At 36.1% G+C, this 288,358-nt stretch overlaps 2 protein-coding genes across 6 annotated transcripts; both read left to right on the top strand.

Moving 5' to 3' along the window:
• Positions 1-9,964: 9,964 nt before the first annotated feature.
• LOC131050888 (protein MIZU-KUSSEI 1) lies at positions 9,965-12,414 on the top strand. 3 transcript variants are annotated; one of them, XM_057985182.2, is made up of 3 exons: positions 10,005-10,075; positions 10,257-10,320; positions 10,868-12,414. In XM_057985182.2, the coding sequence occupies exon 3, from the start codon at positions 10,889-10,891 to the stop codon at positions 11,591-11,593; it is 705 nt and encodes a 234-aa protein (XP_057841165.1). In that variant the 5' UTR covers positions 10,005-10,075; positions 10,257-10,320; positions 10,868-10,888; the 3' UTR covers positions 11,594-12,414. The 3 variants fall into 3 exon arrangements, with proteins under 3 accessions (XP_057841185.1, XP_057841165.1, XP_057841176.1); XM_057985202.1 differs by lacking the exon at positions 10,257-10,320 and having other exon boundaries at positions 9,965-10,075; XM_057985193.1 differs by lacking the exons at positions 10,005-10,075; positions 10,257-10,320 and adding an exon at positions 10,330-10,635.
• A 125,972-nt stretch (positions 12,415-138,386) lies between these two features.
• Positions 138,387-269,470, top strand: LOC131050866 (thioredoxin reductase NTRC). Of its 3 annotated transcripts, none has more exons than XM_057985167.2 (10): positions 138,388-138,805; positions 154,825-155,038; positions 155,250-155,355; positions 155,470-155,735; positions 184,040-184,319; positions 189,239-189,346; positions 189,935-190,021; positions 190,208-190,312; positions 239,167-239,297; positions 269,168-269,470. In XM_057985167.2, the coding sequence occupies exons 1-10, from the start codon at positions 138,538-138,540 to the stop codon at positions 269,229-269,231; spliced, it is 1,629 nt and encodes a 542-aa protein (XP_057841150.2). In that variant the 5' UTR covers positions 138,388-138,537; the 3' UTR covers positions 269,232-269,470. The 3 variants fall into 3 exon arrangements, with proteins under 3 accessions (XP_057841158.2, XP_057841150.2, XP_057841143.2); XM_057985160.2 differs by having other exon boundaries at positions 138,389-138,805; positions 189,932-190,021; XM_057985175.2 differs by lacking the exon at positions 239,167-239,297 and having other exon boundaries at positions 138,387-138,805; positions 189,932-190,021.
• Positions 269,471-288,358: the final 18,888 nt, after the last annotated feature.

Raw genomic sequence — 288,358 nt, 5'->3', positions numbered from 1 at the left:
TTGAGCATATTTTATGTCTATTTCTTTCTTCTATGATTTGCTTCCTTTCTCCTCCTTGTAACAAGTTTTTCAGCTTGCAGAGATCATTTGGGCTCTTGTGGTGTTGTATTTTCTCAACTCCAACATGGTATTAGAGCTTCAGATCTGCAGCTACCTGTTCTTGTTTTGAGAATTTTTGTATTGGAAGCAGATCTGGGGTTTCATAAAGTTTTTTTATGCACCTAGGTATAGGATTTTTTTGAGCACTTTGGGCCTAAACAGACCTCACCATCGTGCTCAGAAGGCCCGAAAACCCCTATGGTCATACAAAATTTGACCTATTTTGGTTCTTGAGCCTCTGGGAGTTTTTTTTTCTCAGATCCAGGTCGTACGGCCCTGGCACACAAATCAAGAAAAAAAAATTTACGGCATGCAGGCCGAAATTTGATTTTTTTATTAAAAAAGTTGAAAAAAAATTTTAAAAGGCGATTATTTTTTTTTGCAAAAAAAAAAATTTTGGGGCAAAAAGTTTTCGGAGGGTACCGGGCTGACAGTCCAGCCGCCGTACGGCAACCGGACCTATCAGTTCGGCCCCCTGCTAGCCTCGGCCCCTAGCCCCTCGTCGGCCTCAGCTTCCGACCCCCGTCGGCACCTCTCTGCGCCCACCGACTTCCCTACGACCGTCGCCTGCTGGTCCCCGGCCCTGCTGCTGCTCTAGCCTCCCTGCAGCCCTGTCGCCACCAACTTCCCTAAGGCCACCGCCTGCTGGTCCCCAACTCCCCACCGCCTGCTAGTCCCCGGCCCCGCTGCTGCTCCGACCACCGCTTCGGCCTCCCTGCAGTCCCACCGTCACCGCCCGGCTCTTGCTGCCGGAAACCGCCCCGGCCTCTGCTGCTCCACCACCAGCCATTGGAGCTCCACCCAACTTCCACTAGTGCGCCGCTCACTGGCCATCTTTGCCCATTTAGCCACCAGACTACCCCTTCCTCTTGTTTTGAAGGGGGGTTTGGTTTTTTGGCCATATCTTGGGCATACAAAGTCATTTTTTCAAAAACGAATAAGCGTCGAAAAGCTAGTTTTGAGCCAGACCTCTTCATGTTGGTAATTTTTTTCAATTTTACTGTTTGACTATGTTTTTTTTCAGTCAAAGTGAGGTCTCTTTTTTGTACTCTAGGGAACGTAGAATGAGCATCTGAACTCCGTTTTTTGAAAACTTTATATTTTTGGAAAGCGTGTGATGTTTACTTTCCAGCCATATGAGTTTTATTTCCAGATTCTACTCCATGAATATTTTATTCTTTTTTTTGCTTTTCAGCACTCTGGTGGATATCGTGGTTATTTCAGGTCCTGGGATCTCTTCTCTGAGTAGGGTGTCTCTATTTTGGTTCTCCTTTCTATTTCCAGTCTTCTTATTATTGTAGCTTGTATTTATGCAAACGCACTGAGAGAAAGTGCCATCATGCATTGTTTACTTGGGATCTTGCACATCTTGTGCTTTGTTGTACATGCACTACTTATAAAGTGCCATGAGGGGGTTGATGTTTGCCTGTTGTTTGCCATCTTCCTTTGTCCAGTGAGTGTTCCTTCCATGACATTCACCTCATGATGTGTGTCAAGTGAGTGTTCCTTCCACGACATTCACCTCATGATGTGTGTCAAGTGAGTGTTCCTTCCACGACACCATGTACTTTTCTCAGCACCTCTGATGTTCCTGGTTCTTCATCATGCAGTTCTTCTTGGCTGTTCTTTTCAGTGTTCTTGTCCCTCTTCAGCATTATGGGGAGGTTTGTCCTATTGGTTCTAATGCTTTCGTGGTTTGATTGATCAGCTCTTCAGGCTTTGGTGTTTTCATACCATCTGTATCTTCGATTTCAGTTGTTTGCCTTGTTTGCCTTCTGGTTCGAGTAGTGTCATTTGAGGGCACTCATACAGATTATAGTCTTCTCTACCTGGTCATGTTCTATTTCAGTGGAGGTTCTTCAACTCAATAGTTATTCTTCGACAGAGTTTACAGGTTCTTCATACTTCAGTGATGTTCTTTTCCATCTCTTTTTGGAGTAGAGTTTTGTTCCCACATGGTTTTCTCTATTTCTCCAGTTTATAGAGATTTCATTGTATTTGGGTACCTGATCAAGCCTTGTTGTTGAGACCCATCTTATTTGCTTTTAGTAGTTGTTCTAGATTTTAGCTTCTCCCTAAGTCTAGCTTAAGGGAGTCTAGCTTAAGGGGGGGTGTTAGAGTATTCGGGTATTTATTTGATTAATTAAACAATATTTGTTTAATTATTTAAGTTCCCTTTATCTCTTTTACACTTAAGCTAACTTTAGGTGCATAATAATTAATTCTTTTATGAATTATTATGTGCAAACCTAGGTTTTCCCTTTTAGGGTTTCTTGACCTATTAAAGGTTGAGTTCATTCTTTTCATTGTATGAAGAAGGAGGATTATTACATTACACATTTTGTGAATATTGAGCTCTCTCTTTTTGAGCATATTTTTTGTTTATTTCTTTCTTCTGTGATTTGCTTCCTTGCTTCTCCTTGTAACAGGTTTTTCAGCTTGCAGGGATCATTTGGGCTCTTGTGGTGTTGTATTTTCTCAACTCCAACATTAAATTGTTATTGATGTCAACAGTTGAGAAGATGCACATGACAGATATGCAGGATGATGAGTATCTTACATGAAGATTATATTGGTTGAGAAGTTGAGCAGGCTGAATGAACTTGAAGCAGAACACATCGTGTTTATTGCCACACAACTATCGCAGTTTTGCAGATGAGACATTAAATGCTACCAAGGCAGTTGTGAAATCATGACAAACCTTATGTAGTTCTATAGGAAGCAAGCGAGAACACATTGTGTTTATCACCACACAATGAAGACAAAGAAGAGGAAGTTATCACAGTTTCGCAGGAGAGATTTTAACTACTACCAAGGTAGTTGCAAAACCGCGACAAAATGAAATCGTTATCGCCATTTTGCAAGCCAACAATAGTCCCCATCCAACTCAGCTGTGAAACAACAACAAGAGAAGCAAATAACACAAAGTGTTTATCATCATAGTGTTGGCATTACAATAAGTTGGGAGATTGTTGGCATTACAATAAGTTTGATGGTTGATGATATTGAGAAGGTTGTTGGAGATGAATGATATAATTGATAAAGGATGATTACTGTCTTAATATTATTATTTTGTCATTGATGTCAAGCAATTGATTTTCTGATTCAGTATTGTTGCCATATCTTAAAAAGTATGTTTTGATGAGTATAAAGATGTCAGTAAGTGACACAGAAAGAATGTGAAAATGAAGGGGAGTAATAAGTTATTCAATGGGCAACTATTATCGAGTTAGACAGTGATGAGATTATGATGTTTTGATTATTTTGATATCCTATATATATGTATTCAAAGACTGAACAAGAAGGGGAAAATATTTCATGTAATAGAATGAGTAAAGGTTTGATACTATTCTATTTTACCGAGCAAGGAGCTAGTCGGTAAACTCCAAGGTTACCGATGTCGGTTAATGAAAGAAAAAGTCACCGAGAAGAGAATGTCTACCGAGTAAAGTTCAGTATTAACCGAGTATCAACCGAGCAGTAACAGAATGCATTAAATAAAGTGTATACATTATTTAATGAAGGATGCCAATGAGCTAGAGGTTTATTGAAGATAGGAATGTCGTGCAAGAAGTTTGTTCAGGATCAGCAGCAATTAAAATTCAAGAGTAAGATCTACAACACAGATTGAATGGTCCTAACCGAGCACAAGTACCAAGAAAGGTATACAAGTTTCAAGGCAAGATAAAACATTTTTCAGATCGAAGGATACAATGAACCTAGTCAAGTTTGAAGATTTGATGGCTAAGATTAATCATGGGAAATGTGATTAAGGAGATTAAGCGGTTGGGAATTGCTTATAAATAAAGTAATGTTGTTGAACAAGATAGGCAGGCAAACTGAAGCACAGTGATGCTATAGAAGTGATTACCGAGTACAAAAGATTGAAGATCTGATTGAAGAACAGATTGAGAAGCCTAGCAAGGAGAAAGATAAGTCTTATGACAAGATTATCTTGAGCACATTGAGCACATAGAATCTGCTTTAACATTTTAGATGTGAAGTTGCGGATATATTTTATTACTGTTATTTATATTTGTAAGTGACAGGAAATCTCTTAACCGAGTGGACTTAACAGTCTTATTTGTAAATCCTCTTGGAAGGTAACATTATGAATGAGTGTTTGAAATCCTTTGACAAGGTCACTTCTAACAAAGTGAAGATTCTAACAGATATGAGGGAAATCCCTCGACTGGGTCACATCTAGCAATGTGTGTGTAATCTTTAACATTATTTGCTTTTAACCAAGCATACTCTAGAAGAGTATAATTTCTTGTGGGTCTGAAATCCCACAGTGGTTTTTCCCTATTAGGGTTTCCACGTTAAATATGGTGTCAAATGTGATTTAATGTTTATCTATTTATGAGTTTGAATGATTTACAGTCATAAGTTGCATATCAAGTAAATGCTACCGAGGTTGAATCTGATTAAGTAATTATTATTGAGGTTATTTGATTCACCCCCCCCCCCCCCCTCATCTAACTAACATATAGTGGAGATGGAGAAGAGAGACTTATTGTTGTTTCGCGAGTCAACATACCACATTGACCAAGTTTGTTGTGAAACCGTGATAAGTGAAGTAGATAACACAATGTGTTTATCACCATAGTAAAGGTAGAGAAGATAGAGGTATTGCTATTTCGCAGGTCAATGGATTGCATTGACCAAGGGTGTTGCGAAATTGTGATAAGAGAAGCTAATAACACACCACATTTACCGCCAGTCCACAACAGGGAAGACTGATGTAAGATGATCTCGGGGGAAAATAAAATGGAAGAAGGTTCTCAGCTCTGCCATCCCATAGATGTCGGTTGAGAAGTTGAGAAAGTGATGGTTATTTCACCCAAAAAAAAATTGTTTGATTTCTGGGAATGATGAAAAATGTGAAGTCCTGCCATGCCACATGCACATTTTTGTGATGTTGAGAAGGTGATATGTATTGTACCAAATACCGACACAGAAGCAGTCCACAACGCCGACATAGAAGTGGTCCACAATGACCAACATAAATGCAATTCACAACGTCGACTCAAAAACGGTTCAGATTTTCGAAATCTTAGGTTGGTGCATTAACAGAATGTCTTGGGACTTGTTTTGACATCTGTTCAATTTATTTTTGTCAAAATAAAGATTCTCTATGATGTGAACAGAATACAAACCCACTAAATGAATGACTCTAATGTAGAATAGGAAATTGTGTAGATCATGTTTTATAAAATTGATGCAAATTATTTCTTTGTTTGATCTGTGATGATTTATCTTTTGGTTGACCTTATGGAGATGAATGCTTAGTACATAAAGAGAATGTAACACAACAATGGTATTGATGTTAATGAATGTTGGACTAAAAGAGTTGTCGTTGGATGTAGATAGAGAATGTTTAAACAACACAGTGTGTAATTCACATCAAGGGATGCAGAGAGTAGAAAGAGAATGAAGGTTTCATACCATAGAGCAAAGATCTGAGAGAAAAGAGAGGAGACATAGAAAGAAGTCTGATCAAAGAAGAGATCTGAAGAGTTGGTGCAAAGACAAGACAGACTGCAGTGAGTTGTTGCAGAAGATCAGAGAGTAGAAGACAAATCCTATAAGCAGAAAAGAGCAGATTCAGTTTCAGGTGTGGAAAACATGGCGTGTTACAAAACATCATTTGTAACGAGGTATTCAATTTATAATTGTTATTACTTTACTGTAATCATCTGAGTGGGTGCTCAGATTAGGATTTGGTGCTCCTTTAGGTTGTTGCCCATAAATTTCGGGGGTTGATGCTCCTTTGGGTTGGTGCCCATAAACTCTGTAATCAAACTCTTTTCATTGTGAGGCTGGATTAGAGAAGAAGACTCTAGCAACATTTCTCACTGAGGTTTTTCCCCACTGTGGGTTTTCCTCGTATATCTTGTGTTATGGGTTTGCCTTCTATGTGTGTATGCAGATTTGTTTAGTTTCTTTACTTATAGTTGCTTGATCTTTGTTTTTAGATCTTTAATCTTTTAAAAAGTTCAAGTTTTGAGTTACCACTTATTTACCCCCCTCATAGTGGTTCATTTGTGTGCCTTCAGTGAAATAGCATTCCCTTCATTAATGGATCATGGGGTTGAATGCAAGAAATCAAAAAATTGCCCAAAAAATATATGTTGTAAAAAGACTTGGTGAATTTGATCTATCAAAAAATGGGATGTGTAGAAATAATTGAGGCATGGCTAAACATAAAATAAATGATTTTATGGGCATCATCAAATTAAATCCAATAGTTGCAAGGCCAAATCAAGCTATTAGTGAACCTTTGAGTTGTTTAGGAGGTTAAATGGGAGCTACGATGGAAAAAACCATGGAATTGTAGACATTCTATTTTATTGTGGAAATTTTTTGCTTGTCGGATGATTATTAGGGAGTGGAATAGAAGAAAAAGTGTGCTTTCTATTAGCTACAATCTTTTTGTATACCAAACTTGTGAGAAAAATATAAGCCTACCTAAAGAGGCTAAGCATATTGGAAAACTACTTTTAGAGAGACTGAGCTTGCTTGTTTTATATGAAGGTTATCAAGCTCAAAATAGAAAATCAAATATATGGAACTCATTGAAAAAGGTTAATTCAAAACTATGCATTATACTCTTAGGAACGCTTTTCCAAAATAACTTTAAAGAGCTTTTCAACACATTGTATTTGGTAAGGTCAAATTTTGTCAACTGTTGCTTGGGTAATAACTTGAAGCTATCCTCAACACCTAGTCAAGTGATGACTAACAACAGGATGTATAGGATAAGGAAGTTCTTCATGGATGAAATTGGGAATAAAATTCAAAATGAAAAAGATAGTGAAAAAGTAGAATTTGATGAAACTCTCACCAAATTCAAGCGAATGACTAATGATTTTGTTCATTGTTATTGGGAAGATTATTAATAGTATTCCTATATTAAAGGATTTTATTGTGATATATGTTGATAGACCAATTAAAAATCTTCAATGAGCAAACATACCACTTTGCCAACTCACTAGAAGAACGCATTCTTGTAACTGCCAAAATCTGCCTCATTTCCTTTGTAATTGGCATAGACGCCTCATTCCCTTTGTAAGTGGCATTGATTTTAGCTAGGAGCATTAAGCAAGGATGAGACCCAATGAGAGAATCTCTACAACTAGTAAGAATGATAGCTAGTGAGGATGTCAAATTTAATGTTTAGAATTTTTATCGACAAAGGTTATTACATCCATATGTAGTTGTAATACGCCTCTCAATATAACTATGCTATTTTTATGTGAATATTGAATATTAATATTTAGTTTAAATTATTGAATATACATATGAACATATATGTTAGTATAGATATTTAGAAATATTAATTTAAAATCATTTTATATACTTAAAAATTATTTTAATTATTCACTTTATTTTTATTTGAATAATATTTCTAAATATAGATTTTTTAAATTTAAAGGCATGACTTGTTTTAAGCAAAACATGAAAGTTCTAATAAAATATCAAAGAGAATCAACATATAACTAATAATTTTAAATATTATATTTACGTCAAAGGCATTACTTTATGTGAAGTGGATGACCTGCTTCATCACATCGACGGTTGCAAATTGGTTAGAGATCATGCAAGATGATTAGACAAATCTGGATCATCCATTTGTCAGATCAGTTTCTCAGATGTTGCATGGGCTTTTTAGCACCCGCCTCTCCTCTTCCCTACTAGTGCATGATTAACCATGGAGCTGGACGGGTAATATTTTGTTGGGTGGACTGAAAGGACATTTATTTTTAAGAATGTTATCTTTTTTATGTTTTAATAAATTATTAAATATATTTAGTTTATATAAAATATATTAAAATTATATTTTTTATTATTATATTTGATATAGTATAGATTTTGAATATATTTTTTATATAAGATAATAAAATTATATATTAAAAATTATTTTTATTATTTAATTTTATTTGTATATAATATTATATTACAATTATAACATACATAAATAATAAATATAGTATTACAAGGTGCAATTGTTAGTATTAACAATCACTACAAAAGTTTAAAGCATTGGAAGTTAGAATTTCACTTTAGATGTCCCTATTGGGAATTGAACTTGGGTCTCCACAATGAGAACCCAGTGTTTTAACCAATTAAGTTCAACCCCTTGGACTTCTTAATTTATTTAAATTATTTTTACTTTAATTTTTTAAATAAATAATTATTCTAAATAATTTTTAATTTTTAATATGATATAAGTAGTATTTTTTATTTATTTGAAAATTATTGTATTTATTAAAAACAATAATGCCTTTATTTTGTATGTTACATATTTAATTTATTTAAAATTAGTATTTTTATTTTTTAAATAAATATTTATTTTAAGTAATTTTCTTTAATATCAAATTTTAAATGATTTTATCTTTATTATAATTATAAATTATATCTCAATTAAAATTAATATTATTATATATCTCTATATAAAAAAATTTAAAACCCCCAAAAATATTCTATTTATTTTATATTAGGCTTTAAAACATTATTATAGATAGGTGTAACATAATTATAAATTATATCTCTCAATTAAAAATAATAATAGTATATATCTTTATATACAAATTTCTAAAACTCCTAAAAATATTCTATTTCTTTTATATTGAGTTTTACAACATTGTTATAGATATTTGTAACATAATCATAAATTCTATCTCTCAATTAAAATTAATAGTATTATATATCTCTATATAAAAAAAAAATTAAAATTTCTTTAAAATATTCTATTTATTTTATATTGGGTTTTACAACATTATTATAAAGATGTTAGTTACACATTACTTTTGTATGACTAATTCTTGTGAGGTATCTATTGCATTTATTGCACAATCAATTAAAATAATTAAAATATTAATATACTTATAGATTTTAATTATTATTAACTTAGACTAATGTATTTTCTTTATAAGACTCAAACTTTGTAGTTGTTAAGAATATAAAATAATTTAGTCTTAGGATGGGTCAAGTTATTAGAAAATATAAATGATGATCACAAGTCTAATTTTCCCTATTTTAATCCCACATAGTTGGAGGATAGACAACTCATATGGATCATATCGAAAAACACAAATGATAGTCACAAGTCTAATTCCTCCAAATTTAATCTCATCCCACATAGAGTATAGCTCATACAAATGAAAATTATAGTGGTGCATGTTATAGCAGCTTAAAATAGTTATCTATTGCATTTATTGCATAGTCAATTAAAACATGTAAATATACTTATAAATTTTCGTTATTATTTACTTACATTAATGTTTTGTTTTGTTTTTTGATTCAAATTTTGTAGTTAAAAACAATTTGGTCCTCACAATAGATTAGATGGTCACCACATACAATGAAGACACGAATGATGGTCAAAAATTTGATTCATCTGAACTCAATCCCAACTCATAAATCGATATTAAAATTTGATTCCTCGGAACTCAATCCCAGCTCATAAATCAATATTGAAAAACACGAATGATGGTCAAAAGCCTGATTCTTCTTCACTCAATCCCACCCCATAATAAGAACCCAAATTAAGACAACTCATAAATTGGTAAAAACACGAATGACGGTCAAAATTCTTATTCTTCTGAACTCAATCCCAGCTTATAAATTAATATTTGATTCCTGAGAATTCAAGATCAAATATCTGATTCCTCAGAATTCAAGATCAAATATCTGATTCCTCGAAACTCAATTCCACCCATAATAAAAACCCAAAGTATACCCATGCCTGTTAAGGCCTGTTAAGACTTTGACTTCATGATTCCAAGATTCCTCTCCTAAATAAAGAGTAGGAGAAAAATATATGTATATATAAACTTGTACAAATATGTATATATATGTTAACACTTTTTGGGGCTTTTAAAACTAAAGCAGAAAGTATATGAAGTGACAGCTTTGTTGGTAAGGTGGCAGGTAGCAGAGAAGCCTTTCTAGAGGTGAAGCTGCAAGTCAAGTAAAGTCAACCTGTGTTCTTAAATCTTTACTCTCCCATTTTTCTATCAAAAGAGTTTTTATCTTCCATTAATACCTATAATTTGCTTGATAACAAGCAAATTAACTGTAATATCAACCGTCACACTAGGCCTTTTTCAGTTGATGGCAACTGATCGTTAGCCCATCCATTCTGAATGCAGCTCTGTGTTGAAGATCACTGCAAATCTTATTTATAAATTTCTTTTTAAACTCAAATGAAAAACGGTACATGCCTTCCATTCAACTAAATTGATTAGTCATAGCTTTCTGTTTGTTACTTCTTCTATAAAGGGGATTTTGATTTCAATATCCTTCAACTGCTAATTGCAAATATATTTTGTTTGTGGGTTCTGATCTTTATGGTGTAAATTTTGGGGAGTGGTCTGATTTGGGTATTGTAAAATTTCAATGCACATCAGATTATATGTTATCACCTACTAGGTCTTGCAATGCCTGCATATTAAGAAAGGAAGGAATTTTTTGTTTCGGTGCAAATCTCCATGCTTTGGCTGCATTTTCAGCTCTGATTTAAACCTGAAAGTATTTTGCCCAAGTGCTTCAAACCATACCTTTTTTTTTACAGTGATGAACCTTTTTTCTTATTATGATTCATTTTGGTCTTTTCAAACTTCAGTGTGAATTTGCAGAAATAAATTTCCATTTGGGTCTGGGTTTTAAATGCTAGAGGGAAAGTTTCATTTGGGATGGCTTGGTTATGTGTTTGAAGGGTAAAGTTCTCATTTGGTGCTTTCTTTGTTATAACCATTATCAGGGTTTCTGAGTTAACGAGGAGATGGCAGCAGATGGGATTGATTGGAACAGCAGTCACAGAGCATCAGACGGCAGCCATGAGGGTAGTGCTACTGCTGGGGGAATGATGGGCTTTGTTTCTATGGGAAAACCCAACAAGCCCAAAAAGAAGGGGCGATTTCTCAGGTCTATACTCAGGGGATTTGCAGCTCCAATTGCATGCAGGTGGCGAAGCATGCCCAGGGGGCCGTCACACTTCCCCACAATTAAGAGCACGGTAACAGGTACCTTATTTGGGTACAGGAAGGGGCATGTGCATTTTGCAGTGCAGGAAGATCCAAGGTGCCTTCCTGTGTTGCTCATAGAGTTGGCAACACCCACAAATTCTGTGGTGAAGGAAATGGCTTCAGGGCTGGTTAGAATGGCATTGGAATGTGAGAGAAGACCTAATAGAGGGAGCATTTTTGAAGAATCCATTTGGACCTTGTATTGCAATGGTAGGAAGACTGGATATGCTATGAGGAGGAGCTGCTGTGAATCAGATTTGAGAATACTTAACATGGTCCAGGCTGTTTCCATGGGAGCTGGTGTTCTTCCTACTGAGGAAGAAGGCCGAGATGGAGAGCTAATGTACATGAGGGCCAGGTTTGAGAGGGTTATGGGTTCAAGGGATTGCGAGGCTTTCTATATGATGAATCCTGATGGCGCTGGTGAGCCAGAGCTCAGCATTTTCCTTCTTAGGGTATGAATGAAAGATTTTGAAGTGCCCATGAGAAAACAAAATGCATTTGTATGGGTATTGAAATTTTTCAAGGTTATGACTAGTACTTCCAAGTTTGTATTTACATTGTCTTCTTGTTGGAGTTGATTGTTACCCACTTCTACTGTAAATCAGGATTTTGAGTTCACTCTTGTTTTTAGTCTTAACTCTTCTAGGCATAAGATCATGTTGTCTTATCCTATATTGATGGGACCTTGGTATCATGTTTGACTGACAGTGAGCAGTTATTGCACCTAATGAACTCTTGCCTTTCGAGGGGAACATATTCAGATTTGTAGAGATAGTTCTGATTCTAGGTAGGTAGATACACATGATAATCTTTCAGATGATATTGTAGCCCAGCACAGGTGTATCTGATATTGGTCAGAAGATTTCAGGTCTTTACTGTAGTTCTCTGCAATGTGGAACAGTGAAAGAAAACTTTATCCTCAACAGGATGACAAGATTTAAAATAAAACAATTGTATCCCTCAACATCCCAAACCCTTTAAGCAGTTTATAAGCTGAGGTTAACAGTTATTCTATGAAGGAATCATGTTTACAGAGGGGTTTCAGTTTTGAGGTCAGTAATGCAGAAGTTGATTTTTGAAGGGGTCTGTCTCATAGGTTATATTTAATTTCATGTGGATGTTAAAATAATTTCTTCTTCAAGATTACTGCACAAGATAATGTCTGATTAAATTATGGACCTGCAAAACAGATTTTAGCATCTTGACATGATTTTGCAATCATGTCAATCATGTTTTTGTGTATGTAATTTTGATTGGTCAACTGCAGGTTCATTGGCAATCAGTTCTTTCCATTGGGCTTTGCGCTTCTGTTTTGGCCTATGGTCTTGGGGGTGATGTCAGAACACTTTTTTCTTTGGATAATGTTTATGTTTTTACAATATTGTAATGTAAAATTAGTATTTTTTATGTTATTTTGAGGAATTTTGAGGAATTTTTTTTATAGATAGATATATTGATTAAGTGGTATAATTTTGTATAATATTGGATCTTTTGTTTTATGCTATTCATCCATCTCATTACACATGTTCTTATGCATCCATCACTCATCCCCATTCAGTTATTCACCTATTCACATATCCTTATGCATTTGTCATATTCACTTGTTATTTACACATATGTCCACACTTATTTGCATAAATATGTCACCCAATAAGTTTTAGTCGCCTCTTTCGTGAAACTAGTTTGTCCAACCCTAATTTATTTATTTTAATTTAAAGATTGGTTGTCTGCCTATCTTTGTGTGATATGTTGTTATGTCATAGTATTATTTAAAGGCATTAAATCATTTGCTTTACAAATTTCAATTAGTGTTACAAATTTCAATTAGTGTTCTAAAAGAATCTAGCCCTACACAAATATTTCACAAATATTTGCACTATTAAAGATTATTGTTTTTCATAATTGTTTAATTTTTGGGGATTGATCTAGGATAGTTTAATTCTTTGTAATGAGTCAACAATGCTTAAAGTATTTCTAAACTAAATATTGGTATCCCCAAATGTTAATGAAGAACTAGGTAGATTGTCATACACCAAGCAAAGTTGATAAGAAGTTTTCTAATCACACAAGACAAGGTCAAAGTGGAGGATGACTTTGCATTCTCAAATTTATTCCTCACCTCCAAACTCATCTCTACATAGCGGTAATAGAATATTTTAATTTTGAGGTGATTACTTATTTGATATTCACTATTAGCTCTAGCACACACATTCTTTGGTTATCAAGCTAAGTATACTTATTCTTTATTTACATCCTTGCATTTCAATTACTAGCTCAACATTCAAATCTCAACTCATAATTGATTAGTCTAGGTTAATTGTGCTTATGTGTATGCACTTTATTGGGTTAACCTAGACTAAGCCTAAGGAAAGTTTATTTTCCTTTATATTTTTGGGAGTCACTATCATGTTCCTTGTACCCTTAAAAGCTCATGTATGAATAGAATAAGATTGTAAAAATAAATTACTTTATATTTTTGGGAGTCATTATTATGTTCCTTGTAATGCAATCATTGTAACCCTTAGCTACTCTTCTCATGCTTTCATTGACTATTTCTCTAAACAGTATTCTCTCATGATTTTTTAATCATATAGCTTGTCCATATGCTAAACCTATTTCTCACTATACATATTGAAATATATGGTAAACAACACAATAAAAACTTTGATCCGATTACAACGTTATTAAGCCAATAAAATTATATAAATGAAATAATAAAAATAATATATAAATAATCGTAAAATAGAAACCATTACAATAAATATATATATAGAGAAACCCTTGTGGGAAAGAAACTCCACTCCAAATATATCCAAGCATGTATTAACTTCTAAAGATTAAGTACAATAATACAATTCACTTATTCTTTTAACAAAAAACCAACTGCATAAGAATACTTACAAAAAACATACAATCAACTATCCTATGCCTCCAATATATAAGAAAATCAAAAGCAATAAACCATCAAGTGATATACAAAACTATGAATAAAAACAATGAGTCATGTCAAAAATCCAACACTAATATAGTCATGGCCAAGCATCTAGGATTAATATATAACTCCTCTTACACCTATTACACACTACTTAGACATCAAAAATATCATAGATTTGGTTATAAAGTTCAATTTAATTACACAAATCACAATCCTAGGTGCTCCATGAGGGCATTGATTGAATTGTCATAGCACCAACCGTGAAATATAATCTAACTGTATACACCTAAAAATGGTTTGAAGATAATTAATTAAATACGCAATTATTTAATTAATCCCCCTTCCCAATTAATAGAATTCACAAGCAAATTTGATTAATTCCCTTACTCATCTACTAGTAAATAAATCTACATGATTTTTTTATATAGTTCATTCCATATCCCCTTTTGATTAATTAATCTAAATTAATTAATCCTTCCCCCATTTAAATTCATTCTACTAATCTCAAATTAGTTAAAACAAATCAAAACATGATTTGTTGAGATTAATTATCTTTTTCAAATATTTGAATTTCTAAATTAAAATTTAGCACATGGCTCCTAACTTTTAACCACCTAACCTAACCATCCCCTAACCTAACCCATTTTATCTAATCCTAGGGTCTAACTAACCCTATCCTCTTGCACATCCTATCGTCTTATGGATTGGATATTCTCCCCTTGAGACACATGGCACTTTTGCCACGTGTCTCCTCCCTTGGACACTTGCCCTCTCATGAGCAAGGCTCCTTGACACTTGTCACCATAGAGACGACAAGTGTCCCTTCCTCCAACCTCTTCTCCAACTTCCTCAATCTTGACCCTTGATATCTTCAGATCAAATATGGACCGTTGATTCCTGCCACCTTAGCTTTGGCCTTGGAATTCCTATAAATACCCCTCATTTTGGGGAAATAAGGATCCCTTGCATTCATAGTTTTAGCATCATTACTCTAGGCATTTTCATTTCAATCATCTAGCATAATTAGCATATTGGATGAATCATGCATAATAATCATGCATTTCATACCATTTGCATAATCATGTAGTAGCTACTCAACTCTTGAGTTGCCACTTTGGAGGTCATTGCTCCGCTGAGAGCCAAAAATTCTTCAACCTTCAAGGTCCTCAAGAATAGAGGAAGATGGGACATCTCAATGAAGTATTATGTTTGCATTTATTTAGCTTTCTATTTGCTTCGTAATTTCAATATGTTGTCTCATCTATGTGTATGCTTGTTTCATTTAACCACATTTTTAGCATCACACTAACAACTTTTAACCTTTACCAATTCTCCATAAACTCCTTATTAATTTTGTATTTTTATGCATCTCAAGTATTTTGGAGAGTAAATAAATCAACTCCCTTACATGGGTGATGCAGGAGCATCGTGCTAGCATTTTCTAAATGATTGATCACTAATCATGTCGCCACATCAGCAAGAGGTTGGATTGAATATGAATGATTAATGAGTGATGAAAAGAATCAGTTACAAAAGGGTAATGAAACGGTCAGGAGAAACTAAAATGCTAAAGATTGGAATTGGACCGATTAGGATGGGCGTCGAAAGGAAGAAGACTGATAGGCAAAGGGAAGGCGAATCGATTGGAATAGAAAAAGCTAGAACCAACAATACAAGAGGGGATTCAGTAGTTAGTGTGAAGTGGAGCTAGATGGAAAGGCTGATAGGCCGACCTTCAAAAACCTAAGCATAAGGAATGAGAGTGTGGGTTGATAATCAAGCAGAACCAGAGAGAGTCCCGATTTGGATGAATAGCAACAAAGGATTAATGTGTGGAAGCAGACCGAGTTTGTGTAGCAAACAAAGCGGAAAGGTCATGGTCAGGGAAGATACTTGATTTGTGTGCGAAGTAAGTTGACCAGATACTCAGTTTCATAAAGGGAGGAGAAGATAGAAAATGTTGCATGAAGTATGCGCTAGGAAACTATAACAGGTAGAGTCGTATGGATGCTGAGTCGATGAAAGGGGTACATGGAGACAGAAATGAAGTGCAGATGGTTATTGAGTTGCAGAGGGGAAGTTGGCCAACAGATGTATGGCCAGTTATTTTGTTTGTAAACATCTATTATTTTATGTAGCTACCTCCATATGCTGAGTAATAATAAAGATAACATTTTTTTGGTGTTCACATTTGCATTGTTGGTTGTTATTGATGACTCTCGTTCTCATTGTATTTGGGTGCTAAATACATTGTTGTTATCGAATCATGTTATTCTCTATTTTGTTCCTGTCACAATTCTGACAGGAAGTTTGTAGATGCTAATTGTTTTCCCCTAAACTTCCTATCATTATTGTCTGCATGTGGAGCATGTGTTTGGAGTTTAGCCAGAGTTGCTACATCAATTGGCATCTAACTTGTCACTGTTCCATAATTTTTAGATGTTATCATTATTTATCATCTAGATAATCTATTATATTATGGGACATAGGATTTCCAAGGCAAGTGATACACCTTATCCTATCACACATGGATATTCTTAAAATAGAGGCATAGTCTAGCATAAATTTTAAGAATTTATAGGCAAAGGTAAGTTAAATCAAGAGAAAATAAATCATGTATATCAAGAAGTTAGTCATGTTCACCATAATGTGTCCTATATTGAGATATCACATGACATAAAATATAAGCCACCTAATATGAGACACAAGATCATTATTTAGATATAATTATCATTAATCACTATATTTTATTATTTGACTATCATTTTCTTGGCTTTATGTGTATGTGTTTGTATTTCTAGTTACCATGTGGATGAATACAAAGACACCTTTAGTGGTGCATGTTGACACAAGTGAATTTAAAAATGTGTAATGTTGTTCATCTCACTTCTTTCTTGTGCTTTGTTTCATTTATATTTGGGCCTCTTTGATTATATCATGTTTGTTGGGATCCCCCTTTCTATCTTGATCTTTTTAATTATGCCTCATTTATTGTAGTTTTTGCACTTGTTTCACCTTTTATCCTTGGTTTCATGATCATCTTCTCTAATTGTGAATTTATTTTGGTTTTCATCCTCCTTGCTTGAATATTTCCCCATTTTCTTGTTTACACCTTCTGAATCCCTATGTTTTATTTACTATTACTTTTTTCTTTTATTTCTCACTTGGGTTGCCCACTTTCTTTTGATTTCATACCCTTTACCCTTTTATCATGTTGTTTCTTTTTTACATCGCATACTTATGTCCATGCTTGTTTTGTATCCTTTGATCATACTTATTAGAGTATATACATTTACCTTATATTGATGCATCCTACTGTTAGATTCTATTTATTTGATCCTACATTGTTATATTCACACATCTAAAGTTACCCTTATTGAGAATTATACCTTCCTCATTATACATTTTGTATTTTAAATCCACACTAATATATGAGAGGAGGCATGTGCAAATAAATTGAATCCTTACACTTCTAAAGAAAAATACACAATAAAAATAGCATACTACAACATAATGATTTAATGGGAAAAATCCTTTGATGACAAATACCACAATCCAAAGAAATTGAATGTAATATTCAATAATAAAAGTTTACCATACACTTATAAAATCTAGCACTTTACAAGAGTACACCAACAAAAGATCTAGAGTGATTTGGCAACATGATGATACCTACAAGAATCACTATCAAAACCTTTGCCTCAAGAACCAAATAATAGGAGAAAAAGTACATGAAACCATCAAATGAGAATTATAAATCCATGAGCTAAAATCACTAAAAAATTTCACACCCAAATCCCTACTTAAAATTCCAACATCCAAATCCCAATATGAGATTCTATAGGTTAAAAAATATCATATTCCTTCTGCCTATCATAAGCTTGTTATGATTCACCCTCCAACTTGGACCACTCCATTATTTGTATTAAAAATTATCTTATGTTGTATCAACAAACACCATATATTGAGCAAGAAATTTAACTTCTTCTTACAACTCGTAGATGATATTCTTAGATTTCTAATGTGGGAGACCCAAATTCCAAGGGCCACAACTTTGATCCATGGAGATGATTCAACTTATTTTTTAAATTATAGATCTTAAAAAGGTCCTTGTCTCAAGAATTAAGAAACTAATGCTATATTGTTTTAAAATATTTTTGGGGCCTAAATTCAACCCTTATTCAACCTAAAAATTATAGATTTCGAGTTGCAAGGTTGAGACACCTTTCTTAACATTCTCTCTTATTGAACACGTTCAGAGAGAAAAGAGAGGACCAACACTATCACCTAATTCCTAGTGGTTGGGAGGCCCATAGACTCACGGATTTTCTAAGGTTGAGGCACCTTAATTTCTAACATTCTCTCACTTTATGAATACCTTGCAAGAGTCAAGGGAAACACATAAAATATAATTGCTAGGGGTCAAAAGGCTTATGGACTCTAAAAGCCATATTAATTTATTTATTCTCATAGGATTAGTTAAAGCATTTGTAGCATTTATAAATATTTTAAAATTTCTCTAATTTTACCCTTCCATCTTTTAATATTTATCTATCAAAATGATATTACACATCTATGTGTTTGGTCCTTGCATGAAAGGTTGGATTCTTCACTAAACAAATTGTATTTTTACTATCACAATGAAGAGTAATTATACCTTGATTCAATCTAGCATATAAACATAATATGTTCAACCAAATTGCTTATTTATAAACATGAGTTATTGCTATATACTCTTCCTTAGTAGTGAACAAAGTGAACACAACCTATTGCTTGCTCATCCAATGTATTGCAACATTATTTAAAGTAAACAAATATTCCCTAGTGAATCTTCTATTTTCAACATCTGCAACCCAATATAAGTCCACGCAACCACAAATATCTATAGAATTCCTATCTCCTATGAAATTACAATGATAACATTAGGAATATTTTAAGGTACACTATAAATATCAAAAGTCTATTTTAACTGCATCACAATGAATTTGTTTAGGATAGACATGAACCTAGTAAGAACTCCCACTATTTGGGCAATGTTTGTTTTAGTACAAACCATATCATACATTAAACTTCTAAATATACTTTGATAAGGTACCCTACTCATTTCTTTCATTTATAATGAAGTTGGACATTGTGTGACGAATAATTTTATCCCCAGAGTAATATGACCATGCATGTTAAACCTTTTCAATATTGATCATACTTACTCTAGCTAAGCCATAGATTTTTTTTGCTATCCTTCGTTATTTCCATACCAATAAATTGTTCGGATACACCTTAGTCTCTCATTTCAAATCCTGCTACAAGTTGAGACTTTATTATTGCATAATTCTTCCTTTTTTTTCCAATGAACAATAAATTATTAATATATATAGTGATAATAAGGATATCACCTTAGGGTCGGATTTGAATGTCGCCTTAGGGCCTGTGCTATTGCAGGGCTCCAATGAAGCTGCAGGGTCAGCTCAAATTCCACCCATAATCGACAAGGGCATGGTGGAAGAACATCAAGATGAAAACGTCCAGTCGATGGATGGGTAAAGTAGAGGGTAAATTCGGCCCCTGTTTTGATAAGCATAATTATGGACGTCGAATGGATCTCCATTTTCAAAATTGTTGAGAATGTCCAAGTTGCGAAATTATAAGCCTATGTGCAAACTATCCCAGGTAACAGGTGTTGGTCTCTTTGTTTATTTCCACCGGCTCAACTGAACAGTAGTAGAGACGTTTTGTTATCCAGCTAGGTTGAACCGATAATGTAGGCTCCTTTTGAACTGGTTAATATGACAAGCATTCTGGTATTAAAGTTCTGGTATGATACATCCGACAACCGGTTGTGGCAGCTCTACTTGGTCTCTTCCTTTTTTTCCACTGGTACAACAAAACCGATAGTAGAGACATTTTGTTAACCAGCTGGGTAGTACCGGTAATGGAGGCTCTTAACCCGGTTAATATGAAAGGAATACCGATATTAAAAAGTTCTGATATAATACAACCAGCAATCGGTTGTGGTAGCTTTATTGTGTTCTGATAATCGAAATCCTGCTCCTCAAGTTTTCATGATATCCGATTGTGGGGGTAGTTTTTAAGGTTTCTTCTAGATTTGCCTTGTCTCGCTACTCTCAACTTTGGCCTCTATGAGGTTTGTACTATGGGTAGGCCCTTTTCCCTTTGGATCTTTGGGGGTTCCCTTCTTATAGCCCTGACTTCTCTTTTCATTTTATCTGAGCAAGGACATAGGGTTTTCTTTCTGATTCTTTCCCTATTTAGCTCTTGAATCAGTTGTCTTATTAATATATATATCAGTGGCTTTCCACTCTTGCTTAAAAATAAATAAAAATAAGGATATCACCATAAAATTTATAATAACCACAATGATTTGATTTAGATCACTCAAATGCAAAAATTATCACAAATGTATCAATTTTTTGGTACCACGTCTTAGAAGATTATTTGAGACTATATAAAAAAAAAATTAATTTATTGAGAAAAATTTCTTTACCTTTCACCATGAAGTGCCCTAACTATGTCATGTAGATTTCTTCCTCCAAATCACCATGAAATATAAAGTAATTTTTATATCTATTTGTTTAATATATAGATCATAATTTGTAGCAATAGAAAGCAAGATTCTACTAGATGACATTTTTGCAACATGAAAAAATATCTCACCATAATCCAACCCCTTAACCTACAAGTAACCTTTTGCAAACAATTACATCTTGTACTTTTCAACATTACCATGAGAAACTAGTTTCCTCTTGAATACATATTTGTAACCCACTGGTTTGTGTCCTTCAAGGAAAGGTACCAATTCACATGTATCATTTCTTGTATGTGCCACTAGCTCTTTATCCATGGTTATTTTATAGGACTGTGTATCATGCATACCTAAAACCTCTTATATACATCTCCAAACAGTAGGGGAATACCTTTTTGATGGTTTTGTATGCCTAGTTGGCATTAACAGAAGTTAAGTTGGATTTTTCCCTCATTTTCTAAATATTTAGAGCTTGAAGAGCTCTCCTCAACTTATAGCATCATTTTTATTTTGATTCAACTTTCTTTGGTGCAGGAAGAAGTTTCTAATCTTTATTTTTACTTTATGTTGGATGCAATACAACATAACAATGTTAAAATTTTCTAAAAATAGTACTAATATTGAATCATCTCTAAACACTAAGGGAATACCTTTTCGATGGTTGTGTATGCCTAGTTACTGACCTTCAAAGAAGTTAAGTTGGAGTTTCTACCTCCTCTTCTATAGATTGCAATCTTGAAAATCTCTCTTCAACTTCTAGTCTCATTTTGGATTTTGATTCACCTTTCTCTGGTGTAGGAAGAAGTTGAATCTCATTATTATTTATACTTTATGTTGGGTGCAATACAATGTGAGAAGGTTGAAAGTCTCAAAAACTAATATTTATGTAATAGGGTCCAAAAGCTTGTATCCTTCCACACCACAATTATATCAAATAAATATATTCGGCACTCATGTTCCATAATTTAGTATACTTCTCAATTGACACATATCCATATGCCTCATAACAAAAAACATGAATATGCCTCAACGAAGGTTTTCTATCCTACCAAGTGTCCATAGGTGTTCTCATTGGAGTAAGCCAAGAATTTGAAAGTACAAAAACAACTTCCACTAGTGAAACAATAAGAACAAGAGCATATCTATCAAATAATATGAAGAGTGTAAAATGTACAATGATCAACCTTGCATATATAGGCAAGGATGAGGAGGTGAGAAGTTATGAGTGAAATTCTAACTACCCCTCCAAATGAGAAATAATTGTGAGCTCGCTTGACAAGTGTGTCATAAAGTGGCAAGTGTACATGCATTAGGTGTCTCAAGTGATGAGGACACATGTATCAACTACATGAGGTGAGGCAAAAACATAAAAAATCCTAAGTAAACTTAAGCTGGGTGGGAAAAGGTCAATCCTAGAAGGGTGATATCCTAAATGTATGTATAATTGACATTATTTACACCAACAACCCCCTTAATTCCAACTTGCATAGTAATTTATCATCATGATGAGTCTTCGCTACTAGGCCATATTAGGTACTCATGTACACATTTCTCATAAAGTGGAGAAAAAGGACAAAATCCAATGGGAACAAAACTCCACTCCAAAAGAGAAATGATGCATGAAATGAAATGTACAAGTGAAGAAGATAAGTGATAGAAGGAAGGACTCATGATGACTCTCCAAGGACTACTTCTAACACAAGTACAATAATGTCCCCTCCATAAGAGAAGGCTATGTGACCCTCCTCCCCACCCCCCCAAAAAAAGTAAAAAAAAAGTGAAGTAATGAACTCCATGTAAGGAAATTATTCCTCACAAAATTGATAAGAGAAGAGAAACCATGTAGAATCCCCTCAAAATTATTCTTATAGTGTTGGTATATTCTCAACACTAGATGTTGAATATGATCTATGATTGATGAATAAAATCTCTCCCCTTGGGAAGGAACAACACCACAAATGTGTTCAAGATGACCTCATATTCTAGATAGGAAGTGTGACTAGATAATTAGGTAAAGGGTCATAACATAAAATTAAGCAACCACAAAGCCTAAAATGCTATGAAATCAACACCTAACACATTTAATAAAGGAATGAAGATGAAATACTAAGACTAAAATGCAAACCAAAGCATGTATTGCCTTTATTTCTCCTCCATTGTTCTTCTTTCTCCTTCAAATTTGTGTTTGTGGATCTCACCTACAAAATGCAAGTGTGATTGCAAGAAAATTGGATGACAAAAGGAAGTGAAATTGACAATGTAAGGATACTAGAAGTGTGGTTCAAAATGATTGAGAACAGAGCTCAATTTATAGTAAAATCGATGAAGATATCAAATTGGAATGGACAATTTGAAAGAGGCAATAAATTTGAAAATGGCATAATTGAGGGGACAAATTATGACAAATGCTATGTCAAATTAATGACAAGTTTCTATGCCAACATATGAAAAGTTGCTATTGTTGAACACAATGTACCATTGAGACAAGGGTGAATCAGTGGTTCCTAAATTCTTTTCCCTTTTTAAAGCAACCTGAGAACACTGGTTGTTATCCTAAGAATTAAACAATCAAACCAACAAGGCAAATGAGGATACCAAAGAACAAAAACACACAAATGCAACCTACGACACCAGATGTACGAGGAAAACACAATATGGAAAAAACCTCGGTGAGAAATGTTGCTAGAGACTACTGCTCCAATCCAGCCTCACAAGTGAAACATTGAATTACAAAGATTTAGGGCCTCAACCCAAGGAGAACCAACCCCCACACCATGCTCCAACTTGATGAAGTATATTGAAATACAATTTTGATAAAGTTATAGCTTCTTGTTGCAAATGAGTTATGCAACTCTTGATCAAATAGGTTACTGTCGGTTGACAATCTTCTCTTCTTTACTAGATCTCACACTACCAGTTATGAGATTACTCTCTCTAATTCTTGGCCTCATCTCTCTCTCTCTCTCTCTCTCTCTCTCTCTCTCTCTCTCTCTCTCTCTCTCTCTCTCTCTCTCTCTCTCTCTCTCTCTCTCTCTCTCTCTCTCTCTCTCTATCTCTATCTCTATCTCTCTCTCTCACACACACACAACCTCACAACCTCACAACCTATTGTGTCACACTAGGATGCCTTCTTGTTCGTTCACACCTTACCGGTTAGCTCAACTGTTAGACCTGCTATAGTTTACTAGTACTCTATCATTGTAGGTTAAACCCTCTCACCAGTTTTCTTGCACACTCGCTCTACAACTTTCTTAGAATAAATTCTAAGGGAGATGATCCTTCTCTGCACTCAAGCTCTCTTAACTCTTCTTCTCCTCAAGCATCAATCTTTTCTGTTTTGAGCTCAGGTATTTATGATCGTGGATTCTCGCCAAGAACACATTCAATCATTGTCGTGTTAGGTTTTACCTTCTCCAACTTGATCTGAATCCGATTTGATTTGATTTTCTTTTCCAAGGATAAAATCTTCATGACATCGATCAATCATCTACAAGGCTTTGCATTACAATGTGTGTTTTCTAAGTCTGGAGGTCTGCACCATGCTTTTCTACTTTTCTTTGTCATTCATCATGAATGGCTTTGATGTTTCCTTCACCAAATGAGTACTAAGATCAAATCTTCTTGAAGGATCAGTTCAGTCACTTTTCTAGCTTGCCTTCCTTGAGCTACAATCCTCTGGCATCCTTCGTGACTTACGAGTTCCTCATTAAAGTCGACTTGCTTGTAGATTTGTTACGTCGATGCACACTCCACCAACCTGTGCACTACCTCCACCTGGCATCTAGCTGTCATGCTTGTCGACATCCACCTCTGCTTGGATTCCTATGTCATTTTGACATTCTTTGTCGACCAAGGTAGACTACCGGTTTAGTTTGTCTTACCGGTATGACCATCAAACATCCTCTTTGTTTTTCTCACCAATTGTTGTGCCTTAATAACAAACAAACAACCTTCATCTTAGTTTATGCCTTATCAATAAGCCTGCTTTACCGGTAGATGACACAAGTCATGTGTATTGGTATCCTTCCTTTTGTCTGCTCACTCTTATGTGTATTGCCATCATACCAGTCACCACTTCTTACTTACAGGTGACCTTGCCAAACTGGTTGACATCAATGACAACTTAATTCCAATAATGCCAACAATCTCCCCCTTTGGCATTGATGTCAACTTACTGCAAGACACTTCATACTAGTAGATTTCTCCCCCTTTGACACAATGAGAAAGGGTATTGTCCACTCCCCCTTTGATCCATACCAGTCTCCCCCTTTTGTTGCTACTAGTGACTGCAGTCAGTCCTTAGATGTGTTTCAAGAGTTATAGATGTTGTTATGAACTCCCCCTGAACCATATCAAACCTTCCTTTCTTAAGTGCATAAGGTAGATGACACAACTCCCAACTTGTGTCGTAGGTACTCAAAGGTGCTTATCGATAATGGTTTGGTGAAAATATATGCTCCTTGTTCTCTGGTAGGGACATAATCCATTCTTACTTCTTGTCCTTCAACCTTCTCTCTGAGAAAATGATACTTGATAGCAATGTGCTTTGTTCTGGAATGCATCACCGAATTCTTAGCTATGTTGATTACACTCGAATTATCACACTGGATGAGAATAGGATCAGTGATGTCCACCTATATGTCTTTGAGGGTTTGCTTCATCCAAAACACCTGAGAGCAGCATGTAGCAGTAGCAATGTATTCTGCTTCAGCAATTGATAAAGAGACTGAGTCATGCTTCTTGCTATGCCATGAGACCAACCAGTCACCTAAGAAGAATGCACCACCACTTGTGCTCTTCTGATCATCAATGCAACCTGCCCAATCAACATCAGTGTATGCTTCCAAGATGAATTCCCCTTGTTTAGGGTACCGCAATCCATAACTGAGTATTCCTTGGAGGTACCTAAATATTTTACTTACAACATTCATATGTGACTGCTTCAAAGCAGCTTGGAATCTGGCCACCATGCACACTGCCTGTACTATATCCAGTCTAGAAGCAGTTAGATACAATATAATTCCTATCATGGATCTATACAATGTCTAATCCACCACCGGTGATTCATCATTCTTGCTTAATTTGCTTCTGGTCACCATGGGGGTACTTACCAGTTTACAATTCTCCAGTTGAAATTTCTTCAACATATCCTTTGCATACTTGGTTTGTGAGATAAATATTCTCTTATCTTGTTGTAATATCTGCAAACCAAGGAAGTATGTCAATTCACCAAGCATTGATATCTCAAATTATGGCTGCATCTGATCAGCAAATTCTTTACAAAGGGTGTGTTTTTTGCCTTAAAAAATAATGTCATCTACATACACAACCATAATGATCGTGTGGTTTCCATCTTTATTTATGTATAAATTGTTATTATCACTCCCATTTTTTAATCCTTTCTCCTTCAAGTATTGATCTTATCTTAAATACCATGCTCTAAGATCTTGCTTTAAGCCATACAGGGCCTTCTTCAACCGTCACACAAAGGTTTCATCATCATGTAGCAGAAACCCTTCCGGTTGATCCATGTACACTTCTTCTTCCAAATTTCCATTTAGGAAGGCATATTTTACATCCATCTAATATACTTCATAACCCTTGTAGGCAGAAAAGGCTATAAACATCCTAATTGCTTCTAATCTAGCTACCGGTGTAAATTTTTCTTCAAAATAAATTCCCTCTACCTAAGAGTATCCTTTGCACACCAGTCTAGCTTTATGCCTAACAATTTTACCTTCTTCATCCATCTTATTCTGGTAGACCCATTTAGTGCCAATGATGTTCTCGTCTTCCGGTCTAAGGACTAATTCCCAAGTCTTGTTCTTCTCAATCTGTTGCAGTTCTTCTTCCATGGCATCCATCCATTCTTGTCTTTTGATGGCTCATTGAATGTTTTAGGTTCTACTTCAATCATGAGGCAGAAGTTAACTTGTTCATCATTCTGGGCAAGTATTCTTCTAGCCTGCACACCATCACTCTTATTTCCTAGAATTTGTTCTTTCGAGTGATTCATCTGTACATACCGATTGGGAGCCTTCTTGGCTGCTTCTTCTAGTTCATTGTCTGATTGAGCTTCCTCACCTTCATCACCGGAATCATCATACCGGTTTACCTGTGGTTGACTTCCTTTGTGCATATCCTCATCAACTTTTACATGCACACTCTCAATGACTCTTCTTAGTCTTTTGTTGTAGCATTTGTAGGCCTTGCTATTAGATGAGTAACCAAGGAAGATTCCTTCATCACTCCTAGATTCAAAACTACCTAGACCATCCATATCTCTTTTGATAAAACACTTACTTCCAAATACTTTAAAGTATTTGACTGATGGCTTTCGTTCATACCATAACTCATAAGGTATCATTATTATGTTTGTTCTTAAATGAACCCGGTTCAAGGTATATGCAGCAGTATGAACATCTTCCTTCCAATATGTGTCTGGCATACTAGCCTCATTTAACATGGTTATGTCCATCTCCTTGACTATCATGTTCTTCCTTTCTACCACTCCATTTTGTTGTGGTGTCCCAGGGCCTGAGTATTGCCTTCTAATTCAATGTCTTTCACAATAGTCTTCAAACTCATTTGATGTGAACTCTCCACCCCAATCTAATCTTAGACATTTTAGCTTGCACCCACTTTTCTTCTCCACTATCTTCCTAAAGATCTTGAATCTATCAAATGCTTGTGACTTTTCTTGCAGGAAAGTGACCAATGTCATTCTTGAATAATCATCAATAAAGAACATAAAATATCTTTCACCAACAAGAGCTCTTGTCCTAGTTGGACCACACAGATCTGTATGCATAATTTCAAGTGGCCTTGAGGTGTTGTTCTCTTTTGTCCTAAAACTCACCTTAGTCTGCTTTATTTCACACATTCATCACAAAATGTGCTTACCGGTTTGATGATGGGTGGAATATTCCTCACACGCCCCTTTCTTCTTATGGAAACTAAGTTGTCAAAGTTTATGTGGCCTAATCTTTGGTGCCACTATCGGCTTTCATCAACCTGTCCTATCATGCATTGGGACTCATAGAATTCCTTCAAGTTGTAAACATTGCCATCTGTTCTCTTTCCTTCAACCACAACCTGACTGGTACTTTCTTTCTTTATCTGGCAACCAGCTGAGTCAAAGGTGAATTTATAACCTTTGTCACACATCTGACTCACACTTAGTAGATTGTGCTTTAAGCCTTCCACATAATATACATCATGTGCCCTCAATTTTCCATCAATATTTAGAGTACCTTTTCCCTTTATTTTGATGGATGAGTTGTCTCTGAATCTTACTGAACCACCATTCTAGTCTTCAAGTTTAATAAATTTCTTTTTATCACCAGTCATATGGTTGGAACAACCACTATCTACAACCCATAGATTAAATTTCCTTTCAGCATGTAAAGCAGTCTGCACTATCAGACTTGATTCTACCTTGTCCTTTTCTTTCTCAACCCATACCGGTTTGGTTTTCTTCTTCTTGTTAGCTACTATTTTGTGCTCCGATTCAACCACTGGTTCTTGATCAACATTTGTCTTTTTCTTCTTGATCTTCCTATTTTTACAAAAAAATTCTATATGTCCAAACTCTTGACAGTTAATGTATTTCACATTTTCATTTAAAGATGAATCCTTAAAATTATTGTAGGGCACCAGTTGATTCTTCCTACATTCAAAACTACTATGACCATATTCGTTGCACTGATAATAGACAACATTCATATCCCAGAGTGCATTAAAAGGATTTCTACTTTCATGCCTCATAGAGGGCTTATTGGTTAATCTACAGTCTATTATTCTATGCCCAAATTTTCTACACCAGTAATAGTAACCATGAAAGTTTGAGACATACCGGTTAGGTTGCCTTGAACCTGCAAAGGGCTGCCTCACTGGGGGTCTTCCCTTCATGTTTTTGACTCTGGTGAATCCTTCATGGTCAACTCTTTCATTTCTCCTTGGATCTGCATGTCGGTAAAATGAGTGTAGCCTCTAGTTTTTTGCTTGCGTATAACGGTTTGTGTGGCGATTTCCAGCAGCATTTGCATATGTCTTTTTACCGATATCCTTTCTTACAATGAATTTCTTCTTCTCTTCACCTTCATTTGAAGAGGTGAACTGTATCTCTTTACCAGATGTGTTTTTGTTGTTTGAACTTTGACCTTTTTCAAAGCCTAAGCCACGGGTATCTTTAGATTGCTTTTGTTTGCTCAACATCTCATCTAAGGCTTCGGTGTTGCCTTCATATTTGCTTCTTTCTTTTATTTCTTCCTTACTTTCTTCAAGCTCCTTTCTAAGCTTCACTATTTTTGCTTCCAAATCGTAATGCTCCTTTTCCTTCTTCATTATTAGAGGATGTAACTTCACATATCCTCTTGACTTCTTCTAACTGCAGTTTCAAGTTAGATATACCTTGATTGGACTCATCCAAGGATTGCTTTAAGAGACCTTGTTCATCTACTGCAACAATCTTGAATTTTTTGAATTCTCTTCTTGTTTTACTCATTTCCTCGAGAGAACTTATAAGTTCACCTTCTAGATCCACTTCAGCCTCCATATCTTCTTCTTCTTCATCTTCACTAACCGGTTCATCAAGTGCCATAAAGAGATTAATTTTTCCCACATTCTCATGATAGTCATCTTCTGATGCACTTTCTTCATTGGTGACATCATCCTCAATAGTGTATAGGTTGTTTTGCTTCCAATAGCCTCGTTTTCCTTGCTGGTAGACATTTCTTTCTTTATCTTTACCAGCAAATCAATTAAAACCTCTTGACTCATCTCCACCGGTTTCATTATAAGGACATTTTGCAACAAAGTATCCAACTTTACCATAGTTGAAAAATTTGAGTGACAACTTTCCTTTATACTTGTCGGATCCTCTTTTGAGCTTTTTAACAAAGTTTGCTACCTCTGCATCAAAGTCCTCATTGGGTCCTTTATGAGAAGCTACTTCTTTTCCCTTCTGGGTTAAGTTGAACGCTGCCTCTTTCCTTAAGGATGCATCAACGGTTGTTCTCATTTCATAGGCTGTTAGCGACCCAAAAAGCTCATCCATTGTAAAGATCTTCAGATCCTTGGCTTCTTCTATGGCAGAAACCTTTGTATCATACTTAGGTGCAAGATACCTAAGTACCTTCTTGACAAGGATCTTGTCTGCAATTTATTCCCCAATTCCTTTGATGGTATTCAGAGTTTCAACAAATCTGTGAAGGTAGTCTACAATCTTTTCATCATCTTTCATCTTGATGCCTTCAAGTTGGTCCCTTAGTGCTTGTAGCTTAGCCTCTTTGACTTTTGAATCTCCTTCAAATAACCTCTGCATTTTATCCCGCCTTCTTGGCAGATGCACAGTGCATGACCTTGACAAACTCATTATCAGACAACCCTCTCAAGATGGCATGTTTGGCATTTGCATTGTTCTCATACTCCTTCATGGCATCAGGATTAGTGGGAGAAACACTAGGGATAGTATACCCATTCTTGACAAACATCCACACATCAAAACCAAGAGAGGAAATATAGGTCTCCATTCTTCTGCTCTAGAAGGCATAGCTAGATCCATCAAACATAGGGGCTTTTGAGGAAGCAGACTCATGTCTTGCCATTGTGTTATTAGTCTAGAATCTACCCAAGTTTTTAAACAACCGAGAACCTAGGCTCTGATACCAATTATTGAACACAATGTACCACTGAGAGGAGGGTGAATCAGTGGTTCCTAAATTCTTTTCCCTTTTTAAAGAAACCTTAGAACACTGGTTGTTATTGTTGATGTAAATAAATATTCATTATGGATATTATTAAACTTTACTTAAGTTAACTTAGGATAATGCATCTCTTCATAGTTTGGATTTGAGACAATTAGGGAAGTGTGCACATAGGGATAGAGCTTGTAGGAGAGATTCCACCTTTTGTGGTCTTATTTTGCTGTTACACTCCACATTCGGTGGGTCATCCACCTCTTGTGGAATATTATATTTTTTCTCCTACCTACCCCTAGTATTTCTTACCTACCCTTGTTTCTCATTGAGCCACATACAATGATTGTGTGCTCATACATCCATATGGCCTTGCCTATATAAGTAGGCCTATATTCATTGTATTGGTTAATACAGTTGATTATTTGCATATTTATGAGAATACAGTTTGTTCTTGTCATTCTTTTGTCTCTATTTTATACTTTTCATTGTGCCCTTGATCTTGGAAAAATCTCACATGGTATCAGAGCCGTTGGGGCTTCATTGATTGGTTTTTGGAGACATTTTGGAAGGCTTTTATTTTTGGATTTGAGGAACAAGCATTTTTTGGAGGCATCTTGGAGTGTTTTTTACCTCACCATTGCATCCGAGAGGCCATTTTCATAAAAATCAAGTATAAACTCGACCATTTTTGGTGAAATTTGACTTTTGGGGTGGAGGAATTTTTTGCCCAATTTGGGCGGTACGATACGAAATTTTCAGATTTATAAAAAAAAAAATCTGAAACTTTTTTTTTCCAGTCCTTTGAAAAGATTTTTTTTGAAAAAAAATATATATATTAAAAAAAAACAAAAAAAAAAGAGAATTTTTTTATTTTGGGGGGTCCGTAGACCCCCCTTGCACCACCATACACCTCTGCAGGGTTTGCAGGTTTTGGCAGCACCACCAATGGCCACTGGCAGCACCGCCTAGGCCTTTGTACAAACCCCCACCCACGGAAGACCAGGCGCCGCCCGCGGAAGATCCGTCGCCACCCGCAGCCCGCCACTGCTCCATTCCGGCTCTGCCACTGCCTGTCGCCTGCCTCTGCTTCGCTACCACTGCTCCCTTCTGGCACCTCCCGCCACGCCAGCCACCACCATCGGTGCCTCCCATCGGCCCTCTGGCCACTACCGACAGCTTTCTGACTGCCGCTGACAGGTTTTCCAGCTACCGACTATCCATTTCCTAGTGACCGCCAACAGGAGACAGCCTGCCTGCCACGTTAGCGCCCAGTCAACAGTTTTTGGAAATTCACAAACCCCTCTCCGTTGAGCTGTTTGGTTTTTTGGGATAACTTTGGAGGCTCATAACTTGCTCAATTTTGCTCCTTTTTTGGTGCAATTTTTTTTTATTTGGGCTAAGTTTTCATTCTCTTCACAGTGGTGTGGTTATTTTCTGATTTTGGTGCACAGGTTTTTCGGAATTTTTGGATTCTCTCTATTGTACCTGTCCAATCCTCAATTCTGCAACTTCAAAGGCCTCGTTTGAGCTCATACGACCTCCTTTTCAGGTGCCATTTGTTTTGAAAGTGCATGTTTTTTTGTCTACTTTCATAATATATGACCAGATTTTAGACATTTTGAGTGGAAATTGTACTTTCAAATATTGGTCTTATTTGGCCTATTTGGTACTTGTAAATTGCTTGGATTTAAGTTTAGATTTCTTACACTATTATTTTGAGTCTCTTTTGGCCTTATTGAGACAATTGTAAAATTGAAATCACAAGTCCACTTTGCCATTTTTTGCAAGTGGCCCATTGTACACGCACTAAGTATAAAGTGTCAAATCATCACTTTTGGGGGGGTTCTTTGATTGAGTGAATTTGGGGGGGTGTCTTGTGTGATTGTGCCTCTCTTTCCTTGTGCTCTTTCATTTTTGTTGCAATGAGTCCTCATAAATTTCCACCTTTAACTCCACATAATTATGCATCATGGAAAATTAAAGTATGGAGCAAATTAATGGAAAAAGGTCTCATGCATTACATAGATGGAATGATAGCAGCACCACCTAATCCTAAGGCTAATCCTAATGCTCAGTTAGAATGGCTCACTAAGAATTGCATGGCTCTTGTAACTTTGCGTAAGTATGTATCAAATGACCTCATTTTTCACATTGAGAAGTGTACAACAATCAAAGAGGCTTGGGATATGTTTCAGAAATTGTATGGTCAAGTTGATGAAATCAAAGGTTACAAGATTGACATTGAGCTCACCAACTTGGATCCCAAGAGTTTTGATACAATCCAAGATTATTTCACCACAGCAAATGAGCTAAGAGCAAAGCTTAAGGATTGTGGAATTGACAAAAAGGATGCTCAATTGATATTCAACTTGTTGGACAAGCTTGCACCAGAATATGCAGCATTTGTGTCTAGCTTTCAAATTCATCGTTTGACAGTGGGGAATTCCTATGTTATGCCTTCATTTGATGCTTTCATAGAAATGTTAATATTGGAACAATCTAAGTTGTTGAACATGGGGCTTCTCAAGTCTTCAAAGTCCAAGGCTTTCCTGGCTAATCAAGGGAATCAAGGAAGTCAAGGCAAAGATTCCAACAAGAAGAAGAAGCACTCTAAGTCAAAGCCACAGTAGGAAAAAGGACAATCATCCTCTCCATCACAAGGCGATTTCTCATCCTCTTCCAAGAAGGGGACACACCTAAGAAGGATAAACCAACTTGTGCATATAGCAATAAGTATGGTCACGATGAGCATCAATGCCACACCAAGCAAGTTGATGAGTTAACTAATCTTCTTAAGAAAAACAACATCAACTTTCCATCCACCTACACAAAGAAGGATTCAACTCCTTCCTCTTCCTCACATTCTAAGGGAAAAGGGAAAGCATTTGTGGCTACAACAAGTTCTTCATAGCAGTGAATACTTGACTCGGGTGCCTCATATCACATGGGTTCTACAAAGGAGTAGTTTTCTTCATTGGAGCCATCTAAGGTACCTCACATTTACATAGGTGATGATACACAAGTAGAGGTTGAAGGGAAAGGTTCAATTGACATGGATGATGGAACATTTCATAATGTTCTTTATGTTCCTAACTTGTCTACCAACCTTCTCTCTATCTAACAAATCACTCACTATGGGAATGGGAAAAAGGTTGAGCTTACACCTGATTCAGTTGTGGTAAAGGAACTTGATGATGATGCCTTGGTAGCAGTGGGACAAGTCAATGACAACTCAAGGCTTTATTCATTCTCCCACTTTGTGCCAAGTTCACCTTTTAGGGCCTTGCTTACTCATTCAAATTCCAAAAGTAAGCTATGGCATGAGCGGTTTGGTCACCTCAACTACCACTATCTTCAGCATCTTAGCACAAAAGACATGGTCAAGGGTCTACCTCGAATCAGTTATTTAGAGGGTGTATGTTCAGGTTGTTCCATGGGCAAACATTTCAAGGAGAAGTTTGATAAGGGGAAAGCTTGGAGAGCTTTGGAAGTTCTTCAACTTGGTCATAGCGATGTAGCAAGTCCATTTCTAGCACCTTCATTTAGCAAGGCCCTCCATGTCCTCACCTTCATTGATGACTACTCCCGCTTCACTTGGGTCTACTTTCTCATTCATAAGAGTGAAGCATTTGACAAATTTCAAGACTTCAAGACTCATGTGGAGAAGCAAACCAGGAAAGTGGTCAAGATTCTTCATACATATAATGGAAGGGAATATGTGAACAAGAGACTTGAGGATTTTTGTACATTTGAGGGGATTGATCTTCAACATTCTGTTGCATACACTCCACAACAGAACGGAGTTACAGAATGCAACAATAGAACTCTCAAAGAAATGGCTAGCTGTATGATACATGCATGTTCTCTTGATCTCACCTTTTGGGCAGAGGCTATTAGTTGTGCCACACACATCCAGAATCAGGTTCCTCACAAATATTTGCAAGGTATTACTCCTTTTGAGGCTTGGGATGGTAGGAAACTGATTGTTCAACATTTCAGAGTCTTTGGGTGTCCAACATGGGCTTGCATAGCTCCGCAGAAATGCAAGGCATTAGAACCTCAAAGTAGGCCTTGCATATTTGTTGGATATCCTGAGGGTGTTAACGCATATAGATTGATGGGTCCTAAGACACATGAGGTGTTTATTGAGAGGAGTGTTCACTTTGAGGAAAGCTCCTAGATTAGCCTCCCTACCTCCTCCACCTTCCTCTAGTGTGGATAGTGATGCTAGTGATTCAGATGATGAGACTCCTTCAACTCTGACTCGCAGGGTTACACCTCTGCAAGGTCCACTTGTAGTTGAGGAGCCTCATTCTCCACCTCCACTGAGACCTTGTTGGGCTCAACAGACACTTGAGTCCATGAGTTCTCTTGTTGGGGATCCTTCAGATACACGGAGAACTTGATCACAGCATCAAGATCTTCCACATGCATTCATTACTACCGCTTCTGATCCACAAACATTTTGGGAAGCATCAGAGGTACCTGAGTGGGACCAAGCTATGGAGGAAGAGTATAGTTCCTTGATGAGGAACAACACATGGGATTTAGTCCATCTCCCTAAGGGGAGAAGGATGGTTCATTGTAAGTGGATCTATCGGACCAAATTTGTAGTGGATGGTAGTGTAGATAAGTATAAGGCTCGACTTGTTGCGAAAGGTTTCTCTCAGGTTGCAGGTGTTGACTATATTGAGACCTTTGCACCTATAGCCAAGATGAACTCCATTCGCTTGACACTTGCTATTGTTGCAGCTTATGGTTGGGTTGTACATCAAATGGATGCGAAGAGTGCTTTTCTTCATGGTGATTTTGAGGAGGAGATTTATATGGAGCAGCCACAGGGTTTCATCGAGGATACTTCCTTGGTTTGTAGACTAAGTAAATCTCTCTATGGCCTTAAGCAGGCCCCCAGGGCTTGGTACGCCAAGATCGATTCCTTTCTTCTCTCAGGAGGGTTCACTAGATGTCATTCCGATCTGAATGTCTACATTTTGCGATAGGATGACTCTCACTTGATACTTGTGCTCTATGTTGATGATTTGATCATTATAGGGAGCACCACATCGATCATTAGCAGGGTCAAATCTTCTTTGCATGACAGATTTGCTATGACTGACTTGGATCTTTTGCACTACTTTCTCAGGATAGAGATTTCACAGTCACCTTCTGGGATTACACTATCGTAGCCCAAGTATGCTCTTGATCTACTTGCACGCTTTCATATGGCTGATTGTAAGCCTACATCGACTCCCTTTCTTTCAGGAGTCAAGCTTGAGGCTCAGTATTCTTCTCCACTAGTTGATGCCACATTGTATCGTCAGCTTGTGGGTAATCTCATCTACTTGACCCATACACGCCTTGATATTTCATTTGTAGTTGGCATGGTTTCCCGCTTCATGTAGGAACCACATGAGCTGCATTAGAAAGCCACCAAACGCATCCTCCATTACATCCAGGGTACACATCACTATGGGATTCACTATGCAGCAGGCACAAGACTTCGCTTGGTTGGTTACATAGACTCCAATTGGGCTGGCAATCTTGATGATCGTAAGTCTACTTCAGGTTACAGTTTTCACCTTGGTTCAGGCCCCATTTGTTGGTAGAACAAGAAGCAGCATGCTATTGCTCTTTCTTCGACTGAGGCTGAGTATCGAGGAGTTGTTAATGCAATGAGTAAGACCATTTGGCTTCAACAGATTCTCACAAAGTTTGGGTTCACCACTACACGGCTGACAGTTCTACATTGCGACAATCAGAGTGCTATTGCAATCTCGAAGAACTTGGTCCAGCACCAGCAGACCAAACACATCGAGATTCATATGCACTATATCCGAGAGCTAATTCAGGAGTAGGTCATTGATTTGCAGTATTGTCCTACAGCGGAGCAGGTTGCAGACATATTTACCAAACCTTTCACCGAGAGTAAGTTCCAGCAGTTGTGAGCTCTCTTGGGGGTGCAGGATGTTTCATTAGGGGGGGTCAGCTGAATTCTCCTTCCTCTCTTATGGGGGGGACTTTTTCCTCTTTGAGGTTTTGTCCTTCTTCTTTGAGAGTCTTTTGTACATTCATCTCTCTTTTGGGGGGGAATTTTTTTCCCACTGGGTTTTCTCCCTTTCTCCATTTGTGATAGATTGCATTGCATTGTTTTGCTTGCATTTGCATATTGTACATGGGTACCTATCATGGCCTAGTAGCCGAGACCCATCTTGCATTGTTGACTTGATTCTTCATTCCCGTAAGTTGCACTTAAGGGGGGATGTTGGTGTAAATAAATATTCATTATGGATATTATTACACTTAACTTAACTTAGGATAATACATCTCTTCGTAGTTTGGATTTGAGACACTTAGGAAAGTGTGCACATAGGGATAGAGCTTGTAGGAGAAATGCCACCTTTTGTGGTCTTATTTTGCTGTTACACTCCACATTCGGTGGGTCATCCACCTCTTGTGGAATATTATATTATTTCTCCTACCTACCCCTAGTATTTCTTACCTACCCTTGTTTCTCATTGAGCCACATGTCATGATTGTGTGCTCGTACATCCATATGGCCTTGCCTATATAAGCAGGCCTATATTCATTGTATTGGTTAATCCAGTTGATCATTTGCATATTGATGAGAATACAGTTTGTTCTTGTCATTCTTTTGTCTCTATTTTATACTTTTCATTGTGCCCTTGATCTTGGCAAAATCTCACAGTTATCCTAAGCATTAAATAATTAAACCAGTAAGGCAAATGAGGATACTAAAGAAGGAAAACACACAAATGCAACCCACAACACCAGGTGTATGAGGAAAACCCAATATCGGAAAAACCTCAGTGAGAAATGTTGCTGGAGACTACTGCTCCAATTCAGCTTCACAAGTGAAACAGTGAATTACAAAGATTTAGGCCTTCAACCCAAGGAGCACCAACCCCTCTGATTTAGGGCACCAACCCAAGGAGCACCAACCCCTGCACCAAGCTCCAACTTGATGAAGTATATTTAAATACAAATTTGATACAGCTATAGCTTCTTGTTGCAAATGAGTTATGCAACTCTTGATCAAATAGGTTACTGTCGGTTGACAGTCTTCTCTTCTTTACTGGATCTCACACTATTGGTTGTGACATTACTCTCTCTGATTCTTGGTCTCTCTTCTCTCTCTCTCTCTCTCTCTCTCTCTCTCTCTCACAACCTCACAACCCACTGTGTCACACTAGGATGCCTTCATGATCATTCACACCTTATCGGTTAGCTCAATTGTTCGACCTGCTATAGTTTATCGGTACTCTATCACTGCAGGTTAAACCCTCTCATCGGTTTGCTTTCACACTCACTCTGCAACTTTCTTAGAATAAATTCTAAGGGAGACAATCCTTCTCTACACTCAAGCTCTCTTAATTCTTCTTCTTCTCCTCAAGCATCAATCTTTTTTGTTTCGAGCTCAGGTATTTATAATCCTGGATTCCCACCAAGAACACATTCAATCACTGTCGTGTTAGGTTTTACCTTCTCGAACTTGATCTGAATCCGATTTGATTTGATTTGCTTTTCTAGGGATAAGATCGTCATGACATCAATCAATCACCAGCAAGGATTCACATTTCAATGTGCGTTTTCTAAATCTAGAGGTCTGCACCATGCTTTTCTTCTTTTCTCTGTCATTCGCCATTAATGGATTTGTTGTTTCCTTCACCAAATAAGTACAAAGATCAAATCTTCTTGCAGGATCAATTCAGCCACTTTGTTAGCTTGCCTTCCTCGAGTCGCAATCCTCTGGCATCCTTCATGACTTGCAAGTTCCTCATTAAAGTCAACCTGCTTGCAGATTTGTTACGTCGATGCACACTCCACCGACCTGTGCACTACCTCCACCTGGCATCCAGTTGTCATGCTTGTCGACATCCACCTCTGCTTTGATTCCTATGTCAGTTTGACATTCTTTGTCGACCAAGGTAGGTTACTGGTTTAGTTCATCTTACTAGTATGACCATCAAACATCCTCTTTGTTCTGCTCAGTGGTTGTTGTGCCTTCATAACAAGCAAACAACCTTCATTTCAGTTTATGCCTTACCGGTAAGCCTGCTTTATCGGTAGATGACACAAGTCATGTGTACCGGTAGCCTTCCTTCTATCTACTCACTGTTATGTGTATTTCCATCATACTGGTCACCACTTCTTACTTATCGGTGACCTTGCCAATCCGGTTGACATTAATGACAACTTAATGCCAATAATGCCAATAGCTATGTCCAATTTCATGACAAATTACTATACCAAGTTATGACAAATTGAGAGAAAATTAATCTTATCAATTATGACAAATTGAGCACAAAAAGAGGATACCAAATTAGTGGAGAAATTAGAGGGAAAAAGTTAGGACAAAAAAGGGTGGGAGAAGTTAATAATTTTTCATTTATTAATTTCTCTCACAAAAAACCAATTAGCCAATTAAATAAACAATTTAATTGTGACATAAGCTAAATAAATAAATTTATTTATCCTAAGAGGATGTTAGTAAAGGATTAAATGATAAAATAAGAAAACCCTAGGAGATAGAAAAGAGAGGAATTAGCTCACAATTAGGTCATGATGCAACTAATGCAATGATGACGGTCATGATCAAAAAGATAACTGACAAGGACATGATATTGATTGACAAAGATCAATGACAAATCGATCAAAAATGACAAAAGGATTGATTTGATAAATTCCAAATTGACAAGGGATCAATGATAGATTGATCCAAATTGACAAGGATTGATGACTGATTAAGACTGATGACAAATCAATCAAAGATTGATAAAAAGGTTGATTTGATAAAGATTGATGACTAATTGATCAAAATTGATAAATGACTAATGATTGAAGATTGGAAATGATGAAAATTGATGCAAATTGATAGTTGATTGATTAGAGATGACTGATATTACAAATGACAGATTTTGGACAAACCCTAATTGACATCGATTCTAGGGTTAAAATGGTGCTCAATTGATATGACAAGTTGATTATGATCAGTGGTTGAGAATCAAAATTGATATTGATAAGACCTAATTCAAATGCAAGAGATTAGAATTGAATAGGAAAAGAATGCAAAGGAATGGCATGATATTGACAAATGATAAAGATTGAATGCCTGTATTATCAAATGCAAAAACCCTAAAAGAAGGTAACACGAACATGTTAAAGTATGACATCACAAGCGTTGAACATTTTTAGATGTTTACATTTTGCCCCTCTTTTAGACAATGTGATTTTGAGTGTTATTTCAAAGAATAATCAAGAAATATGTCCCAGACAATGACAAGGGATATAGATGGCCAAAAAAATCTAGAAAAGAGGTCAATCAATCGACAACAATGATAGGAAGCCACTAGTTCAGACGGAATGAAAATTGAATGTTGAATGCAAAATATACAAGAATGACAAGGTGAAAAAGACCATGACCAACACAATAAGGAGAGGGTGCACACCCATCTAGGTACCCCAAAAGGCTATACAATGAGGTTAGGGGTGAAAATAGCTCAATATGACCTTCCAATTTGGTAAATTTGGATCTCTAGAGCAAAGGAGACTACAACAAGATGGTGAACATTCTAGTGGAGAATCACCTTGGGGAATGTGTACACACTTTTAGATGATCGGAGGGTGTGGGAGCACTAGTAACTACCTCAAAGACCCATATTTCAATTGCAATTGATTGTGTATTATTCTAGGACATTGGGACCTATTGTTGGGGAGGGGACATGACAATTGCGCAAGTGTGCTAGGAGAGGGGTTTGGACAAGGTGAGTAAGTTGAGTATGTGCCAGTGGGGCCAGGAAGAGTCCTAGGGAATAGGGGGACTAAATGGGATAGGGGAAGGTAGAAATTCATGCCAATGGTTACCTAAAAAGTGAAATGCAGACATTAGGAACAAACCCTAAAATTGACAAGTTGATACCCCACTTTGGATGCAGATGCGCCAATATCCACTGATAACACAAGAGAGCAAACCCAATTGGTTAGAGCTATGAAATTGATTGAGGACCACTGAGAGGGACACATTATAGGCTCTAGGATTGTAGTATATCATATGCATGCTTGAGATCAAGGCAAACACTAGACTCATCATCGCATTGGCAGAGTAGTGGCATTCAGAGACATCGTCATTTCATCTCTCGACTGGTGAGGCAACAATGACTCTAGATGATGTATGGTGCATCCTATAGATTTTGATATATGGAGAGAGAGAGAGTGATATATAATCCCATAACAGGTAGAGATGCTTTGTGCAGATTGTTTGAGTGTGGTCCTGACGACTTGGCCGTTGTGGACTATGAGATCCGGTGGGATACTTTAGAAGTGAACTATGCTAGATTGTATGTCATGATAGTAGTAGTAATAGCAGGGCTACTGGCATCGGATAGAAGAGGATATGGGTTGCTGATTCAATGGGCTAGAAGAGTCCTTGAGTGCATGTGTACAGAGAGAACAATATTCATATGGGGACCATGTATGCTTGGGATGTTATACTTTCAGTTGCATCAGATTGCGTACTTGGGTGTGTAGACTCTCAATTATGGATTGACATTACTCCAAGTATGGGTATTCAAAAATATTGCAATATTTAGGCCCATTCCAGATAGACAGGCCATTCCAAATATACCATATGTGTACTTGTACGGAAAGGTATTGACACAAGGTTCATTTGGGTATACATTATAATGGCATCATGAGTTAGATAGGCTTAGATATTTCACTTGGAGACCATACAAAGATTGTCAAAGATGGCCAGAGGATGGAGAACATCTACCATATTTTCGTCAGGAGAGTACTTGATAGGTCAGACTATGAATCGCCAGAGAGTGATTGAGATACAGCTTCCAGACAAGGTGAGACGACAGTTTGGTGAGAAACAAGATGTGCCCATAGGTACAACATACTTCGCTCGGTCTAACACAAAGATCAGACAGTGGGGTAGACTAGTACAACCTCATGTGGCCTATTCAAAGTTTGTTCACTTATAGCCCAGATAATGGGGATGGGATTCAGATGTCACAAATGCAGGTACAACAACTAAGTATGACAGATGGTTTGCACATCATCATCTGATACCATTGACAGATCCAAAGGTTCTGGTTCCAAGATCACAACAGAAGTTCCTGAGAAAGGAAGAGATGGATGAGGATGATGAAGATGATGAGGATGTAGATGAGGATGAAGGTGGATATGAGAAGGAGGTTGGAAGTCCTATGCATATGCAGATTGATCAGCTAGAGGAAGAGCCATTACAGGATGTACCTATTGGAGATGATATAGACTAGATAAAAGATCTTGGGACATATGGGTTCATAGTGAGGCATTAGAGAGAGTGCATTACAAAGTTACAGTGATAGATAGTTGACCTAAAAATATAGAGGGATCAGTTCAGGACCGAGAGGGATCAGTTCAAGACCAAGTGGGATCAGTTCAAGACTGAGCGAGATCAATTCAAGACCGAGTGAGATCAACTAGAAGAAGACATAGACAGATATAAAGTTGAAAGGGAGATATACAATGGAGATAGCTAGTCTAGTAGCTTCTCAACACACAACAGCATCCCAAGCTTGGAGGACAAAGGAGGCCATGCAGGATTTCACTAGTTCTATCAGAGATGCCAGTATACAGGACTTAGGTCCCACACTAGTGGAGATAGGCGAGAAGATACAATACTGGAGGATTTTATATGAGAGCATAGTTCCACTAGAGCATAGAGCACCATCTTATCTGTCACACTCGAGGATAAAGCGCATATCGCACTCCCAAAGGACAAAAAGTAGTATGGGAGTGATTGGGCCAAGACAACCACCACAGACAAGACTAGGGATAGGAGGAGCTTCATCCTCAAGATAGGACAGAGGGCAAGAGGACAGAGTGAGCACCCAGTGATAGAGACATATTTTCTCACTTGATGTAGACACTTTTTGCTTATTATATACTGAGCATCCGGGCCATACTTGACACAGACAGTTTGGTTTTTGTATTCTGATACTTTTGATATATATATATATGATATGCAGTGATGATTATGAGATTCATTGTTGTTTACTTTCATATGATGTCATGTATGAATGTCTTGTATGATCTTTATGCAATGCAATGTATGAAAAATGCACTTGTTTTTTATTTTTCTCTTTTATTTCATGCAATGAGTAAAGATGGTATGCAAATGTTTTGTTTTTTATTTATTTGATGCAATGAATGATTATGATATGCAAATGTACTAACCAATGAATGTAGGATGCAAATTGTTTTTGGTGTACTAGAGTACTAGATCAGATTGACTATGAGGATTGATAGAAGAATTTTTAGTAAGAAGAAATTACACGAAGAAATTATTAATGAAGAAAAATTTGTTTTCACAAATGCTAATAGTAGGTGAGAACCTTTATTTGATATGGCAAAATGGATGCGACACACCATGGCAATGGAGGCTAGGGCGACAATGCAATCTTTTTGCATAAAACAAACACATCGTACACAAGGAATGGTTCGGTATCCTAAGACTTTATGTGTGTCAAAGGTCAAGGCATGTGCAACAACCACACCATGAACATGCCAACACAAACACCCAAGACATACTTGCCCTTGAATGTTATGAAACACCCCGCAAATAGAAGACAAAACAAAAATTGCCATGTGCCATCCCGTCCACTCTAAATCACTCATTGACATCATCGACCGGCATAGGAACATGGTCGAAGATAAATCAATGAAAAGATAACTCACAAATCTAAACAAGTTAAACAACCATTTTGATCTTCATTGTCAAAGTGATAATTTTTGTTTGATGGTAGGACGATCATGCTACCTGGTTTGAGGGAATGTAGTACCTCGCCTAAGACAAGACACAGTCTAGTTTCAAGTATACCACACCGTGCATAAGATCCATGTTAATGTTGACAAAGGACCGATAATGTCAATGTTGTTTTGGTTGATACAACAACTTCGATAGTTTCAAAGCTTGCTTGGTTGAACAGTTTGTTTGTTTAATGCATGATTTATGAAGCGTAGTGTAATCGGTGTTTTTTATCTGATGTTCGCTCAAATGTTCATTAATGTATAAGAGGGAAAATTTATTAATGATATGAAAATGGTTGTTTTTTTGGATTTTGAGTGTTTTCCAATTTTTAGGGCTTTTCAGGACATTTTATGATGTTTTTGAATTATTTTAGGACATTTTTATAAATGTTTTTGGATTATTTCAAGACATTATTTGATTTTTTTATGACTTTTTTGAGATCATATTCGATTTTTAAGATTTTTTCAGGACATTATTTGATTTTTAGTAATTTTTTTAAGACATTATTTGAGTTTTAGTGATTTTTTCAGGACAATATTTGATTTTTATGGATTTTTTCCCCCAGTGTCTAGCAAGGAAAGGAATATGATGAATGGATAAATAAGCTTGCTCAAATGTTTGTGGATAGACAGGAGACAAAGGCTATATATTATGTAGATAAAAGCGGATTCAATTTCCAAGGGCTATTGCACGATGGGATAAGGGACTGGATATGACAATGTAAAGCAATGGAATGGCATGAGGGACATGTCAAGAGGGTTTTGAAAACATTTTTTATATTTTACGTCCTTATGTCAGATCAAGATCAAGCGATGGGAAAGGGTATATGGATGGTGATAGGATATGGATAGGATAAGCAAGATTAAAAATGGATAAGGGACATGAACGGAAGTTTGCAATAGGCTAAGGGATAGTGACAAAAGATTGCAATAAGCTAAGGAATATGGATGAAATGTCATAATAAGCCAATGGATAAAGACCAAAAGCTTTGATAGACTGAAAGCTGCAAATAGTATGCATGATGTTGATGAAGATCCTCAGCCTTGTCAAGATAAAAGGTGGAAAAGGGTATATGGATATAGATAGGATAATGGAGAGCATGACAAGGGAATGCGAAGGATAATGGAGGGTAATAGGATACCATAGGATAGCACAAATGAAACTTTCCTGCAAGTGTGGAATGCAAAAAGATGAAGAACTACGCATGACACTTGTTTGTTTGGTTTTCATCATGGTACTTGCCCAAGGCACTTGTTTGCCAAGTTTTCACTAGTGAAGGAATTCTTCTCCTTCTCTTTTTGTCTTTTTTTTTCAATTCTTTTCTTTTTTTAATTTCACACAAGCCACCCGTTTGTCAGGTTTTCACCAAGGTGATGTTTTTTTTTCTTTTTTTCATTTTTTGTATTTTTTGACTTTTCAATTTTTATTTTTTTTCCATTTTTGGGAAGATAATTGATGCCTAATAGAAAACGGAGGAAGGACTCAAGCGTCTCATTGTCTGGATGGTGCCTTTGAAATTTGTGTTGTGATGGACCATGTCTATTAAAAGTATCCTCAAAGACATTGTTAGGATAATGGATGAGAATGAGATGGCACTAAGGTAAGGATTTATACAAAGGATTGGATCAGAGGGATGAAAGGATGGAAAATATGCATTGGATAATGGATAGGGTATTGGAAGAATTGTTCTTGAGCGGATGAAAATATTGGCAAGATCAACATTGGCACACACCTCAAGGGGTGGTGGATTGATGGAGAAAAAGTGGATCTTAGATTTTGAGATTTGGATGGAGGAAAGGCTAGGGATTTTGGGACATAAGGACCCAAAATGGATGAATGAGGTGATGGGGGAATATATTTAAAAATTTTGGATGGAGGAATAGCAATTTCATATGCCAATTAGGATTTTTCTTTTTGTGCTTCTATGAGCCGCTTGGGATTCCACATTGTTTTTTTATTTTTCATGCTTTTGTGGTTCCTTGGAATGCATTTCTTGCATAAGGGATTTAGGAACCCGTATAGATTTTTAATTTTCTTTGTGAACAATTGGCCTTTGTGGCTTTTTGGATTTTTCTTTTTCTTTGTGGATCATATTTTTTTGTTTTACATGTTTATTAAATTGGACATGTTGATCCTTATATGTATGTGGATTTGTGGACTTATGACTTTTATGCTTGGCATCCAAATTGCTTGGAGGGGGGAAGGAATGCATGTGTGGATAGGAATGAAATGGAGGTCTTTTGGATGGATGAAAGGTGATCAAGGATGTGTTCCTTTGTTGACCTTGAATAGGGGATGAAGGGATATAAGGACCTAAAATGGATGGAAGGGATGAAGGGGAACGCATATATTTGGATTTAGGTTTGGTAGGGATACCAACATCTTGAGGAATGTCATTGAGGCCATGACTATTAATATTGCTTTTGATATGGAGGGGTTCTTTCTTGTGAAGGTCTACCCCTCTTCCTTTATAAATATTTAAACCCAAAATACTCTTTTCTTCGAGAAGAAGATGCGAGTCCATTATGAGGTGGATATTATATGAAAGAAATGATGGGATCATGAAGTGGATTGGACTAAGCCAAAGTGGAGGAACCCATTTGATATACAGGGGATTCATGAACATCTTGCACCAACATGTTAGAATCATGAGGGGGATTAGGATCATGAGGGAGATCCGGATCAATGATAGGCTCTTCATGAGATAGAATGGGAGGAATAATAGGATCATAAAAAGAAATGAGATCTTGGACTGTATATGGAGGATTAGGACATAGAGATAGAGGAACAAAGGAATATTTTGGAGGATTTAAAGGGATGATAGGGCCTTATGGAGGACACGAAGCTAAAAGGATACTTTGATATTGACAAGGAGGAAGATATTTGGATTCCTTTTTAAAGATGCTCTACTCTTGGATTTCAAGGGGATCGTCAAAAAGGATGGAAGAGATATCTTGACCTTGCTCAAGGAGTTGAATGTTAATGGGATTTACAAGGAAATTTTGTTCACGAAATGGAAGGGGATCATTTGGGATAGGAAGAACTAGGATATCTTGGCCTTGCTCAGAAATTGGAATGCCAATGGGACTTGAAAGGGTATTATGTTATTGGATAGAATGAACAAGAATAGGGGGATCATCATGAGTGTCTGGGAAGATGGGATCCTAGTCAACAATTGAATGCAATGATAAGGCTTTAGGATCTTGATCTTGATTTATTTTAGGACTCATTTCTTCATGCTCTAAATTATCGTCTTGACATGGGGTTGGACTTTGGATATATACAAGGGATTTTGGCAAGGAAACAATGCTTTGACATGAGGGAGATGAACTTTGAATGGGATCCTCAGAAATAGGTTTGATGGGAAAAGAAGCACATGATGACATTAGGCCTAGCATTTCTGAAGAATGGCAGGGGCGTGCATCATGAATTGGATTAGCCTGCAAATCTATTATGGATATCCCTTGGGGGATTTTATCCTTGGGTGTATCATTTGATGAGGATGATATGGGAGGTTCTTGCAAAACTTCAAAAGGCATAGGAATAGAGGCCACTAGAGAGTCAATTCATTTATGGAGGGATGTGTTGATAGTAGGGCAACAACAATGAAGGAAAACTGAGAGGGGTGTGAATCAGTTTTCACCAAACTCAAGCAAATTAATCACAACTTTAGATCTGATCAAGAACAAAAATATCAAAAACACCACATCAACAACACACGTAACACATGGATTTTTTATGTAGAAAACCTCGTTAAGGAAAAAACCACGGTGCGAACCTACCCACAATATGATGATACTCTGTAGTATGTAAATATTATAATGGGGAATGCACATGCATTCAAGCACACTGCCTAGAGCTCACTGCTCAAAAACAAGAAGGGATACAAACCTAAGGGAAGGATCACTGTTCAAAAAAAAAAAAGAGCTACAACCCTAAGGAAGGCTCACTGCCTTACAAAGATCAGACAACAATCTGGATTACATGAACTAAAAGAATAGCATCTCCAAATTCTTGATTGCAGCTCCAGTTAAGCACACTGTCTACACAACAACACTTCTATGCTCTTTTCCACTATTGAAAGATAAATTAGCTTTTTCGTGCATACAATACACTCATACAATTCACACACATTCACAAACACACAACTTACATGATTACAATACTTATACAAATCATCAACCTTAACCTTAAGGTTGGCTCAACATATAAGACCTAATTAAAATATCACATCACCCAATACATAAATCCATAACCGGACCAATACAATGTTGGCAAGGACATAGCATGGACCCAAATCAAATCCTTGAACACGCTACACCACTCAATAATTCACCAAGATTATCTGCAACACATTACACCACCTAATATGTCGCATAACATGAAGAATACCACCAAACCAATAAAATTTTCAATAACGCGCACTACAATCAACACGGACCACCAAAATGCATAGAACACGATTAGAGAACATAAACACACAATGTGAATTCCACTACAATCACTGCAACAACTCAGATAATAAGATTCATCATTATTACATCATCAGAGCTCAATAACACCAACTGACAAATTGAAAGATATGCTTGCAAAGTTCCAAATCATGAACCATCCGATTAGAGGAAACACATGAACATCCCAAACAATTTCTAAAATCCGCAATTCAAGATATAATCATTCCAGAGCAATATGGATCAAATACCACAACTCTACAATACAGAACCAACATAAAAACCAACCATCACACTGGATCACATAACTCGACCAAATCACCTCATAGCATCATTAAACTCATACTGAACCAACTAGAGATAAGTATCTTGAAACCCATTAATCTACATCAACACATCTGCAACAGATCACCAAAACAACTCTTTGCAACAAACCAATTTACTACAACACGGGAGAATATTGGCATCAATGACAACAACACATTCCAACAAGTCTAATATCTAATAATCTCCCCCTTTGGCATTGATGGCAACATATGAATGTGAAAAAAAATCAATGCAAAGAAAGAAATAAACAACCAACAATCTCCCCTTGAGATCATAAGGATCAACTCCCTCTTTTACAAACAACTCAAAAATACTTCAAGATTTTTCACATGCTTTCCTCCCCCTTTGATAGCAATGCCAAAGCCATATACAAATTATTATTCTCATGCATCTCTCCCTCTACAGAAAGACAATCTCTCCCCCTTAGGATAAACACATAAATCTGAACAACTTAATCACATACTGAATACTCCTTTGGAGCAACAACACCCACTCATCAATCCAAATATCAAGATAAGACTATAAAGTCCACTGGATCGATGCATCCCAATGCATCTAGTTCATACCAGGAGAGGAAATCACCCCTAACTTCTCTCTCAAATATACAAATATCTCTGTAGGAAAAGGCTTAGTGAATATATCCCCAATTTGTTCTTTAGTAGGTACATATTCCAATCTGACCTCCTTATCACTGACTTAATCTCTCAGATAATGAAACTTGATTGGTACATGCTTTGTCTTAGAATGCAACACTGAAATCTTAGAAATATTAATAGCACTAGAATTGTCACAATATATAAGAGTGGGCTCATCATAAACAACTCTCATATCCTTCAGCATCTGCTTCATCCAAATAACCTGAGTACAGTTGCTAGCAGCAACAATGTATTTAGCTTTTGCAGTAGATAAAGAAATAGCATCTTGTTTCTTACTTGACCAAGCAACCAACTTCTTTCCCAAAAAGAATGTTCCACCGATAGTGCTCTTTCGGTCATCAACATCACCTGCCCAGTCAGCATCAATATAAGCAATTAAAATAAAATCATCATCCTTCGGATACCGCAAACCATAATCAATTTGTAGCATCGTAAATTGTACACCCTTAATTAGGTGGTACAATTCCATGCTTAGGTTAGCACCCGCATTAGTGTGTTTGCATCTTGCATTTAAAATTCACTTTAAGTATTTAATTAATTAATTTAATTAAATCTAAAGCCTTCTTTTACACTCTACACATCATAAAATTGGGCCATTTACCCTAAGTGTGCCCCTTTTATTTTATTCCTCCAATTAATCATTTCATCAAATACCCTAATTATGCCTTATTTCGACCTTCAAGGCCCAATTTTGCATATCTAGACATCTCAAATTCCCATATACTCTTGGAATTCACTCTAAAATCACAATATCTTGCTTCCCCAACAATTTGGCAAAAATTTGGTTGGACCATGTGTTCGGACCATGTTGGTACCAACATGTGTAAGGAAGTTAAGTAGCGAAACAACTTCCTACACTAACCTTGAGAGGAGGGTAATGCAAAAAAAATTACAAATCGTCACAATAATTACATAAAACTGAAATAGATATAATAACATTCAAACCATAACAAAGTGATTTACGTGGGGAAAACCCTTTTCGGAGAAAAAACCCACACTCCAAAAGCCACCCAGTATATTATTCCGCAATCAAAACATATTACAATATACTTGCAGAGCAAGCTCTTCGCAGGAGTACCACTAATCAGATATTCAAAGGTAACTCAATAGCTATAAGTCTCTTGCACACAACCTCTATCTCACACACCTCATATATAGGAGAGACAATACAAGAAACTATCAAATGGTATTGCAAAATCATGGGCTAAAACCACCCAACAAGGTGTAGCCGACCTTATCTCCCTTCTAGATGCCCTATAATGTGTCCCTCCCTTTTTACAGTTTATTTATGTGTCTGATGTATTTTATATTTCCTATTTCAGGAGTACAAACTTCTGGAGGCCATAACTTGAGAACCATGTGACCTATTAACGAATCATTTGAAGCGTTGAAAAGCTCGCAAAGTGCTCTATTGCCTCAAAAACCACTATGTCATTTACAGCCACTTTTTAAGGCATTTTGAGGCCTCTAAATTCCTCAAAATCAAATTTAAACCTTTCATTGGACCCCTCCAAAACAGAAAATTTAATATCTTCAAAACTAGGTGTGATCTTGCGACATAACTTTACCAGAATGCATATCTAGCCAACTAGAAGCTTCGGGGAGAATTTCACACCATTTCATGCTCAAATAAAAACTTACTATAAATAATAACCTCATGTAAATGCAAGGTTGAGACACCATTTTCCCAACAAATCTCCCACTTGTCGAACACCTTGCAAGAGAAAAGGGATTATCAACACAATAGATCAATTGCTAGGGGCCATGAGGCCCATAGACTCCAAGCACCATCTAAACTTCTCTATGCTCACAGCCTTAGTTAAAGAATCTACAACATTCATCAAAGTTTATGCCTTAACCAGCTTCACCCTACCGTCTTCGACCATATCTCTGACAAAATGATGTTGAACATCAATGTGCTTGGTTTGGGCATGAAATGTCGGTGTCGTATGTATAATTCATCATTATTCAATTAGAAATAAAGGAAAATCATGATTCCCTAGCTAATCAAAGAATCCTAAATAAATCAATGAAATAATAAAAAGCAAAGTAATAGGAATATAAAATATTTAATTAAGACTCCCTATCCCATGACTGCATATAACTTTCATTGTTCTTCTTTTCTTCATGGTATGATGGCTCTCAGATATTGCGCTGGCAACCTGCAAATGACACAAAGATTCGAAGTTCATGATTGTTGAAAATGGAGATTGAAAGCTCAATTTATAGATTTTTGGAGAGGATTGATTGAGAGGTGGAACAGATTGATCAAGAGGTGGAACTCAGTTGAGCTCACATGTTGATTGATAGTTGAACTGCTGATTTGGAGATGGAACATAATAGAATGAATAGTTAATTGAGTTAACTGATTTAGAAAAAAGCTGATTGAAAGGTGAAAAAGAATGATTGGAGGATAATTAAAGAATGATGCAATTAATCAATTAATTAAAATAATCAATTAAATAGATTGAATAGTTAACTAATTGAAAGCTTTTTGGAAAAAAAGCAAAGTGGAAGATAGAAATAGAGATTGGAAAGATAATTGATTTAATTAATCAATTAATTGAATTGATTGATTTAGCATGTTCTTGCACTTTGAATTTCATTTTCAATTTAATATTTGCATGAGATTTAATTCAAATATTGAATTTATTTTAAATTCAATTAAATATTTGAATATATTTAGAACTTGACTTTGATTTTCAATTTGACTTTTTTGAAATCATGCACATGTATTTGAAATTAAAAGAAATTAGAAGAATATGAATTAGCTAATTAAATAATTTAAAGGAACTATTTAATTATTTAGAAATTGAATTTAATTAAATAATTAAAGATTATTTAAATTAAAGGATTAAAATCATAATTAATTAAATATTAAATATTTAATTAATATTTAGAAGAGGGTTAATGATTAAATGATTAGAACATAGAAATTGAAAATACAATTAGTAAGATGATGAAGAAATATGAATTTTTACGAATAAGATTAATTAATTTAATTAAATGATTAAAGAATTACTTAATCAATTAGAGGAATAATTAGTACATGATCAATGAGACATTTTTTAGGTGTCTACATTTGTCCCTCTTTGAAACAATGTCGGAATGTTGTTTCAAAGAAAATAAAAAAATTTGCCCTTGTATGCCTCGATAATGCTTAGGGTGTAATGCCCCCTCGAGAGATTGTTTATGCATTAAAGGTATGAATGATCTCTCGAATGAAGAAGAATGTGAGATAGAAGAATAGTTAGTCGATGATATCAATGGGTTTGATTGAGTAGAAGCAATGATTGGAGTGATTTGTAGAATGATTGATAAGATTGATAAGATTCATTGGATTGATGAGATTAATAAGAGAAAAAGATGCTTGATGAGTAAATGATTAGGAGAATGAATCAATAGAACTAATATAAAAAAAGGAAATGATTTATGATGACGATTTTCATGAACTTTTGTGCCTTTATTCATAGCGCAATATATATTCATCACCGAGGCTTATTATGGAACAATGGATCTTAGCACATCAGGATATAAGGAACAAAGATGTAAAGATATCTCATTGAAGAAACAAACATGTAGAAGACAAGGAATGAACCCTCCATTCTAGGAATAATTCCAGGGGTCGAGGTATGTGCGATATTCACAAGCATAACTATCCATGATATTTTGCATGAGATATTTGTCAAATGAACGTACAAATACAAACACTCACTGGAATTATTGCCCCAGAACTTTATTGGTCCACACCACAAACAACAAACAAAGAAAAAGATCATTGCCCATCACAGATCCTCTAGTCACTTGTGGACATCCTTGAGTAGCATAGGAACATGATCTATCGCCAAATGATAAAAGATAGAGACTGGCCCAGACAAAATTCAATAGCTATATTGATCTGTGTCTTCATTTTGATTGCTTTATGTGATGGTTGATAATTTTTGATTTCATAAAGTTGTGGACGTTGTTTAAGATAGATATGTCTGATTTTGAGTGTATCCATCTCTATTTAAGACAAGATAATGATCACTTCATATGGATATTGATACGATTGATAAGACAGTTTGATCAGTTGATTGCAAATGTTTGACTAGATAGTTGTATCCTTTGTTAACTTTATGCAAAGTGTTTGTTGGATATTTACTAGGGTGTTTGATTCTTCCGAGACATTTTATTGTAAGTTTTTTTAATTGATTTTCGATTGATTTTCGATTTTGTGGATTAATATTTGAATGTTTTTGGTTGATTTTTTCAGGATCGTATATGGATGTTTTTGGTTGATTTTTTTAGGAATTTATTTCAATGTTTTTTTTTTTTGAATTTTTTCAGGACTTCATATGATTTTTAGGATTTTGTGCTTTTCAATGTTTTTGGGATTTTTTGAAAGATTTTCTAATGTTTTTGGTATTTTTTAGGACTTTATATGTTTTTTAGGAATTTTTTCAGCTATGCCCCCAGTATGCAGACCTAAATGACATGATGATCTGCAGAATGCATGTGGAGACAATAAATTTTTGACATGACCTATGTTAATGAAATATGCATGATGAAGATGCATTTCCTATTCGAATAAGGATGATTGTGTTTGTTTAGCATTTTGTAATACACCAATTGAATTGAAGGTGCAAAACATTTAATAGATAAGAAGTCAATCGATCCTTAAGGTCCCTTGGAACATTTAAATTAACACACTTAGTGACTAGGATTTATGAATGGAAACACGAAAAACTTCCCCATTAGTTCTTGAAACTTTGATCTTTTGCCCATGTGTGTGGAAATGAGTTAATTCTCACTCTTGTGTTCACTAAATATCCTTAGCATCCTATATGACTAGCTATGTGGATTATTCTATCATCAAAAGCATCCCAAATAGAGCCTCACTGCCACCAAGCATTTAGAGCCCTGATGAGGTTATAGACTATAATCTCTCGAATATTGCTCCATTGTCAGCAAACGTCCATAGCCCTGATGGAATTACTTGTATGTTCCTATAGTCAAGATTTTTGTCACACTTTGTATGTGTGATATTTCAGTTATACATCATTGCTCTTTTGACTTGAGATGGATATTTGGCATAACACTTTTTCTTTTTTATTTTCTTGCCTTGACTTGTAGGTAATGAAACCTACTTGGGTATGACAATTACAACGGTGCTGAAGTAAAATTTTAGATTTTTCACTAGTCATATGATCAACTAGGTGTCTCAAATGAATTAGAGATTTTTTTAGTGTGTTTGAGATATAGCAATTGATAGATTTTGGGTTAACAAGTCTCAAATAGTGAAATCACTAGCTAACCATAAGTAAAGCATTGTCATGGGGTGATGTTAAAAATTAATGACCATAGGATCTAAAAGACTTCATGTCCGAATATCTAAGAAAGGAGACGACCCTTGTTTCTCTTGAATGCAAACAAATGATAAACATGGACAGCTCCCTTGTTTTATTGATGCTAATATGTGCCAATGCAAAAAATTTGTGAATGCAATGCATTTGAAAAAGAAACTATATGTGATGCAGTGCTTTAAATAAAATGAGATGTAATGCGGAAACCAAAACCGAAACTAACCCAGCTCTTAGATATAATATTGTTTAAGTTGCATGTTGTTCATAGGGTCGAGGAGTTTTATGTAGGTAGTTCATTGGTCTTTGTTTGAAGAGTCCGATAAAGATGTCTTTTTCAATAGGATATAGGAACTCAACTAAGTGTACATGTTCAACATCTCCAATGTTGATTTCCTTAGTTTTTGGATTTTGTGGATCATCAGAGGGAAATCCAGCTCTGGTACCCATGAATTCAGCAATAGCCTTATCATTTTCAAAGCAATCCAACTGTGGTATATCCTCTTGCCCCAAATCTATCAAGTGTGGGTGTATGAGGCAAATATATTCTAGTTCTGAAGTTGTGACCACATTGGCATGTGAAAATGGCACACATACGATCATTGGTATATTATTCTATGCATTATGATCATTGTATACACCTAAATATGTCTCATTGATCATGTACTAATTATTCCTCTAATTGATTAAATAATTCTTTAATTATTTAATTAATTTAATTAACTATTTCTTCTAATATTTCCTCATCATCTGACTAATTATTCTATTTCCTATTCTATCATCATTTAATCATTTAACCATTTTCTAAATATTAATTAAATATTAATTATTTAATTAATTATGATTAATTCCCCAATTTAAATAATCTTTATTATTTAAATAAATTAATTCTCAATTTCTATCTCTAATCATCTAATCATCAACCCTTTTCTAAATATTAATTAAATATTGATTTAATTCCTTTAATTCAAATAATCTTTATTATTTAATTAAAATCCATTTATAGCATAATTAAATGGTTTCTTTAAATTATTTAATTAAGCTAATTAATTCTTCTAGTTCTTCAAATTCTAATTTCATTTAATTTATTATTTCTTCTAATTTCTTCTAATTTCTTCCAAATTCAATTACATGTGCATGATCTCAAAAACCAAATTGAAAATCAAAGTCAAGTTCTAAATATATTTAAATATTAAATTGAATTAAATAAATTCAATTATTTGAATTAAAATCTCATACAAAGATTAAATTCAAAATCTAAGTCAAAGTGCAAGCACATGCTAAATTAATTAATTAAATCATTATCTCTCCAATCTCTATTTCCATCTTTCGATTAGCTTTTTCTAAATTAAGCTTTCTTTGTCATCTTCTTAATTTCCTCCAATCATCCTTTTTCTTCTTTCAGTCAACTTTTTCTCAATCAATTGACTCAATTAATCTATTCAATCTATTGAGTTTCACTCCTACAATCAGCAGTTCAACTATCAATCAGCATGTGAGCTCACCTGAGTTCCGCCTCTTGATCAATCTATTCCATCTTTCAATCAATCTCATCCAAAAATCTATAAATTGAGCATCCAATCTCCATTTTCAAGAATCACGAACTTTGAATCTTTGTGTCACTTGTAGGTTACTAGTGTAATATCTGAGAGCCATCATACCACAAAGAAGAGAAGAGAAATGGAAGCTATATGCAATCTTGGAATAGGGAGTTTGATTTGAATTATTTTAATTCCTATTTGCTTGATTGTTTTATTTCATTGTTAGTTTGTTAAGATTCTTTGATTAGAGAGGGATTCGTGATTTCCCTTTGTTTCTAATTTCAATTGTTTTTAAGATGAATTTTACATGCAACAATCAAGATTGGCGATTTCATTGATATGGAGTTCATGAAAAACTTGTGTAGAGGGATTGGGATCATCAGGGGGACTAGGAGAAATGGTAAGTTCATTTGAGAGGGAATCTTGTGAGGAAAATGGAGGCTTATGGAATAGAGATGAAGGGATGGAGGGACCTTGATCAGGATCTGGAGAAATAAGGGGATCTTGCTTAGGACATGAAGGTGAAGGAATACTTTGATCTTGACTTGGAAAGGGATTATTAGGAAGGATGGAAGGGATGTCTTAATCTTGGTTAGGAGGTGGATGTTGGATGGGACTTGAAAGGACACTTTGTTCTTGAGACAAAAGGGTATCATTATGAATGGAATAGAAAAGAGCAAGGGGATCATCATAATATTCTTGGTCGATGGGATCTTGATCCAAAATTGGGTTAGATGAAAGAGTTTGTTCTTGATCTTTATTTGTTTCAGGACTCATTTCTTCTGATTTTGGATCATCCTCTTAACACAGAGAAGGAGTTTGGAGATGCATGGGAGATTCTTGGAAGATTTCAATATTTTGGCCTGATGAGAAAGTATTTTGAATGGGACTCTCTATAATAGGAGTATATGATGTGATTGGGTCTTGAATTTCTGAAGCATGGAAAGGACTAGCATCATGACTTGGATTAGACTGGATTTATATTATGGATAGCCCATGGGAGGTTGTGTTATTGGATAAGATGGTGTGGAATGCTCTTGTGTGACTTCAGGGTATGAGGAAATGGTGGAAGATATGGAGGCTACTTGAGGTACAAAGTCTTGATGGGAAGAGGCATTGCTAGACATGGGCAGATGACCTTGTTGCATGATAGGTGACACATTTACCATGTTCGATTGATGTTCAAAGGGTGATATGTTTGTAAATACACTTGCATTTGTTTGGGACACCCTTGGTGGTGTATTTGAAGACATAGAAGGATATTCACAGACTTGCAATGTGACTGAAGGCAAAATTGATTGTGTAATTGTGTGTGACCTTGGTTCTAGTTGACTTGTTTGCACAATTTGTAGTGTTGAGAGTTGTGTTGTTTTTTGTATTGGTTGTTGGACTTGCATTGTTGGATGTGTTTGTTGTTGATGTTGGTTTCTCATGTTTATTTGTGTGAGAATAGTTGGTATGTTTGATTGCATAATAAGATCTTTCACATCAACTGGCTCTAAGTTCATATTGGGATATCCAAATTTTTGAAATAGTTTGAACATCTGGGATCTACTCTCTTCACTTTTTTTAACCTTTTGTTCCAAGATCTCTATTTCCTGAGCTAGTTTCTCTTCAGTGGTGGAGAAATAGGTATAACATTTGTATGTTCCTGATAATTTTGATATACATTTTGGGACATGTATATGTTGGATTGAGATAATTGATTGTTTGGTTGCACTGACATGGTCCCACGAAAGTTGGAAGTTTGATAAGGGTAATGTTGTCTCCTAGAAGTTTGAGAGCTCATTTCAACCATTACACTATATGCCATTTTTTTCGGTTTTTGAAGTTTAGGGATGGAATGCAATGCAATTAAGGGATGAAAGTGCAACCCTATTTTCTTTGGATTTTGAAAATGGATAAATGCAACTGAGGATGACAGATGCAACCTATGTTTTTGAAATCTTTTGACAAATTGGATTAAGGAACAACAAGATGAAATCCTAAAGAATGACAATGCAACTTTGGACATGGATTAGGGAACAACCTAATTTTGAAGATAACACAAAATGGAGATGATGATTTGACCCTATGTCTTATAAGGATGAAGACTATGCAAGGACTAAAACTGGGATTATGACAATTGTGCAAGGACTTATGCAAAGATTATGACGACTATGCAAGGACTTATGCGAAGATTATGATGACTGTATGAGGATTATATGCAAAGATTATGATGACTGCAAGGACTTATGCAAGGATTATGATGATTGTATGAGGATTATATGCAAATATTATGAGGATGCTAATGGGATGTAAATGAGGGTTCTATAAGGACAATGCAAGGACTTGTGTGAAGATTATGATGATGTATATGGGAACTCTATAAGGACGTATATGGAGACTATGCAAGGACTTGTGCAAAGTAAGGACGTAAATGGGAATGATAATGAGGATGATAATGAGGACTATGCAATGACTTATACAAAGTAAGGACGTAAATGGGGACGATAATGAGGACTATGCAAGGACTTGTGCAAAGTAAGGACATAAATGGGGACTATAATGAGGATGATAATGAAGACTATGCAAGGACTTATGAAAAGTAAGGATGTAAATGGGGCCTATAATGAGGACTTAAAATGCAAAGACTGATGCAAAACCTATGGACTCTAGGAAGACCTATGATCACAAGTATGTAAGATGTTTTTCCATTGTGAAAGTTTTGGACCTTGTTGAACTGCTTGTCATTTCAAGTAACTTTGTTTGTAGGACAAATCTGTTTTTTAATTCTAAGAACATTGTCTGAAGATAAGTATAGCTGGATGAACTATGTTTTGACAAACTCTGAGAATTCAGAGCTATGCAAGGTAGGGCCTAAAATAGCCCAAATAATGACTCAATACTGGTTTACAATAACGGTACATACAAAAACATAGAAGACAATCTTAGGCTGGATAGTGGAAACCGTTCAATGGGCCCCCCGCAACAAAATATTGAAACAAGACGGACAGAGAGAGAGTATGGCAACATTGGCTCCACTCCACAAGACACACTTCACGGGCATGCTAGTCTCTCTTACCCCAAAAATCTGAAGATCTTATCACTGAGGATTTTATGTCTCATCATGCAAGGTAAATGGAGGGTATCTATGGGGTACGATCCGCACTCCTGGAACCAATGAACGTAGGATTTGGGCTACTAAGTTGGTTCTTATTGTAAGTTTTGAGGGGTTTCGATCCAAAGACGGATTCTCAAAGCAAGCCACTTAAGGCTTTAGTTAAGCTTATTGGTGCAAGGAAGGCCCCCACATACGTCGAATTCACTCAACACTATACCCGCCTGACCAATATATTTATATAGCGGCTCAAAAAATCTGCTCAAGAGTATGTTGGGAGAGATGATATCCCCAACACATCCCAATTCGAAGTATCTCGTTGGGGTGATGAAATCCCCAATCAAAGATACCCCTCACTACTAAGAAGAAAAAGTGGGTGTTGTTATCACCTTTCCCTCTCTCCCAAGACCCCGAAGGCGGGTGGAAAGGTACTTAATGCAACAATAAGTCCACCCAAGATACATAAAAAGTTATTTTTCCCTTATATATTACAATGTGTGATTTATTCTATTCATAAGGCAGATTCATGTTCATTTTAAATCCCAAACTAAGGTGTGAAATATGCATGTGCATGTCTATTTTAAAACACCAAAGTGAAGTGTGAGATCATGCATGTCAATTTTAATCCTAGATTTATTTTAAGCACCAAGTTGAAGTATGAGATCATGCATGTCAATTTTAATCCCAAATTCATTTTACACACCAAGTTGAAGTGTGAGATCATGCATGTCAATTTTAAACCCAAAATCCAAAAGTGATTTAACCCTAAAGGATCCTATAATCAAATTATTAGTGGTTTCCAAAATAATCTGGGATTCTCAAGTCTTCTCTGTAATTTTGCCACACGCTGCAAATAGGGAATCAATAGCTAAAATCAAAATGACAACATTAACAAAAAGTTTTTTTGTTTTTTTTAACCCCAAAATAAAATTACAAAGAAGATACCCCTGATGAATTTCTAAGAGCTTTCCACAAATGTAAGAATTTAAAAAAAAAGACATTAATTTACACCCTGAAGAAAAAATTTATCGAAAAACGTGAATTTTAAAAGATCTAGCTTTATGTTAATTATTTGGCATCAAAATCAAAAGTGTAAAGAAGATACCTCGTGTGAAATTTTAAGAGCTTTCCAGAAATGTAAGAATTTTAGAAAAATTCTCTTATTTGCACCTATAATTCAAAAATTTATTAAAAAAATTAAAATGATCATATCTCAGTCAAAACAGATTGTAAAGATCCGAATTTTTTATTGTAGACGTATCTCGGGATCCTTAACTTGTTGTAAAAAATCTCACAGAAATTTGTTTATTTTCTTCAAAATCAAATACTTATGAAAATAATTGCAACTATCATATCTCACTCAAAAATGACGATCTAAGGTTGATTGTTTTACACCAATTAAGATCTAAAAACCTCTTGGAATATAAATTTAAAAGAGAGGTGTAGTTGCAAGATCCAATACCTATACTTGCAGGCATACACAAAATTCCAAATCAAAGTGTTGTTGATTCATCTCCGGTTCACCAAAATGTCTTATGTAAAATTCATCATTATTCAATTAGAAATAAAGGGAAATCATGAATCCCTAACTAATCAAAGAATCCTAAATAAACCAATGAAATAATACAAAGCAAAGTAATAGGAATATAAAATATTCAATTAAGACTCCCTATCCCATTACTACATATAGCTTCCATTGTTCTTCTCTTCTTCGTGGTATGATGGCTCTCAAATATTGTGCTGACAACCTACAAATGACACAAAGATTCGAAGTTTGTGATTGTTGAAAATGGAGATTGAATGCTCAATTTATAGATTTTTGGAGAGGATTGATTGAGAGGTGGAACAAATTGATCAAGAGGTGGAACTCAATTGAGCTCACATGTTGATTGATAGTTGAATTGTTGATTTGGAGATGGAACATAATAGATTAAATAGTTAATTGAGTTAACAGATTGAGAAAAAAGTTGATTGAAAGATGAAAAGGAATGATTGAAGGATAATTAAAGAATGATGCAATTAATCAATTAATTGAAATAATCAATTAAATAGGTTGAATAGTTAGCTAATTGAAATCTTTTTGGAAAAAAAACAAAGTGGAAGATAGAAATAGCTATTGGAAAGATAATTGATTTAATTAATCAATTAATTGAATTGATTAATTTAGCATGTGCATGCACTTTGACTTTGATTTTCAATTTAATCTTTGCATGAGATTTAAATTCAATTAAATCTTTGAATATATTTAGAACTTGACTTTGATTTTCAATTTGACCTTTTTGAAATTATGCACATGTATTTGAAATTAGAAGAAATTAGAAGAATATGAATTAGCTAATTAAATAATTTAAAGGAAGTATTTTGAATTTAATTAAATAACTAAAGATTATTTAAATTAAAGGATTAAAATCATAATCAATTAAATAATAAATATTTAATTAATATTTAGAAGACGGTTAATGAATAAATTATTAGAAGATAGAAATTGAAAATAGAATTAGTAAAATGATGAAGAAATATGAATTTTGAAGAATAAGATTAATTAATTTAATTAAAGAATTAAAGAATTACTTAATCAATTAGAGGAATAATTAGTACATGATCAATGAGACATTTTTAGGTGTCTACAATCAGGGTCTTAGTTAGGGAGATCGCACTCTGACTATCACAATAAACTGTCACATCTCCTTGTTTTATTCCAATGTCTGAACACAATCTCTTAAGCCAAATGGCCTCTTTACAAGCATGAGTAGCTACCATATACTCTACTTCAGTAGTGGACAAAGCAACCACAACACATTTCTTACTCATCCAACTAATTGCACCACCAAATAAAATAAACACATAAGCACTGGTGGATCTTCTGCTATCAATATCACCTACCCAATCTGAATCCACAGAACCATGAATATCAAGGGAAACCACGTCTCCAACTAAATTATCATGATAAAACAAATAATACTCTAAGGTATCCTTCAAATATCTGAAGACTCTTTTGACTACATCCCAATGAACTCTACCAGGATTAGACATATATCTAGACAAAACTCCCACTACTTGGGCAACATCTAGTCTAGTACAGACCATAGCATACATCAAACTTCCAACTGCACTTTGGTAAGGAACTTTTCTCATGTCTTCCATCTCCAATGGATATGTAGAACAATCTGCAGCAAATAATTTCATTCCAACTATAAAAGGAACACACAATGGTCTATAATCATGCATGTTGAACCTCTGTAACACTAAATTCACATACTTTGGCCTAGCCATAGCTTTCTATAAACTCTATCTCTTCTAATTTCCATCCCAATAATGTGTTTCATTGCACCAAGATCTTTCATTTCAAATTTAGCAGCGAGCTGAGACTTTAGTTCTTAAATCATACCTTTCCTTTTACCAATGAATAACATATCATCAACATACAATGCAATGTACATGAAATTATCACCATTAGATTTATAATAAACACAGTGATCTGATTTAGAATGCTCAAATCCCAAACTCAACACATATGTAACAAATTTCTGGTACCACATCCTAGGACTCTGTTTGAGGCCATACAAAGATTTCTTTAATTTACAAACAAAATTGATTTTACCTTTCACCATATAATGCTTTGGTTGTGTCATATAAATATCCTCCTCTAAATCACCATGAAGGAAAGCAGTTTTCACATCCATTTGCTCAACCTCTAAATCATAAGCAGCAACAATAGAAAGAAAAAATCTAATGGAAGTCATTTTGGCAACAAGAGAAAATACTCACCATAATCAACACCCTCAACCTGAGAGTAGCCTTTTGCAACCAACCTTTCTTTATACTTCTCAATGGTTCCATATGAACCAATCTTTTTCTTGAACACCCATTTGCAACCAACAGGCTTTCGTCCTTCAGGCAATGGTACAAGATCCCATGTATCATTATTTTTCAAAGTTGTCATTTCTTCTTCCACAATAATCTTCCAGGTCTCTGCATCATTCATACCTAATGCCTCTTCTACAGATTTCAGTTCATCCACATTAGTATTCAAAGCAAAAATACATTTCCAATCATCAAGTGAATACCTTTCAGGTGGTTGTCTATGTCTTGTAGACTTTCGAACAAGTTGAATTGGAGGTTCTTCCTCCTCTTTGAAGATTCAGAGCTAGACAAGCTCTCCTCAACTTCTTGCCTATCTAGGGGTCTTGATTCAACTCTTTGAGGTGTAGAAGGAAATGGAATCACATCTTCCTTTTTAGTCTGTTTTGGCTGCAATGTAATAGAAGGAGACTTAATTTCTCTAAAATAACACTTCTACTATGAATTACCTTTTGTGCAATAGGGTCCCAAAGCTTTTATCCTTTCACACCATAATTATACTTGATGAAGATAAATTTGACAGCCTTGTTCTTTAACTTTGTCCATTTCTCCTTTGGCACATTTGCATATGCCTCACAACCAAAAACTCTATGATGTGTCAATGAAGGCTTGTGACCTGACCATGCTTCCATAGACATTTTATCAACAAGGGTTGATGTAGGAGACCTGTTGATCAGGTAGCAAGCAGTGGCAATGGCTTCAGCCCAAAAATTTTGTTCTAGACCAAGACCATTCAACATACTATTATCCTTCTCCATCAGTGTCCTGTTCATTATTCTGCAACTCCATTATGTTGTGTAGAATAAGGAGTTGTCTTATGTCTGTTAATGCCATAGTATTTACAAAATCTATAAAAATCATTAGAGAAAAATTCACCACCATTATCAGTCCTCAAACTTTTAATTTTCTTTCTAGTCTGCAACTCAACCATTGCTTTAAATTCTTTAAATCGACTGAAAACTTCAGATTTACTCTTTAGAAAATATACCCATGTCCTTCTACTAAAATCATCAATAAATGAAATATAATATGTGGATATTCTAATTGAAGGAACATCTACAAGACCAAACACATCATAATGAATAAGATCCAAAACACCACAAGTTTTATGAGAACTCGAGTAAAATTGAACTCGGTTTTGTTTTCCATAAATTCAATGCTCAAAGAAATCAAAGTCAAGATTACAATCATTCAAACCTTCAACAAGGTTTTTTATTTTTCAAGGTCCTTAGACCCTTTTCTCCAATGTGTCCAAGTCTTTGGTGCCATAACATAGTCTTCTTTGTAGGTAACTTTGATTCAGAAGAAATAGCACCCTTGGGTACCCAAAAGCCATTTCCATTTGTTGAAGGTGAAACCCTCAAATCTTCCACAAATTTACATTTTACAGAAGTGCTATTACACTCAATAGTGTATGCATCTAGCTTATACAAAGTATCAAACTTGACACCTCTAGAAATTACCATAGCACCCTTAATCATCTTACATCCTTCTTCAAAAAAGACTACCTGCACACCCGCATCTATCAGTTTTCTTACAGATGACAGATTTCATTTTAAACCAGAGATATGCAACACACCATTAATATTTTTTATTCTACCATCAGAAAACCTGGTTCTAACTTTACCTCAACCAACTGTGGCTAAATGTGAATCATCACCCAAGTACACCTTACCTCCATTAAATTCTTCATATTCAGAAAACCAATCTCTACTAGCAGTCATATGAAAAGATACACCTGAGTCAATTAACCAAGCATCATTACCTGCCTAAGTAGCCAAAGCTGCAATAAATGCATCACCATCTTCCTTCTTGGACTTAGAATCATAATCAATCTTCTTTTTTTTCTTCTTTTCTTCTTTGTAGTCCTTATGGATGTGTCTTGGTTTACCGCAATTCCAACAAATGACTTTGGACTTTCCAAGAGATTTCGATCTCCCTCTTGATTTGGACTTATCAGGCTTCCCATTCTTGTTGTCTTTCTCCTTAGGTATTCCATGAACACTTAGGGCTTACTTCAAACTTTGGGATACCTTCCTTTGCATCTCTTCACCAAGTAGGACACCCACCACATCTTCAGACTTCAAAACAACAAAAGTACTACCAATAGCCATAACAAGAGAATCCCACGAATCGGGCAAAGAACAAAGCAAGATCTGGAATTTCTCCTCTTCGTTCATCTTAACACCGATAGATACTAATCGAGCCACCAACATATTGAATGCTTCAAGGTGGTTTGCAACTTGTCCACCCTCTTCCATCTTCAAGGAATACAATTTCTTCCTCAAGAAAATATGAATTAATAAAGATTTCACTTGATACATTTCACCAAGCTTAGTCCATAGCTTCTTTGGAGTGTTTTCTTCATGGATATTGATCAAAAAAATCTTCCAAGAATAGTCTGATTAGACCCTTGGCTTTTCAGTCCATAACATCATACTAGGCCGTCACAGTAGGATCTAAGGGGTATTTGGAGATTCTCATCAACAGCATCCCATAGATCTCGATCTATTACCAAATCTTCTATCTTCAGCTTCCATATCTCAAAATTTGTTTCATTAAGTTTATCCACCTTTATTTTCCCTGACGAACTTACCATATGAAAATTATTGCAACAAGATCAAAAAATGTCTTATGCAAAAGCTCCCACTCCAATCTGGATTAGTTTAAAAAAAACCCAACAACCCACAACTGAAACCAAAGGTGATTAAGCTTTGATAGCACTTGTAAGGAAGTTAAGTAGTGGAGAAACTTCCTACACTAACCTTGAGAGGAGGGTAATGCAAAAACTTTTACATATCATCACAATAGTTATAGAAAACAAAAATAGATACAGTAACATTCAAACCATAACACAGTGATTTACGTGGTGAAAACCCTTTTGGGAGAAAAAACCCACACTCCAAAAGCCGCCCAATACATTATTCCGCAATCAAAAAAGATTGCAATATACTTGCAGAGTAATCTCTTCGTATGAGTACCACTAATCAAAGATTCAAAGGTAACTCAATAGCCATAAGACTCTTGCACACAACCTCTATCTCACGCACCTCATATATAAGAGATACAATACAAGAAACCATCAAACGGTGTTACAAAACCATGGGATAAAACCACCCAACAAGGTGTATCTGTCCTTATCTCCCTTCTAGATGTGCTATGACATGTCCCTCCCTTTTTACAATTCATTTATGTGTCCGATGTATTTTATATTTCCTATTTCAGGAGTACAAACTTCTGGAGGCCATAACTTGAGAACCGTGTGTCCTATTGATAAACCGTTTGAAGCATTGGAAAGCTTGTGAAGTTCTATATTGCCTCATAAACATCTATGTCATTTATGCCCACTTTTTAGGGTATTTCAGGGCCTCTAAAATCCTCAAAATCAAATTTAAACCTTTCATTGGACCCCTCCAAAACGGAAAATTTAGTATATTCAAAATTAGTTGCGATCTTGCAATGAAACTTAACCAAAATGCTTATCTAGCCAACTAGAAGCTTTGGGGATAATTTCACACCATTTCATGCTCAAATAAAAACTTACTATAAATAGTAACCTCATGTAGATGCAAGGTTGAGACACCATTTTCCCAAAAACATGGTCTCGACTTTTTCTCCTCGAATTTCAGGAGCATGTTTTGGCGATACTTTAATATTCAAATTTAAGAGATTGGAAAAAATTATTTCTAGGTCAGCCTATGACTCAAAACAAAGTTAGGGTCTACTACATAAAGTCATCCTTTCCTCATTTGAAGGATCTAAGATCTAGTGATTGAAGGAGCCTCTTGTGAAGAGAAAGTGCAGGTTATGTGAAGTCTACAATAGAAAATCAAGCATTCATCAAGCATTTATCAAACCTTCATCAATCATCTTCAACATCAATTAGGAGCTTTGAAGACATTGAATAATAATAGGAGATCACTGACTGTTGATTGGCTTGTATGTCTCCCTTAGGGTTTGGTATGGTTTCATGTTATTTTCATGTGTTTGTGTGAGCTTCATAACATTCATTTTCAGATTTGCATTCATGATTTAGATCCATTATTGCACTTGTGATTTGAAGCATTTACATTTACATTTACACTCATTTAGGGTTTGCTCTCCAAAGTGTGGGGTAGAACTCTAGATCTACTTTCTTGTTCATTTAGGATCTTGCATACACACAAGATTCTTGCACACACATTTTTCAATATATTATCAGCTATTTGTGGAGGTGGAAACCACCAAAACAAGGGGTTTGACTAAGGCAAAACCCTCTATAGCCACCTAGACACCCTTTTTCAAATTGCAGGTGCAGGTACAGGAATTCAGCACATGCACAAATTTTGGGATCGACGAAAGACACAAAGACAGTCTCAAGGATAAAATCTGATCTCAAATCTCAGAGACAGGGGCATGGTGCCCTGGGATAGGACCAGGGTGTGGTACCCTGGTCCCTAGGATTTTGCAGTTTCAACTACTAGATCTACATATCATAACCTCAGGATCTAAGATTCAGAAGTTCAACTTTCTGCTAGTACAGGGACAAGGGTGCCCAGCGCCCTAGGATCTGTCGATTTTGCATAAGTTTTAGTATTAGGTGTACCTCTGATTCCATTTTTTAGTCCTTCTTTCTATATCTTAGTTTCAGTTTAGAAATAATCTGCATTTTAGTTTGTGTGTGCTTCGCTCCACATCTCCTAGCATAGTTGATCATTGCATTGGATTTTGCACATCTCCTCTTTATTTGCAACAAAGGAATAGAAACCCTAAAGATATTCCTTGACCCTTTCTCTCTCACAAGAAGTGGTCAAAGTGAATCATCTCCTTAAGAGATTTTGTATTCCAATGTGTACATGAGAGTGTGATTAGGTCTTAGTTACTCGGTTCCATTTTTATTCTCCACACAATTGTTCCCTTCAAATATTTGAATATCCTCTTCATAGCACTGATATGACTTTCCTTAGGATCAACCTGAAATCTTGCAACAAGACATACAACACTCATAATGTCAGGTCTAGTCTAAGTCAAATATAGCAGTCCACTGATCATAGAGCTATACAAGGTACGGTTAGCCTTTGGAGATTCATCATCTTTTTTCATCTTGCATCCAGACACCATAGGAGTTCCAACAGGTTTGGAATCATCTAACCCAAACTTTTTCAGAAATTCCTTCACATACTTAGATTGAGATATGAAAATATATTTATCAATCTATGTAATTTGCAATCCCAAAAAGAATCTCATCTCACCTATCATAGACATCTCAAATTCTTTTTGCATATCATCAGAAAACTTCTTACTCAAATCATCATCTCCTCCAAAAATAATGTCATCAACAAAGACTTCAACTATCAAAATATTATCATTATCAATCTTGAAGTACAAATTACTATCAGCGGTACCTTTACAAAATCCCAACTTCATCAAATACCTATCCAATCTAGCATACCAAGCTCTAGGGGCTTGTTTAAGACCATACAATGCTTTCTTCAATTTGCATACCATGTCTTCCTCATCAGTCAATGAAAATCCATCCAATTCCTCAATTTAAACTTCCTCTTCCAATTCACCATTCAAAAAGGCTAACTTCACATCCAAATGATATACCTTGAATTTCTTATGAGAAGCATATGCAAGAAAAAGTCTAACAACTTCAATTCTAGCTACCGGAGAAAAGGTCTCCTCAAAATCAATACCTTCCATTTGTGAATATCCCTTACATACCAGTCTTGATTTGTTTCTAACAACTTGTCCATCTTCATTCATCTTATTATGGAACACCCATTTAGTACCAATTGCATTCTTTTCTTTAGGTCTCGGAACAAGTTCCCATCTTTTATTCTTCTCAATCTAATCTAACTCTTCTTCCATACATTTTACCCAATTTTCATCCTTACAAGCTTCAACAACATCTGTAGGCTCAATTTTAGAAATCAAACATGTCTCTTCAGCAACAATCCTTCTCCTAGTCATCATACCTTTATTTTTATCACCAATAATTTGATTTTCTGAATGATTTAATCTTACATACCTAGTGGTCTTCTGATTATTATGATTTTCAGACTCTTGAACATCTTCATGGGCAACAACATCTTGAATTAATATCTCTTCCAGATCACTCTTATTCATACTACACTTGCTTTAACATCTTGATCATCAGACTCACACTATTGTATTTGACTCCAAGTTCTGACTAATGTTTGTTGATATATCGACAAACTTTTGTCGAATTACCGATGAAATACCCAAATGATTTTTGTCACTAATATTTCATCACTTTTTTTACAAACATAAATACATAAAACCTCCAACAGATTATCATCGGACGGTGGGAGGGTCTTTGAAGTTGGTTTTCATCGATAAATCGACAAAAAAACTCATCCAACTTGCGACGAAAATAATCACAAAACATTGTACAATGTCTCTTTAAAAGCATCGATATTCCAACGATATTGACCAAACATTTTGTTGACTTTATGACGAAAAAGCACCAAACATTCGTCGATATTCCAATGATGTCGACCAAAAAAAAATTTGACATTACGACGAAATGATTGTCGCTTGTACAGCAACTACGTCAAACGTTTTTGTTTTTTGTTGGATGGGGTTCATCAAAATTATGACGAAACCTGTAGTTTTCAAAAAAATATTATTCGTTCAGACTCCCTAGGTGCCTCCAAACCACCAAAGATTGGATCCAAAAGGGAGTAGTTCATCGAGCCATTATCTGGTAAGGGATGAGTGATGGCCATATTGAGGTTAACAACTTGAGGATGGATCATGTGGGAGGGTTGGATGGTTTCATTACTTTCTCTAAAGGCATAAGGAATATTTATTATAACAACATTGTCAAACTAAACCATCATGCAATTGTAGTTCTTGAATAGATTTGTTTGCTTGCTAGTTTTTTCATGTCCTTGTATTTCAAATGCACAAGACAGTTTTGTAAGAACTTTTCTTTGAAACTCAAATTCTATAGTAGAAGTACCAGATATATACAAAAACATGTTATATATTTAACTAACAGATTTAAAATCGTGTTGTTCTTTATAACTATTAATTGTAAGCCACATGTACACTTAATTTTCTGAGGAGAAAAATGCTATAATTTTCATGTGACAAAAATGATATTAGAACAGTTTAAAAACTAAAGATCTCATGTGACAAAAATGATATTAGAATAGTTTAAAAGGGAAATTTATACCGTATCATGTGTGTGCAAAAGTGTTTGTCACTGTTGGTGCAGGTCCTGAAGGATGGAAACCCCAAGCTCTTTTGTTTCTAGTATGGTTCTCTTACTCTATTTGATTTGATCAATAGACTAGTTAAGCATCTCAGTTGACATCAATAATCTCCCCCTTTGATCTGTTGATGCCCGAATCATAAATGATCAATATAGTAATATAATAATTAAAAAATTGAAATGGAACATTTCTCCATATGTGCAAATACTTTCTACATGTATTCCTTAAAATTGAAAAATCATATACAAGCACAAAGAAGTAATGTGACAACCTTAATAGTTAATAGTTAATACCCAACAAAAGCATTAAATATCATCCACCTAGCGGATTCGTATAAAATTCACATTTAAAAGCAAAATTGTAGACTTATCAATTGATAGATGGGTGATATTGATTATCGAAGAAGATGGTACTTATACAACAAAAAATTACATAGTTCTAAAGATATTTTTGCAGTCCCCAAAAAATATACCTTTTCTAAGAAAGAATCCTATGTTTGAAGAGAATGAAAATAGAAAAGTTCAAACTGAGGGAATTCACAACTATCTTATGGTCAAAAAGAAAGATATGACAAATTTTATTTGGTTAGAAACAATACCATTAATGCATCACTCATTCCAGATTCAAGCAGCTCATCTCTTGCACTTTGTGAATCAGCTAAGGAAGCCTTCTTCACATCTCTTTTCAAGTTGTTCAGGTTAGATTTGTATTCCCTCAGTTTGGCAAGCAGGTTGCCCTTTACACTAGGCTGCAAACTTTTTGCCTCAAGATCCATTTGACGAATATTCAAAAACCACAAATAGATCATAATGTGGCACAATAAATTATAATATAAAAAAAAAGTTCCCAAAAGGAACATAAAAAATATGAAAAATAAGTTTCTATTGTAAACCAAGAAAAAATAAAGTCAAATCAATTTAATAATAATAATAATAATAGAGAATAAACCTTTCACAATTTGATAATATAGAACCACCTATTCTCATGGCTTTTTAAGATAGGACCACCTACTCTTGCTCAAAACTGGCACCTTCCCATGTGACCCATATGACACCCAATCCCTTCGCTTCCTTGCAGAAAACATATAGAAATGGTTAGTTGTCTCCCTCAACCATCAACTACCTCTTATTGTTACAAATCTGGCCCATACCCTAGTTAGTCACACAAAGGGGCAAGGCTCTTGACTAAACAAAGCCATGGGATGAAGAAAAATATCCTTACCTGGACAATAAAACATTGATCTGATATACTCATCCCATACTCTGCCAACAGAGCCTTTGCTACAAACATAACACCTCTACCAGTTGCAACATCTCTACCAATGGATCCGCCTAAATCATAACCAAATAAAAGTCTTGTGAAAATTAAGAAATTATATAAATCCTAATTGGTATACTTAGATTGTTGGTGCTTCAAGATGAGTTCATTATACTCACAACAGGTTTTCCTATTACAATTGCAGGTGAGTAGCCATGGAATTTTGAGTATTCATCTAATATCCAAGTCATTGTCTGTGTCACATAAATTTTATGAGTATATTTATAATATAAACACTTAAGACCACCTCATTTAGTTACACAAGAGTAATCAGATAGAATAGATCAAGTTATATTCTATTAAAAAAGAGGGCATAAAACCATGAAAATACTTGAAGATTGGTACCCATATCAAGAGATGGAACATCTATTTGGACACCAATCAAGTCATGTATCTTCTAAGTAAAGACACAAGTAAGTCGCTCTAACTCACTAAGGCTTAAATTCCCCAGGGAACAACCAATGCCACCCTTAACACCTCAATTTGGAATAATCTCTCAATTGGAAATATTGTGCCAATTGGAATCCCCTACAAAAGTTGTCATCCAAGGTAACATATAAGATGTGTTAAAAAGTAAAATAAGTACAAAAGGTAACATATTGAAGCAAAGAGAACTAATGAAAATCACATAAGCTTAAAAGTGCAACATAACGAAATATTGAAAAGTGTATTACCTTATTGAGCTTCTCTTTGTTTTGAGAAAAGTTTAATATTCTCTACTTAACAGGGCCAACCACATGAAGGTGGAAGCTCATTTCCCCCCCCCCCCCCCCCCCACCCTCACATCACTCTCAATTCCCCATACTTGATCATATAACATTAATCATTCATTCATCCATTAATAACATATAACATTCATTCATTAACATATAACATGTTGGCAATTGACATTCATCTGGTGGTTTCCGGTGGTTGATTATTGGTTTAGGGTTGTCATTGATAGAAACTCTTCATAGAGATTCAATCTGGTGGTCATAATTCTTCTTATCTGGAAGTAGGTGTTAACTGGTATTTCAGGAAGAACAAAGCATTTTTGGGTCTGAAAGCTTTCCGGTGACTGTGGTGCATTGAAGCGTGTTTGGATTGATTGGGCCGACATAGACACATCATTTTGCTATTGTTTTGGTGATCTGCACTTATCTTTTTGGATCTAGTCAAGCCGACATGTGACTACATGTTACACTAGCAGGCCGATGTGATGTATGACCTATTTTGTGGTTGTTAGTATATAAGTTTGGTATGGATGATCTTTTTGGTGTATGGTGCGAGTGTATAAGAGCAAGAGGGGATAGAGAATCCATTTTAGCACAGTTTCACATGTGCATTCTTGATCTGGTATCTGATTGAGATAGTGAACAGGGCATAATAGAGCAAATTAAAGAAGGTTCTCCAGTCAATGTATTTAGCACTTAACTCAAACTTATCCAAGCACTGTAGATTCTATTTCGGATTTCATTCATTGTAATTCATCACTATCACTATTTTGTAAGTCAGTGAGACTTCCCTAAGGGTTGTAGCCTTTCGGGTTATTGTAATTGAGCAGTGAGCTCTAGGCAGTGTGCCTGAATGCATGTGCATTCCTATATTGTAATATTGTTTTGCTATTGGCCATAGTGGAATAATATTGTGGGTTCAAATACCACCATGGTTTTTTCCATTTGGGTTTCCACGTAAAAATCTGGTGTTATGATCTTGTGGTTATTTGTTTTATGTTTCTGCATTTCAGTTTCAAGTATTTGATTCCGATGGTTTAAAGTTAAGGTTGAAAACTTGAAAACCGATAGATCACTGATTCACCCCCCTCTTAGTGATCGTCGGTTCCAACAATTGGTATCAGAGCCTAGTTCCTCTGAGGAATCTTAACCACTTGAGGAAGGTCTAGGAGATTGATTCAATGGATTCCGATTTTCAGAGACAACTCAATGTGGCACTTGAGGATATTGATGCAGCTAGAAATGAGATATGTACCTTTAAGAAAAACTTGAATGCTACTAATGATTTTATTAATGACTTGTAGGATCAAGTGATCACATCAAGAGACGAGGAAAGAATTGATGGACAAGTTGAAGGAGAAAGAAGATCAGATCATGGAATATTAGGCTAAAGCTAATGAAGTTAACAAGCTTGAAAGAGAGAATGTTGCTTTGAAGAATAAGATGCAATCTATTGTGATGAAGCTAACTAAGGAGAATGAGGACTAAAAGAATAATGAAGAGAATCTGGCACAATAATTGAAGGAAAGAGCTGCTGAATGCTTTAGGATTACATATGAGAATGATCAGTTGAAGCTTGAGTTGACTCAGTTAAGAAATAATGGTCAAGAACTTGGAAGATAGATTGCTACTTGAAGGGATTAACTTGCTACTGCTAATGAATACAAAGACAAATTCAAAGATAGCTCGGCAAGGCTTGATGAGATGCTGGAAAGTCATAGACATGGAAAGGACATGCGAGGACTTGGATTTGAGAAAGGTGAATCCTCCGGATCTGGACAAGGCAATGCAAAACCTGATCAAAAGAAGAGCAAGAATCCTCTGGTAAGATAGCCTAATGCTCATAAATTCAATGGTAGATTCTTTACTTGCAATAAGTTCGGTCATATGGCGAATAAATGCAAAAGTAGGATGAATAATGGAATGAACAACATAAATAATTTTCCTACCTTTACCAGTCAATGTTTCATATACAATAATTCTGGACACAAGTCAAATATGTGTAGAGTAGTAATGAATAACTTCCAAAATAAAAGGTGCCATGCTTGTGGGATGTTTGGACATATCTCTAATCAGTACAGGATGAGACCAAATCAGATGAACTTCAAACCCATGCAGAATAATTTTGTTTGTCATACATGCAACAAAATCAGTCACATTGCAAAGTACTATAGAAGCAAGAACAATGTTCCGGAAAATAAGAATAGTGTTCTGGAAAATAAGAACAAATCATATGAGAAGGGAAAAGTGAAGGTAAAAGAGATTATAGACAAACATGAGAAGATGTGGGTTAGAAAAGATGAATCTAAAATTGACAATGGGTCTGCACCCAAATCCGGTGCAAGATCTTCATTCGATAACTAGGGCTTTATGCCTTAGGGGGAGATTTTCATACAAATTCTAAACAAACCCCTCTTCGGTGGTCTGCAATTGATTCTGGAAGGTTGCAGAAGGATTGTATCATATGTACAGATGTTATCCGGAAGTTTCAGGAAGGATTTGATGCTCTGATATGCGACTTCATGAAAATCATGGTAACCGGTTGCAACATTTAGTACAGTGTAATATTAGGTTTTTGAAGGATAAAAGTACATTTTGAAGTTTCATTTGTCACAATGCAATAAAGTAAACAGTGCAGAGAAGAAGAGCAAAGCGATTTGGCAATTTTGACAGTGATTTCAGTGATTCTAAAGCAAATTTCAGCGCTTGGTTGTGAATCAAGGTATTTATCTCTTCAGGCTTTCTATTTTCAAAAACCCTATCATTTAAAATGGCCTCAACTTCTAGTGTAGATACCCCTTTGGTGGTCGAGATTAAGGACAGGGCCAGATCTATTTTCAAGAAACACCCTTTCAAGTCAGTTGAGGATGATTCGAAAGGTGCATTTTCATCGGTGCCCTACGACGTGCTTCATAATGAAGATATTAGGGCTTAAACACATTGTGATCTCGAGGAGCTTGGAAATGTAGATATGTTGGACCTGTACAACAAACACTTGGCAGATGGTTTGGGCAATCTCAAACCCGAGTACAAAGTTCTTCAAGAAAAGGGTTTCTCACAATTCATCTATTTTCCATTGTTCGACGAAGTAGAGTGGATCCGGTATATTCTTAGCCATGTTCATGACGAGTTCATATGGCTTGACAAGCCTCACAAGATTACCAAATAGGCAATCCAAGTCATGACCTGCCTCAATGAAACTGGTGATATACCCAGTTTTAGAAAATTATCGAATGATACGATGATAGCCACCATGGGTTCCAAATCTTACAACAAGGCTATGACTATAAGTGATATAGTGGAGGATGATGTAAAATTTGCATCAATGGTGGTCGACTACAAGGTTTACTAGTCAAGAAGGTACAACTCTATCTCTGGTACTACCATTTATTCTGCATATCAGATGCTCAAGGATGATAGAAGGTATGACCTATGTTTAGCCCTCCTGAATGAGTTGTTAAGCAATTTGAAGAAGATTAAACAAGATAAGAAGCAAACTTTCATATATGGTACTCTTCTTATTTGCTTGGCTCTATACTTATTGAATGAGATACCCAGTATAAAAGGAAAGGTCCAATGGGCCTATGACAAACCGGTGGCCATGCAGATTAAAGAGGGATTATGGGGAATTGGAGATGCAACAATGAGAATATCTTCTCTCTGGGTATACTTTAAATATTTCCAAGCAAAAATGAAAAGCAGAAAGAGGATCCCTAAGGAAAATGTGGAAAAGTATGAGCAAACCATATGCTTCATGGTCGACAAAGATCAATGCCAAATGGAAGCAGTGAAGCCCAAAATAGTATGGATCATGCCCATGGGGTATGGAGTTGGCTCCATTACACTTGAGGCATATGCCCAACACCTTTTGAGTCAATTGGTGAATCCCAAGGAAGGGAGATTTGAAACATTCAAGGAGAAAGACCTTGAATTGCATAGACAATTCACTGCACCTGCTAGAAAAAAGAAAAGTTACTAAGATAGATGAGGAGGTGGCAGCTCAGATGGGTTTCACCCAGGAGGAGGTGAAGAAAGAAAGGGAGAGATATGCGCAGAAGGGGGCCAAAGAGGAAACCAAGAAGCCTTAGGTTGATCTGGTTCCCTCCAAGGTCAAACCTAAGGAGACCCAATTTTCTCTTGTTCCGATGGCACAATCTGCAGGACCTAGCCCATCCAGAAAAGGTGTGTTGAAGTGGAAAGAAAAGCCTAAAAGGACCAATGTTGCACTATCTCTGATAGCTTCTAAAACAAAGTCTAAGGAGAAAGCAGGAAAATAAAAGAAGAAAGGTGATTTTTTCAGAGTGGTGAGGAAGTCATAGTCCAGTGGATAATCAGATCTTGCCTCTGCCGAAAGACCTAAGAGAGAAAGAAAGGTCAAAACTCAACCTGAGTCCGGTGTCAAACAAGGTAAATCTAAATATGTTTCGTCATTGACAATAGATCAGTTGATTGATGAGATAATTGTAGATGGAAATCTAAATAATATTGGAGTGTGTTTTGCAAATCTAGATGAGGTTGATAAGAGAAAGGTTGAGGAAGCAGTTGTACTATATTTACACAATTTTAGCAAAACATTAATTGAGTTGGAGAAGACCATTCCAAAGGATTTGTACAACCTTATAGATGCAAGGAGAATGACAACAAGTAAGATTTACAAAAAGATGAAAGAGAGCTAATCAATGTGTGCACCTGTGTTTCTCAAAGTGAAACCAAGAGACTCATTGAAGAGGCAAACAAGAAGGAATTTCAAAGCAAGAATAGGGTGAACAAATTGATGATTGAAAATGTGGAAGAGGTGAGGAAAGAGACAAAATATATATGGAGAAAAATCATTCAAAATGATCCCCTGTACAAAGATGCATTTAAGTCCTATCATCTAGAAGAAAAGAAAGATGTTTATGGTGGTCGAAAGGATGAAACTCAGACTGAGGATCATTTGAATGATCAAGGTAACACTACACTTGATGTTGAGACCAGTGATACTCCTCCAGTTGTGGACAACTCTGTTGGATTGTTGGGGAGATTGTTGGATTTGGTTTATCATTGTTTCTGCTAGGATATGTTGTCATTGATGTTAACATATTCCTGTGTTTTATTCTGGTGAGTTTGGGAAGACTTTTTGATCCAGTTTTGTAGTTTGGTTTTGTTGATCACTGTTTTGCAGAATCTGGTATTTCCTCCGGTATATTATAGTGTGATCAGATCTTGTGTTGATACTTTGGGATATTGTTTGGGATGATCTTGTGTATCTTAATTTTATATGGTTCATTATTTGGTGCTCCGCAAGTTATCTTTCTTCATGATAGTTTTTGATTGGTTGTGTTCTTGAGCTTTGAGATGTTGACCGATGAAGATTTGAAAAGAGGTGTTGGTGCAACTATTCTGGATGATTCTAATATGCTTGTTGGTTTTTCCTAGTCATGTCCAATTTGTTTTGGTGATCCGCATTGATCATTGTGCGAGTTTTTGGTTACTTCTATGAATAGATGATGATTTTCATGTTATGTGGTATTTCTGGTGGTGTAGTCTATGATCATTTGAAATTTTGAATTAGGTCCATGCTATGTAGTTTAAATCATAATATTAGTCTAGTGGTCGATCTTTGTATCATGTGATGTAATTTTTATAATTATGAGTTGAGGGTTGAGGGTTTAGCTGACCTTGTTATCAAGGTTGATGATTTGTATATATAGGTGAGAAGCTTATGTAATTTAGGTGTCAGTATTGTGTATGCATTATCATAGAGAGGTGATTGTACGAACAAGAGAGTTATCATTCAGTATAGTGTTGAGGTGAGATTGGTGTTGTAGAGAAGATAGTTGTACTTAACTGGAACTGTCATCGGACATTTATAGATGCTATCATTGCAGTTCATTTCTTTTGGATTGCAGTCTGAATCATATTGTAAGTCAGTGAGACTTCCTTGAGGGTTTTAGCCTTCCGAGAATATATCTTTTGAGCAGTGAGCTCTAGGTAGTGTGCTTGAATGCATTTGCATTCCCCATTGTAATATTTTCACATACTACTGCAGAGTATCATCTTACTGTGGGTAGGTTCCCATCGTGGTTTTTCTCTTAACCGGGCTTTCCACGTCAAAAATTTTGGTGTTGTGTGTTGTGCTATTAATTTGATTATCTGTTATTGTTGCAGTCTATCAGTTTATGTTTTGAAGTTTAATTTGTTGAGATCCAGTGAAGACTGATTCACCCACCCCCCTCTCAGTCTTCCTTCTTGATTGTTGCTAACAAGCTTTGAAACCCCTAAGATCCAACAGGTTGATACCGCACCAAGTGGCAACACCAGTGAAAAAGATAAAGGGGATAGAGAAGAGAAGAGGGATGATGAGAGTGCATAGACAAAGGTTGGAGAGTCTGACAAGGGCAAAGGAGTAGTTGATCTGGCAATCATCACTCCTCTGGTTATAGGGACCCCACCTCAAATCCCTATCAATCTTGATGGTCCGCTGAACCTTGGAAAGATGTCTCCTACGGAAAAGCTTATGCTCACAGCTGTTGTGCAAGCCCAGGCTAGGCAAGATTTGGTGAAGTCGGAGTCTAAAGATAAAAAGATAATTTTGATGTCAGTACGGTAGATGTTTTACAGATTGTGGCTCCAAATGTACATTTAGATTCAAATAATAGCCCCTCTGATAAATTGTTGCAATTAATTAACAGTGTAAATACAAATATTGATTCTTTGGAGAAGACTGCTACTCAGAAAGTTTTGGATAAATTTAAGGATGTTAGGATATAGACATTCTAGAGGATGATTGAGGATGATAGAGTGAGACTAAATAAGAGATTACAAATTATTTTTGATACATTGTCAAAAGGCGGTAAATTGTACAAATCTTGCCTAATTTTGCCCAAATTCACTATAGATATAGACAAGCAGATAGTTGTTTGTTAGGGAAAGCTTGCTAGTATTTCACAGTCCTTTGATCCAGATATAACTTTAACCATAAGTGTTGAAGGGCAGATTATGGCTCTAAATGATCAGATCTCAAGCCTCCAAGTGGGCAAGAACAAAATTTTGAGAAAAGTTGGTGAACTCTGGAACATGATTGCTCGCTGGTTGGACACTATGTTGAGTAATAAGGTAGATTGCATGAAGGAGATGGTCTGACCTGTGTCATCTAACTTAAGGGGATTAGAGATGCATGCCACTCTATTTAATGCATTCATTATAGTTTTAGATAACTTGAAGAGTGGGTGGGATACTCACCTAGGATTTTTTAAGACTATTTATCCTAACATCTTCAAGTATTTATAAGTATCTTTGTATATAATTTTGGACAACACCCCATCTTTGGAATTTCTATGAAAGGGGAAGAGACACGGTGAAAAATGCACAGTATAGAAGAGTGGAATTCTTTGTCTAAGGGGGAGCCTCATAAATTCTTTTGATTCTTTTGAACCAGCATACAATGATCAACACTTAGACATTTTTTACGAGTGTTGCCATCGATGCCAAAGGGGGAGATTGTTGGCAATTGACACTCATTCGGTGGTTAATTATTAGTTTAGGGTTTTCATTGATAGAAATTCTTCATAGAGATTTGATCTGGTGGTCATAATTCTTCTTATCCAGAAGCAGGTGTTAACCGGCATTTTAAGAAGAACAAAGCATTTTTGGGTCCGAAAGCTTTCTGGTGATTGTGGTGCATTGAAGCATGTTTGGATTAATTGGGGTGACATAGACACATCATTTTTCTATTGTTTTGGTGATCCACACTTATATTTTTGAATTCGGTCAAGCCGACATGTGACTACACATTACACTAGCAGACCGACATGATGTATGACCTATTTTATGGTTGTTGGTATATAACTTTGGTGTGGATGATCTTTTTGGTGTATGGTGCGAGTGTATATGAGCAAGAGGTGATCAAGAATTCATTTTGGCATAGTTTCACGTATGCATTCTTGATCCAGTAACTGACTAAGATAGTGAACATGGCAAAACATAACAGAACATAGAAGGTGCTCTACTCGATGTATTTAGCACTTAACTTGAACTCATCCAAGAATTGCAGATGTTATTTCAAAGTTCATTCATTTTATTTCATCACTGTCACTATCTTGTAAGTCAGTGAGACTTCCCAAAGGGTTGTAGCCTTCCAGGTTATTGTAATTGAGCAGTGAGCTCTAGGCAGTGTGCCCGAATGCCTGTGTATTCCCATATTGTAATATTGTTTTGCTACTGGCCATAGTGGAATAATATTGTGGGTTAAAATCCCACCATGGTTATTCCCATTTGGGTTTCCATATAAAAATTTGGTGTTATGATCTTGTGGTTATTTGTTTTATGTTTCTGCTTTTCAGTTTCAAGTATTTGCTTCCGGTGGTTTAAAGTTAAGGTTGAAAACTTGAAAACCGGTAGCTCACTTATTCACCCCCCCCCCCCCCCTCTCAGTGATCCCTTATTCCAACATAACATTCATTGCCTCATTTTTTACATATTATCAAAAATATGGTTGTCATAATATGATTACAATCACTTTTTTTTGTTTCTTTTTTGCAGCTAAATAAAGAAGAAGTGGAGCATCATTGTCTAAATCATTTTTCTCCCCTTCAGTTGTTCTACCCTCTACTCATGATCTTAATATATTCCTAGTCGTGTACTCATGACGTGGAGGCCGCTACAAGGGGGGGTCTCCTACAATAACAAAGAAATGTTAAATTGATATGTTTTATTATTATTGTTATAAGTATTTCATTAATTAAAAGAACATTAGAGTGGTGTTATTTACCTGATGGAGCCACATCATATTCCCATCGATCTTGTCTTATAGCCTCATGCTCAACATGTTGAACACCCTCTAAATCATTTGGAATTGAAACATGAAAGGTTGCATTAATTAATACACCAATTGCAATTAAATATGTTTAAAAGAACATTACACTGGTCCTCTTTACTTGATGGGGCTACATCATGTTCCTGATCTTGTCTAGCTTGATCATGCTCAACATGTTGATCATGCTCTACATGTTCTAAAGTTGAAACATGAAAGGTTACATTAATTAATACACCAAATATAATTAAAGATGTTTAATTGTATTAATCCATAATGCATTTTGTATAGCACATGAATACATCCAGTATCGGGATGCACATGCCCATGACCTTCATCTACAGGTTGTGCTCCACCCTCACTAGGTTGCATTCCAATGTCATGTGCAGTATTATCATTGATTTCCTGTTTAAAAAAAATAGGCACATAATTACTTTATGGTGGAAATTAATATTGAATAGATTGCACACGTATTCATTTTTAAATAAACTTCATTGAGTTTATTTACCTGCGTGTCTGATGTAGTGGAAGCTTGTGTTTACCCAGTCAAGAGTCTTAGGCGTTCAACCACGACTCTATAGCCTTGCTAGAAGGAAATCTTTAGGTCATCTTCTATGGGCACTCTCTTGAATTCAGAGCCCTGCATTTTTGCATAAGATCATGAATTTTTCTTCTATGGTGTGATAAAACCAAAATTGTTTGAAATTTATTATTTGGATGCAATATTTCATTTATTGATACTTACAATTCATGTGGATAATTTCATCTAACCACCAGAGCCAAGTTTTTGTTGCTTGTGTTTGTCTACTCTTACCCTTGTTGCCTTCGATGTGTCAGACAACCTATGAAAAGTGAAATATGTTAGATTATGTAAAAAGAAAGAGTAATTAGTATATAATTACATTGTTGATAGTATCACATACCTTCCTTGGCCCGGTGGTGTCTTTCCTTTTTTCTTTTCAGCCTTCTTCTTTTGATTTGACACTAGGTCCTTCCACTCCCTCTCTAGAATCTTGGGGGGACGCTCGTACTTTTTGTTCTTCTCTAAATGTGACCTATATTGGTCCCTCGCATACTTTAGATAGGTACCCGCTTTCTTAAGGACCTTGGTTTGGTTGAATGTGTTATTACCAAACAACACAACTAAATGGTTAATGAGCTCATCTTTTAAATCTTCATTTTGGACATTCCACCATGTACGTATGGTGGGTGCGAAGATCTCCAATATAATATCATTTAGATGTTTATTAAAAACATCATTTCCTACAAAAAGATCATGGGATCATTAGTCTAAAAAGAGTGATCAATAAGTAAATTTCAATTGGATTATATATAATAATAATTAAATATTTTAAAGTACTTGGGACCTTCTCTATCTTTATGGGAATGAAATCCTCAGTCACCACAAATGTGACCAAAAATTTTCTCATACTAGTAATACAAGAAGCTCCAGGAAATGTTGTTAAAACATCACAGTACTAGTGGCCTCTGCATCCCCGGGTACATGTGTTCGCTGCTAGAGGATGCACTACCCGATGTATGCATTCTATGTGTTGATGACATTTCAGTCGACAATATAGGCATGAATGATGGGGTCATATGATGTGATGTATGCACAGAAAGATCAGGATGAACACTTATACCAACCCCTACTCCCCGGGCAACACCCGCAGTACCCTGATCATGGCTAGCAGCATCATGAGGACGCAAAAAATCCTCTAAAAACAACACATATTATAGTTAATGACATAAAAGAGTACAAAATATAAAACCATGAATGAACTTATTCTATAATTAAAGATCTTATGATAGCTTACTTGCAAATTTCGTGCTCTCCAAGTCAATATTTTAACCCTTTCTCTTATCTCATCTGTTTGAGGCACTATGAATAATAATTGAAGGATTTCTTCATTGCATTTTTTTTAGGTCTTCCTTATCATCTAGAGGGTTCGCAGAATATGCAATGTCATCATCGCATAATAGTGACTACACCTCCCTATGGATGCTCTCCTCTATTGCTTGTGCCTTTCCCCGATCATCCGACTGCAATAAGAATATTTAAAACATTGTCGAAATTAACCCAATACCTTAGGAAAAAAAATTATAATAAAATGGTGCAGAGGCATCCAGGCATAAAGATATCTTATGAGGTCAAAGTAGATTTTTTTTACTTATTTGTAATTTTCATACATGATTTGTAAGGTCATAAAGTCCATTGATATCAAAAACAACTCAATTGTAAGGCTTGAAGAGCCATTTTGTACCAAGAGACCTAATAGGTCTTGATAGATTAAACTAAGGTCAAAATATCCACAAAAGGATTAAAAATGTAATTGATTATATTGAGTCCATTTTTGTCATGTTGGAAAAATCCAAGAAGGATATGGTCAAAGTTGGCAAAGTTGTGTCAAAAATGCAAAAGTTGCAAAGTTGCAACATTGCCAAAAGTGCAAAAGAGATGCAAAATGTCATCCATCGGTCATGAGTTGGTTGGAGAAGTTAGAAGGACTATAAATTAGTTTGTAATGGTTTATAAAACCATGTATGGTCAAGGTCAAGAGTGGAGGATCAGTTTGGAGGGCATTTGACAAAGTTTACCCATCAAACCCTCAACTACCATAAAGTTTTAAAGGGTTTGTGACTATCACAGAGCCAAAAAGGCTCATAAATGTTGTATTTTGAATTTGAAAGTATTTTATAATGATGGTATAATGAAATAGCTTTCCAATGAATCCTTTCTTATGCATTTTAATGGAGTATTTGAAGAGATATAGTAGTTTTTCTAAAAACTATTAAAACCCTATGTTTTAACACAGTTTATGGGAGACCCTAGTAACACTATTATATTAATGGACAGGTGATTAACATGAATTAGTAAGTTTTTAGCTTTTTACTATTGAATGCAATAACCACTCATGCTAAGGAAGTGATAATATTTTTTACTGGATATATGGCAGTTCATCTCATTAAGGGTTTGTTTTAAATAAAGAGTTTTGCAATCCTTTATATTGTGATTAATTGGTTCCTTCATGATCGCGTTTGAAAGACTAATGTAATGAAGATTAACTGCTTATCATTGAGTGAGGATTGAGTTGTAGTGTGAAATCCTTGAAGGCTCCAAGTCAATAGGATTCAGTCCCAATTGTGTCTTCTTTATGAAACATTGTGATCAAAATCAGAATGTGATCAAGTAATGAGAGTAAGGAATTGGCAGTCCTAATTGGAGATAGTAACATGAAATAATGAGGTAAACCTATTAGTAAGAAGTGCCTGAAGATGCATTGCCATATATGCTCTGGGCTGAAGCCTTCCCCATACGATCAATGTCCCGCTGTGATAAAAATTAAATATAAAAAATATTAGCGAAATGAGACCAATAGACTTACGAAAAAAAACATAATAATAAAATGGTATATTGGAGTCATTAATTGGAGGTTGGGTAAAATGGTATATAGTATGTACCACCCCCATAGTAACTATGTTTGTATCTTTGTGATTCAAATTTTAATTGATTAGCAACTCTTCACCTACAATTATTGATTTTATTGCACATACGAATACACAGTTTCCCTCATGTGCCTCGAATGTGCAATTGGGTTGCTAATTTGTTGACCCAGGTTGTGTACTGTTTATAAACCCTACAATATTCCTTAATGCTTTTGGCCTTCCGTCAATGTACATAGGCACTCCTTTATTTTGATCCTTATCTTTTAGCTGCATATAATTTGATGACAATGCATACCTATGCATACTTTGTGTATATCAAACCAGTTGCATCCAATCTTTGTAACTGTAACAGGGTTCGACATACTCCATCAATTCAATAACTCTGTCATAACAAACCTTTATGTTGTCCATGCAAAATAGGCTCAAACCATGTAATAACGATGGTGCTATGCGATATATCCTCTCGTTGACACAAAAATCAATGTTTATTAGAGGAAGTTCCTTGGGTGCCCATTGTTTCCGTAGATGTTTGTACCTCAAGGGCACCTCGATGTCGCCTATGCTCTCATCATCATAAGAACATGACCCCACTTTAGCAAGAAAACATTCCATGCGTTTACCCTCTTTTATACCTACTACATGTCTCGCTTTCCTCTTCTCTTCCTGAATTTCCCTCGCTCAAGGAAGATAGATTTGACAAATACCTATTTGGCGGTACCTTCACTCCATTGAATGAGAGAGGTAGTTACCGAAATTTCCTTGAGGTTTTCCATGGTCCATCAAGATGTGGGCAAGCATAACTATAAGGTGACAAAGAACATATACAAGAGATCATGGACTTAGTAGAGATTTCCCCAAAGATGGACTTAGTTTTCCACACCCTTTAACTTGGTCGGTTATTTTTCATGGACTTTGATTTGATTTCAAAAGGCATTGATAAAGCTAAGACATCATTGATAAAGCTAAGACATATGTCATCTTATGTTTACTTGTGACAAGAGAATCTTCTGAGGGGGGTTCGTAAGTCACATTAGGCGAACAAAGAATGTAGAGGCAGATATTTTATCTAAATGGGCACTCGCATTCAAAAAAGCAGGTGAAGTCAGATTTGAAGATCTTAGATAAGATTTCAGGGTGGCGGTTATTATTAGTTTTTAAGATCATAAATGAAGGACGTACTCTTTGGTACTCTTATAGATTCAGAAAGATGATGGGGGAGTGACAAGGCGATCGCAAACATTAATTGGGAAGGATATTATTAATGACACCATTTTTGAAAGGCGTAGTGGGTTTAAATGCGAGAAACCTTGAATTTCATCTTGCATTTAGAGTATGAAGCAAGTAAGAAGTGAGATCTCAGAGAAGTGAAGGGGATTTGGTGAATGTTGAGCTGAAGGTGATATCTCTGCTTGAGAAAGATGAAGGCAAATTTCACATTGAAGACAAAGAAGCAGATTTGGGCTTTTCGAGGTGAGCTGACATTCAAACGGCTCAAAGTTCTTTTTAACTTCTGGGATGATTATCTCCCACACTGTGTTTTTCTAATATTGAGGAAGGTGTTATAAAAATGAAACACAAATATCGTACCAGAATGGATATATATTCACTCATTCTAGCTTGGGTATTGGAAGTGGAGGAAAGCATTGCAGTAGTCGTAGCGTGGTGGAATTTCTCGTTCCAGCATAATTTCATGAAGGGTTAGAAACTTGCTTGGAATGGGCAGTATTAGGTGAGGGGTTTGATATAGGTGAGGGAGAAGAAAATGAAGATGAAGGGGTGAAATGAAAAATCATACCCTTCCTTCGATGGGTGTCGGGTACGTGAGCCTACCATTGCAAGGTGGAGGCAAAGAATGGATGGGAGGCAATGAAGTTGTTAATTCAGATCAAAGAACTGGAAGCATTCATTGTAATAGCCAGGGAGGAGGCAGAGGGAGCCAAAAGAACTCTTCAACCAAGGAGGCTGAGAGTGGGGGTAGTGTCAAGGTTGGGAGCGGGAATGAGACTGTTCAGGCATTCAAGGTGGCTTCTGAAATGTTGCAGCGATGCTGACGAATGGGGTGGGGTGTGGTTTTTATGTTTTTTGGCTAAATTTTTACAATGTAATTATGGATAACATCTGATAGTAAATCTAGGGGTAAATTGTAGCAGAAAAGAGTTTTATGTGAAAAGATTTTGTATTAGCTGTATATTGCCAATTTTGAAGAAGGACAATTTTTTGGATAGGAGAATAGATAGTCAACATCATGATGTAACTGATTTTTATATTTAATAAAATACATATTATTATTATTGACCAAAAAAAGAGAAATTGATTTGACATTTTAGAATAAAATGCACATTTTTTTTTCTATTGAGTATAATTGATAACAACATATACAAAGTAACGTGAGTTCCATCACCACACCCGACCAGTATGCTCCCAAATAGGATATCAATATACAGAGATAGTTACATCATAGAGTCTCCTTGATTAAGGTTGATCGCATACATTCTCCTTGTTTTAGGTTTGCCACAAGATCAAGTTATTTAATTGGAGTTCAAGTTATTCAAATCAAGTTATTTAATTGATGAGCTAAAAGGCTCTATAATGAATGGTTCATAGGGCACAACGCTTGTCATAGGTTTTGCAAAAAAACACAATTTTCTGCCCCAATAAGCCTTACCCACTCAATGTAAAAACACACACTACCATTTCAACCCTATTTAGTAAATTGGAAGGATTTTATAGTGGATTTGAAGATTAATGGGATTTGACCAAAATATAGAATGCAACATTTATAGTGGATTTGCTGACACTTGCACTTGTTCATCCTCTTTCTCCCTCCATTTTTCAATTTTCGGCTGGTTGGATGCCTTATGGGTGGCTTGGTATTTCAATTGATCCTTGCAAACATTATGCCAATGGGGGTTCTATTGGGATTGCTTATAGAACTAGATTATGCCTTCTGTATTGTAGCCCCAACTCTTTGCTCCTACGAGCGTGAGATTCAAATAATGAGCCAAATAGACTATAAGTTCATTTTTGTACTTTCAAAAGAAAATTTTATTTCAAATTTAAAATACAATTTGAGTCTAGTTATTTTCCTTCATTTTAATTATTATGTAAACTTGAAGCACAAAATGTCTGCAAAACACTTTATTTGAAAACCTCCTAGAAGATATCAAGGCCTAAAAATAATAATCTAATAAAAATGCTACATTAGAAATTGATTTGACATTCTAGAATAATATGCACATTTCACTAAATTAATGTGTTGTAATATTATTTGTCCATTTTACTTGGCTTTTGATTAAAGAGTTTGATCTAACATCTAATATCATGCAACATTTCCTCTAAGTAATCTCTTTAGTTTGCATGAATAAACTTCCTCACGACTTAAATATAAGATAGATATAAATATGTAAATATATGCCAAGTCAATAAGAGTGGATGGTGCAAAGTATCTAGGTGGTAGATAAGGATATGATGATATGATTGAGTCTTTTCTTACGCCATGAAGGCTTTTAATAATTCGTGATTTTGGGTCTATTTTAAAATGGATAGTTTAAACAAGATGTTCTCTTCATATATGAATTATGATCTTCAATGCATGCTTCACAAGTGAGACATTTTAGTGCTATAGGCAATTTATAACAAATGGGTGGCCCTAGGAAACTCATGTAAAATATCTAAAAGTAACACTCATCTTTCTAATGTCAAGCCTTATAAAAATAGTGTTTTATTAAACTATAAGTAGAAAATAGTGTTAAGATTTGCTTTATAGTCATGGTTAGGGTTTAATGTCATGGTTAGAATTATGTTAGGGTTAGGGGTAGAATTATGGTTAGGATTAGGGTTTGGATTATAATTATAATAAGTTTTGAGTTTATGATAGGGTTTTGATTAGCATTAAGGGTAGGGTTGGAATTACAATTAGGGTTGGGATCATAATTATAATTAGGAGTAGGGTGAAGATTTAGATTTGGTTAGGGCTAGGGTTAGGGTTAGGGTCAAGGTTAGGATTAAGGTTAAGATTAGCATTAGGATTAGGATTTGGTTTAGGTTTATGATTATGGTTAGGATTTAGGGATAGGGTTGGAATTATGGTTATGATTGATGTTCACATCATGGTTAGTGTTTGAGGTAGGGTTTGGTTTGGGTTAGGGTTTGGATTTGGATTATGGTTAGAGTTAGGGTTTAGGATTAGTTTTGATATTATGGTTATAAGGGTTAGGATTAGGTTTAGCATATGGTTAGGGTGAAAAAATTAACACAATGAAACAAATTAAAAAATTGAGCAACCACTTAGAAGCAAAACACAACCACAACCTATGCACCCCTAGATACATAGTCAAGTTATTATCAAGGTCAACACATCTCCAAGCTACAAATGGGAAGGGCATACAAATGCAAAACACCAAAATGGGGATTTTTTTCTTCCTTCCTTAAATTATGGAGTTGCCTTTCTAGGTAGTTTCATTGGCCTAACAAAAAAATAAATTCTCTATATTTTCATCATAAATATTAATTCTAGAATGGATTTTCATCTATAATTCCATTATGTTACCATTTTTGATGATATCATAGATAAGGGGGTCACCATCTAAAAATATCCCAATGTTTCAAAATGTCCAACAACTAACACCTGTTGTTATACCACAAGGATATTCAATAATCCAAAATCATCCAAAACATGTGTACACTTCCTTGGGGGAGCTTATCAAAGTAGTATTTCAAAAATCAGTTGAAGCTAACCTTATTAAATTCCCACATACCATAGTTTTCAATGACAATGCACCCAAACTTGCATGACACAAATAAATTTAGTACTTTTAGCACTATCATGTAAAAGGTCATTCTATGTCCAAATGCATGAAACATAATCATTCTAGCCATATCTAATTAAACACAATGAGAGTTTGGGGGATGGCCATGTATCTCATCTCTTGATGAACAATTCATGGGTATCTATTATGATCTTTTTCTGAAGAATGATAGAAATAGACCTCTATGTCAAATGAAGGATCATCTCAAAATATTTGTGCAACGAAGGTCAACAGTAGTAAGTTGTCTATCTTATATGAATCAATAGTGGGTCACATTGTGTAACCAAGGTCAACAATTAGGTTACCACAGAGAGGGATTCTTCTTCCCAAAAACTTTCCCAATATGACATCCTAGAGTATCTTAGGAGGACTCTAGCGTAGTTATGTATCTTGGAGCTTATTTTATATTCATATATTCATATTACATATTGGATCCCACCTTAATAGAATCATAAGTCCCTAGTGATATTAATCTAGATAATTTCAAGCCATAGTGGGTCAACTATCCTCATTTTATCAACCTATATTTAGTTTAGCAAATATGTCATTTTTTGATCCATCAAATGTACCTAATCAATATAATTCTAATTTTACCCTAAACCCTAATGTAACCATGTCTATCATTAAAAAAGGGATCATGAAATTTTTGTAACCCTGAAATTTCATAATGATGTAGAGTACCCCTAGCATGTTAGTCATCACCAAGCATTTGTATTTAAAAGGGTGAAAGGTTGAAGCTACAGAAGTTTTCTCTCATCTAGCATAGAGCCCAACATCTCATCTCCATTATGCCCCATATCCTGTGTAAAGCTTGTCTAATAAAACCCAAGGAAGATCAGTAAAATAACCTTCATTGAGCAACACTTTATGTATATATCGGGATAGCTTACCCAATCTAACAAGTCAATGATAAACATCAACATCGGGATAGAATTACCGAACATGAGGTCTTAACAACTGTCGAAATAACCAATAAAAGTGGAATGATAATTATTTGTGATTCTAATAGAACAAGCTATTCCGATAACATTACATTAGTATAGGTATACCGAACACAACACTTGATATGTCTATCGGAATGACTACCAAAGGCGAAGAAACATAATTTTGTAATGTTGATAGAGTAAACTATTCTGACATGTGTATTTCAAAATATGTTATCCCGATACAAGTTTTATCGAAATCATATACAAGACTAGGATAAGACTAGAAGGCTATCCAGATGATGTGAGTTATACCGATAAAATAAAATAAGAGGAAATTTATCAATAAGCATTGAGAAGGATAGTTGGAATAACTAATGAGGTCGGGATAACACATTAGCATTGATCCGACAGTTGAAGTCGTACCGATGGCAAATAAATAAAATAATATTGGAATAGTTATTTTGATCATGAAGTCCTAACTGAGAAACTAACATCGGGGAAACCTATGGCGATGAAATAAAATGAAGATGGAGTCCCTATCAGTATAACTAATAAGATCGGGATAATGAATCACTCATGATCTGACAATATAACTTATTCTGAAAGCAAGTGTGTAATAATAGCATTGGTACAACTATTTTGATAGCAGACTTAACTAGAATATCTATATCAAGATGACTTATAACGATAAGAAGAATCAAAGTTGAAAATTTTCATCAGGATAACTTGTGACATCGAGTATACAATTTTTAGAGATGTCGATGGTTAAAGTAATACCAATAGGCTTCACTCAAGGTATGGTTGACACAGTTAACCCAAAACTTAGGATCAAGCTAGTAATGACTCGTCACATAACTCCTACCGAAATGACATGAAAGAAAAGTAGTTATAGATGCTGCCATATTTATCTGCAACAAAAAAAAATTCGGAATGGCGCCAAACTTAGAGGCATCAACAGAAAAGAGTTGAGCCGATGTCACACATATACAACACAATTCAAATTTCAAAAAGACTACTCCATTGATTAGTAGGTTGAAACATTTATTGTTGCACAAACGACATTCTCTGAGAATAAATTCAGGAAAGTTTTCACACCAAAGTTGCAGACATTTAGGGATGAAATTGGAGTTGGTCGAGAAGAACAATATCAATGAACAAACAAGTAATTATCTCGAGCAATTCCTCTGTGATTTCCTCAAGAAATTAGTCGAATTGCCTGTAAAATGGAAAGTTCTAGTAGTGTCAAGAAGAGGTAGAGAGGGGAAACAAGAAAGGGTAAAGGGAAGAAGCAGAAAACGAATGAGGCAAACATAGAAACTTAGGTAGAGGAGAGAAAATTGAGCCAGGACTTGTTAGACCAATTGCCTGGTTCTACCCCTAAACCTAAGAGGTCTGCAGAATGGAAACTAAAAGCCAATTATAACAATGTGGGAGATGTGTATACAACTATCAGGGGTTATGAGTTGTTTTTGTTCCATTATCGTAGGTGTGATAGTCCTGAGCCGATTTGCAACCTATGGAAATTAAGCTTGGTTTCCTAATGTTTACGTTAATGTGGATATACTGAAATTGTTGGCACAAAACTATGACCCTAAGAAGAGGGCAATTTGTAGTGGAGATGGGAAGCCCTATTTTTATGTGTCAAGAGATGCAATTTCTTGATTTGTCTGGGATTTACGATCATCCTATTATTCTTGAGGATTTGTTGAAGGAATACCGAAGGTTAGACACCACCTATACGTGATGGAGGTTGCCTCTTCATATGCTCAATCCTAATGCACCATTGGAGGTAGAGGAAGGACTTGCCTTTCATGTAAATTTGTTCAAAAATTACTTTAAGTATACCTATTACTCCGTTGGCCAGGTCCTGGGGTTGAACACCCCAAATTTTATGATGATTGAATCCATGGTCATTGCAGTAGATGTTTAGAGCCTGAATGCCAAAGAATTTGACTATACTACATTTTTAGCAAGACAACTTGATATAGGGCTTACTGCCATCAAGAAGGATTCTTCCAAAATCTACTTCCCTTATTATTCTTTGCTAATGCATATGGTGTTATTCTATGGTCAAGAGCTTGGTTTGTAGCCTAAGCAGATGAGAATAAAGCAAATTGATGATGACAATCATCCTTTTCCAGTCCAATTATGGACTTCAATATGGGATTGCAGATTTGTTAGATCTAGTTATATTCATTTTGAAGAGTTCTTTGTAAAAAGTTTATACAGGTTCTATGATCACCCATGCAATTTTGCACTTTCAGAAGAAGTTAAGAAACTTATGAGGCCTACAAACTTTGGGGGGCCTGAGACAGTTCAACATAATAGGGGTGACTAGTACTTTTTTTTTATGTAACAATGATTAGAGTCTGTGGCTTTGAGGAATCTCCACTTCTACTGCCTAAGACAGTGCCTGACAGAGTAGCCTATTTGGAAATCATTAGGCAGATGGTAGTTTCAAATCACATGCATTTGAGTTCACATGACAAGAAATCCTTTATGCCTAGAACTTTATGTGTTGGAGAATTCACTGTTATTAGGAAACAAGGTCAAGATCTCACATGGGATAAACTAAGCCCATTTCAACTTAAAGTTGGGAGAACCAAGGAGTGGATTTAACCCTAAAGGATATATTCATTCAGCAAAAAAGAAACAAAAACTTGGTGAATATGTGCACATCCCATATATAAGGGATGACTTGATAAGAAACATGGATAAGGAGGAGGTTGAATTGGCCACTGATAACCATAACAGAAAAATGGAGCTAAGGGTGAGAAAGATGCAGATAATTGATGTATCATCTTCCAGTGATGAGGGATCATCAAAAGAGATGAGATTTCATTTGAGCAGCTCTCCAAGATGTTGATTGAAGAGCAAGTTTCCCCAGTTAGGGATCCAGATGAAGAAGTGCCCATAGAAGAGGATCTAAGGCAATTGGCTTGTAAGGATTTAGTGTCCGATGATAGTTTTGTAAAGTCTTGTGAATTTAAGCCTTTCTTGTATAAAATAAAAGGTAAATTAGTTAGGGAGAGTGTTGGAGGGATGAATGCCTCTAATGAAAACCAATTATTGATTGCTTTGAGAAGTGAAGTAGAACAGGAAATGAATCAAATGACTCTTGAGAGAGGAAGGAAATTACTTGAAGATGCAAATGTCTTAATATTTCCTATATGGGATCTAAATTCAATGCTAATATTTGATAGTTTTCTCCATGATATTGATGCAAAAAATAAGTTTTCTCCAGAAGGTGTGACCCAAGTGTACATGGGATCTGCATACAACCCATATGGGCACTCTATGTTGATTTGGTCTTTATATCCTCCATACAAAATACCCATGGTGATTGATACACAAAAGGCCTTTGGGCACATAATGACTCTGAAGGTTGGAGAAACAGATCTTGTAGTTACAACTAATCTCGGAGTAAATATTGTCAAATTGAATAAGGCACAGATTCAATTGTTGCTAAGAGAAAATGAGTCTACCAAACTTGAGAACATTAGACTAAATAAAGAGATTGATCATTTGAGAGAAATGTTGAAACAAAAAGAGCCACAAAAACTATTGACACGAGGTGAAAGCTCGTGGCCTCGAACCAAAGCTAGCAAATTGAAAGAAGATAATCTTCAGCTCCAAGCCCAGTTAAAATATGCCAAGAATGAAACTCTATTTGTACTCATAAAAAAAAGGTTTACAAATGTAATGGTATGGATGGATAAATATCAGGATATGTACTTTAAGAATGAGTGTGTCATCGAGGAGCATGAGAGATTGGATGAGCGACTACATGAATGACTTAAAGAGATTCAGGGAAAAGATGAAGCAAACCCTAAGGCTATGCCAAATTGTGAACAACTGATAAAAATTCATAAAAAAATATCTGAAGGCTCTAAGATCTTAGGGTGTTGATTTCCTTGTTGATGGATCAAATGACATCCCCCCTTTGCTTAATGAAGATGGAGATCAAAAGGAGAAATTGGAATGGATTAGGGAATGCCAACAGGTGCTCAAGGATGCTATGAAAGTTGCCAAAGTTGAGGACACCGACAAAGTGGCAAACTACATAGAGGGCATGGTGTTGATGGAGGTGGAGACACGAGACATTGTTCATGATTGTGATACTCATTTCAGCGAGAAATACTTGGCACACTTAACCAAAATGCATTTGTGCCTAACTAGATGATAACTACTTTCATTTAAAGATTAATGTCTTAATTTGTTTCCAAAAGACTTTTTCAAAGGGTGTAACCCTATGATGTGTTATAAGTACTTGATGTAATCATTTACAAAGGACAATTTGATATAAGTTTGTAAGCTTTTACAAGTTTTTAGAAGTTCTAGTTTCAAGAAGTTCTCATGTTCCAAGAACAAGACTCTTATTTTTAGAAGTAATATATAGATTTATTAGTTTCCTTATTTGTAAATGGTGTTGTGGATGTTTTGATTTTGAAATCAGCTCTCTGTTGTTATTATCTACAATTGATAATTGCTGCTTTAAATCTCTATGTGAAAAAATAAATATCAAATAGATAATATGTAACCATATGGTATAAAAATTAAAAACATCATGAATTAATTATGTAACCATATAAGTCAAATATAATTATATCAAGAAATAAATATCAAATAGATAGTATAATTGCATAACTCATACATTTAAATGTCATTGATCTTCTTCTTCATCCAACTCTTTGTCTTTATCATTCAATCCAGATTCGATGTTGTAAGGATTGGTCATATCATCATCATCGTCATTGAAATCAGTTTTGATAATGTCATCATCCACACGGATATCATCTTCATGAACATTAACTCCTACATCATCATGATCTAGTTCCTCTTCTTAGACATCTTCCTCTAGCACGTCATCAACTAACTATTGATTCTGACCATCATCTACATCATCTTCTAGTTCTCTGGTATCTTCTTCTTCCACCACCTTATACTTTACCGACCTTCCTCTTGGATCATGTCTAACAACAAATGACCAACCTGGTTTACCTGGAACCTCTGAGTAAAATAACTATTCACATTGGCTTGGAAGAACATAGGGCTCATTTCCAGCTTTCTCGATTGACCTTGTATTAACCATGGTAAATCCATTATCATGTTCAATAACAGTTCTCTCAGGATCATTTTCATTCAATCATAGCCTATACCATTGGATGACGAACATAACTAATTTGAAGGACTTAAAGTCACACTCAAATATATCATCCAAAATCTCATAGTATCGATTTTTTGAGACTTCTGGATGTATGTCACTTCTGGATGAAATACTAGTCACTTGAAAGACTGCAGTTATCCCAGAATCACAAGTTTTCTTCGTGTCATCCAATATTTTGATTTGAAATTTATGACCATTGCACCACATAGGCTTGTGGTATTTCACCTGCAATATGTCAAACATGTAAAAATTATTGCATTGTCAAATGATAAACATATTTATTCTTGGCCGAATGTATGCAAAGAAAAAAAACTCAACATATATATACATCAATAATATAATTGAAAATAATTAAATAATATGGGTGATTAATATATTTATGTGTACTTGTTTATCTCTTAAACCATATGCTAAATCAATTTCCCTTGGTGTAACATTGGAATCTCCATTACGATGAGCTTCTTTAACCAATGAAGCCACACCTTCCCATGTTAATGCACGACCAGATTGTTGATATCGTTCAATCCATACCATCAAACATGTAAAAATTATTGCATCGTCAGATGATAAACATATTTATTCTTGGTCAAATGTATGCAAAGAAAAAAAAATCAACATATATATACATCAATAATATAATTGAAAATAATTAAATAATATGGGTGATTAATATATTTATGTGTACTTGTTTATCTCTTAAACCATATGCTAAATCAATTTCCCTTGGTGTAACATTGGAATCTCCATTACGATGAGCTTCTTTAACCAATGAAGCCACACCTTCCCATGTTAATGCACGACCAGATTGTTGGCATCGTTCAATCCATACCATCATCCAATCAAGATTGTTTGCGATGTACAAATGTAGTGCATCCCACTCTCGACCAACTGTATAAAAAAAAATTGAAATTCACAAACGAAATATAATTAGTTAATTACAACGGTATATAGCCTTAATTTATAATTGATGTATATTGAAGATTAATAATTAAATAAGTACAATATACATAAAAACCAAAAGTAAAATGTATTCTAATTTATCTCTATGACCATCTTATAATTACCTCTCACTTTCCTCAATCTACCTTTCCCAATCGGGTACTCCCCTTTGAATTTGTTAATGGAGTTGGGATCCCAAATGCGATCTACATGGAACTTTGGTACAAACTTAGGAAGATATTTAGTAATGTACACCATGGTCAGGTATACCATATATCCCTCCACCATAGAACCCTCGGGATGTGCTCTTTGTCTAACCAAAGCCTTCAAAAATTTCAAGTGCCTCTCAACCATCCACATTGACCTTGTGTGTATAGGTCCACACAATTCAATCTCCTCAACTTGGTGTATGAGGTAGTGTTCTCATGCATTGAAAAATGTCGAAGGTAGACACTTTTGCATTTCACACATTAAACGAGAAATTTTTCTCTTCCAATAATTTATATCTTCTTTATGGATTTCTTTAGATGATAGCCATCTACAAGTCATTCAAGGTGCAAATATATTAACGAGATTTAACAAAAACATGCACTATATTACATAACAAGTAAAACAAATGGAAAATATAAGATCTATACAACGAATTGAACAAATATCACTACTTACCTCATGTATTTTTCAAGATCATATATAACTTGCTTGACATTGTTGTTGAAGTTGTCTGGGAGAGATAAAGGTAGAACATACTGCAACAATTATAAAATGATCTTTTCATTATTTTTCCAAAAGTAGTAAACATAATACACTAAAAAAGTACACGCAATATACAAATATATATATAATATACCAGAATAATTACCTTAATGAAGGTATGCCAATCATGTGTTTTCATCCCTAACCCAGATTCACCTTTCTTTGGTATGATATTGTTTATGTTCGCAGCAAATCCTGTGGGAAATCGAATTTTTCGTATGACTTCTTTTATAGCATTGCTTTTCTACTCCATTAATAACCAAGGAAGGACACTTATATTAATTTGGTCCCCATCGCTATTTAATTGAATGACATTTTTTATTGCATGATTGGCTTCCTGAATGTCACTACAAATTTTGATATTTTTTTCTTTTTCATGCCTTCCATCCAATATTTTCCACAACGTTTCTGTTAAATTCTTTTTGATAAGCATTGTATCAAACAGATGCACAATTTGTAGCTGCTCATAGTAGGGCAACCTACTAAATTATGTAGGATAACTTTCCAGTCCCTATGGAAGCCGACCATTAATGCCTTGACGACCTTCATGAAGCATATAAGTTAAACAAATTACAAACAACAATCATTGTCAATTACAACATGAGTCAGCAAAACACAATATAAAAATCTAAATTCCAAACATATCATATATGATAGATAAAAAAATCAATCCAATGTATAACCTTGATGATTAATTCTATTATATTCCAACTTCCATAGGCGGGGTGTCATTCTTCGTGGTTTTGATGTAGTCTCTTCTTTCCCATTGAAAAGATGTTTTTCAGTAGTTCGATACTTATGATTTATGTGGAGGAAGTGCCTATACTCATCAAACACCTTCTTTCCTAAACTTGTTGAATGACGAGATTTCATCTTTGGACCACAAACTAGACATGCAAATTTTCCCTTTGTTTGAAGACCTGCAAGATCATATATAATTGGATTAAATATGTCCATTTTTATAATTATATATAATGAATAGATAATTTTAAAAATATGCATGATATCTACTTCATAGAATTAAATATCGTTAAAGTGCAGTCGAATGTTATAACATATCATAAAAATTTGTTAGCCTTGGCGCATCATGAATTGTCCATACAAGCATTGCATTGCATGGAATTGAAATTGTCTTTGTCCTATTGGTCTAGAGATGTCATACATAGTGACGCCATTCGAAAACTTTAGTAACTCATTAATATGAGGCTCGAGATATACATTCATATCTTTAACTTGGTACTTACCTAGTTGAATGAACATAAACATTACATAATTATTATAACCATTTTACTGCAATATATATAAATTAATGTAGATGACTATTAAATGAAAAAGATATTTCATTATGTAACAAATAAGACAAATGAGATGCTACTATGTTAAATAAAATTTATTTAAACAAATACCTGGAAAAATCATTGCCAACATTATTTGCTCCCTCTTTATTGACATCCATGGAGGAATGTTATTGTTGATAACAAAAACAAGCCACACTGAGTAAATAGATCTCATCTCTCCAAATAGATTGACACCATCCACTGCCAATGAAAGATTGAGATTATGAGGTTCTTCTTTAAAGTGTGGTCATTTTTCCTCCATGTCCCTAAATGCAGAACCATCTGTAGGCATTCGAAGAATGTCATCTCCACTTCTATTCCATGAATGGTAATCCATAAATTGCACTAAGCTTTTGCACCTAAATAATCATTGCATACATGGAATAATGGGAATATAACGAAGAACCTTGTGAGGCACCTTTTTTGTTAGTTGATCTATTTGATATCTACTGATATGACATTCCAAGTATTTTGTTGCAAATTCATGTTGTTTATGATATATAATATAATCATTGGGACATGCATCTATTGCTTGATACTCCATTCCAATATATTTCATCATGGTAGATAAATATCGGTATGAATGAGGTAAAATATTTGACGGTGGTAACAAAAATTCACCTATCAATCTACAACAAAAAAACAATTTGTTAATATAATGAACATTAATGGTACATATTTCATCATTTATTTAGTAGTGGTGAACTAACAACAAAAATAGATGAAAAAAGATGACATATATGACATACCTTAACATCTATGAGATTGTTGTGTTGGATAAAGCATTCATAACCTTCAAGTTCACTAGTAACAATACAACAGAGAGAAGATTTGTTTTGGAGCCTTCATAAAGGGCCTCATATGCCTTCTCAAGTACAGGTAAATCATGAACATCATCAAAGTCATCTTGATCATCATCATGATCAGCTATGCCACTAAATGTGTCATGGATCAATGTATTTGTACCATCATCTTCAACTGTGTTTTATGGCACATTATCATCTTCTTCCATAGGATCATTAACTTCATCTTCGATATTCACAGCTCCATGTTCCTCCGCTTGCAAATCCACATTCTTTGGGCATGATAATCCATATCATGTGCCCTAGGGCGCCCCACCTTTATAATGATGATCGACATAAATAAACCATGATCATGATCAAGTGATTTTTTATATATATATAAAATGTTAAAACGATATAAACATTTACAAATTTAATCAATATAAAGACATATAATGAACAACTTACCAATGGACGATAATCATGCCCCCCTTCAACATGCCCATGATGCCTACAATGTTTCTTATTTGTTGTGATCAAAAGTTTTCTCGTCTATAAGCCCTTGCAATTATTGGAAGGACAATAACATTTCCCATCACCCTTTATTTTCAATCTAGCAAGTGTTTCTTCATTTTGTTCTACACTAATATTATCTGACATGATTTTTCTTTACCAAGCTTGAATATTTAGATAAATTGTCGAAACAAGGCTCCAATCAGCAAACCCACCCACAAGGCCTTCTTGGCACAATGTCTCATTAGGATTTAACACATAACAAGGCCAACTTCATGGATACAAGGCTTGAACAAAGGAAAAACATGTTCTTCAAAGTAACAATACTCTTGATCAATAGGATAGTAGGGAATAATGAAACCATGCTTCAAACATGATGCTTTACACATTCATTCACGATGTCAATGCACCTTGATAAGGACTATGAACTTTGGATTCAGACTTTTGCCACATGGATAAGACTCTAGGAATAAAGACATTAAACCTTGCAATGCAACCTTTTCCAATATGCTTTTGTTTTGTAACAACACCCCATCAAGTTTGTGAACTTACTGACAAGGATCAGACTTACAAACTTTTGTATGTTCATTACAATTGTTCACCTTCCACATGGATCACAAGGGGACTCGAGGTACTTTCATGGATGTCTACATGCACTTGAGGCAACGTTCAAAAGGTCCTTAAGGCCTATAAACAATGGAAGACTCCAAAATTTGGAAGAAGTCAAACTTTTAAAGTTTACTATGAGGACAGACCTAAATAGTTATCATTTATTCATCATTATCAAACAACTCCATATAGTAAGTAATAGTACATTTGTGATAAAAATCATGGTTCTTTAAAATGAATACAAAGTGAGAGACAACTTCACTTAACAAAATAAAACTTCCAAATTGTAACTATCACTATTTTTGGGATAGTTTGGCAGTGGCCTTCAAATCAGAGACTAAAACAACATAAAAATTCCTTGTCAAGTGACTGTAGAGGAATGTTTGGATTACTCGCAATATTGTATCAACCTCAAGTGCCAATTGGAATAATCAAACAGGTTTGTAATTAAACATATTAGAACAGTCGGGTGTGCATCAAACTATATACCTGTTGGTCGGCCACAAATTAAGATGGCGCTAGCTATTGAAAAAAGGTTGACTTTAAGCATTCGACAAAATATCGTCAGACTAGTGACAAACATTATTGTTCCTCAAAATTTTGACGAACGTCGGGGACCAATTTTTAAAAAAAGGAAAAACTCACATTAAATTGAAAGGTACCCAACAAAACAATAAATTAATTCACTTTCGTAAGAAAATTTTGTCGGATTTTGACCTCAAATGAGTTAGTCTCATATCCACATGCTCTGATTTGCTTCTCGTGATTCTCATAAACTTTCACATTTACACTTTCCACTATCTTTCTCAGTCTCTTATTGTAACACCGGTAGGATTTGCTCTTAGTAGAATATCTCAAAAAGATTCCTTCATCACATCTTGCATCAAATTTTCCTGTATCCTCATCTCCTTTGATATAACATTTGCTTTCAAAGATTCTGAAATATCTAAATGTAGGAACATGACCAAACCATAGCTCATAAGGAGTCTTACCAGAATCACCTTTTATATGCACCCGATTGAATATGTATACAACAGTGCTAATGGATTCTCTCCAATAGATATGCGAAACATTTCCTTTAATCAATGTAGTTCTAGCAACATATAGAATAGTTATGTTCTTGCTTTCAACAACTCCATGTTAGACAGTTCGGAGAATCAGAAGACAACTGAGAGGGGGGGTGAATCAGTTGTCACAAATTATAGGAACTATTAGCAATTTAAACTTTAATACCGGAACCCAAAACATTAATACCAGAATAGCAGTTAATCCAATTATGTATAAACAATAATCACGGAATAAAAGCCATCCACATAACACCAAGATTTGTATGTGGAAAACCCGGTAAAGGGAAAAACCACTGTGGGAAGCCTACCCACAGTCAGATAATACTTCTGCAGTAAGTATGTGAATTACAATTGAGGGGCCTGAACTTGCAGGAAGGCCAAAAGCCTAGAGCGCACGACTCATCACAAAAGGAGCCTCACTGACTACATATAAATCTAGACTACAATCCGGAGAAGTGTTGAACTACAAAAGATAGCATCCCCTATGCTTGAGTATAGTTTCGGTTAAACTCAATACCGGAGGACTAAATCCTCTTACATAAACCCAGTTCGATCTCCAATGATTGACCAACTCCTCTGCCTGAATGATATTACATTATTCACACATTACATTCTTTGACCATGACCTCTTCAATTAACATGATAATCTACTATTGTTGTAAATAAATATTCATTATGGATACTATTACACTTTACTTAAGTTAACTTAGGATAATGCATTTCTTCGTAGTTTGGATTTGAGACACTTAGGGAAGTGTGCACATAGGGATAGAGCTTGTAGGAGAAATTCCACCTTTTGTGGTCTTGTTTTGTTGTTACACTCCACATTCGGTGGGTCATCCACCTCTTGTGGAATATTATATTATTTATCCTACCTACCCCTAGTATTTCTTACATACCCTTGTTTCTCATTGAGCCACATGTCATGATTGTGTGCTTGTACATCCATATGGCCTTGCATATATAAGAAGGCCTATAATCATTGTATTGGGAATCCAGTTGATCATTTTCATATTGATGAGAATACAGTTTGTTCTTGTCATTTTTTTGTCTCTATTTTTATACTTTTCATTGTGCCCTTAATCTTGGCAAAATCTCACATGGTATCAGAGCCATTGGGGCTTCATTGATTGGTTTTTGGAGACATCGTGGAAGGCTTCTATTTTCGGATCTGAGGGACTGCATTTTTTGGAGGCATCTTAGAGCGTTTTCAACCTCACCATTGCGTCTGAGAGGCCGTTTCCATAAAAATCGAGTATAAATTCGACCTATTTTGGCGAAAATCAATTTTTGGGTGTGGAGGAAAATTTTTGCCCAATTTGGGCGATACGGTACGAAATTTTTGGATTTTTTTTTTTAAAAAAAAAAATTGAAAATTATTTTTGGGATCCGTACCTTTTGCCCAGTTAGCAATGCACAGTCAGTGCCCAGTCAGCAACACCCAGTTAGCGCCCAGTCAGCAGCACCCAATCAACACCCAATCAACATTTTCTTTGGAAATTTTTAGACCCCTCTCCATTGAGCAGTTTGGATTTTTGGGTCAACTTTAGAGGCCCATAACTTGCTCAATTTTGCTCCTTTTTGGGTGCAATTTTTTTTTATTTGGGCTAATTTTTCATGCTCTTCGCAGTGGTGTGATTATTTTTTGGTTTTGGTGCACATGTTTTTCATAAGTTTTAGATTCTCTCAGCTGTACCTGTCCAATCCTCAATTCTACAACTTCAAAGGCCTCGTTTGAGCTCATACGACCTCCTTTTCAAGTGTTATTTTTTTGAAAGTGCATGTTTTTTCATCTAATTTCATAATCTATGATCAGATTTCAGAGATTTTAAGTAGAAATTGTACTTTTAGATATTGGTCTTATTTGGCCTATTTGGTACTTGTAAATTGATTGGATCTTAGTTTATATCTCTTGCACTATTAGTTTGAGTCTCTTTTGGCCCTATTGAGGCAGTTGTAAAATTGAAATCAGAAGTCCACTTTGCCATTTTTTGCAAGTGGCCCATTGTACATGCACTAAGTATAAAGTGCCAAATCATCACTTTTGGGGGGGTTCTTTGATTGAGTGAATTTGAGGGGGTGTCTTGTGTGATTGTGCCTCTCTTTCCTTGTGCTCTTTCATTTTTGTTGCGATGAGTCCTCATAAATTTCCACCTTTAACTCCACATAATTATGCATCATGGAAAATTAAAGTATGGAGCAAATTAATGGAAAAAGGTCGCACGCATTACATAGATGGAACAATAACATCACCACTTGATCCTAAGGCTGATCCTAATGCTCAATTAGAATGGCTCACTAAGAATTGCATGGCTCTTGGAACTTTGTGCAAGTATGTATCAGATGACCTCATCTTTCATATTGAAAAGTGTACTACAATCAAAGATGCTTGGGATATGTTTCAAAAATTGTATGGTCAAGTTGATGAAATTAGAGGTTATAAGATTGACAATAAGCTCACCAACTTGGATCCCAAGAGTTTTGATACAATCCAAGATTATGTCACCAAAGCAAATGAGCTATGAGCAAAGCTTAAGGATTGTGGAATTGACAAAAAGGATGCTTAGTTGATATTCAACTTGTTGGACAAGCTTGCACCAGAATATGCAGCATTTGTGTCTAGCTTCCAAACTCATCGTTTGATAGTGGGGAGTTCCTATGTGGGACCAAGCTATGGAGGAAGAGTATAGTTCCTTGATGAGGAACAACACATGGGATTTAGTCCATCTCCCTAAGGGAAGAAAGATGGTTCGATGTAAGTGGATCCATCAGACCAAGTATGCTACGGATGGTAGTTTTGGATAAGTATAAGGCTCGGTTTGTTGCAAAAGGTTTCTCTCAGGTTGCAAGTGTTGACTATACTGAGACCTTTGCGCGCGTAGCCAAGATGAACTCAATTCGCTTGACACTTGCTACTGCTCCACTCATGGTTGGGTTGTACATCAGATGTATGTGAAGAGTGCTTTTCTTCATGGTGATCTTGAGGAGGAGATTTATATGGAGCAACCACAGGGTTTCATCCAGGATACTTCCTTGGTTTGTAGACTAAGGAAATCTCTCTATGGCCTTAAGCAGGCCCCCAGGGCTTGGTATGCCAAGATAGATTCCTTTCTTCTCTCCGCAGGGTTCACCAGTTGTCATTCTAATCCGAATGTCTACATTTTGCGATAAGATGACTCTCACTTGATATGTGTGCTCTATGTTGATGACTTGATCATTACAGGGAGTACTGCATCCATCATTAGCAGGGTCAAATCTGCTTTGCATGACAGATTTGCTATGACGAACTTGGGTCTTTTGCACTACTTTCTTGGGATAGAGATTTCACAGTCACCTTCCGAGATTACACTATCGCAGCCCAAGTATGCTCTTGATCTACTTGCATGCTTTCATATGGCTGATTGTAAGCCTGCACCGACTCCCTTTCTTTCATGAGTCAAGATTGAGGCTCACTATTCTTCTCCACCAGTTGATGCCACTTTGTATCGTCAGCTTGTCGGTAGTCTCATCTACTTGACCCATACATGCCCTAATATTTCATTTGTAGTTGGCATGGTTTCTCGCTTCATGCAGGAACAACATGAGCTTCATTGGAAAGCCGCCAAACGCATCCTTCATTACATCCAGGGTACACATCACTATGGGATTCACTATGCAGTAGGCACAGGACTTCGCTTGGTTGGTTACACAGACTTTGATTGGGCTGGCGATCTTGATGATCGTAAGTCTACTTCCGGTTATAGTTTTCAGCTTGGTTCAGGCCCCATTTGTTGGCAGAGTAAGAAGCAACATGTTATTGCTCTCTCTTCGACTGTGGCTGAGTATCGAGGTGCCGTTAATGCAGTGACTGAGACCATTTGGCTCCAGCAGATTCTCACAGAGTTTGGGTTCACCACTCCACAACTGACAGTTCTACATTGCGATAATCAGAGTGCTATTGCAATCTTGAAGAACCCAGTCCAGCACCAGCAGACCAAACACATTGAGATTCATATGCACTATATCCGAGAGCTCATTCAAGAGCAAGTCATTGATTTGTAGTATTGTCCTACAACGGAGCAGGTTGCAAACATATTCACCAAAAATTTCACCGAGAGTAAGTTCCAGCAGTTGCGAGCTCTCTTGGGGGTGCAGGATTTGTCATTAGGGGGGGTCAGTTGACTTCTTCTTCCTCTCTTATAGGGGGGACTTTTTCCTCTTTGAGGTTTTGTCCTTCTTCTTTGAGAGTCTTTTGTACTTTCATCTCTCTTTTGGGAGGGAGTTTTTTCCCACTAGGTTTTCTCCTTTTCTCTGTTTGTGAGAGATTGCATTGCATGGTTTTGCTTGCATTTGCATATTGTACATGGGTACCTATCATGGCCTAGTAGCCAAGACCCATTTTGCATTGTTGACTTGAGTCTTCATTCCCCTAAGTTGCACTTAAGGGGGGGTGTTGGTGTAAATAAATATTCATTATGGATATTATTACACTTTACTTAAGTTAACTTAGGATAATGCATTTCTTCATAGTTTGGATTTGAGACACTTAGGGAAGTGTGCACATAGGGATAGAGCTTGTAGGAGAAATTCCACCTTTTGTGGTCTTGTTTTGTTGTTACACTCCACATTCGGTGGGTCATCCACCTCTTGTGGGATATTATATTATTTCTCCTACCTACCCCTAGTATTTCTTACCTACCATTGTTTCTCATTGAGCCACATGTCATGATTGTGTGTTTGTACATCCATATGGCCTTGCCTATATAAGAAGGCCTATATTCATTTTATTGGGAATCCAGTTGATCATTTTCATATTGATGAGAATACAGTTTGTTCTTGTCATTTTTTTGTCTCCATTTTTATACTTTTCATTGTGCCTTTGATCTTGGCAAAATCTCACATCTATAATGAGATCTTACATCTATTTATACAAAACCTTCGACCATAAACAATCGGGTCGGCCACCAGATAATAAACCGATTACATAATTACAAAACACGTCGGCCTTAGACCAATCAAGTAATATCAACACATAAGACATCCTGAAAATACATCAATAAGTGTTATCCACACGTTACATTAAAGTTGGTCCATAACCTAAATCAACTAGGATCCAATATAGGTCCACATGATACAACAATGATCTCCAACTGCCAAGTCTCAAACATAATCAGTAACAACATCCTGAAACTCCACCAGAAGTTGCAACAACACCACTTATGCATTTCATCAAAGATCTCCATCAAAATCTCTGTCGGTGAAACCCTCACAGGAACCAGAAATCAATCTTTTAAGCAAGTAGGATAGCATCTGATCTCCAGACAAAAACCAACTGACCAAATATGAGTATAAGTATCATGAACAAGCCAATTCCATCAACAAACTATACTAGAGCTTACCAAATCATGTTGGATCCAAGTTAATCAGAAATTACTCAACCTACCAAGACCATAAGGGTGTCGGTAATGCATCCAAACAACTAGTGTTGAAACCAATGACAAAACATCAATGCAACACATAATCAACTCCACCAAATGGCCAACACTTTATTCTGCTGAGGGGTTCTCGGAGCAGATAATTGTCTCCTGATTCCATGCTCTTCACAAAAAGAATTAAATTCACTAGAGGTAAATTCTCCACCTTTGTCGAACCTTAGACACTTCAACTTCAATCCTGTCTCAGTCTACACTCTAGCTTTGAATATTTTGAACTTCTCCAATGCTTCAAAATTCTCCCTTAGAAAAGTGACCCACATCATCCTAGAATAGTCATCAATCAACAACATAAAGTATTTGTCTCCCTGCAAGCTTCTCATCCTAGAAGGTCCACATAAATCAACATGTATAAGATCTAATAATCCACTAGATGAATACAAATTGCTCTTGAATGAAATTCTTGTTTTCTTTCCCAATTGACATTCTTTACACACTGGATTAGTAGGCTTCACTATCTTAGGCATATCTCTAATAGCTTGAGTAGAACTTATCTTAATCATGCAGTCAAATTTAACATGGCACATCCTTCTATGCCACAACCAACTCTCATCAATCCGAGCAATCAAACAACTTTTCTCACCAGAATATAATTCGGATGAAAGATATTACCTTTAGTTTTAGTACTTTAAGCAATTTCTATACCAAAGCTATTCAAGATCTTACAATTCCCATTCTTGAATTGCAAATCATATCCCTTATCAACCATATGTCCAACACTCAAAATATTATGCTTCAAACCTTCAACATATAAAACATCATTAGTATTATGCTTACCATCAAGAGAAATAGAACCTCTACCATGGATTGCACAAGCTTTGTTGTCTCCAAATCTCACTACATCACCATCATACTTTTCCATATTCACAAATTTACCTTTATCACATGTTATATGATGTGAACAACCACTATCAATCACCCATTCATCTTTCTCATCAATATTAGCAGCCAAAGCTTTCTCTTCGACAATACAGCTTGTAGAATCAACATATACAAGATCATCTTCCTTGATAACAATGAACACAAATTCATCTTCTGAATTCCCTTTCTTAGACTCATCATCTGTCACATCTTCATCAACAGCATAATAACATTTCTTCTGATATCTATACTTCTGGTTAGGCTTGTAAAGCTTATCATACTTAGACAATCGTTCAACTCTTTCAGGACACCTAGAAGCAAAATGACCAATCTTATTGCATGAAAAATATTTCAAATGTAGCTTTCCTTCATACTTACTGACTCCCTTAGGCAATCTTCTTGCAATAAGTGCTTCAAGATCTTCTAATTCTATTTCTTGTTCTTCCATCTTTCTGATTTCTCTTTCATATCTAGAAGCTCTAGTTGAACTTTCTCCCAGATCATATTTCTGCTTCCCAGATACAGTATCTTTAAATGCAATCTCATTTTTGTCATGTGATTCTCCAAATTCGTTCAATTCAAAAGCAACAAGCTTACCAACCAACATATCTCTTGTCACAGTTGTCACAGTCTGGATCTCATCAATAGAAGGAACTTTATGTTTGTAAGCAGGAGGCAAAGATCTTAACACTTTAGCCATAATCTCATCTTCTTTAAGGACTCCACATACACATTTATGTTCAACACAAGATCATTATTCACTTTAGCCATAGATGATGAAATATTCGCATCTTCTCCCATCTTCAACATCTCATATTTTCCTTTCAAGATCTACAATTTAGAAACTTTCACATGTTTATCTCCTTCATACATGGATTCAAGCTTCTCCCAAATCTCATGTGTAGTTTGCAATCCCATCACATTAGTCATCTCTGCATCAGTCAGGGCACTCAACAATGCTTCTTTAGCTCTTATGTTATGTTTGGTATCTTTGATCTCAGTTGTAGTAACAAGACCATTCGTAGGAACAATGTATGCATTCTTTGTAATCTTCCAGTAATCTTCTCCAAGATAATTCAGGTGAACTTCCATATAGAGTAATTAGCTCCATCAAATCTTGGACTCTCCTTGAAAACAACAGGTACCAACCTGGATCACCCCAAGCAGTCAAGATCCTTCCAGAGGATCTAGCTTTGATACCAATTGTTGATAGCAGGTTAGTAGCAATGAAGGAAAATTGAGAGGGGAGGTAAATCGGTTTTCACCAGACTCAAGAAAATTAATCAAAACTTTAGATCTGATCAATAATAGAAATAGCAAAAACACCAGATCAACAACACACATAACACATGGATTTTTGATGTGGAAAACCCTATTAAGGAAAAAACCAGGGTGGGTACCTACCCACAATATGATGATACTCTATAATAGTATGTGTAAATAATACAATGGGGAATGCACATGCATTTAGATGCACTGCCTAGAGCTCACTGCTCAAAAACAAGAAGGGCTACAACCCTAAGGAAGGCTCACTGCCTTACAAAGATCGAACAATAATCCAGATTACATGAACTAAAAGAATAACATCTCCAAATGCCTGATTATAGTTCTGGTTAAGCACATTGTCTGCACAACAACATTTCTCTACTCTTCTCCACTACCGAAAGATAAATTCGCTTGTTTTCACAAACAATACACTCATACAATTCACAAACACTCGCAGACACAAAACTTACATGATTACAACACATACAATTCATCAACCTTAACATTAAGGTCAACTTAACATATAAGAACTAATTACAAAATTATATCACATGATACATAAATCCATAACCATACCAATACAATGTCGGCAAGGACATATCATGGACCCAAATCAAATCCTCGAACACGCTACACCACCAAATAATTTGCCAAGATCGTTTGCAGCATGTTACACCACCGAATATGTCGCATAACACAAAGAATACCACCGGACCAATAAAATCTTCAATAACATGCACCACGATCAATGCAGACCACCAAAATGCTTGGAACACGATCAGAGAACATCAACAAGTAACATGAATTCCACCGCAACAACTCGGATAATAAGATTCATCATTATTACATTACTGGATCTTAAGAACACCAACTGACAAACTGAAAGATATGCTTGCAAAGTTCCAAATCATAAACCATCCGATTAGAGGACACACACAAATTTCCCAGACACTCTCCAAAATCCACAACTCAAGGTATAATCATTCCATAGCAATATGGATCAAATACCACAACTCTGCAATACAAAACCAACAAAAAAACCAACCATCACACCGGATTACATAACTCGACCAAATCACCTCATAGCATCATGAAACTCATACTGAATCAAATAGAGATAAGTATCTCAAAACCCATTAATCCGCATCACTATATTTGCAAAAAATCACCAAAACAACTCTCTGCAACAAACCAATTCACTACAACACAGGAATAAGTTGACATCAATGATAACAACACATTCCAACAACTCTAATATCCAACAAGATGAGTCGTTGCTAGAAATGGGTATATGATTTTGATCTTTCTCAAAATAATCGCTTAGGATTCTCTTTAGGAGATGTCTGAAAGAGCTATATTTCTTTGGAGAAGCATTTGAGTCCTTGCGAGGTTCTGACATGGTTGGGTTTGGATTTTGGACTTGTTTGAATTGGACTGACACGTTTGAAATTTGTCCTGGTGTGAGTTACAACTTTTGTTTTCAAAATTTTGGTTGTATTTGTTGATATTAATTTGTTGATTGAGTTTGTCGTTGATACTCGACAGTTGGTTGAACAAATTGTTGACATTGTGTGGTTGGTTGAACATATCGTTGAAATTGCACCATTGGTTGTGTTGGTTGGATATATTGGATAATTGGTTGGATATGTTGGACCATTGGTTGAGTATGTTGGACCATTGGTTGCGTATGTTGGACCATTGGTTGACATTTGGTTGTGTCAGATTGAATAAGTTTTGATTCAAGATTTGATTGAATGAAGTTCGATCAAATAAGGTTTGACTTGGGATTTGGTCGAATTAGGTTTGATTTGGGATTTGGTCGAACGAGGTTTGATTTAGGACCTGGTTAAAATTTGTACTCGTTGCTTGAAATTGTTTCATCATGTTTATTTGTGAGATGAGAGCTAGTATGTCTTATCGTGCGATTAGAGCTTGTATGTCAATGGGATCAAGATTTGGATTTGGACCTTTAAATTTTTTAAACATTTTGGATATTTGAGATCTAATCTTTTCACTGTTTTTCACTTTTTGTTCTAAGATCTCTATTTCTCGAGCTAATTTCTCCTCTAATTTTCTTATTCGGACACTTGTTTTGCCATTAAAAAGTTTGATCCAAGTTTTGGGATATGTATAAATTGGGTTGACATGATCAATTGTTTAGCTATGATCACATGGTCTTATAATAAACTTGGGATCTCATTTCAACACGCATGTTAGTATGCAATGCAACTAATGGAATAAAAAAATGCAACCTAAAAGGATGGTAATGCAACTTGTGTTTTTATGTTTTTGGACTTCTTGAATTTTGGAATGATAATGATATGCGACTTAAATGCAATCTTAGGGAATGCAAATGCAACCTTGGACAAGAATGCAATCTATGTTCTTAGACTTTTGAATTTTTGGGAATAATAATGATATGCAACTAAATGTAATCCATGACAACAATGTGACCTATTTTTTGGAGTTTTGAGTTTTGGAAATGATATGCAATCTTAAGTAATGATAATGAAACCTATGTTTTTGGTCTTTTTGAAGATTTGGACAAACTTTTGGAATGAAAACCTAAAGATGTAACCCTGGGAAATTTAAATGAAGTCTAGACCTTAAAAGGACAAGGGACCAAAGGACCAAATGATAATAGGACAAATGGTAGTGTCTCACCTATGCAATTGGATACTAAGCTAGGTTTGACAAAATGATGTTGACAAAAGGACAAATTTTGAACAAGGTCAAGACTTCCTAACAACAACTTAGGGTTTAGTCTAAAGTTTTGATTTTTCAAGTTTATCAAAACCTAATTTTGACACTAAATTCAAGGAGGCAGTGATAATGAGAAGACCTAAGGATATGACATAGATATGATATGATCTCAAGATATGTTATGATCTAAGGATATGATATGATCCAAGGATATGATATGATCTGGGGATATGACAAACCAATCTAGGACAAGACTAGGGTTTTGGACCATGCAATGACAAGAATTAATGCAATGGGAATATATGATGGACCAATGATTTGGAACATGCAAAATGCAACTTAAGCCAAGACCTAATTTTGGTATGATGATGATAATGCCATGAACGACCAAGACCTAGGAAAATTATTTTGAACCTAAGTGCAAAAGGGGGTTAATGACAATGCAATAGACTAAATATGAAAGGCAATATGTATGTCCTAAAACCTAAGTCTGGACCATGCAAAACCTAGCCCTAAGTGACATAAATTTTGAAACGAGGGTATCTAATTGTTTGGCAATCCATATTTGTTGATAAATTTTGAATGTTGGATGATAACTTGGATTGTTTTTGGGACATGTTTTAAATTTGTGGAAACTTTGTTTGATCTCTAAAAACCAAGGTTGTTTGTGACCACTTTTGATATGAACTTTTGCTTTGCTTGTGATTTTTATTTATGTTGTTTATAATATTTGTTTGTAATGTGAGCCTTTAACATACACATAAAATAGAATGGTTGTTTCTCTTTTGCATGAAAATAAACACATTCAAGCACAATCCTAAGGCTGGAAAGGATAATATTTACTAGATTCCCACTACAAATTTCTCTGAGCCGCACTTATTCATATTTGATATCGTAAAAGTTTAGTGACACTAGCTCCCCTCCACGACATGCACTTCTTGGGCAAAATGAACTTTGAATTCCCACTGATCCAAAGATCACAGGGAATTTGATATCTCAATAATGAACTATGAATATGTGGGATGATTTCAAAGATCTGACCTCCTGTGTGAACAAATAGAGAGTTTTCTAGCAACTAAAACAATTTTGGCTTGTAGTGGGGGAACTTCAATGGAACTTGGTTTCTATCATGCAATGATGACTCACTTAAGAGCCTATCCCCGTCCTTATAAGAGGATTTTTACGCATGTCACACAAGTGTAAATACTAAGGGAACATATCGAATAGACCAAATTCACTAAGTAGTCACGAATTTTGCTTGACTTATTAATTTGTATAGTGGGATGAAGAAGTACCACCTGGGTCATTCCCTCTCACTAGCAAAAATAGTTATTAGGAGGTAGAAACTTGAGTGTCACTAACACTTTTCTCTTGCACATAGGACCACGAGAGCTAGGGGAGACGATAGTGTGTGTTAGCAGTGGGTCCGCTCACACGCACAAGTGTGCCAAACAAAGCAATAAGATGTTCATTTTAAGCCCAAATCAAAATGTTGTCTAACTACTAAAATCAAAGACAACCTGTTTCAAAGTTTATCCTTCAACAACGTCCTGCATCAAGTGTGTTAGTTGTTTGGTTTTTATGTCTTCTCTCAACGAGCGCCAAGTTGTTGCACAAATTATCGATAACACCAAAAACCTAAAACTTGATAATGAACTGATCTTGAAATAATTTAATACTAAGTTCCATCATTATACTTGCCATTTCACCTATGTAAGTGCACAAAACAAAGACACACCTACACAGAATAGAGAGGACACATGCACAGTTTGAGCTCATACCTACATAGCTCTAGCTCACACCTACATAGCTCTAGCTCACACCTATGTAGGTTTAAGATACACTTGTGCAAATATTCAGTGCACCTACAAAATCAGTGATAAAAGTCAAACAGAGGTCAAATTTTGTCAAACAGGGAGCTAATATGACCATAAAAACCCTAATTTTCATGCAAATAGTCCTATTTGACCTTAAAATCTTGTATTATTGGAATGCATTACTCAAATTTCAACCATCATAAGATGAATTCATGCCTAAGAAGGTGATTGCAAACCCTAAACAATGAAATTGAAGTCATTTGATCCTTCTCACGCAAAATGCAAAAGTTATCTCCTTCTAAGCCCCAATTAGGCTAATGAAAATAATTGTTGTTTATTTCCATCCTATTTAGGCTCTATGAGTTAATTCAAACCATAGGAACCCTAATTAAACTAATTGGATCCATATTGTAATCAAATTTGCAGAGTTTGAGTTCAATTTTAAAGTCCAAATTGAAATGTTTGTTGTTCTTTTTAACCAATTTGAATGAAAAAGATGTGATGGAAGATTGTTGTTCTTTAACCAAGACCTAATTAGGACTATTTGAGTTCATTTAAAGAAATTTTGAACATTTATAAGTCCTATTTTAACCCTGCAATGACAAAGGATTAGTCAATTTGGAAATTGAAAACCACTCTGACAAGTGCACCAAACAAAGGCACGAGGATGCAGTTATGGGCCACAAGGGCGCAGTTTTGGGCCACAAGTGCACAAATCTACCCCACAAGGGCACAAATATAGCTCACAAAGGTGAAAATATAGCCCACAAGTGCGCAAAAACTCTGATCAAGTCTTGAGAGGTCCCCTTTCCTACAAATGAATCAAAAACACTCAAAAGACACAAAATTAAGCATGTTCACGTCAGGCTCACCAAAAATATGACTAGGGAATTAGGTAAAGGATCATAACATAAAATTAATCCAACCACAAAGCTTAAAATTCTATAAAGTCAACCCCTAATAGATTCAATAAATGAATGAAGATGAAATACTAAGACTAAAATGCAAACCAAAGCATGTATTCCCTTCCTTGCTCCTCCTTTATTCTTCTTTCTCCTTCAAATTTGTGTTTGTGGATCTCACCTACAAAATGCAAGTTTGATTGCAAGCAAATTGGATGACAAAAGGAAGCAAAATTAACAGCGTGAGGATATTAGAAGCATGGTTCAAAATGATTGAGAAGAGAGCTCAATTTATAGGAAAACTGATGAAGATATCAAATTGGAATGGAAAATTTGAAAGAGGCAATAAATTCGAAATTGGAATAATTGAGGGGACAAATTATGATAAATGCTACATCAAATTAATGACAAGTTGCTATGCCAACATATGAAAAGTTTCTATGTCCAATTTAATTACAAATTACTATGCCAAGTTATGAGAAAATTAAGCTTCTCAATTATGACAAATTGAGCACAAAAAGAGGAGCCCAAATTAGTAGAGAAATTAGAGGGAAAAATTTAGGAGAAAAAAAGGTGGGAGAAACTAATAATTTTTCATTTATTAATTTCTCTCACAAAAAAACAATTAGCCAATTAAATAAATAATTTAATTGTGACATAGGGTTAAATAAATTTATTTATCCTAAGATGATGTTAGTAGAGGATTAAAGGATTAAATCATAAAACCCTAGGAGATAGAAAAGAGAGGAATTAGGTCACAATTAGGTCATGACGCCATCAATGCAATGATGACAGACATGATAAAAAAGATAACTAATAAGGACTGGATATTGATTGACAAAGATCAATGAAAAATCGATTGAAAATGACAAAGGGATTGATTTGATAAATGACAAATTGACAAGGGATTAATGACAAATTGATCTAAATTGATAAGGATTTATGACTAATTAGGATAGATGAAAAAACTATCAAAGATTGATAAAAAGGTTGATTTGATCAAGATTGGTGACTAATCGATCAAAATTGATAAATGGCTAATGATTGAAGATTGGAAATGATGCAAATTGATAGTTGATTGATTGAAGATGACTGATATTGTGAATGACAAATATTTACGACAAACCCTAATTGACATTGATTAGGGTAATTAAAATGGTGTCAAATTGATGCGACAAATTGATCACGATCACTGGTTAAGAATCAAAATTCATATTGAAAAGACCTAATTCAAATTCATGAGATTGGAATTGAATAGGAAAAGAATGCAGAGGAATGACATGATGTCGACAAAAATGATAAAGATCAAAATGTGTGACATAGAAGAAGTGTTACCAAATGCAAAAACCCTAAAAGAAGGTAACACATACATGTTAAAGTACAACACTGCAAGCGTTGACCATTTTTAGATGCATACAAGAAGATGTATGTGTTGTCAGTTAGGTTTACACACTTGTTGAGATCTCAACACAACAACCTAGTGAACCATGGGAAGACCTCTCGAATGTAGAAGCAATTAAGAAACAAGAAGTTACAGCCTTAGGATCACACAAGGAGACAACCAACCACACAAGAAAATACAAAATGAGTTGCAAGAAGAAATGTTGATTGATTGATGATATTGCAATTTATACAAGTCTTCTTATATAGGAAAGGAAAGAGTGAAAGGAGAGCACAAAAGGATACATGTGTTCCATTCTTGTGTGGGAGTAGGTATTGACAACTACCATAGTGCAAATAATAATGCACATAGGAAATAATAAATACAACTAATATCTACCTAAGTTGAACTTAAGTAATTGTAAATATAGTAAACTATTTACTCTAACAACCCCACTTAAAGAAAACTTATGGAGAAGAATTATGATGCAATATATGAGTCCTGAAAACTAGGCCATGTTAGGTACCCATGTACAATGCAAATGCAAATGCAACTAATCTCTCACAGACAAATAAAAGGAGAAAACCTCATGGGACTTGAAACTCCTCTCCAAAAGAGATATAAAAATGATATACAAGTGAGGAATGAAGTGATGTATGGAGGTCTCAACACCAATACCTCCAAAGAACTACATTCATCATGAGAATCTAATCAATCTTGCCCCCCATAAGAGGGAAAAAAAAGAAGAGACTATATAGCACCCCCATAATGGATAAATGCTTGCAAGAATTGTGAGCGTTTGAAGGAAAAACATTATCCAACTATTGCAAACCACTTATCTCTCCTTAGAAAGAAACAAAACCATATATAGATGAAGAACAATAGGACATTTGAGCAAAAAAAATCAAGGGGCCTAGGTAGGGAATGTTGGCAAGAGACATTGTTTCAGTGATGTTAGATGCATGGAGATTACTTAGGGGTTGTCATTGATGGCAACTTAGCCTAGTAATCCTATCTGGTACCTATAGATTTGATCTACCGGAAGTCGTATTGAATTTAGGCATAAGCCTGACAAAGTGTGAGCACAGTATTGCAGATTCATTGAGCATAATTCATTCTAAGTTGTATAGTTTTGGTCACGATGATTGTAATAGTTGATTGGATGTTTGACGCAGCTTACTTCACATTTTCAGCCTCCAATGTTGATTCTAGTGCATGATTCTTGGTCTAGTATCCGATGATTCTGGAAGAGCAGAGTTATTATGTGGACAAGTTGGGTAATGTGTATTGTGGAATTGTAGGGATGGTTTTAGTGATTGGTATTGTGTTCGAGGAGTTTGTTTTGTTGCATGTGAAGCTCATGATCACATGTTTTAGGTCCGGTATATGAATTTATGGTGGATTGAGCCGACACGAGACTTCACATTTCATATTTTGCAGTTTTGTGAAGTCAACTTATTGGAGATCCATTTTGGCAGCGCAGATATATAAGATCAACTTGGATGATGATTTTGAGGATATGAAGGTGTGAGAGAAATTGTTTTGGTAGCGATTGAGCACAGTTTCATGTGCGCATCTTGAGTCTTGGTGATCTGGTATTTGGTAGTAGAACATAACAGAGCAATTTTTCAGATCAGTGGCAGCGAATCATTTTGAGCCTAACTGGAACTGATTCTTGGCATTTGTAGATGTTGTATTCTAGTTTAGGCATTGTATTTGTTGTTATATCTCATTTGTAGGACAGTGAGTCCTCCAAGGTTGCAACCCTTTTTTTTTTTTTAGCAGTGAGCTCTAGGCAACGTGCCTAAATGCAAGTGTGTTCCCCTTTTGTGATATTTTTCTACTACTGGCCATAGTATAATAATATTCAGGGTTTAAAACCCACCATAGTTTTTCCCTTTTTAGGTTTCCACGTAAAAACCTTGGTGTTATGGTTGTGTGGTTGTTTATTTCATGTTTTTGCACTTTGATTACTTTCTCATACATCTGGTGGTTTAAGAATCAAATTATTAAGTTTTCAAATTATAAAACATTGGTTCAGCCCCCCCACCCCCTCTAAGTGTTCATTGATTCCAACAGGGAACAATTGTTCGATTAATGGCAAGTAAAGGGTGATATGGTGGTGGTGGCATGTGCCACTCGATATAAAGAAAGCCACAAAATATTGAACAACTAGATAGATATAAAGAAATATAAATAAATGTAGAGCCTATTAATATCATCAAAGCATCACAAAAAATGATAATAATATACATAGTTTGAAATATTGTAGGGAATGATGATGTAGGCCCATGGATAGACAAGAAAAATGTTGATGCAATTAACCAAGAGTGAAATATGGAACAAATTAGGTGACACCAAATAAAATGGCGAAAAGATATGGAACCAATCTGAAGACTCTCGGGATCTCGACAATGATGGTGAAGGGTCTCAAACTGGAAACAAGAGAAGATCAAAATAATCTGATATCATGTTGAAGCAATTAGGAAACCAGAAGATGCAGCCTTCGGGATCACACCAGGAGACAACCAACCACACAAGAAAATATAAAATTAGATGCAAGAAGACATGTTGATTAATTAATGATATTACAATGTATAAAAACCTTCTTATATAGGTAAGGCAATAGTGAATGGAGGGCACAAAATGAGACATGTGTCCTAGTCATGTGTGAGAGTAGGAATTGACAACTACCCTAGTGCAACTAAATGTGCACATAGGAAATAATAGATACAACTAATATCTACCTAAGTTAAACTTAAGTTATTGTAAATAGAATAAACTATTTACTCTAACAATGGCTTTGATAGATAGTGGTCAACCTCTAGATAGTGTTGGCTTCATTGCTACAGTCACCTAAATTGGACTAACTATTGCTACATATTCGGAAAAAGGAAAGAAATTAACATGAAAATGAGCCTATTTCTATTGGGGTGATGCACCAAACTAGTTTTCAAACCTATACTATGATTTAATATATGAAATCACTCAATGCATAAGGTAACTTTTACACAACTCAATTTTTGACATACTTACACATCAATTTTTCATAGGAAAGTTGATTTTTCTTAGTCCTAGAAGGAAAAATAAAAAAATTCACAACTAGACAATTGATCAAACCAATGACATAACCTACAACTTGTATAAAATATGTTTATATCTATATAAGGCATTGAAGAAATGTGACATACTAAAAGGATTTGCATGAAATCATAGAAAAACACATCAATCAATTGAATGTTTACACACAAAGAAGAAAATTAGAGAAGGTAAATACTTGCTTTATTAATCAAAAAATGTTTACAAATAGTTATACATATATGAAAATTTGAGTCTTTTTTCCATTACAAGATTAGAAAGAATTGGTTTTTAGATTACAATATTGGCCTATAAATAGTAAGAACGGACTTCAAAATGAACCTAAGATTGTGATTTATAGTTTTCAACAACTTTTTACAAGAAAGGAACATGTGTTGAGAGAAGAAAAGACAAGAAAAGATATGTGGTATATTACTTGCTTGGTCAAATATTCTTGGGAATCTAGTTGATATGTTACTATTTTTCAGGCCTAAAAAATGCTCCAAAAAGGTAGAAAGATGTAGAAAAGCCTTCTATTTTGATGACTCTATTTATGATGCTCCTAAATCAACTCCTATATGCCCTCAACAAGCTCAAACTAGGTTAAAACTGCGTCCTTAAACTTCTCAACTACTTGGTCATGTCACCAACCTACCCTATATTCTCTCCACATGTTTAAGAACTTATTGTTACTCCTTCAAACTATTGTAATTCTCATTTCCATAATCATATTGCATGTGAAAAAGACATTAAACTAGTTAAGATCCTCCTAGGGGCACGGGAGAAGTTCCATGACGAGTATCTTAGCACTTGTCATCCATTTGATTAATGTCTCATTGTCTTCATTTTCTCAACAATCATGTATCTGCATACTTGGTAAGTCTCTTAGGTCTATTGTATGATCTCGAATGACATTATTATTATCCATGTTTTGTCTTTAGCATACCACGATCACACTGCTCCCACCATAGTTTATGACCCATCTTTATATTTTTGCCATAGTCTTTAGTATCTTATGGGACTACCATATTTAATATCATAAATAATGAAATATTCTCCATATACCTATAGCCTCCATCCCGACTATGTCTTAACACTAAATGCCCCTTCTTATTCTTTTCTCTATCAATGAAGACAAACTCCAACAAAAGGATAATGCATGTATCATTCAAGGCCAAGAACAATATTCTTTGTCAATGCAAAACTTATGAAATCCTTCATATTATGCTTTGCTCTCTCATCATGACAGACCTACATTTCCTTGGTCTTGCTTTTTTCAATCTTCTATTTTGGCACTCTTTTTCTATATTGAAAATGAGGAACAAAAAGTTTCACTAATACAAAACTTGAATTATTAGCACATTGATGAGAATGACTTTGGATCACCCACATCATAAGGTTTTCTTTTTGTTTAAACTAAAACACATCCAATAGATCAAAGAAAAGTAATTTTTCCCATCCCCTAGCTGCATCATACAAGAATCTATCTCCCCATTCTTGTAAGAAACATTAAGGTGATATCTCTAAGGTTTCATAGAGCTATATACAATGTTACATAAATTCTTGCAAACCATTCTTTAAGAAAAAAATGAGGTTCACTGGAAAATTTAGCTTTCATGGACTATAGATGTCTTTCTTAAAATACCCCTTGTTATTACATGGATTGTTTTCTATTGCATGGACTGCTACCTTTCTTATGGTTGTCACCTTATGACTACCAGCCAAAAATCATAAAATCTTGATCACTATTAATCTTCTTTATGCCTTTCACAATCTCAAGAGCGACAAAGAGTATCTTCTTTTAGTGCTTAAATTTAGACTTTCTGAGAACCATCTTACCTTCTACCACGAATGCCTATATCTCTTATTAGCTCAACCTTAATCACTTTCTTTACAAACTTTATGACTATCTCTTCCCCTTATGACAATTAACTCTTGATTTTGATAGGGCCCCATCTTATCATTTTGTACCTTGATTGTACAATCTCACTTTGTATAAGATTGTCATAGTGTTGATGCATTCTTTGCATTAGTACTCAATCATAACCATCTTCTGTATTTTACTATCTCTCTACCATTTCATGATTTCTTAAATTTGTCTTCATTAGCATCTCAATATTCAAATAAAGCTACTTAAACTGAGACCCAATTTAGACTTCTATATAAGGATATGTTGGTATAATTTAAATAGGAACTTAAACATTTATGATTGAATTGTCCCTATTCCTTGACCTTCTTTAATAGACCTTGCGTACCTTTGAGATTTTCCAATATTGTGTCTTAATCATCCTTGGTTTTTGTCATTAGGTTCACAAACCTTTGTGAAAACCTTCTTTGCTACCACGATCTTCACTCTTGAAATAATTTACGCCTATACCGACTATCCCTTTATTGACTATTAACTACCCATATCCTGCTTGACACTGACTATCCACAAGCTACTACCTTTTGTCCTTATTTTCACACATTTCATAGTGGAGAGTTGCCTTTGAATAAAGGGATGGGAAATTCTCTCACCATTTTATGAAATGCAATAGACCTTATTTGGTGTCCTTGGTCAAGTCAAAGGTCCATTTTCATCAAATGTTGAGCTCATGGTGTAATTTCCACCAATAATCAAGTTCCTTCTTTTTCCATTTTCATCTATGAAGGAAATATTGAATTGTGCCTTTCCATTTTCCCATTCAATATCTAAAACCTAAGTAATTTCTCTCTCACTTAGGGAATTCTCATTAGTGCACTTGCCACTTTCTATTGAAATGACCACTAAGACTCTTCATATTATGTTGGTTTAGGTTCCTTGTTTTGAAATCATTTCCTTGTTGTCTTTTAGTTTTGTTATTCTTGTCTTTGTCCATTATTATGCTATCTTGGCTATAAACATTCTATCTCTTTTCTTTGTCATTCCCTGATGATGCGCCTTTATAAGCTCTTACGGACTATCATCATGGTCTTATTGACTGTCACTTGGGCTTGGGGACGGTAAATATAATGTCTATCTCAAGAAAATCTATCCAAGATAGTGGTGAGCCTTCTTTTAGGCCTTTTTAAAAATGTCATATCCTTGCATAAATGTCCTCTTTGAACTTCACGATCTTTGTATTGTCTTCGAAGGTTGTCCTTCATTTTTTCATTGCTATAAGTTCTTCTTGTATCCTTAAGTCCTCTTTGTTTCCCACTACTCATTGTTGTTTAAATCATTATTCATTTTTTTTTATTCACCATTTCTCTTTTTTCAAATCCCATGTATTCTCACCTCTTCATTTTGTATACAAGGATGACAACTTTATCACAATGGATTGTTATTTAATCATTATAAGTTTGCATTTTTTTACCTTTCAACGTCTTTTCCTTGTTTATTACCATGTTTTCCTCTTTTAAAATAATTGTCATCTCTTTCTCATGGAATATCATTTGCATATCTTCGTCAAAAATTCCTTTTCCTTGCACAAAATATGATGGTAAAGATTGTCAAGTCAAGCTTTACACCTACCATTGTGTTTTCTTTCAAAGTTTCCAAAACCTTTTCAACAAGCCCACTTGTATGTATCTTTGTTTTTTTCTATTTTCATCTTATCCTTTATTACTAATACATCATTATGAAATATCTCTTATATCTCACTGTCAGTCATTTCTATGTCTTTAATGGTGCACCTTTGGGAGCATTGTCACTATCTATAACCATTAAGAAAACCTCTTAATAAATTCCCACTCTCATTGTGAAATACTCTTTCGATCCCTTGTTTTGTTTTCATATGCAATCTCTAACCTATGTATGATAGCTATACACATGAAACTTGAGTTGTATCAAGTACTTGTACTAATATTTTAACAAATAAAGTAGAGTTTACATATAATTTGTTTATACATTACAACTAATTTGAAAATACTAAAAGCTAGAGGCTTTTCATTTATATAGATGAAATGGTGTTGAGTTACAAATATTTAACCATAATATTCAATTGTTGAGACCTTTAATAAATCACACAATTAACAATGATCGATTGGGCATAAAATCCCTTGGACTGTGTGTCTACAATGCAACCAAATAAAATCATTTGAATGTGGGGAAATCAATAAATGCATTTATAAACAACTTCCCTCCATCCTTTGATGGATAACTAGTGCACCACTCCTTTGTCCTCCTAGTTAATTGAAATGTATTTGTTCATATATATTTCAAAATTTTAGGTGTCTATTGATATTTTCCATTACCCTTCCCTCCTCCACTGTACTACATTGGCATCTTTTTGCATGGAAGAAATATAATGATATACAAAGAATCCATGCTTCTTTTCTTGAACACAGACACTTTTTATAACTAACTACCTTATAATAGTATTTTTAATTCTAATAAATTGAAAACCATGAAAAAACACATTGCATACCATAAAAAGTGAGGTTGAATGCCATGAAGACCTTAAAACTTCATATTTTCCCTTTTATCATGTCGTTTGATAAGATTTGTCTTCCATGCAAAGATACAACCTATAATGAATTATTTGAAAATATCCTCAAAACCTTAGCATCATGCCAAATAAATTTCCCTCAAAAGATCATCATGCTTTTGGAGATTTTTAAAGTTGGAGGGTGTGGCAATGAACTCTTTTTGACATTTGAGTACCATAACCAATACATGCAATGTGGAAGCTAATCCTTTGAAACCAAATGGACATAAATAAATATTTTTTTATCCTTAAAACTAATTTTAATGTCAATATCTATCGCAAGGAGGTCTTCTTTGTAACAAAATAAAGAAAATAACTACCCATTTTGACAAATAATGCAAAAAATGGTAAGAGTAAGGAGTACTATGAATGTCTCTAAATTCTACACATGATCCAAAGACTGAAAGTATGCCCATGATGCATTCTCAATGATCTACATGCCAATGTTGATGTGTGATAAATTTTGATATGATGGATCAAGTACCATAGATGATTCGGGAATAGGGACCGTGGATGTATGGTGATAATTGGATTTATTGAATATAGTACTACAACATATGATGATAAATGAGTCAAAATAAACTCAAGATGAGCTACAAAATTTGTTAGATAAAAGCTCATGTAGGCAAGGCAAGAGCAAGATCTAAAGATGGTGAAGGTGATGCAGATTTAAATTAAAGATAACATCAACTAGAAAATAAATATCCTCAATGGTGTCATCAAAATTAACAAGGCAGGATTATACAAAAGGACAAGAAATGTCAAATAGATATGCATCCTAATGATGTGGATCTAACGAGGCAATGTCAATGAATGGATGCATAAAATGATAGGAACTCATGGATGAGTTAACACTGGATTTAAATGTAGCAACATGTATGCTAGGTTTTGCAATCTTGGATAGAAGTTGGAAGAGATTGTGTGAGAGATGAGGACATAATTCATCCACATGTTGATTTCTCCTAAAATATGTGCACTTCATTTGGAAATGTTTAGACATGGTCTAATGATGAGAAAAATTAATGTGAAATACATGTACACTCCCCCAAATGCAATAGTAGGTGACACCCACCCCCCAATTTTTGGCACTTTATAACTAAGTTATTTTACAATGCAAATAGGCTCAATGCATGGGAAATTGGAAAACATATTCTTTTACAAAAAATGACACTTGATTTCAAGTTATCGATGAAAAGTTATTAGGCAATCAATTTCTCGTAAAGTAGGCCTATTTTAAATACATCCACATTGAAAGATTAAAACTAGAACTCAAATGTGAGAAAATTTAGGTATGCAAAGACTCATTGGAATCAAGATAGAATGAGCTTTATGTCAACTATCCACACTAAAAAAAGAACCCCACATTTGTAAGTTATGGCAAAAAGAAAAAAACTCCACCCTTTTTAGAAGCATTTAATTAAGCTAATAAGTATCAAAAAAATATCATCTCTCCTTTAAAAGAAGTTTGACGGTTCCAAATGGCTAAAAAAACCAAAAATTGTTAAGACAAAATGTTATGTGTTTATATAGCCTTTAAACTATTTGTAAATTTGACTTGGTTTCTTAAGTCTTGACACATGCATGCCATATGTGGAAGAAGTCTCCAAATTTGTTTATGCCTACAAAAAGAAATTCTACAAATAAGAGATGAACAAAATAGATCTTTGACCAAGTATTAGGACACTAGAGTGATTAGGAGCTTGCATGGAAAATGAATAGGGGTGCTAATGATTAATGCACCACACAAAGCATTAAACCAAGTCAAATTGTAGTTGTTATAGCCAATAGAGGAAACACCATTCCAAAAGGGAGATTCCTTATTGTAGAAAATCTCAATAGTCAACAATGTGAAATACAATATAAGGGGCATGTCAATATTGGATGCTACTATAAATGCAGTGAAAATGATGAGGGTGCAGATGTGGTTAAAGTGCTACTAAAAGGAAGTCAAGGTAGCAGAACAAATTCCTACTCTAATCTTAAGAGGAGGGTAATGCAAAACTTTTCATATCTTTATAACATTTATAAAAAAATTTAAAAAATAAACATAAATAGCATGCATAACACAACATGGTGATTTATATGGGGAAAAATATTTCAGGAGAAAAACCCCACACTCCAAAAGTAATCCAATATATTATTCAGAAATCAACATAGATACAATATACTTGCAGAGCAATCTTCTCATATGAGTATAACCAATGAATATAAAAGGCAACTCATCATCTACTAAACTCTCACAATACATCACAATCCACATTTATAATACAATACCTTAATAGAATAGGGTTGCCTTCCAGGGAAAACAAAGCACACAAAATATCTAATGTTAGATTTGTGACCTAATGATAAATAGTCAAGATTTGCAATCATAAATTATACATAAAATGTGGCTTTATCAACTATTGAGAAATCTAGATGCACTTCTGCAACATACAAAATGCACCACTAGGAAAAAAACAAGAGTGCACATATCTAACATTCAGAATCGACCTTATCCAACATTCAAAACACATTAGTAACATTTTATTATTGCAAGGTTGAGACACCGTTTTCCTAACAAATCTTCCACTTATCTAACACCTTGCAAGAGCAATGAGAGGGGTACCCACATCATGTTTTGATTGCTAGGGGTTGAGAGGCCCATAGAATTCAAACACCATATGAACTTCTCTATGCTCACAACCTTAGTTAGAGAATCTGCAACATTCATAATTTTTTTTACCTTAACCAGCTTCACCCTACCACCCTCAACCATATCTCTAACAAAATGATATTGAACATCAATGTGCTTGGTCCTAGCATTAAATGTCGGGTTCTTAGCTAGGAAAAGTGCACTATGAATATCACAACAAACTGTCACTACACCTTGTCTTAATCCAATATCTAAATATAATCTCTTAAGCCAAATGGCTCTTTACAAGCATGAGTAGCAAACATATACTTTGCTTCAGTAGTGGACAAAACAACCACTACTTTTCTCTTACTCATCCAACAAATTGCACCACCAAATAAAGTAAACACATAAGTATTAGTGGATCTTCAACTAGCAACATCACCTACCCAATTTGAATCCCCATAACCATGAATATCAAGGGAAATATCGTTTCCTATCAAATTATCATGATAACACAAAGAATGCTATAAGGTACCCTTAAAATATCTGAAGAATATTTTAACTACATCCCAATGAACTCTACTAGGATGACATATATTTGGAAATAACTCCCAATGGTTGGACAATGTCTGGTCTAGTGCATACATAGCATCAAACTTCTAGTTGCACTCTAGTAAGACAATCTTCTCATGTTTTCCATCTCTACTGGGAATGTAGGATAATTTGAAATAGATAAATTTGTTCTATCTATAAAGAGAACACGTAATTGTCTACAATCTTGCATGTTAAACCTTTGTAAAATCGAATTCACATATTTTGGCCAAGCCATAGCTTTCTATTTGCTTTATCTCTTCTAATTTCCATTTCAGGTATGTGTTTATATGCACCAAGATATTTCATTTTAAATTTAGCGGCAAATTGAGACTTTAGTTCTGAAATCATACATTTCCCTTTATTAGTGAATAACATATCATCAACATCTAATGCAATATATAGGAAATGATCACCATCATATTTATAATAAACATAATGATCCGATCTAGAATGCTCAAATCCCAAACTTAACACATGTATCTAATTTTTGGTACCACATCTTAAGACTCTGCTTAAGGCCATGCAAATATTTCTTCAATTTACAAATCAAATTACTTTTACCTTTTACCATGTAGTTCTCTGGTGGTGTCATATAAATATCCTCCTCCAAATCACCATGAAGGAAAGTAATTTTCACATTTATTTTCTCGAGTTATAAATCATAAGTATCAATAATAGAAAGAAAAAATCTAATGTATGTCATTTTTACAACAAGAGAAGATATCTCACTATAATCAACACCCTCAACCTAAGAGCAACCTTTTCGAACCAACTTGGCTTCATACTTCTCAATACCTCCGCTTGAACCAATATTTTTATTGAGTACCAATTTGCAACCAATAGATTTTTGACATTGAAGCAATGGTATAAGATCACATATATCATTTTTTTTAACGCTACCAAATCTTCTTCATCCATAGCAATTTTCTAGGATCCACATCATTCATACTTAATGCCTCTTCTACAAATCTAGATTCTTCCATAGTAGTATTCAAAGAAAAAATATATCTCCAATCATCAGGTGAATACCTTTCAGGTGGTTGTCTATGTCTTGTAGACCTTAAAATAAGCTAAGTTGGAGGTTCTTCATCATCTTTTGAAGATTCAAACCTAGATGAGCTCTCCTCAACTTCTTGTCTATCTAGGGGTCTCGAATCAAGTTTTTCAGGTGGAGAAGGAAATTAAATCACATCTTCTTGTTTAGTTTCTTTTGGTTGCATGTAACAAAAGGAGACTTCTCTAAAAATAAAACTTCTACCATGTATTACCTTCTATGCAACATGATCCCAAAGCTTATATCCTTTCACACCATAACTATATCCGATGGAGACATATTTCACAACCTTTTTCTCCAACTTTGTTTGCTTCTCTTTTGGCACATGTGCATATGTGTCACAACCAAAAACTTCAAGATGTCTCAATGAAGGCTTATGACCCAACCACAAATCCAAAGGCATTTTATCAGCAAGAACTAATGTAGGAGACCTGTTAATTAGGTAGCAAGTAGTGGCCACAACTTCAGCCCAAAATTTTTATTCTAGACCAACACCATTTAACATACTCGTAGAATTCTCCATTAGTGTCTTGTTAATTCTTTCTACACCTCCATTATTTCGTGGAGAATATAGAGTTATCTTTTATCTATTAATAGCACAATCCTTACAAAATCTATCAAAATCACTAGAGAATAAAATATCGCCATTATCAATCCTTTTTACTCTACCGTTAGGAAACCTAATTCTAGTTTTACCATTACCAACAATATCTAAATGAGAATCATCACCTAGGTACCCCTTATCTCTATCGTATTCTACAAACTCAGAAAACCAATATTTATTGGAAGTCATATGAAAAGATGCACTCGAGTCTATTAACCATGTGTCATTACCTACATGAGTAACCAAAGTTGTAATGAATGCATCACCATCTTCCTTCTTGGATTCAGAATCAAAATCAACTTTCTTCTTTTTCTTCTTCTTTTCTTCTTTGAAATCCTTGTGAAAGTGTCCAAATTCACCGCAATTCCAACAAATTACTTTGGACTTTCCAAGAGATTTGGATCTCCCTTTGGAATTGGATTTTTCCTTTTTCCTTAGGTTTTCTATGAATAGTTATGGCCTCATTGGCACTTATGGACACATTCCTCCTCATCTCTTTGAAAAGAAAAGACCCCACTACATCTTCAGTCTTCAAGACAACACAAGTACTACCAATATCCATAACAAGAGAATCCCATGAATTAGGCAAAGAACAAAGCAAGATTTGAAATTTCTCCCCCTCATCCATCTTGACACTAATAGATGCCAATTGAGCTACCAACATATTGAATGCTTCAAGCTGGTCTGTAATTCATCCACCTTATTCAATTCTCAAGGAATGCAATTTATTCCTCAAGAAAATCTTATTCACTAAATATTTGGCTTGATACATATCACTAAGCTTCTTTATAGAGGACTCTTCATGGACATTGATTAAAACAAAGTTTGCCAAGCAAAATCTGATTAGACCCTTGGCTTTACGGTCCATAATATCATATTGAGCAGTTGCAGTGGGATCTATAGGTCTTAAGACATTCTCATCAATAGCATCCCACATATCTTGATCTATTAATAGATCCTCCATCTTCATCTTTCACATCTCAAAATTATTTCCAAAAAATAAATTTTCCACCTCTATTCTCCCTAACAAACTTGCCATCTAATTTTTTTTGCAAGAAGATCACAAAGTATCTTCTGCATGAGCTCCCACTCAAATCTAGATTAATTTAGAAAGCCTAACAACTCACAACTAAAACCGAAGGTGTCAGGGTCTGAAACCACTTAAAAGGATGTTAAGGTAGAAGAAAAAATTCCTACTCTAATCTTGAGAGAAGGGTAATACAAAACTTTTTAGATCTTGATTATAGTTACAAAAACTTAACAAAAATAAACATAAATAAAATGTATACCACGACACAATGATTTACATGGGGAAAACCCTTTTCGAAGAAAAAATCCACTCTAAAATTCACCCAATATACTATTCAAAAATCAATAATAGATTACAATATACTTGTAGAGAAAGATTCTCACATGAGTATCACCAATAGAGATTAGAGGCAACTAAATAGCTATCAAAATCACAATGCATGGTTGTAATATAATGCCCTCATAAAATAGGGTTACCTTATAAGGCAAACAAAGAATAAAAAATATCCATAATTAGATATGTGACCTAATGATAAATGGTCAAGATTTACAATGATGAATTATACATAAAATGTGGCTCTGTAGCATCGTAAATTGTACACCCCTAATTAGGGTTGTCCAATTCCATGCTTAGGTTAGCACCCACCTTACTGTGTCTCATTGCATTTATAAGGCTCCTTTAGGCATTTAATTATTAATTTAATTAAATCTAAAGTCCTCTCTCAACAATTCACATATCATAAACTTGGGCCTTTAACCCTAAGCATGCCCCTTTTTATTTTATTTTAATTAATCCTAACAATGTCCTAATTTCAATCTTCAAAGCATATTTTCGCACATCTAAACACCTTGGATTGACCTACCATTTTGGATTTGACTTTATAATCATGATATCTCACATCCCTATAAAATTGTAAAAAAGGCAACCGGATCCGAATGCCCACCATTATGGTCCTAACCTTTTTTCCTCAAATTTTGGGATTAATTTGGTAGTATTATTATAATGTTCAAATACCACTTTGTGTTAATTTTTATTAATTTTAGGTCAGCCTAAAGGTGATTTTAATTATGAAATCCCTATATAAGGCATCTCTCTAAATTCATTTTCAACAACTAAACTTTATGCAAACATTATCATCAATTCAAGAGCAGATGTGATTCAAGGAGAAACAAATTACATCGAGGCATCTTCAATTTATGTTTTATCTATGGTTTCATGATGGATTTTATGTTATTTATCATGTTATTGCATCAACACATGAAGGACTTATCCTAAGAGCATTGCATCACCTATTTAAGTTATAATCATTTACATTCAAGCATTTCATCCTTGCCCTCAAAAGGCAAGCTTTTCCATTACAATTCAAGTTCAATTTCTATTTCAATTAGGGATAATTTGAAACTCAGGGTTTGACCTAAGACAAACTCCTATCCACAACCCCCTTTATTTTCTCCTTGTGTGTAGTTACAGGTACCTAATGGAGCCATGAAGATTAGAACAACATCAAGACCCAGAGACAAAGCCTAGTCAAATTTGAGTAGGAAGTGCTTGGACCAGGGTGACCATTGCCCTAGTCCATTAGGACCAAAGCATCCAACACCCTAATCCTCCCTAGTTAGCCCCGAATTTGGTAGACATATTTTAGATAGTCTTAGTTTGTAGATTTCCAATTTGTGGATTAGTACAGTCATTGAGACCAGAGCACCCAACGCCTTGGTCCTACTAGATCAAGCCCAATTTTTAATAGCAGGTGCACATCAGATTTACATTTCCAGATTTGTACTTGTTGCATCAGTTTTGCTTCTATATTAGCTTGTTATTGTTGTTATTCTAGTTGCTTCCATCCATTCTACTAGCTTAGTTTATCATTCTCCTACATTTGTCACATTCCCTTTCATATCAACAAAGGAATATAAACCCAAAAAGTATTCCTTGACTCTCTTTCAAAAGAGTCAGTCAAAGATAATCATTCCTTTAGGTGCTTTCGTATTCCAATGTATGAATGAAAGTGGAGTTAGGTCCTAATAATACCCAATTCTATTTTCATCCATCACATGCTCTTTATCAAATATGAAGCAATCTAGATGCACTTTTTCAACATACATAATGCACTAGCAAGAAAAACAACAACTGTGTATATAGCATTCAAAACACATTGGTAACCTTTTATCATTGTAAGGTCGATATACCATTTTCCTAACAATTACCAAAGATTCACATGTGGTTGACATCTTGCAAATTTGGAAAAAAAACACCTTTGATTTCTCACGCCAAGAGAGAGGACCTTGTAGGCCATGCAAAGAGATTTGTAGATGGTGCCAAAGCAAGGGGTGCAATCAATGGTAGTGTTGGGTGCTAATATGGGAGCACCAAAATGGTCTTATGGTAGTGCAAAATTTGTTTGTTGGATAGTGGGCATTGCCAATGGCCTATGGAGGGCACATGAATGCTACAGAAACATACAAAAAAAGTCCACCAAGGGCACTAAGAAGTTGGAGACCAACATAGATGTAGCACTAAGATAAAAGAAGAAAAGTGTGTAGATACAATAGGATATGGAGGACACCTTTGAATTGAGAAGGCATATTGGGCAAAGATGAATGTCTTTTGAATTTAAGGTAATGTTGTTATGATGAAATATTTGTCGCCACACTTAGAATGAAATGCAAACACAAGTTGATGCAAGTTGATCTTTATGGCCTTTGATGGTTCTAGTGAATGGCGTATAGACGTAAGTGTGAGTGATGAATGAGACCTATAAATGACCACATAAAACTCCAAACCAAGCCAAAATGTTGATGCAATTATGAATCAAAAACCTATAATATAAACCAAAGAAAACCTCCAAATAAGCTGAATGATCCAATATTTTTACAATGAACTAAAATTGGTAGATGCGTAGAGGGTCAAACGACCCTCTACTAATTTCTTTTTGCTTTTAATATCTTTTCATATAACAAAAAAAAGTTTACAAAGATTAAAAAATATTGAAAAAAAGATGAAATGAAAGGTATTTCTTTGTTTACTAAACCTCTTGAACATGATTTTGGTGTTTGTTTGGCTATATGACACTCCAATGATAGGGCTTTGCATGGGAATCACATTGATGCAGGAAGAAATGCACTATCATGGCTCCAATACAATGTTGGAGTAAGCCAAGAATCTGAAAGCACGAACAACTTCCCCTAGTGGAATGATAAGCACAAGAGCATATCTATCATGTAATATGAAGAGTGCAAAATGTACAATGGTAAACCTTGCATATGTAGGCAAGGATGAAGAGGTGAGAAGGTAGGAGTGAAATTCTGACTACCCCTCCAAAGGTGCAACTCTTGTGAGGCTCATTGACAAGTGTGTGAGCAAGTTGCAAATGTGCATGCAATATGTGTCTCAAGTGATGAGGACACATGTCTCAACCACATGAGGTGAGGCAAAAATATGAAAAAACAATAAAATTAATCTACGTGGGTATAGGTCAATCCTAAAAGGGTGATTTCTAAACTAGATGTATAAGTGCACTATTTACACCAACAATTTTATTAGTAAGAGTTGATATAGGAGACTTGTTAGTCAAGTCACAAGTAGTGGCTATAGCCTCAACCCAAAACCTTTTCTCCAAGCCAAATATAATGAGCACACTCTAAGCCTTCTCTAGTAGTGTTTTTTTCCTATGAATGTCACAACCTTTACAAGAGATAAAATCAATATAACAACACTCATTGCCTTTATCAATAGTCAAACGTTTAATTATTTATCGAGTCTAAGTTTCTACCATTTCTTTGAACTTTTTAATCTAATTACAAATTTATAATTTTTAAAAAATAAAATAAACCCATGTCCTTCTACTATAATCATCAATATATACAACATTGTAAATATATTTTGTAATCAAGAAACATTAATAAGGTCAAACACATGTCAATGAATAAGATATAAATTTCTAAAGAGTAATAAAAAAATGAATAAAACTAAACATGATTTTATTTTTCATATATGAAGTAAAAAGTCAAACTCAAGATTACAATTGGACAATAATTCGACAAGGTTTTTATTCTTCAATGTTCTCTCCAATATGGCAAAATATAACCTGACACTAGATGAAGAGGCTCTCAGCCTTAGATGTCAACAACTACAATGCATTGTATTTTTGTCTTAACAAACTTGATTTGAATACTTCGAATATGCTTGTTTCTAATGCTATAATTCATAAAACTTACACACATGAAGAATTAAAAAAAATTGGGAGTTGCTTAGGGGTTTGCCTTAATCAAACCCCTATTTTGGTCTTTCAAACTCCACGAATAGCCAAAGATAAAGGATGATAAAAATGAGAAACAATTAAATTTTAAATTCTAATGATATTAGGAATTGAAAAGTAAAGATACAAAGATAAAATATAATTATTGCGTTAACCCTAGTCTATAGGAAAAACCACCATGAGATTTGATAAACTTGATAAATGATAAATTGATATAAAGGTTCAAATATTAATTTTTTAACATAAAATAATAAATAAACAAAGAGTATTACCATACCCTTTTCTTTCCTTTATTGAGACTTATGATTGATATGCAATATGAATAGTTTAATGGATTTTGAGTTGTAGAATGCAACAATATCACAATAGCTTGAATGTTTGTTGCAATGGCTGAAAAGATTTTAGAATTTTTTTCTCTTAAATAGAGAGCTTGAGAGTTGTTTGCTTTAGAGTGTGAAAATATATTGAGAAAAATGAGAAGAAAGAGAGTTTTTGGTTGAACAAGTGGGAGAGGTTGTTACTTTCTCATTTGAATGTCATGACAATCATTGTGAATGAGCCATGTGGAAAGTACACTTTTGAATGTCAAAAAATCACTAGATGTTAGTGTATCATGTGGATGTCTTCACATAGCATTGTGTTCAAGATAATTTCACTGATTTTGAAATGGTAAACTAGTAATATTCTATCTTTATTGATTGTGAGATTAAATTTTTGAGTTCTAAATATAAAAATTTATCATTAGTTTTCAAATCCTAATTGTAGACACCTAAAACCTGCACACCTAATTAAATAATTTTTTTTTGTTTAATTATCATTTATCCACCTATTAATTAAAATAAGGTTTAATTAATGTACCATTTTATTCTATTTCAGCCATTAAATAAATTCAACATTTAATTGATATCCCTTTCTTCTATTAAGTGAATAAATTATATTTATTCACTTTCCACCATTTTAATGAATTTACATTTAATTAAAATCCCTTCTACAAATAAATAAATTAATATTTATTTATAAATTCCCCCCACTTGTATCTTCCTACAAATGCAAGTTGCATTAATTTTAGTTGAAATAAATCTTTTTATTTTAAATAAAATTCCTATTTATCCCACTTGCATTCTCCTACATTTTCCATTAACATCCCAATCATTCTTCTAGAAGTCCTCAAAACCCACTTAGCTAGCCTAAATTCTTCTAATCATGTCACATCCCTAAAATTGAGGGAGTCACTTCTCCAAATTTGGAGAAAGTCTTCAAAATGTGTTGAAGACTTAACCTTTTTCAACAAGTTAACTTGTTGAGTCTTCCAAACTTGTAAGGCTCTTACAAAAGCCTTGAAAGTTATCTACCTTCCAACAAGTTAACCTCCAAAGTCTTCAAAGAGCCTTTAATTCTCTTACAAGACATCATCTCTTCACCATGCTAACCCATGATGGTTTGTCCCTTTGACCATCTTTCAACTTTGCACAAGAGTTTAACTCTTGGACAATAGCCTTCATCCTTGGATAATAGCTTTATCCAATGGCTCATCGTCTTAAGGTTAACCCTCAAAGCTTAATAAGCATCTAATGCTTACTTAACATCCTCTCAGGCCTCCTCATGGTGACACTTGTCAACATGAGATTGGGTTGAAAATATCACATGTATTGATAACTTTCAATCTTAACCCTTCTCAAGCTAATTCAATCTTGGCCATCTATTAGACCAATTCTTCTATAAATAGAGCCCATTTTCTTTATTTTTAAGAATCCAAGTTTTTAGGCATCTACACTATAGTTACATAGCATTTAGCATTTTAGCCTCTCTTTGAGATCATTGTAGTAAACATCACAGCATAGATTTTATATCATGTTTTTGCATATCATGTCTTAGTATATCATGCTAGTTCCATATTATCTTCATATCATTCTCATGCTAGTTTAATCTCACACTGAATCTCTCATAACATATGTTAGTTTTGGTAATATATCTAGTGTTACATATCATTAGCTCATCACTAAGTTCTTAGTTGCAATCATTTAGATCTTAGATCATACACCATCTCTCATTCTTTGAGTAGTCATCCCAACATCAAGTGCTCTTCCAATTTGAGAGCCACCTTGAATCTAAGGGATCCTTGAAGATAGAGGACAATGAGACGTGCTTAGAGTTTGGTTTCATTTGTTTGTTTTATGATTTCTAACTTCTAATATAATGTTTCATTGGCGTGCTTTAATTGTTTCTCATTCACAAGATTTCCACACTTCAAGGCATACACTAACAAGTGCAAATTATGAGTGTGAAATCACACTGGCATGTAATTTTTGACACTATTGCCCCACTCTAGCAAGTTGATTACATAAAGAAATACACAAAAGTATATAATGAAATATATAAAATTAGTTACCTTCAAAAAGGATATTGTAGAGGACACAAAATGATGCCCCTAGGTTTGAGTTTGTCAAAATTCCACAATATCTAGTGTGTCATCTTGCAAGATTTAATTGTTAGTGTTTAAAAATATCCTACAAAATCTAAACATATATTAGTTTTCTTGAAATAAAAAGAAACTGCTACAGATAGATAAATTTTACAAGAAATATTTCAAAAGAAATTTTGATACAAAAGGGTGAATATATGCCCCCTCATATTTTTTTTGCCTCTTGAAGGAACAAAAATGAGATGGTTAATTCATCCATGTCCAAAAATTATGTCAAAAATCAAAGACAATTTGATATTATATAGAAAAAATATTTTTTAGTTTACTCATTTTTATTATTCATCGATGAGATTTTTGTAGGATTTACATGGATATTATAACAAATATGCCTCATAGTTGAGACTTTCAATTGCCAAGGATCAATGAGCTAAGAGTAGGGGTCGATCGGGGCACCATGCAACAAGAGGTATGCAAATTTTTTTTTAAAAATAAACCATTTTTAGCTATTTTTAGGTGCAGGTGGACCTCACAACATGCACTAACATCCAACAAGTGTTCTATTATCTATCTAGGGTGCGAGTGTTCGACCTTCACATAGGATTCTAGAATGTATGCTAGTATTCAGATGACACAATGTTGTCCATCTAGGGTGCTAGTGTCCTAACATAAATGTGATTTTTTATGTTTTCTGACCTTTTCCCATTATTTGTGAGCATGGTGGGGGAGTGGTGCTATCTTTATTGTGGAGTTGACTCAAGACTCTCAATTCAACAAAGTAGACCTTCTTGAGATGTGTTGGACTATACAAAGTATTTGTTATGCGAGAAACGTGTCTACACTCAATCACATTGATGGAACTCATGGAGATGTGGTGCATTGGTACTATTGGTGTAATTTATGTCTCATGTAATTACACTCTACTTAATTTGACTTAGGATAATGCATTTCATAGTAATTTGCATATGAGACACTTAGGGAATTGCATATTTAGGGAATATTGTTGTAGGAGAAATTCCACCTTTGATGGTGTTATCTCGTGATCCATCTTTAGTGGAATTATCTATTGTTTCTCCTACCTACCCTTGCATCTCATTAGGCCACATGTCATGATTGTATGCTCTCATTTCCCTATAGCCTCGCCTTTATAAGTAGGCTCATGTACATTGTACTTAGTTGATCAATTTTTGCATTTTGATGAGAATACATTTTGTTCTTGTCTATCTTTGTCTCTCGCGTGTTTGTGCTATTCATTGGCCTCTAGATCTTGGGTTTCTATAGGCAAATTCTTACAGATACATCTACTTTTTATCTCTTGATAGGGGAGTTGACAATGACACTCATGGATGTATGTTGGATCTTCAAACTACTTGTTCATGGTAAGAGAGTGATGACCAAGGAGGATCACTACATAGGTGACTTTATGTTTATAGTTTTTATATATGTATAATAGAATAATATGTACATGCTATTGTATATTATCTTTTGAATGCATCAATTTTTTTTTTAAAATGCTTCCAAAAAATTAGCAAATAAAGGATATTGCTATGATTTAATTTTTAAAAGGATTGCCTTAATTTACAATTCAGGTGTTATGGTGGTTTCAATATACTATTTGGGAACACTTGTCAGAGTGTAAGGTGAAGTAAGCTTTGGATATATGGAATGGAAATAGTTTTTAAGTTATAAGAGTTTTGGTTTATTAACCTCAATATTCTTTTGTCTTTATTCAAATTGCCGATGTTGATTAAAACAAGATTCATTTGAGTTTGTATCATGGTATTTTAATAGTCCATGTTAGTTATGTTGATAAGAAAATCACACAATTCGCTTAAGATAAGAGGTTCATTTGTTAAATTCAACCAAAGATATTTTAAAAAGTTTTGCTAGATATAGTTCTTCATACATTATCAATATACTAATTGGTCTGGTGATAGAAGGGGGCTTACTCCATGGTGGGAACAAAAAATAGATATTTCTTGATTTTCAATTTAATGTTCGAGAGAAGTTTGCATTAAAATTGACATTCTCATAATTTCATATTTTAATATCTTACATTGCATTGGAAGTAGAGGGTACAATCATGTCACGATTTAATAGAGAAATATAGAGATGCAATAGAGTGTTCAACATCATTTGGTTGATGGGCTCTACATTAAGATAATCTTGTGGTAGGGTAACCAAGTTTTGAAAAAACATAACCTGCATTTGATCTTAGTGAATTATATATATCATACAAAAATGGTTCTTTGCATAAATTGTAGTTGGTTGAGTGATAAACACTCCTTAAAACATTTTATTTGAGTACATAAACTTTGCTATTGGTTGATCAAGTGGATGAGCTTGTTCCTCTTGGTTGAATCTGTTTAAAAGGCCAAGCACAATGTTCAAAAGACTATATTCTTCAGCAAGCTACTCTTCTAATTCCACTAAAACATGAAGCTTTATGTTCATTTTCTTTACATTCATCTTGATAGCTAGAACTTTTACTCGTTATCTTACTATACTTCTATTATTAATTGAACCAAAAATTTTAACTAACTAGATTTCAAAATAATTTAATCAACTTCAAATCGATAACATTTGCTTCTGGATTGCACTATGCAAATTTTTTCATCATCAACGTTTCAGATCAAACAACATGATCCATCATCAAGATGAAAGCACAATAGTTAGAGAGTAGAAATGAGAAGATAGTAGTAGACTAAACACAATAAATAGATGCAAGGGGAGGAAGCAAGGAATGATAAAAAAGAAAAAAGAAAATACTAATAATAAAGATTTAAAAAAAAAAATTACAAACCCACAAACACATAAAAAAGAAATAAGAAAGAGAAAAAGACAAGAATGAATAATTTAAAAAATCAATAAAATAAATATTAATAATCTAATTCACATTAGTAAATAAAGATTTAACAACACTATGATTTAATATGAGAAAGTAAAATAAGAAAGCCGCTAAACTCCACACAAAACAAAACCAGCATTTTAAGAAATGGTAACAAAATGGCTTGAATATTAAGATAATGATATTGCTTACAACCATTCAAAATGCCAAAAACTTGTCGTTGCATGAGGGTAGTTGATCGTCACCATGGAAAAAGATTACCGCACTTCAAAAAACACAAAGAAAGGTTTTTGCTATACAAGCATACAATTTTGACTTGTTGGCAATGAGTGCAGGGCAATACAAGATCGAGCGGTATAGGTAGGAGCAGGAGCCAGAGCAATGACAATGGTCTTTGCTGCTGCACCCCCTACGACATATAGGGTTCTTGTACGGCCTGAAACTCATTCTGCACATAACATCTGTAACACATGTCGCTGTTCATTTTCATCTCTTCCATCGTTTAAAATGAGTTCGGTGGGAATATACTCTACTCTTCCTACTCAACATCAAAATAGTAGTTCATGCAGAGGCACAAGATGCAGAGCAGTTGTCATTCCTTGCCTGGTGAGAGCAGCTGTTGTGACCGAGGAACTGCAGAAAACACCAGGTGGTTCTTCTATTAAATATTGTTACTTATAATTTCGGTGTCAATCCAATCGATCCACATCTTACATTCCTATAATTGGCTGTATTTTCTCGTATCTCTTTATTGGGTCGGATTCCAGTACACCCATCTCTCATATTATTGTAACTGGGTGGATTCCAAATTGATAAATTATATTGATGTGATTGAGGAGTGATGATGTTAATGCAAAAAAACTAAACAAATTCATTGCCCACTTCAATGCTGTAGCTATTGGGATAAGATGATCCCGATGAAAGCCATTTGTAAACCCTAACGGCCTTGAAATTTCAGGTGGATATGCACCCCATGCCTGAAATAATTTGTAGGAGACAGATAGAAGGTGATTCAATTAAGACCTAGGTGAGACTCAATTTGGTCAGCATGTGGGTACAAATTAATTCACCAGCAGCTAATATTCAATATTCTACAGCCCAGAGCCCTTGCATTTGTAAGTTACATCAAGCCAATTGTAACCGTCAGAGCCACTTCAGTTAGATTTTTTTTTCCCTTTTTGTCAAGAACAATTTTCTTGTAAGTATTTATTTGAAATTACATACCAATGTTTTGTTGTTGATTAGATCTGTGAATACTCTATAACTCTGATAATATTTGATGCAAAATATTTTTTGACATGATATTTCTATCTGCAAGCAACTGGCTTATGTACTTACAGATTTTCAACAACCTTTTTTTGTCATCAGAATCTAAGTGTATTGATTATTGGTAGTCTTTTGTCTGTGTGAGCCATTGGAACCTCCAAAATATGGAAACTTTTTCCAACAACTTTTTCATCGTTCACAACTTCACATGCTCAAATTGACAGAAAAAGCATTCACAATGGAAGACAAGATGATAGCTAATATGATATTTCTCAATCACAGGAGACCTACGATAGATTTCACAGAAGCAGAGCACAAAACTTAATACATGTAAAATAACTCTGCTCTTACAAAGTGTAAATTTAAATAAATAGGCTTGGTCAATTCAGTTGAATACAAATTGGTCAGGCCAACAACTATTGACATGTTTGTAATGCTTCTTGATAGCTCGTGTGGCTAATCTTTGCTTCTTGTGTTGGAGTATCCTCTCTCTAGTTTAATAGACACGAACCTACTTTTTGTACATCAGAACCACTCACGGAACATCTTGGGAACATTAGCTTACATATTAGAGGTTATGGTTCTCGTTTGTCATTATGGATACTAATAGCATGATTCGATTATTCATTTTGATTGGGAGTTTGCATCGAGCTCTGTATTTGAGTCACAAACCAAAGCTTTTTCATATAACCTAGAACACTTGGTTCAAAACCAAGCTAGATCCTCTCGTAAGTACTAGAGGCCTCTGATATAAAACAGTCACTTTTGCTAATTGCCTCTTTAACATTGTGTTCTTATGGTCTAAGCATAGTAGTAAAATCATTTCTTGGGAATAACTCAGCAAATCAAAAGATAAACAAAAAATTGGGAATCCAAAAAGAACTGGAAAAAGAGAATAAATGTTGTTTTTTATATTTAAAGGTAATGTAATTGCATAGAGATAGAGAGAGTGAAGGGAAATAAGAGTTTATGAGAGTGAATTTTATAATATAGTTTATTCCATTAATTTCCAAATCCCTGATTACATTGCACAATGCATAGTACATTTCTACATAGTATCATTTGAGGAAAGATAGGTTAACATTTGAAAAAGGGTAAATGTCAAAAGACTTATACTAAAACATCAATTGTGGGAAAAATGGATATAGAATTTAAAGGAGAAGCTGGCTTAACATTATATAAGTTGTGTGATTACAATGAGACTTCCACCCATTAAAATGGAGAGTGCATGGCTCATAAAGCAACCTTGCTTTCGGAGTTAATGCTAGCTAAACCATAAGGAAGGGATGTAAGGATTGATCTAGACTCTAGACAGCCTCAGGCTTCCTACCTATACTACCAGGTGTACCTCCAAATACAATATATGTATTTTTCTATTTGATACTGACATACAGTTTGTTGAAACTTGAATTGCATGCAAACATCAGTATCTGGATGTGATCCAAATGCAGTCACGAGAGAAATGGCTCATGGACGATACAAAATATATAAGCTGTATCAAAGAAGAAGGGAAAGAAAAAAGAAAATATTTACGAACCAAAAAGGCAAATATCTCTCATTTAACCTATGACTCTCATCTTTGAACTTAATTTGTAGGGGGCTTGGCTCATCAATTTCAGCTTAAGTTTCTATGTTTTATGTATTCGACTTTGCACATACTTTTAAGGCATTACTATATATGTTCTATCCAGATTCCAAACCATACTGCATCTAAAGTTTCCTAAAGATTTGGTACATTCGTAATTGTAGGCCCATCCAGACCCATGCATTCTGTATTGCTACAAAATGTGAAAGAAAGTGAATGATCATTACATACAGAACCACAATTAACTGGCAACTTCTACATATCATGTGTGACAATGGATATAAAAGAACATAATGTTCAAGGTGTTATTTTTAAGACCAGACAGATAACAGTAAGCAGAAAATAACAAAGAAAATACACATAACACAGCAGTACCCTGGGAAAACCTCCCTCTTGGAGGTGAAAAACCCAGCAACAAGTCTCAGATGTTTATTAGGTAATAATCAGAAGTGATTTTACAATATGCTTCAGTACTTGAAGCTGTCAGCACATAATGGACAATAATAGCTTCAACCTAGGGAGTGAACTTATCTGCAATTCGGATGTTGCTGTCCCAAAGATGAAGTTCGCTGCCCTTTAAATGGAATTCGCTGACCTCCCAAGGTGATAGCAGTGCTTCAGATAAGGTTCGCTGAGCTTCCAATAATATTCACTGTCTTCTAATAGTGTTCGCTGTCCCCTGATTGTGTTCGCTGTGCACTCAATGATGATCGCTGCCTTTAGATGATGTTTGCTGATCTCTGATCATAATATGCTGATCGCTGAAGTAATTCACTTATGACAGATAGGAATGTATTTTCCAAAAATGTATATCTGATGTTTGTAAAAGACTTTGTATATATATGTGACCAATTAACCTAGAAGCCTTAGGTCGGCCTTGCTAAATGATTTCATAATAATCTAAAGTTGGCGCCCAATATAGGGTCAGACCAATAATCATTTACAAGTTACATGTATATATAGGTCTTGTCCTATCCATAGCAAGATATAATTACAAGTTACATGTTTTTGATCCCAGCCCTAAGTTACATCATTTGCCTTCACGTTACATGTGTTTGGGCCCAGCCCTAAGTGGTTCGGATTGCATGAGAGATAATACATAGGAATTTTAACTGTCATTGACAACATTAAAATTCAATTGTCAAGTATCCGAGCTAGCTACAATTTTCAACACTCCCTCTTAGCTAGGGAGGATAGCTGCCACTTGTCATGATCCATTCATGACCTTCATCTTGCATTGCTCGCAAGGATGAATGTATAAGCTCCATAGAGTATACCTGCAATAAAACACATAAATATCATGAACTCATTTCATGATGTCCATCTTGCATGGCCCGCAGAGGGTGGAAGATGCAAACTAAATTGCATCACTAAGATTGAGACTCCCTCTCAATCAATGCTATGTTCTCCACAATTCCAAGCTTCTCTCTGAAGTACTCAAACTTCACTTGAGCTAGAGGCTTGGTGAGAACATCTGAAACCTGTTCATCAGTGCTGATATATTTCAGTTGGATGGCACCTCTTTGTGCCATATCACGAACATAGTGATAATGAGTTTCCATGTGTTTTGACCTGACATGAAACGCGGGATTATTAGACATTTTAATACAACTCCGATTATCACAATAAATAACAGTGGATTCCCAAGGTTGTCCAAACAACCCAGCAAGAAGTTTGCAAAACCAAACTGCTTCTCTCGTTGCCACACTTGAAGCAATGTATTCAGCTTCTGCAATACTCAAAGCAACTGAGGACTGTTTCCTACTGGCCCAAGAGATCATAGCGGAACCCAAGCTGAAACAAATTCCTGAAGTGCTTTTCCTGTCAATAACACTTCCAGCCCAATCAGAATTAGAGTAGCCTTCCAAATTGATCACTGTGTTGATTGGATACTTCAGCCCATAGCCAATTGTTCCACGCAAGTATCTCAGGATGTGCTTGGTTGCCACCAAATGAACATGCTTTGGCTAGTTCGTGAATTGGCTAAGTGCACTCACTGCATAGCAAATATCTGGTCTAGCGTTAACTAGATACATCGAGGATACAATCAACTGCCTGTACTCTGAAGGATCTGCAAAATCAGAATTAGCTGCAGAAATACTCAACTTCTTTAAGTTAGTTTCCATAGGAGTAGACATAGATTTACAATCCATCATATCAATGGCATATTTTTTTGACTAAGGATAAGATCTTTGCCATACTTCTAGTCCTAGACAGTAATGCATTAGGCCTAGATCCTTCATTCCAAATTCAGTGGTTAATTCTTTCTTACATCTAATGATTAGACTATCTCCAACAGTTAGAAATAAATCATTCACATATATATAAGAAACAAAATTAGCAGCTCACTATTGAATACTTTTAAAGTGAAGATTAGAATCAACATCATTCTTGCAAGATCCTTAACTAATCAAATACTTGTCAATCTTCTCATACCAAGCTCAAGAAGTTTGCTTGAGGCCGTAAAGAGCTTTTCTTTAATCTGCACACATGAGATTCTCTATCTTGATTCTCATAGCCTTCTAGTTATTCAATATAGACAACATTAAGAAAACGGTCTTTATATCTAACTTCCAGCCTGCAACATTGGCTATAATGGTTCTAATATTAGTATATCTAGCAGCAAGAGCAAATGTTTCTTTCTAACTATGAGCTACACATCTAGCTTCATATTTTCAAAAACTTCCATATGGAACTCCCTCTTGATTCTTAATATAAAATTGTGGTAACCAAGTCTCGTGAAGATTGCATAATATAATAATCAATCAAGGAAGGCAGCCATAAATCAAAGATGAGAAATGCCAATCTTTTCCTTACTTCACTTTTACGAAATGGACCCATAGCACAATCATTATGATCAAGGCATACCTTCAAGTGAAGAAACCAAGCTCCCTCTTAAGCTTGAAGGCATGGTAATTCAAGAATCTCTTGAAGAGAAGCATCAACATGATTAAATATCCCAATAGAATGAATTAACATGTAAAGTAACTTATCTCTTTATTGACTAGACTTCCACCATTGACAACATATGCCAGGATTGCTCAAAAGGATATTGCCAGTCTATGATCAACTTCAACCATAGTGTAAAGCTACACAACATTCTAAAATTGTTTTCCATAGTTGAAACCGAGAGTTAGCTATATCAGAAAACTAAGACATTTTACAAAATCCATAAGCAAGGTATATAAGCCAAATTGTCTTTCCAGCCAATGCGTAAAATCAGATATGAGTATCAACCACTCAAAAGGATACACATTGTAGTTGAGCACAAGTCTATGATCAAAAACCAACTTCAATAAGTTAGATACCTCATTCATCTTAGGTTTTATCATCAAGAGAATACTTACTTCAAAGAATGTAATAGGCAGTATTCTCAAATTGAAGAGATAATATCACAATGAATATTATGTGAGGATGGTGAAAGCCATGACAGAAAAATGCATTAGAGCTAAAGGCAATCCTCTACACAAGAGGAGCAGAGCAAGGTTATAATAGAAGTATAACAAGGATCATGAGAGTTTTACGAAGAGCTGAAGAGAACTAAGAGTTGCACAATCACAACCCTACATGACAACCTTATCCAAACATAAAACACTCATAGAACAAAAGATACAACCCATAAAAGATTTGATGCAAATCAAGAGACACACCATAAGAGTATATAATTCCACAGCAGCAAGACTATTGAGCATTTCAAGACTTAGATAGAATACGGTGCATCGGAACTATGCAACAAGTATCATAAAGGATCAGATCATAATATGAAGATAGTAAGGTCATCACTGGGCATAGATACTAAATAGGATGACTAAGACATCTTACCTTTACATGCCTACCACACCAATGACTAAGGTTCCATGTTTCTGAATTTCCTATAAATTTATTCATCTTCCTATTTGTGCTTGTTGTTGTATCCATCATAATACTCCTAGATTTATATCTGAATACACATGCTGAAGTCTTAAGTGCCAAGGATGTATTTAGATCAAAGCATCAATTCAGATCATTACAAACCACATCAAATAGGTTGAGAGATAAACATACTCAAAATAAAGAGTAGAGCATAACTAACTTCGATAATTCAATCTGGATTAGAACAAATTCTTAACACAAGAACAAAGCTCGAACTAAGGTGATTGTTACAAACCCTAGGAAGATAGTTATGCAACCCTTAAAGGAATACTAAGATCTGAAAACAAGTGCACAAACCGACATGTGAAAGCACCTTCAGATGAAGTAGTTAACAAGCAAGAGAACTTTGTGCACTAGATAAGACACCAATAACAATAAGGCAATCAGATGCAAATCTCCAAACCAAGTGGACCCTACAATTGAGAATAGAGGAATGAGAACACCTGAAATCTTATTCTTGCTATCATCCCATCGATGCCCTCAATTTGCCAGTAGGTATATTGTCCAGATTTGTTGCTGATTCATGCTAGCCCTAGTCCTGCAAAAGAAGTAATACAAGATCTACCTTCAAGCTGTTAGGCTTTATAGAAGGAACCCGCTCTAATACCATGTTAATTTTAAGACCAGACAGATAACAGTAAGCAGAAAATAACAAAGAAAACACACATAACATAGCAGTACCCTGGGAAAACCTCCCTCTTGGAGGTGAAAAACCTAGCAACAAGTCTTAGATGTTTATTAGGTAATAATCAGAAGTGATTTTACAATATGCGTCAGTACTTGAAGCTATCAGCACATAATGGACAATAATAGCTTCAACCTAGGGAGTGAACTTATCTGCAATTCGGATGTTGCTGTCCCAAAGATGAAGTTCGCTGCCCTTTAAATGGAATTCGCTGCCCTTTAAATGGAATTTGCTGACCTCTTAAGGTGATAGGAGTGCTTCAGATAAGGTTCACTGAGCTTCCAATAATATTCTTTGTCTTCTAATAGTGTTCATTGTCCTTTGATTGTGTTCGCTGTGCACTCAATGATGATCGCTGCCTTTAGATGATGTTTGCTGATCTCTGATCATAATATGCTGATCGCTGAAGTAATTCGTGATGTTTGCTGATCTCTGATCATAATATGAGATCGCTGAAGTAATTGGCTTATGACAGATAGGAATGCATTTTCCAAAAATATATATCTGATGTTTGTAAATGACTTTGTATATATATGTGACCAACTAACCTAGAAGCCTTAGGTCGGCCTTGCTAAATGATTTCATAATAATCTAAAGTTGGCGCTTAATATAGGGTCAGACCAATAATCATTTACAAGTTACATTTATATATAGGTCTTGTCCTATCCACAAGTTACATTATACATAGGTCTTGTCCTATCATAGCAAGATATAATTACAAGTTACATGTATTTGATCCCAGCCCTAAGTTACATCATTTGCCTTCACGTTACATGTGTTTGGGCCCAGCCCTAAGTGGTTCGGATTGCATGAGAGATAATACATAAGAATTTTAATTGTCATTGACAACATTAAAATTCAATAGTCAGGTATCCAAGCTAGCTACAATTTTCAACACAAGGATACAACCGAGCAATAATGTTTGCCTAGCATGTCCCATCCAAAGTTGTGCATTACATATCAGGGTAGACAAGGGTGACTAAAAAGTAAATCACTAAAGCCAGTTTGAGTTCAACATCTGTTAGATATTATATCAATTATCAATGACAGCATAGATAGGAAGTCATACATCTAAAATAGATCTTCAATCTACTAAACCTGGCCACACAAGCAAGTTTCTCAAAATATGACACTTATTTCATCCAAAGGCATGCGTCTACATGCCATTGTAAAAGAAGAGAATTTCAAAGTCATTCATCAATGCCAGTTTGAGTTTAATATTTGTTAAGATAGTATGTATTGATTCTGACCAAAAATAGCTGTGAAACCTCAAAAAATTCGCTTGAAATAAGCAAAAAAAACATCAAATTGCTATTAAAATGGAAAAATTGCCATGCAATGAAAAAACTAGTAAAAATCTGGAATATATTGGAATTAAATCGAGATAAACTTGTTTTGGATGATCTTTTCAATGAATTGCGATTTTTTGCCAGAAAAAAATGGTTTTTGATCTGATTTCTGAGAATCACAATTTCTTGTTATTTTTTCCTGATTTTCGCTATTATACTATTAAGAACTTACAAGTTACAAAGAAACCACTCTGTAGCCTTGGATTGTACTACCAAATGTTCAACGGTCAAGTTAAGCTAGCTAGCATAATTGTGTTTTTGACAGTGACGCTAGACATGAGAGGAACTCTGTACCACAGAATTTTTCTGCCAGTCTCGTCAAAGTCATATATGATGAAATAATAATCTGTGATGATCGTACACAGGAGGTGTTTATTCATTTTCTGGCTACAATACATATTTCATTTGCAAGTAATGATAAAGTCTCATTCTTCCATCAACAAGATCTGCTTTGCTTGCTATTTCACTCTGTTGCCAGTACTGGCTTTGTATACACGAAGTTTAGATTTGGGGGTTTACATTTCTCGAAGTGCATGCGTGAGAACAATTGGAACACATTTTTTCTGTCAGATATGATGGTGCATTTGTTGTGTAAAACTGGATATTTGTCACACCTAGCCTGAATTTCTGACAATTTTTACACAACTAGTATCTGTATGGTATGCCTTAACACAAGCATTTAAAAATAAAATAAAATAATTTCATGGAGCATACCATTTAATTATATGTTGATGACAGGTTTGTTCATGTAATGTCGCTGAAAACGCAGAAATCTCTCTTACACAGAATGTCAGTGAACTATGGTTTTTGTTGTCCTCACAGCTATGCTGAAATAAAGCACTTAAATATGAAAAAAGAAAAAAAAGAAAAAAATAACATAACTAATGCTCATCAAAGTTGACCCTACAAAATGAAAACTTATATTTCAGATTTCTGATATAAGTAACACTCAATACTAAGCTCCTTTTTATTGCTTTCTTGTGTGAATGTTTTTGGAACTTTGGACTTGTTTTTATGTTTTGGAAACCATTAACCAGCTGCACTGTTTTCACAACCATCTATGTCACACTGTCATTTATGCTTTATTATTTTCTGTAGTTTGATGTCACTTTGATCTATGTTTTTGATCTATTTAGAGGATTCCTCCACACTTTTTTGAGGCCCAAACTGATTTGCAGCCATGTTTACTGGAAAAATGTTACTGTTATGAAGACATCGAGTTATGGAGAAATCTGAATTTAAGATTGCAGTTAGGTTTTTTGCATTGTAAAATTGATCTATTGGCCAAAGCAAGAACTCTGAGTAGCATTTTATCTACATCAGGGATACTAGCAATCAGAGCATTACGTATAGGCACTCCATTTTTTGGATACTAGGAAGAAGAAGCTCGGTGGTGATTAATATAATGAGTTGTCTTGCATAGAGATTGAGAATCATCAAGCATAAGGTCTTCTTATTCAAAATTCCTTTGCAATTATAGTATTCAATACTTTCTGTTGTTAATTGTGTTGTATTTTTAAAAGTTAAATGGTCCCATTGTTGTCATGGTAAATCCTGGAAACCTGAATATGTAAAGTTTCAAGGAATGTAGCAGAAACTACGAGGAGTTGACACATTAAATTCACTATTTTCATTGATACCTGAATACAGTTATGATGGTTGTGCATGATAAAGGGATATGTGTCATGCATGTTAGATGTTCTGAGGATGAGTCTCAAGCTTGATTTTTTTACTTGTATTGAAAGAGTTATATTTCATAGGGTTGGAAATCTATGTAATCATATTTAGGATTTGATAAGAAAATATCACTTACAAATATGGCAAAGAAAGCACAGGTTAGAAAAACAGAGCATGACAAGTTACTGGGGCACTGGTAAGTGATCACTTCTACAGACCAATAGGTAGAATCTGACAAGCTAAACTCTGGTTTAGAGAGAAAAATGATTTGTTTGCCATTGCATACTGATTTGCTTTAAATTCTTTTTCATATTACAGAATATATGAGTCCATAATCCTAATTGATTAGGACAGTTCATCTGTCAAATCCTTCTCCAGAATTAAGATCTTGTGCTTTTCTGATTGGTTTAGTGGCCCTCCCCATTTGTTAACAAAGGAGTGTCAACTTTTCTTGTTTATCTTTGTTATCTTCCCTGGTTTTTTTCTTTGCTTTTCATTGCAATGAGGTTTGAGTTGACAATTTCCTGCTTTCTTGATTCTTCTGTTTATACTACTTGTTTTACAGAAGTTTTTAGATGCCATAAAATACCAAGCTGGCTGAAGCTACCAAGGCTATGGTTTTAAAAATCTTTGTTTTATATGTTATATAAAAAAGGTACAGTGCACATTGTAGAAGTAAAGATTTATGTCCAAACTCATTGCCACATTTACAAAAATGCCATTTTTGCTCCTAAAGCTTTTATCTGGTTGGAATTGGATTTTAACTTAATCAATTGTTAGTCATGGTCTTCAAACTTTTGAAGTCCAAGTTATTGTTTGTTTTCTTTTTCTTTAGCTCTCCACTTCTACGAATTGTCTTACAGTTTTGTCTATCTGAGCTAAAAAATCCCAAATTTTTGAGGACCATATCCCAATGCAGCATTTTCATTGTTGTCTAGAGTGGATTCTGTTTTCGTAGCAAGAAGTTTATCCTCTTCTTTCACTTGCTTTCTCCGTGGGTTCTGCACTTTTCAGGAACATCCTTCCATGTTAATGTATGGGATTTTGGGATTAGTCAGTGTGCATGATAAATATTGAGTTTACACGAGAACATTACTGTTGTATATATGCTTTCTTTGAGCTGTGTCATGAGGTCCAAAACCCAAGGTTAGAAAATTAAAGGGATATAGAGGTAAAGTGAAAAATTTTCATTTTCCATTGAAGGGTCTCATATGCCTTAACCTTCATGCTTGCTTGGTTGGGATCTAAAAATCTTCAATACCTTTGCCTTACTAAAACTTGGCTGTATGACAGTGAAAAGAAGCATTAATCTGGAATAAATCGCGATTAATCACTTTTTGGAATAAATAGTGGGTTCTCCCTTTTTCCCCTAATAATTGTGTAGTCAACGACTTTTTGGTGATTAAATCACTATTAATCGTGTTGTAAATCGTGATTTAAACCTGCAAAAGGTTGCATTTTTTTCCCGTGAAACCGACGAAAAGAAACCCTAAAAATTGGCATCAAAAAATTTAAGACTGTTGTATGCCATTCTCCAGACACCATCACATAGCAGAATCGCATCATTGCTGGACTAGTAGAGTCGTGGGAATATATAATCGTGGCGTTAATTCTTCAGGCAAGAATAGCAGAATAGCGGGAGTAGCAGAATCGTGGGAATAGTATTCAACAGAGTTGCATCAGGCAGCACATTAGAAACTGGTATGCTAAGCACTTGTCCCTGTATCTTCTGCGTGCCCAAACAGAATTGTCTACGTGTGGTTTTAATGTTTTAATAGTTTAATGCTTCTTTGAGTTTTCCATTTGGCACATACGCAAGCCACACTGCCTAGCTTCAAGCATACAATTTGGTATTTTTTACTGAAAACCCAAATAGTTAGTTATTCTCGTGAGTCATCTTACACATTGCATTTGATTGATTTGAGTTCAAAGTTGTGCCATGATAGAGAGTAAAAATGGAAATTTATTTTCAATCATAACATTTCTTGTCCACTCTAGTTTTCTTATCTGACCAAAAAATTCCTACACATGGTCTCTAAGTGAGGTAAGAAAATCTGTCAACAAGTAAATCACTTGTTGCTTTACAGTTTTTTGTATCATCTATATTAATCTGAAAAACATTTTCTTCTTAAATGGCCAAAATAGAAGATATGATACACTTAATGTCAAAATTGTTATTACTACTTATTCATTGTTCTGACTTTGTTAATTGCATCAATAAAATTTGTAAACAGTGCACCTTGAGGACATTGTGCCATAATATTTACAGGGTCTTTGCCTGTGCTAGATCACCCATTGCTCAAAATATCGCAACATGTATTTCTAATGCAGCTTGAGGATATTGTGCCAGACTAGCCATTGCTTAGTACATAGCAACCTGCATTAGCTTGTTCTTTTTCATTTCATCTAGTTTGTTATATTTGAATGCCAACTTCTATTTTAGCAGACCAATTCATAGGATTTCAAGAGATGGCATTGCGTAACTTTTCCTGACATTTATAACCCATTTGACACTGCTGATATAACAGTAAAGAACACATTACGACTGGAGCTTCTATTTTCCTTGTTTTTAATCTGGGATTGCTGGTAAGTTTTTAGCCTAAGAACTGGTTTCTAATGTTAGCTGACTTGGTTTCCAATGTTGCTTAATGCATCCAAAAATCCAAAAATTCCCCTGTTTACCACTACAACTAATAAATAAATACAGGAAATAATAATGTACATGACAATGCATACCAGACACAGCAGTAAAATATATCTTTATTCGCACATGCAATTATTACAGAGAAGAAGACCAGAGATGGTCGGCCAAGGATTACAATAGATCTGACTATATCGTACTACCTTCCTTGGTGGTAGACAATATATTTAAAGAACCCGATGGTTGCCGAGAGGTACACAACCGTCAACCAACCGACACATAACTACCCGAGAGTGACAACCCACTTAATACAATTAATTAATACATTGCCGGGTAACCAAAATTATCAAATATAACAATAAGCATTTTATGCCAACTACATCCCCAATAAGCATCATTTCACCCAATCAAGAATCAAGAACTTAGACAACTAAAATTATCACTATTAAATGCCAATTGATAAAGATAAATGTTAAATATTTAACTATCATTTGGCATTTAATATTTATCTTTATCATTACCATTTTGGCATTTGGCATTGATCAATGATGAAGTATCATACTATCAAATGTGTTTAGTTTTACAATTTTGTATATTTCTTTAAATTTTTTGTAAACATTTGTAGACTTGTCTAGATCTAATGACTGATTAGGAAACATTCATAGACAATTTAAAGTATTAAACATTTCTAACTTGTTGGGGTTCCCCCATATTTATCGTATTTTAAACCCGAATTTAATTAAATTTACACTTTCAGTTTCCCATGTGAAATCATTTGAATAGGTTGCTCCAACCATGAAAGACTTTGTGTGGACACATTGCACACCAATTATTGGTAGCAATAAGGTTAAATGAAATTGGTGTCAGAGTGAAATCAGTGGTGGGATTTATCGCTTCAAATGTCATTTGGCAAAAGAAGCAAGTAATAACACCACTGTGTACTCCCATAGGGAACTATTCAATTACTTATGCAGAGTAAACAAAAAACATTTATAGAATATAATTGTGTACAAAATCATTATTGGTTCCTGAGACACAATGAGTACATATATAGTGTTTGGTGGTTGGTTAAGACTGCTAACCGCCAGTAACTGCCAATGACTACCCATTCAGGAACAAATGACATTACACTGCTGACTACAACATAATTAATTAATTAACAACATTTTATTTATGAACTATGACAAAATTGCCGAATACAACCACCATTTGCACAACATGCCCTGCAGATGTCATGTATTAGGCAAAAAAACTCTTGATGAGATTGTTGAGAGTAAGGCCAAAAGGGCGAGAACCGGGGTTGAAATAGGTTCAATTTCTACAGGTGTTAGAAGGAACCATTTGGATGAGGAAGATGGTGAATAGTGGGTTTTAGGGAATCTGTTTCAACACCTTCTTCTATGGCATGTGGCCCAAACACAAGTGGAGGAAACATTAGTGCTTTCTTCCAACCTCGCACTACACCGGGTTCACAAACCACTTTGGAGAGTATAGGATGGAGGAAAAATGTCCATGAACAAGCAAATAAGGCCATTGTGAATTTTTGGTACTCCTCTAGCTTGCCATTCCATGTTGCTAGATCTCCATAGTGGCAAGGTATGGTGGATGCTATTGTAGTTGTAGGTCCTGGGTTTTAAGCCCCATTTTACAAGACATAGAGGGTTGGTAGGCTGAATGAGGTAGTAAAGGATGTTGAATATGTTGTTAAAGAGAATCGATTAGAGTGGGCTAGTAGTGGTTGCACGATCATGTCATATGGATGGACAGATAGAAGGAATTGAACCCTCATCATTTTCCTTGTCTCTTGTGATATTGGCACTATATTTTTGAAATATGTGGATGCATTAGATATAATCAAATCTGTAGATGCATTGTTCGAGATGTATGACTTGATAGTCATGGATGCAGGGCCACAAAATGTGGTTCAATTTATTATAGACAATGCTGTTGGGAGACTCCTGATAGACAAATACCCCTCTATGTTTTTTATCCCATGTGCAATACATTGCCTTGATCTAACCCTAGAGGATACTGGAAAAATTGAATGGGTTAAGGAGGTATTGCAGAATGACTGTGGTAAACTTGGTCATATCTAGAAGTTTTGTAGAACCAGGGAGGGTCTCAGCAGTAGGCTCATATCGCTGAGCGTTTTGAGGAGAAGGGGGCAGCCTTCTTTACATTTGTGGCCAAATGACCTGCAGATTATGTCACATCTTCTGTAGGGTAGTTAGTAGGATGACCATTAAGGGAGGGTATTAAAATAATATTGTAATATTGATATAATGGTTATCTTAGTCATTTAGTTAGTATTTAGAAACTTCCTTTTATGTCTTTTGTCTTTAGTTAGTTTTAGGAAGACTTCTTTTTGTCTTTCGTGTTTCTATTCTCAATTGTTTCCATTATGGAAAGATGGTCTTGCAATCTTTATTTAAGGAGCTTTCATCTCCATTTGTAATTAGCGAATATCAATTATCATTTCAGATAACCCATGTGCAAGATCCGGACTTGCATTGACCACTAAAGAAACCCCCATTTTTGAGTGACTCATTTGGCATTTGATGGAGTTTTTCAAAAGAAGATTGAAAACTTCTTGATGGGTGGGTAAGATGGCCCTGACTCTATATTGGCCTTTGGGTTTTAACCAATCATTTCTGATGTTTCCAATTTTTTTATGTTTTTTACTTGACATTATAATATCATGATAAATGTTTCCTGGGTACAGCTGCATTTAACATGATCATCTTATTATTAATTGCTTTCATGACATAATGATCTTGAAAATTGATCATGAACCTAATTTCCTAAGTCATTTGAATTCTTGTAGTTTGTAATATGTTTATTAGCAACTCCTTTATTCTTAGATATTTTATAATTACTCAGTAAATATATTTCTTGGTTGAAAATTTGCTGCAATAAAATTTTGTTGTAGTAGATGCTTACGGTACGTAATACTTTTGGTTTGGCATAACTGTAGAAGCTTATTTACTTTAACGGCAAAATAATTGAAACATGTGCCACCGACACTCAACATTTCTGTTCTAAGATGTGAGGTATGGTTCTTATTGCTCCATGGAGTTCAAACTTCTAATTGTACCTAAAGTCTATTAATGATAGGAATGCATGATTCTATTAATTAGGTTGGGTAGCTTTAAGTTTTTAACATATGCTGTAATTAGATATCCTTGATTTTAAAACAAGCTTCTGTATAAACCTGTGATAATAGAAATGATAAGTATTGAGAGAAATTAACTAAACGGTATATTGATTAATATTTTGTGGTCAAGTTACTATAATGTATTAATTAGTAGACTAGCTTCTAATGGTTTGTCTCATAGTGGATGGTTTACAATTATTTGGTTTTAAAAAATTAACTAATGGTGTTAAACTTTAGCCGGTCCAAGAAAGACATCTGATGTAAGACTTATCTATTAAAGGAGCTCCACTTCTGCAATCTATCGCACATTCACCCTGATTTCCAGAAGCTTCTTTAGTCATTTGAATTTTGAACTGTGGAAGCCTCAAAATCTGATCCTTGGATTTTGCTCTTTTACAGTGCCTCTTAAGGGTGTTGAAAATCTAGCTATAATTGGCTCAGGTCCTGCTGGTTATACAGCAGCAATTTATGCAGCTCGTGCAAATTTGAAACCTGTTGTATTTGAAGGCTATCAAGTAGGTGGTGTGCCTGGAGGTCAGCTGATGACCACAACAGAGGTTGAAAACTTTCCTGGATTTCCTGATGGTGTCACAGGGCCTGATTTGATGGATAGGTTAGTAATTCATACCTTTTGAAAAGTTGAACTATTTTTTTGACAAACATATGTTTTTAACATTTTGAATGGTCCACATAGAAACATTTCTTCAATTATTGGATTGCAGAGTTATGATGAAACTGCCTACATCTACTTTCTTCTATGCTTGTAGTTCTGTTGGAGAAGCACGCTAGTAATCATATTTTTGACATACTCAAACTTCAAATAGGATGCGGCAGCAAGCAGAGCGTTGGGGTGCTGAACTTTTTCATGAAGATGTAGACTATATTGATGTCAGGAGCAGGCCTTTTACGATAAGAAGCAGTGAGAGAGAGGTATATATAGAAGTTGAGTCTTTTGTAAATTTTAAACTCCACAATGAAAATCTGGCAGTGTGTATATGGAAATTAATATTAATGATACTGCCTGAACATGGCTATTATTTCCAGGTCAAGTGTCATAGCTTAATAGTTGCAACAGGAGCCACTGCCAGAAAGTTGGGGCTGCCTCGTGAAGAAGAATTTTGGAGCAGAGGAATAAGTGCTTGTGCAATTTGTGATGGTGCGTCCCCTTTGTTCAAGGGTCAAGAGCTTGCAGTTGTTGGAGGGGGCGACACAGCCACAGAAGAAGCAATATACCTCACTAAATATGCTCGACATGTGCATTTGTTAGTACGCAGAGATGGGTTACGAGCATCTAAAGCAATGCAGGACAGGTGTGATTGATTATTTTAAAATTGGAAATCAGCAGTGCAATGCCAAATTTAATCCAGCCTTGGGATTCATGTTTTCATGTGGACATATCTATTTTTGACTGTGAAATTGAATCTATTGGACATTTGTCAAGCACAAACTCTTACTCCTAGCACACTACCTTGTCTTAAATCAGATTTACCTTCTAGAAAGAGCAATAGTATTTGTGTAGATATCAATGTGGAACTAAGTCACAGGGTTCGCCGAATTTCAACCATTAAGTTCGAAATTCAGCGAACTCCAAAACGTCATTAAAAATTCGTTCAAATTCGCCTTAGATTCGTATGACTGAAGGGCTTAGTTTTTTTCTTTCCTGCCTCTATCAATAACAAAACCAAGTGTGGAGCAGGTTGAGTTTTGAAACATCGCGCAGAGGAAAACTGATGTGTTACGGTTTTTTCCACCTATCCCTTACGGTTCTCTTTATCTATCCTTTGCATCACAGTTCTTTCGATTCTTTCCTTCATGCCATGGTTTTTTCCATACCATCCTTCATGAATTTCAGAGGTTCTTTCCGTCTCTGCCTGCGTGAAACTCCTGTAGATTGTGCTCGTGTGCTCCTTCCTCTATTGGTCTGACCTGTTAGGGTTTTCTGCGAGCCTTTTATTTTTAAGTTTTGTTTTTCTTTTAACCTTTTGTTTTTTTCAAATAAAATTTAGTAGCTTTATATTTAATGATTTTAACCCATTACATTCGTTTATTTATTTAATTTTTTATAATATATTTAAATTTAATATTTAAAATATTTAAATTATATTTTTAAATAATAATATATTTATTATTTACCTTTAATATCATTTAGATTAAATTTCAAACATATTAATATTATAATATTTTTAAATTTATTGAAATTTAATATAATATTATTTACTTTTTAGTTTATTATTTATATATTAAAAAATTAAATTATTATTTATATTTTTTATAAAAATGTACAAGGCGAATTTAATGTCGAATTTTTTGCCCTTGTCGAATTTCATCCGAACTTCATTGTTGCCGAACTTGAACTCGAATTCGAACCTTGTGACTTAGATGTGGAACAAAGTCCTTGATAAGGGATATTACTGTATAAACTAAATTAAAAGATTGCAATGTGACTATAACATCAGTGTGGTTACCAATGTGTGTATTCGGGAAGTATTCCTTGTTAGCATATTCTGTCATCAGCGGAGATTTTAGAAAGATAAATAAGTATGAATTAGGAGAACTTACAGAGTTCTTTGAATTCCTAAATCCTTACTTCAATTGCCTCGGTTGTCTTTGCAAACATTTGGAACACATTCTTTTTATTTATCCTTTTTGAATTTGCATGTAATGTATATTTTTTGAAATGCACATTTAGACACATTTCTGTATTTAATTTTTATCTTAGATGCTAGTTTTTAAGTCCGTTTTCTCTTTGCTGCTTTTTTTATCAATGAGTTGTACCTTTTGATTTTATCCTCATTGTATTAGTTTGTTGTTTCAATTTTCTATATCCCAATCTACCAGGGAGAGAATCAGTCTTAGCATTCTTATTTTTTCACATTGTTTTCTTTTGTGGTGCACCACTTTGCATGCTCTTCTGTGTAGCTAGGTGCTGGTATTCATATGTTTTATTAGACTTCTTATACCTTATTCTTGAGAGTGCAATTAGGAGTGGTCTCAGCACATCTATTACCCACAGCAACTGTGTGGGTTTGAGTCCGAGTTGTAACGGTTAATCATGTATAAGTATCCATTAGGATTTCCCGAACCCCAACCCTTATGCGAGGAGAAAATAATTCTTCCATTTCAGCCTGTGCCATTTCCCTCTACTATTGTTTCTTTTGCAATGCTTTTAAGAGTGTTTTGATTTCACACGATACTTGAGGAACTTGGTTGGATAGATTCATTTTGTGGCTCATAATTCTTGTGAGGTAATATTTTAATTTGTCAATGACATGTTTTCAAAATGCTTTCTTTTCCTCAATAAACTTATGGCCTCTCTGCTTTTTCTTTTGTTGATTGGCATATTATGGGAATAAATCTTCCAAAGATTTGTCAGTTTGGAAAGTTTATTGAGGAAAAGAAAGCATTCGAAGTAGTGATGTGGGTAATAGACTGATTTATTTTCAATTGTATAAGACTAAAGGTTGGCTATATCAACTTCGAAGTAGTGATGTTTTTAACTTCATTCTTTTAAGAGACAAATTTCAGTGCCCGTCCTCTTTCACTGACTGATTTGCCCTCTCTCAGTGTTTCTATTTTGATTCCATAACTGACCAAACAGATCCTCATTTTAGCCTTGTGTATGATGCCTTAAATGATTTCTTCTTAATTTCTAATTATCATGGTATCAATTTTGTGGAGTTTTGCAAAGCAGTAACCAACACTAATAATATAAATGCTGCAACATATTCTGAAATAACCAAACCCTTAAGGTAGGGCATCAACTTCTCAATCCCATTTCAAGGGGGCAATCCTCCCAATAGAGTATAAACTCCAATACAATCTTCAAAATGCTTTCCATTTGGGAAGCCATTACAATATATAGCGTCTTGCTAAAGACAATTACTACTATCCTATGCATGTGGGATAAATACTTTATTCTAACTAACTAGTAGGATGACCTGCAAGTTGCAATTCATATGCACCTCAATACGTTATTTAATATTTTATTACTACCTAATACACTATAATACTATACCCCTTTGTACATTATATTCCCTTCCCCTTAGCATGTTTCATCCTTAAAATATGGGAAGGAATACACAATAGTCAATTACATAGTATGTGACAAATACGAGCTTTATAATGAAATAGTTCATTTTCATCACATAAAAAAAAATACTATCCTCAAAACTTGCCCAGGACCAAATTGAGGCTTGTCCATGCATCTTCTTCTTCTGCTTCTTTTTTGTTTGCTTAGATATGACTCTTATAAACATGTGACCATGTTAGGAATATTGCATCATAAGATGCATAAAATAATTACATTTGAAGTTTGTTAAATAAGTTAGTACATTAATGGTACGAATGTGTTTGTATTGAGTTGTTAAAAGAACTTAATATATTTAGAAAAGTTGTTTGTGGGAGTTTCCTAAAAAATAGGATATGAAAATCATATAAATATGTAATGTATCTGATTGAAAAATATGAAGAAGCACGGTATTGTTTGTGTTTAACTTTTGCAGCTTCTATTTGGCTCAGCTCAAATTTTCTCACATGGTATTAGAGCCAGAAATGGCCAGAGACAAGCGAAGTTGTTGAGTTTCTTTTTATGCCTCCTTTTTGCCCTGCAAATCCTAGCAGGAAAAGTTTTTCTTTGGCCTATTATCTAAGCTTGGGTTGGGCTCTGCAAGCAGTTTTAGATCTGCATAGCTCTTCATTCCGCAGTCCATGTTCACGTAATCTTTCTCACTATGTGGTATGATCCCATGCCATTGTGAAAGCACTGTCATGTGTTGAGATCTTGATGTCTAGCTGGATGATATTTGCTGAGGCAGGGTTGATTGAATGAAGTAACTGTAGCTGGGCGTGAACCTCAACCAAGTCATGGATGCAAATACTAGGGACGTGTAATGAGAGGAAGCCTTCTTTATTTCACTTCAACACCTCCTAAGGCAGCGTGAGAGTCTCCTTGCTGGCTGCGTCTTAGTTTCAACCATAGTGACTCCTAAACACATGATTGCAAGTGGAGGAGGGCGTTCGAACAAGTCCCACTATGCTGGGTGTTGTGTGGAGAAGTTTTGGAAGCTTTATGACAGTAATATGAGTATTCTGAGCAGCTATTTCCCTTCCAGTTGATAACCATGCAGATCATTGAAGGCATCAATGTTCCTTGGTTCATTTGCTAGAGTATTTTTTTTGAGGCTATTGAGAGGAGCTGCTAGCAAGTTTCAACTATCGCAACCAAGAGAGATATGCATGGGAGACAACGTTATAGAGATTCTATAATCACATATCCTCCTTTCTACTCAACAGAAGCGTGGATTTTGTTGGTGTGTTTTGCATGTTGATAAGAGGTGAGAGGATTAAATGTCTAATAATAGTTTGAAGTTAATGATAGGTTAAGTCATTTTAATTAGTGATTTTTTATTATTTAGTTTAAGTTTTCAATTTTGCAAAAAGTGTTAAGGTGCATTATTGGTGGAACCCGACACCTTTAATATTATTTAGATTATGGGGGGGATTCAAATAATATTTCTTTTAAATGGAGAAAAACAATATATTGATAGAAAATTTTAATGGTTTAAAACTTTAAAATTTCATACATGGCAAATCAAATTACAGTTGATCTTTATTGAAAAGGATTTGTGGGATATAGTAAGTGGAGCAACAAGGCCAACTGATGTCAATGAAAGCACAAAATGGATTGTAAAATATCGAAGAGCAGTAGCTTTGATTGGTCTTGCACTATCGAATGCATACCTCCACCACATTAACTTATCGAAGACCTCAAATGAAGTTTGGGATAATTTGAATACCTTGTTTGGATCAAAAGCATCAAGTGCAAAGATGGGCTTGAAGCAGAAATTGTTTGGGCTGAAATTGATGGAAAGTGACAACATTGTTCAACATATTAGTAAGTTTTGCTCCCTATTGAAACAACTAGCTGGGATAGATGCTAAAGTAGATGATGATGATTCAAAAACTATTTTGTTAAATAGCATGCCTCCTAGTTATGGAAACATTGTTTTCACATTAAACAAAGTAGATGCTACCCTAGATGAAATAATATCTACATTGATTGATGAAGGAGCTAAGAAAATTGATTCAACTATAGAGGAAACTGCAATGTATGGAAAAAATAGGTCTAGCCATTCCTCCAAATCTAGTTCTTCTACATCAAAGGAAAATCGTTTCTTCAAGAATAGAATTTTGTGCCACTATTGCAAGAAGAAGGGACACATTGTTATGAATTGGACTCAACATGCCAAGGATCTCCTTGATGGGAAGTTAAATACAAATAAGGCATTGGTTGCAAATGATGATGAAGAATGTCTTGATGGGGTGGCTACTGAAGACCCTTCACACGAAGATAGTGAGGAGGAATATATTTTCTAAATCAAATCAAAAGTTTGTATTTGTGATTGGATGTGTTTGTCCCCAATCACTATTGTTGGTTGTCTGTGAATGGATGTGTTTGTCTGCATTCACAAGATGATTGGATGTGTTTTCCCCAATCACTATTGTTGGTTGTCTATGGATGGATGTGTTTGTCCCCATTCACAGATGATTGGATGTGTTTGTCCCCAATCTCTACTATTTGTTGTTTGTGAATGGATGTGTGTCCCTGATCATAGCCTTGGTCTTGGATAGATGTGTTTGTCCCTATCCTAATTTGTTGTAAGACCTTGGATAGATGAGTTAGTCCCTATCCTTGGTTCCATGGGTAGATGTGTTTGTCCCTACCCTTGGATGAAAGCATAGTAAGTGTAGTGAGGCTATCCCACTATTGCTTCTCACAAGTAAATGTGTATGTCCCTACTCATACCTATAGTGAACAACTGAACGTGGTCATCAAGTATTGCAGGTCCACTATCTCCATTTGGAGAATGATGCAATATGGGGGGGTGTTAGGAATATTGTTGCATCATAAGATGCATACAATAATTAGGTTTGAAGTTTGTTAAACAAGATAATACATTAGTAGTATGAATGTGTTTGAATTGAGTTATTAAAACAATTCAATATAATTAGGAAAGTTGTTTGTTGGAGCTTCCTAAAAAATAAGATATGAAACTCCTATAAATATGTAATGTATCTGATTGAAAATTATGAAGAAGCATGGTATTGTTTGTGTTTAACTTTGTAGCTTCTCTTTGGCTCAGCTCAAATTTGCTCATAGATCAAAATTATTTATTACTTGTTGGATGAAGAATAGAACATTTGTGGAACAAAATTGATATCCAATGGAAGATCAAATAAATTGTTATTTGTTGAAACAAAATTTGTTTTCACAACATTGTCATGGGTGAATTAGAAAAAAGAGAAGAATCATGAAATCATTGCTAATAATTATTTTCTTCAACATGTAAAGGATGTTTGTTGAAGAGAAGTGTAAATAAACACTCTCATCCAACTGAAACAAATCTTCATACCATTCTATGCAATTTTCCTTCAAATCTAACCATGCATCTATTTCATTTTCATGTAGAAGAATATATGCATGATAATCAACCTTAACTTTATGAAAATAATCCTTAAGTGCTATCACTAGTTCTACAACTTTAGCTGTCCATCCTTAGGAATTGCCTTGAAAAGTAGAGTTCTAGTTTTTTTTTCAAGAAATCTCCTTTTCTTCCATAGATCTCAAAAGAAAATAATGTAAAAAGGCAGATCTATATATTTCTATCCACTTGCATAATATACAATGTGATTTCTTCTCTTGGTTTGCACGATATTGATTTTTTTCTAAAATTTGTGTCAATTTTTTTTTGAAAAATATTAATCTTAAGGTCAACTTCAGATTTCCATATCTACCTTGATATTGATCCAAATATTCAATGTGACCACTTGTTGGAAAGCTCTTGAAGTTCTCTTTACAATGAATCCAAAATCACATTTTTTTGGAATCCTATGTGAGACACATTTCCATCTACAGGAAATTTGATCCTAAATGAATAAAAATAGCAAAAAATTCTACCCACTTTCCCCTAGAAAGAGTTCTGATATCAGATATCAGGAAACCTCAATATTCAAATAATAGACATGCTGCAATATATTACAAATAAATTAAACCCTAAAAGCAGGGCAACACCATACAATAGCCACTTCAAGGGGACCAACCTCCCAATGCCACTTCAATAAACTCCAATAACAATCTTCAACATGCTTTCCACTTGGGAAGTCATTACAATATACAGAGTCTTGCTAAAGACTCTACTATCCCATACATGTGGGATAAACTCTTTATTCTAACTAACTAGTAGGATGGCTTACAAAACATATGCATCCCAATACATTATTTATTATTACTTGATATATTAATTTAATTCCATTACTGAACCATCACATCCTCACTGTAGCCTTATGTATGATGCCTTCAATTATTCCTTCCTAATTTTTAATCATTGAGGTGTCAATTTCATGGAGGTCTGCAAAGCAGTAACTGAGACTTATAACATGAATGCACGTTTCTTTCAACATCATTAAATTCAAGGATGATACATGAGAATTTCAACTACATTGAACTTTAAACTATTATATAATCATTCTTGATTCAATATTACAAATAATATGTGCAATATTTCTTAGTGAATATAGCTCGAGGTGTGGGATACTCTTGGAGTTGGTATGTCTTCATATATAAATGAGAAATTTCCCAAATAAAAAATCTGGATTTGATGTATCAAACAGATAGAAATATTTGATAAATGGTTGGAGTTATAGTTGTATGTATGTTGAAGGACTGGGACAATTGGTTACCTTGGGTAATTTATTGTTGAGAAAATTATTGTAATATAGGTAGGTTTAATAGTTGTAACTCAAGTTAAATATGGGGTGGCATGATTTAATGAATGATGATTGCTTACCTCTACTATTCTTGCACTTAACAAAATAAAACATACTACTATTAAGGTATGTTTGGCAAGTCAAATACTGACAGTGCCTTGGAGTTATGCGATGCCCGATGTTGTTATAATTAGTCCCTGAAGGTTTCTACTAGAATTGTTCTGATAGTTTGCATTGAGTTTACAGTGTATAATTTATGATTTTGGATTGCACACAGGAACTTTAACCATACGGTCTGATATAGTCTGTTGTAGAGTTATGCTCGTAGAAAAATCTTCAAGATGGCATCAGAAAAATGAAAAAAAAAATGTACAACATATGAATTGCATTAAATTTATTTCCAAATTAAAAGAAACTGCCCTTAAGTAGATTAAAAGCGTAAAATTCGTAGAGTATATGAAAGACATCATAATTTTATTATGTATGTTTTGCTCTATAGTTTGTATCTTTGTAGTGCTTACCAATTACAAACTGATTTTCTAATATAGTTACGACCTCTTTATTTTGATTTGAATTACTTTTTAATTTATGTTATGTGTTTTTGTTTGTAGTAAACTTGTAAATAAATTGGAATTGCATATTGAAGGTTGTTGTGATGTTTTCACACATCGCCTCATTGCAAATGGGGACCCTTACTTTTTCTCGCTTTCTAGGTTAGTTGTCCTAGTTTGGTCGTCTAGTTGTGTCTTTTGCTATTAATCTTTTGCTCGAGGAAGTGCAGTGTCTCAGGCTGTCAGGTGGTGATCAAGTCATGTCTCTCTGTTTGGGATGGGGTGAGGTCAGTTTAGCTTTCAACACCTTGGCAATGGAACGATATATGATGATCATTTCATTTGATCATCATCAGCAAAGGTGAAATGTTTAGTGCAAGTGTGGAGGTCAGCCATAAAAATTGAGATGTTGGATGCAAGACAATCAAGATAGAGGCTCAAACAACATGGAAAAGCTTTATTGATGCTGAAAAAACCCTTAGAATAAGTGAGGTAAGTGCCACAACCCATGAAATTGAACAAGAGAGGTCAGTTCCTGTGACCCCTCAAAACCTCGGCCTGCCTTCACTCACTGTCAATGACCCCCAAAAAGTCCGACCTGCCTCTTCTAGCCCTGCCAGTAGGTAGTAAGATCTCCAACTTGCCTTGAGATCATTTCTAGTTGCCTACCCAAAGTCCGATCAGGTTGAAAGGCTCATGTTTGGTGAATTGGATGTTGATGAAGTCAATACTTGAGGATTTTTAAGTGATAATGATGTATGAGATTGGTAGAATCAGCTAGGTGTGAGTGGAAATCCCCTGAACAAGCTAATTGAGCAAGTGAAGTTGACATCTTATTGCCACTGTCAGTGAGGGTCAAATCCACGACCTCTTCTAGTTGGTGGTCAAAAGTCCGACCTGCTGGAAGGTATTTCTATCTCATGCCTAAATATCCGACCTACTTGGTAGCCCTTTAATGCCTCTTCAAAATTCCAATCAAGCTTGGCATTATTGCCAGTGACATATCAAAGTTCCGGCTTACTATATGATACTGTCAATGACCCTCCAAAACCACACCCACTTTTACTTAAGGGTCAAATCCATGATCACTGCCAGTGAGGGCTAAAATCCCCAACCACTGTCAGTAGGTGCTCAAAATCTCACCCAAGGACTTGAAGATGTGTTTGTGCTGCTGGAGATTGGAATGATTTCAATGTTTCAACCTGCAAGTGATCAAGTTGATGACAGATGCCAATGATTTAAGAAGGGAGATACCACTGTCAGTGACCCCTTGAAAGCCCGAACTTCTTAAAGAGGACTTCCACTTGCTACTCAAATTCCGACCTGCTAATGGTGCTTCCAGTTGACATTCAAAATCCCGCCCAAGCATGGAGATGGTGTTTAGGCTGTTGAAAAATGACTAATTTTATTGATCAGGCAAGTATATGACCAAATATGTGAAAGAGAAAGCAATCAAGGACAACAAGAAATAATGTTTATGATGATGAGTGAAGGGCAAATTCAGTATGTCAAACAAAATAGAAGGAATGATCAAACGAGTCGATGATGCTTGAAGGAGATGTACATGACAAAGGTTGGAAGCCTTCACTTCCACTTGGGGGTGAAATTAGTGAACTTGATGGTGATTTCCAGAAGGGGGTATAAGCCACAAACCTCATTGGAGACTTACAGTAGGAGTCTAAATCTCCAACCTTCCTAGTGTTACCTGCCAATGAAGGGTCAAAAACCCGACCACTTTTGAGCATTGCTAGTGACCCCCAAGATCCCCAAACTTCCAGCTGAGGGTGAAGATTGCGAACTTCAAGTGAGGCCTCAAAATCACAACCACTGTCAATAAATAAGGCTTCAAAAAACCAAACTTCCTATGCCCTCCTAAAAGCCCGAACTGTCAGTGCATGGTCAAAAACCCGTCCATCTTGCTGTCATTGCCTATGCTCACCTAAAAACCCGAACTTCCAGTGCAGACCTAAAAGCCCGACCATGTATGTATTTAGAGGGGATCAAGTATTAGACTGAGTATGACATATCGGACCTGAAATCAATAAAATCAGACTTGAATCAGACCTTGAAATGTGAAAACTAGGAATCAAATAAAGGGAAATCATTTCCAAATTTAAAGAATGAAATTGCTCTCTTCTATATCTTGATCAAGGCTTGTTTGCTTTTCAGGTTATGGAGGTGTTGTAACCTTTTCCACACATTGCCCCATTGCAAATGGGGACCCTCTCTTTTCTTGCTTTCTAAGGTTTTTGTTAGTATCTCGTGGCCTTCCACTTCACTTTTGCCAAGGCTTGCCCAATTTTGAGCAGTTCAGGTCCTATGGATTGAAAGTTAGTTTTTGCAAACCATGTGATTCCAGAGTATGAACACCACCAAAGTGCTTAGAAAGGTCAAAGGACGAAGATCGCAATTGATTTGGACGGATTTGGACAACTTTATATTTTTAGAAAGTTTTCTTTTTTTGCTTTTTCCTATTTTTTAGGAAGTTTCGTTTTTGGCATTTTTTAGCCCGATCCCCGATATGGCTATTTTTGGAAAGTTTTTCCTATTTTTTAGGGATGTCTGCTTTTTGCTTTTTCAGGACGGGAATCTAGGGTTTGCACTGATACCACTGACCTGCTTCGATTGGGACCCAAAATTTCCAAGTTTTGACCTAAAAAGCTAGTTCCCTACATTTTAGGGGTCATATTGCTTCAGATGGTTTGCCTAAGTATGGATTTCAAATTTCAAGTTAATCTGGTTAAAAACTGGTTAAAATGTGAAATTTTGAAATTTTCCAAAATTTTTCTAAGTATGGCTAATGGATAAGGTTGAGTGTCATGATAGGTGTTCAAAAAGTCCGCCCAAGCAAAGGTTCGCTATGTTGGGGAGATGATGAAGGTTAGCCATGGTTGGAAGCCATCAAAGTCCGCCATGATGAAGGGAAAGCAAAAGTCCGCCCAAAGAGAGGTCACTCAAACTCCGCTCTATGATGGGGGTGATCAAAAGTCCGCCATGTTAAAGAGGCCACAAAGAGGGAGCTTTAAACTCCGCCATGCCTTGAGAAGCCTTCCAAAGTCCGCCATGCTTGGTGGAGATGCTTGAAAACTCCGCCCTAGGAAATGTTTGAGAATCCGCTTTGGTAGCCATGTCTCCAAAACTCCGCCCTCCTTGATGAACCCTCAAACTCCGCCTTGGGTGGTAAGTCCAAAAGTCCGCCATGTGGGAGTCTTCCTAAACTCCGCCATGCCTTGTGGAGTGGAAAAAGTCCGCCATGCTGACCCCTCAAACTCCGCCCAAGGAGAGGTTATAAAACTCTGCCCAAAATGGAGGGTCCATCAAAGTCCGCCCCATGCCTTGAGGAGCTGATCTAAAACTCCGCCCATGGTGGAGAGTTCTCCAAAGTCCGCCCTCCATGATGCCTTGAAGGTTCGCCATGTAGAGGGAAATTCAAAGTCCGCCATGGTGGAGAAGGTGTCCAAAGTCCGCTCTAGGAGATGCACCAAAAGTCCGTCCAAGGTGCTAAGCATGATGTTAGAGACCCTCTTAAAACTCCGCTCTATGCCTAGGAGATGCATCAAAAGTCCGCCCAAGTTTGATGGATAAGATGGTGGGGTCAAGAAAGTCCGCCCTCATGAGAAGTTGAAGCCCAAGCAAAGTCCGCCTTGATGGAGGTAGCATCTAAGTCCGCCCTATGCCTTAGTAGAAAGGCCGCCCATGAAGAGAGTTATAAAAAGTCCGCCCAAACATGAAGGTGAGCCTCCAAAAGTCCACCCAAACATGAAAGTCAAACAAAGTCAATAGATTTTTGAGTGATGTCGTCAAATCTCCCAAGAAAATCGAACTCTTAATCGAATTAGAAAGTTGAACAAAAAGAGATTTCAAAGATTATTAAATTGGAAAGTCAAATTGGAAACTCAAAATTAAAATTGGAAAGAAGATATTTTGCAAAATCAAGAGGATTTTCGAACTGAGTTCTAAATTAGAAACTTTGGAAGATATTCTTTTATGAGCCTAGTTTGAATTAACCAACTGAAAACAAATTAGAAACTTGCATGATTGAAGGATATTCTAACTAAAGAAGATGACAATACTTTCCCAAAATGCGAGTTAGATTTAGAAATATGAGTTGGAGGATTTTGCATGTTTCTAATTCGGAATTCAACTTTATTTACAAATACTTCATTTGTAACTTCATTTTTACACACCAAGAAGTTCGAAGTTCTTGAGGACAGCATAGTAAAGTGTTGGCAGTCATCTAGAGAAAATTTTGATATTGTTGGAAGTTGGACGAACTTCGTGACGAAAGATTCAGAGATTTTTGAGTGAAGCCAGCTGGTATAAGAAAGAATAGCTAATCCTTTCTGAGTGTTCTAAAGAATTGATATTGTTGGAAGTTGGACGAACTTCGTGATGAAAGATTCACAGATTTTTGAGTGAAGCCAGCTGGTATAAGAAAGAATAGCTAATCCTTTCTGAGTGTTCTAAAGAATTTTCCAGCCTTACTTCAATCTATTCGAAGGTGAAGTTGAATTTATGATGCAGATTTGTGTATTTTCTGAGTTTTTTTCAGAGTTATAAAAAATGATTTTTAGTGGATTTATTCGAATTTCTAGTGGAGGAAAATCATTTTTTTTTGACCAAGTATAAGAGAGTTTTGGAGTTATAACACTTGGTGTTGATTTATGATCGCAACTATCCTCGAGATTGAAGGGTTTACAGATGAAAATTCAGTTTTTTTTTTTTGGCTAAGTATGAGAATAAAACAAAATTTTCAAACACTTAGCCACTCGCAGCCCCCTTTATTTTCTTCAATTTGCAAATCAATTCCTAACTTAGGTTTCATTGTCTAATTGCAGATTTTAGGCACTATGAAATTTCAAGTGGATAAAGATGCTCCTCCTGAGTCAAGGATGACTTCGAAGTGGAAAAATGTTAGCGACACCAACCTCGGACACATCAACCTGAGGGAATTTAAGAAGCGGATGTTTGGTCTGGACAACCTTGTGCCTACCACAACCGCACGAAAGATGATGAAGAGTGGCATCGTGCATGCTGCTGGTTTTCTCCCCGCCATGCAATGCACTGAATTAGTAGTTGAATGTGCTAAGCATTACAACCCCACCAGTAAAGACATTGTTGCACTTGATGGAAGAGTGCTGGCGAACATCAGTGATGAGGCCATTAGAGAGGCCCTCAGGATCCCAGAGTATCACAACATGGTGTATGTGACAAAGGACGAAGCTGATAGCATGTATCAGGACCACTTGGAGGAATATGATGCCATTGTCAACCATTCTTGGCTGGACAAGCCAAGGAAAGGCGCCTCCAAACTTCAAAGGAAGAGCTTAGTGAGAGCATACTTCAAGGAAGACATTGGAGACATGATCTTTCTGCTGAACAGAATAATGGGAAATCCTCAAGGTGCTCCATTCGAGCCTTGGATGTATTATTTCATTAATGAATTAATGAATGGAGTAAAGATGATAGACTGGGCCCGGATGATTAGCGACAACCTAGACAGCGAGTTGAGGAACCTAGAAGCGAATAGGACCTTCTTCATGAGTTCATACATGTTTTATTCCTTGGCCAAAACCTACAGATACAGAGGTCTCACTTGCAGAGGAGAAGTAGGGAACAAAGAGAACCAATTTCTAGTCTATGATTGCTATCCCTAGCTCCTCATGGAGGAAAAGTTTCATTTTAAAAGAGTGAATGATACCTTCCTCATGCACATCACGTAGACGTTACAAGGTGGACTGCACCAACGAATCTCTCAAGAGTTTATGGATTTCATCAGTCGATTCGGGTATTGGTATATCCAATATCCAAAATTCACTTACCTTAGAATTCAGGGATTCTCTGGGTCTTCCTATAAGCTTCCAACTTACCCTACCAACTGAGTTGTGTTACTCGAGGTTGTGAGGCAATTGGAGGGGTATATTGTGATTCAAAGGGATAAACAAAAGAAGGCAGGAACTTCCTCTGTTACAATTGGTAATGGGCTGGAAACATGTCCATCGTCACAAGCTGCTGTGACTGCTGAGAAGGAGCTGGCCTGGTATCCCCTTTATCAGTACAAGGCAAGAAGGAATTTCGATCCATTCCACAGAATAAAAAGGTTGAAGGAATGACATTTGAACATAGGGTTGATTTAGAAGATTATTGGGCTAACGCAGCCGATAGTTTCGAGATCAGGAAGAGATTTTGGTCAAGGATTCCTTTGAGCATGGTAAGAGCAACAAAGGTATTCAGAGTTGCTGACCAAGTAGAGGATAGCCTTGAGCTTGAGCAGCCGGGCTTTGAAAAGATGAAGAATGAACCACTAGTTTTGATAGATTGGGGAGAGGGAGAGAAATCCGATCTAGCAGACCTCATGAGGACAGTGGTGGACATCTGAAAGGACAAGGCAATTAAAGTCCAAAGCTGTGGCCTTGACCTATGAATTGATGGGAGTGGATGACTCTTTGTCCTCCAATCCTTGTACCTCTGCAGGTAATGCCTGGAATCCTGAAAGTGTTGGGTTTCAGAAGAGGAAGGAGTTAATTGGAAGCTTCGTAAAGGTCACAGGAAAGAAGATTGTAGGGGAAAGAAGGGAGTCCAGCAAAGGCCAGTCCATCCTGAGCGCCACTTCTATCATACCTGATCAAAATGCAGTTGAGGAGTAGGAGATGGACATATGCATGGTTAATGATGAAGTAAGAGTGCCTTCTCCTTCGATTGAGGAAGTAATGAAGGAAGTTGTCCAAAGTCCGGACAGAGAGCAAATCGAAACGCCTACATCTCCCATAGTCTTCTTGGATGGTATAGCTACTGATCCAGGAAGGACAGATGATGGGTTTGACCAGAATAACGTAGAGCAATCAACTATCCCTGATTGGCTAAGGGAAAGAATAAAGGCTAAGGTCCCCAAGGAGGCCTGTTCTAAAGAAATCACAACAACATTTCTAGAGAAGGTAAATGAACCGGCTATAGCTAAACCATCTAAGCCCGCCTGAAATTTTTCTTTAATCTAGAGTGACATTGCAGGATTCAGGACAGTCTAGATAGCGGTGCCTAAACAAGGAAAAACTAGGGACAACGTCGCCGCAGATGATTACAAGATCACCACCATAGAGCTGGGTAAGCCCACCCAAGACCAAGAGGTCCAGTATTTTGATGACTCTTGTAACGCTCTGAAGGCAAGTTTAGCTCAGGAGAAAGAGAAGAGAAAGAAGGTTGAAGAAGAAAACCAGTAGTGGAGAAAGTATGTTCTCCATCTTACCAGACCACTTAACCATGCGATCTCGGTTACCCCTCCATAGCCTCTTTAACAGGAATCGATGAAGGATTATGAGGATATGAAGGGCACATTCACACAGGCCAAGGATTGGATTTCGGACGCTTCAACACGTGCTGATATACTTGTAGAAAATTTAGTGTCAGCACATGAGTCGGCCTCTTCACTGGTCAGCCGTATCCAGGATCTAGCTACCAATTGGGAGGACGTGGAGGAAATTCAAGATGAAATACTTCCGCATCTGAAGGTTATTCGAGGCTTGTCGAAGAGAAGTCTAGTGGATGCAGGTGTCATACAGGCTGGAGATAGGTATGACTTCGGCACCTAGTATTATGCCTTGGTCACCCGGATTGAAGTTTTGAGGAAATCCAAGAACAAGTGCTTCGAGATAGAGGAGAGTGTCAGGGAGATCTTGAGCAAGGTGTTTCATGTAGCGTCTGAGATCTGGAAGAAAGAGAGTATAAGGGAGAAGCATTTGCAAGCAGAGAACCTGAGAGCAAGGATTCAGTCAAGCTTCTTCAAGGATTCAAGGATGATTGACAAGGGCGATCTTTGAAAGATTGCAAACTTTCTCTTCGTCGAGGAAAACTTTCTTGCCCAAGCGGTTGAGTGGGAAAGCATCCTTGCCACATGTACCGATGATGTGGACATCATCGACTTCCAGATTAGTAGTTTGCCAAGTGTCACTATGGAGGAGGCCAGGCTTGTCGTGTCCAGGTACATCGAATCTGTGAAAGAGGAAAGTGGATGCTCACCTCAGTGAGATTAGCAGCTGTGCCACATGTCACTTTCTTATTCATTCAAGCTGATAGTGTTTTGGGAAACCCTAATTAGGGTTTATAGCTTTCAATCTTGGCCCTTGATCACTGTTTGATCTCGGCCATTCATTTATTTTTGAAAAACTATATAAGGCTACCTCCTCTCATTTGGAGAGTGTGAGGTTTTTGATGTATTGTTGCGTAAGGTCATTTCCAGATAATATATTGCATGTGCGCTTTCTCTTAAGGCTTTGTAATCCCTATTGTTTGAATGATTTGCATGGTTTCAATTTCCTCAACACTTAGTTAAAGTTAATTTAGATTTGCTTTCATTTGTTGTTAATTTGAATGAAGGATTTGATAAGTGTCAATTGATAGTGTATCTCCGCTCATACTTTTGGTGAATGGATGATTTCCATTTCACCGTGCAAAGTTAGTCTGAGCCTGTCCCCTGTGCATCCCAACATCTTAATCATAAGCACAATCCATTGAAGATTGCACCGACTTTGTGTAGCTGTCCCTAGTGTGGCGAAGCAAAGTTTGGTTTCTCGAGAGCACCCAATTGATACCGTCTCCGGAGTTCGTAGGATTAGATCAGCCTTCTCAAACCCTATCTCTTTTCCCCTTTTTTGGAAGACTAAACCCCGGAAAATCTAAAAAAAGAAAGAGCCTAAAATTGTTAAATCCGTCTAAGTCCAACAGTTCAAAGACATTTGTTAACGTAAGTCCCCCTTGAGATTTTCAGCATACGCTACTGTTGTGACCATTTCACACATCGCCCCAACGCAAATGGGGACCCCCTCTTTTTTGCTTGTTTTTCGTTCGTTTTCGCTTTCGTTTTTAGGATTTTGTTAGTCAGTTAGTTGTCTGGATTTAGGGTCAACCCCTAGGGTTTTTATTTTTGTCTTTTCAGGCCAAAATCCAGTCATTTTTGAGAGCTTTCGAGCTTCCTTTTCTAGGATGCTAATTTTGAATGCAATAAATTCGCCAGAATGGTTTAATGTTCAATTGGAATGTTGATGCAGAGCTTAAATTTGTCTAAGTGTTGAAAGTGAAATGTGTATTTTTGTCTGATTGAATATTTTTGACCAAATTTTGACCTTTATGATTTTTGATCCTAGGCATTTGAAATGATTTGTTTTCGCCTTGTGAAGTGTTTAAATGTGAAAAATCATGTTATTTTGGCCTGTAGGAGCAAATTCGCTCCTGTCCCTCAGTGAAGGACGGGAGCTCGTTTTCAAATATCTCACTATTCCTGCAGAGTTCAGATGAATTACGAATTGTAAGTGATGGAGAAAGGCGAGATCTTTCCATTGAATATAAATTGAAGATTTTCATGAACACAGAAATGCCTCCAGGAGGAAAATCGCTCTTGTCCCTCAGTGAAGGACCGGAGCTACAAATCAAATTTTGCCTTGTCCTTGCGAGATTTCGATGACTTGATGATTTGAAGGGGTCCAAAGGGAGATGCTTTACCAGATGAATATAATTTGAGATGCAAACACGAAGGAGAATGGTCCAGAATGCAAAGTTCGCTCCTGTCCCTCAGGAAGGGACCAGAGCGAAGTACCTTATAGCTCCTGTCCCTCTCCCAGGGACCAGAGCGATGTCCTTCATTGGGCAAAATCCAGGCAAAAATCAAGACAAGTTTACGTTCAAAGGCAAGGAAGAGTGTGAGATGAACTCATTGAATACAAATTGAAGATTTTAAAACGTCTGCAAGGGTCCCAAAAGGCCTAGTTCGCTCCTGTCCCTCAGGAAGGGACCAGAGCGATTTTTGTTATAATTGATTTCCTTGACAAGTTGCAGACGATATCAAGGCATGGATGAATGGGGTAGAGCATGACGAGTCCGTTGAATATAAATTTGGGACCTGACAAAGTGGAATGAAGGCCACAAGGGATGGATCGCTCCTGTCCCTCTCCAAGGGACCAGGGCGATACAGTGGTTCAAGGCCGTTCCTCCAAGTTCAAGACCTTCTAAGACAAGGAAAGAGGGTGGCAAGGACATTTCAAGACATCTTCATCGAGCACAAGCACTTAAAGGTCATCACAATGAAGAGATTTACACTCTAAGACCCAGATCGCTCCTGTCCCTCAGGAAGGGACCAGAGCGATATCTCTATAAATGGCGTAAATTTCAAAAGGCAAACAAGTTTCGAGCAACCAAGAGGGTCGAAAGGACATCATTTCACGTAATGAAGATGATTGCAAGTTGGTAAAAACAAGAACAAGCACATAATGATGAACTTCGCTCCTGTCCCTCAGGAAGGGACCAGAGCGATGTTGGATATATTGGCCACTTCATGCAAGATTTACGTAAGGTCAAAGTTTTGCGAGATTGTAGAAGGTCCATGGCATGATTAGAGGGTGATACAAAAGGATTTTGAATGTAAAATGATCATCAAATTAAACATAGAGACCATATCGCTCCTGTCCCTCTCCAAGGGACCAGGGCGATTTGCTTTGGATTCTTCGTTTTGCTCCAAGTTCATGCCAAGTCAAAGCTTCGCAAGGTTATGCAAGGTTCAAGGTGTTTTTTGAAGATCACATGTAAGAGTTTTGAACGTCCAAACGTTGCTAATCAAGTTAAAGAGCTCATATCGCTCCTGTCCTTTGGACAAGGACCAAGGCGATCCCATCAAAAACACTCATATTCCTTCAAAGTCAAGGCAAGGCGAGGATGGACAAGGTGAGGGACGGCGTTTGGAAGACATCACAACGAAGATTGAAGTTAAAAGTTGCCAAGATTAGAGAGAAAGACATGGATCGCTCCTGTCCCTCTCCAAGGGACAAGGGCGATGATCCCTCTAAACGTCCAAACACCTCATACAAACAAGTTGAACAAGCGTAGAAGGAACAAGCAATGAAGTTATTTGCCCTACAATGAAAGTTCGAGGATCAAAGATGCATATTGAACGTGAAAACATGGAGATCGCTCCTGTCCTTTGGACAAGGACCAGGGCGATGAACATCCAAAGGCACTTAAGCACACATGCAAGACGATCTAACTCAAAGGACCCATCAAAATGATCGATATTGAACATGGAAAGGAAGGAGATGAATGTTGAAGTTGCAAGAATCAAGACAAAAATCATGAATCGCTCCTGTCCCTCTCCAAGGGACCAGGGCGATGAGGTACGTCCCTTTCATTTTCATAATTTTGGTGCCAAATAAACATTTCAAATTTTCCTTAAATGCTAAGTTCGATAAAACTGAAAATCCTATTTAAATTAGCATTTAATATGGCGTTGATCATTTATTAATTATTTTGCCTTTATTAAAAAATCGAAATTTATAAATTAAAAACGAAAGGCATTTAATTAATTATTAATTAATCTATAAAAAATCGAATTGGAGCGCTTTGGCATGTAGGTCGGCCTTGTTATTTAATTAAAAATCATTTAAAAATCGTTCAAAATTGCTATATTTTATCAAGTCGGCCTAAGGGATGAATTGAGGTGCAAGCGCTATATATAGGGGGGTGAAAACTATTATTTTCACATCATTATTTTTATCCCTCTACATGCGAATTAAGGAGAAAGAAGATAGTGCGAAGTGTGCTTGAAGGGGTGCGAATTCCATTCAAACCAAAGGTGGCGCTAATACATCAAAGGTGGTGCGATACTTCATTTGAGTGAATTTGCCAAGAGTTGAAGACCACATCAAAGGCGAACTTGAAGATCACGTTGAAGACAAAGGTGGCGAAGTTGATCTTTTGAGGAGATAACATTGAAGATCATTTATACCTCAATTTTGCCTAGGCGAATTTTGTCTTTTTGCATTCTAGAGTTAGCTCTCTTTTGAGGTATGGCGATTTGATTTTATTGCTTTTATTCATTCATCGTCATATTTTAAATTTTGAAGTTTTGAATTTTGATTCTCTTAGCTCAATCGTTGTTTTTTAGGAAATGATAACTCTAGAGACTTATCATGACGTTTCCTAAAAACTTCTCTCTCTAATCTATGTTATTTATTGCAAAATCAAGTTCTTATAATGAAATGGTGTGTAGGTATGGCGACTCCGAAGACGGGAGCATCCACCAGCCGTTCAGCTCTCATGAAAGAAGATCAGAAGACCGAAGAAGTGGAGACCAAGATCGTGTCGAAGTGGAGCAACATTGGAGATACAAACTTGGGGAACTTTAGCACGAAGAAGTTTCGAGAGGTCCCTTACATTGGCAAGCCATCACCTGTCGCCCGGAGAATAATAGAGAGTGGCATCATCAAGGCGGCCGGTTTTCCTCCAGCTATTCAGTGCCACGAGTTGATGATCGAGTGTGCCCGTCACTACAATCCACAGTCCAGGACAATTGTGTCCAATGAGGGAAACATTTTGGCGTACCTTTCAGAGGAAGCTATAAGTGAAGCTTTCCATCTTCCAGAGCACAAGGACATGATATACAAGAGCATTGAAGGAGCCAGATCAGTGTACGACGATGATCCAGATGCTTGCTTAAGCATAATCAACAAGAACTGGCTACTCAAGAGTCGTCCCCGTCTAAGCAAGGTACCGAACACATCGCACAGGATTGATTTCCAGGAGGAGTATAGAGATTTGATTACTATGCTCAACAGAGTTACAGGAGCACCTCATGCCTTCTATTTTGAGAAGTGGATGTTTTACTTCATCCAGGTGATTGTTCAAGGAAAGGGTACAATACATTGGGCTAGGATAATTAGCCATTGCTTAGACGTACAGTTGAGGAGACTCAGGGCTACTAAGTCCTTCCACATGAGTTCATACGTCATCTATGCTTTGATCAGGAGTGTTGAGTACGCAGGACTACCTCACAGAGGAGTGATTGGAAGAGGACCCGGCGAGGTCAGAGCTTGTGAATCCTATACCTACTTGCATCATCCGTCAGGGAAAAACTACAAGTTAGTTAATGATACCTTCACGATGAACATCACGAGGACGTTGCAAGGAGGGATTCACAATAGATTATCTCAGGATGCCCAGGAATTCATCAAGAGGTACGATGCTTGGTTCATTCAGTTTCCCAAGTTTACTTACATTAGAGTGCATGGATGTCCTTTACCTCCATACATGTTGCCGAGGTATCCGACAGACAGAATTGTGTTACTTGAAGTAACAAGGCAGTTGGCAGCATATGTGAAGGCATTCAGACACAGACATCAAAATGGAGTCCAAGTACCTATTATTTTGGGTAATTCAGTTGAGGTATGTCCTAATGTCTTAGCCATGGATGACGCAGAGGAGTTAGCCTTGTATTCTTTTTCATCTTTTGCTTGGAGAGAGAGTTTTGATCCACATGGACATTTAGAGGAGACGGTCGGTAGAAGATTTAAACATGAGCATCAAATTGAAGATTTTATGATGAACCTCCTAGATGATCTTGAAGTGAAACGAAAGATACATTCTAGATTGCCTTTGGATTTCATCAGGAAATGCAGGATTTACAGAGTGGCCGACCAAGCTCAGGACAATGGCAGGCATATCCAGTCTTCCTATGATAGAGAAAGCAAAACAATAAGGTTGGATTGGAATGAGCCCGAGGTCGTGGATTTAGATGCTTTGATGGCACCAGTTTTGTCTTGTACTCGCAGATGGGTAGACGTTCAGCATCAAAAGTTGAGAGAACAAGGCATAGCTATGTCTTTTACTTTGGAAGAGAAACCAGCCGAAGGTGGAGCTAGTGTGAGTGAAGGCAATCCTAATCCTAGGAATTCAGGTGAAGGTAACCTTCGATGTGCCAGTGAAGGCAATCTCCATCCGAGAGGTTCGAAGAGAAAGGAAAGATCAGAAAAGAAAGAGCCTTCCAAGAAAAAGCAAGGGGCCAACAAAGATCAAACACCAGGTACTTCTTCTAGACCAGAGAACAGAACAACTCAAGTGGAAGAGTCCATGGAGTCTATGGTACAGAATGACAGGCAGGAGGAAGGATAGGCACAGCATGTTTCGTCAGATGGATCTCTCCAAGACTATGATTTAGATGAAGATAATGAGATGACATCTCCTCCCAGAGAAGAAGAAATAGTGCATAAAGAGATTCAAGTTCAAGAGACAAGATCAAATATCCTAGATTGGTTGAAGGAAAGATTGACTAAGGTGATCATAGTAGAAGACGAAGACAATGCAATTGATTTAGAGAGCCTTGTTGGATGTTCACGTGAGGTAACAGAGAAGAAGAAGGCTACAAAGATGTCCAAGATGATTCGAGATGAGACTGGATCCAGAAAACTGCAGATAGCTACACCGGCAGCAGACAAATATGAGGGTGAGATCCTAGCAGAGGATTATGATATACAGACTATTGAGTTAGGACCATCCACTGCAGAGCAGACAATGGATGATGCTACCGACAGATTTGAGGCATTGAAGGACAAGCTTAGAGAAGAAGTGGAAAATAATAGAAAGCTTGAGAGAGAGGTCGGTGCATGGAGAACATATTTCAGTCACATCAATGAACCTTTGGGACGTCAGGATCCAGTTAGATCACCAGTGCAAGCATTGCCACTTCAATCGATCAATGAAGCAGAAAGGTTCAGGAACCTGGTCCAGCGTACATGTAGTTGGATGGATAGATCTCATACAGTGGCCATAGAGTTTGTTACAAGGATGACGAAGATCATTCATCAGGCTATCCAAGTTCTTGAGATAATCCACAGATTGATGGTAACAGTAGCTGCATTTGCCCATACCAAGGACGTTATCATTCCTGTCTTGAAAGTTATAAGACACACATCCAGAAGAATTTTAGCGCAGGAGAGGATCTTGGAAGGTGATTCTCACAGTTTATTTCAGTGGTCAACCTTACTCCATATAAAGAATGTTCTCTTCGAGGACATCAGTGTTAGATGCGGTCAAGTTGAGGAGGTGATCAATCCGATCCAGGACAGAGTATTTGAGGTACTTCGTACCATTCTTGGCAGAAGGATCGAGGTCGAGACAGATGTGGATATGCAAGAATTTGAGGATAGAATCAAGATCATCTTTTGCAAGGACGCAGATGTTACAGATGAGCAGTATGATCAGATGTATGCCACCATGCTCTTGATTGATAGAACGAAGGAACTTGAACCTACATGGGACGCAGCTCTTCTAGATGCATTTGATGAGGTCATCCACTTAGAGGAGAGTATGAAGAATCTTCCCGAGATTCCAATCACAGAAATCGAAGGAATCGTGACAAAATTCATTGCATATGCTAAGAAAGAGAATTGGAAAGGGAATAAGATTCTAGATGAAAGGTTGTTACAGATGACATGACACCTTATTTCTCATTGGTTGATACCTCTTAGGTTTTTGTGCCGAATTTAATATTTGGCTATGTATTTAATATTGTTCAGTAAAAAGGAGGTCATTTGTAACAAACCCTAATTAGGGTTTAGGTGTCATGATCTTGTCCGTTGATTTACTTTTAATCTGGACCTTTCATTGTAACTGGGGATGCTATTTATACCCCCATTTTTCATTTCATTGGATAATAGAGTAATAGTCAATAGTCGAATAGTGAAATAGTTGATGTAAGAGAGATTAGAGTTAGAAGCAATTTTATTTTGTAGCAAGATTGAGTCTTGAAGAGAGAAATTCAAGCAATTGTTGTACATGATGACTTGGAAATCAATAAAATATTGAAGTTATGGTGTTTTGTTGCAAATTTCTTGAGTTATCTTCATAGTTGTTTGATATACTTGAATCGTGCTCAATCGAAGTAGATTGTTAATTTGAAGGACTAAGTGTGAGATATGATATTTGGTAGGATTCGTAATCCAAACCACTAGCTTCTTGCTGATTGTAGGAAAGCCTTGCGTGGTCGACTGGAGAAAACTTTGAGTCCTTTAATCTTCAACCATTATTGTGTCTTGGATATGTACCTTCGTAGTAGTGTCCTTGATCTTTGATGCATTGAATACCATTATATTACCTTAGAAGATCGCACTAATTTCAGAGTTGTTATCTTATGGCAAAATTGAAGTTGGTTGAATCTTACCAAGTCTCGTCCATACTAAGTCATTCATAGGGTTAGGCTAGATTAGACCTCTTTTTAAACCCTATCCTTTTGCTTTTTTTTGAAAGTTCCTTTTTAGTTTAGTAAAATCTTCGAGCTTTAGAATGCGTAAGACCCCTTGGAGGAAACAGCAAATCACATCATACCACTAAAAAAGCTTGTCCACATGTAGAGACCCTACTAAAAGAACCTTGGAGTCTACCTAACTGATCCTTTTTGCAGATCTTCAGCAGTTAGAGACTATTTTCTCAAGAGAGGATAAGATGCCTATTGGTATTTTATTCTATGTATGATGGTGTACAAAATACACGTCAACAGCTACCCAAGAAGCTATTCCACTAAAGTCGCTTGTTCGCACATATAGACCTTGGAATTAGTAGTGAATTTTCAGGAGAGGATAGAATACCTTCGGGTATCCTATTCTAATATTTGGTAGATGATAAAACAGACACCAACAGGAGGCAAGGAAGAAAGAACTTCATCACTTGAGGGAGGTAGGGACATGTAGGAAGATCAACTTATGATGTTCAAGCCTAAGGATGTGGGAAGCCAAAGAAGACTTTGCAATATTGGGAAGATTAAGTATCCAAGATAAGCTGCTTCACAACATCAAATTTGCTAGTTTGTGGAGGACTCACACATCAGTATCGCATGTTGAAATCAAAGACAAGTGAGATGAGAGGCAAGGAGTAGTATGATCAATGCATTCATGACAAGAAGGATAGATACGATAAAGCAAGTGTAGGGCGTAGCATCAAAGGGTGTCAACACATGTACTTCACTCTTTCAACATTACACTTAAAGCTAGGGGGTATATGCAACATGAGAATGCCAGCTTGCTTCATGAAGAGAGAGATTGCACCAGATAGAAGAGATTAAGGAAACACAAGATTCACAAGAGCAAGCATGAGAGTGCATGTGCTAAAAAGAGAAAATTTACAACTATCTTGAATTTCCTCTGGAAATCCAAGAATCAATGCTAGTACATCAAGAGATTTCATCACACAGAAGAGGAAGAGGATGCACATGTGATCAAGATCAAATAAATAGTTCCAAAAGAGTTAATCAAAGTTAGAGGATGATGCAATTTGGGAATATCTCCTACCTTCGTCTCATTCATGAATGAGCTTGGAAATGTTGAGTATCAAGAGATATGCCTCAATCACCTACACTTGTGAGAGTTACAGTGAGTTAGCTTAGATGGTGCCCAGTCATCACTTATCCAATCACATCATTCTAGGTCAAGGCATTTAGATTCAATGCATCTAACTAATCCAATGAAGCAGATAAATGCCACATGTGGGCACAAAGATCGATGTACCTACCCTCACCATCCATTGGTCGATGATTCAAGGAAGGACATGTGTCCCATAAAATGTAATTTTATCATTGTTCGAGCATTAAATGCTATGTAATGGGTGTAAAAAGCCCTAATCAGGGTTTTCATCTTGTAATCTTGGCCATTGATTGTGTATCAATCTCAACCTCTCATTGTAAAGAGCTACCTATATAAGGCTCAATTTCCTCATTTGTAAAGATTAATAGTGAATAGTTGATAGTTAGTAGAAAGTAGCAGATAGCAAGTGGATAGCTAGAGTAGAGTAGGAGGAAAGGAGATTGTTGTCAAGACATTGTTGTAAGAAGCATGTTAACTTCATTGAAGATATGGTGAACTTCATTTGTTGATTCAACATTTGCATGGTCTCTACTTCTCATTTATTTTCATGTTGATTAGATGGATGGAAGCTATTGTGAATGGTTAATGGTGGAATTCTTATGTTCATACTACTAGTATTTCATTGAATGTGAAATGTCTTGCGTGGTCGACTGGACTCTTTATAAGCTTAACTTCAATCGCTACTTGCTCATTGATATGCATCGTTGTGATGGTGTCTATGTCCGTGGTAGTAATTTGAACATCATACGCTTACCTTAAGAGATCGTATTAAACTTTGTGGAGTTGTTGCTTTGCATGGTAAAGCAGAGTCTAGTTGAATCTCACTAAGTCATTCATAGTCTCTTACATTCTAGGATAAGATCAGCTTTCTAAGACCTTTGTCCTTTTTCCTTTTTTCAAATCAAGTTAATTTCCATGTTCCAATGACATTCAAGCATTCAAGATTCAATGCAAGTCCCCTTGTGATTCTAGCAAAATCACATCATACACACTGAGTCTATCCAAGGGCACGTCAAGACCTGACGTTCAGAGCCTTGTAGTCATCCAATTTGATCATGCAGTTTAGCACTTGGGAAGATTTTGTTCAAGAGAGGATAGAATACTTATTATTTTATTCTGTGTTGCATAGTGCATAAAACACCTATCAACAAGGGTGTATTGGGATTTGTTTTTACCACATTGTTCTTTTTATTGTACTTTGTTTGAGGTTGTATTAATGGATTTTTAAAATCATCAAATCTCCTTAAAAATAGGAGAAGATTTAGTAATATGATAAGGCAGTCCAAGGAGTTGAGCTTAATTGGTTAAAAAGTTGGGTTCTCATTGTTGAGACACAAGTTCAAATCCCATAGGGACATCTAATGTGGAATTCTATGTTTTGACTCATGGTCTTCCATAGTTGGCTTTTAATGTGGATGTTGTTTCTCAATAAAGTGGATTTCTAAGTAGTGGCTCTTGGTCTTCCATAGGTGATTTCTAGTATGTTTGCTTGTAAAGAGCTTGTATTAGTCTCTACTAAGTGCTTGCTAGAGCTTGTATTGGTCTTATATTGATGCATGTATGAACTGAAGATTTGTAAACGATATTCAATATATAAAAAAAAGACAAGGCTCGTTCACCCCAGTTAGAGAATAATAAGAGGGTATTTTTCTTTGAGGAAGGCTTATTTATATTACTGTGTCATATCATAGGTGTTTTAATATCACATCTATTACTTTTTTAGTTGAAGGACATATTTTGATATGCCACTACTTTATATTTTGAATAATGTTCCACTTTTGTATAGCACTGCATTATCTTTCAGTCACTACTCAAGAACAAAAGACAGTGCTTACATCACCATCACAAAGAAGAACTTTTCTTGCATTAATGAGATTGACTTAAAACTATAAAACTGAATGCTAATAAAATATCACATAAATTAGTAAGACTTGTCAAAACTTGACAAACGTTGATGAGTTTCATCAAGTCTCAGTTAAGTTAACAGTTCCTGATCTGCTTGGATTTGTTTGGGTGTTGAACTGACTCAGAAGTGCAGGTCTTACCAAATCCAAGCAAGGTTCAGCTTCTCTTTTCAGAACTACATACTTTTAAATGGGAATAAGCAGGAAAGAAAGTGCATGGTCATATGAGTTTTCCCAAAGTAAACATTAAAACATGTTGCTATGATTTTTCACAAATGTGATTTAATGAACTTAGGCCCTTAGGAATAGGAATCATTAAAACATGTCGCAATTGGAAATAAACTTTAGACCACCACAGAGCAGGTTGATGTTTAAAGTTAATCTTTAAAGGTACCGTTCTCAGTATCTATGAAATTTTCTAGCTTTCTAATATGGTTTTCATTAATATATGGTGGACATTTACACATTGTCAAAATATCCCATCATATTATTTTTCCCTAATAAATTCTTGAACGTGTATATTTTCCTTCTCAATTTTGGCGAACTTTGTAGCAGCTAATCAGAAATTTATTATTTTATTTAATTTGTATTTCACTTGATGAAAAAGGGTCAAAGCTCTCTGTTCCTACCTTAAAATGCACAAATTATTGCAGGATGTCAATTATATAATCTTTACGAACATTTTCTGTCATCCATCTCATCTGCAAACAAATGCTCGTCTTTATCTTCTTGATATGGATTAAATATTCTTTCTTGCCAAGCTACTTGACATTGAAATCTGTTCCATGACTGGCATTTCCTGTATTTAGAATATTCAAGTTTCCAAGTTTGATATTTTGGTTCAGAGCAACTACTTTGAAAGTCAATAAATATTTCTTTTTTCATTTTATTCTGTAAATTAAGTTTTGCACCCTGATTCCATTTTACAAGGCCTTCTTGATGTTATGATAAAATTGGAAGGCCAAACGGTTAAAAGCACCTCGCATGTTTCTGTTTCATTAATGTCTTGCACATATAAGAAATCAGGAAAGATTTAAATACAAGTAATATCTAACTTTGTTTTCAGAATGTACATATACCTCATGGTTGATATTGAATTTACCGTCAATGATTCTATTTTGATGTAAAATTTATACCTATGCTACTTAGTTTACATTAAGATCTTGTCACGACTATTAAAGCTATAATTTGAGATACTTACATTTTACTTATTCATGCTTCACAGAGTTTTGAGTAATCCAAATGTGAGTGTACACTTCAGCACTGGAGTTGTTGATGTAGTAAGCAACAATAAGGGCCAAATGTCTGGCGTTCTATTGAAAGATATGAACACTGGTGAGCAGCGTATACTAGATGTCAAGGGTCTCTTTTATGGCATTGGACATATGCCAAACAGCCAGCTCCTTGAAGGTCAGGTCGAACTCGATGGTGCTGGTTATGTAATTGTGCAAAATGGTGGAGCTACTACTAATATTGAAGGGGTTTTTGCAGCAGGTGATTTGCAGGTGAGTTTCTGATAAACATTGATATTAACTACTTTTGGTCATCATCGACTAGTCATGTTATATCATTTTTTATATGTTGACAGCATATTAATATTAAATGATTGCTCTGAGTTTTCCAAGTCTTCTTTTCCTTTGTTGCTCTATTCAATTTTGGTGGAAGACTGGTTTCCGACAAAGATTAGGAAAGTAATTTATTTTTCAAGTAAAAGCAAAAGTTCTCTATGGAACATAATTGGAAAAGGGAAAAAACACATGAAGAAATTGGTTTGCATATTCTCTATTTGAAATAGTGAGAGTGATGCAATTCCGCCCTCTTACTTGTAAACATTATTTAATTGAAATTGTAGAAGACTGCAGAATGTGAGAATAAGATCAAAATCTACTTTCAGAAAGTTAGTTGCTGGCTTTCACTGACTTCTTTTCCTGCCATTGTTGAAACTCCAAGTTTTTGAGCTTCAGTTTGTTTTTCCTTAATGTTTACATATCTTGTTTTTTTGGGATTAAACCAGTATTAACTAAATTTATGGTAACGACTGTGATAGAGTTTATTTTGGACCAGTTCTTGTTTTTTATTGCTTGGTAAATTGGTAAACACTCGTACATGTTTTCTTATTTAATGCATGGGGGGAGTGCACTAGCAATCTTATAATACTGTTTGGTGCTGAATCTAAGTTATTGGGTTCAGCACTTTGACTCTGCATATTTGTTGGGTCTGTTCAGGTTCGGATATGGGGCCGGGATGGCTCTAGGTTTGCCTAGGTTTTGGCATACACGTGAGCAGAGATGCTAATTATTTTTGATAAATTTTTTTTTTTGGGTTTTTTAATTGATCAGAAGCATTCCTGTCTTGATGGTAAAATTTAAGCATTTGCATGCACTCCACCTCCAAAGCAATCATTTTCTCTGGGTGGCTGCCTTCTCAACTGGCTAGTTTGTTGGAGCTGCAAGTTGTGAATGTGGTGGTTTATACTTCACATTTGGCAAGCCAAAGCTGAGCTGGGTTAAGCGAGAGACTGACAGGGGAGGTATTTCAAGCCAGTGAAGCATTATTGTCTTGCATTTATCGATTACTAGGCCATACAATTTTAGCATATTAAACTATAGCTTTGGTCCCATCCTCAAAAAGGTTTGATCCTTGTCATAAAATATATTTTTCTTGATTACTTTCCTCCCATGGTGATGGCCATCAAAAATATCTTGTCCCATCCTCAAAAAGGTTTGATCCCTGTCATAAAATATATTTTTCTTGATTACTTTCCTCCCATGGTGATGGCCATCAAAAATATCTATCCTTCATAAGAACGTTTCTATGGTGATCCACATAGTGAATAAGTGCCATGGAAAATTAGATTCTCATTTGAAAAAACATGTGTTAATAAAATAAGAATTTTTCTTATAGGCACTAAGGGGGCCAAACCTGAAATACAAAAAGTTTACATAAACAATATTCAAAAAGGCCAAAAAAAACCCTACCTGAAGTCTATTTCTTCTATCTCCAGCTTGGCAGGACCACTTGGCACTGGAGGGAGAGCTACAACTTTGTAAGAATTGTACCAACTATACTGATTCCAGGAAACATCGATCAGCCGTATGGCAAACCCAAACCCTGAAGCTGAACTGAGAACAGAGCATTGAATCCATTTCTGTCGGTTATTTATTCTAGCTATGGTCGGAATCCACTGGTCTACATAACAGAAAGGTTGTGATTATATTGTGATTGATAATATAATAATTATATTGATAATATAATTATTATATTATTATTGTGAGATAATATATTATATAATTACTTTATTATCATTATTATGAGATGATATATTTATATTATAATTGTGAGAATATAATTATACTTATGATTATTGATAATATGATAATATATATTGATAGTTAACATTATATTATATTAAATGATATTAATTAATAAGAGTGGTGTCCCTTGGTGAAAGGGGTACCTCTTGCATATATATTTTATGAGATATGTGATCTCATTCTGGGCGTAATTAATAAAAAAAAAAGAATAACAGAAATAATATACACAGAATTTGTATACCTCAATTCAACAAAAACTTTGGACTTACTCCCTGACTCATCCAGATGGGCTGCATAATTATGGCATGATTAACATGCAGCATAATTAATGCCCAATGGAGTTTAAATCCTGGTCATCATCATGTCAATTACTCCACCTTACCTCTAGAGCATGATGTTTGAAGTTTCATTTTGCTTCTTTCTATACTAAACCAACAATCTGCAACCTGACTTCAATGATCAGTTTCATTGTTATTGTAACTTCCATCCTCGTTTGGCAATCATGCATCTTGATTCTTATATCACCTAACAAGAACAATAAAGTAACAGGTATCACCTATGCAAGATCCTCTTTTGGAAAAGCAAGGCTAGGAAACATCTGTAGATTTGCACCTAGGTGCAAGGGTTTTATTCAATAATGTCAATTGTAGACACAATATGTGTTGAACACACAAGAGTACTGAGAGGGGGGGAATCAATACTTAAAACAATTTTTTAATCTGATCAACAATCATTTATTAAAAGTAATCATCAAACTGCAAGAAGGAAAATACAGAAGCACACAACCATAACACCAGATTTACGTGGAAAACCCAACAAGGGAAAAAACATGGTGAGAAAGCTGCTTGGAGCTACTGTCCAATTCCAGCCTCGCAATAGTATGAATAGGATTACAACTTTGTTTTAGGGCTTCAACCCAAGGAAGCAACAACTCCTTGAAATACAATAACTTTGTTTTAGGGCATCAACCAAAGGAAGCAACAACTCCCTGAAATATGATAATCAACTGAAGGATGCAACAACTACCTAAAATACACTTTCAGAATGAAAGGGATGACTGTAATTGATGGCTTTACTCCACTGATCTGTCAACAATTATTTCTGTTTTGCACCATTAACTACTTTCGGCTCACTACCTTCAACATCTGCACATTATCACCTCACACACCTCTAGTCAACAATTTTTGATCTCTCTCTCTCTCTCTCTCTCTCTCTCTCTCAATCTCTCTCTCTCTCTCTCTCTCTCTATATATATATATATATCCACCAAAATCTTCAAATTCTTAATAAGGTCAGCTCCAAGATGACATATACATGAGACATGAATTGAATTCATCTGTTGACCACATGAGATGCCCTCCGCAAGTATTCAAAACATCAAATAGTTCAGCAGTAAATGAAATGTGTAGAGCATTACACTAGTTAGCCACAAAATTCATAAGCCATGAGAGATAATGTGTTGCGGCTCAAAAAAGATTCAGCTGGGCCCAAATACATCTTAATGTGAACTCTCGAATTGGTGTTGACATGAAGAAACATGGTGCAAGCATGAAAACAATGTGCTGTCAACCCACCACCCATTAGTCACCCAGAGAGACAATGCTGAATTGTTTGTGGTACCAGAAGGAGAAGAATATCACTATGCGGATCATGATACATACACATTTACCCTTTTCAACTGACTTTGCATACATTCTTTTCAATATTTGATTGTTACATGCTGGTGCAAGTACATAACCACTTGTACAGGTGAAGACAGAGCATTCCAGTTCAACTGTATCACTTTGGCATTATGAAAGCTGAACTTGTGGTGGACCAAATCTTTTGTAACTTGAATAGAACATACCTTAGACATCGCTGATCACGTCCTTAAAACCACATGAACATGTCGATCAATATGGTGGAATGCAGAGCATTCCAACTTGACTTCTGAGACCCTTGGCTTTGCCTTGGCACAGTCTGGTACACTATTATCTCTAACTTTCTTTGTAGAAGAGGTTGTGGCATGAAACTTTGAATATAACATCCTATAGCTCAACAAACTTAACTTTTGAACTGCAAGACAATTCTTCTGCAACTTACCAGTGTGTGCGGTACACCAAACTGACAAGATATTATCATATTACAGTAGAAGTCTTGAAAACATATCAAGATATGTGCACCCACAACCGCATCATACTGAGACATTGAAACGGTACTTAACGGAGCATTAACTCATCAAGGATGTACTGATGAACATTTAAGATATGAACTTCAGAAGATATGGTACAACTGTGTACAGTAAATACTCACTCCTTGTCTTACACATCACTGCAATGCTGAATTTTTGTCTTTCACATATCACAAGGCTGAACTGTACCATAATGATAACATGCAGATGTCATATCTGCACTAGTCTCCCCCTTAGTCATGCCATAGTGTATCATTGGTTAGCATATGGATGTAACATGGGTTAACATCAATGACAACATATTGCACCATATCTGCAACAATATGGTGCACCCTAAATGTGAAAGGGTTGTAGTTTCCAATCTCAATTGTGTGTGTGCATGTGTGCCACTGTGTGAATCTCCTTTCTTCTTGTAGGTTCTTGACAAAATCTCAGAGATGAACCAGATAAGAGTAATGGCTCTCTTTATTTTCTCTGTTTGTTGTCTAATATAACACAAAGATTGTCTAATATTTCTGTGTAACTACCAGCCAAGTTTGTTTACAGTGACTTGGTTGTCTTTTGATTTTAAAACCGTATTGCATATTTCAAAAATTCTACAAAGAATTGAAGCATATTCTTTGAAAATGCTTGTTGACATAATGCTTGGGGAGATCCAACATCTCAAATAAAGCAGCCGACTTTGCATGAATGACTTTGAAAGTTAAAATGTTCTTAGTGTGATTGCTAGGTCTGGATGTCTTATTTGTTTTGAAATATGTCTTTTCTTGGTCTAAAAATTTCAATTTGGTGAAGGCCTGTTGTATCCCTTACAGTTACCAGACAGGACACGCTTTTATTTTTGCATGGATTTAACAATATTTTTTTTTGGTATTTCCCTCCGCGTTTATAAAAATTCATGCTCACAAGCTTTGCATATTTGTATTGTAAATTTCCTTAGGACCCAGAGTGGAGACAAGCAGTCACAGCAGCTGGTTCTGGCTGCATGGCAGCATTATCTGCAGAGCGTTATCTTGTCAAAAACAATCTCCTCATTGAGTTCCATCAGGTATATGGATCTTTAGTAATACATGTCAAACAATGGATATTGGTCATATTTATTGAAATCCTATCAAGCCAACATTTATCATTTATTTAATCATGCTATTGGAGATTTAAAAAATAATATTTTTTTTGTTAGTTCTGATAGGAACCATTATAAATTTGGCACTTGGGTCCGTTGTTTAGCAATAGTTGTATGAATCTGTGGAGTGTGTTTTATTATTATACTTAGTTATGAAGAAATGCGTCCAACATGGACTAGATTCTCTTTTCTTGACTACATAATAACATGAAATGATAGTCTTTCAAGTTTTGAACATGTAGACATGATTTTAGCAATTAATTAAACTTTCCTATATTTTTTAGAGATTTCTCTGCTTACAAAAGGTGGGAAAATTGCTCTCTGACTTATGCTAATACTACATGACAGAGGAGCTACTAATGAATGTGCTGTCAATACATTTATTAGTTTTAAATTTTACTTCAAACAATAGTAGTTGCTATGATTTATAAAGAGTTACCGACATTTTTAATCTGACAGGAAGCTCTTCCGTTTCTTTAATTTTTTCATTCCTCGGATTTGTTCTTATAGCAGCCTAAAGTTGAAGAGGCTAAGAAAGAGATCCCGGACAGAGATGTACAGATGGGTTTTGATATTTCCCAAGCTAAGCATAAGGGTCAGGTAATTGAATTTCTCATTGACAACGCACTCTCTTCTTTATGCTTTTTGAGTCTGTTTTGTTTTTCTATTGGAGACATGGAAAAATTTGGCTTGGTGTTTGACAACCAGGAACATTAAATTGTTTATAAATATTGCTATGCTATTTTCTGTTTGACATTCCAATATAAACCAATATGTTCCTTGCAGTATGCTCTTCGAAAGATATATCATGAGAGTCCACGCCTTATTTGTGTGTTCTATACCTCGCCAACATGTGGGCCTTGCAGAACTCTTAAGCCTATTCTTAACAAGGTAAAAATGGCTACTGGTTGTCAAGCAGAATGTTAATATGCCTGGGATGGTTTTAGATGTGACAAGCACTTATTTTACTTGTTTTTTACTTTAGATAACTGAATTATTCCAAAGAAAATATAATGTATTGTGTTGCTTCATGTTTTAAACCATTAGAATTAGGAATGCTATTGTAGAATCCCAATCACATAAATCATATTTTACTTGTTTTTACTGAAATCCATTATTTAGGGGGCAGCCATTAAGCACCCTTGAAATGTGCTCTAAATAAACTAGTCACTGTTAGCCAGAGATGATTCACATGTTAATCCATAAGAGTGGAGCTCCTTTGATGGAACTCTAAGCCTTAATAAACAAACAAAGGCTTGTGATATGCTTGCATACTAGTATGGTATACTAGCATTTTTAAGCATCATTTATGAAATTCTTTTTGATCTGCATGTTTAGTGCTGCATACCACACTATGTTAGATATTAAAGATAGTTCTTGCTCTCAGCTATTTTGATATTTTGTGAATCATTTGTGGTTTTATTCACAAATGTTGTTGTTGATCAAGGAAAGCACTAATAATCGTTGCTCAGAAAGCTCAGCCAGCTAGGTTTGTCACAACATGTAACCCACTCAAGTAGTACTTATTAAGTAATAATAATAGTCACACAATTTCAGTAATAACAAATAATAACCATATGGGAGTGATCTATTGCATAACCCTTAAGAGTAGGCAAAAAACAAAAATAGTTTACCATTGACCTTATGGGCTTATTGCATGCCTAAGAAGTTTGGGGTTGGGTAACACCCACCAGAATGATCTGAACTAATGAGATATACATAACAGTACTAAGATAGACTTTGGAGCAATTTATAAATAATTTTTGGTGGGTAAGAATAAATAATGAATATTTACTAAATCGGAAATGGCTCTTGGTTTCTGCAAATTGTATAAGGGAGATGGTTGCAAAAAGAAGCAATGCAAGCTTAGAAAATGTATTTTGACTAGTAAGTTAAAGAATTATAGCCATCTTAAACATCTTTTGAAGGAATGCACTAATAAAGTTATTAATGAATTAAGAAATTATGAATTTATGTTGAGCAGGATTGGTTAATCTGTTGTAAAATTTCAAAGTGAATTTGAAAGAAAGAATTTTTAATGCTCAACAACATTTTTGGAGCATGTTATTCCATTCATAAGTTCTTAGATATAGGTTTTCACTCAACCCATTACTCCAATAGTATTGTTGTATGGGCTACTGCTAGATTGCCTTTCTTCTTGAAGAATGGGGAGATGAGAAATTGTTCTATCTGCTTGAGATCTAGTACACATGGGGACACATATACCAGTCCTGAACCTACAAAAAGAGGGTGTGTACTAGGGATGTTTTTTATGATATGGAGATGTCAGGATGCCCCTTGACAATATCATGCCTGCAGTGAATGCCATGCTGCAAAAGAAAACATTTGGGAAACACTCAAAAGGAAATTCCATTTGATTGATTTCTAGATCTCTTTGTGGTAGCATTTTCTTTAATCTACCTTATACAAGCCATTGAGAACATCTAGACATAATGTCCTTCTGACCATTACAGATTTTGAACATTTTCTTTTGTCTCTTAACTGTTTGTGTTTATACTTCATAATGACTATACTAAAACATACAAGAGTTGATAAAATATGTGCTGTATCAGGTTTGCTTTTGGCTGGTTTTCTGGCATTGCTGCCTTAAGACTTGGCATGTTTTGCACCTTTTACTTGTAATGGAAAAATACAAAGTCAAACTTTGAATAGAATTCTATACTAAAGAACATAGTAACACAGTACTTATTGTATGCTGTATGATTGCAATATTCAAGTTAATGACACATGTTGAAATGTGACACCACAACAATGCATGCAAAAAAAATGGGAGAATGATAGTTGGGTTAATCATTATGCCTTTCCTAGAGATGATATGTCCCAGGTAATACTATTCTTTTTGGAAGAAAATGCACTTAGATATCTTCTCATACAACTGATATTTCCTCAAAAATTGTAGAACTATCCTTAGGTGCTCCTCATGCTCTTTTTCTCATTTAAAATAGACCAGTGTCTCATTAAGAAAAATGAACACAAATAGATCCAAGTAATTTTGGAAAATGTTATTCATGAGTTCATGAACACTAAGAATGCATTAGTGAGACCAAAGGGAAAAATGATGAACTCATAGTGGCCATATCTCATGCAAAATACTGTTTTGTGTATACTGCTCTCCTTAATTTACATCTGATGATACATTGATTTAAAGTCTATCTTAGAAATGACATGTGCAGTCACCATACATTAGATAATTTAGATCAAACAAGTCATTGATTCTTGGAAAGAGGTATTGGTTTTCTATTGTTGCCTTATTCAACTAATGGTAATCGATGCATAATCTAAGGATTCGCCTTTCTTCTCTATGAAGATCACTGGGCCTCCCCTAGGGAAACACTGTCTAATGAAACCCTCATCAATTATTTATTGCATTTGGATTTATAGTTCACACAACTTGAGCATGGTTATTTTGTATGGGGTCTTCTAAAGAGGTTCAGTGCCTGTAATCAAATCTGTGGGGAATTCAATCTCTCTTTGGAGTCATCTGCGAAAATATTTGTGAATTCTATCTATTCTGATTTTTAATTAATTTATTATCGAAGAGAAATTATCCCATTACAAATATTTACCTTGGGCTAAGGTATGAAAATTGGGAACTAATCATATTTAAAATCAATTATTTGGACTTGAAACATTTATTATTTCTTATTTTTGATAAAAAGTGTCTAACAATTATTTTAATATTATTAATTTGGAGTATTTTCCCAAGGAAGGGTGTGGATTTCTTATGAGGAGGTTCGTAACCTCTTGAATTATGTGGCAATCGATCATTAGCAGTTTCTTTGGCAATTTTTATGATAGCTTGTATGTGGGAGGTTATTTTCAATTTTTTAGTCAAGAATCTTGATACGCTCATAATGGGGGCTTATTTTGGAGGGAAATGGATGCAAATAATATTGTTTAATTTCTTTTTCCAAGAGGGTCTTGTTTGGATATGGCCCTTCATTCATTTGCAGAAATTTTCACATTCCAGGCATCTGTTTTCATCTTATAAAAAATCTCTCAAAATTTGTCTGGACACTTGTGTTCAATAAATATTAAATATTCTTCAATGGACGAAAACCCATTGATGATTGGTTATCAATGAACAAAATCCATTGGTTGCAAGTATCAGAGGATGAAACCCATTTGGTACATGAGGGCATTCTCATCCAGGAAGTGCAATGAAGCATCATAGGATTGCAATTTCAGTTAGATTTTGGTGTGTCTGTTTGTAGATGTTGGATTGCAGTTTGGGTTCAGTTCGTTGTAGGTATTTTGCTGCTGTTTGGTGTATATTTTTCTGGTATATCTGTGCCCAAGACCATTCTTTTTGTTGATTTTAACACTTTCAGATTAATCTAAACTCAAAAAATCAGACTTTAATTATTAACTAAATTGATATGTGAACAAATAAGAACAAGGAAGACAGGGTTACCCTGGGAAAACCTCCTAGGAGGAAAAACCCAGCCTGAAAAGAACCTCAGATCTGATTATGAATTATATTCATATGAAGGTTACAACACTTATCTCATGTACTTGAAGGTGATTGCATTTAGGACTGATAATGTCTTCCACAAGACTGCACTTTCACAAGCATCAAGTAGTCACATCTGCACCTTTAACCCTTCCAACAGCAATCAGGTTCAAACCATAAGTTTGTAATATGTGAAGTCTTCTCTTTGATGGACTGCAACTTCAGTTTGCTCTCCTCCAACCTCAGTTTGCTTTTCACATGAATGAATTTCACACTTTCACTAGTAGATGTAGTTCGCTGATGTAATTAACCCTTCCAACAGCAATCAGGTTCAAACCCTAAGTCTGTAATATGTGAAGTCTGCTCTTTGATGGACTGCAACTTCAGTTTGCTCTCCTCCAACCTCAGTTCGCTTTTCACATGAATGAATTTCACACTTTCACTAGTAGATGTAGTTCGCTGATGTAACAGAAGTATTTCGCTGTAATGGCAGATATAGCATTCCTCCTTTAACTCGCATTTAGCAGAACCATATATTTCGCATAGGATAAGATGAAAGATGAATCTATGTTATTGAGGTGAGAAGTGTCTTTATTTATATGAGGCATTGACCTTGTATGTCGGCTTATCCTTTTAATTTATATTCTTTTCCCTTTAATCCGAAATACATTCTATATAGGGTTGGCCCTATTTTGTTTGGCACGTTAACTTTCATGTGGCGTGGAGTAGCGTGGGGTTTTTATGATGTGCCGAGAGGTATAGGGCCCAACCCTATACATTGGAGAAGGGTCTGGCCCCTTAGGCGGATTCCAATGTTGCCCAAGGCAATTGGAATCCGCCATCCCTAATTACAATCAACACTCCCTCTTAATTAGGGAGAAGGATAATCTTACAACCAGGTTACAAGATTAGGGCCCAGCCCTAAGTAATACATACAATGTTTAAACTGTAATCTGAACTTAGCTGCCAACTTCAAATACTCCTGAGAGAGTATCACAACAAGTATCCCATAGTATCCATCTTGTACTGCCTGTGGAGGATGACTTCAAACTTTAACATGCACACTTGCAAGTCATGAATACATTCATGCACATCATGGAGTCTTTCCATGCCATCGATCACGCATATCCATCATTCATTGTCTTTACCTCAGTCTTCAAAGAAGAATGTAACATCATAATCTTCCATCTTGTACCTGTTGTGACCTAATCACACATCACCCCATCCCGGATAGGGACCCCCCTTTGCTTTTAGGCCCTTTTTGGTCGTTTGGCTTTTGTTTTGTTTGTGTTAGTGGCAATCTCTTCAATCTCTCCGTGTTACAGGTGTTTGGGAGTCAGTTGAGGTTAATCTGCTTCTCTGTCAAGCAAATTTTGTGAGGTCTAGGGCCTGTTTTGTCCTTTTTCTAGGGTTTTTGTCCTAGATTTTAGGGGTTCCTGTTAGGGTTTTGGAAAAACTAAGCATATGACTGGAGTCGGGATCCTTCAGGGGACCTCCCAGCAAAATTTGAGCCCAAACGGAGTAACTTTCTATTTTTAGAAAGTCCCTATTTTTTAAGGATTTTTCCGAGTCCCAGAATGTTGCCATTTTGCCAAAAATCAAACTTACTATTTTTAGTAATTTCTATTTTTAGTAAATTTTTATTTTTAGTAAGTCATCCTGCGCCTTGTCTTGGGCTCTAACTCTGACATTTTGGAAAGTTTCTATTTCGGGGAAGTCTATTTCTGGCAGGATCAGGGTAGCAAGCAACAGAGAGTCGACATGCACAATCACTTCTAAATCTGGAAAGTTGAAAGCAGACAGGCAGGGGTCTAAAATGGCTAAATCTGAAGAATCATCCCTGAAGTGGAAGGTCAAAATATTCTAAGTCTGGAAGTCATTCACAGTGCAATTTTCTGCCTCTCCATGGATAGAGCAAAAATGCGCCCGGGTCAGGCCTGGGGCGCTGAAACCAAGGAGGCATTCACAAGTGCAATTTTCCACCTCTCCATGGACAGAGCAAAAATGCGCCCAGGTTAGTCCTGGGGCGCTAAAATCAAGAAGTCATTCACAGGCACAATTTTTCGCCTCTCCATGGACAGAATGAAAATGTGCCCAGGTCTGGTCTGGGGCGCTGAAATCATGAAGGCATTCACAAGTGGAAAATTCATGAATCCTTGGCATGGTAAAATTTCACCCAAGCAGAGAATTTGAAATTTTGCGTAAGGCATGGAATCCAAGGAGTCGGGAAAGAGTAAAAAGCAGAAATTCCCCTCGGGCGAATTTTCAATTATGCTATTTTTAGGCATCAAATCCCGGCCAAATATGGAAATTTTTATGGATTCTGAATCGGGACGAAATTCCCCATCCAATGAATTTTGACTCCTAAAATTTAGGAAGATCCCTAAAAAATAGGGATATGGAGAAAAGTCGGGAAAGTTCCTTCGACAGCACGAGATGACAAGTCAGAGTAGAATTGAGCAAATCCCGAGAAAGATCCTGCAATCTCCCTCCAAAATTGGAAAGCATGGAATCAACGAGTTGGCGGGAGGAATCTTCCAAAACATGACGCGTGATTGGGAGCATTTAAGGAAGGTTCTAAATTCAAACTCACATGCATGGGAAACTGCCTTGCATGTCATAATAATTAAGGAAAGTATGATGCACCATAAATGCAGTTACTAATTTGATGCCTCTTGGGAATTTTATATAAGTTGGAAAAAACATTTCATTTTTCACGTGTAAGATTCGGGAAAGGAAGAGCGAAGAAGTGAAAAGTTTTTTTATACTTAGTCTCTATTTCATCATTTTGAGATATTCCTAGGATGGCGGAACCTAGCAGGACAGCTACTATCTCCAGGCAAGCAATGATCAAAGCAGAGACGAAGGGTTTTCTCCCCCATTCTCGGTTGAATTCAAGATGGGAAGAGATCAATGATACCAACTTCGGCACGTTCAATTGGGCTGCATTCAAGATAAGAATGTTCGGAACTGCAGGACACAATCCATCTCCGACAGCTGTCAAGATTGTGAGAAGCGGAATAGTTGCAGCCGCTGGCTTTCCTTTCGGCATTCAATCTAGTCTTGGAATGTGCAGCACACTACAATCTGAAGCAGAAGACGATCTCAACGCTAGATGGCAAGTTACTGGCAACATTGACTCCAAAGGCGATTGGTGAAGCCTTCGGAATCCCTTCACATTACTCCATGACATACAGGACCAGTAGCGGAGCCCAAGCAGTCTATGAAGCAGGCCCCACTAGGTGTGCTGATTTGATCAACAAGCAATGGCTGCTGAAACCTAGAGTGCACGTTTCCAAGATGCCCAAAACTCTCACAATCTTCGAGTTCAAGCAGGAATATGTGGACATGATAAAAATGTTGAGCAGAGTAATGGGATGCTCGCACACGGTGAACTTCGAGCCTTGGATGTTCTTCTACATTGGCGAGATCATGAATTCTAATACATTGATTGACTGGGCTAGATTGATTAGCCACTACTTGCATGAACAATTGAAGAACCTGCAGGAGAAAAAGTCTCAGTCCTTTTTCATGAGTTCCTACCTATTCTATATGCTGGCATGAAGGGGCGGATTCGATGGGCTGCCAGCAAGAGGAATCATGGGCTGTGGGCCAGCTCAGCTAAAGGTGCATGAATGTTATCCTCAAATACATCTCCACAATGTGAATTCCTACAAGTTGGCGAATGACACCTTCACCATGTACCTGACACGACTTATGCAAAATAAGTTGCACATGAGGTTGTTCCCGCAAGCAAGTGCTTTGGTCCAGAAGTATGGTGCCGCATTCCTGCAGTTCCCCAAGTTCACCTACATCAGGACACAGGGTTTCTCCTTCCAATCTTACAAATTGCCTCGATATCCGTTAGATAAGCTTATACTGCTCGAGCTCATGAGGCAATTGACTGCCTACTATTAGCTGCAAAAGAAGAAGAAGAAGCAGTCTATTGAATTTCCAGTTGTCTTGGGAGATTTCATGGAGATATGCCCAGGATTGGAGGCCGTTGAAAGTGCAGCAAGCGAGTTGGCATTCTACCGATTACCATTTACACTTCCAGGGCCCAATATGATCCTTACAGCCAGATCAGGAAGGTTGTTGGTGTCAAATTCATACACAGATTTCACTTCGAGGATTATTGGGCCGATGCCGAGGATGACTTTGAGGTCCGGAGAAGAATGCACTTCAGACTGCCCCTCGACACCATCAGAATAAGTGAGATCCATCAGGTGCCAGATCAGGTGAAGGAAGACTCAGATTTGATGCAACCCAAATTTGAGAGGATAAAAGATCAACCTATCTTGTTGCCAGATTGGTTGGAGCCTGAGGTAGATGATTTGAACATTTTGGCTAGGCTAGTGCTAAACTTCACTAAGCACTGGATTGATAGGCAGACAAGAAAGTTGGTTGAAAACCATGTCCCTCTGACATACTAGCTGATGGGAAATTTGGATTCTCACAGCGAGGCAACTGAAGACTCTTCACAAGGTCAGGCAGGAAGAGAGGCCCGGATAGACAAAGGAAAAAGTGCCCCAAAGAGGCCAAGGATAACAAAGACGAAGGATGCCCAATAGGAAATCCCGTGCGAGGTTCAGCAGGAGGAGCCTCCACAAAAGAGAACGAGGACGGGAAGGGAACATTCACCAGTCAGCTCCGCAAGCGTACAAGAAGTAGAAATGTTCCCACATCCTGCAGGCCCACTTCCAGGAAACGTTCCAACACTTGATATACTCAGCATCAATGCTTCATAGGGCCGTCATCAGCCAAGAAGTCAGAGGCAAGAGGTTTCCCCACGCTTGGAAGAAGTTCGCCAGGATAATTTCATAGAGACTATCCCTGGCGAAATGGAAGAGGAATCTCAAGAGCGGGAGCATGCAGGGGAGGACAACCATTCCATCCCCGCACTAGATTGGTTGGTCGGCAGATTGGGAAATGAAGCAAGAGGGGAGCCCAATCCTGCTCAGGAATTAGAAGAATTATTGAAGAGGATGGATCAGCCACCGGAAAGGAAGGCCCCCCGGAAGTTTTCCAAGGTAGTCAGGGAAGAATCCGGAGCCTAGACCTTGCACATTGCTGAACCTGCTGTGGATAGGGATAGGAGTGAGATCAGGCAGGAAGATTACGTCATCAGATAGGTGGATCTTGGCCATGCTTCCACCGGTCAAGTAATGGGAGATTTCGACGATTCTTCCTTTGCCATGAAGGAGAAATTGCTGAAAACAAAAGCAAAGTGTAAACGGTTGAAGGAGGAAAACGAACTTCTATGCGAGTATGTGAGGAGTTTCAAGAAACCCCTCAGGGAAGCAGGTCCTTCATCCACTCCCCCTCCCTTCCTTCCTAAGGAAGTAATTGATGATGCGGAACTTACAAAGGCAATGGCACAGAATTCCCGAGAATGGATAGAGGATGTTTATGCTGAGGCAGGGAAATTTGTAGAAGATCTAGCTCAGCTCCATTCAAGGTTCGTGGCCCTCCTAAGTAGATTGGAAACAGTGGAAGGACTATGGGAAGACGTTGATGTCTACCAAGACTTAATCATTTCCTGACTCAGGGCTCTGATGAGGACTCCAAGGCAAACACTAGTAGACGGGAAAGTAATCCAAGAGAATGAAGCCTACGGCTTTCCCTGATGGTTCTACGCCATCTGTTCAGGGAAGAACACCCTTGATAAATTTAGCATTGATTCCGTCACCTTGAAGGAATCCATCAGAGGGATACAGGAAGAAATCCTCAGTGCCATGGAAGCTTTATTTTTGAGGAAACTCAGCGACAGGGGAATAACAGTGAATTCTTTGAAATCCCAGTTGCATGATTTCTTCTTTGTCGGTTTGTTTCCCAAAGAACATTTTGCAAATGTTTCTTCATTCTCCGGTATGATGAAGAAAACACAGGAAGCTATGGCGGATTGGGAAAGTTTCTTTTCCAGAAGTGAAGAGGAGATTGCCTTGATGGAATTCAACATCGAGAATGTGCCAAGTGTCTCCATCGGAGAATTGGAAGCCGTCATCGGTAGGTTCATTACTTACACCATTAATGAGCAAGATAATGGTCGTCCGTTTTTGGACGAAAGTCTTTTGACTGAACCATGATGGCGTATTTATGGCTGAAGAGAACATTGATTAGGCGTGGGACCGGTCAACGCATGCCACCACAGGATAAGGGAATCTTCTTGCATGTCGTCCCCTCATAATGGTTTTATGACAGATTCTTTTTGCATGTCGCCGTCGCTTGAAGAGTGATGGGTATTTATGACGACGTCAGTTATATTCCGGGCATGATCATCATCATGGGCGCTATTTTAGGCCCTTTTAAATTTATTGTAAGTGGGCATAATGGGTTATTTAATGCAGATTCCCACCTTGTTGCATCATGTGTGGAGAATCTTTTGGGCAAACCCTAATTAGGGTTGTGCATGTAATCTGGGCTTGAGGCCTATATAAGGGGGTGACCCCCTCATTTGTAAGCAGGAGAGACTATAGTCAGAGATTGTTGCTAAGAGTTTTTGAAGCAAACACTTAATACATTGTTCAATTGTTGGTGTGTTCTTGTGTTGTTTCGGAACTCGCATGGTCTCGTTCTCTTCATAGATTAGATTTGTTTTCATGCAGTTAGATGAACTGGATTTGATAGGATCGCTTGTTGCCAAATTCCTGCTCATACTTTTGGTGTGCAGCTGATTGTTGCATGCCGTGCAAAGTTAGTTTGAGCCTCATTATAAGTGTATGTTCAACTTCGATTTCTAGAAGAGATTGTTCTATTTGATGGTTTCTTTTAACGATTTGAAAATCTTTAGCACTCCCCCTGAAGATTGCATCGCCTTCGTGTAAGTTGTGCTTTGCTGGCGAAGCGAAGCACGGTTGGATTTTGCACAAGTTTATCCCGTCTCCTTGTTCCTAGGATTAGATTACCTTTAGTTTAGTTTCCCTCTACCCTATTCCTATTTACTTTCTGCATATTTCATAATCCGAAAATCTAAAACTTAGAGCTTCATTGCAAATCATCCGCGTCCATAAATTCTCGAGCTTGCATAGATTTCTTCAACATACGTAAGGCCCCTTGGATTACCAGCAATCACATCGGCCAACTGAGTCACATCCACAGCATAAAAGGAACCTTGGAGTCGATTGTTTGTTTCTCCTACTATATCAACATGCAATTGTACTTTGATCAAGAGAGAGTGAAGTGACCATTGGGCAACTTTATTCTGTGTTGGACGTCGTCATAAAAAACACGTCAACAGTACCCAAGCATGGAGTGGAGATACATAATCATTGCTCTCCATAAGCATAAAATGAAAACATAGTCCTCCATCTTGCACACAAGCATAGAATGGAATCTAATAAACATAATCCTCCATCTTGCACACAAGCAAGAAATGGAATAGACATAATCAGAATATTGTAGTCTTCCATCTTGCACACAAGCATAGAATGGAACTACATAACATAGTCTTCCAGCTCGCACACAAGCAGAGACTGGATCCACCTTACATTGCCCGTAGAGGGTGGAGAGGATCTTTTCTACCGTCTTACATTGCTCGCAAAGGATGGTTAACAATTACACTTCTCCCTGAGAAGATTACAATACCATCTTACATTGCCTGCAGAGGATGGTTAACAATTATATTTCTCCCTGAGAAGCTTACAATACCATCTTACATTGCTTGCAGAGGATGGTTAACAATTACACTTCTCCCTGAGAAGATTATACTACCACCTTACATTGCCCGCAGAGGGTGGTTGATACAACACAATGTATCATAGAGGTTGAGACTCCCTCTCAACCAAGGCGGTGTTCTCCACAACTCCAAGTCTATCTCAAGCTTCAAGAGACTTGGTGAGAACATCTGCAACACAGGATTGTCTTGCCATAAAACACTAAATTGTCAGGTATCACTATACAACCCTGATAATAAATCAAAATAGCATAACAAGAATTTTGAGAAATCGCACTGCTTCTCTTGATGCAACACTTGCAACAATATATTTAGCTACAGTAATTCTTAATGCAACTGAGGACTGTCCTTGTAGGTCCAAGAGATCGCAGCGGGTGAATGTTTGAAGTGTTTTCCTTGTTTGTAACACTTCTTGACCAATCTGAACCTAAGCAGCTTCAGCCCATAATCAACTGTGCCTCGCAAGTATCTTAGGATGTGCTTGGCTGTAACACGATGAACATGTTTGGGCAAGCTCATGAACTGGCTGAGAGCATTCACTGCAAAGCATATGTCTGGTCTAAAGTTAACTAGATACATCAGTGATCCAATCAACTGCATGTACTCTGATGGATCTGCAAAATCAGAATTAGTTGCAAAAACACTTAACTTCTTTAAGTTAGATTCCATAGGAGTAGACATAGGTTTACAAACCATCATTCTAAATCTTTTCAAAATATCAATAGTATACTTTCCTTAACTTAGAAAAATTTCGTTAGACCTTTGCCATACTTCTAGACCTAGGAAATAATGTATTAAACCTAAGTCCTTCATTTCAATTTTGAAGCTAGTTCTTTCTTACATCTAATGATAAGTTCATCTTTACCGATAAGAAATAGATCATCCACATATCGGACTATAATTAGCATTTCATTATTGGATGACTCAAAGTAGATGTTAGAGTCAGCATCATTTTACAAAATCCTAAACTTAAAAAGTATTTATCAATTCTTTCATACCAAGCACGGGAGGCCTGTTTGAGGCCATATAGGGCTTTCTTCAATCTGCACGCCTAAATCTCATAACCCTTTAAGATATACCAAAATAGCTGGAACTCCCTCTCAGCAGCAACTGTGTCCAATCACAGCTTCCAAAGCACTTGAACTTCCTTCGAGTGTATGCCCATCCCAATAATTTCCCTTGAAGAATTAGTATGCCCTGTTGCAGAAGCATTCCAAGCCATTGAAAGATCCAATCAATTTCCTGTACTCCAGGATAGGAGATCATACACTTAAGCATCAAGTCAGTTCAACTATAATGAAATTAAAAATGCTTGACCCAAGAAAAGAATTATATGCTAATACTCATAATAAAAAGTAATCGACCAACATAAGTTAGAGAATACCAAACTCAAACGGAGGCGTTCCCCCTTAACTTCTGCACAATCAATCTTTTATGTTAATCTCAAGGATCCTGTCCATCTATCTTTCAATAAGGTGGACTCATAGCACAATTGTTGAGATAAGATGAGGATAAATTCCATCAAGAGATTACACAACAAGATTGCCAATCAAATGTCATAACGAAAATCCTAAGAGATCAATTGCGAAGTCTTTCTGTCATAACCCCATATTTTTGTAAATTATAAAAAATAAAACATTTATATTTTTTTGAAAATGATTCCTTATTTTATATTAATATAATAATAATGTTAATTACTTCTCGATTTAACTTCACCATAAAATGTTGATTAATTAATAAATAATTATTAATACATAATTATCACTAAATAAATATAAACTTAATGTATTATAAAACATTAAAAAAAAAATACAACTAAATAAATATAAACTTAATATATTATAAAACGTTTAAAAATACATTATAAAAACAAATCAAACTTATGCAAAGTATAATTTCGATGCTTAAATTACATAAACCATAGACGATAAACTTGCTGTGCGTAAGGAGAAGGCGTCGGGCGAAACGGCGCATTGTTTTAAAACGCCGGACGACGTAGCGGGTAGAACCAGGAGCCACGACCCCTGGTCACCCCTCCTGCAAAAAGCCACGACCCATGGTCGGGTCCCCGCACATAGGTATAAAGGCCGGACGCTAGCGGGGGCAAGGGAGGTAGAAAGAGGAACGCAAGGAAAGAACACAACAGTGAGAAATCTCGGCGAAATAAGAGCGAGCGCAGGAGAATATAGAACGAAAGGAAGACACAAACGCAGGAAGGAAAAACACAGGTAGGAATAAACTCAAGCGGAGACGGAACCGAGGGTTAACTCGGCGAAAAGGGATTGTGCGCAGGAGTCCAGGTAAGACCACTAAGTTTTATTTCATAGTAAAAGTGAATTTAAAGAAACAGTAAATCAGACAGAAATTATATAGAATGTTAAATGTTGAATAATAGTATAAAGTTTTTATTATATACATCATATATTAAAAAAGGTAGACAAATGATTAAGATTAATAAAAAATAATAATAAATATATATATATATATATATATATATATATATATATATATATATATATATATATATATATATATATATGATTGCATAATATGAGTAAATCATCATGAATGAATAAGTTATTAAATAGTTTAATAAATGAACTAATTAATAAAAACCACAACTCCTGACTAAGGAAACAACATCATTATGTAATTAAGGGTTAATAGATATAATATGCATTACTTTTAAATTATGAATAATATGAATAAAGCAATTACATATTTAAACCTAGTGGGGTAGGTGAGGAATTAGGCAACAGGGATAGCAGGAACTAGGCCTCTGTCAGGTAGCCCACCCACTGCAGTTGACAAAGGGCTTCTGGCAGGAGGGCCAAGGGGGTATGTACTGTCCTTGGGCCTGATAAGCGCTATGGGCATCCTAAGGTAGCTTATCCCTTTTATTCCACTAGGAATTAAATATGGAATTGACTTATTGATAACTAATAAACTCAAATGAATTTAGACAAATTATACCTTAGATGAGTTAATCAATCATTAAAAATCATTGTTTACGTGTTTTCTTAGATTTGCGGAGTTGGGACATTACACTTTCAAAGAGGAATCACAAATAGAATCAAAGATTTGTAGAGAATAGTTTCAGCCAATGAATAACAACATTATGCAATGTTAGTAAGACAAGATATAAATTCAATCTCTTGGAACAGACGACGGAGTAAGCACATTAAAGAAAACCTCACAAATCATCCAACTGGGCCCCATCAACCTCTTATAGGAGAAGTGATGAATCTACAATTATCAGAACTCAAGATTCCATTAAGGTCTGTAGTTGATCATTATCTTTGGTATTACAAAACCAAACAAGAAAGATTTGCCCTAAAACATAACTTCTTCATAAAACATTTATAGTAGATCTCATTCTTCAATGGTCAGATTTGAAGGTTGAGAACATCTCAAAGAATACTAGAACAACTTGTTGGTGTAACAATAAATGAAAGTAATAATTCACTCAAATCAGAAGAAAGAACATAGAAAAGACCAAAGACCGAATGCAGCCATAGCATCCATTAGTTCATATATTTGTAGTTCAGAAGTAAATCAAAACGAGTGAGTATTGATAAGATTGATTAACAACAACATCATTCTGCAAAATGATATTAATAAAATACTCATTAGTTATACTCTTTGTTAACCACCAAGCACAATTTTATACTTGATCAAAACTAAACAGATCTCAAGGTAGTTTATGATAGTAGAAGAATCCCATACGTCAAAAGGCACATGAAGAAGATCTATATTATACTAACTATAAGGCTGTGTAATAGACAGGATAAATAAGTTTCTTCGTCTAGCATTAACCCTACGAACATGATTGCAGATCATCTTTCAACTAAACTTTTCTATCAGGAACACCTATTAATAAAATTATATATAGGCCAAAATATTAAGTCAAAGTGATCTCGATCTGTTCATTAAGAGTTCATCTCCATAATTAATAGAACGTAAAATTCCTACACCTCAGTCGGTATACTTATATCAATGATGCCAAGGCAAACAATCATTGGCTCCTCATGACTGTACACATCTCCATAAGTTGTTCATCTCAAGTAGAATTCAAGTCAATAAAAATGTTATGAATGAAGATCATAACTCAACCAAGCATAGCTACTCACTTAGAATGCATATAAGTATTCATCACAAGAATACTTAGAACTTTTAGATCAAAAGTCAATAATAGAACCAGTCCATGTTATTTAACATAATAACAATATCTAAATTACATATGCAGAGAACATAACAAGTATTTAGATCATAGTTATATAGATGACAACTGTGGATGATGAGTCCAAGACATTCATGATTCCAATCAAAGTATTAACGAAGAATCGATCTATAATATTTTGCAATACTCAAACAGAAATTTAGAATACCTTCTAAGTTCTAAATGATATCTAAATAATGTTCTATATTAGATAAGTCTACCAACTAAAGCAATTAGAATCATAAAATCAATACGACCTAGAACTAGGTCAGCCAAACAATAATACTTCAATCCTTTGGATAAGCTGAGTATAATATATCTTGCAATCAAGAATGCAATGACTCAAAAATACTTAGCTTGAATGACGCGGAAGAGTTAGATCTTCAAGCATGCCGAATCAAGATGTGACCATGCTAAACCTTTAATCACAAAACCTTTTCAATCTTTCGTCAATCCTGGAACTTGTCATCAATTATACGACAACAAGAAGGTGCAAGATCTAGGCTACAGGATGCTAGATCTGATTACAACTTGGCTCTGATACCATGTTGATTTTAACACTTTCAGATTAATCTAAACTCAGAAAATCAGACTTTAATTATTAACTAAATTGATATGTGAACAAATAAGAACAAGGAAGGGAACAAAATAAGAACAAGACACGGTTACCCTGGGAAAACCTCCTAGGAGGAAAAACCCAGCCTGAAAAGATCCTCAGATCTGATTATGAATTATATTCATATGAAGGTTACAACACTTATCTCATGTACTTGAAGGTGATTGCATTTAGGACTGATAATGTCTTCCACAAGACTGCACTTTCACAAGCATCAAGTAGTCACATTTGCACCTTTAACCCTTCCAACAGCAATCAGGTTCAAACCCTAAGTCTGTAATATGTGAAGTCTGCTCTTTGATGGACTGCAACTTCAGTTTGCTCTCCTCCAACCTCAGTTTGCTTTTCACATGAATGAATTTCACACTTTCACTAGTAGATGTAGTTCGCTGATGTAATTAACCCTTCAACAGCAATCAGGTTCAAACCCTAAGTCTGTAATATGTGAAGTCTGCTCTTTGATGGACTGCAACTTCAGTTTGCTCTCCTCCAACCTCAGTTCGCTTTTCACATGAATGAATTTCACACTTTCACTAGTAGATGTAGTTCGTTGATGTAACAGAAGTATTTCGCTGTAATGGCAGATATAGCATTCCTCCTTTAACTCGCATTTAGTAGAACCATATATTTCGCATAGGATAAGATGAAAGATGAATCTATGTTATTGAGGTGAGAAGTGTCTTTATTTATATGATGCATTGACCTTGTATGTCGGCTTATCCTTTTAATTTATATTCTTTTCCCTTTAATCCAAAATACATTCTATATAGGGTTGGCCCTATTTTGTTTGGCACGTTAACTTTCATGTGGTGTGGAGTAGCGTGGGGTTTTTATGATGTGCCGAGAGGTATAGGGCCCAACCCTATACGTTGGAGAAGGGTCTGGCCCCTTAGGCGGATTCCAATGTTGCCCAAGGCAATTGGAATCCGCCATCCCTAATTACAATCAACACTTTTGGAGTTGTATCTACTATCTTTCACAGTACAAGTTGGTGCAGTTTGGCAATGTTACAAGTAGCATTCTAGTGAGATTATCAGTTTTTCTTTAGATGTTTTGTTCTTGTTGTTTCCAGTTTTTTATGGGCCATTGCTGAAGATGTTATGACTGTAATAAGTTAATAACAGTCCATTATGATGTAAAAAATATATTTACATCATATATATACGTTGCAGGAGTTTTTGGTTAATTTGGTGCATTTGGAGTGTTGGCAATGTTATGTGTGTGTTGCAATTTTTGTGTAAAAGTTTGTTCTTTATGATTCCCAGATTTGGTTTCGCTATATGTGCTAGATATTTTCCTGTAGCGACAGCATATTTAATGTAATAAAATCAGATTTCATTAATTAAGAGTTGTTGGAGTTTTTATGCTCAGCCTGTTAAATTCGGGAGCATTGTTTTATGAAGAATTTGCTCAATCTCGCGGTATTTCAGTATTTCTTTATCTACTGAAGAGGGTTTGAAAAATAAGTGGTCTGCTTCATATTTTTTGTTCATTGTTGTGTTAGAAGAAATTTTCCAATTATATAATCAGGGATATTACAAATTCTTAAAATATGGGGGTGATGATCAGGGATCACTAAATCCGTTTCTTCTTAGATAGTGATGCAAATGATTGACGACCACATATCAGGCATGGCCTTGATCGCACAGTCCAAACAGTCCAAATGGACCTTATGGAGATCTGCTAATCCTTTGAATTTTCACAGTTTCTTCATTACCATCTAAGCATATTACTGTCTTTCTGAAATAGTCCATGGTAGCTCAATGGGCTTCCAAGCAATCCATTTCTTCCAGTTCTTATGTCTCTAACTTCATGCAAACATGTTCACCTTAGTGGAGGAACTCTCTAAGATCAAGGGGAATTTCTAAACAAGCAATAAATTGTTTAACTCTTGAAGCCATCTGAGCACTACCAAAGTTATCATGTTGTAAGCTTTCCAAGTGAAACTGTTGTAAATAAGGAGGAGTTATAAAACAACTATAGCACTTGTGTAAATCATAACTGATATTGAAATTGAACCAATCATATCTGTGGTCTCTACCACGGTTGCTTGGTGCTCAACCTGGTGGCTTTCTATTGCTACACAAATTAAAATTATGTGGTTTGGTCCAATACTTACTACAGAGCTAAACTTATTTGTTGCTGGACCTGGGTATTGAGCTAACTGATTAGGGCAATTTATTGTGTAGTGTGGCTCTTGCACTCAAAACATGTAATGTTAGTTCGACCTTGTTGACTAGTCCTCTTTGGTTTATCACTTAGTCTACCTTGATTGTGCTGCTCTTCCCTTTCTGTTGTTGAGTCCATTGTTGCAAAATTAGATGGTGTGGACGTTGGCTTTAGCCACTATAACATACAAAAACCTATGCAAATTTGAAATAACAACTTTTACATCCTTTCAGTAGAAAAGGGAGGGAAAAACTACTGTTTTTTTTGAACATCAAATAACTGAAAGGAAACTTGTCTTAACTGAAATCTTGAATTAAACATAGATCTATGCTATGAGCGAAAATAGTAGATATGAATGTACTTTAACATTTCAATTTAAATGAAAAGAGAGTTTTAGAAAATACATTTCTCCAGATGCCAATATTCTGAAAACTTTCATAACTTTATTAACAACCAATGAGGAGGGAAAGTATCATCAAGGCGCTTTTCTGCCCAACCACAGACTTACTAGTCCCCCGTGCCATATCCATCTGGATTGGCCCGATCCTTCGCAGGGAGGTAACGAGAAGTCTAACTCATGCCATCCTAACCGGTGGATAATTCGACACAAATCCCTAGTTGGTCATACACCTTAGGCTACCCCTAACTAGCATGACCTCTGACTGAGTTGTGTATCTAGATTAACAAACTGGTTGGTGCTAATTAATGAAGTTATTGTTCATAACCTTACTTGGATGAATTTAAATTCCCGAAGGTGTTCAAGTAATCATGTCTGTCTCTATGCTAACTGCATTCTGACTCTATGAGGCTCATTGGCTGTCATATATGTTTGGATTCAAGTTTCCCATGCGGTTCAACAAACTCGAGATGACTTATCCTCTTATAAGTAACCTTTCTTTGACAAAACGCTAGATTAATTTAATACAGAGTTCATACTTGTGCCCTTGAGCTAGCAACCTGCTCTCTCACGAGTACAAGGATGAATCCAAGCTTAATGAAAATGTAAAATTCGCTGTCCTTTTAATGAACCAATGTTCTGTACAAATTTACCAGTCTTAAGTACAACAGTTGAAGAGTTCATATTTCACACAGTCTCAATATTGTTTACACAAGAGAAGTAGCCCATACTTGGCCTTTATTAATTGGTATCTGCCATTAAATTGCAGATGATTAACATATGATGCCCTTTTTCACACATGAATATTACATGAAATATCAAACAATCAATAGTTCTCAATAGTCTGGCATGGTTGATTGTATCGGCCGGTACTCTACCTCAGCTTGAGGTTAAAGGCCTTAATTTATTTAGATGTAAATTGTTCCCTTCTAGTTTCATTGTAGCATGGTTTAAACCGATATGCTTACCTTAGTGTGGAAAAGATGAGATAGACAACAGGCTGCTATCTCCCTCATCAGCATTAGCTTCTATGTTTTTGTAAGTATTATCAGCATTCGTGCTGCTATTGTACGGTCTAGTGAAACTATACATCTTTGTATGAATGCCCAACTGCATTAGGAAGCAGTGAAGCTATGTATTTCTATACATATGACTATCAGTATTAAGAGGCGCTATAAGTTCCCTTACCTATCAAATCTTTTCGCACTAAGGTATTGTTTACTAAAGTCTAGGTGCTCCTATAGTATTTGTTATGCCCAACTGCATTAAAGAGCACTGAAATACTACTCTTGCCTATCATTTCTTACCAAGCTGAAGATAACTTAACCATCTTGACTGGCGCTTTGGTATGAGCACCTCCTTGGCCCAAAGGTTTTCAAATAGCTGCAATCACACTTAAGCGTGAAATCGAAGTTCCACCCTTCTCGGCTGCAACTTAAGGTTCTAGGACATAGGTCTAGAAACAAGTAAGATTTAATTTATGGTTGACCATATCTGTATTCACATAGAGACTCTTGGCCATACAATAGTTTACCTGATTTTTGTTATCTGCACTAATTCTAATAAATCATTGCGTAAATTATCAAAGTATACAACTAAATACCTAGGTTAGGAGAGGTAAATGACCTAAGAGCCACTAGCTGCTCATATGAGCTTTAATTTGGAACGACCATCTTGCATGACATGTCTCTGCTGTCAATGCAATGTTTGAGCGTATTTTCTTCTATAATTAAATTGCTAACCGCATTACGGGATTCTCATGTTTGCTCTTATCCATTTTCCCTTTTTAAACTAGGGTTTAATTTTCAACATGTGCTAGATAAGGTAATTCTCAAAATGAACGATCAGCTTCACTGTTGTGATATTTTTGAGATTGGATAATTCTGAGACAACTCAAATTAAGAAGTAATTTCTTCATATTACAAGTCTTTTGGATATGCACACCCTCTAATCTGAGTGGTAATGTTGTGTATATCTTTACCAATTATGCTCTACAAGTTTTCGGATTATAACCCATACTATATATATATATATATATGTTCACATGTACGTCTATAGTCCTTGTTATTTCAGCTTAGAAGGCATTTATGTCTTACACATTTTCAAAATAAAAACTCAACCAGCCTTGCTGTACCTTATCATAATGCACCTTAATTATTGACAAAAGAGTTGTTCATAGCTGTTATTTATAACACAGTGTCTAGCTCAAGGGTTTTATTTTATTTCCTCATAATCATACAATATCGGGCCCTGAGTTTTTACAGCAGTCAAGAAGGAAACCACAGCCGTACCTCATCATGCTTAGTGTGATGTATTCCAAAGTTCCCAGACTCGGACTTGGCTCTGACTCGGCAAGGCTGACTCGGCTCACAACTTGGCTCGGACTCGGCAATGACTCAGCAACGACTCGGCAAAATAAGAAAACCCTTGAAATTTAGAGATTTTTAACGATTTATAACTTGTTTCATACACCCATTATTGAATTAAGCTTAAAGACACTATAACATCATCAAATAGAAGCTAATTTGATCACATACATAAACATACATCCATCACATGCGTAGAAATGTAAATTGTAGCTGAAGGAATTAGAAAACATAGATATATAGAGTTATAAATGTTGTCCAATTTATATAAAATCCATGACTTCAAATGTTCGCAAACATATATGTAAATGTAAAGTGTAAACAAAAACAAGTCTATGGCTTAGGCTCAGGCTCTGGCTCAGCCTCGTCTTTCTGTCTTCTAGAAAGGTGTCTAAGGTAGGTCCTGGATGACTGAGTAGCCATAGTCTCTGTTTGTGATGTGCTAGTCTGAGTAGCCATAGGTGCTATGCCTGATCGTGCTCTATCCTCCTCCTCTGCCATAGCCACAGCCTCAGCCTCTTTGTCTGCCTGGTCAACCCACTCAAGGTCCTCATCAGTGAAGACTGGATCGGTGGACTCAGTGAGCCAATCGGACTCGGGGTCAACTTCCTCTAGAGTGATCGGAGAGGAGTCAGCGTCCAAAATCTGTTTGGTCCTGAGACGGAGGTCCAAACCATGGCTTCCTATTTTTCTCTCTTCCTCTCTTTTTTCCTCTCTTCCACTCATAAAAGTGAATGCCAATCCCTTTTAGGGTTATAAGAAAGGGAAATGGCAAAAAAAATCATTAAAAAATGTTATGTTTTTTTTGTTTTTTTGATTGCACTTTTTTAAGTGACGCCGGCCGGGTCACGACCCTCGGACTCAGCGAGTTAGGGAGTGACTCGTTGACTCGGTGAGTCATGCCCCCTGACCCGTCCGAGCCCGGGTCAAGGTCACCGTGACCCGATGGGGGTCACACGGCCCGCTGACTCGCGTGACTCGCTGCGAGTCATGGAACTTTGATGTATTCTTCTTCCACAGAAGAAAAATAATCACAGCTAAACATGATAAGGTACGATGTGGTTGTATTCTCTTATCATCATCATAAGTTACAGCCTTAACATAAAATTTTACAGAAAAATCATTCAACATCAGAAAAACTCTCACACAATCGAATCTAGAAGCATACACTCAAGACAAATCATTTCTCAGCCAGTCTTAATATTGTATGTTGAAATAAGAATTCTTCTAATAACCATTGTTAGCTACAACATATCCTCTTATTCCACAATAAACCTGAATTTCTTTGTTTAAGAGGGGTTTAACAACAAAAATTCAGCAGAGAACCAGTATGTATATTTTTTTTCATGTACAAAACACTCAACACACAGCCATGCTGTGGAGGAAAGAAAAATGATATGTATCTAAACTTTCTTCCTTAACATATCTTTCTAAATCTTCAAATTCAGAAGGAAAAAGTAAACTCAACCATTCTAAGAGTGCAGAGCCATGTTGTGTATGCACAACCATGGCTGTGTTATCATTTTGTGCATTTATAAATTTTATTTTTGTCTACAAGAAAGAAAAACACGGCTATTCGAATATTCTTGTGCATTTTCTTTACACTTATCCTTTCTTATTTCAGATTCAGAAGAAAAGAAAGAATGCATGAACAAAGCTCCACTAGGCTTGTATAAATTACATGACCTGGTTAATTTGAGAGAGAAATGACTGGATATTGTTTCCCAGCACCGTTCTTTAGCTCTGTAATCCCTCTTAGCTTTTACCAAATGAAATAACGCCCAAGATAGTTGTAGCGCTTACCGAGGGAAAACACTAGTAAGAAAATACCGACCTCCAAAACATTTCTCAAACCCTTTTCCGGAGTAAAATGATGCCTCTCGCTCTGCCCAATAGCATGCCATATATCGCACAATATGGAATAATCCCTTTCCTTTTTGCCGTAATTTCTCTTGAAATCATGAGAATTTCATGCCCAACAGTCATGCCCATCTCGTGCTTGTTTCTTCTTGGAGAAGATTGAATATTCACGCAAAAAGCCTTGGCTCTCCTCTTTGCTTCTAGAAGAATCGATTGCCTTTGATTATCATTCCTTCACTTTCAATATAAATTAAATATATATATGTTGAGGGTTCATCGCACATTTTTCCTTTTAACATGCCCGATGATATTTTTTTGCATTAAAACATTTATGTATTTCATTACACACCCCATTCGATATGTGGCTTTATATCTAAACCAATATAAAACATAATCGCTCAAATAGTTTATATTGATGCCCTCTGTTAATGCATGATAGCTTTGGTAAGATAAATGATTGAATGAGAGATAAATGAAGTCTCTCATCCAATCATTTATCATATCGATAATTATGATGAAAACCTTCAAGCAATTAATTCTTCATTTGATAGCCATTCTACATTTGCATATAATTAACCTATTTAGTTCCATCAAATACTTAACATCGATAATCATACTATATCATTGTTTATGTTCATCGATTACTAAATCATGCTAATGCATTCTGATTTGTATCGATTAACATAATTGATAATAAACAAATGATTAATCGAACACCGATTGATATCGGGTTATATGTGCACCGATTAATATCGAGTGGCATGATAAAGTTACATTGATAGTTATCGGTTGTTAAGCATACGCCGATAGTTATCGGCTGTTAAGATTATGCATACACCGATAGTCATTGGGTGTTAAAGTATAAACATATACCGGTTGGCATTGGTAATTAATATGCATTGTTTGTTATTAACAAAGAGGCACGATCAAGTAATGTCTTGATCGGTCATGACTGATCAAGGCATTGCTTGATCGTGACCGATCAAGACATTGCTTGATCGTACCCCCCTTGTTATATATATATATATATATATATATATCGAATGACATTCGTGAGAAAGGACATAGAAAATAACAAATGCTCCTCTCACCTGCCACACAAAAGAAGATAGTCAGATTCATATGTTAATTCAATAATATATAAAACAAGATAATATTAAATAGAATATAACTTGCATATTGAATGTAAATTGAACATCATTTACATGGTATCAGAGCTATAGTTAAATCGAACTGAGGCTGTTCAATTTTACGTAAAATTCAAATAAAGCATATATTCAAAATCACAATCCTATCAATGGCTAGCGCTATCAGATTTGAAGACAGGTTTGCAAGAGGTGATGACTTCTCCGCATGGAAATTCAGAATTCAAATGATTTTAAAAGAAAATAAAGTTGAATCATTTGTAAAGACTAAAACTGAAGAACCTAAGACTGAACCTGACAAAGCAATTTGGAGAGAAGCAAATGATAAGGCTATCAAAATCATAGTTGATGGGGTAAGGAACAACATAATGCCCATTATAAGGAAACATGAAACAACCTTCAACATGTTCAAAGCACTTGAAGACGCTTTTGAGATATCTAATGCTAGTAGAACCTTGGCTCTAAAAAGAGAAATAAATCACATAGCCATGATAAAAGGAGAATCAGTCAATGCCTACTTCATGCGAATATCTGCCCTAAGGGTCGAACTGGCAACCCTTGGATATGAGATCCAAAGCAAAGAATTAACCCTCATTGCTCTAGATGGGTTGCCCAGCATATGGGAAACATTCGTCCAAGGCATCAGTGCAAGGGATAACTTCCCAAAATTCGATAGGCTAAAGGCTGACTGTCTTCAAGAGGAATCAAGGCAAAATAAGAAAGGGATCAAACAGAAGAATATAGATGAAGATCTTCAAGTTCTTAATACGAACTCAAATAAGAAAGGCAAGCAGAAGCAATTCAGGAAGAGAAAAGGTCGTCACGACAAGAACACCTTCAAAAAGGACCTCTCTTAGATTCAGTGTTACAGATGTGACAAATTTGGGCACTATGTTGCCAAATGTCCAGAAAGAGCTAAACATGCCACATTTGCCAAAACAGAAAAATCCAAAAGAGAAGAGAACTCCGAGAAGTATGTACTCTATTCAACACTCACAAATCAAGCATCAAATAAAGTGACCTCCCGGGTGATCGATAGTGGCTCATACAAACATATCACACGATTCAGAGAAGTACTAGACTCAATGAAAGAGGAAAATGATGAGGAAGTAACTATCGGAGATGACTCTACACACCCTGTCAAAGGAGTTGGAACCTACACCATCAAACTAAAGTCGGGTGTATCATTACAACTTAGAGGAGTGCTATATGTTCTAGGCATCAAGAGAAATCTAGTCTCAATATCGGCACTGTAGGACAATGGATACAAAGTAACTTTCATGGACAACAAAGTATTGGCTTGGCCAAAGAACTCATCCATCAAGAAAGCTAAAACAATTGGTCAAAGACAAGGCTATTTGTATCAGCTATGTACAAAGCCCAACTTAGCCCTAATTCATGAGACCACAGATGCCAATGAAATCTGGCATAGAAGACTAGGCTACCTAATTTTAGAGCTTTATCATCAATGGGAGACCTTGTCACAGGTCTACCTAAGTTAAAGCAATATCATTCAGGGGCATTTACGGGATGTGCCCTAGGTAAAAATACTAAGGGTGCTTTTCAAAATAGTACTAGGAAAACAAGTAAAATTTTAGAGTTAGTTCATTCTGATGTATGTGGACCTATACATGCCTTCATTGGGGGAATTTCTGTATTATGTAATATTTGTTGATGACTACTCTAGGTAAACTTGGATCTACTTTCTGAAATGTAAAGAATCAGAAGAGATCCTTAATAGGTTTAAAGAATTCAAATCACTAACGGAGAACTACTCAGGAAATAAAATTAAAACCCTAAGAACTGACAATGGGGGGGAATACACATCAGAAATATTTAAAGAGTTTTGTAAAAATCCAGGGATTAAGAGGGAGTTAACAATACCTTATAACCCCCAACAAAATGGGATAGCTGAAAGGAAAAACAGGACAATAGTTGAAGCTGCCAAAGCTATGATTCTTGATCAGAATCTAAATATCAATCTTTGGGCAGAAGCAACTAGCACTGCTGTATATATTCAAAACAGATGTCCCCACTCTCACCTTGAAGATAAGACCCCTGAAGAAGTCTTTACTAAATCAAAACCTGATATTAGCCACCTTAGGATATTTGGATGCCCTGTCTATATTCATGTACCTAAGGAGAAACGATTAAAACTAGAGCCTTCTGGAAAAAGGGGAATCTTTGTAGGATATAGTGAAACCTCCAAGGCTTACAGGATCTATATACGTGGTCAAAAGAATATTGAACTAAGCAGGGATGTGATCTTTGAAGAAGACTTAGCCTTCAAAAGAGCCCAAAGCTCTCTAGACCTTGAAGTCTATATCCCCAACCCTAGCATAGATAGAAATCCTTCTCCTGAGCTTCAGAGGGAGAATCCTGAGGAAACTATAAGTGAAACTCAAAGTCCACCTAGAGAAAACCTCAAGAAAAGACCACTATGGGCCACCAAAACTGTAGCAGAAGGTCAGAAGTTTGTTGCTCCTCCAGGAACCTTTAGGGAAAGCAAAAGGCCTAACAAATTCACTAGCTATGTTGCCCTTATGAATGATCTCTCTAAAGCCGAACCAAACAATGTATCAGAGGCTCTTGAACATCAAGTATGGAAGGATGCCATGCCCGAAGAGAATCAGTCCATTATGAAAAATGATGTTTGGGAGATTGTTCCTAGGCCGACTAAGAAATCTGTTGTTTCATCTAAATGGCTTTTTAAGATCAAACATGCTGCAAACGGTAGTATTGAAAAACACAAGGCTAGATTTGTAGCTAGAGGGTTCTCTTAAAGAGAAGGAATAGATTATGAAGAAACTTTTGCACCTGTTGCTAGATATACATCAGTAAGAGCTGTATTAGCCATTGCAGCAGCTAAGGGGTGGAAGGTACACCAGATGGATGTTAAGACAACATTTCTAAATGGTGAGATCTCAAAAGAAATCTACCTAAAGCAACCTGAAGGGTTTGAAATTTATGCAAAGTCTCATGTGTGCAGACTCAAGAAAGCTCTCTATGGGCTTCAACAGGCTCCCAGGGCCTGGTATGAAAGAATTGACACCTATCTCTCAGGACTAGGCTTCTCTAAAAATGATGCAGATCCTAATCTCTACTACAAAAGAAATGAAGGTAATATGCTAATGTTGATTTTATATGTTGATGACTTATTAATCAGATGAAATGATTATCTTATAGATCAATGCAAGAAAGATCTATCCAAAGAGTTTGATATGAAGGACTTAGGACTCCTTCATTACTTTCTAAGATTGGAAGTATGGTAGAATTCTGACAACATTATGCTAAACCAAGGAAAGTATACCTTGGATATATTGAAGAGATTCAGAATGCTAAACTGTAGGCCCATGACCTCTTCTATGGAAACCAATTTACATAAACTTAAAGAAGTAGCAGCAGAGTCACAACCCATTGACTCTACTCAATACAGACAGATGATTGGGTCCCTGATGTACCTGGTGAATACAAGACCAGATATCTGTTATGCAGTTAATGCCTTAAGCCAGTTCATGTGTGAACCTAAGGAGATACACTTGGTTGCAGTAAAGCACATCATGAGATACCTACAAGGTACTCTAAACCTTGGTCTCAAATATGAGACAATTGACAAAAACCTCCATGGATTTACTGATTCAGATTGGGCTGGAAGTGTAACTAACAGAAAAAACACTTTAGGGTGTTGCTTCAGTCTAGGTTCAGCCATGATATCTTGGATCAGCAGGAAGCAGTCTTCAGTAGCTCAAAGCTCCACCGAGGCAGAATACATTGTAGCTTCTATGGCTGCTCGAGAAGCAGTATGGCTTAGGAAGTTGCTTGTGGGGTTGTTTGGAGAGCCTATGAAACCCATTGTTATACATTGTGACAATTAGAGCTGCATAAAACTCTCAGTAAATCCAGTGTTCCATGACAGATCCAAGCATATTGAGATTCCATACCACTATGTGCGAGATATGGTAGACAGGAATGTGATCCAATTAGAATATGTTTGTATAGGAGGTCAAACTGCAGATATTCTGACCAAACCTCTTTCCAGAGTGAAGGTTGATCACTTCAAAAAAGGTTTAGGTATGATAGAAAGGTAATTTGCTTTGTAATCTGTATTTGCATATCAATAAGATGTTTAATGTGTAAACTTCTTTGTCATGATAGGACATTTTGGATTTTGATCCCCTGAGTTCTTATCTAAGAGGTGAAGATCTCTCAAGATAATGAACACTTGTATGGAGACATTATAAGGTGACGATCTTATAATGTCCAAACCAGTTATCATGTTGGATCTCTGGTGTGTCATGGATGTGCCATGATTGTGTTGTGATAAAACATTTGTATAAAGTGTTAGTGCACATATCACAACTTGGATAAGATGAGAAGTTAATCCATCTCATATGATTATCCTTAAGTATTGCGTGTTTAGGCAATACTGATATAACATGCTTAAGTGATATCTTGTCTTCACAAGATTGACGTGATGGACATCTGTATCACGTGTTTAGGTGATACTTCATATTATGTGATTAGGTGGTATGATTTTCTAGAATGTCAAATTGAGTAAAAAATGCTAACTATCATTTGAATTGTGATGCTTGAATATATTGTTTACATTTACCTTACGTAGCTAAGAGGGAGTGTTAATGCATGATAGCTTCGGTAAGATAAATGATTGAATGAGAGATAAATGAAGTCTCTCATTCAATCATTTATCATATCGATAATTATGATGAAAACCTTCAAGCAATTAATTCTTCATTTGATAGCCATTCTACATTTGTATATAATTAACCTATTCAGTTCGACCAAATCCTTAACATCGATAATCATACTATATCATTGTTTATGTTCATCGATTACTAAATCATGCTAATGCATTCCGATTTGTATCGATTAACATAATTGATAATAAACAAATGATTAATCGAACACCGATTGATATCGGGTTATATGTGCACCGATTAATATCGGGTGGCATGATAAAGTTACACCGATAGTTATCGGTTGTTAAGCATACGCCGATAGTTATCAGCTGTTAAGGTTAAGCATACGCCGATAGTTATCGGCTGTTAAGATTATGCATACACCGATAGTCATCGGGTGTTAAAGTATAAACATATACCGGTTGGCATTGGTAATTAATATGCATTGTTTGTTATTAACAAAGAGGCACGATCAAGTAATGTCTTGATCGGTCATGACCGATCAAGGCATTGCTTGATCGTAGCCTGCTTGTTATATATATATATCGAATGGCATTCGTGAGAAAGGACATAGAAAATAACAAATGCTCCTCTCACCTGCCACACAAAAGAAGATAGTTAGATTCATATGTTAATTCAGTAATATATAAAACAAGATAATATGAAATAGAATATAACTTGCATATTGAATGTAAATTGAACATCATTTACACCCTCAATATTAAGTGATATTTATTAAGTGAAGAAAATAAGCTTTCAAGGGTGGTCTATGCTCTTATGAATTTACCAGCATAAATTCGATATATGACTTAATATCCAAGCCGGATATTATTATTTGATGCTTGATAAAATTACAACATAAGCTCCCGATAAAATCAAACTCTCCCGAGCAAGGTTATTTTATTTTAACCAAAAATAAGAATTGGCCAAAGTATTCTCAAAAATAGACTTTATGATGACAAAATAACATTTGTTTCCATATATTTTAATTTTTTATATATATAATAGTCCATGTATACATGTCCATGCAAGCATGTATACGTATGTATTATCTTTATCCGGAATATTTACATATACGTACTTACATATATTTGTATTCATTCACTATATATATATATATATATGAGCCAAATGCACTTTTAATTTAATTATTATTATAATAATAATAAATAAATTAATAATAGTAATAAATTAACCTGGAAACCAATCTTCGACTTAGAGTCGTGAAACCCTAAAGACTCCTATACAAATCAGATTGGGGTTAGTTGACGTGACAATCCGGCGAAAGATATGGTCATTATGAGTTGACCCGACTCAACTTACGGTTAGGGTTTCCTAGATAGCATGAGTTCTCTTTTCCTTACCTCCTGACCTGGTGATACTTCCCCTCCCTTCTCGGAGGACAACAAACTCCTACACACTCTTGGCCAGTTCGAACAATTAGTCTAAAATCTTGTCATAACATTTCAAAAATATTATCAACAAAGTAAACATCTTAAATATCATCATGTTAAATATCAAAACTTCAATTCGATAGTTGTAAGTCATCATTTCAATATATTGAACACAAATACCATCTAGGGCATCATCACTCAGTTATAATCATGAACATCTAGGGCACGATTAACATTACAAAAATATCGTATAAAATAACTAGAGCACAAACAACATGGCGTAAACGTTGCATAAAAAAAACTAGGGCACAAATGGGATGTAACAGCCACCATGGGTTCTAGGAGGTTGCATCACAAATTGTGAATCTCTGTAGATGTCTAGTGCCTAACTCTTCCCACTGTGCTGCTACTTTTGATAATAACCAAATCCATTATGGGGTTAGGTTGAAAGACCTTTCTTCTGATATTTCTTACGAGTCCCAATTTGTTCATGGAGACTTTCTTGAGGTGAGATTTACTGCAACTTCTTTTACTAGCTGGAGCTTCCTAGAGGCTTCAAATAATGCTGTGGGTTCTAATGTTCCTGCCAATTCCTGATTGTAGGGGAAAGATCATTGATATGGCTATTGAACTTGATTCATCATTGCTGTAGCCTATGTATTTGAGAAAGCTTAAGAAATGGGAGTCAAACTCAGCCATTTTTGTACTTCCTTGCGTAAGGGAATGGAACTCATCGATGAGTAATGTAATAAGTGTTGTATAGATATTGCTTATGGAACAACTCAAATTTCTCACAAATAATAGTATGCTTATATTTAAGTTATTTATGTGTTCTTAATAATCCCACCCCAAGGAGGTTTCTTCTGTCAGCTAGAGGATAGCTAGCTTGGTCATTCCATTATTGGAGAGCACTCTCTACCCAAACGCCAAAGCACTGTTGCATTCCAAATAACTAGGCTTTGACCTCTATTCCAAAGCATCTCCTGTTGAACTTAGGGGGATTGACTTTATTTGGCTCTCGAGTAATGTTTTCTCTATCCGGATGTGTTCCAACACTTTCATGAGCACCCAAAGTGTTCTCTGCCATCTGAGGGGTTAGGCGTTGTGTAATGTCCCCTTCCTAACCTGTCTCAGAAGTTTGCCAATTGACCTCTTACAATGTAGGAGATAGTTCAAATTAATAACTGCTATTGCTGATGTGAATGAATAACAGTCTGATTATTCAATTTAACAGTAATATTTGATGTATTACATATGATGTTCTTAATAGGGTCTGTTATGCTGAGGTCTACAGATGTGCCCCGAATCCTTATATATACTGTCCCTTGCTGGCTTTGACCTGGGACTCACCTTTATTCTGTAGTGTGTCTTAAATATGACTCAGGTCGTAATTATTATTCCTGATGGGAATATATAGTATGTGCAGAATTTATAAATTGCAATGATTCCGATGACATATGCTGCTGTAGTTTGATATTAAGGACACGTCTGGATTATATGTTGCTAATGCCATTGTATTATGACTTCCAAGGTGTTTGTGACTCTGAGGAATACCGCGATTAGACCCTATGTATAACGGAATGATTTACAGTCCGTCTGCTGTGGGCGATTTATTTTGAGTGTCAGACGGTCTATGTACTCCTAGGTCTCAGCTTGTCCTTTGGGTATGAGTGCGCTCTTCTCTGGTGAAAATCCTTCTTAATCTCCCTTGTAATCCCCCTTTCTCTCACCCCTTCATAATGACACGATTGCCCATATATATGGAGTCAATCGATGGGGGTGTCTATTCGCTCAGAGAGTCGCATTGATCATTGTTGCATCTCTCCAATAAACTAATCGATTATTATCATTAGTTAATGCAATCGGCGTGGTCAATCCTTAACCCTGCTCGATATCATCCTTAGATGGAAATTGATAATCAATACTTATTGTTTTGATGGCAACTTATTCTCAGGTCCTCTGTAATTGTCTGTCCCAGTCCAATATGAAGACTCTGTATTTAACCCATGAATGGTACTAGTATCTGCTGATTCCCCCACGACATACTATTATCGATGATGATCGTGCTAGAGGAATCAGGTATATTACCGCTGTCACGTGGTATGACTGTGTATCCGGCTGTCTCTTCTACAACTTCGTCTCTTTCAGAGACTTCACGAAGTTGATCCCTTGCATCAGGAGTGGGGACATCACAGTTTCCCCCTCTTGATTTGCTTGTCCTCAAGCAATATACTGTCTTCCTTTTTCCTGCATCGAAATTAGTGACACTATATATAATAATATATATAAATCAAAGTAATGTTAATTATACCTAACTGAGGGGTTGGCTACCTTGAGCCCTTGCCCCATTTGGCTTCCTTGAGCCTTTATGGAAATTGACCTTCTTTGGTCATTCTGTCCCATTGGCTTCCTTGAGCCTTCTTATGTGAACTGACTTTCTTTGAGTCATTTGCCCAATAGACTTTCTTGAGCCCTTATACATAGGGAGGATTGACCTTCTTTGTGTCATCCTCCTCACCTAGGGTGCTGGCTTCTTTGAGCCAAGCTGCCAACATTGGCTTCCTTGAGCCCTTACACTTAGAGAGGATTGACCTTCTTTGTGTCATCCTGCTTATTTAGGGTGCTGGCTTCCTCAAGCCTAGCTGCCCATATTGGCTTCCTTGAGCCTTGCACTTAGAGAGGATTGACCTTCTTTGTGTCATCCTGCTCATTTAGGGTGCTGGCTTCCTTGAGTCTAGCTGCCCATATTGGCTTCCTTGAGCCATGCACTTAGAGAGGATTGACCTTCTTTGTGTCATCCTACTCATCTAGGGCGCTGGCTTCCTTGAGCCTAGCTGCCCATATTGGCTTCTCGAGCCTTACACTTAGAGAGGATTGACCTTCTTTGTGTCATCCTACTTATCTAGGCAGGGTGTTAGCTTCCTTGAGCCATGCAGCCCTTGTATGTACTTGCTTAATTCTTGAATGGTTCATGTATCATCATTTTATTGTAGAATTCTGATTTGTATATTTTTCTAATATTTATAATGAAGATACAATGGTATTATTTCACTATATGTTTTTATATACGAGTGTTGCTCCCTTTCTGTAGTGCCTCAACATCTTCTTTCTTTTCCCATGTGGCATCTTCCACAAGCAGGCCCTTCCATTGAATTAGGAATTTGGTGATGGTTCTATTTTGTAAACTTCTTTTTCTATTATCCAAGATAATCTCTGGTTCTAATATGAGTTTTCCTCCATCATCAAGCGGTGGCAATTGTGTACATGGGACAACTTGCTGTCCTATGACCTTTTTCAACTGGGATACATGAAATACATTATGGATCTTGCTGCTTTCAGGGAGCTCTACTTCATAAGCTGCTCCTCCTATTTTCCTCAAGACCTTGTAGGGACCATAGAATCGTGGTTTGAGTTTTTCCGCTCCACTTGACTTAATTGATGATTGTTTGTATGGTTGTAACCTCAAGAACACCATGTCTCCTTCTTCAAATGATCTTTCCACACGGTTCTGTATAGTTTTTGCTGATTTTGGGCTTGAAGGAGGTTCTCCTTGAGGGTATTCATGATATCAACATTCTGCTGAACAAAGTCTTTAGCTCTGGGTACTTTACTTTCTTGGACAAGGTCCCAAAATGATGTGGCTTCATATCCGTACAATGCCTTGAAGGGACTCATCCCTATGGACATGTGATGTGTGTTGTATTTGTTATAGCAATATTCTCCAAGATGTAACCATTTAGGCCATGCTCTTTGCTGCCTTGTGATGTAGTTCCTTAGATACCCTTCTATCCATTTATTAACAATCTCGGTTTGACTGTCTGTTTGTGGGTGATAGCTGGTGCTAGGTGTAAGTTCTCTACTCGCTAATCTGAAAAGTTCTTGCCAAAATTGGCTAAGAGAGTGGCTGTCCCTATCGCTGATTATATTTTTTGGCAAACCATGAGTCTAAAAACTTCCTTAAAGAACACTTCTGCTATTTGAACTGCACTGTAACTGGTAGATATGCCAAAGAAGTGAGCATACTTTGTAAGTCTATCTACTATAACATAAATACAATTCTTACCATGTGCCTTAGGTAGACCAGTTATAAAATCCATGGAGATACTTTCCCACTTCTGGTTTGGAATGGGTAATGGTTGTAGGAGGTCTGCTGGGTGTCCCTGTTCTACCTTGTTTTGTTGGCAAGTCATGCATTCTTGCACATGTTTGAGGGCATCTTTCTTTAGTCCCTTCCATGAGTATCTATCCCGAATCTGCTTATATGTTTTGTAGTAACCTTGATGTCTTGCTAGGGCGTTGTCATGGTGCTCCCTCAAAATTTTATCTTTCATCCTTGAATGTAGGAAGATATACCCTGTTTTTGTATAAAATAATGTCCTCACATACCTTGTATTCATCATTTGGCATCCTCCCTTCTAGAATTTCATTGGCAAGGGGATCTTTGGCATATACTGTGAGGATGTCATCCTTCCAACCTTTTGTAAGGCTTGTGATGGTGTTCACGCAAGGGTGTCTTGACAAAGCATCCGCCACCACATTATGCGTTCCTTTGACATATTCAATGTCAAAACCATAAGCTTGTATCTTACTTATCCATTTCTGTTGACGATCATTCAAATCCTTTTGGTTCATAAAATAACGTAGACTATTATGGTTCGTCTTAATATGAAACTTTCCACATACAAGATATTGTCGAAATTTTGCTAAGGCATGCATAATAGCTAACATTTCTTTGTCATAAATTAAATAGTGTTTTTTTATTTCTGTCAACTTCCTACTTCCAAATGCTATTGGGTGTCTTCTTTGCATTAGGACTGCTCCAATCCCTTCTCCCGACGCATCACATTGCAATTCGAATGGTAGTGTGAAATCCGGAATAGCTAGAACTGGACACGAACTCATGGTTTCCTTCAATTGGTCAAATGCTTGTGGGGCTTAATCATTCCATGAAAAAGCTCCTTTCTTGGTTAGGTCCATGAGGGGTGCTGCTATTGTGGAAAAACCTTTAACAAAGTGTCTATAATAGCTGCATAACCCTACAAAACCCTTGAGTTGGGTCAAGGTTTTGGGTGTAGACCATTCCTTAATAGCCTAAGTAGAGTATCTCCCGCATGCCAAATTCGCATTTTGACTCTTTAGCGTACAAGGATTCTCTTTCTAGGATGCTTAGGATTTCATCAACATGTTGGAGATGTTCTTCCCAAGTTTTGTTGTAAATGAGAATATCATCAAAAAATACAAGTAAAAACTTTCTCAATTACTGACGGAAGATGTGATTCATACATGATTGAAAAGTGGCTGGTGTGTTTGTAAGGCCAAAGGGCATGACCAAAAATTCAAAATGCCCATAATGACATCGGAAGGCTGTCTTGGGTACATCTTCCTCCTTCATTCTTATTTGGTGATAACCTGTTCGCAGATCAATCTTTGAGAAATATCTAGCCCCATGAAGCTCATCGATCAATTCATCAATTCTGGGTATTGGGTACCTATTCTTTATGGTTCTTTTGTTGAGGGCTCGGTAGTCTATGCACATCCTCATGTTTCCGTCCTTTTTCTTGACTAAAACAATAGACGAAGCAAAGGGGCTGCAGCTTGGTTGAATGTGTCCCATCTTAAGAAGTTCATTGATGGTTTTCTCAATCTCCTCGAATCTTCGTGGATGTCTATAGAGAGTGGTAATTACTAGTTTGGCACCTTCTTCAAGTTCTATGGAGCGTTCAAATCCCCTCCTTGGTGGGATTCTGTTTGGAATATCTTCGAAAACCCTCTTATGCCTTCTCAAGATAGGCTGCAAGTCTATATGAACCATGGGTGAGTTTGGACCAGATTTGTGTAAGATCAAATATTGGGCGATCCATTCTCCTTGCCCATGTCGAACGATCCTTTCTATATTTTTGCAAGAAACCTTTTTTGGATCTCCACTAGGTAGACCCTTTAAGGTTACTTCTCGTCCTCAAGATTTGGGAGGTCCATGGTGAAGCGACCCAATGAATGGATCCAAGGTCTCCCTAATATTATATCGTTCTCCAATGTGATCACATAGAAGTTCCCTTTGATAATATGATCTCCCAACTTGATCTCTAATTGAGGAATGACCTTGGTGCAATGACTAATAGTACCATTTGCTAGAGCTACCTTAGATCCTTCAAACTCTTCAGCCCTTAGCTTCCTCCTTGTTACCAAATTCTTGTTGATGAAATTGTGGGAAGCCCCACTATCTACCAAGGAGATTACCTTTTGTCCTTTAAGGACTCCTTTAAGTTTTAATGGCCTATCTTCATATTCATTTGAAATTACAGCTAAGGTTCCATGTTCTTTCTCTTCTAACCTTGGTCTTTTGTGTGGGCTTTCTTCCCTTCTTTCGTCCTTCAATTCTTCCATTTGATGTAACTGGCCTCTCTTACATTGATGATCAGGTCTCCATGGCTCTTTACATCTAAAACATAACTTCTTCCTTCTCAATTCTTCTCTTTGTCCTAGGCCTTCCTTGGTTTGGCATCTATGACCGGGTCTCCATGTCTCATTGCAAAAGTGGCATTGTGTTCGCCTTTCTCTATGGGATTCATCTCTATGGCCATTCCTAGCATATGCCTTGGAAGTCATGTATCTTAGTCTTTCTTTGGAGTAATTGGCTTTGACTTTGATGGCCCTTTGTATTGCTTCACTTAAATTTTGAGGTTCCAAAGGATTCACTATCTTCTTGATTGACTCTTTGAGTCCTTCTATGAATAGGTATGTGAGCCTTCCTTGAGAGAGGTTGGGGACCCGTTGATGTGTTTTTATGCACATGCGAACACAGAATAAAATACCAAGGTATCTTATCCTCTCTTGAACAAAGTTTCCCCGAATGCTGAAGATTTTGCCGAAGGATCAATCGAGGCAACTCCAAGGTTCTTATATGTAGGTTCTCTACTTGTGGATAAGCTCTTGCGGTATGATGTGATTTTTTGCTGGAATCACAAGGGGACTTACGTTTGATGACCTGAGCGTTTGATTTGCTGGAATCACAAGTACTTTCTACCAACTAGGAGATAAAGAAATATCAAAAGATGAAAGGCTTAGAAAGTCTAATCTAGAATCTAAGAAGATGGATGAATGACTAGGTGGAGTCCTACTGGGCTGGATCTCACCATCAGATTGAGCAACTCGACACCAACTCAGTGCGATCTTCTAAGGGATGCTTCAAATGGATTCAAATCATGCACCATCAAACATTGATCACCATTCAAGATAATGAATGAACAATAGACGCGTAATGACTCGAAATTAGGTTCATTCTATGCCAGTTGACCACGCAAGGCTCACTTACAGTCAGCAAGAGGCTAGTGGTTTGGACTGGGCGGATTCCACACGAGTGCATTCAACAATTTTCTCCATTCAATCTAATTATTTACCATCTAAAATGAAGATTCAACAAGAGACCATGCATATTGCAAAGAAACGACATATTTCACCATATCTTCAATGAAAATGGGGTTCATTTACAATCAAGGCAACAATTTCTTGCCTTCTCTTCCTAATCTACTCTAATTGATATTTTATTCACTATTCTAGCTACTAACTCTTAGCTATTCTAACCTCTATTAACCAACTATTAACCTTTACAAATGAAGAGCCAGAGCTTTATATAGAGAGCTCTTTACATTTCAATGGCTCTGATTGATTTACAATCAATGGCTAGGATTACAAGATGGAAACCCTAATTAGGGTTTGTTATAACAAACTTCCTTAGCCAATGAGGAAATTACATTCAAGGAGTGAGGACCAATAGGAAGCAGGGGTAGGTACACCGAAGTTTGTGCCATCACTGGTGAGTCAGGTACATTGAATCTAGACATGCTGATGTTGACCTATTTGACTAGAGGAACGGTGACTGGGATGCCACCTTGTCTGGTACTTGCTCGTATCTCTTGATATTTGATGAGAAGCTTAACTTTGATTAACTCTTCTAAAATTATTTGCTTCTTCAAAGTACCTTTTTATTGAATTTAGTTGATCCTCCTTCGTCCTTGATGCGCTTGATGAATGATGTACCTCCTTGACTTCTATTTGCTTGATGAGACTCCTCACTGCCAAGTTTTCTTTCTCTGGTAGCATACTTCGCCTTGAAGTGTTTGTAAGGTCGTTCTTCTCTGTCATCTTGTGGTCTTTATGTTGTAGAATGGAGTCCTTGATGATAGCTTAGAACTCTTTGAACACTTGAAATCTCCCAATGCTTTCTCGAACACTTGAAGTCTTCCTCCATGCTTTTGGAGTGTCCTTGATGATGATGGGACTGGAATAGGTTGTCCTTGTCTTGGCTTGATCCTCCTTCATCTACAAAACAAACCAAAAGATGATTAAGTACACATGATATATTTATCCCAATCATAGCATTTCTTACCTTAAATCATTAATAAGAAGGCATCAAAATGGAATTCGCTTAGGATTCTCTCCAGGGATAGGCCCTATAAGAAATTTTGCTCTGGACCCTTTGGAAGGGTCAGGAGCAATTTTTTGCTATTTTGCTCAATTAGACCTCATTTTCGACATTTCACAATTTTGGACTTAAACCTTCAAACCTCCTCCCATTATGATCTCACCACTAGCCCTTTGCTTAGCTCAAACAAGGTGAAAAATAGGGGTTTCAAAGTATTTCGCTCTGGACCCTTTGGAAAGGGTTAGGAGTGAAATTCATGATTTGGTCTAAATTCCATCATTTCCTTACTCCAAATTGCTTCCCAAGACAAGCATATACTAGTCTTCTCTCCACCAAGGCCTAGGAATCTATCTTTTGATCTCAAACATGAGCAAACTAGATGATTTTGAGAATTTCGCTCTGGACCCTTTGGAAGGGTCAGGAGCGAAATTCATGATTTGCTTGTTTTCCCTCACTTAGCTTCATTCTTCATCCCTTAAGTCATTAAGAACAAATCTTTGGGCTTCAAAATTGTTTGGGAATGCACTAGCTTGTAGATTGGAGCAAAGAATAGTGTTTTATGAGGAAATTCGCTCTGGACCCTTTGGAAGGGTCAGGAGCGAAATTCATGATTTAGGTTGAAGTCCACCTTCTTATTACCTTGCTTTGCCATGACTCTCACCTTTGGATTCCTCTCTCATGAAGACAACACTTGCTCGATTCTTAGGAAGGCTTGAAAGGAGAAATTCGCTCAAAATCATGGCCAGGGACAGGACCTATTTAGAATTTCGCTCTGGACCCTTTGGAAGGGTCAGGAGCGAAATTCATGCTCTAGCTCAGAATATTCACTTTTGATGGTCACAAGCTATTCAAATGCATGCCTAGGGACATCTTCAAGTCCAAATCACCTTGGTCAACGTTTGTCTTTACACAAAATTGGAAGAAAAAAGAGATTTTGAGAATTTCGCTCTGGACCCTTTGGAAGGGTCAGGAGCGAAATTCAAGATTTAGGCTTGATTCTTCATTTCTTCAACTCCAATCTACCTCAAAAGGCAAGAATACATCACTCCACCCTCAACCACGCCATAAGAGCCAAGGTTTTGACCTCATCTAAGGAGAAAATAGGTGATTTCAAGAATTTCGCTCTAGACCCTTTGGAAGGGTCAGGAGCGAAATTCATGTCTTGGACAAAATCCTTCATCTCCTTCACTTACAATCACTTCAAAAGGCAAAAACATGTCAATTTACCCCCACTATGTCCAAGGAACAAGGATGTTGGCCTAAACAAGGAAGAAAATAGTGTTTATGGAGAATTTCGCTCTGGACCCTTTGGAAGGGTTAGGAGCGAAATTCTTGTTTTGGGTTGATTTCATACTTCTTCCATCCTCAATTCACTTCAAACTTGATTTATCCAACCTCCTTTCATCATAATCAAGTGAATATGCCATCCACTTAGCTCAAAATCCTCACTTTTCAATGTCTTAGGCAAAATAGAGGGTCAAATTGAGGATTTTGCTCTGGACCGTTTGGAAGGGTCAGGAGTGAAATTCTTGTTTTGGGTTGATTTTCACTATTCCATCGCCTCAATCCACCTTTCAAAGGCAAGAACACATCAAATTCTTTCCAACCATGCCTTAGAAGTCAAAAACTTGGCCATAACAAGTAGCAACATAGAGGCAATGGGAATTTTGCTCTGGACCCTTTGGAAGGGTCAGGAGCGAAATTCATATTTTGAGGTAATTTCTCACTTCCTTTCTCCTTTCCATGCTTTGGACATAACTTCGCAAGCCTCCTTCAATCATCATCAAGTGAATTTGCTCCTTGAATTGGCATTTAGTTCAAGATTTTGTGAAGAAATAGGGTCCTACAAGAATTTTGCTTTGGACCCTTCAGAAGGGTCAGGAGCGAAATTCACCCTTAGGCTCAAATCTTGACTTCATCTCCCACATTTCTTCATCCAAACAAGTGAATTGCCTTCAATAATACTTGGGACATGGATTGGTTCATAGTTTTGGGCAAGGTAGAGTGTCTTATAGAGGAATTCGCTCTGGACCCTTTGGAAGGGTCAGGAGCGAAATTCCTATTCTAGGCTCAATTTACCTTGAATTTGACTTGACTTCGCCTTAGACTCACCCCTTGATTCATATCCTTCCATATCCTTGCAAATTCGCTCAACCACTCTTTGACTTAGGTGAAATCTTGGGTCCTTGGTGAAATTTCGCTTTGGACCCTTTGGAAGGGTCAGGAGCGAAATTCACATTTATGCTCAAATTCCTTACCTTCTATCACTTGACTTTGTCTTACACAACAATTCTCTCTTCACTACACCATAAGGACAAGGTTTCTTATGCCAATTAGGACCAGGAAAGAGAAATTCACTTTGGACCCTTCGGAAGGGTCAGGAGCGAAATTTTCATTTTAGGCTCAATTTCCTTATTTTACTCATTCCAACTTGTTCACAAGGCACAAATAGATCCTTCTTCACTCAATCAAGATGCAGGGGCAAGCTTTGAGGTCTCGACTCGGAGCAAAAAGAGGTTTCAAAGAAAATTCACTCAACTTCTTCATCACTTCCTTGATTAAAATGCCCTAGGTCTCAAAAGGCAAGACTGCTAGCAAGATACAAGGACTTCCTCAAACTCATCCCAACCTGGAAACAAGAGCAAGGTTTGACCTAAGGAAGACTTTCAAAGAGACCCCGACCTGGAGCATCCACTAACTCATCCTAGCTCAAGCAGAGCCTATTACTCCAATGACCCATCTGACAACACTCAAAATGCAAAGGCTAAAAGACAAGAACCTAAAAGACCTAGAAAACAAACCCCAGAAAGCAAAAAGTAGGGGTCCCCATTTACAATGGGGCGATGTGTTAATACGTCTCAACAGGACCATGACTGCTAAGTTCTGAAATCCATTTGCATATTCCTCCACTGTTCCTTGTTGTGTGAGTAGAGTTAGTTTCTTGAAGTACCACTCCAGATGTCTTTGATCAAACCTTATGATGAGCCTTTGGGTGAATTCACTATATGTGGTGATGCTTCGGTGGTCTTGAGTGACAAGGCCATGGTGCCACCAATTGTGTGCTTTTTCTATTAGATGAAGGGTGGCAAATTTGATGGCATTTTCGTCCGTCATAGGGCTGAGTGATAAATATGTATCCAATTTTTGAACCCAAGATTGAGCTGAAAATTTTCCTGTCCCATCAAAGTATGGCAATGTCATTTTACTTAGGCTTGCTTTAAGATCTTTGTCAACATGCTTCTTTCTCCTATTTGGATTGGCTTGGGTTTTGACTTCATAGTATTCTTTGAAAGGAATGCATTCTTGTACTTCGGGATCTAGCCTCGCATACATTGCTGCTGTCTCATCAACATTTTCAGTTACTGGTTCCTCCACCTCCAGCATGGGCTCTTCTCTTGGCAAGAATGATGGCATAGTAGGTCTAAGAATGGAGCCTTGTGACGAATGTTCATTTTCCGATTGATTGGAGTGCGCGTCTCTTCCCAAATTGGGGTTAACCCTGGCATTGCTATTACTTATGTTTTGAATGGCTCGGAGGATTAACTGATTTGTCTTTTCGAATTTGTCATTGGTCTGCTCCATGAAGGTCTTCATTTCCTTTGCCAATTGCTCTGCCATGGCTGCTTGGCCCTTTCTCCGTTGATATGTTTGCATTCACCAAATTCCCACAGGCTGGCAGGATACTTTGCTCTGATACCACTGTAATGTCCCCTTCCTAACCTGTCTCAGAAGTTTGCCAGTTGACCTCTTACAATGATGGAGATAGTTCAAATTAATAACTGCTATTACTGATTTGAATGAATAACAGTCTGATTATTCAATTTAACAGTAATATTTGAGGTATCACAAATGATGTTCTTAATAGGGTCTGTTATGCTGAGGTCTACAAATGTGCCCCAAATCCTTATATATACTGTCCCTTGCCGGCTTTGACCTGGGACTCACCTTTATTCTGTAGTGTGTCTTAAATATGACTCAGGTCGTAATTATTATTCCTGATGGGAATATATAGCATGTGCAGAATTTATAAATTGCAATGATTCCGATGACATATGCTGCTGTAATTCGATATTAAGGACACGTCTGGATTATATGTTGCTAATGCCACTGTATTATGGCTTCCACAGTGTTTGCGACTGTGAGGAATACCGTGATTAGACCCTGTGTATAATGGAATGATTTATAGTCCCTCTGCTGTGGGTGATTTATTTTGAGTGTCAGACGGTCTACGTACTCCTAGGTCTCAGCTTGTCCTTTGGGTATGAGTGCGCTCTTCTCTGGTGAAAATTCTTCTTAATCTCCCTTGTAATCCCCCTTTCTCTCACCCCTTCATAATGACATGATTGCCGATATATATGGAGTCAATCGATGGGGGTGTCTATTCGCTGAGAGAGTTGTGTTGATAATTGTCGCATATATGGAGTCTCTCCCTTGTCTCAGCTTGTCCTTTGGGTATGAGTGCGCTCTTCTCTGGTGAAAATTCTTCTTAATCTCCCTTGTAATCCCCCTTTCTCTCACCCCTTCATAATGACATGATTGCCGATATATATGGAGTCAATCGATGGGGGTGTCTATTCGCTGAGAGAGTTGTGTTGATAATTGTCGCATCTGTCCAATAAACTAATCAATTATTATCATTAGTTAATGCAATTGGTGTGGTCAATCCTTAACCATGCTCGATATCATCCTTAGATGGAAATCGATAATCAATACTCATTGTTTTGATGGCAACTTATCCTCAGGTCCTCCGTAATTGTCTGTCCCAGTCCGATATGAAGACTGTGTATTTAACCCATGAATGGTATCAGTATCTGCTGATTCCCCCACGGCATACTATTATTGATGATGATCTTGCTAGAGGAATCAGGTATATTACCGCTGTCACGTGGTATGACTGTGTATTCGGCTGTCTCTTCTACAACTTCGTCTCTTTCAGAGACTTCACGAAGTTGATCCCTTGTGTCAGGAGTGGGGACATCACATGTTGTCTATTGATGTTCACTCCTTTGTTCCTCATAGGTATGGTCTTGAGTTACTCGGGCTTTTTGATTGTGTCTCGAGGGCATGTTATCTTGAAGATCTTTGAGTATTGTTAGAATTTCCAACTTGATGGGCCTAAGGGGTGGATTTTCTACTTCCCTTTCTACACTTGGTATGGAAGGTTATGAGAGTGCATTTATCTCAAGTCCCTCATTCTGACTAGCTCTTCTTGCTGCCTGACACCTAGGCCCACCACAAGCAATTGAATGTGCACATATAGGATAGGAAAGACAAAATGAATTATCATCCAGATCTGATAGAAATTCTCTCTATATGGTGCCATTCTCTTTGATAAAGAAAGTATGTCCATGCCATAATATTTGGGAGATAATGCATATGCAAGGATATGCAAGGATGTGGTCATTTTGTTTCAGTGGTCAAGAATGATTATTTTCACCCTCGGGAAAAATATTTTTGTGGGACCATTTTCATTCTCTACTTTTTTGGTCCTTTTATTTTCTATCATGGAGTCCATGCCAGCATAGATTTCTCTCAAACACGACTGATTTGTATTAAGAAACTTGATCATGCTTGTGATAGGCTTAGTAAAACTCAAGACATACTCCACACAAGCCCACCAATCATCATCCAAAATCAATGATTTTTGACTTGCCCTTTTGGTCTCTTTATGAATTTTGATTGCCTCCATACACTCCATTGGTTGCTAATGATTGTGCCACTCAACACTTCTCACATGTTCACAAGTTGTCTCAAAATGATTGGGTAATGTGAAATGATTCTCAACAACCTAATGTAATATAAATAACAAATTAAAATTTAAATATGTCATAAATTAAGTTTAAAATAAACATGAGAATTTTATAAATTTATCTTTAACAATTCCACATTGGAGAAAGTCGTGAAGATGCCTTGTGACATATGGTTTATCACAAACATCTAAATATTCTCATTCTTATTGTATATGTTTCTCACCCACACTATCCTAGTGCCAATCTTTTGCATCACCAAGTTGAAGGAGTGGACGATACATGGTGTCCAAAAAAGTTCTTGTAACTTTTTATAATGAAAGCACCTATTGCTCTGCAATTTTTGTGTTTTCTTTTATGACTTGGACAACGTTTTTAGCACCCACCATTTCTGTGGACTCAATTAGGATTTTGGAAATGAAGTTTGTATCCTTCACTTGCCCTTCACAATTGTCTACCTTCAAAAACATTGCCTTGTTAGAAAACTACAATGACATTTATTAAAAGCTCGTTTTTGCAATCTTTCCATCCACTAGAAATGATGGTCACTCTTGTTTCAACCCATGAATTCCTAATTGGTTTTAGTGATGTATCTACAATTTTTTTTGCTAACAAGGTGGTGTGTATCTTCTCATACTTAAGCCCTATATAACCAGAGGGTGTTTGACCAATCATTGTTACCATTTCTCACCAATTTGGTGATCTCACCAGGTTGAAAGGAATACCATTGGCATAAATGCAATGTGCTTCATCTGCATTGGCTCTTGCCTCATTTTGAAATATCTTCTTAAATGTGCCTCTTTTATGGGAATAAATAGAGGGCTCTTCTTCTTGGGTGGATGGTGTCTCCAAGAAAGGATGTGGGGCAGCCATTATTGAAGGAGATAGTATAGGTGGCTAATCTGATCCTTTCTTTGCAAAAGGATTAGATTTTAATTTTTTCTCTTTTGGTCACAACATCAACTTCTTGTTCTCAAATATATGCCATCATTCGTTCCTTTGATAACCCTTCTTGTATGCCTGTTGACAAACTCTTCTTCCTAGTCCAGTCATAACATAGAGAGAGCTTTCACGTGACTAAATGAACTCTTATATTCGGTCCCCACGGTGACTACAATGCCAAATACAAGCCCTAGCTCCTGAAAATTGTTCAATCATCATAACGTATTTCCTAGAGGTGATACTTGTTTCTATTCATCTTTGGTGCCATTGAACTTGAACTAGTAGCCATTTTGATTAGGAGGAACAAAGTGTACTATGTTGCTCTACATATGTTTTGGTTTCGTAGGAACAATTCTCAACACAAGTGCAAATACCCAAACCTTGGCTAGGACAGTCCTAAGAACACATTGTACCTCTGGTTGGACACACACTGTGTGCCCCCTTCTCCAAGTGTCCATAGCGCACCAAGCCACCTTCTTCTTCTTCTTTGAGTGATCTCCATGCCCTCTTCTCAAGTCTCACATGAATTCTTTATATAACATGTTAATGGGTGGTTTGTAAACCATCACACCCTTTCACAAAACTTTCCTTTTAATAATTATTTGATAAATAATTATTCCTCTCCCTTTTAAAGTGTTTTTATAAATATTCTTTATGAATCTTTTTTTTACCCAAAGGATCATAATATCTTTTATTTTTTTCTCCCTTTTAATTCTAAAGGGTTATTTAATGACTTTATCTTCTCTTGGGGAAAATGTCATGTAACACAACCAAAGTTCAATAACAATGATAGATCACATATGGAAATGGAAATCAACCATAAAGTAGATGAAAACTATAACACTATGATTTATATGGAGAAACCCTTGTGGGAAAATAATGCCTTACCTAAAGAGACCCAAACTTGTATTAATAGTAAAACAAGTTACAATACATTGGCTTATCTCTCTACATTCCTATAGTATGACAGTGCTGAAGTAAACTGCAAAACAACTTGATGATACTACCATCTCAAGGCACCAATATATAGGAGAGATGAATACAATTTACCATGGATGGTATTCCAAATAAGTAGCCAATATTGCACACCCAAAGCTAGGCATCCAAATTCTCATGAGGAATCTCATATCTCACCAAAATTGGTCAACATACCCTGAATAGTAACTCCTCTTACACACCTTACACCTACCTCCTGCATCATAGATTGTCATAATGATCAAATTGGCCAAGATCCTAATCCTAGGCCCTCCATGGGAAGATTGACCAAATCTGGCGTAATATATAATAATAGAAGATGTTCTTACATCTTATTATGCATCTTGATCTTTTACCCAATTTCCAATATCTTCCCAAAAGTAAGTCCTGACTTAAATCCCAACACAAATTACATGTGTGAGAATAATAAATAATAAATAATTTGCCTACCACCTAAAGGGGCATCCAAGGTACCCTTTCCATATTCCTTGGAGACATAACAACTATTTATTGACAATGTCGAATAAAACAATTAAAATATCTCTAAAGATTTGCAAGGTGAATGGCACCTAATCCCAACACAACCTAGCATTTCGCAAAGCCAAAGTATTCATGTGCTTAGACTTGCATGCAAAGATCCAAACACAGGAAATAGTATAAAAGAAAGGATGGAATGCTGTCATGGACCTTCTATGTGTTTTGTGTGCAATCAAATCTGTGAAAGTTTTAATCATCTTCATTTCATTGTGTTTTACTGGCAACAATTGAATTATGTATTCGGATGGTCGCGAGACTTCAAACAACTTCTCCGACAATGAAAATATTTCAAATTTCAGAGTTACCTTAGCCACCCAATAATGATGCCAGCTTACAGGCTGGGCTATCTGGATTGAAAGAACAAAAGAATATTCACAATGGAACCTTAGCCTAATTAATGCACTCTTAATGAATTATGGATCAATACAAGGCAGATACGTGAAGCTATAAAGGAACAGAAGAGTGATGAAATGCCCCTTTCAAAGGAATTGGCATTACTTTCCATTTCAATGGGTTAGACCTTTCCTCATCAGGTTTAAGTAGCAGCCGAGTTGGCAATTTCATTGACATGCATTTCTCAAAGTAATCTATAATGGTTTGGCAAAGAATAATCCTGACAGGACAGGAAAGAGGCTTTGATCAGAACACACAATGACCAGGACCATGTACATATGCCCTAAGTCTGGAGGGTCAAAAAATAACAAAGCAGAATTAACAAAGAGGTTCTGTTCTTATTAAAACTTGCCTGTTTCCTCCTCTCCTTTGTGCAAAATTATATTATTCTTTTTATGATAAAGGATCTATAATTTAATTGTCTAACAGAAGCTGATTCTCTCCTTATCTATTGCTCCTGTTTGTGATATAAGACAACACTTTGAAAGGTTTTCCCTTTCTTGGGACTAAAACAATCAGGGCCTCCCCAGGTGACCCACTACAGATACATGGCCGACAAATACAGGCCATTAGTAAAAACCAGAAGATGAAAAATTGATTTGTGTACCAGAAGTAAGAAATTCTGTGATATGGAGTGCAACACATAAAGAAGTGACATGAAACTCTTTATACTCCCACTGGGTGGGGCCCATGTCAAATAGAAACTGTATTATTGGCGGACAAGTTGAGATAGACCACTTGAACATCGGGCCCCTACTCTATAATCTGTTGAGGTTGTGATCCACACCACTTGGATATTTTAACTAACTTCTAAAAGATTGTTGCAAAAGATGATTTGAGAGTAGATCATGATTAAGAACTCTTACAAAAGTTGTCACTAAGAAAGTGACAACTAAGAGAAGATTTATTCTTTACTTCATCTCTTTAATTTAAACAATCTACCAACAGGGAAATTATCTAAATTCCTCAGACCATGCAATTACTTGATTTCTTTTTCTAGCTATCTATTCTCATTAACTATTCCAAACATAGTTACCAGGTTTGCCAGGTACAGGAGGCCCAAACAAGGTCAGCAGACCACTAGATGAGTTTGGTGTATAGGCGAAAATTTTCAAAAATTCATGTATTTTCTTAAAATATTTGTATAGTGTGCTTTTCTGGAAGTGTCAAGTCTTCGTTGAGGTTTTACTGAGTTTTTATGCCGAGTCTGAGTCTGAGACAAACATCAACTTGCTTAGTCCGAGTCTGGAACACTAATTCGAAAGATCTCCTTATTGTGAAAATCTTGTTTGCATTGACTCATATAATGTTGAGTCTTCTATGTAATACTAAATCCTTGTTTGTAAGTACTATATTCGAACATGAATACATTACATTGATACACTGATAAGTAGACAAATAATTTGCAGCTCAAAAAAATTGCACACTACAATAAAAATGAGTTGTAATATACATAACATTCATGTACATTGCATAACTCAACATAGTTGTTGGTTTATCACATATTTGTAAGCATGACCAATTTTGACTAAGTTAACTTTATTATATTTTCAAGGATTGGCTTCTTTTTTTATCAGTATTTGTTAATTGGCGCATTGTTACTAGTGTTCTCTGCTATCAATGCACATAAATCCTTAAGATGAATTCGATTGTGTTTGTGTCCAAACAGGATTGTATTTCTGAGTATATATGACTTTGTGGATCCATTCCTACTTGACAGGTAATAGATGAATTTGATCATGAGGTACATATAGTTGAAATTGACATAGAAGAGGATCCAGAAATCGCTGAGGCTGCTGGGATAATGGGTACTCCATGTGTTCAATTTTTTAAGAATAAAGAAAAACTCAAGTAAGTAAAAAAAATATGGGCCTTTGACATCAACCTCCTCTTTTTAGAGTCTTATAGTTGGATTTATGGTAAAGAGAAAGATTATGGCTATTATCATGCTTTGGGAACTCATCTTTTCACTTCCTCGATAACTTTTGATTGAAACTTCTTTTGTAATTTCCATTTTTCTTCACTATAAATATATACTTATTTTTCAAAATATGGTAAAGAGAAATATACACAAGCTGCAGTAACTAGCTCTAAAGTATATACAATTTCAGTAGAAACATCTGTTCACATTTAAGTATCCATTTAACTATTCTATCCCCTTATTGTTTTCTGTAATCTTACAGCAGCCAGCTGCATCACATTGTTGGTCTGGAGAAAAAATCATTGCTATTGTTATCATTTTTTTCTTTGTTTGTCCTTTATTCATGGTACTGATGGCTTTATGCACTAAATCATCAATACAGTTGGTTTTGGTACCATATTTGATCTAAATATGCTTGTGTTATATTGCCAAAATGAAGAATGGAATTTGTCTAAAAGACTTGGGCAAGCATGCCATGCTTCAGAGCTCTTCTTTTAAATTAAATGGTCCTGTAAATAAGGCTGTGAAATAACACGTGACTGGTGGAAAGTTGTGTTTGGTATTAATGACATAGGAAACATAATGGAAAATGCATCTGCCTCTTGTAGGAAAGTAGCCTTAATATTGTAATCTCAAAACTAAGCTGTAATATTATGTGTGCGAAGTTTGTTGAATCAGAATTAACAGAACTCTTTTTAGCACTTGTTTACTCATATTTTTCATGCACGTTTTGTGGTGAATCACTACATACATATTTCACTTAGAGGCAAAAGATTTCTTCCATATTGTCGAGCTTTACGAGGATGGTACTATCTCTTGACTCCAATTCTCAAATTTGGAACTTCACAAAAATCTTCTCATAATGTTGTAACTCATAACCAAGGCCACCAAATTAGCACAACCTAAAAGTCCAAAGTCTCTATAATAAAAGATGATTGCTATAGTTTTGAAACGAGTAGCTAGATATGCCCATGGCACTCCATAGGTGTGTGTATCGCTGTACCCAATACGGATATGTGTATGATATGGCTCAGATATGCATTAAATATTGTACCCATGTGTGCCCAAAAAAACATTAATTTTCCAGCCGTGTAGGATATTGTGTGATTGGATTTTTAAAAAGGCTAATGTGAACCTTCCTAAAGTTAATTTAAAAAAAACTTCATTTATGTAGATTTCATTTATTTTTTCTATTTCAACATCCCATTTTTCTAGGTCTTCTTCTAGCGCAAGTTTTTATAGCATTCTAATTTTTATAGATTTTAAAAATATAATTGTTTAAAATTTTATATTTATATTATGTTGTTTAAACATTAGAGATTTAAAATAAAAATTTCTTTGAATATATGTATATATATATATAATCGTTTATTCTTTACTAAATTATTAATTTTTTTTGATATATTAATTTGGCACTAAGGGGGCCAAACCCATAAAACATAGCGAGTCATAAATGATGTCAAAATTACAAAATTATAGAATTCCACACTCAGGCAGAAGCCAATAGGTACGCCACCATTCCGTCCACATTAGCTTCCATCCTAACCTTGCCTACCACAAGGGGAAGGGCCAACAAAATGGCATGCCAGTTGGTCTCGCTGCACCCACAATCTCCTTTAGCAAGGCAATACTCCTGGTCACTTGGAGCCTCTTAACCTCCTCATCTTTACTGATGCTCTAGATGAGAAATAGAACCCACAACCCGTTGTAGGGAAGGGTGACATGGGGCCAAACATTGCCTAAGGGTCACAATCCGAACTTGACCACTGCCATATCCAGAAATATTTGCATGTCCTCTCGCCAACAAGTCTTAATTAATTTTTGCATCACCCACTTCACCGCTGCCTTCTTTTCCCTTGCCTACAAGAGCCATGCCATGACCAGGGATGCTACGTCGCTGTTCACTTGGTAGTGATAGGAGGATGACAAAAAATCATCCCCAAGGATTACTTTGATAGCCTCTAGTGCTTCTGGCTTCGAGGCATTGAAGATTTTGAGCAAGCAATAGTCTATGATCTTTCCTTGGAAGGTTATCTATCTCGCTTTTGAGTTGAGGAAAATTGTGGATTCCATGATGCAATGTGCCATTCCCCAGCTTTATGGGGAAGACAAAGCCTACTCGTCGCCATGGTGCCATGGGCATTAACTCTTCAATTGCGTTTATCTTAACTGCCCTTGTCCTTGGATGCCCCATCATCCAGTCTCAGCATGCTTGAGTGAGGATCAAGATCTACCAAATCCACCCCTCCATAGTTCACAATCATATCTATTGCCAACTTGGATAATTTTTCAGCCTCCATATTACATTCTCGGTATATATGGGAGAGCTTGCAGTCTTCCATGTGTAAAAGGATCTCCCAAATGAGTGGAATAAATTTCCTTAACATCCGATTGGGTGTATCTCTGTGACGAATGGCATTGATAGTTGTATGCGGGAAAAGCGGGTCGATAGAACTCAATATATGAAAATATTTCAAAAGACTTGTCCACACACACACACAAGACTTCTTGGTGCAAGCTATGGAATCATGAAGTATAACTTAGCTTCCCAAGGTTGGTCCCATGGTTCTCTATCTCACAATGTCCCTCAAACCAATATTTTTGCTCTCAGATCACTTAGCAAAATGGTTTAGGGATGGCAAATATAAGAACGAGGGATGCTTTGATAGATTTTAGAATGAAATGCATCCTAAGCTATGCATGATTCTAGAAATGCAATAAACTAGATTTATAAGATGACAAGGTTGGTATGAATACTATCCTAACATGATATATATTAGTTAATGATTGAGCTAAATGATAAAGAAATTATTCTAAACATGCATATTTAGACTAATTCCTAGTTAAAGAGAGGCTAAAAATGATGAGCATAAAAATGATATGAAAGCTTGAATGTATTTGAGCATAAGTATGATACTACAAATTTGGAGGATATCCCAAAATGGAAGAATGAGAGCTCTATTTATAGCAAAAACAGGGCAATGGATGGTTAGGATTAAAAGAGTTGATCAAGGGTTGAGTTTGAAAGTTGGGGATCCATGTTTGCAATTTGCACCAATGAAATGGTGACAAGTGTCAACATAGGGTTGGGTTGAGAGAAGGGGTTGGAGGCATTAAATGCCTGAGAAGACCTTATGGTTATCTAGAGATAAGGGTCAAGCTTAAGTTAAGATTACCCATTGGATTAAGAGTTAATCCAAGGATAAACTCTTGTGTAAATGATTAAGAAATAATCATGGTCAAAGCATTAAAGGCTTGAAGAGACCCTTGGGTTGGAAGAAAGTTGAGTTAAAAGAAATTCTTTAACCATGTAAGAGGGTTTGAGTTAACCATTAATGGTTATGAAGACTTTGGGGAATTAAGTGGTTGAAGACTTGAAGCCTTTAATGGTTATCAAAGACTTTGAGGATTTGAGAAGTGACTTCCCCTTTGCTTAGGGATGTAACAAAGTTTAGAAGATGGGTTAGGCTAATTAGTTATTAACGAGTCCTCTTCTAGGTGAATCTTTTTGAAACCAAAATGTTTACACATCATTATCCCTATCCAAGCCACTTGAAGCTTAGCTTTATTATTTGTTCCTTGTGGTAATTTATTGGCCTCCACTGCTAAATATTTCCCTCATGGTCCCTTAGGACATAGCTTGCCCCAAGGGGACTTGGATTGCCATAATAGGCCCTGTCCAAGTTAACTTTTGCCCAACCACCCTTGAGTGTCATCCATTTCACATTTGATCTTGGGTTGGGAGAGGGATCAACCCGCCTAGCCCCATACACCGGGGGGAACAGAGAGGCCAGCCCAACATTTCTTGATTTGTTCATCCCAGAGGGTGAAAGAGCTCTTCTTGAGGCTTTGATTATTTCCGACCACATAGTTAACCACCTCCACAATGGCCAAGTCCAATTTGTTGATGATGCCATCTAGCGACAATTCCTTGTTGTGAAAGATTCTCCTATTCCTCTTTTTCCAGATTTCCCACAGCATGATCGATTGTGCAATTCTTCACACGCTTGAAAATATTCCACTCTTGTGTAAGATTGGCCATCCATTAAACATAGACAACAAGTTGTTTAGGTAGGGGGCAAACCATTTGATCTTACTCATTACCCATTTCCAACATTTCTTTGCCAGTTTGCAGTTCAGTAATAGATGGTCTACTGATTCCTCCCCATTTTGCACATGGGGCACTGGTGTGGCCTGAAGAAGCCTATCTTCTTCAATCTATCACCTATAAGGATTGTTTTCTGCAATGCCATCCAAGCGAAAACCCTTGCTTTTGGGATCCTTACCCCAATAGAGGCTCACTGGCTAGTTCTCTTTCACCGTTGTGGCTTCATTCAAGCCATAGGCAATTCTCACGTTGTACTTGCTTGATTTGGGTGCACACCATTAGATCTCGTCCTCCCCTTCTCCAATAAAGATGTTGCAGCTTTCTAGAATCTTCATCAAAGATACCTTTGGATCCATTGGGAAATCAAGGTGATGGAATGATTTCCACGTCCGGATCTTGATCCCATTTACTGTTATGCATTCCACACTGTCTGCTACTTTTGACCCCTAGGCCTGTGAAAGTACTCTTTTAGCATCATCAAGGCTAGGATATCCATTAACGGTCGGGAGCCATCCCACAAGTCATCCCAAAAGAGGGCTTGTTGTCCACTCTTGATATCCCATGTTGGATAGTTAGTAACCAGTTCTCTACATGACATGATAAAATTCCACATTGCCGAACTAGTGGGGGAGTTTTTAAATAGTGAGAATTCTTTGAGGCTCAATGGAGTCAAGGTGCTTACTTTGTAGCACTTTTGGCCCATTTTTAATCTGCCCGATGATACATGTTCTACACTAAAACCAGTTCTCTACATGACATCACAAAATTCCACATTGCCGAACTAGTGGGGGGGTTTTTAAATAGTGAGAATTCTTCGAGGCTCAATGGAGTCAAGGTACTTACTTTATAGCACTTTTGGCCCATTTTTGATCTGCCTAATGATACATGTTCTAGACTAACTTTGCTCCCAAAACAAGATTCATGATCAGCTATTTACTTAATCCCACCCTTCTTGCCTCTTTTGGTTTAAATATCTTGTCCCAAGCAATAAGAGGAATTTTTTTTTGCTCATTGCTCTTGTTCCAAAGGAATTTTGGCATCCAACTTTCCACTTGCTAATAGAATTTATGTGGTAGCTTCATGCAGGACATAGCAAAGATCGGTAAAGCTAAGATGACATTTCAGCATAATAATTCTTCCTTCCGAGATGAGCACCCTTTCCATGCTTCAAGATTCTTACTACAATTTGAAAGAATACTATCCCAGAATGAGTTTTGTTTGCACCTGCTAACATTGGGGGGCCAATGAATCAACCAGGGAGTGCCTTGATCTTGATCCCTAGAATTATTGCTCTCTTTGCTTTCCGATGTCTGTGTAAAAAAAATATATATAAAATTTCTTCCAATTAATGCTCTGCCCAAAAGCACTACAATATTTGTTTGAGAAATTATTAATTACTCTAGCTTCTCTTCTGTTTGCAACCCTGAATAACATAGTGTTGCCTGCGAACTGTGTGGGAAATAGGCTGGATGTTAGGCACAATTTTAATTCCCATCCACTTCCCCATCTCCTCTTTGCCTCTATACTCGTCCCAAGGGCCTTCGCCATAATAATTAATAGGAAGGGCGACAAGGGGTCCCTCTAGTGAAGACCACGGGTCTGTTGATGTGTAGCTAGGTCAGATCCCTCCTAGGGCCGACCTAGTACATAAAATGCTAAGTGGCCTGTTGGTCTTAGCATTTTGGCATCCTACTTTATTGTGTAAATCCTTGCTTGGGTCTGACCCTAATTGGGCGTCTCATGGAACCTGTAATTGTATTGGACAAGACCTATCTACATGTAACTTGTAATTAATAGGTCTGATCCTATTCTTGGCGCCAAAACAATAAGGCCAACTTGAGGTCTATTGGGAGGCATTGATACATATATATGTGAGTTGATTTGTAATCATTCAACATCATTCACAATCAGTGAAATACTTCTGCATATTGATCAGCGATCTACTCCAGATATTCAAGCCTTGAGGTCAGCAAATTCACTTGGATAATCCTCCAAGATCAGCGAACTCCTGTTTAGGATTGGCGGGCATCATACAAGGTTGGTGAATTATCATAGAAGATTGGTGAACATCATATGAGGCTGGCGAACCTTGTTTAGGGCTGACAAACTTGTCTACCGTGACAACGAATTCACCTAGGGCTCTTTAAGGTCTGCGAATTCATCGACAGCTGGTGAATTCACTTACAAAGACAGCAAACTACACCTAAGGTCTGGCGAACACAGTCTCAAGGGCAGCGAACCTGTAGATCACCTTCAGATCTTGCATATAGTCTACAGTAGACTCTTCAGATAAGTCTGTTATAAGTTCGGTTTAGTTTGCTGCTTCATGTGTGTAGCTAATTGTAAATCTAATACTGATTTCTGAGTGAATACAATTAAGGATTTGTTGCTGGGTTTTTCACCTCTAAGAGGGAGGTTTTCCCAGGGTACTGCTGTGTAATGTGTGTTTCATTTATTGTTTCTGCTTACTGTTATCAGTCTGATCTTAAAATCAACAGGGTCGACAAAAAGAAATCTCGAGGGTATCCATTTGCTAAAATTGAAAGTCGAGGCCCTCATATAGTTATTAATCAATCTAACCCATCTGACATTCAATCCAAACTTTTTCAATACCTCCAACAAGGATTCCTCGTCAACTTGATAGTAGGCCTTATGGATGTCGAGTTTGAGAATCATCTGGTCAACCTTAGCCTTCCTAACCGTGTGGATTTCTTTGTAAGCCAAAATTATCCCTTCTACAATTGATCTTCTAGGAGTAAACCCACTTTGTTCTTCCAAGATGATGAGGGGAGGACTGACTTTAGTCTATTTGCTATTACTTTGGTGACAATCTTATACACTGTGTTGCATATAGAAATTGGTCTAAAATCCTCCATCAATTCAGATTTAGATTTCTTTGGTATTAGAACAAGGAAGGTGTTATTAAAATCTCCCATCATTGCCTAGCTTTTTCTTGATTCTTCTAGTACTTTGACCAAGTCCACCTTAATTAGGTTCCAAAAGGCTTGGACAAACCTTGTTGGGAAACCATTCGAGTCAGGAGCCTTGTCCAAGCTCATTTGAAAGATCGCTTTCCTCACTTCCTCTTCTGACACCAAAAGTGTTAGCATTTCATTCTGCTTGTTACCAATCTTGGTAGTTATGTTATTGAGAATCTCTTGCCTACATGCACTTGGCTGGCTGTCTCCTTTAGTTAAGATGCTCTTAAAATAGTTCACCGCCTCTTTATTGATCGCCTTTGCATCCTGAATAGTCCTTCCATCTCTAGTTTTGATTTCAGCAATTCTATTGTTGCTCCTTTTCACTTTGGTGGTCATATGAAAGAATTTACTAATTCTGTCACCCTCCTTCAGCTAGCATTCTTTGGATTTTTGTCTCTGGAAGATCTCTTCCCTTGTCAAGATCTCCTCTTAACTTGACCTTAAGGATTGCTCTTTCTTGTATAGATCCACGTCCATATTTTCCTTAATAAACTTCTCATTTAGATCTTCCAGTTCTGCCTCACTTGTTCTTTTCCTCAAAAAAGTTCTTAAAGTGTTTCTGATTCCATTCTTTAATTGTGTATTAATGAATGATAATTTTCTCTGAAGTTGGTATAGTTTTGATCCACCCACCTGGAGGGCCCTATTCCACCATGCTTCCATTTTGTCCCATAACTATGTGTCCCTTAGTCACATGCATTCGAACTTGGAAGGGTATCTTTCCAGAGACCCATATAATAAAAAATGAGAAGGATAGGAAAATGATCTGAACTTGTCAATGGGAGGATGGATGCCTCGTATGTGCATTGGACATATTCCCACTCCCGCACTAAGAAGAATCTATCCAGCTTTTTGGTGATACCTGTAAACTTTCTTCTTCTATTTGTCCAAATAAAGGTGCCATGTTTCGGGCACACCTCTTGCAAGTGATTATCTTTGAGTTCTGAAAATTAACTTGGCTTTGTAATAAATGTGCAACACCTCCCTTCTTTTACAATCCATTGAGCATGGCATTGAAATCTCCCCCAATGACCACCTTCTCCTCCTTAAGAGCTTAGAGGAAATTTGTGAGCTGACTCTATACCTCATGCTTATTGACTGTTGTAGTAGGGCCATAAACATTTAGAAGAAAGAAACAATCCTGCAAAGTGTTGGGTTTGGATTTATAGCTGTTAGTTTGCGTTCATTACCACATTTTCAATGCTGAATTTGTTGGGGTTCCAGATTAAACCTAGGCGCCCAGAAGCACCATTTGCCTTCATGAACAAACCTTCACATTGTCTCCATTTCCTCATCAGAGGTTTTAGCACTATCCTTATCTAACTTTGTTTCCTGAAAGAGAAATACATTTAGTTTTGCTTGGGCAACCTGCCATTTGACCAAGCATCTCTTGTTAGAGGTGTTGAGGCCCCTAACATTCCACGTTAGGGCCCTCATGGTGACTGGGTAAGGGAGACTCCCTTTGGTGATCTTAGTTTCATTTGTACTTTGGCATTACCAATGATTTCCAACATCAAGTTGTTTGACTTCCTCCCTTTTGATCTTTTCTTCCCATACTTGGGTTTCACCTTTGTCGATAGGCTTTGGCCAATTGCTCTAATGTCTAGAATGCCCTCTTCTTCTTCAAAGTCATTTTCCTTCTCTTCTTTATAGAGAACAACATTCTCCCCAAATTTATCTTTTGGGGGGGGGTGTTGTCCTTGTCATCTACTTCTGAGGGGAGCTTTCTTGATTGCACTTATGGGTTTAGGGCCACCCTATGATCCTTCTTTGCCATCTCTAGAAACATAGTCATGTCTTGTATGTCCTTCGCTTGAGCAGTTTCCTGAGTTCCCAACACCACCTCATTCACCTCCATCTGTTGATTGAGGTTGGATTGGTCTGGCCTTTCCCCATTTGATATTATTAGTTGCGGTTCTGACCCATGATTTCTAGCTCTACCAGCCTCTTGCTTTTTCTTAGAGCTCGGACATCAACGTCCTCCTTTTCAGCCTCACTCCTTCCTTCTAAGCCTTGAGGCAAGATTTACCTATGGTAAGGTATGGAAGCCTTTGATGTTAGCATTGTCCACTTAATGACCCTGTTCTCCTGTAGGTTGGTGTTAATCCTCCATTCTCATTCAATTTCAACAATCTTCTTTGGAGTGTTCTTTTGCCTTGCAATCCTTACATATGATTACCTCATCCTCAACTTCAATCTTTTGGTGCCACACCCTTGATGTGATAAATTTTTTAACTTTGTCGGAAGTGGTGGAGAGGATTTTGTTAGGGTTTCAAGCAGATCCGAAGCAAATATGAACTAACAATTATATGCAGATTTAAATACAAAAGATAAAGAAATAAAATAGGACACAGATAACACAGAAATTTAACGTGGTTCACCTAGAATGGGTTACGTCCACCATACACAGCCGTTCAATCTTTCTTATTATCCAGCAAAAACAGTACATCAACCTTACAATCCCTTAAGCATCCCAACCGCTTATAACATGCGTTTTTAGGGCAAAAACAAAGTCGGTCTTTTTAGGGTTTTATTACAATGTCGGTTTTCATTAAAAAAATACCCCAAATTTTTTTTTCTCCAGGGCTGCCGCCCCCGAACCCTTGCCTGGGGCCTAGCTCGGCCCCGAACCCCGGTGAGGATACGTGCTGAGTGTACAGTACTTTTCTGATCAAACGCCACATTTCAACAGATTTGATCTTGACACAAATCTTGGCATACATACTATAGTCTCTATCTTCTATGGATTCATCAGCCCTCAGAAAGGTACCTAGTTTGTCACCAATTTCTTTGTGTTTTCTTTGCCCAATATTCGGTTAGTAGGCTATACAATCTTAACCATACATGACAGTGATCGCTTCTTTGAACCGATTGGAATTACTTTCCCAATCCTTGATGTAGAGCCCTTGTGTCCCCATCATGTATGGTCCTTGATTAAGGTTTTGCCTCTTAGTTCTTGCAAAGGGCATTCAACTAGAAAGAAGTCATTTGGGAGAGTTTTTAGGGAAATCTCTTGTCCCTAGTTGTTATTAGACCATTTCCTAACCCTAATCAATGCTAACCATTCCCTTGCCCATTTTATAAAGAAAGCTTTCTCCTTTAACTTTGTTATTGACCTAGCCACTCCTTTTAAAGAAAGAACATAGCTTCTCTTTGCACATCTAGGTATATAGGGAATTTTGCTCACACTTGTGGCTAGATTGCTCTTCTTGGGTTCCCAAGTTTCTCGGTCTCTTCTCTGATTAGTTGCTACATTCCTAGGGCATCGATTTGTTTTGTTTTCCTTCGACCGAGCCCTGACTTTGAATGTCAGGGTTTTTTTTGTGCCACAAGATGTGTTGTTTGTATTGCCCTTTTCCATCTTCCATTTGTCCAAGCATCCTCCCATCCCTACTCAATCTTTCTTCTCTGTTCATGTTGTCTCCATGTGCTCGCATTGGTGGACCCATTTCTTCTTCCCTTAGGTTCCTTCCATGCCTTTGCTTAGTTGAAGTCCAATCTTTGTCACTCGCACTCCATTCCCTAGGATTAGGGAATCAAAACTTTTTGCTAAATTATTAATATTATTTAAATTTACATTTACTTATTTTCTTATGGTTTTAAATTTTTAACTAAGATTTTAAGAACTAATGTGAAAGTGAATGTTTTATTTTTGAGGTTTAGATTATTTTGTTTATTTAGTTGTTTATATTAAAATATAAATTTTTTAAAATATTATATATTTTTTTCCTTTTATTTTATATTTAAATTTTACTTTATTTAATTTTAATATAGATTAACTAACATTATTATTAATTTAATTATAAGTCTTCGTTTGTTTATTCTTTTGTATATTGTAGATTGTTAAATCAACTTATAATTATTTACATAGCAATTATGAGTCTATATTGCTTTTAAAGTACAATAATCTCCTCTAATAACTTAGAAAATTGTGTTAAATATATGTGTATGTTGTATTAAATATGTGTACATGTTTTTTATGAATGTTATATCCAGCAGTGTCCATATTAGGGGTCTTCAAAAATGATCATATTCTTATCCAATACTGTATTTGTATCTGTGTCCATGCAACTTTGATTTTGAAGCTTAAGTTACCTGGATATAGATACAAAAATGGATGCAATGTCATGCCCCTTTTTCTAAATAATTAAGGAAATAATTTTAATAATAGTATTTTAAATTGTCCTAGTAACTTTATAACATTGTAAAAGGATGACTTATGTATATTATTGTTTTATTAAAGTGGGCCTAATGTAATATTTTATTAAAAATGCCTCTAGACACTTTTAGAGGGAACTTTAGGTGAGAAAAGAAAATTCAAATTAAAAGGGTGATTATAAAAGGAGGAGAACTATAGTAAAGAAGGCATCCCTTGTCATTTGTTATTAAACCCTTTTGTTCTAAGTTGAGCACTTGTGTTCTCTTCATTCGAGGACAAAACCCTTTGGCATGCAAGGATTAGGAGGATAAAAACTCTCTTAGTTTTTATTTTGGATTTGAGGATGAAAACTGTCTTGTCTATTTGAATTTTGAGGTGATTCCTTATGGTGATCGCATCTGTGTTGATAGTCTAAAGATTATTTCTAGTTTCAAGAGTTGTTTGTAGATTTTAGTGTGCTGAAGATGTGTTAACATATTTCAGATTTTGTGAGAGATTTCAGCACATATTCCTATTTGCTGCTATGCAGAAAATCATATTTGATCTTGGAGATTTGCTTGGCTCTACCAGTTGTAAGGTCATACTTTGTTGAGGACTAACGTATAAATTTTATTATTGTTGGGTTAATGTTTGAGGTTGCTACATTCCATTCTTATATACTATTATTTCTGGGTTTTTAGATATTTCATCTAATATTAATCCTAGATAATTATTGAAGTACAATAGCTACTGTCCTATATTTCATATTTGTTTGAGTATTGCATAATAAAAAAATACAAAAAATTACATACTCTATGAAAATGTTAGAAAGGGACATTACATTGGTATCAGAGCTTCTGATCTTCTTGTCAGTTTGCAACATTAAAGTTAGCATTTTTTATTTTTTAACATAGCTTAGTGAAAGAGAACTCTGATATTACCAGAGAGGAAGAAGGAAAATACAAACACTTGAGTCAGAAGAAGTCATGTCAAAATATAAGTCAAGTTCTTTGCATGAAACTATCCGTCATAGTTGAAAAACTCAGACTCGCCATGGACTCGACAAACCAAAAATTTGGACTCGGACTCGGACTCGTGAAAGACTCGGCAAAAAAAAACCGTAGTTTTACAAAAAAACATAAAGAAATTAATGCATTTAGAGAACATAAGAGCCATAATTGAAACATTACACGTCACATACTCATAGTTTCAAACTTTCAACTCTAAAATGTTTAATACCGAGATTTCTTCAATGCTAATTATGCTTTTATATGGAGCCTAATCAGACTCAGAGGTTAAATTTTCCCTACTTCCATCGGCACAATTTCCCCCTATATTTTTTGATGGGGGTTTGGGATCAAGGGGCAGCCGGGGTCGAGGGGCAGCGCCCCACGAGGCCAAAAATACTTTTATTATTTTATAAAGGCGTCGGGTGCTATTTTTCTTTTATTTTTCACTCCCTCAGTTATGCCAAATGAAGGCAAATTTTTTTTTTTTAAAACTCAATTTTAAAGCTTGCATGACTTTTTTTCTGGGTTGCGTGAGTCCATCTGAAAGATTCGTGAGTCCATGCAAAAGACTTGCGCGAGTCCTTGCAAAAGACTCGCGAGTCTTTCAGATGGACTTGCCAGGACTCGCCTCGCGAGTCCTTGGCGAGTCAACTCGTGGCTCCCATGGACTCGTGAGTCCATGGCGAGTTCACGAGTTTTAAAACTATGCGCTATCCGTCGAGGTCAGAGACATTTGGAAAGGGCAATGCAAAGGTCAACGACAGAGCTATTACAATCCTTGCAGAATGCGAATCAAAACAAGGCTACCTAAAGGAGTCCTTCAACAAATAATTGATTTTTGTTTCTTCAAGCAAAGTTCAAAGGGAAGAAAGTATAGATCCTATTCAAGAGGTGTTGATTAAAATATATAAAGACAAAATGAACTACAAACTTGTGGCTGCTAAAATCCTTGACCAGTATTAAGAGATCCCTAATAGATTGAAATCTCAATTCCCCTTTGATGAGTACTTGTAGTTACTCAAAATTAGGTATCCAAATAAGGAAGGTTTGTATGATTACATAAGAAAGTTGAGAAAAAAAGAGAGGAAGAGGCTGCTAAGGAAAAAATCAAGAATCAAAGAGAACAATCAAAACCAAAGTTACATGGCATTGCTATAGAACAGACCATTGAGTGGGGACGTAAGAGTTATGCCATGCAAGTTGAAGGTAAGGATTGTTTATTAGAAAAGGATGTTTTATTGACTTCTAACAAGTGTGTATGCTAGCAAAATATTGATGGAGGGACAAACATTATTTGTTGAATGCAAAGAGCCCAAATATGGTAAAAGATGTTTTAGTCCAAGACACACCCACCAATCTTCCAAAGGTTGAATTGCTATCATCTAAGATTTATTTTCAGAAAACCATGTTGATAGACCTATAGTTGGAAAGAATGTTTTAGGGAGACACAAGAATGGTTGTGTCAATAAAACATCTAAAGCAATAGAAGAAGGTAAGCACTATAACCATCCTTGTGATTACAACCATACGTATGAAAGGGATAGTAATAAGATAGTATTACTGTTTCATACTATATCAATTCAAGTTTTTTGTCATCATGGAAAGCACTCTAAGATTGGTGAGAGGGTCAAAGATACATCTTGTAGTAAAAGGTACTTAGATTCTTTTGCTCAAACTCAAAACTGTTTATGCATAATCGTATGGGATTTGGCTGATATTTTGACACATGACATTTGAGCTTGGAGTGGATAAGCAATAGGTTTTTGCTAGGGTGCGACTTATTAGTGGGTGATAGAGTCATCCAATTGCATTTCACTAGTAGCAGTTGATTGGGTTGTTGTCTTTTTTCCACCACATTTCAATGCTTTAACTTGCACCCCCGAAAAGTGGGCTGGACAAAAACTTGCACTTAATAAGTTTCAATAGGCAAATTATTCAACCACCAATTTTGCAAAGACAGGTAAAGTATAGTTGAAGCTTTGGTTGATCAATCAATGAGCTAATTTTACCTTTGTAATTTTCCCAAGTGGTCTGTCTAATCCAAAGTTGTTGGCAAGTTCCAACTTTATTAGTTTTGCAAATCCAAAGTCCACACTTTCCATAAAGAATACACAAATCCCTTATATGGAGTTAGGACAACTCTTGTTCTAGAAGCAGAAATAGTAAAAGTCATCGCTCTTGATAAAGACTATAAATCTGTTACATGAAGCAGACATAAAGATCCAATTCTAATTTTGAAGAGTGCAAAAATCGAGGAGATGAAGAAAGACACAACGGATGAACTAAATGTTGCCCGTGCAAAGCACCTAGTCTTCGGTTTGCAAGTTGGATTGGTTGCTCCTTTTATCCACCTAGTACCAGAAAGGGTTAGCCCACTTAACTTCATCAAGGAGGAAAAAGGAAAAAGCATTTTAATTACTCCCACAAGTACAATTCTAAATATGAAAGAGATAGTAATAGCACTGATTCACTTTACATTATGTCCTTTCAGTATTTGCCATCATGGAAAGTACTCTAAGCATGGGAAAAAATTGAGGAATACAGCTTGCGGTAAAGGACATATAGATCTTTTCACTCAAATATAGAATTGGCTATGCACAAAAGAGTGAGATCTTGGTGTTTAGGGCATTCCCGCAATTCATCTTGGTAGAGGATGCAACACTTTTCTATCATATTGGTTGTTAGCAAGGACAATCAAGAATTTGTATTCGTTGCCCAAGATTTGTTGAGTATGAAAAACATAACATCATGGCAGTGGATGAAATCATTGAGCTCAATCAATTCAAGGGATGGTTTGAAGATGCAACGCCTTTTGTAGCCAATGACAATAGTCTTGGTCTTCACTCTTGGTTAGACAGGTCTCGACCCCTTAGAGACCATCACTTTGTGGCCCTTGAGGGAAAAAGAGAACGGAGTGCAACTCCTAAATGAGTTTGGTAGCATGAAAGGGCTCACTGATGAGCTAACCCTAAGTTGTAAGAAGGCTCAAGAGACAAATGAAGTGAATGTTGCTAGGGCTAAACATACAGTCACTTTTGTAGATTTGTGAGTAGTGAAGAATACATTGGAAAGGATGAAATTAGAATATATGCATTTGAGTAAACATAGAGATAGGGTCATCAAGTTTATAGAGATGGTTATGAATGCATCTAATGAAAGGAAGGAAAGAGTTGATGAACTCATCTTTGAGCTCAAATCAACCAAGGATTCTTTAGAGAAGACCAAATGGCACCTGTGGAGGCAATAAGAACAATTCAATCTATAGCAAATTCCAAGGAGCAAGAGAATAATGCTAGGGCTAAGGAAATTAACTAGGTAATTGAAGAACTTGAAAGGCTTAAAGAGGATTTTGATTTAGAATAGTTTCTAGGAATACTAGAAGTTGCTAGGATAGAGTTGGGTTTGCAATGGTTGCTTCCTTGTGGGGAAATCACGAGGAACTGAAATTCAACTAGAAAGAGAAATAAGTAACATTTCAAGGTGTGTTGAGTAGAGTCCCAATTGTGGCTACAACAAAAAGAGGGGAGGCATATCTTTGGAGAAACCAAGTGGCTTGAACCACTCAATGCATAGAGACAACTGAAGGTTTATCCTTAAGTAAGATACTTCATTATAATAATGTTTGGTTTATCGTGGGTCTACTCAATATTGCTCTCTTGAGATCATCGCCAAATGGGATATTTGCAAAATGGGGTTTTCTTGTTGGAAAGTCACCAACTATACATGGTAGGGATAAGTGTTGGCTGCAAGAAACATGAGCCAAGGACCAATATGAATGTGGTTTCCAACCATAGATCTTCTGCTTCCAATGTTACTAACTTCATTCATTTCTGTAGCTGTAGAAGAATTTTTGGTCTTATGGTGGAGGAGATTTTGGCCATTGTTTTTGAAATTTAAAGGCATATTTCATAGCATAGAGATATAGAGAGAAAATAAACTGGACATTTTATCCTATGAACTGTCTAAAATTGGAGAGTTTAGACCAAGAATTGTCCAAATGAAAAATTCGTTTAAAATAGCAGAGTGTAGTATGTAAGATTTGCTACTAATTGATTCTTTGGTAAGTTCTGTATGAAGTTGATAAATTTAATGCTAAGTTAACGCTAAAACAGTTGAATGATCTCTAGTCTTGTTGTATAATGTGAGTGGATGGAAAAATGTTACTAACAACACTGGATTCCAAATTATTATTGATATCAAAAGAATGTTTAACCATAGAGACTGCACTATTATAACAAACTTTGAAACGTAGTAAGACCTCTAAACAACTACAATAAACATGTTTGCAGTCTAGTAGATAAAAAGAAAAAAACATTTTATCATTGCAAAATTTTCAAGTAGGAAATTTTAAGGATTACATCATCCAAATAAAATTCTAATCAATCGATAAAAGAGAAAACATTTCTCATAACAAGTAGAGTCAAATGGGCATGAATTATTCATTTTCAAAGATTCAAGGTGCAAAACCAAGTCACATTCAAAAGCTTAAACCAAACCTTCAAATTAAGTCAAATTACTGACTCATATAAAGTAGAAATAGAAGATAGACACAAAAAACATTTTAGGATAGATATGCATAATATCAAAATAAGCATACAAAATCACAATGACTAAGATCTTGATGTCACAAAGATTGGGAATCTTGGTGCAATATTGGGTTACATATAAACATCAAGCTGACGTTTTTCTGCAGCCAAGGGCTTTTGTACTACAACTTGAGAGAACAATAAAATGTTGTGAAGACAAAAGATGATCTACACATAACATTACTAGTAATGAGACTGTAAAAAAATGAAACTATAACATTATGAGGCCAGAGATAGCTTCAGCAGCAAAAGGGCAGCCCTACTATGCCAATCAGAAAACTTTTTCAAAAGAATCTAATGCCTCCCAAGGCCCCAATTACAACACCCAAGCAACCTGACATTAGCAAGAATGAGTTAAGAAGAAGAAAATCGTGTTTCACTTGCAAGGAACCTTGGTAGCCCGGGCATCGATGCTTAGGGAAGGGTCAAATACATTATATTGAGGTACTTTCAGATCATGACACAGAAAGTGAAGAGGCTGATTGTAATGTCCCTACTAGTTAGAGATCACTGACCTGCAAAACAGACTGTTAGAATGCAACAAATATACATATAACTAATATAATTTGCAATTAAACTTCAATTATTTAATTAACACTAATCTCAATTCTTATTTAATAAAAGGATACGAGTGCAGTACTGGGACATGTCCTCAGGCGGCTGTGAAGCTCACCTTCTTGGAACCCATCTTGGTTCCAACCCATACCAGGAAATTGAAGGTTAATTCGATTCCTGTCTTGGATGTAATTTCTTACACCCAAGCCATACCAAGGAAGACCATCATATATGATCGATTCCTTGCCTTGGATGATGCATCTCATCATCCAAGTCTACCAGAGAGGACCGACCAGATCTGTCTCTTCTTGGATGAACCTTTGTCACCCAAGCCATGCATATATGCATATAGATACTCAGTATATACTGCTTGCCAAGGATTATCATAATCCCTCCATTAGGCTAAGGGAATTTCCTCCCAATAGCCTCCATCATATAGTCACATTATTCATATTACATTTTACAATTCATTATCATTTTTCCTTCCATAATTTACTTCTACACTTAAATATTCCTTAATCCTCTTTATTGATCCTAGATATACATAAATATTCTGCATGCATACCTATATTTATTGCTACATACATATAAGTAAATATTCAGTAATATATATATTCGTAAATATGCATTGATATATATGTGTGTGTGTGGCACACACGTCCACACACAGATACACCCTATGACCCATAACACCTCTTACCTGTTTGCAGTCCGCAGCCTGCTGTTTGAAGTTCATAGACGTAGGTTGCCGTCTGCAGATTGAAGTCCGCAGTTTCCAGTTTGTAGCCCGCAGTTGCTGCTTGCAGTCCTCCCGTCTCCTTTCCTTACCTTCTTTGATTACGACTTCTGATCTTGGATGATGTATATCTATCCTTTACAAATCTGCCACAAAACTTTCTTCACAAAAATGTCTTACAACAACTCTCATGCTTATTTATACTTGTTCCATCATTGATTCACTTCAATGTTCTATATATATTCTCACTACCAAATCTGCATACATACTCCTTCCATATCTTCATTTATTCTTATTCACCAATCTGCTCGTGTTCCCTTCATATATCTGAATAAAATTTCTTTTATGCCTGCATATATATATATTCTTTATATCAGCTTCTTCTCACTTCCTTATTCTGCTGTGTATATGATATATTTCCTTTTTCACTTTATCTCTGTATATTCGTCTGTTCTAAATTCATACGATACTCTATTTTTACTCACACGTCAGAGACCACTCCCCACCCTATCGATCTTCATTTTAATTCTTATTTATATCTTATTCATTGGTCATATCCATCGGTCATCTTCTTTCATATATCTTTTTGTGTATTTTAAAATGCACCTTTTCATGAATTGTATTTGTTTAGAGAATCATTAACAAACATATTTACTTAACAAGTCGATACCAACCGATATGAACAAACAAGTCGATGCAAACAAATTTAGTTGATGCTGAGTCAATTTCTATGTGCTGATGTTGGTATGTAGTTTCCTTAATATCTTAATACTGCTGTATATGATACTGATGTTTGCTTATCAATATCGCTGCCTGAAGAGTTGCCGTCGTCTTTTTCAATATCTTTTCATCCCATTCTTCAATATCACTGTATATTATAATGAGTTACTTTAATCACTGCACATGATATAGGCAAATCTTTTATATCACTGTCTTTGATCATTTAAACGCTTCTTTCCTCTATTACACTTTATCAGGCTTTTTCTCCAATATTATCGTAATCTGAATAGTCGCTGTTCTTTCTTTGACATATTGACCATATCTGAATTGAGTCGACATTTGACTTCATTAATTTTATTTAATATCTATGTTACCCCAAGTTTCCGGGACGGGGACGGCAGGGGACGGGGGTACGCGTTTCCGGGACGGTGGTTTTTTTCTGCCAATTTTGGGGACAGCTAGGGGACGGCAAAGGGGACAGCTATATAAAAATAGTAAAAATTAAAATTTACAGGGAAATTTAAATATTCATATGAAAACATGGATAAAGCATGCACATATACATTATAGAACCTTAACATATAATAACTAGCAGAGTTCTTATGCCAAATTTGTGTTAATTGAGAGTCAAGGTCAAATTGCTTATATAATTCATTGTCAAAATTCACTGTCAATATGCAGAATTTATGGGGACGCCCCCTAGGAGTCCCCTGTCCCCGGGACGTCTCCGGGACGGGGACGCCTGAAAAAAATACTGGGGACGCGTCCCCGGGTAACATAGTTTAATATATTAATATTATTTAATAATTCATTTCTTCTTTTAATATATTAACATTATTTAATATGTTAACATTATTTTAATAATTGACTTTATCACATCTCAAGAATAAATATTAATATATATATTAATTAAATAATTTATTTAATAAATAAATAAATTTCAAATAATTATTTGTTAATCATTATATTAATCAATAGTAATACTTGCCTCATTTAGGATATATATAACGATCAAGGAGGGGACATGACACTGATTCAGGAAATGAATTTGAAAAAGTTGAGACACCGGAGGGAGGCACACTTGCTGCCCTCACAAGGGAACCACGTTACAATGCTTTTCGCATTAAAGGAATCTTTAAGGGACAGTGGGTAATCATTCTAATTGATAGTGGAGCTACCTATAATTATGTCAATAAGGAATTGGTACACCGTCTTGGGCTAAATACCACTCCAATTGAGGAGTTGACCTGAAGGTGGCTAGTGGAACTATCCTTTCTTGCACTAAAAAATAGCACATATGGAAATGACCATGGGGGAATATAATTAATGGATGATTTCTATGTGATCGATATGGAGATGGAAGTTGTTTTGGGGTGCCAATGGCTGCATTCCATCAACAAATATGAGACCAGCCATTGCAAAATGGAGATTTCCTTCCAGCATAAAGGGAAAAAGGTCGTGCTACATGTATTGACTAGCAAGGGAACCATTGAGATATCAGCCAAGAGAATGGAAAGAGTGTTTCGTAAGAAGCAAGTGGCCTGGGCAGTAGAGTGTCTCATCACCAACACAAGTGCAGATAAGTTAGGAGGAGCAGTCAATGGGCAAATACAAACTATCTTGGATAGGTATAAAAAGGTATTCCAAGATATACCTCTGGTTCTACCCACTAATAGAGGGTTTCAGCATATCATTGAATTTGAGGAAGGAGCTAAACTCGTGATGATCACTCCTTACGCCATCCAAAGGTTTATAAAGAAGAGATTGAAAAGGCTATCAAATAACTACTTGAAATGGGTCACATAAGGCCTAGTTCCAGCCTGTTTGCATCTTCCGTAGTATTGGCTAAGAAAAAGAATGGAACAATGAGGATGTGCATTGACTATCGAGTTCTTAATAAGAGGACTATTAAGAACCGCTATCCTATACCTAGAATTGATGAATTGCATGGGGCTAAGTTCTTCTCTAAGATTGATTTGCGCTCTGGTTATCACTAAATCAAGGTTTGGGATGAGGATGTACATAAGAGTGCTTTTTGGTGCCATTATGGACACCATGAATTCTTGGTAATGCCTTTTGGGTTGACAAATGCTCCAACAACTTTCCAATCATGTATGAATCAGGTATTTATCCATCAATTGAGAAAATCTGTTTTGGTCTTCTTTGATGATATTTTAGTTTATAGCAAATCTTGGGAAGAGCACTTAAAACACTTAGAAGAAGTCTTGAGAATTTTTTAACAGCAATCCTTTTATGCTAAAGCCTCCAAGTGTGAATTTGGATTGCAATAAATTTTATATTTGTGGTTTAAAATCAGCGAACAAGGAGTAAGTGTTGATGAGGGCAAAATTAAAGCAACTCAAGAATGGCCTAGACCAAGTAGTTTAACACAGCTGAGAGGGTTTGTCGGGTTATGCAGCTATTATAGGAGGTTTGTAAGTGGATTTTCACAGCTTGCTGCACCCTTAACCAATCTTACTAAGAAAGGGGCATTTATATGGACTCCATCAGCATAACAAGCCTTTGAAAAACTCGAGGTAATGAGTTCATGCCCAGTTTTAGCAATTCTTGATTTTTCTGTACCTTTGTTCTGGAATGTGATGCATCAGGAGAAGGATAGGAGATGTCCTGATACCAAATAAACACCCTATCGCATTCGAGAGAAGGAAGCTCAAGGAGACTGAGCGTAAGTTCTCAATCTATGACAAAGAATGCTGGCCATAATGCATGCTTTGACTAAATTCAGACAATATTTGGTTGGTAATAAATTTTTGGTTAAGACGGATCACAATAGTTTGAAGTATTTCCTTAACCAAAGGGATTTAAATGATAGACAACAAAAATGGGTGAGTAAAATTCAAGCTTATGATTTTGACATTGAGTATGCTAGAGGGAGCAATAATGTAGTGGCAGCCGCTTTGTCTAGGAAACCTCGCTTGCACTCTATTACTGAAATATCTGTTGATTGGAAATCATTAATCACGGCTGAGTATGTTAAGAATTCTTTCACTAATGATATATTGGAAGGCACGGTGCAGGATGACCGGTTTAAGACAGCAAATGATTTAATACTATATAAAGGTCGGGTATTCATTACACTTGAATCCAAGATGGAAGAATTTTTTTTGATTCTATAAAACATATAAACAGGTAAGGGAACATTTCTCATGGAAAGGTTAAAAAAAAGATGTGATGTAGTATGTGAGGGAGTGCAAGGAATGTCAAATTAACAAGGTAGAGCATGTGTTTCCAGCTGGCTTATTGCAGCCCCTGCCCATTCCCAATCAAAAATGGGAAAATATATCTATGGATTTTATCACTAGTTTGCAAAAGTCCAAGGAAAAGATTGCTTATATGTAGTAGTTGATAGACTTATGAAGTATGCACACTTTAATGCCATATGCTCAGATTATAAAGCACCTCAAGTGGCTGATCTGGTTTGTAAGGAGATTTTCAGACTTCATGGTTTACCTAAGACAATTGTAAGTGACGGGGACAGCAGGTTTTTAAGTCTATTTTGGCAAGAATTGTTTCGTTTGGCAGGGACAGAATTAACCCCAAGTACAAGCTATCATACCCAAACGGATGGCCAAACAGAGATAGTAAACAAATGGATTGAAGGTTAATTAAGGAACTATGTAACTGGCTAGCAATCAGCATGGATTAAATGGCTACATCTGGGTGAGTACTGCTATAACACAACTCATCACCTGTCAATTGGCATGACTCCTTTCAAAGCTCTCTATGGATATGACGCTACTTCCTTTATTGATCTGATTCTCACTGATAGTAGAGTCCCAAGAGCTAAGCATTTGGTACAGCAAAGCAAAGATATTATGGGAGTGCTCAAGGAAAATTAAGCAGCCCAAAATCAACAAAAAATATATGCTGATATGCGCCGTACTGAACGAACCTTTGAAGTAGGAGACTTGGTATTCCTACGCTTATAGACTTACTGACAGTCCTCAATCAAGGGTAATGGAGTAGAGAAGTTGAGACCTCGTTTCTATGGACCTTATACAGTGATTAAAAAGGTGGGACAGGTGGCTTATGAGCTGGAATTACCACCTAACAGCGGGATACACAACACTTTTCATGTTTCATGTCTCAAAAAGGCCCTTGGATAGAAGATCACCCCTACATTAGAGTTGCCACCCCTTGATTATGAAGGCAAGCTCATCCTTGAACCAGAGACCGTGCTCAATGTGAGGGAAAAGAGGTTAAGGAATAAAGTGATTCCCGAATACTTATTAAAATGGAAGGGGTTGCCACCAGAGGATGCCACATGGGAAAGAATAGAAATTTTTGAACATCCCAATATACAATTGCTTGAGGGCAAGCAATTCGGGGATGGGAGGATTGTCATGAGCCCGTCTTGAGGAGGGGCCGAGTTGGCCTTATAAGTGGTGTTTCACAACACCCAATATTAATTTTGCCTTTGATAAATAAATAAGTTATGGAAATTTATTATAAATGAAATTATAATTTAAATTTCCTATATCGTTTCATTTAATATTTTGTTTCTACCGACCTAAAATGGCTCCTTGTTACTATGGCACACAACCTTTATAAGGCGGGCCTTGTTACGGGGAGATGTATGCTTGGAATGAGAACTGATAGTGTGGTGCACACGAAGGTTGCAGGATGATCATCCACGTAGTCTTGGAGGTAGGACGATACCCCTACTCTCCTAATCTTTCTATGCTGAGCAAAACATGAGCCTTTTCTAATTGATTTACAATATTCTGCTTCTCGCGCAGGCTCTGGAGGAAACAAATGATCATGTGACTTGAAAGAGGGGTCTATCGCAATTCAGGAAGCGACCAACGCTTAGAGATAAAACACCCATCACCCTCGCCTTTGTTTGTGATAGGGTTTGGCGATAACTCAAGCTCAGTTCCACTAAGTGAAGGGAAGAAAGAATGCCAGAGACAAAGGACTGAACGCAATCTGGGCAGCGGGAATATTTGACACTCAACAACTGTTATTGGGTGCACACCTTGACACTTGTGCCTTCCAATGCAAGTGGAATTGTTGACCCAATACGATGGTAGGCCACTAAGTGTTCTCTGCCAGGGATCTAATCAGGTCTCAGAAATCTTCCTGAGTTCCAAGGAATGTATGGTGATAGCCTGTAAATTCTCATATAAGTCATTTTGAAGGAATCACCTAAGTTGTAAGTTCTCAGAAATCTTGCAAGAAGTCTATGTATGAACAAGGTTAAAATTTTGTCTGAACTGCATATTAAGCTGAATATATTTTGGTCTCTTCATTCAATTTGACTTTGGTATTTGGGAATTATTAAGTGTCTTTCTTGAGGTTAGTTTGCTCATAATTGTTTATAATGATGTCAAATTAGGAAAGTTAGAAAAGTTTTTCTGTATGCATAACTAGGAATCTTTCATACAGAGCCTTAATTAGAATTAAAATCAAGCAATTTAGCCAAGAATATGGACTATTTGTTTCTAGTTACTAATTCTCAACGCTATCTGATGCAGAGATTCTTGGAGTAGATTCAAATCACCAACTTGTCTTCCTTGTTCTCACTCTAACCTGCTAACCACTCAAGCCCTTCCAAAGGTACTTGGTATAGGTTCTGATAGTTAGACCTCCAAGGCCTAATGCACTTTAGCTTGCCTCCAAGGTATGCCACAAGTGCTTTACTTAGCTCTTCCCATTGAGGATTCCACCTCAATCCCTATCACACCTTCCTCATACTCCAACAACCTCTGCTAAGGATCTTTATCCACCATTTTGTTCTCTGTGTTCACGATGCATTTACATAGTGTCTTTGTTGTCTTTTAGGGGTTTGATCACCTTCTAGTCCATCGCCAAGCCTTTTCAACCTTCCTATGTCTTTACTAGGCTCCAAGTAGACCTAATACAATTAGCCCTTCTATTGAGGTTTTCAGGGCTTAGTTGCAAATCTTCCCACACAAGGCCACAAATAAATTACAGATTTGAATACCCTTTTCAGGGTTACAAACAATATTGCAAATTTGCATCTGGGTTCGCCGTACACATATGGGAACCAAAACTGTCCTATTTTCAAGGGTTTAGGCCTACCCGGGTGACTTACAAATCTGGTCTTAAAAACCTTCACTAGTCAAATCATCTTCACAAATCATTAAGGGTTCTTTAAGGGAATTCAAAGGGCTTTGCAACCATGCATCAGTTTCCCCTCTACCAATCCATATGTGCTCTTAAATCACACATCTTCTGCTGTCCTAAACTCACCAACTCCTAGTTGTGAGCCTAGGGCATCATTGCACAATCACCACAAAGGCCTGCAAAACCAAAACACCTACTCTAAACATATGTACAGACCCTAACCTAGCATTCCACTTGATTTCAACTGGTGCCATCAATGGATGCTCAGGTTAGAGCCATTTTCCCCTTAAACCCTACTTTGCAAGGGTTTTACACCTAGTCACAGAGAATGGATTAGATCTCTGCAACCAGACACAATCAAATTTGCTAATCTACCTTATTGGAAAGTAGACTCAACAATCTTTCATCCCTTGCAAGTAAATTCCTCCATCAAGGCCGTACTGGGCCGTACAACAGGGCAAAAACAAACAAAAACAGTCAAAACGGTGGGAACACAAGATTTCCCTTACAACTCAAAACTTGCTTTTGCATTCCAGAACTTCTAACCCATACAATGAAGTTGTTTTTGGCTTATATGCTCATGATTCAGTTGGTTGAACCAACTTTTCAATGCCAATCGACAAGAATGCATTTTTTTGCAAATGTTGCAAAATGTTGCTCAACAACTTTTACATCTTTTCATCCTGATAATGCAATTTTGCACTCAAGTGCATTCCAAGGCTCAAAAAGGCCCTCAATGCACTCTAGGAAACTTAAAAACAAAATATTGCACCCTATTACATAATGACCTTGTTCTAGAGTAGTACACCTGTGATCAACATCAGCATTACAACTTCCTAGGCTAATAGCATCCTGAACACAACAAAAGTTTGGACAACTCAACCATGGCTCTATTGAGTCCCAAATGGTTGGTCCATTATTACAACTTGAAAGACAACACAAAAACTTAGAACAAACCAAAATTGCTTGCTTGGAGTGATGTGTGCCGTACACCACTATCACTGTAGAAAAAGGTAGACCATCAATGTAGTTTGGACCAAATAACCAACCAATCATCACAATAACAATTTAGTTGTGCAAAAAATCAAGATAAGAAGTAGACACAAAATTAAACCATGATAAAGTAGACAAAATATGAAGTAGACACAGTGAGCTAAAATATAACCTCAGAACATAGACCATTCACCTGTCACAACAATAAAAATACTCTATTTGGATGGAAGCCTAATCAAAATAAAATAGATTTAATGTTTTTTATCGTGTTAATGTAAATTGAAAAATCCTACTGATGTGCCCATTGAAATTTTTATTTAATATTCAACTAAGATAAGTAGACACAAAATTAAACCATGTGTGACAGCATATTGACGGTATTGACAGAAATCCTAGCATCTAAATATAGATAAAATTAAACCATGATAAACTAGACACAAAATATGAAGTACAAACAGCGAGTGAAGATATATCCTGGAAGTATAGACCATTCACTTGTCATTACATTAAAATACTCTCTTTGGATGGAAGCCCAACCAAAATAAGATAGATTAATATTTTTTATCTTGTTAATTTAAATTGAAAGATCCTTGTGATGTAGACATTGAAATTTTTATTTAACAAATTATCATTTATTTGCATGCATTGGTTGAATTTTGTGTAAATACTATTTCTATGGTGTCAACTTATAGAATGTATTCATAGCATTGTTACAGCAAAAAAATGTCTACCTTTGACTCAAATGCACTGCTTCCTAACTCCCTACAAACTTGCAACTAGTTGTGCCTTCTATGCATGTCCCGACGAGCTCTAGTTTGTAGTTGTGGCCTAAAAATATTGCACTATTCATAAAATATTTCAGGGTTTCACAAGTTGGTGGGAGATTTATTAAGGTTTCAGATGCAATTTAAATGTGATTTAGATGCAAAAAATTGGTGAATATTGCAGTAAACGTTTTTTCAAGAAGTTGGGATTTTTTGGAGTAAAAAATTGTTTGTGGAAAAGAATCACAAAAAATCGGGTATAATCAAGATTTTTTTTGGAGATTTTTGCTTCTTTGCTATTAACCAACAAGCTTCAATTCAAAAAATATATGTAAATGGAGTTAACAAAAGAACACACCTGATTTATCACTGGAAATGACTGGCTGTAGAACTTGAGAGTCATCTTCAAGTTTACTAGCACACATATGGTCTCCATAATTGTGAGAATGTAGTAGAGATTTACTCAATAATGACAACTACAGATCAAAGAGCTACTCCATTTTCTTGAGTGATGGAAGTGGTTGGGCTCCCAGCAAGAACGCTGTATCTGTACTTGGGCATTCTGCATAAGATGAGTGTAGATACGAAACTCAGAGATGCCACGATGCCAAATCTTATTCTCCAACTCACATTCCCTTGTACATACACTATCACTGTATTTGACATGAGAATGGCTGACATGAGGCAAAAGAAATGCCAGTTAAAGAAGATCTGTTGCTTGCTTTCATCTGAATGTTGGTAATCAAAATGATCTGTAAATTATTGCAGAGATGGCTTTATTGTACCATCCTCATCTTCTCTCTCCTCTGCCTACAACCTCCCTTTTTTCTCCATTGTAGAGTTGCACCTGTAGTGGCTCATTAAGGCACCTATGGAAGGATGGCAAAGAATCAAGAGCTGTGGCACCCTGCCCCAGCCCCTTATGAAATTCCTCCATTTGTTCTGTTTTAAGGATGCTCACACTCTCTTGTCAAGTCCCTTTTATGAAATGATGGATTACCATATTTTGTGCCAGGGCGCCCATACCTGCCCTCTTCAACCTTGGTAACTGTTTAATTTATTTTATTTGTTTTCTTTCCTTTTTCCACTTCCATCCACCATGAAAGTAATCTGCTGTGGGGGTTGGGATGTACAGATTGATGGAAACATATGATTCTTTCTACAAATGCCTAGTTATAAGAACTCCAATTTCTTAGTTTCTTTGGCTGTTAGTGTGGCCTCTAACCTTTCAGAATTAGGGCATGCAGACCCTTTTGGGGCCTCATCATCACCCTCATCATCACCCTCATCATCTCCTATCCAAATGTTTATCTCACTAAGTTGAAGAAAGAGCTCATTGGCATAAATGCATCAGGCCATCAACTTGTTGGTTTTCTCCTTTGCCTCCTTTTTCAGTTTTCCAAGGTGCACTCCTCCCATGTTCGCTTTGGTGTAGTAGTGTCTCAGTCGCCTTGATTAAAAAGAGTTGATGCCGCCTGCAAAAATGGATGAGCAATATTTCTAGGGCTTGAGTGTGGAGTTGGTCTACCACTTACACCAGCAACAGCCCTTTGAAGTTGCACAAGAAAAGAAGGGCTGGATTGATTCTCTGTCAATTCATGAGCTCTTTTTGCTTCCTTGTGCTCCCTAGCAAAACCTGAAATTTTGACTTTAGGCAAGTCTCTTTTGTTCCCTGGATTTGGAATCAAGAAAACTCTAATCCTGCAGTCTTACATTCCATGCAAGTGGCCTTTAATCCTGGTGTACAATCCATTGTATGGGTGATTACTCTCCCTGCAAATCCATTTATATGACTCACCTCCTGTTATATTTGAAAAATCAGAAACATGTGTCCAAGGTGGAGACCATGGATCATATTCAAATTCACTATCATTATTCTTCTACCACCCTGTCCACAATTGCCTTGACACCATTTTCTGATTTACTGGAAATAAGCAACCTGCAAAACTGTATTTTGTCCCTAAATTTCCGCAAATCTTAACAGACACCCTATTTTAACTTGTTCTCAAAGGCTGAAAAATGGTTGGAAGACACCCTATAACATCTGTGGTAGTTCTGCAACCTGCAAAACAGGTCCTCCTAAAATTGCATAATGAAATAAGAAAACAAGCATGCCAATGGTAAACAGAAGTTAGGTTCTGTTTTGTTTTGTTAAGCTGGGGGTGGATGAGGATGAATAGGATGGTTAACGTTGTGATTAGGTTAGGCAACTAGATTCGCTTTCAAGTCATAAATTGGATCAGCTGTTTCTGCATGTATTTTTAACAGCTACAGCTTAGACATGTATCCGGATCTGCTATGACAGATTGTGGTGTGTGAAAACTTATTGGGGGTCTGTATGCTTCTGTTTTGGACAAGCCAAAAACACAATAAAGCCACTTGCTGGGGCATTTCATAATGAAGGCCTGGTAAACTACAAAGCTTGTTAGACTGTTGCAGGTTTAATGTAGTACATTCGAAATTAGGAAGATATAGGAACCTAAGATTGATGCTAGAATACCAAAGAGTGCCAAGTTTTCTCTTTTGCTTCTAGAAAAAGAAAGCATGACCTAGTTCATGCTTGGGGGCGCACAGCTGCTTCCAAAACTACCATTCCCCCAAATATATTCAAAGTCTTCGTGTCTCTGGGTGACTCTAAATGTGTGTAAGCACTGCTAATTGATTATTGTGCTAAAAGGCCTGTTGATTGCACACCATTTGATCTTAATCTGTGAAGATGTCCTTTAACACAAAGTTATATATTTTCTTCAAAATCAGGGATATTTGGTTTTACACTAACATTTAAGATTGTCTTAAAAGTTTAGGTTCTCACATGTACTGTGATGACTGTAAATAATATTTGGTAGATAGGTTCCACAAATGACTGCGCTAAGAGATATCAAATTTTTTTTGTGGGGAGAGACCCTAATATTAATTTGTAATATATATGCATTGAAATTCAAATCTTGACATTCAGTTTTTTAATTTTTTATTGTCATTTTTTTTAATCCAGTGTTTTATTGCTCGGTTGTTTAAGATGAATAGAATTTATTGTATGTTGGCTTTTAAATCACTAAGAGTTGCATTTATTTTACCATACTTTATTCATTGTAATTCAGGCAAATATCAGGAGTTAAAATGAAGAGAGAATACCGGGAATTCATCATTGGCAATAGGGGATGACGCATAAATCTGGATATAATAGATGTATAATCTATGAAATTTCTTGTAGACTAGTTAAGATCATTATTTTTTGGAATCTGTCAGAAGATGACACAAGATTTCAGTTCCTGTAGGGAGAATCCCATCTTCAACATGTAACATGTCCCCAAGGTTACTATTGATAGTGATGCAAGAGTGAATTCAAAATCTGTGATTTTTTCTTTTTAATATAAGGTGATTTTCACCACATTTCAGAATCATGATTGCTAAGATGAACCAATAAATCCTAAATGTGCTATATAAAAAATTTCTTAAGGTGAGATATCGGTTAATATTGGATAGTTTGCATAGGAGTTTCACAATGCAAAATACTGCATAATAAACATCATTATTTACTGAGATCTTTGATAACAAGCAAGGTTATGGATTTGCTAATATGGTGCTTTCAAGTCTTGACAAAGGGGAATGAATGTTCAATAACACTCTTTCTTAGTTTAACCAGTCGAAACTTCTGGAAACAATTGCTACAGCAATGTCCTTCAAAATTTATCCAGATTCACAAACCAGCAGGCTGAATAAATTTTAATTTTATTGTTAAAAATTGGGCAATTGACACTGTTGAAATTATAGCCAGGAAATTGCAGTCTTGAATTAATCACTACCATATATACATGGAAACCAAATATCATAAATTGGGAATAAAAAAATTACAAACAGGTTTTGACCTCCTTTCTCAATTTTGCTTTTGCAGAGTATAGTGCTTTCTGTCCTGTTTGACTATTCTGTTCATGTAATATCATGTGATTTAAAAATAGTTGCTAACAGTGAATGTTACCATTTCTAGTCTATTCAGTTGCTTCCATTTTTAACATTTTGTCCCAGATTTGATAGGCTACAAACACCCACTGGTGTTTCTATCTCATGTATTTCTTGATGACATTTGCTCTTTCTTTTGCTAACCTTAAAAAAAAAATTATTACCAAGTTGCGTACACACATTAATACATGTTCATTGTTTAGTCCTTCAATCTATTGTAAAATCATTTAAATTTTGTAGCATTTATTAAGAGTAAAGATGATGTCAATCTAAAGCTTCACATTCCTAGCAGTTATATGTTTTTAGGACTTTTTTTTAGGGTTAACTAAACAAAATATTATTCATTGTATTTTTGAAACATACAATGGATGGAAGGGTCTACTCAAAATTCTAATGGTACTAAGAGATAAAAGTGTAGATTGTTTATCATTTTGTTTCAGTAACGAGGCAATACATTTTTTTTGAGCTTAGTAAGATGTCATGTTCCCAGGTTATAAAAGTTTCCAGATTTTAGTAGTGGGCCTTGTTAGTTGTGATGAGGTTGTTCTAACCTAATTGAGCTATAAATGGTCATTGGTATGGATCATTTTTGGCCAAAGCATTTGGGAGATTAGCCCCTTTGACTTGGTACAACTTCCAAATTCTAAGATAAGTAATTGTGGACTGTGGCTATAACTTTGTTTATTTTTGGTTCATTTCAGGCATATATGTTGGATGTTATTTCTTGCTAAACTAATCACTTTGTTAGTCTTGTGTCTTAGGTATTTTCTAAAAGTTTAGAAGAAGGTTCCTTTCATGCTACACTAATCACTTCTTATAATTGGCACTTTATTTGGTTCTTCACTATTTTTTTGTATTTGACCTACAAGTAAAAAATGGTGTAAAGAAAATCCGATAAAATAGAATGTTAAAGGGAATTATATCTTAGTTAGTCCCTTTGTGGACTTCCAATCATTGATTCATAGGGAAAAAAAACACTAGTAAACATATTGAAATGAGTTTATACTAAAAAATTAAACTAAAAATCGGTACAAATAGAAGATTATGTGGCAATGTGTAAATGACAAGGGGAAAAACACACTAAAGGAAAGGTTAGGAGAGAGAGAAAACTGTGTAAATAGAAACTTGACTCAAAAACTTATTATGAGTTGGAAAGGTATATGAAATTAAATGAGGAACACATAAATTAGGGAAAAAATAGTGTGGGTTGACAAAGTGTTTGAAGGGAAACACTAGATTAATTTTTTAGGCATTTTAAAGGAGAGATGAAGATGGGAAGGCTAATAGACGATGGATGACAAGTCAAACACAAATAAATGAGATTGATGTAAGGGAAACAAATAGGGATTTCACAAATAGTTTACATATTTTAGTGAAAAATGAAGGCAAACACCTAATGCAGGACTTGATATGCTTAAGAGGAAACAAAGAGAGGATGAGGAATGGAAATGACAAGGGAATGAAAATAAAAGAAGACAAATCTCAAACCCTGATGAAAGGGATTAATGCAAAAGGGAAATTATAAGGGTTTAACAAATGAGTAAAGGATTCTATAAGAAAAGTGAAGGCAAAACCTAAGGGAGGGTTCTCTATGGCTTGAGAGAATGAAAGGAAGGGATGGATGGAGGGATGAAAAATACAAAAAAATGGAAGTGGAAATGGATGAAGAATAACTAAGGGAGATGTTAGGAAGGGTACGTGTAGATTAGAGGGAAAACATAGGTTATTTATAAGTAAAACCAAATGAAAACCTATTCAAGTTAATGAAAAATCATAAAAACTATTACCAAAATGAAGATATCACTTGATAATTTTCTATAGGGCTCCTAGAAATTGTTGCTTTGATATAAAAATTAATTCATCGTAAAAATATGGCAAACACTAGTAGTGCCTTGCTCTTTCAAAATAACTTGCTCAATGAATGCCTAAAAGTGAAAACTTAAAATCTACTATGTAAAAATGAGACAAGGAACCACATTTTATGGAAAATTTGGAAAGAATTTATGTACAAAGACTAGCTTGACATAAACAATCTCATTAAATAGTAGTGCTAATTTTTTTTTGGATTTGAATTGTGAAAATGTATAGGCCTACTAGTAGACACCCAATATTGAAGATCAATCCTTGATCCCAAGAGGTTCAATTTTATATGACAAATCAAAGGGTAAATAAAGCTATTTAAATGTGATAGTTATGCTTTGAGATAGTCTCTGGGTTATATGATTTAAAGGCTAATAATAGATTATTTTGTATTAGAGGTACATGAAAAGATCTAATTAATTGATTTACAAAAGGTCAAGCAATGGTTATAAGGAAGGGGTAAGGAGAACATGAAAGGGGGAAAACACTTTGGGGAAGGAAAATAAACACGAGGAAAATATAAAATTAAAAGGAAACATATATGAAATGGGTTGAGATGATAAGGGAGAACTATGACAAGATAGGAAAATAACAAGGGTTAATAACAATGAATAATTTCAAAAATAATATGGTGTTCTTGCTTATTGGCGATTCAAACTTGCAACTTGCTACAATGGCTCTTAGACATGTCTCTATGGAAGTTTCTAACTCATGGCTTGCTACAAAGGATCTTAGCAATAGTGTTGTCTTTGGTAAGTTGGTTGTGGTTTCATGATGCCTTTTCCCCTCCAAGATGTGCTTGCCTTGTTTATCTCGGGGCTAGGGTTTCCTTTGTTGCTATTAATGGCACTGCTAATGTTGCTCCCAATGGTGTAGCTGCTAAATTTAGACAATCAGATGTTAATCTAATTAATTAAATTATAATCAGACTGAGAATAAGTAGAAATAACAATAAAACACACGACACAAGACACAAATACCTTGGGAAAACCTCCCTCTTGGAGGAAAAACCCAGCATCAAAGATTCAGATTAGTTCCTTTATTTATAAGCAGATTACATGAACAATTTATATCAGATTATTTATCTAATTGTAGTGCCAATCTAGGGCAAATTCAAACCAAGTATATGCAGCTATAGTATATCTTTAGAGAGAGCAGAATATCGACATCACTTGGAGAAGGAGATCGCTGAAGTATAGGACACCACTTTGCCCAGCAAGCTGTCCAATGGATTCACTCAATGATCAAATAGACTTGCAGCAGTATGAAGACTTAGATCACTTTCTTTCCTTCCAAGTTCACTGACTAAATTAGCATAAGGCTAACGACTCTTGATGAAGATGATATTGTGTTTGAAGTGTGAAATGAGTCTTGTTTATATACAAGATTCATGTTCAAGTTTTCCCAAGTCGGCTTTAACAAAATTGCCGCCATTGAACATATTTTAAGTTTGCTCTTTTTGGCGCCCAATTTGGGGCCTACATAAATTGCAAGTTATACCACATTTTATTTTGGGCCCAACCCCATTAGACATGTAATCACTTAACCTTATTACAATATGGTTAATATTTTAATTGCCACTAGGTATCATTAAAATATAATCCGAACTTAGCTATCCATTTTCAACAGTAGCTACGCCATCTGGTGGTTGAAGGTTTGCTAATTTTGCTAGTGTTGGTGCTAGTGTTGTTGCTCACCCTTTGAAGGAGGTTTTGTTCCATCCTTTGTGTTAAATCTTCCCTAGTGGTGGTTTATGGGTAGGATGAGGTGGAAAATGAGGATTTCTACCAAAATAGGGGTTTGGTGTACAAATTCTCCAACCTTTGGATTTCTCTTCCCGACTTGCACAATTTGGTGCTGGATTCCTACAGGCCCCTCATGGCTGGTAAGATTGAGGTCTTCCCCTACGCTAAAGGTTTTTTATTGCCTCCTTTGCCTCTTTTGAGGAAAATAACTTAGTGTTGGAGAAACTTTGGGCTTGGGAGAACACTCCCTATCAGCCAAACCTTGACAACTTCCTATAACTTCCTTACTGAACCACTCAATGTGCATTCAGTGTGGGTTAGAATTCTGAATCTTCCCTTCCTATTCTGGGAGTATTCTTGTTATGAGGCCATTAGCAACTCTATTGGTCGCTGATTGAAGGTCGATGATTCCACTTCCTACATGGGACACTCTACTTTTACTCACATTTTGGTGGATATTGACTTCTCCAAACCTCTTCATACGCATGTGGTTCTGATGGTTGGGGATACACCTCAGACTCAACCACTTGTTTATGAGGGTCTCCCTTTGCGATATCATCATTGCTTCTCAATTGGTCACTTGACTACATATTGTTCAATCTCACATTGTGAAGGCAACACTACATGGCAGAGAAACGCTAATGGAGATTAATTCTATCCATCCTCTTGATTCTCTTTTAGATGACTTCTCTCAAGATAATGATGCACCCTTACCTTCTGGTGTGGCCTTATTGTGCTTGACGAACCCTATTGGGGAACATCCTGCTTTGTGCTCACAACTTGATTTGCTCATAGCTTTGTTGGGTGAATATATTGTCACTTGCGTACCAATGACAAAATATATAATTCACACATTCCCAATTCCTTAGACTACAAGCAATAGCAGCAATACAAAGCATACTACTAATCACTTAACATCAAAAAATTTCCCAAATATGTAAACAACACAAAGTCTATTTCCACAATTAGAAAGCTTTTTCATAAACTTTCACAATTTTCACCACAAGATTCAAGAGCGTAAGGAATGATTATGAGAATTAAACATAAGAAAAATCCCAATCACAATCACAATCTTCTATTCAACACAAAGTTTGAAAATAAGTTGATTGCTATCTTTATTTCCTTGAATCAAATTTTACAACAAAAAAGCACAAAGTCTTAGTTGGCACAAAATTTCGGCAAAGTTTTGCTAAGCATATCAAAGATAAAATATATACAAATGAGGGTCCTCCTTATATAGGAAAAGAGTGGAGAAAACTGTGGGCACCGTTGACTAATTCAATTGCACAGTCCCACTTGACTACAACTACAATAGAAAGAAAATATGCGGCTACGAGAAAACTTGCAACATCTAACAATGCAACTACATGAAAAGAAAGTGTCAAAAAGGGACACTTTATTCATTTTTCTCGTTCTCATTGGATCTTTTGGAATTCCTCGAATTTGACCAAAACATCTTCCATCTCGGCTTTGTCCGACGTTGTGGTAGAATTGGTGATGACGCGAACACGGGAAACTGCATCTTTAGCCTTTATGTATTTATTTTTTCTATCTTTCAACATTGATGAAAGAACTTCAAAACTGACTTGTATTTCTAGCAATTTATCAAATGCATTCAATGTGAAATCCTATTCTGTACAGTGATTTATTATGGAAAGAAATTCTTGTACGATGGTGTCATTGGTCACAAGGTTTTTATTATCATGATACAAATAACAAGGAATATCAGCTATCCTTGTTGAAATAAGATCAATCTCATCATCACCTTCCTTCTTTTCTCGATCTAGCTCCATAATCATTGACCTTATTGTTTCTTTCTTATGAGACAATAATGACAAAATCTGGATATATTTCTTTCTTGTTGGAATTACCTTATTCTCCACAAGGACGTTAATTCTAAAATCCTCCATTTTACCCCAAAAAGTTACACTTTTTTCAATATCTTCAACCTCTTGAGATAAGGAAGTTTTAACACCTTGCATTTGACTTTGAATAATTTCAAAATCAGTCAACAACTTAATTGTTGAATCTAGAAGATGAGAACCTTCTGATTTCAATCGAGCAATCCACTCATCCACTACTTGGTCCTTGATGCCCACCTGTTCCACCTTCTTGAGAGCCTTAGTATCCATTGAGGAAACAATTATCTTGATTTCCTGGGAAGATTGTGTGACCTTTAGAAGCACACTGGTCAATTGCTCACATTTCTGCTTTAATTCATTCTTTTCATCTCTTTCTTGATCAAATCTCCGCATCAGAGAATTGAAAGCAGTTTGAGAGTCTAACTTGACACTCTCATGTGTCTCCACTCCAAGTTCTACAATCTACATAGTATAATCTCTAGGTTGAATATTATCCTTATTCTTGTCTAAAGATGGCACCATAAGCTCAACATACTTCCTTTTGGTAGTAGGATCCACTAGTACCCGAGAAACAGTCTTTGGCTTTTTAGTACTTTTCTTTCAAAAATTTCACAATTTTCACCAAAAGATTCAAGAACATAAGAAATGATTATGAAAATTAAACATAAGAAAAATCCCAATCCCAATCACAATCTTCTATTCAACACAAAGTTTGGAAATAAGCTGATGTTAAGTGATTAGTAGGCTTTCTATTGTTGCTATTGCTTGTAGTTTAAGGAATTGGGAATTTATACTTGAAGACTTTGAGCTGCAAGTTAAATTTCTTATCAATTGTAATCTTTAGCTTAGTTAGAATTACATTCAAGAAAGACTTTGTGCTTCTCAATTGTAAGCTTTTGGTGTAATTTGTTGGAGTAGTTTTGTTCATTTCTTTAAGTATCGTACGTGATAGGGAATTGTAACAAGTGGAGGGAAAATACATAAACTTTGAAAAAACAAGAGTTATGCTTGAAACTCACTCACAAATTTTAGTTTCTGGTTAATTAGAGAAAAATTTTCAAAGGGAACCTCCCCTTGCTGAGAGGAGAGATTAATTTCTCAACATAGCTGTGTGTGAATTATATATTTTGTCATTGGTACGCTAGTGACAAAATATTCACCCAACAAGCTTTAGCTTAACTATAGATTTCTCATGAGGTGGATGATTGCCTTTTACCTCAACATCCTATTGCTCCCTATTCGTGTGTCCATAGGCTCTTTTTGAGGTTTCTCCTCTTTTTCCCCCTAATATTGAGAATTTGGATGATAATATTACTTTGGTTGTTGTTTGTAGAACAAGGAATGGTCTCTCTTCTTCCTCTTACCAAACTCACACTTGAGTTGTGGGTAAAAGCTTAACTCGCTCCTAACCTAGGTTTGTCTAAGTGGGACACCAATGGTCCTTGTTCTCTCTTTTGTCTATTGTCTTGTTTGGTAGCAACTATTCCTCATTCTCTAGTTCGTGTTGTTTCTTTGTTGTTTATGGCATGTTTGGGCTTGTTCCATCTAGATATTTGGTAGCCTTTTAATAGGGCCAAAACCCTTGTTTCATGCTTCTTATCTATTTTTTGCTTTTGTACAAGGGTTTGAGCCTTTTCAAAATCCATGCTTACTTTAATAAAAAGAAACAAAGGTTGATATCACTTGACAAAAAACAATCTAAAATAAGTGCATAATGTGAGAAATAAAATTTTAGAGCATGCAATTTCCAATCTATTATTTTCCCCCACTATACAAGAGTTATGATGCTTGAGAGGAGGAATTTTGCTAAAGTAGATCAATAAATAACATGTAATATAAGTGATATGTTTTACCAAAAGGAGAGATACTTGTCATGTTGGATATTGTTGGTCATTGCTGCTGCTAGGATATGTTGTTGTCATTGATGTCAACATATCCCTGTGATTTGTTTCGGTGACTGTAGATTGGGAAGATCTTATGATTTGATTTGTAGTGTTGGTTTGCTGATCACTGTTTTGTAGAGTTCGGTATATTTCAGTGTGACTAGATCTTGTGCTGAGATTTTGGGATATTGCTTGGGATGGTCTTGTGTATCTTCATTTCAGATGGATTGTGATTTGGTGCTCTGCAAGTTATCTTTCTTCATGACAGTTGTTGATTGGTTGTGTTTTTGAGCTTTCAGACATTGATCGATGAAAATTTGAAAAGTCATGTTGGTGCTGCTATTCCTGATGATTCCAACTTGCTTGCTGGTGTTTCTTAGTCATGTCCTATTTGTTTTGGCGATCCGTATTGATCGTTGTGTGAGGTTCTAGTGGTTTCTATCAACTAGTGATGATTTTCGTGTTATGCAATTTTCCTGGTGGTGTAGCATGTTGTGGTTGATCTTGGTGTGATTTCCGGTGGTATTGATCATTTGGGAATTTGATTTAGGACCATGCTATGCTATGCAAACCATTATATTGGTCTGGTGGTCGATCTTTCTATCGTGTGATGTAATTTTGTAATTGAGGGTTGAGGGTTTAGCAGACCTTGTTGTCAAGGTTGATGAATTGTATATATAGGTGGTATAGTCATGTAATTTAAGTGTCGATGTTGTGTCTGCATTGTCAAAGAGAGATTTGTGTGCGAACAAAAGATTTATCCTTCGATGTTGAGTTTGAGGTGAGATTGGTGTTGCAAGGTAGACATCTATGCTTAACCGGAACTGTAATCAGGCATTTGGAGATGCTATTCTTTTAGTTCACTTCTTCCGGATTGTAGTCTGAATCTTATTGTAAGTCAGTGAGACTTCCCTAAGGGTTGTAGCCTTCCAGGCTATTATATTTGAGCAGTGAGCTCTAGGTAGTGTTAATCAATGCATGTGCATTCCCCATTGTAACATTCATACTACTGCAGAGTATCATCTTACCATGGGTAGGTTCCCACTGTGGTTTTTCCCTTGACAAGGTTTTTCACGTCAAAATCTTGGTGTTGTGTGTTGTGCTATTAATTTCCTTTTTTGTCTTATTACTACAGTTTATCAGATCTGTGTTTTGTGATTAAGTTTGGTATTCCGGTGAAGATCGATTCACCCCACACCCCCCTCTCTTAGTCTTCCTTAGATTCTTTAGTCTTGAACACGTATCTATTCTTAGAAATCATCTACAAAAAATGGTTATTGTACACCAACAAAAATAAACTAGGCTAACACATACAATCAAAACACATAAACATCTATAAAGGAAACCCACATAAAAAATCAATAGATAAGAAACAAATACATAGGAAATGTCAACACACATATATCTAAACTTGTCATGAAAAGCTAGTGGAAATGCTAAAAGTAATCCATACAAATTTAACCATTATAATTTGGGGAAGATATTTATGAATATTTTCTCCACGAAAATGAGGTGGAGAAGTGTATACATGATTTGCAATAAAATGAAGGGAAATTGACAAAAAGAAATTAGAAATTGGATATTGAGTACTGAGAAATGAAATATGAAAAATAGTTAATGATGATAAGAGTTATAAGGTAGCCACTTGTAAATGCGACAAGTTTAGGTCAGCAATAAAGATACCAACAACAACAATCAACAAAAAAATGAATTGAAATTTTGGACAAATGGCTTCGAGGTTACCACCATTTGCTATTAGGACTTGTCATTCATGGCTAAAAATGATAGCCAACTCAATTAGAAAGGAGATAATTCACTATTCAGTGGTTTCCACCCTAGTAATAGGTTGCTAACCAAAGTCTTAACTATTTATTAGTTGCCATCTCAAGTATTAATGATTGCCAACTAAAATATTGGCTGTTTGGTAGTTGCCACTTGGTAATTAATGTTGCCATCCAAACTGGAAATGGAAATTGATGATGTTGTAAACTATAAGGTAACCACCCAATCATATATAGATGTTTGGTATGGTCAATATGATGAGATAGGCTAGTTTTCAAGATCATGGTCAAAGATGAGGAATACATAGGAGTGAAAATGTAGGATATATGCCCCTTAAGTTGACTAGTCAGAGAAAGCAATGAAGAGAGCCAATTAAATAAGGGTAATGGTTAACAGAGAATAGTAAAAAGTAAATACCATGGATAAAAGGAAAGAGGAAGATGATGTTAGACAATTCAAATAACCGGAGAATTACTGAGAGCAGGGGGGGGTTGAATTAGTTGTTACTAGATTACTAGAACCTTAAGCATTTCAAACTTTGTTACCGGAACACATAAGATCAATACCAAAATACATAAACCAATTATTGGAATAACAGATATACCAATTAAGCACAAGCAACAATTAGAGAATAGTTACCATCCACATGACACCAAGATTTGTACGTGGAAAACCCGGTAAAGGGAAAAACCACGGTGGGAAGCCTACCCACACTCAGATAATACTTCTGCAGTAAGTATGTAATTACAAATTGAGGAGGCTGCACTTGCAGGAAGGCCAACAACCTAGAGCACACTGCTCATTACAAAAGGAGTCTCACTGACTACAATCCAAAAGGAAGAATGAAATGCAATAATAACATCTCCTATGCCTAAGTACAGTTTCGGTTAAGCTCAATACTGGAGGACTTAAGCGTCTTACATAAACCCAACTTGATCACCTATGATCGACCAAATCCTTTGCATGAATGATTATTACATTATTCGCTTGCATCCCATGATCTACAATGAGATCACACACACACACACACACACACATATACAAACCTTAGACCTTAAACAATTAGGTGAGCCATCCAAATAATTAAACCTATTACATGATTATAAAACATTTCATCTTGAGGCCAAACAAATATCATCCAACCCATAAAACATCCGGAAATGCATCGAGGAGCACCAACAACCTGTTACATTAAGCCGATCCATAACCTAGATAGTACCAGACCCAATTTAGGTCCACACATGCTAAAACAATGATTCCAATGAGTCAAGGCTCGAACACGATCACCATCAGCATCCTGAATCCCTTCTAGAAGTCGCACCAACACCACTTGTGCATAATATCAAAAGATCTTCAACGAAGCTCTATCGGTGAAACCCTCATCAGAACAATAAACCAGGCTTACCAGTACATAAGATAGCATCCGATCACCAAATCAATACCAACTGACTGAACATATATTGAATAGCATGAATAGAATATCTAAGACAATTCCATAAGCCAAAGCATACCAGAGTATACTGTATCAACTTGATCTTACCAACCAGAAACCAATAATCCTTCTGGGACCAACTGGGTACCAATAAACAACCAAAGCAACTAGTGTTGACATCAATGACACAACATCATAATCAATTCCATCAAATTGCCAACAATCTCCCCCTTTGGCATTGATGGCAACACTAGATGTGAAAAACATCCAAGTGCCAATAAATGCTAAACAAATCTCCCATACAAGAATATAGCAATGAAGTTCCGATTCATACTCTCCCTGTAGATGATATCTTAGTTAAGTTCTACAAATTTCTCCCCCTAATGTATATATAACTCCTTAAGTTTTTCACATGAATATCTCTCCCCCTTTGACATCAATGCCAAAGATCTGACATAAATATCAAAGCAAAATCATAAACCACTAAATCACAAGACTAACTACTCCCCCTGAGTAGTAGCATCACCACATCAATCTAGAATGAATAATAGCTCTGATAATGCATACGAAACTGATGCCAAATAGCATCAATCAAGTTTCTACTGGAGGGGTAGAAACCCCTAATCTTTCTCTGAGGTACTCAAATGATTCTTTAGGCAAAGGTTTAGTGAAGATGTTGCAATCTACTCTTTAGTGTTCACATAAACCAATCTAACTTCATTTTCTTCTACCTTTTCTTTCAAGAAGTTGTATTTGATAGATATGTGCTTTGTCTTAGAGTGGAATACTAGATTCTTTGATATGTCTATAGCAGCAGAGTTATCACGATGAATAACTGCTGGTTTCATTGCAATGCACTTTTATGTCCTTTAAAATTTGCTTCATCCATAGAACTTGTGTACAATTAGTAGCAACACCAACATACTTAGCTTCGGTAGTAGATAAGGAAGTACATGACTATTTCTTGTTGATCCATGAAACAAGTTTTTTTCCAAGAAAGAAAGCTCCACCAGAAGTGCTCTTCCGGTCATCAACATCACCTGCCCAATCTGCATTTGTATATGCACATAAAGTAAAGTCACCATCTTTAGGATAACACAAACCATATTCAGATGTTTCTTGCAAGTACCTAGAAATCTTTTTCACCTCACTCTCATGATTTTCTCTAGGATCACTTTGATATCTTGATGCAATGCAAATTGCATTCATTATATCAAATCTAGTATTAGTCAAATATAGCAGACCTCCAATCATAGACTTGTATCTTGTAGGATTTATTGGTGTTGATTCATCTTTCTTTGTCAATTTCTCACTTGTAACCATAGGTGTACCAACCAGGTTAGAATTTTCAAGACCAAATTTCTTCAACTCCTTAGCATACTGAGTTTGACAGATGAAAATACCTTTATCAGTCTGAGTAATCTGCAAACCTAAGAAAAATTTCATTTCCCCAATCATAGACATCTTAAATTTAGTCTCCATATTGTTAGAAATTCCATGCACAACTTATCCTAACCTCCAAAAATGATGTCATCAATAATCAATATATCACCATCAGTGACTTTATAATATAGATTACTGTCAACATTACCTTTAGTGAAACCAACTTTTAAAAGATATTTGTCCAACCTTGCATACCAAGCTCTAGGTGGTTGTTTCAATCCATATAAGACTTTCTTTAACTTGCAAACCATGTTTTTATCATCTGAAAGTGAAAAATCGTCAGGTTGCTCAATATAAACTTCCTCATCAAGATCTCCATTCAAAAAAGCACGCTTAACATCCATCTGATAAACCTTGTAGTTTTATGTGCAACATAGGCAAGAAATAATATTACAACTTCAATCCTAGCTACTGGTGCAAAGGTTCACCATAATCAATTCCTTCCTTCTGAGAATATTCTTTAGAAACCAATCTAGCTTTATTCCTCACAGCTTGTCCAACTTCATTTAGTTTATTCCTAAAGATCCATTTAGTTTCAATAACATTCTTATTTTTAGGCCGGGGAACTAAAGTCCATGTGTTATTCTTTTCTATCCGATCTAATTATTCTTCCATAGATTTCATCCAATATTCATCTTTACATGCTTTAGTTACTGATACTGGTTCAACTCAAGAGATTAAACATACCTCATCAACTGTCAATCTCCTTCTTGTCATCACTCCTTTGTTCTTATCCCCAATGATCTGATCTTCTGAATGATTCAACCTTACATACCTCAGAGTCTTATGATTCTCTATTCCTCTTCGCCGATCTTCAGTTACTGTTGAATTTTCTGATACTGTCAAAGTATTTGGTTCAACATTATGTTCTGGTAAAGGTGTTATCAGTTCAGTTATGATCATTTCCACTGCTGGTTTTTGCTCATAAGTTTTGATTTTGACTTCTATTATGCTCATCCACCTTGACATTAGTGCTCTCCATAATTCTCTGCAATCTTTTGTTATAACATTTATATGCTTTGCTGTCATTAGAATAACCAAGAAATATTCCTTCATCACATCTAGGATCAAACTTGCTAATAAAATCATCTCTCTTGATATAACATTTACTATTAAAGATTCTGAAGTACTTAACTATAGGTGTATTGCCAAACCATAACTCATAAGGTGTCTTACCAGTTTCTCCTTTGATATGAACTCCGTTGAATGTATAAATTGCTGTGCTCACTGCTTCTCTCCAGTAGATATGAGGTAGATTAGCTTCCATCATCATGGTTCTAGCAACATCCAAGATAGTTTTGTTCTTTCTTTCCACAACTCCATTCTGCTGAGGTGTCCGGGGAGTAGAAAATTGTCTCCTTATGCGATGCATACTTCTCACAAAAGTTATTAAACTCATCGGATGTGAATTATCCATCATGATATGACCTTAAGCACTTAATCTTTAATCATGTCTCAGTTTCAACCTTATCTTTAAAATTTTTTAACTTTTCAAAAGCCTCATATTTCTCCCTTAGAAAAGTAACCCACATCATTCTAGAATAGTCATCAATGATTAGCATAAAATATCTATCACTTTGAAAACTTTTGATTTTAGCAGGACCACACAAATCAGTATGAATAAGATCAAGAACATCATTAGATTTGTCTTGTATACTGTCAAAAGAGGTTCTGACTTGTTTTCCCATTTGACATTCCTTACATACCGGATTATAAGGCTTCACAATCTTAGGTATATCTCTAACTGCCTTAGTTGAACCGATCTTTACCATGCAATCAAAATTCACATGACATAGCTTTTTATGCCAAAGCCAACTCACATCAATTTGTGTGATCAAAGATGTCTTCTCACCAGAATTCAAATGAAATATATTACCTTTTGTCTGAGTACCGGTAGCAATCTCCAATCCAGATCTATTAATGATCTTGCATTTTCCATCCTTGAATTGTAATTGAAATCCTTTATCCACCAACTATCCTACACTCAAAAGATTATGCTTTTAACCTTCAACATAATAAACATTAGTAGTATTGTGCTTACCATCGAATGATATAGTTCCTCTTCCTTTGATCATGCATGCTTTGTCATCTCCAAATCTAACCAGACCGCCATCAAATTCTTGCAAAGATAGAAACTTCCTCTTATCTCCATTCATATGATGTGAACATCCACTGTCAATTATCCATTCATCCTTATCTTCAGGTACAAACCCTTCCAGTATCGGATCATCTTCCTTGATAGCCAGGAACACCCATTCCTTTCCATTGTCGGAACCACTAGTAGAGTCTTGTGTCGGTTCATCACAAGAATCAGTCACACCTTCCTCATCAGCAAAGCAACATTATTTGTCTCTGTTTCTCCTGTACTTATGCTTGTTCTGATATTCAGGGTTAGGCTTAAAAGATCTTCTAGCTCTTTCTTCAAAGCTTGAATTCCTTTCGGGACATCTAGATGCAAAATGACCTATCTTGTTACATGCAAAACATTTAAAGGGTGATTTCCCTTCATTCTTACTTCCTACTGGTCCTTTAGGTACTCTTTTAGCAAATAGAGCTTCAAGTTGCTCAAATTCTTCATCTTCCCTCTTCATATCTTCCAATTCCTTTGCATACAAAGCTTTCCAATCTTGCTTGCTGGTTGATGATGTAAATGCATGAAAAGCAGGTTCAAACTTCACAACTCCATAAGGTCCAAATTCTTCAAGCTCAAAAGTAGATAATTTCCCAACCAAGGTATCCCTATTGACACAAGTATTTGCCATTGTTCTCAATTCATTAATTGTAGTAGCCTTCATCTTATAAGCTGGTGGTAAAGCTCTCATAACTTTAAAAACTATTTCATCTTCACTCAGAGATCCACCACAACATTGAATTCCCATGACAATTTCATTTACCCTTTCCATAAATGTAGTAATCCTTTCATCTTCTTCCATCTTCAAATTTTCATATCTCACTCGGTAACCATCAAGTTTAGCAATTTTAACAGTAGGGTCACCTTCATTTAGAGTCTCCAAACTTTCTCATATAGCTTTTATTGTTGATTTGTTAGTCAATCCTATTATTTGTTGACCAAAAAGTGCACACAAGAGTGCTTCTCTAGCTCTACAATCATTCTCAAGCTCCTTATCCAAGTTTGCTGGAGGAGGATTGCCAGATGCTAGATTAAAAGGTGTTACACCATTCTTAGTGATCTCCCAGATTTCCTTACCAAGACATCTCAGATGAGTCTCCATCCGAATCTTCCATACTCTGTAATTTGTTCCATCAAGCCAAGGAATTTCTCTTCGAAAGACAACTGTAGATGAACTAGATGAACTTGAACTGTTAGATGCCATAGGATCTTCCTCTAGCGGTTAAGCTTCTGCAGAGAGTACCAAAGCTTTGATTACCGAAACCTTAAGCATTTCAAACTCTATTACCGGAACACATAAGATTAATACACAAATACATAAACCAATTACCAGAATAGCAGATATACCAATTAAGCACAAGCAACAATTAGAGAATAGTTACCATCCACATGACACCAAGATTTGTACGTGGAAAACCCAGTAAAAAGAAAAACCACGGTGGAAAGCCTACCCACACTTAGATAATACTTCTGTAGTAAGTATGTGATTACAAATTGAGGAGCCTACACTTGCAGGAAGGCCAACAGCCTAGAGCACACTGCTCATTACAAAAGGGGTCTCATTGACTACATAAAAAATCCAAACTACAATCCAGAAGGAAGAATGAACTGCAATAATAACATCTCCTATGCCTGAGTACATTCTGGTTAAGCTCAATACCAAAGGACTTAAGCCTCTTACATAAACCCAACTCGATCACCTATGATCAACCAAATCCTCTGCATGAATGCTTATTACATTATTCACATGCATCCCATGATATACAATGAGATCACACACACACACACACACACACACACACACACACACACACACACACACACACACCCTAGACCTTAAACAATTAGATCAACTATCCAAACAATAAAACCTATTACATAATTATAAAACATTTTGGTCTGACGCCAAACAAATATCATCCAACCCATAAATCATCCCAGAAACACATCGAGGAGCACCAACAACACGTTACATTAAGCCGGTCCATAACCTAGATAGTACTGGACCCAATTTAGGTCCACACACGCTAAAGCAATGATTTCAATCAGTCAAGGCTTGAACACGATCACCATCAACATCCTGAATCCCTTCTAGAAGCCACACCAACACCACTTATGCATAATATCAAAAGATCTTCAACAAAGCTCTGCCGATGAAACTCTCACCGAAACAATAAACCAGGCTTACTAGTATATAAGATAGCATCTGATCACAGATCAATACCAACTGACTGAACATATATTTGAATAGCATGAATAGCAGATCTAAGCCAATGCATACCAAAGTATACTAGATCAACATGATCTTACCAACCAGAAATCAATCATCCTACCGGGACCAATTGGATTCCGATAAACAACCAAAGCAGCTAGTGTTGACATCAATGACAACACATCGTAATCAATTCCATCAAATTTCCAACAGATGATGGAGGGGAACATCTAGGTCATGTCCTTAAGAGATCATAAGATAAGAGAACTTCACAATGGAAACTGTATTTCATTCCTATAAGTGACCAAATAACATAGTGATGAAAACAAAGGGGAGCCTCAACGTTATGCCCTCACTATTTGTCAAAAGAGATGATGATAAAGATGACAAATGCTAAGAATAAAAGGAACCAATACATATTGAAAGATGAAACATGAAGCAAAATTAGGACAACGATGATGCAAAAGATACACATAAAGAAAACATTCCCAAGATAAAAATATAAGAAGTGGCATAAAGGTAAATTGGAAAAAGGAACAACATGAAGCAAATAAATTAACAAGAAACATAAGTGGTGAAAAACACCATAATTAATAGTACATCTCACTATGAGATTGAGTTTAGAATTAATAATATTGTATGAAATGATGGATAAGTATGGCCCATTATCCCCCAATTGATCATAGTGAGATGAGTGACAATTATGAAGAAAAAAAGAAAAAGGAAACAAAAAGGGCCAAGCCAACAAAGAGAATGTGACAAACAAAGAAAATAAAGGGCACAAGCAACAAGTAAAAGCCAAGCTATTGAAAATGGGGAAAAAAGGAAATACACAAGGGCTATCAATCAAAGGCAAAAGACAATGTGAATTTGGTGCAAAAAAATAATAAAACAAGAAAAAGAATATAGGGAAATTAATAAAAAGTGAGAAGCAAAACACAAGAGACTCTCAAGGGAATTCAAGATTAATGATTTGGATTGATGGTTTTAAAGTATAGTCTTAATTTTATAAGGAAATTACTTAAATCCATCTTTGTTTGACTTACAATGTCATACAAAAGTGATAGTGTGGTAGTAAGGACATATATTATGAGTAGGAAAAAGTGGGTGTAATGTGGATGGAGGTGATGATGTCCTGTCATGGATTGCTCAAAAATTACTTCATGATAGATTCAATATTTTTAGGCATAAAAAGTAGTATTCAAGTATATATGGGGGTTGAGATATGGAAGGTATGGAGAAGAATATTTTTAATTTGATGTGCATGCTCAAACTATGTATACTTAGGAGGAGGTGGAAGAAGACATCCTAGATTAGGAGCTATCCTAGAATTATTGATAGGTATTTTGACACACTTCTCAACATAGAAAAAGTCAAACATCAAACACTCCTCTCCTAAAAGGAATCAAATCCTTAGTGGAACTTGAATATCTTGAAGGTCTTTATAACCCAGTCTTGGCTATCTAAAAGAAAACTCAATGAGCATGCAATTTTTTCCAACCAAGGGACTTGAAAAATGCTAATTTACTATAATATAGTGTAATAGGTTAGATCTTGATTTTTTTATTTTATTTACAAACTCTAATGTTAAGAAATGTTTCCTTAAATTTAGATTTGATAATGCTTACATTGGAAACACTATGAATTGTCTTTAGATATTCATTTTTATTTTGATATAGTAGTTTATATACCAATTTATACTAAACCTATTCCTAAACTAATCATATTTAAAAATAAAATTCAAAATATAAGGCGAGAAAAGGGGTTTATAAAGCCCAATTTTGGATTTGTTGTGCCATGCAATGCTAGATGAACAAACATATTTTAAAATACTAACTCTTTCTTAACCAAACATTCATAGTTGTGTAAGGACTAGTGCAATCTTCAGTGAAATATTTTTTATTAAAATAAGTAGTGCAACAAGCGTGTTGGCCCTATACACAAACAACCAGTAGGTAGTATAAAAGAAAGACAACAAAACA

Source organism: Cryptomeria japonica, chromosome 2 (assembly GCF_030272615.1).
Source record: "Cryptomeria japonica chromosome 2, Sugi_1.0, whole genome shotgun sequence".
In the NCBI taxonomy this organism is placed as follows: domain Eukaryota; kingdom Viridiplantae; phylum Streptophyta; class Pinopsida; order Cupressales; family Cupressaceae; genus Cryptomeria; species Cryptomeria japonica.
This window is presented reverse-complemented; position numbering and strand designations above follow the sequence as displayed.

Excerpts from the sequence above, each read along its gene's own strand:
- LOC131050888 (XM_057985202.1), top strand. The coding sequence starts at position 10,889 with ATGGCAGCAGATGGGATTGATTGGAACAGCAGTCACAGAGCATCAGAC.
- LOC131050866 (XM_057985160.2), top strand. The coding sequence starts at position 138,538 with ATGACAATGGTCTTTGCTGCTGCACCCCCTACGACATATAGGGTTCTT. Across the intron at positions 189,347-189,931 it reads TCCTCATTGAGTTCCATCAG|CAGCCTAAAGTTGAAGAGGC; the intron begins GTATATGGATCT and ends TTGTTCTTATAG. Across the intron at positions 190,022-190,207 it reads AAGCTAAGCATAAGGGTCAG|TATGCTCTTCGAAAGATATA; the intron begins GTAATTGAATTT and ends TGTTCCTTGCAG.